This window comes from Mytilus trossulus, chromosome 14, assembly GCF_036588685.1.
Source record: "Mytilus trossulus isolate FHL-02 chromosome 14, PNRI_Mtr1.1.1.hap1, whole genome shotgun sequence".
In the NCBI taxonomy this organism is placed as follows: Eukaryota; Metazoa; Mollusca; class Bivalvia; order Mytilida; family Mytilidae; genus Mytilus; species Mytilus trossulus.
The window spans coordinates 26,057,579-26,279,882 of NC_086386.1; the positions used below are offsets into that span (position 1 = coordinate 26,057,579).

The window sequence follows — 222,304 nt, forward strand, 5'->3', positions numbered from 1 at the left end:
ATTCATCTAATTAATCAACATTATGAGCCATTAAACATTTAGACCATGCAATAGTTTCAATGAAAACTAAAAGCCTGTTAATGTACAAAATTTTATTTCAGTAAATATTTTTGTTACTGTAATGTAAAAGTACTCATAAAAAGATATTAAAAGTACAATAAACTACTAGTGCAAAACTACTGAAAAGTGACCTTTGTATAAATATTTTTTAAAAGGAATGTGAACATTTAAAAATTTTACATTAATGAGAGTATAAAACTTTAAACATATAACTTGAATTTATAAGATGGAATCTTAACTTTCTAACAAATAGTTCTATGGATCAATTTAAAAATTTGTTATGCACTATTTGAAAACCATCAATCTTTTTGAATATTTTTAAATTGGTAAATATATATTTGCCAGAATATTAAAGACTTGGCTATTTAGGTCTTAGTACAATTTTCCTACTAATGTTAGTTTTGGTGGAAGCTATGTTATTTATTTAACCTAAAAGGTCTAGATGATAAGAGTTTTTGTCTATATCAATGTTTTTTATAATGGTTATCATACCAATTATAGTGACATTTACCTTAATGTAGGGTTATAGATAGTGGTATTTTATGTGCCTAAACTTTAATATTTTTTTCATCTATTTTTCTCTAGAGAATGATGGCATTTGTTTGTATAGGTGCAAGTTCTATGTGGAAGAGTAATATAAATTCAATGACAAAAGCAAATTGAAACTGACTAGACTTAAAATAAAATTATAACAATTATAAATTATATCTTATATAAACATACTGCACCAAAAAGTTAAATCCTCTTTAGAGAAAGTTAATGAATAATCAATCAACCATGAACCATGAAATTCTAAAGGAAATAAAAATTCAATGACAAAAGAAAATTGAAAATGACTAGGTTTTGATTATAACATCTTTATATCTAAAAATTTAAACACAGCACCATACAATAACAATTTTTTTAAAATGTAAATAACTCTTTCATGGCAATTAACAAACTCATTCTATGTTTCAGGTCCAGCCTGACTTACAGTAAAATTAACAACAAAAAGATAAACAATTGCTTCTATTTGGTTTATACAGTCTTCGAAAAAGATGAAATTCTTAATTGATAGAAGTTGTCATTTTAAAAAATACACATGCAGAGAAAATCTGTAAAATGACAGAATTAATTGAATTTTTAAAAACAAAAAAGAATTATCTTTCATAAATTCAACAAACTATTATAGTTTAAAATGAACAAAAAAATAAAATTGAGTAACATGCTTTAAAAAATATCTTGATTCTTACTAAAAAAAGAAAATGATTTTTGTTTTACTATGGATACCATTTCAAAATATGAATATTGCATATTAGTAGACAAATGTTTTATGTCAACCCTGAAGGTTCATCATTGTGTTCAGGGGAGATAATCTGAAAAGAAACTTGAAGCATGATTACTGAATAACATATTTTTTAGCAAAAAAATTAAATTCTTAAAAAACAAAAATCTTAACTCAATATATATAGTTATTCTGTAACAAACTTCTGCACAAATGACTAATCTAACAAATCAACAGTAAAGTGACCAGCAATTTGTTAACTGTAGTAAAAACATAATTCAAAATTCTAAAACAATTAATTTCAATAAATATTGCACATATTAATAATATATAATCTCCTTTTACAACAAATCATTTCTGTAAAATGTAAATTTCACGTAAAAATACATTAATTAAAAAAAATAATCCTTAACAACCTCTTTTCAACAAATATTTGTATATTGCACATTATAATAAGTGGTATATAAGCTAACCCAATTAATTCAGTCCCTCTCCTTTATCTATCTCTCCTACTAGCGATGGTCTGAATTCTTTATACATGTTCAACAAATTCTGGATTTTGACTGGTGCTTCCAGAGAGTCAGCCAATTAGAAGGTTAGTTAAATCTTATAGAGATAAATAAATCCTGAGCTAATCTGGAATGTTTAATTAAAGATTTTTCATAGGCGGTCAAGCGTTATTGTAGTCATCATAGAACAGCGGAATGTAATGCATAGATTTAAATATAAGATACCAATAAATAGAAAGTCTTAAAAAAGAACTTTAAAAAAATCTTTTAAGGTGGTACTTTGAAAAAAATATAAAAATTTCTAAAAACTTGAACCAATCAGTTTCTCAGAAAAAATTAGTTGGATAGATAGCAGTTTGACAAACACTAATTTTGATCATTGAAAAGTTTAATATTTCCTTAACATTACATGATTAAAATGTTTAGATGATTTTACAGGGTTATCTCCCTGTAATGTTAGGTACCACCTTAAATTAAGAAAAACATATGTTCATACTTATGTTACAAAGCTTAACTTCAAAATAAGTAATTACAGTGATTTCCCAGGTGTATGCAATGTTTAAACAAAAATGCAATGCTTATAAGGAACATAATAACCCTGAAATATTGAACAACCTAATAAAAATGCCCCTTTTCGTCAATGTTCAATCTTAAAAATTACTTTTAATAATGAGTCAAAGCAACTAGGTTACAATGCCATGTTAAGACAGCACCGTACATATATTTTAGGCGACAATTTAACGCTATTACAACTAATATAATATGTTATATAATATTATATAAACTATATGCTTACAAAACTTATATGAAAACTAAAATTATAAGTCTTCTTTATGATCTTCAAAAAGAACTTCCACCATTAACTTTTCATGGTAAAATTTCTGTCCTTCTTTCTTGTGAGGATTATCAAGTTCTTCTCTGGTCAAAACCAATCTAAATTAATATATGAAATAGCCATTCAAGACAATGCAAAATTCAAAATAACTCAACAATTATATCATTTAGAAAATTTATGATCCCAAACCCCACAACTATACATAAAACAATAAATTAAATTTTTCTAATACAGTTTATGTAATTGATTGTAATTGATTGCTAGTTTAGCCTACACTATATGACAGAGTTCGCGAAAACTTCGTTTGACCCGTCGGTCATTGGACCGACAAAGCAAAATTATTTGTCAGTCCTACAAAATTTTTGCCAGTCCTTAAAAAATCTGTCAATTTGATCCTAATATAAAATAATAACATATTTTATCCAAAAATATCTTTATTATTATTTTTAGTTTTATTTTTCACAGCCACGGACAAATTAATAATGAAAGACACGTTCTGTTCTTCTGATTGTTCTTATAGCCATCTTAACTATCAATTTCATCAACTGAATCATTTTCTCAGTATTTGTTATCTCCATCTAAGATTTCAATCGCCGATTGTTTGCCAAGAACAAATTTAGCAGGCCACGTGTAGATCGGCACTAAGTTTTCCATAGGTTTCAGCTTGTCTATAATAACAGGAATCCAGTACCGGAAATAACCTGCAGGTACATCTGAAGACCGATGTAAACACGTATTGGAATTAGTTGCGATACAACTAATTACTGATAAAAAGGGAACTACAACGGCCGTTTTTACATCGGTCATCAGGACCGGCACTAGGTTTCAAAATACTGGTCCGAGCCTCATTTTGGCGGTCAGGACCGACCATTTTCGCGAACTCTGATATGATAAACTGTTTTATATAAGTAAAGCTTAATGTATAATATTTAGGTTTGACAATTTTTTTAAGTAAAAAAAAATAATTTCCATACTGCAGGCCATTTTATTGCACGTTGAGATTTTTCACTTAGGCTTTTACATGATTTCATCAACTGTTACAGATTATAAGTAATGAAGACTATAGCTACTAGCATTTTAGAACAACTCCAACCAAAAGCCATAACTCTAATACTATTGTCTTAAAGGGTAACAGGTTGATTCATTGGTTAAGGCTTTCAAATTTTAAAAAATATCATCTTAATGTGTGACAAATATCTTAGCACTGTATAGAGTATAATGATTTTTTAAATAATTTATTTGAATAGACCACTTTCGAGTTCATCCGTCACCGGCAAAAACTCGTCAATTATACACGCCTTTATGACGTCATTTACCAGATAGAGGGGCTCGCCTGTATCCCTGCACTATTTACGTTCATCAAGCGTCTTAGTGATCGTCTTTGTGCAGGATAAACTAGAAATAATGGTTGCTCTGTAGGTACTTACTGACATTTCCCTAATGACAGCAGTGTTGATTGTCAATTTTGAGAATTCAATTTGCCGAATAATTCGTACAATATAGAATTATAGTTTTCCAACCACTCGCTCAACATTGGAAGGAAGTGACGACGCCCCTAAACGCACAAATGACGATGATAAAGGCGCGTATAATTGACGAGTTTTTTCCGGTGACGGATGAACTCGAAAGTGGTCTATTGACTGGTCATGCATATCGATCATTTGTTATGGCAATAAAAGGCTATACTCCTTAATACTGAATATTACAAATCATTTTACCAAAACAGATAAATGTTTTAACTTAGTAACAATACATACCTATCGTCCTCTATGAAAGCAGTGTGGAACCAAAAGAAAAAGGCACAATGGTCATAAATCTTCGGTACATTTTTCTGTAAGTGAAAAGAATAGCAATGTAGTTTCGCCAGTGGAACTTCAAATTCTATATTAAATATGTAAAATCTAATCATGACTTTTATGAATGTAAAACACTAGGTAATTAAGTTGTCAAGTAGCAGTTTCCAACAGTGATTTTTTTTTATTTATATGTAATGAAATGTAAATATACAGGAAAACATAAAAAAACCTCATCAAATAAGTCAGAATATATTATTGTATTCACTTGAAACATTTGTTACATATGGAGATAAATATGAGACAAATAGTGACTCTTATTAAAGCAAGTTGGCTTCCATGTATTAAAAGTATTTAGTACAGGAATTTACTTAATGCAAGCTAGTCTTTTAACTTTGAGAATACAAGTTTTAGTGATTTGCAAATTATGAAAGGGACATTACTCATCGCACAAAATTAATTCATTTATCATTTGAAACTCTGATTTTCACAGTAACATTTTTTAGGTCTTGGTCATGGATACAAACAACAGTCCTAACAAAATAACAAAATTTAAAAATCCCATAACAATATTCTACTTTACTCAAAGCAGAATATTGTAATAAACTGACAAAAAAACTGTAGAAGTTGTTGCTTACCAAAACTTTTTTGTAACTTAATCAAAAGATATCAAAATAGTGTGAAAACTGAAAAGTCTAAATAAAACCACTACTTGTAATAAGAAATCCAATAACATGTACAAGAAAATAAAACAGTCTGCATTCAAGATCTTTTGGCTTGTCATTCATCCTACATGATAAAATAATTTAATTCTTACATCACTGGAAAAGAATCGAACTTTAACATCATCTGTCAGAACTGGAACATTCTCTAATTTAACCTCAATACTGTCATCCTCTGTCAATTTACTTAGCTAAAATACAATTAAAAGATAAAACAAAACTTATATCCATAACTAGTTCAAATACAATACTACCCTCACTAGTCCTAAGTTATCTCTTCAAAAGAGACATTTTGCTGTGACCTTTAACCCAGTGACCTTCAGATTTAATTACACCAAAGATCATTTTAAAACCAAGTTTGTTAGGGTTACTTGAATGGTTTAATATATTTTATGAGAAAAGCAAAATATTAAATTCCAGGCTTTGTTAACCAGCATTTATCACATCAGAAGCTGAGGTTGACTTCATCATAATTGAATATATCATTCTGCTTCACATAAAATACGATCGATTCAAAGTCAAGTCAGATTAAAATTTGTTTTTTGCTTTACTATCATTTTGCTGTGACCTTTAACCCAGTGATCTTCAGATTTAATTACACCAAAGATCATTTTAAAACCAAGTTTGTTAGGGTTACTTGAATGGTTTAATATATTTTATGAGAAAAGCAAAATATTAAATTCCAGGCTTTGTTAACCAGCATTTATCACATCAGAAGCTGAGGTTGACTTCATCATACTTGAATATATCATTCTGCTTCACATAAAATACGATCGATTCAAAGTCAAGTCAGATTAAAATTTGTTTTTTGCTTTACTATCATTTTGCTGTGACCTTTAACCCAGTGATCTTCAGATTTAATTACACCAAAGATCATTTTAAAACCAAGTTTGTTAGGGTTACTTGAATGGTTTAATATATTTTATGAGAAAAGCAAAATATTAAATTCCAGGCTTTGTTAACCAGCATTTATCACATCAGAAGCTGAGGTTGACTTCATCATACTTGAATATATCATTCTGCTTCACATAAAATACGATCGATTCAAAGTCAAGTCAGATTAAAATTTGTTTTTTGCTTTACTATCAAAAATTTTATATGGGTATATTTTCTCAAACTATTACTAAAACAAGAATGTGTCCAAAGTACACAGATGCTCCACTCGCACTATCATTTTCCATGTTCAATGGACCGTGAATTTGGGTAAATATCTAATTTGGCATTAAAATGAGAAGGATCATGTCATAAGCAACATGTGTACTAAGTTTCAAGTTGATTGGACTTCAGCTTCATCAAAAGCTACCTTGAGTCTTGACTAAAAACTTTAACCTGAAACTTGCACTTTTATTTTCTATGTTCAGTGGACCTTGAAATTGGAGTCAAAAGTCAACTTTGTTCTGAAATTAGAAAGATCATATCATAAGCAAAAAGTGTACTAAGTTTCAAGTTGATTGGACTTCAGCTTCATCAAAAACTACCTTGACCAAAAACTTTAACCTGAAGCGGGACAGACGGACGAACGAACAAACAAACAGATGGACGGACAGACGAACGGACGCACAGACCAGAAAACATAATACCCTTCTTCTATCGTAGGTGGGGCATAAAAACAATACTTACAGCGCAATTTATATTCTGACCCAAATTACATTCATATATAAGTAAACCATCCACTCTGATTTCCATACTGAGATCCTTTCCATCAGCATTACCTACACCTACAAACAGTAGAAAATAAACAAACTATTAACCTTGATTCTAAGAGTTGATTGACTGTTATGGAATATCGGTTTCACAAATGATAATTGATATGTTCCTTATGTCTTAACTACAATCCCGTTCCCTTATCACAAATGTGACGTACCGAATTAGACTTTTCACCCGTTTGTGACATTTTTACCTATTGTTTTTGTTTGTTTTGTTCACACATCATTGTCAATATAATGGAATTTTATGCGACTGTAATACAAGTGACAGGTTTAGCTAGCTTTAAAACCAGTTTCAATCCACCATTTTCTACATAAGAAATAGCCTGTATCAAGTCAGGAATATGACAGTTGTTATCCATTCACTTGATGTGTTTGAACTTTTGATTTTACCATTTGATTTGGGACTTTCCTTTTTGAATTTTCCTCGGAGTTAAGTATTTTTGTGTTTCTACTTTTTTCTATACTGAAAACTTTACCATCATCAATATTTTATTTTATTTATTTTATAATTGTGTACATTGTAAGTAAAAGGCAAATGTAAGATTGATGTTGCAACAATATGCTGCATTACAAAAAGAAGTTTTTTTAATGCTCCACAAAAGATTTTATGTGCTTCTATAGATATATATAATAAAATTGAGAATGGAAATGGGAAATGTGTCAAAGAGACAATAACCTGACCAATGAAAAAAACAACAGCAGAAGGTCACCAACAGGTCTTCAATGTAGTGAGAAATTCCTGCACCCAGAGGCGTTGTTTAGGGGCCAGCTGAAGGACGCCTCCAGGTGCAGAGGCTTCAGCTGGCCCCTTAACAAATATATACTAGTTCAATGATAATGAACGCCATACTAATTTCCAAATTATAAAGGAGCAAAGATTGGCGTCCAGAATATGAACCAGCATACAATAATTTAAGTTATGTAAAATTGATAAATCTGTTCGGCTAAAAATGTCAAACACTATCAGTATTAATTACCCGAAAAATATAGGGTATATCAGGGTAGGACTGATGGCTGACTAAATAGTAGAATGGGGCTGAATATTGAAATATTACTTTTTGATAAATATTCCTAAAGTAATGAACTAGAGATGTTCTCACTCGGACACACACTCCATAACCTAGTATATTATAAGAGCATAAACCTAAAGCACGGGGAGGCACTCTACTGCCTCCACACAGCACTAAAGACAAACTCTGTAAAAAATAAAATTGAGAATGGAAATGGGGAATGTGTCAGAGACAACAACCCGACCAAAGAAAAAAACAACAGCAGAAGGTCACCAACAGCTCTTCAATGTAGCAAGAAATTCCTGCACCTGGAGGCGTCCTTCAGCTGGCCCCTAAACAAATATATACTAGTTAAGTGATAATGAACGCCATACTAATTACAAAAACATGTGGTTGGGGCTATTTAAAGTTAGAGAAACCAATATTGGGAGGTATGTACAGATAAGGGTTACACATAATGCCCCCTTTGCCTAGCAGCGAGAGTAGAAAAAGTCATATACATTATCTCACATTATAAGTGTAGAATTTTGACCTAGTCACTGTTTTTCATAGGTTCAACAATTGCAAAAAGACAGTCAGATAGTGTAAAAAAAATAGTTGTTATTAATGGTAAAATACTTCATTGTCCAACAATACTTTATTTCATAAATAAAAGAAATGTCCAAAGTACTACATTAAAAGTATTTTCCTATAATAATATTACCAGTAAGGTTAAAGATCTTGATAGTTGATATCTTCTTTGGTACTTGTGTAGGTACTTTACCATCTAGTTTCTTCTTTACTTTCTCAAAATATCCAACATATCGACTCTATAAATGAATGTAAAGAGACAGTCTGTACTCTCTATGTGTATATGTTAGTGTAAATGTTAAAAAAAGTATTCAAATGCCAGAAATTATGTTGTTTACAGATCATATTTTGTTCTAATTTGTCAATTCATCAATTCTGATAAAAAAAAATGTTAATAGTAACTCAAATGCTGGCCATTTTTAAAAGTGAGAAAATAAATAATTTCATAAAATGATGACTTTCTTATATTTGATAAAAGAAATTGAATAATACTCATTTCACAATAGAATAGTTGTTTTGGGGATAGGTTGTGTTCTAATGTTAGAAATAAAGTTACAAAAAACTGTATGCATCAATCAGTGTTCCTAGTGTTAACTGGCTCGGTATGAACCTCCAGATGTAAATTAATTTAAAATATTTATTGTATTCTGATACTGATCGAGTATTATTTCCAATCTTGTTCTACAAGTTGAATATAAATGAAACATCTGGGTTTATATAATAAAGGGCTGTGCTTTAGCGCATGATACACCCGTTGCTCTTTTAACTTGTCTTTTAATGAATTTATATGATCAACTAGAAATAGTGTGAGCCCTATCAAATACCCCCCCCCCCCAAATAATAAATAAAAATGCACAAAAAATTGGCACTATTAAGGCTACCTCAAATTTAACTAAGTTTGTTGTCTTAATTTTTCATCCATACATTCAATCTTGTTCACAACACACTTTCTGAGTATCAAGTACCTTTTATATTTATAAAATGGAAAGGGAGCTTATGTGAGTTATTGTTTGAAGTGTGGACGACGGACGGACAATGGTATACCATAATACGTCCGGTCTGAAAGACGATGGGCGTATAAAAAATTCATGGAACCTATGTTTTACAAGAAATTTAATGTTTTAAATTGAACTAAAGATTTTACAAATTTTATGTTTTCATCAGATTTTATTAAGTATTATTTGTTACATCAATAGATATAAACAATTCACCAAAGTTTCATGGACATTGGTGAAAGCCTTTTTGAGTTATTGTCCGAAGTGTTAAAAATCCCTCTTTTTTTATGAATAAAGCCCCATAAATCCAAAACTTAAAATCTGAAATTTATAAAAATTGAAAGGGAGCTTACATCAATAGATATAAACAATTCACCAAAGTTTCATGGACATTGGTGAAAGCCTTTTTGAGTTATTGTCCCAAGTGTTAAAAATCCCCCTTTTTTTATGAATAAAGCCCCATAAATCCAAAACTTAAAATCTGAAATTAAAAAAAAAACGAAAGGGAGCTTACATCAATAGATATAAACAATTCACCAAAGTTTCATGGACATTGGTGAAAGCCTTTTTGAGTTATTGTCCGTAGTGTTGAAAATCCCCCCTTTTTTATGAATAAAGCCCCATAAATCCAAACTTAAAATCTGAAATTAAAAATAAACAAAAGGGGGCTTACGTCAATAGATATAAACAATTCACCAAAGTTTCATGGACATTGGTGAAAGCCTTTTTGAGTTATTGTCCGAAGTGTTGAAAATCCCCCCTTTTTTATGAATAAAGCCCCATAAATCCAAAACTTAAAATCTGAAATTAAATCAAAGCGCTGTAAGCACTGTAGGCAGTTAAGCAAAAACCAAGGCAAACATAATTATGAAAACTGTGGCAATGTTGCTTCAACTTTTTTTTTTAAGATTTTTAAAAAAGAACAAACATTAAACATTCATATATAATTGTGCATTTATGTTCATTTAATGAATTAAACATTAAGGCAAATGATTCATATTTTATCAAGGTTTTCAATAGCAACGCACATGACCACGAATGGTCATGAGTCTTTCATGAGTCAGCAGTGGTACAAATTTGTAATGATTGCAGTTCTTCTAGTTGAGCATAATTGTTCGTATCAGTTGACTGTTAGTAGTTCAAGTTGACTTTAGTACGAGCTTGTAAAAGTATGAATGGACTTGCTTCCCTGGAAAGAAAACTGAGTTTGTGTTTTACAGTACAAAAGTTATGAGACACAAATCAGACAAATGTTTACTACTACAGGGATCAATGGTGAGGTCTGACTGACCTGTCCATAGTAAATGTAAATGACTCCCACCTTCACCCCTAGGGACTACCCCTATTTTTCATTTGATTTTTTATATTGTCCCATACATAAATTAATAAGGTTGATGAATGGGGATCTCGACCGTTATCAAGTTTTCAAACAGGAGGGGTGGGGGACCCCAGTGACTTCACCTATATTTCATTTGATTTGTTATATTGTCCAATACATGAATATATATGGTTGAGGGGTAGGGATCTCATCTGTTTTTATGTATCAAACAGGAGTTGGTAGGGTGACCCTAAGGACTCTCCCTATATTTCATTTGATTAGTTCTCATACATGAATATATATGGTTTAATTTAAAGGTGGGGATCTCAACTGTTTCCAATTTCTCAATCAGATGACTGCAGGGACTCCCCTATATTTCATTTTATTAAGAGGTGGGGATCTGTTTCAAAATCCTTAAACATGAGGGTAGGGTGACCATAGGGGCTTCCCCTATATTTGATAAGATTTGTTATATAGTATTATACATGAGTTTATATGGTTAAGGGGTGATGATCTCGAATTTTTCCCAGTTCTCAAACATGAAGGTGTACAGTGACCATAGGGACCCCTTATAATTTATTTGATTTGTAATATTGTCCCATACATAAATATATATTGTTTAGGGTTGTGGATCTCGACCGTTATAAATTCTCAAGCAGAAAGGGGTAGAGTGGCCCCACGAACTCCTCCTATATTTCATATGATTTGTTATATTGTCCCATACATGAATATATATTGTTTAGGGTGGGGGATCTTGACCGTTACCAAGTTTTAGTCATTTTGGTTTCTTGTGGATAGTTGTCTCATTGGCAATCATACCACATCTTTTTTTTTATATAAGAAACTTCCAGCTATTTTAACTGACCTATCAAAATTGAGAAGAAAAAAATACCCCTTGAAATTGCAGTAATATGTTTAACTTGAAAAGCATTTAACATGCATTACCAACATTTATCACTGATAACAAAAATTATACTCAGTGTTACCAGGAATGTTACATATATATTGTTCGATAAACTGTTCCCAGCTGTCACTTGTATTGGATTTTGACATTAAAATTGGTGTACAAAATATTTTCTGCTTTTTCTTTCTTTTAAACAATTTTGGTTTTCAATTCTAGTGTTTATATTTATTTACCATGCATAGCTGTATTTTGTCACCTATCTGGATTTTTTTAGTTGAAAGCCCTAAAACCCGCGATTACCCGTATCCGCTTCTGGAATCGGATCCGATATTGTAATCTCGCGGCAGCCATTTTGTTTACAATGTTGTTTTTGACAGAAAGTGAGATATGATTTTACTCGGATTTCCACATTATTTATCGGCGATATTCTGTATAAAGATAGCGGTTGAACAAATTGAACATCGCTGTCATGAAAAGTAATGATGAAAATAAGTTTGAGATCGTTTTTTTAGGAAACTTTGGTAAAAATGTTTGCAAAGATATTTTTTTCTATTTTTCTTTCAAGATCCGTCGGGCGTAGCTAGTAATTAAGTAGAAAGTCTGACTGCAAAAGTGGAAGGTCACAGTCCCCGAACCACCGCTAATTTGAACCCCTGCGTCCAAATTAAAAAGATAGGAAAATTCTGTCTTCTATTTCAAAATTGCGGCCAACAGCGTGATCAGTTGAACTTATATACGTAGTTGACTACGTATTGACAACAAACAATATTCCTACAAGTTTTGCAATTTGGGAAATCTTAACTACTTGTCTTTAGAGATTTTCGGCGATTAAATATTTAATACATTTGTTCTTTGACATCTTAGCCAAAAGCTCAGGGGATAATAAACTACATAAGGATTCCTAATGTGCTCTACTTCATATGTGCAACTTCAAAACTTTTGGGAAAATCGACGATCATTTAAGGTTTTTCTGGTTTTTCTGGTCATATATTTTGTAATCCAGAATGAAAAGTATGAAAAAACTGTCCAATAAGTTATAAATAACATAGTAGCCAGCTAGATGATAACAATGGCACATATTTCAGCATTTATTGGGGTCACAAATCCAGGGTGCTCGCATAAGGCAGCTTAACTGCCTAAAAAAACCGAAAGGGAGCTTACGTCAATAGATATAAACAATTCACTTCAGTTTCATGGAAATTGGTAAAAGTGTTTATGAGTTATTGTCCGAAGTGTGGACGACGGACGGTATACCATAATACGTCCCGTCCCGGGCGTATAAAAACAAGACAGCAACTAATATACAACCATTATAACAATGCATGACAATGCTGATTTGTGACAGAGATGTTAATATAATAGGGTAAAACTAGTTCTGGGAGTAGACAACCCCTATTCATACCAATCAGTCTCTATTTCATCGCAAATGGAGGATAAAAAATGAAAAATGGATCCTAAAGCTCTCTTTAAACTATGATGCTCTTTTTTTCATATTATTATATTTTTTTTCCTAATAATTATTTAATTTATTTTAATTTGGTTTAACCATTGTTACATATTTAATGCATTTATAAAACATTAATATAAAATTGAGAATTAAAATGGGGAATGTATATCTTTATATTATACCTGACTAGGAGTTTCAACACCTTGAAACTTTTTACCAACTGATAAGTCTGTTCTTCTGTCACCAAAGTATTCTAAACTTTCCTGAAATGACAAAAACCTATTTTGTTATCATACAAAAAGACTAGAATCGTCTCCCTTATACTAGGATTACATCAATTTTGTCAAGTGTCACGGAGCTATTCTAAGGCACTGGCTTTTAAAGACTGCTGTTCATATATACATATTTATTATTAACAGTTTCAAATATATACAGTTCAATTAAATTACATTGTTAATCCAGAGACACATCCATTCTCTTTCACTAACTCTCTTCAATTCTCCCGAAACTTTACATTCAATCACTTTTATCATCGCAAAGGCCTTCACTACTTTCATCACTTTCTCACACATAAAATCGTCATACCTCCATAGACCACACAACTAAAGGGGCAGAATATAAACAAACAGAGACATAAATTATATCGCTTCTAATTGGAAATGACACAGTTAAAACACAGCTGCATTATACATTAAATTTAACGGTCAATCATACAGTCTACTAAAGTTCACTAAAGCAATAAATTTACAAATACTTAAAACTCTTTTACTATAAGAAATGAACGAAGGCAATTAAATACTGATCTGAGATAAGAATAAATATTGCAAAGTTTCACCCTATGACACAAGTAAGCAAAACTGTAAATACATTTAAAAAAAACACCAATGTTTGTTTACTGAAAAATAAGCACAAATTCTTTATTAAAGCATTTCTAAAAGCAGAAAGTGTGTATATTACACAATTTTAGATTTGTTTGTTCCTTGGGGAGTTTTATGCATTTATGAAGCTTATCTTGTGAAAAATATGGAAAACAGTCATACTAGCAAACTTTGGTGTCTAAATGTCAGCAGGAAGGGATGTATATTGTTGATTTGAAGGCTTGTACACTAATTATAACAGAAACTTTCAGATTGAAAACATAAAGAGTTTATTATAAAACCTCATTTGTTATAAATACACTATTTCATGATATGGTTTTTTGCATAACAATAAAATACTTTTCACATTTCTACTAAAATTCTTATTGGTAACAGACTACATTGATCTGTGCTTGAAGTATGGTGTTAAAACAACTTATCAATTCCATTGAAAATAAGTATGATGCAGTATACTGTATTATTTTAGAGCAATCTAATATTTCCCACAGAAAGTAACCGAAAGTTAGTGTGCAATAAATTCCAATATTGCACTAGTGCAATAAATCTTCAAAATCCATGACATCATCAACGACAAAATCTGAATTTAAACCAATTTTTACTTTCAAATATATTGCTATACAATAAAAGGGTTATTGCATGAGTATTAGGGAATATTGTGTCCCTTGTAGAACATATATTGCACTCAAAGCTCATGCAATATAAAATTCTACTTGGGACAATATTCCCCAATATTCATGCAATAACCCTATATTACTCCTACAGGCAAATTACCCTTATTTAAGTGATAATATAACCTTACATCATTGATTTATTTGTAATTACCTCTGCACCATCAAATAATCCACATTCTATTAGCCAGACACATATCATTGTACCAGTTCTACCTTTACCCCCCTTACAATGTATGGATATTACATTCTGTTGATCCTGGCCCATAAACTCTCTGGCATTATCACAAAACTCAATCATTTCCCTAAAATATAACATAACAAAATGATGCTATTTGATTACTTAAGTAACTCAATTCACAAATGTTCAAAATTGTCCATCAATTTTATTGGTAATCATTTCAAATGCTATTCAGCCAAGGAACGTCTGTGAGTTCTTTATTATTATTTGTGGGGTAACTTTGTTTTGGACTTCATGGATATAAGGTTACCATAATTTTAAAAAAAGTTTAAAATATATTAAATTTTCTAAACAATTTTTACGCCGACCTTAGGCCTTTTTTTTTTAATTAGTTGGTTTACGGACAACTAGTGTCAAAGGTTAGGGTCGGAGGAGGTAAAAAAAATAAAAATAAAATAGCAATCTTAGATTTTTTTTTTGTTCACGTATAACTGTTCTGAAAAATTTGAGTCGGAGGAAAAAAAAAAAAAAAAATGCTGTTCATTCATGACATAACAGGGGTTGAGGAGGAGAAATAGTTTAGCTCTTATCTTGATATGCTTTGCAGTAGGATTGAAAAAGCATTAACTTTATCATCCATGTTCAGCTTTGCACTTTTTTCTGGAGGTGCTCCTTCATTTACATCAACAAATATAATTTTTGCCCCAAAGGACGCAAGCACTTCTACCGGTGTACTGGTAGGGGTGTCTGCCCTAGTTTTGTTTGGTGGCAAAACTGTTTGTACCTTGACAATGGCAACATTTTCATCAGCCATATTGTCGAATATGGCATCGCCGATTGTTTGCTTAGGTTTGCATTTGATAAAAGTGCTCTCAGTACGTTGACCATCAAAGTTAATATTCAACTGAAAGTAGATGAAGCCGTCAGACTCCATGGTCCTCCCTCGTTGGGTTTTTGAATTCGTCTGCGTCATTTCGAAGCTTTTCAAAATACGCCGTTCACTACAAACGCTTTATTGACACAGACAAAACGTTTTGGAACGCCTCGGATTTTTTTATTCACAGCACTCGAAAAATCGGGTTGGCGTAATAAAAAACAACACGAAATCAAAATTTTAATTTTATTTCACTTTTAAACAAAATCGGGTAGGCGGATCCGTAAACCAACTAATTAAAAAAAAAAGGCCTTAGCTATACCTCAAACTAAATTTCCTTGAAAATATCCATGAAAGTACAATTTTTTCTCAATCCACAAAAAAACAAGTACTTTAATACGAAAATAAATAAAATCAATATATATATATATGATCTACGAATGCACTTATGCTTGGAACCCCCTTTTTTTTACCAATCAATGCATTTGAATGGGGACATATAGGTGACTCCCCCGCTTTGTCCTGGGTTGTGACCCCTCCCCCCTTTTTTAAAATGGCTGGATCCTCCCCTGTAAAATATTTTCTATTCAGTAATTCTATTTCATTTATATACAGTACCTTACTCTTGGAACATTATGATCATCAATAAAAATTCTCTCCACTCTGTTATGGAACAATGTCTCATCGTAATCTCTTTCACCTGAAAAACATTTTCTAATTATAATCCATACACCATATATATTTCAACATTCTGGAAAAAGTATATTAATCTTCAGAAAGATCACTAGGGTCAAATGTTTTAAAATTCCAGATTCCTCTATGAGATTAGATGGCATTACATTTTACAAAAAAAAAAAAAAAAAGAAGGAGATATGTCTTCAGGACATGAATGCCCCCCTCAGGCTTAGCATTTTTTAAAGTTAAAAAAGGGCATAACTCTGGGACAGTAAGTGATTGACTGTCCAAATTGTATCTGTCTGTGTGTTGTGGTTCATAAAATTTGGATGAGGCAAAATCAAGTTAGAGTGTGAAGACGAAAAAAATCCCTTTATTAAGTTATTAAGGGGCATACCTCTAGGACCGAAGGTGACTGAATGGCCAAATTTAATCTCTGTCTGGGAGTATTGTTTTTTAGCATTGTACATGACTCATATAAAAAAAATCAAATGAGGCAAGCATAGTACATGTATAAAGGGCATAACTCTAGAACGATAAGTGATTTATTAACAAAATTTAATCTTTGTCTGTGTGATGTGGTTAAGTTTGAGTTTCATAAAATTTGGATGATGAAAACTTAAGTTAGAACACTGAAATGAAAAATTTCAATTTTTCAATGAAGGGGTGTAACTCAATAACGATAGTGGACTGAATGCCACAATTTAAACTGGGAGTGGTAGTTTTGGTTCTTAGCATTGTGTTTGAGTTTCATAAAATTTAGACGAAAAACCCTTAAGTTTGAGTTCAGAAAAGAAAATTGGAAGGATGGATGGATGGACGGGCACAGGACATTTTCGCTTTTTTACCTGTAAAATGATTGGACATTTGCGCTTCAAATACTATGGACATTTGCGCTTTTAATTTTGGTTCACCTGTATTACACTGACCGAACATTTGCGCTTTTTACCTATAGTCGACTACCTGTAATCTTAATGAGAAGAATATTATGGGCTGAACAGCCATCATACAGTATAAAGCGTACAACAAATGGTCCAGAATCCTTCCATGCTCACAACAATGCACAGTTTTACATGACTCATTCTGTGATTTTTATATTTTTGAAGAGCATTATTGAACAACAGTCAGTAAATTGGTAAGATTTGGTACATTGATGAACAGGCTCCCCAATCAAGAATTGAGAATGATAAACTCGATCATTTATTTGAGATGTGGGCTAAGTACCAATCAGGACAAATAACAAGAGCGAAATTTGTTCACTCATTGGGCTTCAAATATCAAGCTAAAACTGACCTGTAATTGTGATGACAGTACTTAATTTAATTTCTTAAGAATGTTTCCTTTTAGCTGTACATAAACTTTTAAACATATATCAACAAAGTGAAATGATTTTTAAACTTTTAACCATAAAGAATGACTTTAACTCTGTTAGGCCAAACCCGGATAAAAGATTGGGAAGTCATAGATATAAAAAAAAAAAGAAAAAAAAAAAGCGCAAATGTCCTATGTAAAAAGCGCAAATGTCCATTTTTTAAAAGCGCAAATGTCCGTTGTTTTGAACGCAAGTGTCCAAAAAAAAAGCCCAAATGTCCTATGAAAAAGAGCAAACGTCCGGTGCCAGGATGGACAGAAGAACAGATGGACAAAAGAACAGTCAAGGGTAACTCTTAATGTCTTGTTTTCTCTTTAAAAACATTTCATATAAGTGATTTTAAACTAGGTTTTTATACTAACACTTTTAAACTCCCTTAGCAGTAAAAAAAACAAAAAAATGTATTTTTCTTTATAATAATAACCTTATGATATAAAACGTCAAAATAAGCAAACAAGAAGTTCATCTACTGTAATGAACAAGACTTTTTTGATTTTCTCAAAACAAATTGTATAAAATAAACTTACTACATAAGTTGTAAATCCTATAGTGATCTTTGTGTTTCGTGTTGAAAAATCTGGCTACTTCCTGCAATATATTGTAACTTATGTTAAAGAAAGGATATATGGTGTATTCATTACGTCACAAAATCACTACACTACACTATACTATACTATTTTTGAATTAAATTAAACCAATGATAGACATATTTTCAAATTGCACCATTGTGCCTTTCATAACATTTCTAACATCACTGTGTAAAAGGAAAATACATGCACCTGTAGCAAAGACACAACCAATTTTCTTTCAATAATTTAGTGTACTTACAGTACTCTGTTGTAAGTATTCGTAAAAACAACAATTGTGGTCACGTCATGGAAGGGTAAACAAGTTTTTGCCATCGTCTCTATGTAGCAATGTTAATGCCATAATTTCATCTAATTAATTCACATACAATTTACAGTGGCCGAATGGTCTTCGAAATTTTAACTTCTGTATCTCTAGCCTATCAACACTAGTTGAGTTTGAATCCCACACTGGACATGTTCACCTAACTACATTCTTAATTGACTACAATTGTAAGTTTCCTACCGAAGGTCAGTGATTCTTGCTTTTCTTATAAAATCTGACCGCAATGAAATAGCACAATAGTGTTAAAAGTGGTATTGAACACCAATCAATCAATCAATATACAGGTTGCTCTTGGAATCAGAGAAAAGTGACCCTATAAGAAATGTGACCTTTGAATTAAAGTTCAAAATGCCAAATGTGACCTGACTGACAGGTTTTCAATAAATAGATGTGACCTTGATATTAGGTTTGACTGTAGTTGTTAACTATATCTTTTTTATGATAGTTCTATCCAAGAATACTTAGAAATATTACCTCTACAGGGTTCCTATACATGGCCATCATTCCTTTAGATGGGAAAGACATGGCAATTACTCTCTCTGGAATAAAATAACAAATATTAAGAAAAATGAAATGCTTAATTTGTATAAAGTACTGAAGATGACCTTGAATTGTTATCAACAGGCTTTCCATGAGTAAAGTCACCTACCTTTTAAAATTCATTGTACTGGAACAAAATGCTATTAACTTGATCTATGAATTCTCATGGTGTAAACTATATAACGATTATCCAATCAATATTAAGCATGATAGAAAAAAGTGTTGAAAACTGATAAATGAAAGAATCCAAGGACCATTACTCTGCACAAAATCATCAGACAGGAACAAAATTTGAAATTATTTGTTTCTGTATCTTGTCGGAAAACTATATACCAATCATCAAATCATTATCTTCAAGCATGAAGAAAAAAGTGTGGAAAACTGATTTGCAGGACTGATGGATGAACAAATAGACAGACAGACAGAGTGCAAACCTCAATGGCTGTCTTCATTAGTAGGGGACTAATAAAGAAGATGTATTAGTGAAGTTTTAGCTTTTTACATCAGTCCTGATTGGGGGTGAGCAAAAGATTGACAACTTTTTAACTTTAGCTTGTGATATAAAGTTACATTGGAAATGTAATTTTGAAGGCCATATATGTATGTTGACCTATAATTGTTAACTTCTTAGTGATTAAGTTGCTGGTGGAGTGTTCGCAATCATACCAAATTTTAGCATTTTCATTTTTGCCAGATGAAAAGTTATGCAAAGCAAGTGTATAAGATTTTGTTTAAACTGTAAACTTTTCAAATTTCCACTCTTCTACTATATTGTTTTATTGTCTTTATAAGTGAACCAAACATGCTCAACAGCATTTAATGTGAAAATTCACCAAAAGTCATTTTGATCATATCACCATGTTTGAATCATATTCTCTAACATGTCTTTCAGAAATACACATTTATCATATCCTGGAAATTTTGAATTCATGTCCAAATATTCTACCTGTAATGTAACAAAGGTCAAGGTCAAAGCCATCCTTTTGATATCTTCTCTTATTCTGTGAGATAACTCTTCTTGATGCAGCAGCTACATGTCTCTTCTGTTGAACCATTATATACAGTATCCTTAATATTCTGATTATTCGAAACACTCGGCCAATCACAAGAAGTCTGTAATGTAAATATTATTTAAATAAACCAGGCCAATAATTAAACATCAAGATGTCTAATTAAAAAAAAAATGTTTTTTGAAATACTAGTATTGAAATTTGTTCTCTTTCTTTTTTAATCCATTGTCTGAGCTGTAATTTATTTTGCGATGGAAATCACTCATTTTTCTCATTGATAAATATCAAAGATTTCCATATCATTGCATATGTACCAACACCTAAAGCTGTTTTCCTTCTTGCTCTGAATGGGTTAAACTATCTGCTTTGTTGGAATATTCAGTGAAGCCCACAGAACAAAGTTAATTTTGAATAAATGTGTACCTCAACATTAAATGTTTTGTCTTTATTTTTTAGCAAATAAATTAAAAAAAAACACTCCTTTTTTATTTTGGCCTTTCTTTATGTTTGGTGTGATATAATGACTGCTTACTAACCTTGCATAGTTTGACTGACATGATTTTGAATCAGCCAAAGCTACAAATACCATGTCAACAATGAAAGATACTACAACAACTATCCCATCTATAACGTCAATTATACTCCGGAAAAACTGTCTCCTGAAGAAAAGAAAAAAACAGAAAATTAAAAACATACATAAACTATCCCATATATTACATCAATATTGATGAAAAATTGTCTCCTGAAAAACAGAAAATAGATACTACATTAATTTATAATATCAATTATACTCCTGAAAACAGAAAATCAACTATATCCCATCTATTACATCAATTACCTGGTATACTAAATTACAAAGAAACTTAGTACATGTGAAAATGCTTGATCTGCAATGATTTTCACTCCAGACCAAGACTTTAGAAGAAACAATTTTTTTCAAAATTAATATAGATATTGGTATGATATTGCATATATACAATTTTCTATACAATTTACATGTCTCAAGAAATAACTCTGGAAAGAAAAAAAATGTTAAGGTACTGATTTTCAAACTGGTTCCAGATATTGCTTAAGGTAATTTAATAAAAATCCTACATGAAAACTAAGGTTGAGAGCACTAACAATAACACTTTTGATATAAATTATATTTTAAAGGGGCACATGCTCTTTTAAAATAGATTCTTGGCAATGATTTTGAAACCTTTGATATGAATTTCAAAAAAATGTGCAAAGAATCATACAGGTGAGAGTGTTCATAAGACCGGATGAATAAAGATGCCAAATTTCTATGAACCCCACATAGCAGTGTTCAGGGGCTACTGATGCACTTTTCGAAGGCAACTCAAATATATTTTTTTATAATTCTGCATAAATATCCAACAAATAAATTTATACAACCATAAGCATAGTAGATATTTAAATAGATAGGAAAAGTTGAAATGTGTTAGTGATAGATATCTACTATTTAATTGTAAGTGTCTCATTGTTGGCAATCATACCACATCTCCTTTTATTTATTTTTTATGAAATAAAAAAGTGATTCAATTCCTACTGTTATAATAATAGTTAGAAGTGCAAAGCAATTTATGGAAATAAACGTATGTAATAGATAAGGGAATAGATTTACTATTAATCTTTTGTTTACTTAAAAAATCATTTCTGTTTATTTAAATCTAGTCTGACAAGTGTCAAATTAATTTTTATAGCAAATCATCCTCGGGTAGGGGTGCATTATTGTACTACTAATCATATAACCCAGGTGAGTAGGGTGTAATACAAGCAATCTATAAAAACCTTTTAGTGCTATATCACCTACGCAAATTTAAACAAAAAAGTACACCCATTTCTTATGAGAACATTTTGTTTTATGTGTGCACTTGAAATGAAAATCTTATCTACCCTATATTCAATACATTTACAGAAAAAAGCTTTCTTTACTTAATTTCTTATACTTGCACATGTCTTTGTAAGCTGATTTGGTAGGAGGTATATATTTACATTTAATTCTTTAAATATTTGAAAAGAGGTGAAAAATGTAGGATGCTTATCAATCATTCAAAGGTATTTAACTTTTATAAACATCTCAAATCATAATTGGAGCAGAAATATTTTTTATGCCAACCATAGATAATCTGCAGAAATAGATATAAAGGTGGTATGTACATAATACAGTAAGTCCTGCGCAAACACTTCACAATTAATTGGAGTAAAGAACTAAATACGAAAAAATGAAGTAATATTTAGCTTTTTAAATCTCAGCAGCTTTTTAGTTAATGATACCAATTTAAGTGTTTAATTATCTTAAAATTTAAATAAGCTCAAATATTTAATAGTTCATAAGTACAAATACCCCCTCTATGATCAATTTATACACACACAAAATTGAATTATACAAAAACAAATGCACTAGAACAGAAGCTATGGTTTATTGAGAGCTGTCATTCAGTATCACATGTATTACCAATGGCTGTATTTCACTGAAGAAAACAGTAGTCATAGACTTATAGCAAATAACTGCTGTTTGAATACTGACCTTAACACTTACCATGCTGAATTATTTTCTGAAATTGTCTAACTTTTGTTTACAAGCAAAAATATGCAAATAACATGCAAATTAGCTTTACTCTGCTGCTGAGACATATTGATTTCTTTAAATCTCAGATAGTGGATCATGGGGCAGGGTAGACAAATCCTATTGAGGTGCTGCAACCATTTGTCAAACATCAAAATAGATATAGGAAGATGTGGTATGAGTGCAAATGAGACAACTCTCCATCAAAGCATATATATACGTGTCAAATGGCAATTAAAGAAATTCTGAATTCTTAATCACTTTTGGTATTAAGAGTTTCTCTCTATGTTTTATACTTTTCAAGATACATTGTAAGAGTCAATTACAAAATTGATTAGTAACAAGAATGTGTCAATAGTTCACAAATGCCCCACTCACATTATCATTTTCTATGGTCAGTGGAATGTGAAATTGGGGTCAAAACTCTAATTTGTCATTAAAATTAGAAAGATCATATCATAGGGAACATGTGTTTTAAGTTTCAAGTTGATTAAACTTCACCTTCATCAAACAAGAGTGCACACACTGAAATGTCTCGCCTTCTTTACTAATCCTTGATGCTTTATTACAACTGTCACATAAACTCAACATTAACCAAGAAAATGAAACGATCAATGAACCATGAAAATGAGGTCAATGTCAGATGAACCATGCCAGGCAGACATGTACAGCTAACAATTCTTCAATACAACAATTATAGTTGACTTATTGCTAAAAAATAAAGAAAAACAGACCAAAACACAAACACTTAAAACTTAGCAATGGACCCTGAAAATGAGGTCAAGGTCAAATAAAACCTGCGTTACAGACATATAGATCATAAAATATTTCCATACAACAAATATAGTTGACCTAATGCATAAAGTATTAGAAAAATAGACCAAAACTAAAAAACTTAACTTTGACCACTGAACCATGAAAATGAGGTCAAGGTCAGATGACACCTGTCAGCTAGACATGTACACCTTACAATCATTCCATACACCAATTATAGTAGACCTATTGCATATAGTATAAGAAAAACCGACCAAAACACAAAAACTTAACTATAACCACTGAACCATGAAAATGAAGTCAAGGTCAGATGACACCTGCCAGTTGGACATGTACACCTTACAGTCCTTCCATACACCGAATATACTAGACCTATTGCTTATAGTATCTGAGATATGGACTTGACCACGAAAACTTAACCTTGTTCACTGATCCATGAAATGAGGTCGAGGTCAAGTGAAAACCGTCTGACAGGCATGAGGACCTTGCAAGGTACGCACATACCAAATATAGTTATCCAATAGACCACTTTCGAGTTCATCCGTCACCGGAAAAAACTCGTCAATTATACGCGCCTTTATCATCGTCACTTGTGCGTTTAGGGGCGTCGTCACTTCCTTCCAATGTTGAGCGAGTGGTTGGAAAACTATAATTCTATATTGTACAAATTATTCGGCGAATTGAATTCTCAAAATTGACAATCAACACTGCTGTCATTAGGGAAATGTCAGTAAGTAACTACAGAGCAACCATTATTTCTAGTTTATCCTGCACAAAGACGATCACTAAGACGCTTGATGAACATAAATAGTGCAGGGATACAGGCGAGCCCCTCTATCTGGTAAATGACGTCATAAAGGCGTGTATAATTGACGGGTTTTTGCCGGTGACGGATGAACTCGAAAGTGGTCTATTACTTATAATAAGAGAGAATTTAACATTACAAAAAAAAGGACATTGGACATGTGACTGACGGAAAGTTCGTAACATGAGGCATCTATATACAAAGTATGAAGCATCCAGGTCTTCTACCTTCTAAAATATAAAGCTTTTAAGAAGTGAGCTAACACCGCCGCCGCCGGATCACTATCCCTATGTTGAGCTTTCTGCAACAAAAGTTGCAGGCTCGACAAAAACTACCTTAATTGTCCTTGACCAAAATCTTAAACCAAAAACTTGAACCAGAAGCAGGACAGACGGACAGACAGACAGACAGACAGACAGACAAATCGACAGACAGACAAATCGACTTACGAACTGACACACAGACTGAAAAACATAATGCCCATGAATAGGGCATAAAATCGTAATTTAAGATTGGATAAATCTGATAATCCATGTGTTACTATGTAATAATCCATTTCTCTAATGATTTAAAAAGAAAATTTTTCTTTTTTTCTAAACCAAAATCCCCTTAGAATGCCTTCTATTTTCCATGAAGTTGTCAATTGCATTAACACCTGTTAAAAATGTTTAACCACTTAAATAAGAAAACCAGGAAATCAGTTATGAATCCACAGTAAAACATATTGTGAGTCTGTCAGGTTTATTTCTATTTCAAAGAATGCTATAACTCCTGCATTGACAAAATTTATATATTCATGTAGTATATACATTTGTAAGAATAGCAGAGTCTGCTTTAATTGCTATGGGATAATAAATAGAAAGTAAACAGTAATTAGAACCAGCCCCACAATTATTATGAAGTAATTATTTGAAGTTTGTACCACTACTTTATAAGTGGTTAAGAAATTTATTACAAGTCACATTTTTAACATAGAAGCATCAATTAACGGGACAAAACATAAATTATTCCACCAATGAACAATTCCGATACATATGTTTATGCCTATAGGAAGAAAAATTGTTAGGATGATATATCGATTTTTTGGCAATGGGAAAAAACAAAACAAATTTTTTTTAGACCCGGTATTTTAATAGCACGAATCGAAGAACACACATTGTAGATCTAGGAACTGTTGTCTGTAATTAAAACAATTGTTTAATAAGAAAACAATGGCTATTTTAACTAGAGGCTCTAAAGAGCCTGTGTCGCTCACCTTGGTCTATGTGCATATTAAACAAAGGACACAAATGGATTCATGACAAAATTGTATTTTGGTGATGGTGATGTGTTTGAAGTTCCTACTTTACTGAAAGATTTTGCTTCTTACAATTATATCTATCATGACCTTTGCCCATTAGTAACAGAGAACTATATTTGGTAAAAATTTACATAAATTTACCTAATTAATGAAAATTGTTAAAAATTGACTATAAAGGGCAATAACTCCTTAAGGGGTCAATTGACCATTTAGGTCATGTTGACTTATTTGTAGATCTTACTTTGCTGAACATTATTGCTGTTTACAGTTTATCGCTATCTATAATAGTATTCAAGATAACCAAAAACGGCAAAATTTCTTTAAAAATTACCAATTGGAGGGCAGCAACCCAACAACCAGTTGTCCAATTCATCTGAAAAATTCAGGGCAGATAGATATTGACTTGATTAACAATTTAACTTCTTGTCAGATTTGCTCTAGATGCTTTGGTTTCATAGTTATAAGCAAAAAACTGCATTTTACCCCTATGTTCTATTTTTAGACGTGGCGGCCATCTTGGTTGAATGGCCAGGTCATCGGACACATTTTTCAAACTAGATACCCCAAAGATGATTGTGGCCTAGTAGTTTCAGTGGAGATTTTGTAAAAGATTACTTAGATTTATGAAAAATGGTTAAAGATTGACTATAAAGGGCAATAACTCCTAAAGGGGTCAACTGACCATTTTGGTCATGTTGACTTATTTGTAGATCTTACTTTGCTGAACATTATTGCTGTTTACAATTTATCTCTATCTATAATAATATTCAAGATAATAACCAAAAACAGCAAAATTTCCTCAAAATTACCAATTCAGGGGCAGCAACCCAACAACCGATTGACCGATTCATCTGAAAATTTCAGGGCAGATAGTTCTTGACCTGATAAACATTTTTATCCCATGTCAGATTTTCTCAAAATGCTTTGGTTTTTGAGTTATAAGCCAAAAACTGCATTTTACCCCTATGTTCTATTTTTAGCCGTGGCGGCCATCTTGGTTGGTTGACCGGGTCACGCCACACATTTTTTAAACTAGATACCCCAAAGATGATTGTGGCCAAGTTTGGATTAATTTGGCCTAGTAGTTTCAGAGGAGAAGATTTTTGTAAAAGATTACTTTAATTTACGAAAAATGGTTAAAAATTGACTATAAAGGGCAATAACTCCTAAACGGGTCAACTGACCATTTTGGTCATGTTGACTTATTTGTTAATCTTACTTTGCTGAACATTATTGCTGTTTACAGTTTATCTCTATCTATAATAATATTCAAGTTAATAACCAAAAACAGCAAAATTTCCTCAAAATTACCAATTCAGGGGCAGCAACCCAACAACCAATTGACCGATTCATCTGAAAATTTCAGGGCAGATAGATCTTGACCTGATAAACATTTTTACCCCCATGTCAGATTTCCTCAAAATGCTTTGGTTTTTGAGTTATAAGCCAAAAACTGCATTTTACCCCTTTGTTCTATTTTTAGCCATGGCGGCCATCTTGGTTGGTTGACCAGGTCACGCCACACATTTTTTAAACTAGATACCCCAAAGATGATTGTGGCCAAGTTTGGATTAATTTGGCCAAGTAGTTTCAGAGGAGAAGATTTTTGTAAAAGATTACTTTAATTAACGAAAAATGGTTAAAAATTGACTATAAAGGGCAATAACTCCTAAACGGGTCAACTCACCATTTTGGTCATGTTGACTTATTTGTAGATCTTACTTTGCTGAACATTATTGCTGTTTACAGTTTATCTCTAACTATAATAATATTCAAGATAATAACCAAAAACAGCAAAATTTCTTCAAAATTACCAATTCAGGGGCAGCAACCCAACAACCGATTGACCGATTCATCTGAAAATTTCAGGGCAGAGAGATCTTGACCTGATAAACATTTTTACCCCATGTCAGATTTGCTCTAAATGCTTTGGTTTTTGAGTTATAAGCCAAAAACTGCATTTTACCCCTATGTTCTATTTTTAGCTGTGGCTGCCATCTTGGTTGGTTGACCGGGTCACGCCACACATTTTTTAAACTAGATACCCAAATGATGATTGTGGCCAAGTTTGATTTGATTTGGCCCAGTAGTTTCAGAGGAGAAGATTTTTGTAAAAGTTAACGACGACGGACGACGACGACAACGGACGACGGACGCCAAGTGATGAGAAAAGCTCACTTGGCCCTTCGGGCCAGGTGAGCTAAAAATGGTAAAAACAAAATCCAGTTCTTTCCTGTTACCAAAGTGAACCAATTTTAAAAAGTTTCTAATGGGAATAAGGAATAAGTTTAAGACATTATTTGTGGTAAACTATATATCCTGCAATAGTTTATCAAATGCCAATTATTGATTTTAGCATTTGCAATACAAAAGGTTTAGAAATATACTTAAATATAGTCAAATATGTCGGTAACATGAAAGAGTCTTGAGTAACAGGACAACGGTAACAGGATAGAGTTGGTAACAGAAAGGATTTTTCTGCTTTATTTTAAAGTTTAAGAAAAATACATCATTATAGATTGGTCACAATTGGAAGATAACAGCAAACAATGTCATTTATCCTTTGAAACTGTATTTGCAAGATGAAAAATCTGCCTAGGTAATGAAAAATTCTAAAATAAATTCCTTGCTGTTACTATCTACTATACTAGAATTGCACAATGTTCTCTGCTGTTATCAAAGGGAAAACCCCTATTTATTTATTCAATAAACTGTGTATTATTTTGAAATTTATTTGATAAGGTGGTGATAACATAAATTAAATGAAATGGTTGGCATATAGTAGATAAACTTTGAAATTGTCATTAGCATCCTTCCTGTTACTGATGATGGTTATGCTGTTACTTTTTATCTGGTAACATGACAGAACATAACAGAAAGGAATTACGCGATAGTTTTTGTCCTTTTATCACATTAAATGTAAGTGTATTTCCTGTGACATATAACATTTAAAAAGATGACATAAAAACACACCTAATGTTGTGGTGCACACTTAAAATTATTCTCAGAAAGTGTAAAAAAAGGCTATAACAGGATAGAACACCATAAAGTATTTTTCTATAAATTCATACCTTGGATGGGCTTGAATTTTCAAACCTGGCTGCCTTTCCATCTATTTCTTTGTACTAATACATTCAGAAAAAGATGCTCTTCAAAATACATAATGGGAAAATAACTCTTGGTCTTGTAAACGTTTCCACAGGTAAAAAAGACCTAGTGGTAACAGGAGGGAAATCACCCCTGGGGACAAATTTTTTTTCTCTTAAAATTTGCAAAATTTTATTACATGCTCTAGTTATAATATAAAAAGACAAATTAGGGGCAAGTTTATTATATAATTTATCATATATGTGAGAATGGGACGCCTATTTAATAAATTTGGATATTATTTGAATGATTTAGTTTTCCAAAAAACACAGGGGACAACATGATTTTAGGGGGGGTTGAACCTTTAAATTACAACATTTTATTAGAAGAAATATAAGAATGAGTGTTTAATTGTCAGGGGTTGGTGCATTATATAATTTAGTTTATACTGAAACTTGAAATTTTCAAAAAAGATGGTTGAATAAAAAAATAATTGGGGACATGGAAAATCGACTTTTTCAGATATTGTCTCATATATATATATAACTGTTTGATTGTCTATATATATGGTGCTACATTGCATATGAATTATCTAAGAACTTCTTACCCTTCATAAAACAATCTAGCAAAGACTTCCAGGAGGAAGAGACTGATGATAACATGTGATATATTCTCTAAAGTATCATCACTGCTACACTGAGAACCAGCTAAGTCTATAATAACCAAGGTGAAGTCCAATAATATCAGTAACATCAACACAATACGGAACACAGGATGTTCTATTACTCTTTTTACAGAGGCTTGTAATGATCTACAAATATGCAAAACAAAATTATTTACATTTACATAACAACTTCACCAGTTTTTCTGTTACTCTCTTTATAGTGGTCGGTAATTATTTTTAAATAATATTATGTACACCATACATGTAACTTATGATAGGAAACATGATCTGAAGCAATACTTATTTATTTATATATTTATAATATTTCTAATGCAAAATATATTCATGACATACATGCATCATAGATATAGGAAGATGTGGTGTGAGTGCCAATGAGACAACTCTCCAACCAAGAAACAATTTAAAAAGTAAACCATTATAGGTTAAAGAACGGCCTTCAACACAGAGCCTTGGCTCACACCGAACAACAAGCTATAAAGGGCCCCAAAATTACTAGTGTAAAACCATTCAAACGGGAAAACCAACGGTCTAATCTATATAAACAAAACGAGAAACGAGAAACACGTATATATTACATAAACAAACGACAACTACTGTACATGCACTTTTTATATCATTCATATATACAAATACTTATTACTGTGAAATTATTTGAGTATGTGGTAAAGATTTACAAAGAATGAGGAATATAGTATTTTTCATACATGTACTTGCAATTGTGGTTCTCCATGGGCCTTAACCCTTAAAATTTACAAAAACTATTACCCTTCAATAATGAATCCTTTGTACAAATTATAATATAGACAATGAAATTCTTACTGACTGAGGGAAAGCTGTTGTTTGGCTGATGGATCATCAATATATTCAACACCTTGTTTTGTTTCTGTGGAGTATATTTTCAAGGTTCCTATGTCATCTTGGTCTTTGTCAACTTTAATGTGGACATCTTTAATATTAGATGATGTATCATCCACAGCCTGCAGATCAACAGAAGTATGAGCATTTGATGCTTGGTCTTCTCCAAACCTTTCATAGTTACTCATTTTGTGAACTTTGTCTAAAAGGATGAAAGAAAAGGACTTGTCATGTACTGATATTGTCTTGCTGATCTGGCACATACATGTATGCTATTTTTTTTAATAATTAAATTGAAGGCATGCAGATTTATAGAACATTTCTCCCAAGCCCCATGTCGGTGTATTACAATAAGGTTTTAGAATCACTTAATATTAAAACAATCACATACATTGCATTCCCACATGAGTTTACCAATGAACGGAAACAGAAATTAAACAGTTTGTCTTATCAACCCCTCCCCCTTTTCAGCAGTTCTCACTCTCAGGCAGTACACATCTCTTTGCCTAAACTTTTATTTTTAAAAAATCTATCTGTTTGACATCTCTTTGACATCTCTTTGACATTAATTCAACAATAATGTTTCTAAACTGAGTTACTGCATAACTTTTTTTTAAATATACTGTGAAGGAAAGGGGGTGGATGCTTGACAAATTCGTCTGCTAAAACTTTCTTTGTATTGTATTATACGTTTCAGTTTAACATATGTTAATGTTATGTTTTCCTTGGTATCTACCTGAGTTTTTTAAGTAAATTAATAAACTGCAGTGATGGTTATTTTAGCCCATGTTGTTCTTTTAGGTCTTTTTGTCAGTTCAATCTTGGTCCAAAAACTTTTACAATTTTACAATCAGTAAAAATGTTTTAACTCTTTTCATTGGATTAATTGTTGAATCATAAGCCAATCATAGTTCATTTCACATGCAAACTACATAAAAGAAAAATCGATATCGGACACATCTCCGGAAAAAATGATTTCCAACTGAAAATGAGGTTTTTTTTACAGATCTTTTAATTTATAAAAGGAATAAATGCAATATTGAAAAGGTAGTTAATAACAAAATGCTACTGTCAAAAAGGACAAAGTACTGTTTATTCTAAATTGAAGGATATTTTCAAAACAGAGACTTATCTAAATGCTATAAAGAAACTAAAACTGAGCACCTTGCACAAATGCGAATTATCTATTGAGTAGGGTCTTTAAAGTAAGGTTGACAAAGGCATACTAATTTTTTAATGTTGTTCTTTACATATAAATAACGATGAATTTCTTTTTCTGATAGAGTGTCTAACAGCAACGGCAAATTCTGTTAAATTTTGATCTTAGATATACTATAATTTAAAACTGTGCCGTCGTGTAACTTTGAAAAGCCTGGGACTTTTAGTGGAATATAGTCCTAGGTAAACGTAGAGTTCATTTGGCGTCTTTTGTGTGAACTGAACATGTAGAATTATGAAACACTGTGGCTTGTATATGTTAGAAATGTCTTACAATAAGAAAACAACTGCTTAAGTTAAATTCATATTATCTTAAGCATTATCAGTATTGTTTCTTTACTAATATGTATAATTGTAAGCAGACCCTTTTTTTTTTACCTTTAATTGGAATTGTGAAGTATTCGCATTCGTATTCGATATTGAACCGGAATAGACATACATAGGTCACCTTACCGGAAAATTTATCCCAGTTCATATCATATTTTTCCTTTAAAATCATCGGAACTAATAAAATGCGTCCCTCGAAAGAATCTTCGCCGTATAAAGAAGCATAGTCAGAGATTTAAAGAAAAATTTCAGGTATGCTTCAACGGGACACTGAGTAATATACAAATTTATCTTTTTGAAATTCTTGTATTTTACATGGCTTTTGCATGGGTGTTTATCTAAATTGTTTATCAATCAGAAAGTTAGTTTGACCTTAAATGGGTGTATAAAATGATTCCTTAATTTGCTATTCAGTTGTGAAAAAATATTATTCAGCTTAAAAGAGGGGTATATTGGTCCAGACAGGAACATACTTTCTCGTATACCTGTCAGTATTTTTGAACGGAAACAACGCAAAACGACTGGAACAGTTTTTTACCATGACTCTCTAACAACACTTTCACAGATATGTTACATCACAGTTCCAGACATATATTTTCATTTTTCATGACATTAGAAAATAGCTGGAACCAATAAAACACAATAAGATATTGGGAAACGGATGATATGGTGTGCACACAAATCCTACAAAAAGTCGATATACAACAGAACATAGATCAAGCAGAGGATAAACCAAGACCAAGAACATGTTTCATTACCACATCTTTTTTATCTATTCATCACAGAACTTAGACCAATGTTGTAAAACTGGCCTGCAATTTATACTGAGAAATATCAGAAACGTTTTAAAAGACTTAAAAAATAGATCAAAACCAGCTTTAACATAGAATAATGGTGTGTGCAGTTTTGAAATGTTTATGATATTAATACTTTAGTAAGGAACTGATTTCACTAGACGAATTCTTTTTTTAAACAACAAGACGGTAATGCTGTGGTCGTTATATTAATTAAACTTTGCTTGGAGTCGTTCGTAAATGGAAAATACTAGTTATATTACTAGTACTTTATTAGCTCAATAAAGATTAAAGTCCATCACTTTTTTTCGATGTTTAATAACTGCTTTTATGTTTATATCTATATTAATTTTGTCGGGTGAAAGACGAACCATTACCAATGTTGAAGGTATCCACAAACAATTTTTCTATTAAGTCGAATTTGTTTTCTTTCTTTAAGCATGTGCAAACAAATGAAGACAGGGTTTATCAAGCAGTCATCATAAATAAAAAGATCTATCAAAGGTGTCTACCTGAAAGGTGAAAGAAATCGTTACGTACCTTCTCAACCAAAACTTTTTTTTATCTTATATATAGAGTTGATATTCCACTCTATTGGTAATATTTAGTCAGTTTGTTCGATGGTATGCCACAGTTCATAGTTAACTTTTTTAGTTGCAATAAGGTAAGAAAGCTTACTAATTGAAACATTTTCAAAGTGGACATTATTTTTGTTTAAGAGGAAAATATTTGGTTTAGAGGGGTTAATATTTGTTTTCTGTACGTAATGCACTAATTGTATGGCGACAGAATAAACTGGATCTAAAGCTGTTTTCAGAACGTAATAATCTATTGGCGAAGATGGAAATTAAATATCCTATTATTGAAAATTAAACTTAACAAAAGTTGTTTTCTTAGTTTGTGTGTCGTGTAAGAAGTTTAATTATTGTATAAAAAACAGATGAATTTTAAAAATAACATGTTGACAATGTACTTTGCACAAATATCACGTATTTCATGTTTGTCTAGTTCTAAATATCTATCAAATCTTAGTAACTTACTTGGTCTGGTATGTTAGATAAAAACTAAATGTATATGATCAATGGTTTGATATAATATATGGTTTTTTTTTTCAAGTTTTCAAATTTGATAAATATAACTCGCCAAACAAGACGATTTCCGCAATTTATAGTGTATTCATTATATATAGGTACAAGTGATCGTAGATCTTGGATTGTCTCTGTTTGATTTTTTTCAATGGCAACTGTTTTTACTTTAGGGCCATTTAAAATCATTTTATATATAGACACTCCTGTCTATTGTGGATGATTGTAGGTTGACATCTTTTGGGTAGTAGTGTCGTTTGGTTGTTGTCTCGTGAACGTACATCTCCATTTTCTTTCAATCGCACAGAAAAATTTAATCCTCAGTGCGGGTCCAGAAGGCGAGTGGGGTTCCTGGGGTTAGAACCCCACTTTTTTGGGACGATCAATGCATTAAATGGGGACATAAAATCAGTAAAAATTCAAGCCCCAATGAATTATTTCCGTTACGTACTAGGTTTTTTTCGCGTAGATGTATTAGTTTAATTGAATTAAAATGGATTTTTTTTAAGCTTTTGAACTGTATGAATAGTCTTCGTTTTCTCATGGCCACACAAACCATGCCTGTCCACAGCCAGAGATCTCACAACTGGTTACTCGCAATCCCTTTATGTTAATTTAATTCAAAATTTATGTTCACCAAACGTGTCTAAGACTGAATGATTTGCATGTAAAACTTATTTATTTTTTTGCTTTACATATCTTTTTTTTATTTTTTTTATTTTCCTCTTTGAAGTTGCTTTTCACTTCATTTGATCAAGACTAATGATACAGCGTAAACCGTCTAACATTTGAGGATGAGTTACCAGTAGTTGGCCTCTTCATGCTGGTTCATACAGCATAACGGACTATTGGGCAAAACATCTTCTTGTTTATTTTTTATTCTGTTAACTAAATAGATTAATATTAATCCTTTTCTGTTTATCATGAAAAATCTAAATTCTTCATGTATTGGAAAACGAGACGAAAATAAAGATATCTTAATATTGTCAGGCGTACAAATTATGACACATGACAAAAATTATCCATGGACCTTGTCTTCATATTTCAGTCATTCAGACCGTGTCAACTTTGAATAGAAATAGATTGATGTGCTGAATAACTGTGAAGTAATAGGATGACAAGTACAAAACGTTTAAAGCATTATAGATATACTTTCTCTCTTTATTTACAAAGAAAAAATGGCATTCTATAGGGTGGTTATCTCTTATTCAAAACATCATCAAATACTTGTCAAATTTTATGACCATCATATTTCAACCTATTATGGTCGAATAAAATTTCTCATAGATAAAGTTATACGCCAATGCACATTTAAATCCTAGCCCTGTGATATGCCATCTAACCGATCGGAATTTAAAAAAAAGTGGGAGGCAATACTTAGACGAAAGAATCACTTCTCATGTCAGTATTATTGGTTTTAGCCGTACATATACACAGAATTTGATGTACGCAAGTAGCAAGTCCACGTGTCTGGCACAAGCATGAGCCTTTTGAGTTATTTGTTAAATAACATGCATATTTACCTGTAGCTTAATTACAATAACGTAGGTAAGCACTTTAACTTCATATTTTTCAGATATTTTGATGGATCTATTAACTTTTGCCTAGAGCTAAAACAGATCACTCTACAAAGTGCTTTTACCATATGATAAATTATAAACAAAAATGCTACGTAACAGTATTAAAATAAATACACACTAAGATTGTATTTGTTCTGCATTTTTTTTTAAAGACAAGAACGGACACCAACATCTTTACTTAATGGCAGGTCGGGTAATGTCACGTTTTGTTATCTTTTTATCTTTTTGCTTCATTTTCTTTTATCATGTGTCCAATGTCCAACAAATACCTTGACTAAACCTGCGATAGTCTGTTTGGCTCATCTCCGCTAGCCAAGGGTTACGATCCAGTTCCCTCCTCTCCACGTGGAGATAATGGTACTGGATCGTTTATACCCTTGGCTATAGTGAAGATGATTTGTCTTAATTTATAATGATTAATAAAATACTTTGTTGAAAAACAAAAGTATAAGATTTTTAGGACAATTCCATCAGTAATAAGATCAACTATGTTCTGCATAATATTTATTCTATGACTTTTTAGCAACCGTATAAATGACTGCAAATCTTTAAAGAGCAAATTAAAATCGGAATTTGGAGATCGTCTAGATCATGTAATTAGATGTTTGGCTTGAAGACCTTTCACCAACTATGATCGTTTATAAAGAACACCAACAATTCGTTGATGTTTTTGATGTTTTCTTGTTGTTTCGTGCACTTCATACCCTGTTATAATTTCCAATCAACCGTGACGACAAATTGTGCAATACAGTAAACCTCTAAGGTCATAGTTTTCAAATATGGTAGCATACATTTTTCGCATTTTTTAAAAATAGCTAATTAATAATGTCAAATGAAATAATTTTATTCTATAAACTAAAATTAAAGTTTAATCAAAATCTCTATCGCCTTTGTGTAAAGCACTGGCTAGAAGTATAAATATTGTTTCAAATATTAAATATTTCCTTACATAAAGATAATTCCATTAAATAGACAATTGCTACCAGTACATTCTTTATATAAATGTGTATAAATAATCAAAACACTATTCACGTTATAAGTTAAGACCTGTTATATTTAGGCTAATGCAATGTGTTAAAAAGGGTACTTCAAATATTTCTAGTTTAATCACGGACAAGTATATGGTAAGTTGATAAATCCACTATTCTGTTTAAGATTTAACAATAAAACTATTTGATTTTTCATAAACAATTTTAAGATCTTAAGCTTGTTTGAATATCAGTTTAGATCACTACAGTATTATAAAGCTAAAGCAGTTTAAATGAAAAAAAGTAGGTGTCATTCCTGTGATAATTGGATATGAATTAAAATCATTTAAGCTTTCAAGTACTTTTAAAAAAAATGACTGTTGTGTGGATTCAAACGTTGTCATCAGGTTTTTACACACTTTTAGATCTGACTCCCTGAATAACAGATCTTCCGTAAATATGTATATAGTCTGAAAGATGTATCCAGTTACGGTAGTCGTCCGCCTGAGCCAAATTCTAGTGTACACGGCTTTAGTTCAAGAAAAGTTTTTTTTTCAAAAGAGCAAAAACCATGGTCTAACATGTGACTCGGTTAAGACACCAACTGTTTATCAATTTACCAATAACAACTACACTTAAAGATTTTGGTACAGAGGACAATTTACAAGTTATCAATTACACGGATTATGCATATGAAAGATATAACACCCAGGGTAAGATTGAAGTAAATCATTGTTCAAAAAGGATAGAAATGACTTGATTGAATATAGATTAGATCTCAAATACCGGAGCTTGCTCTATGACATAGAGTTTTTAAGTTTACGATAGACTTATTTAAATTAGTTTTCAACTTCATAAATGAGTGGATTTATCTCTTTTTGATATTTAATAAAGTTTGATTCACTCTGTCAATCTTGAGAAGTATGGTTACCTGTTTCTCAGTTTATTAACATGTTTAATGAAATGTAAAGAAGTCCGTTGATAGTTACACTTAAGCTGATAAATTCTATCAAACTACTGAAATATTTGCACGAGGTAACTCCCTGTTTAAGGTAAGCTTTTTATGTTTTTATATTTTTGTCAGAAAATTGATTTACAACCATAATGATTTTCAAACAAGAAGGTGTAAGAATTTTAATTATATATTTACGGTCTACGTCTTTGTGTTTCTAAGAAACATTATAAATCGATTTTATTTAAGATAATGTTAAAATATTTTCATTCTGTCAGATATTTTCTACAATATTTTCATAAAATGTTCATGTATATTGTGTAATGGAAACACTTTCTGTCATTGTCTTCTTTTTTCCATTTTTTCTTCTTTTCGAAAGTACATTTTTTTTTTACCGTAAATCGGCTTCAAATGGAATAATTTTCTATTCAATAAGTGTGATTCTTCATATATTTGCGTAAAAATTATGCATTTAGCAACAACAGTATATCATCTGAACACATAATTTGTAAAAGAAAACAAACTGGGAGAGGATCTTCTTCATTATTTCTTTTCGATTCACTCTACGTTTCAACCGTGAAAGGTAATGCAACAAATGGAAGTTTTTAACGACCTTGACTGGCTATACAGCCCTTGCACGGTCGGTAAGGTAATGCAAAACAAGAGGTGAAGACTTTTTCGTAGATATGCCTCTAACTGACTTCGAAATATGACCTCAAAGTAATTACCTACAAATGTTTATTAAATAATATTCTAATAGGTAAACTTTTTACATTTTTCACAGAATGTCTAATTTGTAAATTAAAAAGAGCAAAAAGGTACAAGAAAACGTTACATTTAATGTCATATCAGTCCCTACACAGAACGATTTTAAAAATGAGATATCAATTACTATAAACGACATAAACTGTCGGTTTATCAATTATGTATTTGTACTAGAATTAAATGCAAACTTGACCTTAGAATGTTTGGCTACTCTACAGTTTAAGCCTATTGATTTTGATATAGAAATAAGGAGATGTGATATGATTTAACTATAAAAATCCACCATACACTACAATTTTCTCTACGGTCCTCAACAAAGAGCAGGCCGATCCTTACGATGGCCTTTATAGCTGCTTACATTCACGTCCTTTGGTTTCTGTTGAACCGTTTTACAGTATTTAAAGTAAGCTATATACAAGATTTTCATACACATTTCATGTTAAAGGCTTCCCAAACCTTTAGTCTCGAGAGTATTCTAGAAACAAGCAATTTACATTTTTTGAACGGAAATTAGGTTTCATCCTTCAATATAAAATGCATTTGCTGTCTAGATTTTGCGGCAGATGCATCTTATAGCAAGGGTGTTTTCCTTGTGGAAGCGTTTTGTGTTTTTAAAACAAACGTATTTACGAGTTTTGAACAATGGTAAACTTTATTCAACAGCTAAGAATAAAAGTCAGTCTGTTTTAATTATTAAATAATATGAATAAAAAGGTATGTTGGTTAAGTGCTGAAGTGGCAACAATCATGTGATACTTAGTAATACGTATAATGAAAAAAAGATTGCGAAACGGTTACCACACACCACAAGGCATTCAACCATTTTGATTTATTTTTTTCAGATATAAAGATGATAGAAGACAAAACAGTTTTGCTATGCTTACTTGGACTCTTGTCTACTTCATACGCATTCGATGTACCCAAAAGCAGCTGTGAACTTAAGCCTGTTGATGAGAGTTTTGCTAAATATATGGATAACCCTGGAATAACATTGAATGAATTTTATTTCAAAATGAAGAACTATTCCCAAGATCCTTTATATCATAATACGGGAGAGAATTATAAACTTTGGCGGTGGCATAGAACCAGAACTCAGCATGGACGCACTTTACTCATGCTTTCGTTTCATTATGATGTACTTTCAATGACAATATTAACTATTGGTGTAGAACCTTCAGAAGTGCTACTGCAAGACAACCCGTTTGGTTGCTTCGGTAACATAACAGTTGACGAAAGGGGGGATTTATTACGAGAACTAATACTCAATGACTTTTATGTAACTAAGAAAACTAGTTCTCAGATTGAATATGAATCTCATACAATGAGAGTTGTGTTTGCATGTAACTCTGTTGTCAAAAATTACCACGGTTATGGAAAGTTTATAAATAGATGTTGTAATTTGGAACCTAATGGAGAGTTATTGTGCACTGATCAAGTAGAAGACGCTTGGATTACTTTGTTATATGTTTGCATAACGCTTGTAAAAGTTATGGTATTTTTATTTGGGCCGCTTATGATACCGAGTCATATGTATGATGTGTCCTATATGGCATCACAGTATGTTGTTAAACTTCAACAGGAACTTAAAATGAAGCTTTTTGTCACCGAGAGTGCTCAGACTTCTGTACGATATAAAACAAGATTAACAATACAAGATATATCAGAATGGACCAAATTCCAAGAATTGTTAGGGCAATTTCCAATGGATGAAGTAATTCCAATCAAAATTCAGGAATTGAAAATTAAAGTTAAAGGGAAACGAGTAATTCCAGAAAACGAACCCCCGACGGGTCTATTGAAAACCCTTTTTGATAATCTAGTGCGTTGTAAGATCAAAGCCTTGGACCCATTTAACGAATGTTGTGACCGTAGTGTGTATGCCAAGTTTGAACCGCAGTTTAAGCATAAATGTACTTGGCACATGTGTGCTCAGACTTTTATTCGAGTACTTATGGTATTTTTAATACCTATTCCTTTTTATATGAGAATATTTCTGTATTATCAGTTCGAAGAGGGAGAGCTTTTAAATCGACGTAATTTTTCAAAATCCCAAGGTTTATCTGAATATTATGACTTTTACAGAACAAATATCATTCAACATTTATCCCCAACACATGGAATATTCATCGCTGCTTATGTGTTTTATTTTCTAGCTTTCGTTTCAATCGCACTTCCAAGTAAAAGAGTGAGCGAAAAAGTCAAATCTATCGCACGATGCTCATTTCAAGACATGCTTAATGTTGAAAGAACCAGTGTTCTTCAAGTATTGCTTAGAATTGGACTATGGCCATTCAAAAACTGGGGTCTACTCGCCTTATTAACGGCACCTGTATACACATGTGTGATGGCGCCAGCATGTTCTTTAATCTTTGCAGTCTATTGCTTACCGACTGTTTATTTAACATACAGACTTTTCTATCATGCTAGAAATAAAATTGACTACAAAGAACAAAATGTGGACGACGAATCGCCATTGATAACACGTAAACCAAGTGTGGTTAAAATTAAGAAAATAAAAAAGAACATAACGAAAATAGACAAAACGGTTCATAAAAGGCTTATGTCAATATCAGAAAATGAAGAGCATATATTTCCTTGTACATGGGGTAGCGGGACAATTTATAACCTTCGGAGATTTATGGTTCAGATTTTAGTAGGTGTTTTTTGTGTATCGTGTTTATACTCATTTATTTTATTGGCTGTAGAGGCAACTGGTATATTTGTGGAAATAATGGCGTTTACCATGATGGGCATCATAGTGAATGCTGGGAGTACTTTGAGATACGTTTCAATGGCATTGTTAGTCTTAGTGTATATGCATGATTGCTATAATAATGTTTATGAAAGTTATTTGACGTTTAATAAAGCCGTTATTGATGATATCATGGATCGAGTAGAAGATCTTAAAACGGTTGCTAGTTTGCCATCCAGTATGCAAGAAAGCATTGGATTTACTGTGAAGCCGGTTGAGGCGGTTGATCGAATTCCAACTGCATTTATGTTTGACAAAACCGAACCAAGATGGCGAATAGGCCATCTTTTATTGTTTTTGGATTCATTTGACACTCCGAGAATACCACTTCGACTTTTCAAAAAGTTGTGTGAAGTGAGAGTACATGGAGCTCCTGGACCAGTGTATATAAATTTACTTCGAGCAACTGGTAAATTCTTTATAATAGTGGTGTTTTTATTCTTTGTTATGATTGTGGTTATGGCATTTGGGAACGTGCATCAAATCTCATCAACCAATCAAACGCTAGCTACACTAGCTGGCGGGTTTGTTCCGATGCTTTTGAAAAACATTTTGCCTCGTAAATCTGTAAAATTGAACCTTAAGACATTGAGCTTTAAGGGGCAAATAGATGAAGTTATTTGCGAATTTAAACAAAATTGGCCAGTTTGTGATCTGGTGATTGAAAAAGATGAACCCGAACCGAAAAATGATGATGAAGACGAGACTAGTGATATTGCTGATGAAAAAATTGGAAGTCCAGAATTAAAGCGTAAAAAAAGCTGTGAATCTATTTTAGATGCTAAGCCGGAAGACAAGGAGAAAGAAAAGGAGAAAGAAAAACCAAAAGAAAACATTTTAGAAAAGTATATGAAAGAGAACGCTGAGTGGAAAAATAAAGACAAAGATAAGAAAGACGGCAATGGAACAGACGACAGTGCACGCAATTCAATAGTAGACGAGAATTTTGTTGATCTGTTCGTCGATCTCAGTGTAGCCGAAACATCAGTACCATGGCAGATGCATGGCTCCACAGAATCGATAGCTTCTGCTTCAATGCTCCCCGACTCGGACTTTGTAACAATGGAATCCTCATTTACAGATACAATGCCACAAATCACAGTGGTTAATGGTGACCGTATTTGAAAATGATGAAATTGCAAACAGTATTTAACAGATTTTCCAGAAATACAATCATTTGTAAATAAATTACTTGATACTCTAGCAGTGTGTATTAAATATAGGCAACAGTAGTATACCGCTGTTCAAAACTCATAAATCCATGGACAAAAAACAAAATCGGGGTAACAAACCAAAACCGATGGAAACGCATTATATATAAGAGGAGAACAACGACACAACACCGAAACGCAACACACACAGAAACGGACCAAGCATCAGACAAAACACCACGAGATAACAAATATAACATGAAAACCAAATACAATGTACATGAATTTGGGATAGACAAGTACCATGCCACGTCTTATCTCAATATCTCAAAAATAAGAGAAAACACAAACGACTCAACGTTAAAATGCAACACACACAGAAAAGAACAATAATATAACAATGGCCATCTTCCTGACTTGGTACAGGACACTTTTAAAGGGGATTAAAAGTGGTGGGTTGAACCTGGTTTTGTGGCATGCCAAACCTCGCACTTTAATGGCAAAGTTAAATATAAAATTGAAATAACAACCTAATATTACAGGACTACAATACAAATAAATAGGAGAACATATTAGACAAAGAAAAACATGATTAATAGATAACAAAAAGCATAAGGTTTAAAATTCAATACTCCAAAAACGCGCTTTGTCCACACAAGACTCACCAATGACGCCCAGATATAAAAGATCGAAAGTGAAAAAAGTACAAAGTTGTACAGCACTGAAGATCAAAAGTTGAAAAGGTTTCGCCAAATACGGCATTGTTTTTATGCCCTGGATAAGAACATTCTTATTATATAGAACATTAATGTTTCTTCTTTGTTGAAATATTTTCTAGGATCTTTTACAACACATCAAATCCCCATGCCAACAAACTGGGAGTCGCATATGGATATTGAGTGCTTAAAGTCAGCAGTTTGGATGTATTCACAAATGCAGTTTGGATGTATTCACAAATGCAAATGGTGTATGTCAATACTTCTTAAAAAAAGCATCCCGACTTAACTTATGTGATGTGATTTATTAAAAAATACTTGTAATAACATTGAGAATGGAAACGAGGAATTTGTAAAAGAGACAACCCGTCCAAAGAGCAGAAACAGCCCAATGCTACCAACGGGACTTCAACACAATGGGAAAGTCCCGCACCCGGAGGTGGGCTTCAGCTGGCCACTAAACAATAATGTGTACTAGTCCAGCGAAAATGGACGTCACACAAATCTTCGTATGAACCAAAAAATTAAAGTAAAAAAACCATACAAGACATACAAAGGCTTTATATGGTTCCTGAGTTGGGACAGGCGCTGAATTGCGACAGGTTAAACATGTTATGTTAGATCTCAATCCTCCTATACCTTTAGCCAATGTAGAATAATAAAAAATCAAGTCAGTAATAATAAAAAGCACAGCAATACGCACAGTTAAACAGTAAAAAAAATATGGATTTTTTCAAGTAGACGGGTTTTTTTTCTCAACAATAAATATTTCTTTAAATAAGCCCCTGTGATATCAAGCTTTTTCTTATAGAATGAATTCATAAAAATTATCTTTCATGCGTAGGGGTATATATGTTTACAAGATTAGTTATGTTACACAAAACATGGATTATTGAGTAGTCCACATTCAAACGATATGAATGAAGTTTAAAGAATTTTTTCAAGTGAAGATTGATCGATGTACTTGAGAATAATTTATTGTGTAATGTCTGAATAATAACCTACTGGCAGACGTGGTGGAGGTTGTTTAGATTTCAGTCAATCTAATTAGGATTTAGGGTGAATCACATCTTTGATGCAGCACGTACTGATATTTTAATAACGTAGCCCTATATCATTTAACATATTTGTTACTGTTTAATGTAGATTTACCTTTTACAGCAAATAAAAAAAAAAATTAAGAACAAAGTATTTTGATAAATAACAAGGTAGAATAAACATTTGAAATTTTAAAAAGAAATATTATAAATTTAATTATCATTATAATCAACAAATTAATAAATAATTAATAAATATCGATATAAGTGTCTCACACATTCGGGCACGTTGTTTATTTGTTTTCCTATGTCATACTCTGAAATATATATATAAGTCTGTTACTTTTTGTGTTTGATTAACCAAAAAGATTTCGATCTTCTTCGATAAGATTTATATATTTTTGACTTTAATGTGGTAATGATAAGATCCGATTTGTCATGATGACTACCTACTGGGATACTAGAATGAATTTCACATCATATCACAAACTACGGTAAAAAAAATAAAATCCGGAAAATGAGTCCACTGCCGGCTTACATTTTATACTAATATACACATGACCCACTTTCTTAGACTTCTTCTTCAGTAAATGTTTTGCCGCAAAAGGTGAGTAATTATTAGTATTCTGTGTTTTAATATACTGAATAATGTTTACAATCATTAAGAGAATCTTGAAAATTTACGAGTGTGAAGTCAACAAACAATAGTTCTAGCTTTTTAAAAAGCTTGTCTGACGTACGTCGGTATTTTTTTATGGTAGGGGACGTAATTGTGTGGAGGAACTGGCGGGAACAATATGATAAAGATGACATCAATCAAGTTTTGTTAACGTCGAGATTAATGCATTTCTTTTTTTACCCGTCACTATTTGCGCGCGATTTCCCAAATGAGGCACCAAAATGAAAATTTTGAAAGAGCATTCTTCAACTTTGTACTTTATTTTGATTTTAAAACTTTTTTGGATTCGAGCGTCACTGATGAGTCTTTTGTGGACGAAACGCGCGTCTGGCGTATATATAAAATTTAGTCCTGGTATCTATGATGAGTTTATTTGTCCACAATTTAAAACAAAACAACCAGTTTTACCATGATGTAGGATAAATAATGTATGAAAAACACAAAAAAAAATATTTAAATAAATTTGAAGACCCCTTCAAAGATTTTGTAGACATTTAAGAGCATATTGGACTTAAAACCCCCATGGGCATTTTGAAATGTTGGCAGGTATGCAAATTATGATAATGCATCATACGAATGTTAACGAACAACTATAATGTGCATGGCAATTCTTTGTTACGGTGTGTATATTATGAATATTTAAAAATATTTGTTACTATTCACATGTCAATTGTATCGTCTTTTAAGAAATACAAAATTGACCTTGATACCGTTTGTAAACATATATGTATATGATGTACTCTGCAACCATGGAACTTGATTGCCAATTCAAATTTGCTGTCTGGATAACTTTAAAGATTCATTGTTGAGCAGATGAGACATACATCATTCGCTTCTTCGTTCATTTCTTTCATGAATATGAACTTTTTTTTACCAAATACAAATACACAGAAGCACAAACGAAAGCGTTATTACCTAAACTCGTCTTTTCAATTTGAACAAATTTCACATGACTGTGTTGTTTCATTCTGTGCGTATATGAATGAATAAGCTCAAATTTAATGAAAGTTCTATGTTAAATTAACGAGAAAGCGAAATTACGTCCATCAATAATTTTTATATTTTTTTCTGTTTGACAAAGCTCTTCGGGTGCCAACCAAAGATAAAACCGGGTTAATCCACCATTTTCTACTTTATATTTTCTATTTTCAAAATTCCTGTACCAAGTCAGGAATATGACAGTTGTTGTCCATTCGTTTGATGTGTTATAACTTTTTATTTTGCAATTTCATCAGGGACTTTTCCTTTTGAATTTCCCTCGGAGTTATAGTACTTTTGTGATTAACCCTTTTCCATATTTCTATATCTACTGCACAATTACGCTTAACAGCAATTCACTAATAAAAGTGGACCTCAGACGTTAGAACAATGTTGGATTGGTGTGCGAACATATCCTTAATTTTCTGACGTACAGGAAATTATATGTGACTGGTGTGTGTAAATTGAGCTTGAATCCTTGAGGAACGGACCATCTCGAGAGAACGGTCTAAAAGGTATCCGATAATCGCATAGGACTTAATAAATGTATAATTAGTTATCAAAGGTATCAGTATTATAATTAAGTACGCCAGACGCGCGTTTCGTCTTCATAAGACTCGTCAGTATAAGCAAGTTGTCATAACACGATACCTGTTTAGAACACAATTTAGTGAATTACTCATAAAATTGATTTGACCGCTAATTTTTGTTTTCAACGTGTCAAAGACACCTGATCAACCTGAAGAAGAAAGTATGAAATATATTTTTTTTTTCTGTTTTAGAAATACCTTCGTTGTAAACATAATGCAATTTGATGCGACTGCCATAACAGTGAGAGGTTTAGCTAGCTATTAGACTAGGTTCAGTCCAACATTTTCTACATAATAATTTTGTCGGAGGTGGTATTTCTTATTGTTGCACTGATTTTTTTAATCGATTAACTAGTATAAAATTTTAACATAGGTAAGGTATACTGTTGCCATTATTTCAAATATGTGAAAAGCGAAATCTTTGGAATGAATTCGCAGGGCTATATAACTTTCTGGGATTTTAATAGTTATCCTGTTTTTCCAAAGCATTGTTGGTTTTTATTTTAAATCGGATTTTTTTAAAAATTTGTTCCAACATTCCAAAGCATGAACTGAATCCTGATTCGTCGATATCATCTCATACGAAAATGTGTCACATGTCATTGTTAGGGTAAAAATCACGATTTAAAATCATTGCTAATTTGGCAAAGCCAGCAACTATGTTAGAATGATAACATTTTACGTGTGAACTTGTGTCTCTCTAAAAAGAATGAAGGATTATAACAAGTCGTCGATACGTTCCATGATGTAGACCCTAGTTTAGAAATAGGGAAGAATTTATATCGAGTAGTAAACTAGACATTGAAATAAACATGGCCGAAGAAGCAGTTGGAATCTGAAAGAAAATGTGAAGTCTAAGATAGAAAGTGTCCGATGATCATAAAAACGCAAAAACATAGTGTAAGCAGTTATCTCAATAAAGGCATCAGTAGTGAATCGCTGTTCAAAATCATCAATCGATTGAGGGAAATAGATCCGGGTAGCAAACTTGAACCGGGGGATATACATTAAATATAATAAGAAGAAAACAACGGTACAACAGAAGCACGGAAGTCTACAAAAACAAACGTACATAGAAACGAACTACTAGTTTTTGATTTGCCATATTCCTGACGTGGTACAGATAAACTCAGCAGAGATACCAGGGCATTATAAGGAAAAATGGTGGGTTGAACCTGATTTTATAGCTAGATAAACCTCTCACAGTCGCATAAAATTCCATTATTTCGACAAGAGTGTGTAAACAAAACAGACCGACTTAAAAAAGGTAAAAAAAGGTCAAAAATAGGTTTACAGCAGTCAACATTGCAATCACTGTATATGAAAATAACAAATATGTCAACAAAGATAAACAGAAAGACAAATAGACAAAGCACATTAGCAAAAACGTAAGACAAGAATACAACAATTGACCATAGCAAAATAACACAATGACGGGATGTCGTTATATAAGTACCGAGCCACGTCAAATATCTATAACACTATAGATAATAGACAAGGTTAATACCTAGAAACTATATATCAATACTATCGTGTATTATTTGAAATTGATATGGAATATTTATCAGGAATGTCTTGGTATCAGACCATTGTCCGGTGAACTTTATTAGAAAAAGGACGAGACGTTCTTTGGCATAACACTGGTTCATCAGCTTTCTGCTCAGACACTAGTGACGTTTTACACAGTCTAAGTAGCAGCCGATATCGAAAACAACATGATTTAAGCAACCTTAAAAGAATTGTCAAGTCAATCTAATGTCATATTTTATAAGGGATCTTTAACCTTAATGTACCGATTACTGAGCTGATGATACCCATGATGGCTAGCAATCCACTTGCAGCAGTATCTATAGTGGGATAAAGAGAATAAAAATAAAACACTTTACAAAGTATGTGCGTTAGAATTCAGGTCCTTTCTATATTGACCTTCTTTAAAACGTGCAAACCGAAAAATGTGAAAGCAACGCTCTCAATATGAGGTCAGTATTCAAACAATTCCCTCTAGAAAAAGAAAGAACGTTGACATACTAGTAAGTAAAAGCCCCATGTCAAGGTTCTTGAATGACAATATGTAAACATAACACCACACGTCCTACAACCGATTCGAAAGGCGTATTCTGTAAAATGTGTAATCACGAATTAAATGACAAATCCAGTAACTTGATAGACGACCGACAGAAAACGTACGTATGCGAGATCGAAACGTCATAAGCTGCGGTTGGTCGTATGGTGGCATTTTTCTACGTATTCAAGAATTTGGTGTTGGTACTAGTAAAAAAAAATTGTTTTTATGACATGTGTCTAGCTTTGAGAAAAAGATCTAGATGTGAAGATGTGAAACAGATTATCTTGTCTCAGCAATATGCTAGACTGCGATGTATGCAATGCAATGAAATTTAAGAATATATTTAATGAAGTTAATTGGAGAAATATGATAGCTTTGAATATGTATTTCTAAACACCAAATGACAGTATGGTATACTTGATAAAATGATTAACCCATGGATAATCATGGAAAATTCTGGGAAGCAACAGTCTATGCACGGTTTGCAATGAAAGAAGAATTGTTTGGGAAGAAGATTATGGCAGATATCTAGCTGTATTGTTAGAAGGAAAGAAACAAAAAGGAAACCAAGTGAAAAAGTGAACGGACCAGTATGAACAAGTCTGCCTTTGTTTTCAAGGTCATGGTAAAAGTTTCAATTTAGTTTAAACACTATTGGTTGTTTACCCATTGATAATAATATATCTTCCGTTACACAATGCGTTGACATAAATTATGGTAACACCACAACATTTGTGACATCAGGTTCGATGACGGGTAGCTCATGATATCGTGTGGAAAGGTCGTTTATTTCAACAAAAAAAGTAAACGATCAGGATGCATAAAAAAATCTTCGTCGCGAATAATACATGCAAATTAACTCATCATATAAACCAGGGGTGGTGTTCTCGAAAGTATCCTAAGATTCGTCCTAAGTCATAGATAAGACCAATTTTAGGACGGACTTAAGATCAACTTAGGACACTCTTAAGTTGTGTCTCGAAGCTTTCTCAGACGAATCTTATGTTAGGACGTCCTAAACACACGGGTGTCATTCAGTTTATCGAGAGAAATGGGCGTGAAAGAATATCTAACGGCGGTCAAGTATTGATAGATGATCGTGAAAGTTCTGGTAACGGATCGTGAAAGACATTTAATCGAGAAGACATATGAAAAATCAGTAAATATTCTAATTTAATTAATTACACAGACACATTTACGACAAAATAAAACTGTCTGTCAAAATGGTTCAACATTATGATCAGTATGTCAGAATATCCAGTTTCAAAAGTACACAGTTATTACAAATGGACAAAAGGCAGATTGCTTCTCGACATTTCAATGACATAAAAAATGTAAACAAACACGATTTTTTCACAAATTCGACTAAATAAACTACGTTTATCAAAATAAGGGCATTGTGTTTGAATTAATTAAACGGTTCTCATAGTTATTTTGAATAAATATAATCTGAAACTTGGTAAATAAAGAACTATTCACACAAAATTGATTTTTTGGATCGTGAAAGATCACGTACCACATTTTTGAAGATCGTGAAAAGGATCGTGAAAGATCTGATGTTACGAAGACGTTCATGTTGCTGACAGTGCGTGTTTCAGAATGAAGCGCGAAATATAAATCAAACGTTTGATATTTTTTTTATGGCTAGCATTATTCCATACAATAGTTTATTTTCTTATCTAAAGACCATCAGAATTTTATATTTTGAAATGATATAGTTATCAAAATAAATCTTACCTATAATGTTGATTTTGGTGCCACGCAACTTCCGATGTCACTGTAGGACGTAGTGCAGTCGCCAAAAAAGTAAATTTAATATTATCCATCAATGTATGTTAGTGTATACTGCAAGTTGTTACACCCGGCACTTGAAACTTTTGTTTAGATCTCAAAGAGGAGCTAAAATGAACTGCTGCGCATAAAAAAAATCCATATCATCGCTTTGACAAACAAGTAAAAAGGCGAAGAGCATGGAGGATCCAAAATTCCTAAAAGTTGTACCAAATACGACTATGGTAATCCTTAGTTTTTCGAAAAATTCAAAGTTTTGTAATCAAGAAATTTGTATCAAATGACCACATTATTGATTTTCATGTCATCACCGAAGTGTTGAATACGGGGCTGGTGATACCCTCGGGGACGAAACGTCCACCAGCAATGGCATCGACCCAGTGGCGTAAATTGTTATTAAAGGTAATAGAATTATAATTAAGTACGCAAGACGCGCAAATACATTGAAATTATTATTTGTGCATTCGTGAACATGTTGTTTGTAAAATAGTTGGATGATTGTAGGATGAAGTTTTTATCGTCACGTGAAGTTCTCACTTATCATGAGTTATAGGATACCCATATTTTGTATATTGGATCCTATAAACTAAATGTCCGTCAAACAGGATTCACCTGACTTTGAATTTGCCTCATTTCATGGATGAAGATTCATTTTAGTGGTCAAGTCCGTATCGAGGATTCGTTAAGCTTTAGGATAACTGTCTGGTGTTATGATTGTAAGGTGTATATTTTCGACTTCTGCAAGGTTTCAACTAACATTGAACTCATTATCATGCATCATTCGGCAATGTTTGTTTTATGTTTTTTTGGCCTTTTGAATATATACATGTATGCAATAGCGACAAGGTGTGTCATGTATGGTGTACATGTATGTCACCATGTTTCTTATATGACCATGATGACTTCAATTGTGTTTGATTTATTAAATGATAGAAATATGTCTATGTTTGGCTGTCGGTCAGGGTTCATATACTTTTGACATTATGTTTCGAATTAATTGGCCAAGCATAACTTTTACATTTTGTCAGTTTCTAAGGCACTGTAAGGATCGGAACACATTTATTTGGTGTACGGGATATTTGTAGAGATCTGTATGGCATGGTTCATCTGACCATGGCCTTTTTTTTTTATGAAACATTGATAATCTTAAGCGCATTTGACACTTCTATTAAAACCCTTGATATTATAGACGTTCAACACATATACTATCATAAGTAAAGCAAACAAGACATTACAGCATTTGCGCTTCGGTATTCTATAATATGTACTATATAGGTAAATTAATCCTTATCTGCGTTGTTTATAAAGAACTTAAAAAGTTCTGTTGCACACAATGTTGGTTATCGTTTAATCCAAAACTACACATGAAATGTGCTGTTTTTGCTATGATTTTTTTGTTTGATGGATAACATTTTGGTTTAAACGTTGCATATCCATATTAATGGCTAACTAGTGTCGGTGTGCCTGAAGTGCACTAGACTGATTCACAGAGCTGAATCTTTCACACTTATTTAGACACGTTATTAAGGTTTTTTTTTTTTAACTTTTGAGGTTAAGTGTTGAATAGAAAAAAAAGATAATAGCTTTAATGTTCATCCTTATCAAAAGAGTTACAGGCTTCAACCACTTGCAGATTTATCAAATGGTAATAGAAATACTGATTTCTGATTACTAGTATTAAATCTGATCACGCATTTTCTTTCACGAACGAAAAGATACGTTGCCTGATCTTTCACGATCAAGTTTGATGGAAATTCAACAAATTCAAGGTTTTCATAAACAAATTAACGCTTTTAATGGAAGAACATACTTTAATTTTACTGTACTATCAGATACACCAAAGATTAAATTTCAAATATATCATGATATTCTGAAATATGACCATTATAGGTACACAAAGCGTGTTTTTTTTAAATTAATTTCATAGACACGCATTGCGCCTTTTGTGTTTTTTCAAAAAGTACTTCATATTTTCTTTATCTTCTTTCACAGTTATGTTGAGGAAGTTAAACCATTTTGACAGACATATTTTTTTGTTCGGATTTGTTCCGCGTTTTGAAAATTAAGCGATTTTTTCAAAGATTCTGACCTAGAATGTACATTAAATGACTTTCACGATCCGTTACCAGAACTTTCACGATCGTCTCTCAATACTTGACCGCCGTAAGATATTCTTTCACGCCCATTTCTCTCGATAAACCGAATGACACCCGTGTAAACATATCCTAAGTCGAAATTTTAAATCGTTAAAGATATTTGTTGATAAAACATATATTAATGACGAAAATATTTAAAGAAATTGTTTACGAATTTTATAATAACATGTACAGAATAAATTGCATAATTACCAATGTAATTATATAAAAAAAAGATTGTTATTTAAACTGGAAAACAATTTGTTTTGAAAAGAGAATTAAATTTTTAGTATAATCGTATCGTGAAACACGAAGTTCAAAGTTTAAAATCATGCACCTTTTCTTTATACACGAGTTAATAACCGATGGTGCGTTTCATTTCATGTTCATGTTCACGTAAAATAATGAGCAAAAAGCGAATTCAAAACTTTATTACACTAGGATGAAGAGAGGATGCTCTTAAGACACCTCGTTAAGACGAAAAATGAGATATATATATATCATAAGTTAAGAGAGCTTCGAGAACACGACTTAAGACAAAGACTTGTCATAAGATAGACTTAGGACACGTCCTAATCCTAAGATAGCTTCGAGAACACCACCCCAGGCTTGATATTTATTCGTCAGATGCACGATTCGTCTACACAATAATAACGAGTGACCCTCAAATAAAACTAGAGGCTCTAAAGAGCCTGTGTCGCTCACCTTGGTCTATGTGCATATTAAACAAAGGACACAAATGGATTCATGACAAAATTGTATTTTGGTGATGGTGATGTGTTTGAAGTTCTTACTTTACTGAACGATTTTGCTTCTTACAATTATATCTATAATGAACTTTGCCCATTAGTAACAGAAGACTATATTTGGTAAAAATTTACATAAATTTACCAAATTAATGAAAATTGTTAAAAATTGACTATAAAGGGCAATAACTCCTTAAGGGGTCAATTGACCATTTAGGTCATGTTGACTTATTTGTAGATCTTACTTTGCTGAACATTATTGCTGTTTACAGTTTATCGCTATCTATAATAGTATTCAAGATAACCAAAAACGGCAAAACTTCTTTAAAAATTACCAATTGGAGGGCAGCAACCCAACAACCAGTTGTCCAATTCATCTGAAAAATTCAGGGCAGATAGATATTGACTTGATTAACAATTTAACTTCTTGTCAGATTTGCTCTAGATGCTTTGGTTTCATAGTTATAAGCCAAAAACTGCATTTTACCCCTATGTTCTATTTTTAGCCGTGGCGGCCATCTTGGTTGAATGGCCAGGTCATCGGACACATTTTTCAAACTAGATACCCCAAAGATGATTGTGGCCTAGTAGTTTCAGTGGAGATTTTGTAAAAGATTACTTAGATTTATGAAAAATGGTTAAAGATTGACTATAAAGGGCAATAACTCCTAAAGGGGTCAACTGACCATTTTGGTCATGTTGACTTATTTGTAGATCTTACTTTGCTGAACATTATTGCTGTTTACAATTTATCTCTATCTATAATAATATTCAAGATAATAACCAAAAACAGCAAAATTTCCTCAAAATTACCAATTCAGGGGCAGCAACCCAACAACCGATTGACCGATTCATCTGAAAATTTCAGGGCAGATAGATCTTGACCTGATAAACATTTTTATCCCATGTCAGATTTCCTCAAAATGCTTTGGTTTTTGAGTTATAAGCCAAAAACTGCATTTTACCCCTATGTTCTATTTTTAGCGGTGGCGGCCATCTTGGTTGGTTGACCAGGTCACGCCACACATTTTTTAAACTAGATACCCCAAAGATGATTGTGGCCAAGTTTGAATTAATTTGGCCCAGTAGTTTCAGAGGAGAAGATTTTTGTAAAAGATTACTTTAATTTACGAAAAATGGTTAAAAATTGACTATAAAGGGCAATAACTCCTAAACGGGTCAACTGACCATTTTGGTCATGTTGACTTATTTGTAGATCTTACTTTGCTGAACATTATTGCTGTTTACAGTTTATCTCTATCTATAATAATATTCAAGATAATAACCAAAAACAGCAAAATTTCCTCAAAATTACCAATTCAGGGGCAGCAACCCAACAACCGATTGACCGATTCATCTGAAAATTTCAGGGCAGATAGATCTTGACCTGATAAACATTTTTACCCCATGTCAGATTTGCTCTAAATGCTTTGGTTTCTGAGTTATAAGCCAAAAACTGCATTTTACCCCTATGTTCTATTTTTAGCCGTGGCGGCCATCTTGGTTGGTTGACCGGGTCACGCCACACATTTTTTAAACTAGATACCCCAATGATGATTGTGGCCAAGTTTGGTTTGATTTGGCCCAGTAGTTTCAGAGGAGAAGATTTTTGTAAAAGTTAACGACGACGGACGACGACGGACGACGACGGACGACGGACGACGGACGCAAAGTGATGGGAATAGCTCACTTGGCCCTTCGGGCCAGGTGAGCTAAAAAGTTAGTCTAATTAAGTACGAAATTGAAAATCATTGATGACCAAAAAAGTCGAGAGGTTCTGCCAAATATAGCTGCAACTGCATCTGCATCTTGTCAGTGATGTTTTTTTAACCACGGCAAATCACAACAGGCCAAGTCCTTAAAGGTTACTTTCAATAACACCTTGCAATTTCTTTCAAACGGTATTATTAACTGTTGTTTTGCTGTCACAAAAAAAACTTATTAGAGTAACTGTTCAGTTTTGTTTTCTATTATACCGTAACGGCAGAGTTGCTTTGTTGTTCTGTGCTGACTTAAAATGTGCGATCTTTCAATTTCCTTTTGTTATTTCTTGATCGAGATTGAAAAAGGGTTGATATCTATAAACAAAAGAGATTTGAATCACTAATGTAAATGGCTTTGTGCAAAATTTCAAACCATATGTTAGTGTCCATTGAGGTATTGTGAACACAAATAACTGATAAATTTGGACTTTGAATCTTCAGAAAGACATTTGGGGTTTTTTTTGCGGATAAGATGAGCAATTGTAGCAGTGTCAGAAGGTCACTAAATACACAAAAAAAGGCAACAGTAGTATACCGCTGTTCGAAATTCATAAATCGATTGAGAAAAAAACAAATCCGGGTTACAAACTAAAACTGAGAGAAATTAACACATCAAATATAATATGAGAACAACGACACAAAACTAAAATGCAACAAACACAGACACGAACTATAATATAACAATTTTCCTGACTTGGTGCAGGACATTTTAAGAAAAAAAATGATGGGTTGAACCTGGTATTGTGGCTAGCCAAACCTCCCGCTTTTATGACAATGTTAAAAATATATTAAAATGACAACATTAAATGGCAGGATTTCAATACAAATAAATGGGAGAACTTACAGAACGGAGAAACATAAAAAAATATAGAAATTTGAAAACTTGAACAATCTACATGAATATATGAAAAAACAAAGTCAAATTCAACGAGTTTTAAAAAAAACATGCAAGTAAAATACAATATAGATGTGGATGAAAGTTTCGTCGTAGGGGAAGAACTGTACATAGTTCTACAATATGTAAAATAATTTTGAGACTATAATTACTTGTGTGATTTTAACTGATGAGTCTTATGTAGACGAATCGCGCGTCTGGCGTATAGAGTTATAAGCCTGGTACCTTTGATTTAACTATTTACACCACTGGGTCGATGCCACTTCTGGTGGACGTTTCGTCCCGAGGGTATTACCAGCCCAGTAGTCAGCACTTTAGTGTTGACATGAATATCAAACATATGGTCATTTTTATGAATTCATTGTTTGCAAAAGTATGAAGTTATTATTCGAAATACTAAGAATCTTCTTATCCCATGCATAGATTATCTTAGCCGTTTATAGCACAACATTTTGGAATTTTTGGTCCTCAATGCTTCTTATATAGATGAAATGCGCGTCTGGCGTATTAAATTTATAAGCCTGGTACCCATGATAACTATTTACAATTGCCACTGTATTTCCAGAATGACACTAAACACAAATGGAGGTTTGAAAGATTGACATAGTAAAAATGAAATCATAAAAATTACGAACATATTAAGTATTTTTATTGAGGAGTTAATTTATAATTAGTTATCAACATGATCAATTGACACATATAGACAAATTTTAACTTTAGAAGCTAATGCTTTACACTTCAAAGTAATTTTGAACGCTGTGTTACCGTTGACAAGTTTGTGTTAAAGATAAATTCAACCTGGTGCACTTGATATATAACTTTGTTAAAAGGTCTGATTAAAATTGAGAAAGGAAATGGTGAATATGTCAAAGCGACAACCACCCGACCATAGAGCAAACTACAACAGCCTTTTGATTGACTGTTTACATCCAAATAATGAGTGTTTGATTCCGTAACAAGTTTCAAATATATTTAATGTATCAAAGCTAAATCGAAAAAAATAAAATGTGATGTTCAGTAATGCTTACATTTATTGTATATAATATATTCGATTTTCAAAATTATTTAAAAGAAACAACAATATATATTGGTTTGATTAGGGTTTCAATGGGAAATGATGTTTTATTTGATGCTGTTAGTGCCATAAACGAGAAAAAGAAGAAGTACTTATTCTAAAAAGAAAGAAAGTAAGGAAAGATTTTTCATTAATTTCGTAATTCCCACATCTTTAAAAAAAAAAAAAGGGAAATGAAAATGCAGAGACTGATGTTGTTATTTTGAAAAGTTTCCCAATCCATTGGCTGTAAAACGACTTTGGACCCCAATTTATTTTAATATGGATGCGATAGGTTCACACGGATCCAACCGTTTCCTCGTGATTGTCACTAACCATACATGCATCTGAACATCCTAATGCAACACCGTGTACTGTAAGGCAGCTACCCATTCAAAATGCAATGATCCTCGATCAATTAATGCAAATTTGTCCATGAAAAGATTCGTGCAAGTTTATGTAGAACATTCCATAAGAGAATGAACATTTATAAAGTAATGGGGTTTCTTCATAGACAAAATCGGAAAGATTTTGCACTTATTGTAGAACTATGTGCAGCTATTTCCATTCGAAGAAACCTGCTTGATGATTAATGTACATCATAAATAAATTGTATAAACATCTTGATTTGTATTTGACTAGCATTAGTGTATTTAATAGTAGTTGAATTGAACTTTGCTTTTTTGATAGATTCATGTGAATTGGTGAATTGCAGTAACACTCCATCTAGTGTATGCAAATCTCAAACAATATAATGGAGTAAAGGGTTGAGTTGATTAACATGATAAACATTGACCATTTACCTCACTACTATTTTCGGTTTCGGTATCGGCTTATGGTGAACTAGTCTACTGTGAAAATTATTGATGTTGTAATGTTTATGTCCTTTTTTGCCTATAATTGGAAAAAAAACCTTCTTCTGCTTAAAGAAGACAATGTCATGATATCTAAAATGTCTATTTTGTTTTTCAGGAAATGATGGCCGGATGTGCACTAGATGTACATATTTACAAAGCTTGGGGTTCCTTAATAGACCAACATCTTGGAAGAAAGATGAGACATCACCTGACAGAGCTTCTACACAATGTTACTGCTGTTGATCAAGCAATTAAGCCTTCTTATCTATTAGATTTTGGGATTAAAGCTTCATCATTACATCAATTTGTTGAAGATTTGAAGAGGACTGGGTGTGTCAAGACAATACTTAATATTTACCAGATGGGGACAGATCTGTTGGTCACAAATCCTAAATGTATTCAAGTTTTACAACAGTGCTCCAACTTGGAATCATTATACATTCTAACAGATGTTTCATCGGGTCTTGCAAAGCCACAGACAATAAAAAAGAAACTATTATTTGAAGAATTATTACAATCTATAAAGCTACTGCCGTTTAACTTGGATAAAACAGCTATATTTGATCTAGATGTAACGGACATGAATCTGACAACTATGTTTGGGATACTTCTAGGTTATCCCTTTATATATTGGTTTGGAAGAGAATCCGAAGATAACTGCCTCTCTATGATACCAATAAGATGTTTAAAAGTTACAAGAACAATACATATCCAGAAAGAGAATGAAACACAATTGAATTCCACAGAAAGTTTCAATGTTTTCTCTTTCAGTGTACCAGAAGAATTATTTGATAGCACTGCTGAATATCATCTAAATCGGTGGTTTTCTCAAAAGAAAATGATAAACTCAAGTTTACAACTGTCATCTCAAACAGAGATATTACCTAAGGTGGCAATGTAAATAATTTCAATTAAACTTCTTCAAAGTGGACAACTTTAAATCAAGCAGAAATTTGTAATTCATTTAGGAAGCATGTTAGAGGATTAAGATGTCTTCATTTATTTTCGTACAGAAATCAAGATGTCTGTTGGATCCATTACAACAGTAACTAATCATTATATATAGATTCTTACATTGATACCAGTGGATTATCGGATTTTTCCAATAATCCTCGAGTAACTTTGTAAGAATCTGTTTCTCTAATGATTAAAAAGACATTTTCTTTTTTTGTTAACCGAAAATCCCCTTCGAGTGCCTTTCACATTGCACGAAGTTGTCAATTTCATTAACACCTGTTATCATATTTTGATTCATTCAGTTAGCTTAAAAGGTCATGACCCTCAAAATCATCCAATGATCTTTTGAGATCACCAGCAACCACACGTTGATTAAATTTTTTTTATACAATGGGTTCGGAAAGGGATAAATTTCCATAGAGTTAGAGAAATAAAGTTCTACAGACTTGCAAGGTCTGACAGGAGTCCGGGGTTCATTATTTCATTGTTTAATTATAATGTTATAATCAATAAACCATCAATCAAGATAAAAATGATGGACATGTTCCCAGAACAAAAAATAATTATAATATTTGTATTTTTTAAAGTTTTAACAGAACTTTTTTTTTTTTTTTTTTTATTAAAGTCTAATATAAGGAAATACACAAGCTATTAGCCAACTCAAGGATACTAATCATTTTCTACATAAGAAAATGCCGGTACCAAGACATGAATATGACAGTTGTTATCCATTCGTTTGATGTGTTTGAGCTTTTGATTTTGCTATTTAATTATGAACTTTCCTTTTTTAATTTTCCTTGGAGTTAATTATTTTTGTGAATTTACCATTTGATTCTAGAGAAGGCGACATATTATCTCCATGTCTTACACAAATGGCTATAAATGTCAGTTAGTATGACATGACTGTTTTATGTATTGAGTTCAGATTTTACTTTATACATTGAACATGTTATGAAAACTACTGGAATGTTAACGACAGGTCCATATCATTATATCATTACAATGTTTTGTTACTGTTGGTGTAAAGAAGAGATTTGTAATATATATATCAGTTGTTTATTTAAAAAATCAATATTTGATATTTTATTAAGAATACCAAAACCTTACATGTGTGCATGCAATAAATTGTTCTACATAAATATACAAAATGCGCAATTTATCATTTCACGATTGAAGTTATATTAGGACAACAAATGTAAAGCCCTAAATAAGACTTGTCTGACAAATCTTATCATGAGTTAAATCTATTCAAAGAAAAATGTGTTTGGTACAAAACAAAATGAATGATACACAAAAGAAAAAGATGCATTTCAGTTTTCACAACACACATGTCTGGAATAATCTTTAGTAGATTTGTGGTAGAACTTAAATTTAGAAATAAAAATAAATAAATATAATAAAATTTCTATGCATCAAAACCAAAAGGGTTATAGTTAAAACAAGTCTGAAGAACCAAAACAAGCCATCTTTTTCAGATGAGCTGCATCCGTAGTTTTAAGAACATACTTAAATTTACAAGTAAAATTTGATCATTTTAATTATTAAAGTTCTATAGCTCTAGCTTCTTTTATATAGGATAACTTTATAGTGGACACCAAATTCTGATGTACCCTTTCATGTGTTAAACAGATGTCATATGGTATCTATGATGAGATTATTTGCACAGTAAAATGCTTTTCTTAAAATAATTTTAAATGCTTTTACACTCATTTTCTGATTTTAAAAAATACAACCAATAAACATAATATAATAGAGGAATATGCAGCAACATAAATGGCATTTTGAGTAATCTTATCAATAGCTGTTCATTATGAAAAACACATGGTTATATTTTTCAGTTTTAACACTTTATGAAAACATGATTTCATGTCAGACATGTCTGAAGAATATTGAAAGAACTTTGAATTGGTATCTGTATAGATTGAAAGCTGTTACCGCAATTAGTACTGCTTATTTCCAACATTCAGTTGAGCATAAACTGATAAAATGTTGTATACTTTTATGACAAGTTTTAACTTTTATGGCACAAATTATGAATACTGATTAGGTTTTTTTCTCTCAGTTTTTGGGCTAAATATGGTACAGATAAAAATTTTTATTTTTGAATTTAATAATTTTCCACTACATTTCAACATTTTTAAAACCAGATAATTTGAACTAAGATAAAGGTATATTCACAGCCTGATGCAAGAAAAGAAACATTTTGGTCTAACATAAAGGTTGATAATCTTCTCAGTTCCATTATAAATTTGCCATTTCCTTGGCTATTTCTGAACCTTCATTACAAATAAATACTTGTGAATTAGAAAATCAATTTTGATGCATTTTCTATGAAAAACTAACATAAACATTAACAAAACAGTAAAACAAAAATCATACACAAATCTGTACTTAGCATAACTATATAAATGTCAATTTGTAGTTCTAAACTCTTTCATTCAGAAGATGATGTGATAGTAGTGTCGTTTTACCTGAAACAGAAACATGTAAAATATAAATTGAAAGGTATACAAATAAATGTGGAATACAGTTGTAAGAAAAAGACAAGATACAAGCTTGATTCTAATGGAGACATTGCAGTGGCAGATCCATAACTTTTCCTAAGGGGGGCCCACTGACTGACCTAAAGGGGGGGGGGGGGGGGCCTACAGTCATGCTTCAATGATTCCCTATATAATCAACCAAATTTTTCTCACGAAAGGGGGGACCCAGGGCATTGTTGTTTTAAACTTCATAAGTCCAATTTACAGAAATGAGTAAATGTGGATTTACAACTATTTATTCATAGATGCCAACCATTACGATTTTTGCGTAGTTTTTCCGATTTTGCTTTAAAAACTACGCTATTACGGTCAAAGTTGAATAGTTATGGATTACCAATCATCGCCATTCAATTTTGTAAAACACGGATTTTTATCATTATTTTTCCGTCCTGGTCCGGTATTTAGAAACGCCAATGTAATGCTTCCGGTTTCTCTGGAGTTATCAACTATTGTTGAGAAACTAACTGACTGCCAAAGAGGCAAACGTGCATTTATGAAGTAGCTTTCCCCTTTCTCTACTTCTCCTTGACAAAACCAAAATGTATGAGTCGAGAACATCTGAACCATTAATTAATGGAATACATACTACAGACAACATGTTAAACAACAAATTTTAGTGCACATCACCAGAGACATATAATATGTCTCTGACATCACCTTGCAACCACTCGTCAGTAGTTTTTTTGTTTTTGTTATATTTTATGTTATATAGTTTTTGTTATATTTACAAGAAATCTACCCGAAAATATGTGTTTAATTATAGCCAATTGTGTAAAGATGTAAATATCACTGAAAATACACCTATGTCGTGTAATTGCAGTAATTCAGAATACACCTATGGCCCAATTTCCCATGTTATAACAGGAGACCTTAACATCGTTCGCGACCGAGAGTTAAAATCATTCCTCAGAAAAGGACCTAAATATCGTCCCCCATCAACTATTAACTGGAATGAGTGTCGTAATATCATCAACGACTCACTCCGTGCCTACTGTTTGAAATGGGTAAAACAGGAAAAAGCTGACAAAAAATCTTTGGACTCTTTTTTTAATTCAGTAATGAAGATAGTTGATATTCGAATACAACATTTTAAAGAACATTTTACTCTTAACAAAAACTATAAAAACCCTATTTCGCGTATCAAAAATAAACTAACAGAACTAGCCAAGGAATTTGTGTTTGTCCCGGCTGATAAAGCTGCTAATAATATCATTATTGTTTGACGTAAATTTTATATAGAGGTTCTGCAAAAGGAAATCACGAATTCATCAACATTCCAACTGACTTCATTTTCAGAAAACGACATCTGTAACAAACATAAACTTTTAGTTACTTCTTTACAAGCAGAACCAAACACAATGAAAGTCCCAACTATGTACTGGCTTCCGAAGCTGCACAAAAAACCTTACAAATATAGATTTATTTCATCTTCTAGCCATTGTTCAACTACTAAATTGTCTGTTTTACTTACTAGTACACTTGGTACAATAAAAACCCTGATAATAAATTGTTCAAATAAGGCCTTTGAAAATAGTGGAATTAATTACTTTTGGAGTGTCAAAAACTCGTTGGAAGTACTTGATAAATGGCATGCATATATTGGTGATTTTGAATCTGTTCAAAGTTTTGATTTTTCTACCCTATATACCACTTTGCCTCATATTCTTATTAAGAAAAAATTCACATCCCTAATTAACTGGGCATTTAAAAAGTCCGAATGCGAGTACATATGTTCAAACTCTTTTAGATCATTTTTTAGTAGCTATAAACAAAAGAACTATGTCCATTGGACATGCTTTGATACTATTTATGCGCTTGAATTTTTACTTGATAACATTTTTGTTTGCTTTGGAGATTCCGTATATCGTCAAGTTATTGGAATTCCAATGGGGACTAACTGTGCACCACTTATTGCGGACCTGTTTTTGAATTGTTATGAGTTGCAATTTATGACTAAAATTTTATATAGAGGTTCTGCAAAAGGAAATCACGAATTCATCAACATTCCAACTGACTTCATTTTCAGAAAACGACATCTGTAACAAACATAAACTTTTAGTTACTTCTTTACAAGCAGAACCAAACACAATGAAAGTCCCAACTATGTACTGGCTTCCGAAGCTGCACAAAAAACCTTACAAATATAGATTTATTTCATCTTCTAGCCATTGTTCAACTACTAAATTGTCTGTTTTACTTACTAGTACACTTGGTACAATAAAAACCCTGATAATAAATTGTTCAAATAAGGCCTTTGAAAATAGTGGAATTAATTACTTTTGGAGTGTCAAAAACTCGTTGGAAGTACTTGATAAATGGCATGCATATATTGGTGATTTTGAATCTGTTCAAAGTTTTGATTTTTCTACCCTATATACCACTTTGCCTCATATTCTTATTAAGAAAAAATTCACATCCCTAATTAACTGGGCATTTAAAAAGTCCGAATGCGAGTACATATGTTCAAACTCTTTTAGATCATTTTTTAGTAGCTATAAACAAAAGAACTATGTCCATTGGACATGCTTTGATACTATTTATGCGCTTGAATTTTTACTTGATAACATTTTTGTTTGCTTTGGAGATTCCGTATATCGTCAAGTTATTGGAATTCCAATGGGGACTAACTGTGCACCACTTATTGCGGACCTGTTTTTGAATTGTTATGAGTTGCAATTTATGACTAAAATTTTATATAGAGGTTCTGCAAAAGGAAATCACGAATTCATCAACATTCCAACTGACTTCATTTTCAGAAAACGACATCTGTAACAAACATAAACTTTTAGTTACTTCTTTACAAGCAGAACCAAACACAATGAAAGTCCCAACTATGTACTGGCTTCCGAAGCTGCACAAAAAACCTTACAAATATAGATTTATTTCATCTTCTAGCCATTGTTCAACTACTAAATTGTCTGTTTTACTTACTAGTACACTTGGTACAATAAAAACCCTGATAATAAATTGTTCAAATAAGGCCTTTGAAAATAGTGGAATTAATTACTTTTGGAGTGTCAAAAACTCGTTGGAAGTACTTGATAAATGGCATGCATATATTGGTGATTTTGAATCTGTTCAAAGTTTTGATTTTTCTACCCTATATACCACTTTGCCTCATATTCTTATTAAGAAAAAATTCACATCCCTAATTAACTGGGCATTTAAAAAGTCCGAATGCGAGTACATATGTTCAAACTCTTTTAGATCATTTTTTAGTAGCTATAAACAAAAGAACTATGTCCATTGGACATGCTTTGATACTATTTATGCGCTTGAATTTTTACTTGATAACATTTTTGTTTGCTTTGGAGATTCCGTATATCGTCAAGTTATTGGAATTCCAATGGGGACTAACTGTGCACCACTTATTGCGGACCTGTTTTTGAATTGTTATGAGTTGCAATTTATGACTAAAATTTTATATAGAGGTTCTGCAAAAGGAAATCACGAATTCATCAACATTCCAACTGACTTCATTTTCAGAAAACGACATCTGTAACAAACATAAACTTTTAGTTACTTCTTTACAAGCAGAACCAAACACAATGAAAGTCCCAACTATGTACTGGCTTCCGAAGCTGCACAAAAAACCTTACAAATATAGATTTATTTCATCTTCTAGCCATTGTTCAACTACTAAATTGTCTGTTTTACTTACTAGTACACTTGGTACAATAAAAACCCTGATAATAAATTGTTCAAATAAGGCCTTTGAAAATAGTGGAATTAATTACTTTTGGAGTGTCAAAAACTCGTTGGAAGTACTTGATAAATGGCATGCATATATTGGTGATTTTGAATCTGTTCAAAGTTTTGATTTTTCTACCCTATATACCACTTTGCCTCATATTCTTATTAAGAAAAAATTCACATCCCTAATTAACTGGGCATTTAAAAAGTCCGAATGCGAGTACATATGTTCAAACTCTTTTAGATCATTTTTTAGTAGCTATAAACAAAAGAACTATGTCCATTGGACATGCTTTGATACTATTTATGCGCTTGAATTTTTACTTGATAACATTTTTGTTTGCTTTGGAGATTCCGTATATCGTCAAGTTATTGGAATTCCAATGGGGACTAACTGTGCACCACTTATTGCGGACCTGTTTTTGAATTGTTATGAGTTGCAATTTATGACTAAAATTAGCAAAGACCCATCAAAACAACATTTGATACAAAAATTTAACAATACTTTTAGATATTTGGATGATATATTGGCTCTCAATAATGACGACTTCAGTATGTATACTAAAGAAATTTATCCTTTAGAACTTACTTTAAATAAAGCTAATGATAACAATGACCACTGCCCTTTCCTCGATCTTGATATCTATATCATAAACGGGAAGCGTAATACAAAAATTTATGATAAAAGAGATGATTTTTCATTTCCTATTGTTAATTATCCATTTTTAGATGGTGACGTTCCCTTGTCACCATCTTATGGTGTTTATATATCTCAACTTGTACGATTCGCTCGTGTATGTAACAACGTATTAGATTTTAGCGAGAGAAATTTATGTATTACTGAAAAATTATTACACCAGGGTTTTCGATATCACAAACTGGTCAAAACATTTACTAAATTTTATCACAGGTATAAGGAAATAATTCGTAAATATAACTCAACATGCAGACATCTTATACGTTCAGGTATTTCACATCCAAAATTTTATGGAAATCTTCTTTATAAAACACAAAAATGTCAGTATTCTCCTCAGAAACTAACAAAACCTTTAAATAGACTCATTAAAAGGGGATATAGTTACGATACTGTTGTCAGGTCATTAAAGATTGCATATTTTGGCTTTAACATTGATTCACTGATAGGGTCTTTGCATCGGAACCAAACACATTTATTTCTAAAAAAACAGTTGTTGGCATGACACGGGTTATGTTCTTCTCATATATTTTATGATAGTATGATACTAAACCCCTAACGGGAGGGATTGTACCTGATATTCATATGATGAAGACATAATCTTTCAATCAGTTTAATTGAGGTCTGGAGCTGGCATGTCAGTTAACTGCTAGTAGTCTGTTGTTATTTATGTATTATTGTCATTTTATTTATTTTCTTTTGTTACATCTTTTGACATCGGACTCGGACCTCTCTTGAACTGAATTTTAATGTGCGTATTGTTATTCTTTTACTTTTCTACATTGGCTAGAGGTATAGGGGGAGGGTTGAGATCTCATAAACATGTTTAACCCCGCCGCAATTTTGCGCCTGTCCCAAGTCAGGAGCCTCTGGCCTTTGTAAGTCTTGTATGATTTTAAATTTTAGTTTCTTGTGTATAATTCGGAGTTTAGTATGACGTCCATTATCACTGTACTATTATGCATATTTTAGGGGCCAGCTGAAGGACACCTACGGGTGCGGGAATTCTCGCTACATTGAAGACCCATTGGTTGCCTTCGGCTGTTGTTTGCTCTATGGTCGGGTGGTTGTCGCTTTGACATATATTCACCATTTCCTTTCTCAATTTTATTTATTGGTAAATGCACGTTTATGAATGATTACTGAAAACTTTTCAAAAATACGGAAAATTTGATAGTTTGTTACTGATTGTGTCAAAAGGGGGTTGGCATCTATGTTTATTGGACACCTCTTGTGTGGAATTTGTGTGTACAGTATATGTTAACCCAGAATTTATATAAATAACAAAGTATGAATTTTCCATAGGTTTGTAGACAGGATTTTGCAAAACCATAAGACAATTTTTCCTCAATCCAGGTATCCATGAAAATAAATGAATCCACAGTATGGTTTGTTTTGAATGAAATGTTTTGAACCAGACATAAAGCAACCATTTGTCAATTAAACTATCCTATAGTGTGGTCCAAATTTAATCATTTAATGAGTATTTCAGAAATTAGTAATGTCTAATGATGAAAATATCACCAGGTCATATCTGTGAATATTAAAACAAGGTGCTCCTCAGGGCGCAGATTTATATGACCCCAGTGGTCGAACCCTGAATAGTTGGGGCAAATTTGGTCACAATATTCAAGCTTGATTCTGTCTGAATTTGGATTGTGATCAAATTTTTAACATAATATAAGTTTTTGTCACAAAAATTAATATGGTCAAAGATCTAACAAATATATTGCACAATACTTTGCAATTGAAGATTTCTTCTTGAAACTTTTCAAATTTGAAAATTTGAAAAATATTGAAAAAAAAAAGGAAACCCTTTAACAAATGGTAAACAAAAAATCCCCCCCCCCCAATTTTTTTAAACCACCTTGGAGCAATAACGTTTACCCTTAAACTCAATTACGTGCTTTCCTTTGTAGTATTGAATCTTGTAGTACAATTTCAGAGAGATCCATACACTTAACACAAGTTATTGTCATGGTTGTTTGGAAACTCGATACATGCTTCTTTTTGTCCCATAGTTCTTACATATTTTGGGCAATTAACCCAAAACTTAATCCCAGCCTCCCCTTTGTTATATGGTACATTGTGGTACAATTTCAGAGAGATCCATACAATTACACACAAGTTGGGGTCGTATAAAAACCTGTATCTGACTGCTCATCAAGTTAGATAATTAACCTAAAACAAGTTGTGTATCAAATAGTAGATCTTAGCTAAATCTCTTTGTAAGGGGGAACACCCTTCATTTTTTGTAAAATATCACATATTCATATACTTCTCAAACATTTTACTTCTCAACTGCATGTAGAATTAAAAAAATCTGTTTAAAGAATTATTTGAAACAAATCCTCCCTTTCTAGCTGTTTTAAAAGCCTTGTACAAATAAATTTATATTTCAATACAATGTATGATTATTCTATATATACTACTGAACATCAAGCATATCTTCTTTTGGTCTTTGATAAGCGGTTTTCTTCTTGGGGAAAAACAACATATTATCTTAATGTTTCTGTCATCAATGGTAGAATTTAATATGTGTGAAGTCAATAAAATTGAGAATAGAAATGGGGAATGGGTCAAAGAGACAACAACCCAACTGAAAAGCAGAAAACTTTTAAGATATTTGGATAGTTTTCACAATTATAGATAACTTTTATCATAAATCAATAAAATGTGTCAATGGTTTATATTGAACTTACAGTGTAAATTACTCTGGTGGTGGTTGACCAAACTTTCCAGCCATTTTGTTGATAAGTGTCTGAACCTTAGGATTATTTTGATATTTAGAAATGTTAGCTGGATTTGTACTGATGTCTTGAAATGCTGCAGACACTTCAGGATCCTGAAATAGAAAACAATATCTTTTGCATGACATATATTGTAAGTGTAACATGTCCTTGTTTACAAAGTAGATGTATTTTTTTACATTGTCATTTCGGGACCTTTTGTAGCCGATTATGCAATATGAACTTTGCTCATCTTTGAAGGCTGTACAGTGACCTATTGTTGTTAATTTCTGTGTCATTTTGGTCTCTTGTGGAGAGTTGTCTCATTGGCAATCATAACTCATCTTCTTTTTTATACTAAATCTTCCAATAAAATACAATAATGAACAATAGCTCTTGAAAAATAGGAAGGCAATGTGCAAGTACCTAATGGAAGGAAGAGGACATCCTACCTGTGCTTTTGTTGACTTACAAAGGATAACCTGTTAATGTAATTCAATAAAACCTTTTGTGGTAGATACTATAAATACAAAAGACCAGTCAATAGGAAAGGCTTGTCTAAACTAAAAATAGTTTTACCACATGCTATTATCAAAATCAACTGTCACACTAAAATTAAAAATTAAAGAATAGTAACAATATACATTTTCGAAACATGATACCCGAAGGCTTAGTGTGGTCAAATTTGGTTCTTATTTGCCCAATAGTTTCAAAGGAGAGGAATTTTGTAAAATTTATTTAACAACTAACAACTTACACCAAGTGATGAGAAAGGCTCACTTTTGTCGAAAATAAACAAATGACAACAAAAAAGTGAGATTTAAAGGTAAAAGATGGTAAGGTAGATAGCCATGGCCATAAATAGATCTAAGCCAGACTATGGAAAATATGTGTCAGACACCAAATTATGTGTTCCTGGAGGATTTACTAAGGAAAATGATTAATTTTGATTTAATTATCTTATGAAAAAACTTTGGTAAATGTTTGCATCAGATAAGCAGCAACAGCAAGATTTTTCGCTAGACAAGAGAAAATCTTGTGAACTTAATATTTGTGATAAACAGTGAAATCCCTTATAACTTTTTGTATCTTCTTTTGCCAACCTACATTAAATTTTACACCACTGTCCCAGGTTAGGGAAGGGTTGGGATCCCCCTAACATGTTTAACCCAGCCACATTCTCAATGTTTGTGACTGTCCTAAGTCAGGAGCCTAAAATTCAGTGGTTGTTTTTATATTTATATTACGTAATTGTTTTTTGTTCATTTTTTGAACATAAATTAGGCAGTTAGTTTTCTAGTTTAAATTTTTTTAAATTGTCATTTCATGGCCTTTTATAGTTGACTACGCAGTATGGGCTTTGCTCATTGTTGAAGGCAGTACAGTGACCTATAGTTGTTAATTTTTGTATCATTTTGGTCACTTGTGGAGAGTTTTCTCATTGACAATCATACCACATCTTCTTTCTTATAATTATAAAATTTTCAACCTGGAATGCAGAAAGAATTTCTGGATCACTGAGTAGCTTGGATAAATCTGGCATTCCACCTCCACCTCCGGCCCCAGCTCCTGCTCCAGGCATTCCTCCTCCTCCCATACCACCAGGCATGCCTCCCATGCCACCTGGCATGCCTCCCATACCACCTGGCATACCTCCCATGCCACCGGGCATACCTCCCATTCCTCCTGGCATACCTCCCATGCCACCAGGCATGCCTCCCATACCACCTGGCATGCCTCCCATACCACCCATACCTCCTGAAAAGACAATAATGTTAAGTTAAGGCAATAGTCATTAGTAACAAAATACTAACAAAATATAGTGTGTTTTAAGGGCATGCGATACAGTTTCAATCCCATAATGCTTTACGAAAATTTGCATACAACCTAATTTTTTCCTAAGCAATGCAAATATGTAATAAAAAATATACCTTCATAAGCTAATTTTTCAACATTTCAGTTCTATGGACATTTCTGTCCTTTGGATAGACACCTATTTTTTTTTATTTCAACAGATAAACAACTGAAGCGGATATTAGTAGAAACATTATGTAATCCTCTTCTCATGAATAAAAATCTTAATATGTACAACAGTTCTTTGAAAGTTATTTATTTTTAACAAAGTTTCAAGATTTTAGGAAATAAATGCATTTTTTGGGGTATATTTATGAATAATTTTTTTTCAATAATGACTTTTTCGTTATAATTGGTACAAATAATCTTCATACATAATCAAACCTAATGCCATTTAAACTAGAGGCTCTAAAGAGCCTGTGTCGCTCACCTTGGTCTATGTGCATATTAAACAAAGGACACAAATGGATTCATGACAAAATTGAATTTTGGTGATGGTGATGTGTTTGAAGTTGTTACTTTACTGAACGATTTTGCTTCTTACAATTATATCTATCATGAACTTTGCCCATTAGTAACAGAGAACTATATTTGGTAAAAATTTACATAAATTTACCAAATTAATGAAAATTGTTAAAAATTTACTATAAAGGGCAATAACTCCTTAAGGGGTCAATTGACCATTTAGGTCATGTTGACTTATTTGTAGATCTTACTTTGCTGAACATTATTGCTGTTTACAGTTTATCGCTATCTATAATAGTATTCAAGATAACCAAAAACGGCAAAATTTCTTTAAAAATTACCAATTGGAGGGCAGCAACCCAACAACCAGTTGTCCAATTCATCTGAAAAATTCAGGGCAGATAGATATTGACTTGATTAACAATTTAACTTCTTGTCAGATTTGCTCTAAATGCTTTGGTTTTTGAGTTATAAGCCAAAAACTGCATTTTACCCCTATGTTCTATTTTTAGCCGTGGCGGCCATCTTGGTTGAATGGCCAGGTCATCGGACACATTTTTCAAACTAGATACCCCAAAGATGATTGTGGCCTAGTAGTTTCAGTGGGGATTTTGTAAAAGATAACTTAGATTTATGAAAAATGGTTAAAGATTGACTATAAAGGGCAATAACTCCTAAAGGGGTCAACTGACCATTTTGGTCATGTTGACTTATTTGTAGATCTTACTTTGCTGAACATTATTGCTGTTTACAATTTATCTCTATCTATAATAATATTCAAGATAATAACCAAAAACAGCAAAATTTCCTCAAAATTACCAATTCAGGGGCAGCAACCCAACAACCGATTGACCGATTCATCTGAAAATTTCAGGGCAGATAGTTCTTGACCTGATAAACATTTTTATCCCATGTCAGATTTCCTCAAAATGCTTTGGTTTTTGAGTTATAAGCCAAAAACTGCATTTTACCCCTATGTTCTTTTTTTAGCGGTGGCGGCCAACCAGGTCACGCCACATATTTTTTAAACTAGATACCCCAAAGATGATTGTGGCCAAGTTTGGATTAATTTGGCCAAGTAGTTTCAGAGAAGATTTTTGTAAAAGATTACTTTAATTTACGAAAAATGGTTAAAAATTGACTATAAAGGGCAATAACTCCTAAACGGGTCAACTGACCATTTTGGTCATGTTGACTTATTTGTAGATCTTACTTTGCTGAACATTATTGCTGTTTACAGTTTATCTCTATCTATAATAATATTCAAGATAATAACCAAAAACAGCAAATTTTCCTCAAAATTACCAATTCAGGGGCAGCAACCCAACAACCGATTGACCGATTCATCTGAAAATTTTAGAGCAGATAGATCTTGACCTGATAAACATTTTTATCCCATGTCAGATTTCCTCAAAATGCTTTGGTTTTTGAGTTATAAGCCAAAAACTGCATTTTACCCCTTTGTTCTATTTTTAGCCGTGGCGGCCATCTTGGTTGGTTGACCAGGTCACGCCACACATTTTTTAAACTAGATACCCCAAAGATGATTGTGGCCAAGTTTGGATTAATTTGGCCAAGTAGTTTCAGAGGAGAAGATTTTTGTAAAAGATTACTTTAATTAACGAAAAATGGTTAAAAATTGACTATAAAGGGCAATAACTCCTAAACGGGTCAACTGACCATTTTGGTCATGTTGACTTATTTGTAGATCTTACTTTGCTGAACATTATTGCTGTTTACATTTTATCTCTAACTATAATAATATTCAAGATAAAAACCAAAAACAGCAAAATTTCTTCAAAATTACCAATTCAGGGGCAGCAACCCAACAACCGATTGACCGATTCATCTGAAAATTTCAGGGCAGATAGATCTTGACCTGATAAACATTTTTACCCACTGTCAGATTTGCTCTAAATGCTTTGGTTTTTGAGTTATAAGCCAAAAACTGCATTTTACCCCTATGTTCTATTTTTAGCCGTGGTGGCCATCTTGGTTGGTTGACCGGGTCACGCCACACATTTTTTAAACTAGATACCCCAATGATGATTGTGGCCAAGTTTGGTTTGATTTGGCCCAGTAGTTTCAGAGGAGAAGATTTTTGTAAAAGTTAACGACGACGGACGACGACGACGACGGACGCCGACGGACGACGACGGACGACGACGGACGCCGGACGCCAAGTGATGAGAAAAGCTCACTTGGCCCTTCGGGCCAGGTGAGCTAAAAATAAAGGGTCCATGCACTCGTTTTCATTTGAAATTAGTTTGAATTATACTAAAATGCCTTGCTGAGCACAGCCTGATATGACCCCAGTGGTGGAACCCTGAACAGTTGGGGCAAATTTGGACAGAATATTCAAGCTTGATTCTGTCTGAATTTGAATTGTGATCTAATTTTTGATATAATATAGGTTTCTGACACAAAACAAATGTGGTCAAGGATCTTACAAATCTATTGTGCAGTACTATGCTTTCAAACTTTTTTGAATTCCTCTTTGGAGACATTACCCCCCAACTCAATCCCAGCCTTTACTTTGAAGTATTGAACCTTGTAGTACAATTTCAGAGAGATCTATTCACTTATTCACAATTTATTGTCTTGAAACAAGAAAAATGTCTGTATTTGACCCTTTTATGGTTCCTTATTTCTGCATGTTTGGAGCAATTACCCCAAATCATAATCCAAGACTTCCCTTTGAGATATGAAACCTTGTTGTACAATGTCACAGAGATCCAGACACTCGCACACAAGTTATTGTCTAAAAAATACAAAATTGCCAATTGTTGGCGCCTTTATTGTCCTTAATTTCTAAACTGTTGGCACCTTTTGTGGCCCTTAATTTCTAAACTGTAACCATAACCTCCAAAATAAATCACAACCTTCTACTTTACTTGTGGTATTAAACATTGTGGTACAATTTCAAAGCAATCTAAATACTTGTACACAAGTATGCTTGCTTTAGTCTCCACATTCCTAAACGGTTTGGACCATCATTTTTTTTGGGGTGGGGGGGGGGGGGGGGGGGGGGTTATGAAATTCAGTTTAAAAATGTTTCTTTTCCTCGATACTTCAGTTTGATGTCATGAAAATAACATTTTACATAAGCAACATTATTAGATCCCCTACAACTGTATCGTATTCCCTTAAAGAATATTTTGTGAAATTCTGCATTAAATTTGTAAATGATTTTTTATTCTCAGAATATTTTTTTGTCTTGATTTATTGTGTAATGAGAAAACATGGCTGCTAAAATACATGTTTTCATAAACCTTCTTTAAAAAGAAAAACTAAGAGCAACCCCTGCTATTCCACACCAAAACTACTCTAATTTTTTTAAAGAATTTTTCATGTTCAATGCTTTCTATACTTACCAGGAAATCCTCCTGGGAAACCACCTGGGAATCCCCCTGGAAATCCTCCAGATGAACTAGTGCTGCTTTCCTGAAACAAAGATTGAATATTAAATGAAAAATAAAAATAATAACGAAAAATCAACTCTTGATATATATTAAATACAGATAAATGTCTTTCCTGAAAATAAGTTTAATAGTTCATCATATAAAAACATCAGTTTTAAAAGATTTAAAACTTCTTTTTCAAAAACTATTACACCTTATATACTTATACATTTTCTAAACTTCAATCTGAAAAAGAGGCCTGAAATTAACATGCACTAAAAAAGGGATAAACAATTTAAATGTAGATTCTCGTTCCATAACAATTCAGTTGCCATATTTCTCCATTTATTATTTTTTTCTCTCACAGAAGTGTAGATATAAATTCAATTCATAAGCAAGCAGAGAGGCGGGACTTCCATCATTGAAAACTAAAAACAAAAGAGACAAACTGACCCATAACATCATACATTTAATATTGTTAAACCTGTCCACCCTTTTTTTATTGGTCTTATCAAACTGATGACCATGGAAACCTTGTCAAACCTTTTCAACTTGTTGACTGTGTCAACCCTGTAATATTATTGTCATGTATCCTAAATATTGCATACTAGCAAAACAAAATTGCAACTGTTTAACCCTATATACTATATGATCTGACATGTTGCCCAAACTGGACACATATTTCTGACCCAAACCTACCATTATTTGCACAAAATATCATTTTTTTAAGTCTTTGGAATCTCATAATAGGAAAACAAAAAGTTGTACATGTTTTCATGCTCAGCATATTCCTAATCATGATTCAAAGTATTTGAAAACAGAAGATTGTGTCTGAAAGATCTGACAAAAATGTTTGATAATCATACACAAGAATGAATAGACAAAAAGTGTGATTGCAATATAGCCATATATACAAAGATGAGGATAGAAAGTCCCAATTGAACAGCAAACCCAAATCAAAAACTGACAAAGGTGGCAATGATGATGTTTAATCATATTAGCAAAGATCCTTGTTTGCCTATTCTCAAGATATTTTAATGACTTCCTTGTTATCAATACAGCAAAATTTTGTATAAAAATTATTTAGTTTCTTTTTCAAAATTCTCCATTGATAACTTACATGTAAAAAAATTAAGAAAAACGAGGTATGATTGCCAATGAGATAACTCCTTATGAGATCAAATGAATAGAAATTAATTACTACAGATCACTGTATGGACTCCATGAATGAACAAAACTTACACTACATAGAAAGCTATAAAAGGCCTAAAAATATATATACCTGTCTTTGTTTTTCATAATCTTCTTTTGCTTTCCTGATTCTTTCTTTTCTGGCATTCAATTCTTTTTCCTGCTTCTTTCTATCATATTTCCTTTTGTGTTCAATTATTTTCTTTGCCTGGGTTATAAAGTTGAATTATACATAGATGTTAATGAATCTTGTCTCTTATAACTTTTATATGTTGACTGTAGAACTACTATATGTTTTCACATTTAAACCTGTCTTTAAATTATTAGTGAGTATAAGACAAAGATTTTGTAAATAGAGTTCTTTAAATTCATAATCTGTTTAATTCTTTCCAATCTTTCTGACTTCCTTTCGAAAGCTGTGAAATTTCTTTAAATCTGAACAAATTAAATTTACAAAACTTTGGTTAAGGTGGAGTAAATCAACTACCGGTAAAGCAACAAATCTACGATGAAATGTTTAACACCACTTTTCAATTTAATATTCAAACATATAAAAATGTAGAATCCAAAGAAGACAGTAGGTGCATTTTACCCCTTTATAAAAGGTAATCGAGAGATGTAAAATAATACTTACATTTGGTGTAACATCATGTAACAACTCATTAGCAGTGTCATCATAATCCAGTTTACAGGCCATTGTTAGATCATGGTAGGCATCCTCCCACTGTCCTAGTTTCCTAAAATATAAAAATGTAGTGATTAAGTGAAATGTTTCAGTCCTCAAAAAAGAAATCCCCTGGGAATCCTTCAAGAAAATCTGCTGGTCCTGACTATTATTTCTATTGCAAAATACCAAACTTATATTGGTCCTTTGCAAAATTTGGTGTTCAAAACCTTCAAACCACAACTTTCCAAAAACTCTGATTTTGTTTGCTATTTGTAATTCCAAAAATTATAGACTCCTACTCTGTATCAACGTTATGACAATAATATCCTTTTATTAATTTAACTGGTTTATTCATACCCTCATAAGTTTGTCATTGCCATCTTTTCCTGAGGACAAAATAAACAAGAATGTGTCCACAGTACACGGATGCCCCACTCGCACTATCATTTTCTATGTTTACTGGACCGTGAAATTGGAATAAATTCTCTAATTTGGCATTAAAATTAGAATGATCTTATCAAAGGGAACATGTATACTAAGTTTCAAGTTGATTGGACTTCAACTTCATCAAAAACTACCTTGACCAAAAACTTTAACCTGAAGTGTAACAGACGGACGGACGAACGAACAGACGGACGGACGAACGGACGCACAGACCAGAAAACATAATGCCCCTCTAATATCGTAGGTGGGGCATTAAAACTCACAAAGGACTTTCATTTCAATCTTGTATACAACCCTCATTTTCTGGGATGGCTCTTCAACAGAGTTTGCTATTTAACATTGTTGCAATTAAGGCAAACAATACCATTCTGTCTATTTTAAAAAGAAAATCTGAAGTACATAGTTTTTGCTCAATAGCTTGTCATTTGTTAACATTGGTTTTGATGGCAATGTACTGTTTAAATTCCCATTTCACTTGTCAAAGCAACACTTACTTTTTGGCCATTCCTCTCCATTTATATCCTTGAGCAGAATCTGGATTTAGTTCAATGGCTTTATCACAATCATGTATAGCTTTCTTTAATTTCTTCAATTTGATAAATGCACTGTAAAAAGAGACAAATTTCATTAAGAATAGATATTAAGTTATTCTGATAAAGCATAACACTTTGGTTACTATTAAATGTCAGGGCAGTACATTATATGACTAATTTTAATCAATACAGACAATTAGCTGTTTGGTATTTCCATAGTTAACAAGCACAATAGGATAAATATGTTATTTGATTTTATATGGTTTTGTAATTAAGTTTTTTGAAATAATTTTGCATATGAAAACAGATTGAATTCTTTAGCTTTCAAAAGGGTTAATGCAATTTCAATAAATATTTATACTAGTATTATGAAAATAATTGTAAATTTTTGGTTTTCATTTCACATTATTGTATGAATTTCATACATCACTGTTTGTTGTGGTCTGTGCTGTTGTCAATTGTATTTTTGCAATCTCCATGTTGAAATGTATTAATATATTATTTAGTTATGCGTTTCTCTGTGTTGAGATTTCCTACTCTTGTTTGTACTGTATTCCTATCATGCAGTGTTGTCATTTTTGCTATTTATTTTAACATTGCTATATACAGGGGAGGTTTGGCTAACCATAAAATCTAGTTCAACCCACCATATTTTTTCTTAAAATGTACTGTGTCAAGTCAGGAATATGTTACGATAATTGTTATCAAATAGCTTGTAAAATTATGTATGCTGGTGTTTGATTTTGTTGACCTTCAGTATTTCTGTTGTTCTGTTGTTTTCCTCTTATAATTGATGTGTTCACCTAGATTTTAGTTTGGAACCCAGATTTGTTTTCTTCAATCAAACCTCGCATGACTTTTGAACAGAGGCATACTACTGTTGCCTTTATATATTCAAAACCCTGATTCTATCAAAATCAACAAGTTATACATTTAAACATTAAATATTACAACTGTGTACTTGAAGGACAACATACCTTCCTCTCTTTGCATACAATAAAGCAGACATTGGGTTGACCTTGATGGCCTCTGTAAATATTTTCACAGCCTCTTCCAAGTTTCCTGTAATAAAGACAACAAAAAAAATAACAAGACATTATTACAAGAAATAAAGACATTGTACAAATGATGTGTTACCTTATACATTTCAAAAGTATTTTATTACACATTTGTACTTGAAATGATATTTTAATGCAGTATAAAATGAAAAATATTATCAGCAGTGAGATTATCAGTCTATTAAATCCTCTAGCTGCTTAATTTTTACAAATGACAAAACTCTTGAAAAGACACCTATCTCAACACCACTGAAGTATGGTCATACATTTTGTTGAACATATGACAATATAGTGAAACTTACCTTCAGACATGGCTGACATAGCAGCACTCCTTTTCTCATCGGCTGAATCTAACATTTCTTCTGTGACTTCCAGACTGGCATCAGCATACTCAGGTAGTTCCTCATCATCATCAGTAATCACACCTTCCTCGTCCAATTCTAAAGGAGCCAATTTTAAATAGTGTATTTTCTGATTTTTCTTTTTTAAATCACATAAAAACAGCAGCATGCTGACACCCAACATATTTTCACAGATTTAGAATATTCTAACCAACTGGTGGCAATTTAATTTCACAATTTCACATTTCCTTGATGTGTTCATATAGAGAAAGATTCAAGTTTCAAAATATTCATGTTATTCTCTTACTCATAAAAGTTGTGCAAATAAATAGATCATAAAAATAAGTTGGTTTACAGTATTCAGTTTTTTCAGCTTGACGGTGAATTATTCCTTGATGTGATTTCAATCTAAGAGAGTATTTTACAGCTGTGTGTGTACTGAATTTCTGAATAAAATTGTCAACACTGCATTTGAGGAAAGTCATTTGTTATACATATGAATAATTTGTCACTAGATGATAAACTATAACCATTCATTTCCTAAGCTTAATCTTGATTTCAAGTAATTTTCGCTACAACTTTCTCTCTGTTTAGTAAAAGGCATATATCAAATCTAGCTGTAACCTAAATGTCCTGATAATAAGATAGGTGTGTTGTGTTGTTTTTCCATGCCTGATTTTTTTTTATGTAGAATATTTAAATATTAACATGATGAAGTGATATATACTATTCTAGCTGAAAACCTTAAACATAAGAAGAGATTATATATTAGTCACAGAAACACCAAATCTTGTCTTCTACATTTTCATCTGGATAAGTAAGTGTTTAAGAAATAAGTGTTTGCTTTTGCCAAAACATGAAATTATTGCCTCAGATTTTTGTCTTGAAAAGTGTTGGGAAATTAGAAATACACTTTTTTTTTATTAACACAGAAGCACTTTAACGAAAAAATCTTCAAAATTGAGGAACACCTTACAAAAAAGTTTGAGTAACAAGATTTTTGTGAAAGAGTTACAGGTGATTGATTGTAAACTATTATCTACCTAAATCACTTTCTTCACTTTCTGGTTCAGGTTCTGGCTCTGGTACAGGTTCAGGCTGATATGAAATAGAGTTATAATAAATTCTCACTAAGGTATCAAATATACGTTTACAAGCAGGTTAGATGAACAACTATGTTATAATTTATTTGCAAATTGCCAGGTAAAATTCAATGTTTTTCTCTGAATAATAAAAGAATATGCATCAATGAGACAGCAGCCTATCTACAAAAATTAACCAAACGACATCCTGAGGGAAACATACAGTCTTCAACAATATTCACAAGACTGTTATTCATAAGGTCTAAATGCTGTAGTATGAAATATCAAACTTTTACATTTTGTTTCTGTACTCAAGCAGTATTTTATGTTGTACCAGTGAGCATGCATGGTTCTCTATGAAAACTAGTGACTAAGTTAAAAATTACTGTAAATTCAGAAATCATTGGCTTCATTTATTATTGCGATTTTCTCATTTTGGTACTTAAATGCGATTTTAATTTTTACAATTTTGAGAAAAATCCTGTTTAATTCATATAAAATATTCAAAAATGCGAGTTTAAATTATTGTGTTTACAACTCTGTAGCATTTTCGCAATATTAAAAACCTTGCATTAATTTATGAATTTACAGTATTTGGTTTTGAAAACATATTTAGAAATAGCTTTACATATAATATTATTGGTAAAGTCATATTATATGTATCCTCAGCCTCTTCTCAATTAGGACAAAATAAAAGATAAATTCTCTTCTTTACCTGTTTGTCTATCCTAAAGTTGTTATTGACATTTGTTGTGATGAATCATGATAAAATTGCAGGTATTGCCATTTGTGCCATTAAATAGTGGAAAACAATTTAGCAATATATAGATTGTTAGCAAAATAGAAAAAAAAATATTATCTGCCTATGCCAATTTTCATAAGGAGGAAACCATGAACATAAATTTTTTCTGAGGGCTATTCCAGAAAAAAATGTAAGGGGAGGCAGGGGGTTGGAAGGCACATTGTATTAATAATACATGGGTGATGGGTATCAGAGCAACTTTTCACACAATAATGCACTAAAATTCTCAATTACAATTGTCTGGGTGGCGGGTGCAGACAAAAACTGCCTTCCAACCCCACCCCCACCCCCCCCCCTACATTTTTTTCTGGAATAGCCCTGAAAACATTTTGTGTTGAGAAATTGTTACCAGAACAAACAGCAATGGCAAAATAAGAGTTTCTTATGAAATGTGTACTCCTTATTTCCTTATTAAATTCTATATGAAAATTGTGTATACTACTTTAATATATCCTCCTAATAGAGAAATTCAAGGATCATTGAAAAAATCCTCACTAGCCATCAATATATGTTTACTAAATTACATGTATATACCTCAGGTTCCTTTGTAGGTTCTGGTTTTGTCTCCCCTTTTGGGGGCTCTGGTTTACTTGGAAGAGGTAAATTTGCCCCTAAACTGAAAACAGAAAGATAATCATGTCAGCTTTATACAAGGTCCCCTAAGTAATTTATTGATTCATGAATTAAACTGTTATACAAAAAATATTGACTTATTTTTTATGATTATGATTTTACTTGAGAAATTTAATCTGCTTTATTTTTTTTATACATTTATGTATTGTTTTGTCGTTTCTTTGACAAAACAAATTATACAACACATCTTATTGTTGTTTAAACAAAACTTGGACATCAATTCACATCTTGCACTAATCTTTTTAAATAACGTACACAAGCATAAATTGATAAACAGTTTCAAAATTATAATAAACTGCTTAAACTTGAGGAACCGTATGCAAGTACATTTCTAAAATTTGCAGCTATTGAACATTCTTTTCTTAATTCAAGAGTAAATATCTTGTCAAAAGTTGGCATTTATAATAGCGTAATAATCACTCCCTTGTTCCAACACTTCAGATAGAAACAATTTCTTTCCAATACAATATAAAAACGCTCATGTTTTGCAGCATTATACTCAGTCAAGAGGAAAATCTACTTGTGTTTAAACAAGTTCAACAATTTTTTGTAGATTCAAAGCAATTTGGCATTACATCTTTCATGGTTAAGATCATGATTTGGGTGAGACAGTCTTGACAAAGTCCTGGAAACACACACACTGGCAGGTACATATATGAAGGAAAGGTCTGACAACAAAAAAAACTTTTTATTTGAAGTTATTCCCCTTTTTCTTTTTGACAGGGAGACAAATTAATATAAGGGAAACCTTGTTTCTCAATCTCTTATGTCATGTACATGATTTCTGAAATAAAATAAGTTGAAAGTAAAAGTTGGCAGTAGAAAACCAAGATAATCAAAATGGTGTAGGACTACTACAAGTCATATAACATAAGTCATTAGATAAAAATCAGAATTCTGCACAGTCTCCAGCATGGCTGGTTTAAAAATAATTTTACCTAACTAGCCATTCCTTGAAAAAGCTCAACTCTGGCAAGTGTATCGTATCTGGGTCCCTCTTTAAATTTTTAACAAATTCTTTCAAAAGTTCTAGTTGCATCTGATCCATGATACTGGATTAGTATTAAAACTCACAAAATCTGGAATAAAAGAACATAAATATAAGTATATGTATACCTAAAAAAATCATGGACCATTGGCAGACTTCGCAAAAACTTTTTTTGACCTGTCAATCATGGGACTGACAAAGCAAGATTATTTGTAAGTCCTACAAAATTTGACAATTTCGTCAATTTGTCAATTTTGTCCTGAAATAAAACTAATAACATAATTTATCGAAAAATAACTTTATCATTATAATTATGAGGGATGTAAACATGTACAGGAAATATTTGCAGTTCAACATGTTACCCATGTAAAAAAGTGATAGGCACTGCAACAGCTATTTTTACATCAGTCATGGGGACTGCCACTAGCTTTCAAAATACTGGTCTATGCCTCATTTTGACCAACAGGACTGTGGATTTTCGTGAACTCTGCATTAGTTGGGCAATATGGATAATGTTCCCTTTTAATGTTTAAATGCTTAACATATGAAAATTTTATAAAAAAACAACACAGGGCTTGCCTCTGAGGCACAAAGATTTTCTAAAGCTTGTTTAGGACTTTTGTAGACAATACATGCTTAGCCTAGAACATCATGGACAAAAAAGTAAAAATCTAAATAGATTTACAATTTTATAAAGTAAATCTCTACAACAAATTCTCCATATTTTTGTCAAAAAACTTGGCTTTATTTGCCTCTTTTAAAACATGCTAAGTCCCCATTTACTATTAATGAGATTAAATATTTAACAGCATCAATTATTCCCTGCTTACAAAATGGCACATCACTTTCATTTTGTATTTTGACTGTTTTGATATTATAGCAGTTTGAAAATTTTGTAATGAATTACTTTTCCAGGCCTACAGACATGACAGAAGGGGTCATAAACCTAAAAAAAAATATTTCGATTAGAATTTTATATTTTTTCCAGTTTCAAATTTGCATGCTTAAATTTTCTTTTTTTCATGGTTGATTTAGTCACTAAACATTGGAAAATGAATTGTAATATTATCACCACAAGTGGTGTTCTTAAACGGTAAAATAGTTGTATTTTGAGTGTGTAATTGCTGCAATACATGTAGGTTAAATAGGGTACTAGTATGAATTGATGTCTGATTAAGAGTGATATGAAACTAGCTTTACGTGTATATAAGGATAATATTTATCAGACATAAGCAACTGTCATGACTGTATTCTCAAAAACTGCTTTTATATAGCATTATACACTGTAGACTTTTTGAAATAATAGAAGGAGTTTAAACTTTGACAATTATTATATAACTAACCAGTACATTCAAATGAAAATTGGTTTAACCAAGACACTTTGATTATTGATTGTAAATACAACAATATATGATGATTGATCAAGCAAAATAGACTTTGAATAATCAAATGAACATTTCATCTATATCCAATTCAGATAGATCTATTGTCAATCAATGCAAGTTTACAGAAGTATCTCACTAAACATATGAATGTCAAGAGTATCAGATATATAGTCTTCACAAATTTGTTTGTTGAATTAGGACATTACCATGAAGTAAAAAAGTTTCCAGAAAATTTGCTCTTTGTACTTTGAATACTATTGAAGAGTAAGATGAATTCCATTATGTGATACAATGTGAAATTGAATGCTATTGAGATTAGAGGTAGAAGTTTATAAATCCTAATTCTATCATTAGGCATTCACTATCCTTCATACTTATTAATCTTCTCAGCATAGTGTCTAAGAGATATATAATTTGTGTAAATGCTTATTTGAAGCACACAATCATAGGACTGACCTGTCAGTAGACATTAATCATTGTTTAATAATTGATGTCTACATGTACATGTATTTGATTCTCCAATGTTTTAAGTCATTTTACATGTTATAAATATGTATTTTCGTTTATTCTTGACCTTGTACTGATAACAATAAAGTACTAAAAGTAAAAAAGAATAATAAATTGTATGTTCTCAGATTATTTTTTTTAAGACAATATCTAGTGTAGGTGGAATGCGTCCCTTTAATAGTCATGATAGGGTATCGGGTCTGTTCGCGGCCAATATACTTTCGCACCTCGCACGTTCGCACTCTACACGTTCACGCCCAGTTTTAATTCAAATTCCAGTTGAATAATTGGAAAATCATGATTGTTGTTTTTAATTGCTTTCGTGTAAATACTGAATGTATTTATAGCTTGGTATGAGTAAAAGATTGAAGATTTTAAAAGAAAAACACAAAAGATAATTTGTTTTTAACAGCTTGGTCCCTTTGATCTGAAACGATGAAACAATAAAATATAGTAATACACTTTTATAACCAAAACATGATTAAACACAGACCTGCCAACTATCCCGATTTTCGCGGTACCATCCCGATTTTTAGCCCTCAACCCGAATCCCGATATCGGGATTGTAAAATTAGTCAAAATCCCGATTTTCAACAAATATACCCGAAAAAAATATTGTTTACCGATTTTGAAGTTTTTCTGATCAATTTTAAAAAATCAATCATTTTACCTGGGGACATATTATGACAAGTTAATGACCCTACGCTAATCAACAGTCACAACAGGTACAACAGGTGTCATAATAAGTGGCTGTATGTAATCAGATTACCTAATGGGTCGTAACAATCCTCAAAATTAATTTGTATAAATTTGGTCAAACAGCCTTTCAATTTTATTCAATTTATCATACAAGCACAATTTGCAACATTTGCCGTAGTTCCACAGCAAAATCATAAATAATTGAAAGATGAGAACTGTAAAGAACTCTCCAGAAAACATCGTTTATCTTGAAATTTGTTTAATTTTTGAAACCAGACATCGTGTGTCTGTTGATCTAAAATCGACGCCATTTTGTATACACTTCTACTGTGTTACTGTATAAGTCTCCGCAGGTAAGAGCACCTCTGAATACAAAGAAAGATAACTCAAATTTAATCCATTTTCTCATTGATACTGATATAAAGACCATGAGTAAGACTAAATCAAAATCTGTCTTCATCCTTCTTACTTTAGGACATGTAGTTTTAGGTGTTTTGAGTCAAGGTTCATAGATAAGAAGGTCTTTGGAGGGGGGAAAGGGGGGGTCTCTACTTTGAATTCTAATTTTTAATGTCATTTTCTCTATTCCTCAGTTATTTTGTCAATTTTATTATTTAATAGTACAAGAATCATGCAAATAAAAGTAACCAAGGCCTACAAGCTCTTCATTAGTATACCAAAAGAAAAAAGAAGAGAACTTAGACTATTTTAGGAGTAAAAAACAATGCTCACAGAAAAGTCGCTAAAATTGTAACCCTTAAAAATCTTGTCGTGCGCTAAATCCCCCATGGAGATTTTCAAAAGTTGGCAGGTCTGTAAACACGATAAAATTTATTCAACACACACAAAAAAACATAGTCAGAATCTCACTCCATTTTGTAACAAGTCAATCATGTGACATGTGAAACAAAGTTATAGCAATACACTAACCAAAACATGATTCAGAGTTATTCAACACAAAATAAAACGTTGACAGAATCCCACTTTATTTAGAAAGGAATATTATTTTTTTTAACAATGCACTATCTAAAACATAAATTTTATTTATTCAACACAATAAAAAATGTTGTCCCGCTTTATTTTGAGACAACGAAAACAATTATACTTATAAGAATACTACTTGCAAAAACTTGATTACAAAGTTTTTAAACCCAAAACCAATTAAAATTGGGTGCGAACATGTAGGGTACGAACAGACCTTGGGTGCGAACATGTAGGGTGCGAAAGTGAAAGGGGGCGAACATGAGTGGGTGCGAACACGGATGGGCGCGAACGGACCCGGATTCCCGACTAGTAGATAATTGGTCAGCCATAAGCAGATGAGCTAAGGAAGTACTTCTGTATGTCATATAAAATGCTGCCTTGTGACACAGAGGTCCTAGGTTTAGTACTGTAGGAGAGGAGAAAAAGATGGTTTTGTATGTTGAAATATTCTCTTGGGTTACACTGCCATGTTAGTCCAAATAATTATGACGTCTTGAAAGGCTATTATATTTTTTTTCTTTGACGCCTTACTTCGACGTCATAATGCTGAAGCCGCCATTTTCGGTTGGACTTTGAGAGCATATTTTGCTCTCAACTTTGAGACCCAATTTAGCCATCAAATTTTCAAAGAAGGCTAAAACAAAATGCATATATAAAAATTCTTACCTTTTATGTGTTTGTTTTACGAAAATATTTCCAATTAATCCCTACAGAAATAATAATATAAGTAACAATTCCATCCGAGGCGGGAACATGTCGACTGCATTTTTTAAAACGTTTGTCGGATTTCTTTTTAGGAGATTATAAAATAATTTTTACACCAAACTCGGTAAAACCCGAATTTCCGGAACTATTGTTTTACATTATCCGGAAATTCAGGTTGGTCAAAATGAACCGAGTTTGGTTCAAAAATATATTTTATACACCTTAAATGAAGCATCTTGAGGAGAAATCAGCTAAACGTTTTTATAAAGCAGTAAATTCCCTATCAAAGTCCAATTGAATATATGAGTTTGGCGTTATGACGTTGATGTAAGGCGTCAAAGAAAAAAATTATAATAGCCTTTCAAGACGTCATAATTATTTGGACTACTGCCATGTATGCAAATTTGCCATTTAATGATTTATTGATTAATTGGTTACTATATTATACTTATTAATTTCGGTTTCCCATGATTGGGTGTGTATATTGCAAGTTATTGATCTGTTGATTATAGCACTGTCGCATACAAAAGCAAGTTTGAAAGTCGCTTGTTTCTTAACAAGTAGCTGCTGAAATGAAAGTAGATACCACATGCTGTGTTTCGACGCAAGCTTCAAAATTGATGCCATGCGTGCGGTTTTCTGTATCATAAGGATACTTATTACCACAAAGTTTTAATTAATGCAACACTGGAATTTATCTAATTAGGTTCAGTTACCCTACCACGCTGTTTAGAAATTTCTGGTCTAATGTCAACAACCTTCACCTTATTTAGCCGCTTAAATCAAAGAAAATGTATGACCGATTTTCTTTTTTTAAAACTGTATCATTCATGGAAATTATCTATCTTGTTTAACAAATGAATAATTAAAAGACTAAAAACAACGATATCTAAGTGTACAATGTATCAAAAATTGTTCTACATAAAAATAAACTAAATGTCATTGACCTTGACTTTGGGTACTTAAGCGGCAGACATTAAAAATGAAAGTGTGTATAAGATGCCTTTTACCTGGTAAGACAAAAAACGTTGAAACTTCGAAGCATTAATTATGTCACTATAAAGTAAGGATAGAGGGGATCAGCTGTATCCTTGCACTATCAACGTTCATCAAGCGTCTTAGTGATTTTCTTGACTCTTGACAGTCTTGTGCAGGATAAACTACAATGCATATTGAAATAATGTTTGGTACTTCATCACAATTCCCTAATGACAGCAGTACTAATTGTCAATTATGAGAATTCAATTTGTCAAACAATTCGTGCAATATAGCACCACAGTTTCAAACCATTTACTCTGACGTCCGACGGCTGTTTTGCCAGACAAAAATAAATGTAAAATGAAGAGATTGATGCCCGATTTATATAATTCCAAGGCCCTCAGTCTGCTCAGGAAGTGAAGAAGCAGCGCATATATTTTGGGTGGGCAAAATTCCACTTTTTGATTTGGGACGAGCTCTCTTTTATTTTGATGGTATTAATTGCGCCAATAAATGAAATGAAATTGCGCCACATTTACCTGTTAATATTTTTTTACCTTTATCATACATGTACATGTTTTACCTATGCCAAGACAAGACAAATACTTTATGAAAGTCTCACCACTTGTTACACATAAATTTTACAGCTTTTTAAAACACAAGATAACAACAAGAGCCACTCTATAAAGAGTTTTGAGAGATTATAAAACAATTTTTCTAAAAGTTATAATACAAATTCAAGTCAACTATCACGAGTATAAAATACATTTTCGCTTTATGAAAATTTCACAGCAGATTTTGGCAGCATACAATACCACATTTTCATTTGTAAAAAGAAATATAATTATTTCATTATCAGTCTCCAGAAATTAGAACTTCAAATTATGGGATATGCGAGCATAAGAAAAGCAACCAATATGTTTTCAGAGCGACCTTCCAAAATAATAAATTCAGAGATCTTCAAAATTGAAGAAGAGTATTTAGAAAAGAAAGATTTAAAATATGTGCGTCAGTCTATGTATAGAGAGAGAAGAAAACTGCGTCTGGCTTAACCTAAAAATCAAGCAGAATTTCAGAACATTGGATGATATTGGCGTTGTTACAAACAAAAATGATGACTTTGTATTGTGTAACGATCGACAAAGCGGGATAATTTTATTAGGATGCGAGGCTATTTTCTGTGTACAATGTCAGAGGAATTGATTGCTGATGGTACTTAGTCAATCATTTAGTTGTTATGTAAAAATAAATAAAATTGGCGCAATTAGAGGATTATTTTATTGGCGCAAATGATACCTATAGTTTTCAAAATTAGGTGGCGCAAAAGAAGTATTGGCGCAATTAAGTTGTGGCGCAAATGAGTTACTTTTTGGCGCAAAAAGATATCGACACGGACGTCAGAGTAATCTTGGACTAGAACGGAAGTAAAAATTGTAATATCAATGAATATCAGTATCATAGTGAGTATCTACATGATGTATGGTTGTAGTATGTTTCTGTGTGTAAGAGAGAGTTGTCCCCCTTTTGCCAGTATTTTGTATTTTTGTTTGAGTGCATGTCTTGGTCTGATTAAAATGTAGAAATGGAAGCAGATATGTTTTCATCTGTCTGATTATAATCGTCTTCATCCTTGCTACATGTGTACCTAACCTTATCCCCAAATTCTGTAATACAAATCACCTAAACACATTAATGATCTTCACTAAAACCAAAGTTTTTGACGGTAATGCATTGAACTCGAAAGTAGTCTATTTACTGGAATTGTTTGAATGAAATATTGTTATTGATGCAAACCTAAACATTTCAATAAAAAAAGACCGGAAATATTATCTACTTGAAATTTAAAGTGCCCATGAACTCACTGATCATGCACAAGTGATTCTATTTATATAATGTGTCTGTGTATCATCTACAATTAGTGTACATATAACAACCTTTAATTCACTGTGTTTATACAGCTCTGCGGGTGGCAAAGTGGTACAATATCAGGTTTCTATTGTCCAGGTCAATCAATACATTTCACTTCAGTTATAACCTATGTGGAAGGTAACTCTTCACTTATCCTGGATTTCAGATTTTTGCCCTAAAGATTGGTGTTCAATCAATAGTCATGCATCTAGTTTAAATTTGTGCAGTATTTAGTGATTTGGAGTATGCTTTTACATTTTTAATAATAACTGAGGTTTTATTTTGCAGGCACAATTCCTAGCTTTCTGCAAAAAAGTACATGTATCAGAGGTGTATCATGTGTCACACAGTCATATATATATCAGTCAAGGAGATGGTTTGGTCAGCCTGCAGCGCAGACACACCCACATTTGATCAAGGAAGGGGAAGTAACTCCAGGTATCACTAAAGAAGAATACAGAAACAGGAGACATCTTCTTAGTTCACTTGCTCTACAAACAGAAAAAAGTAGAAATCATATTATGTTGGTTCCATCTGCAACAAAACAATTTATGAGTCAAAAAATACCATATCCTTTTCACCAGAACACTGATTTCCTGTATTTATGTGGATTCATGGAACCAGATAGTTTATTAGTTATGCAGTGTAATAATTCTGAATCTGTCAATACAACCCTTTTTGTACCAAAAAGGAACATTGAAGAAGAAAAATGGGATGGTCCACGTTCTGGCATTGAAGGAACAATTGAACTGACAGGAGTTGACAAAGCATTTAACAATACAGAGATTGAAGGCTATTTATCTAAATATCTATGTGATAATTCTGATTTTGTTTTGTGGTATAATGAGAAAGCTATAGTTAATCGTAGTCTCCAAGAAGGTGTACTGAAAAAATTTGTAAAGGAAGATAAACATTATAAAAATGAAAATGTTATAACAGCGTTACAGGCTTTGAAGGTCTTGAAATCATCCACTGAAATTGAAATAATGAGGAAAAGTTGTGCCATTGCCTCTGAGTCCTTTATAGAAGTCATGAAATATTCATATCCAGGGGTATGTATTTATATTTTCCCATAGTTCAACATGTTTTTAAAACTTGAACCTTTATTTATATTATTACATCAAATTACATTGCAACTATTACTTTTTTTATCCTACTAATGTCCTAGGTATTAATGATTTAGTACTTTATAGTTATTTTTTCAAACATAAAGAATGAAACCATTTTGAAAAAAAAGAACAGCTAAATTTTGAGTTCCAATTTGAACTTAGTCAGAACATGAAGGAACCACAACAAAGAAAAATGCTTTCTTACTATACTGCATGAGATTTGGTTTCACTTTGACAAGTAAATGGATATGACAGGTTATGTAATAAATGAGACAGTAACACAAAAACACAACTAAAAAACTCATCTAGAGGACAATATATGACCTTCAACAAAAGCAAGGTTACAAACTGTATCTCAATCTCTGAAGTCCAAACTAGTTGATAAGAGATTGAATTCAACAGTGACTATCCAATTAATGTCATAAACATCAAATGTGTTACTAATAAAAATATATCAATTGATATAAAATGTTAGATGACATGTATTTTTTACTATTTAAGGTGTACCGGGTAGTTTCTTTGATTTCAATTCTTAATGCTATATACATGTACATTATAGGTGAATGAACATTACTTGTATGCAAAGATGGACTATGAATGCAGAACAAGAGATGCTGAAATCTTAGCTTATCCTCCAGTGGTGGCAGGTAAGAGCAAGAGATGCTAATTTTTATAAAACTTTAATCAATTTTTTGAGTTTGTATAATGCTATAATGTTGTAGTTGTCTGCATTGTCGTCGTCCAAAGACACATTTGGTTTCCGGACAATAACTTTAGTTTAAGTAAATGGATCTCTATGAAATTTTTGAATAAGGTTCATTACCACAAAAGGAAGGTTGGGATTGATTATGGGGATGATGGTCCTAATCAAAAGGGGCCCAAAACAAGTATTTTTCTAGTTTCAGGATAATAACTTGTGTATAAGTATTTCAGTTGCTCTGAAATTGTACAACAATGTTCAATACCACAAGTAAAAGGTTGGAATTCATTTAAGGGGTTATGGTGCAAACAGTTGAGGTATTAATGGCAAAAAAGGGGCCAAAAAGAAGCATTTCAGTAGTATCCGGACAATAAGTTGTGTGTACATTTATGTAAGTGTATGAATCTTTCTGACATTGTACCACAATGTTACATATCACAAAGGGAAGGCTAGGATTAAGTTTGGGGTTAATTGCCCTTAAACATACAGGAATTAGGGGTGAAGGGCCAAAAACAAGCATTTTTGTAGTTTCCAGACAATAATTTGTGTTTAAGTGTATTGACCTCTCAAAAATTGTAATACAAGGTTCCATACTACAAGGAAAAGCTTGGATTGAGTTTGGGGGTAATTGTCCCAAGAGGGTATTCAAAAAATTAGGGGAGGGGGTATACTTTTTCTCCATTTTTTATTTATGTTTTTTTTTAATTTTTCAAATTTCAAATTTTTGAAAAGTTTCAAAAAGAAATCATTAATTGCATAGTATTGCACAATATATCTGTAAGATCCATGACCACATCTATTTTGTGTCAGAAACCTATATTATACAGTATCAAGCTTGAATATTGTGTCAAAATTTTCCCAAACTGTTTAGGGTTTGACCTCTGTGGTCGTATCAGGCTGTCCTCAGTGAAGCATTTTATCTTAAGTTATTTTTCAATAGTTGTAAGATTAGCAATAGAGATTTCATAATAATCATCAGTAACAGGCAAGAAAATGTAAAAAATGATTCACATAATTAAAATTTGAATACAAGAATATATACTTGAAAGAGACAGCATTCAAGGGGAATAAAAACAATAATAACTAGATTTGTAATTGCTAGCAATAACAGATGGCACCCTTCCCCCATTGCCAGGTGAGCAGCAGCCATTTTTAAAATTCCAAAGTCAAAAAGTGCATAAACATTATATAGAGAAAATTTTATATACAGATAAATGCACCAAGAAGATCACAATCTGAATTTAGTCTTTCTACACATACTATTTGTCAATGTTGTACACAAATAATCAGCTTAATATCTGATGGCATAATAAAAATATATGTAGATAAAATGAATGCAAATATGATAAGTAACTGTTTTATACTCAAACCTCTGTTTGTTTCCTGAAGCTTCCATAAAAAAAAGGTTCAAACCTCTTTCAATTCTCTACAGATATATTTGACTCTGAATTAACTATGATTGCCAACTTTGCTATAACAAATAGAAACTGGCATTGATGGTATAGCAAAGAAAGTGGTGTATTTCACAAACATCAATCAATCAATTAACTAAGTTTATACAGTCAGGCGTACTACTTGTACAAGTGTATTTTATTTACTTGAAGAAGTAAAAAAAAATATACACATATAAGTAAATTTGTAGGATACTTATACAAGTGAATTTTATTTACTTGTATACAACAATGTAGGTAAAAAAAAAATTGGCTGAGTTATGTCCCTTCCGCATTCAGATTTTTTTACTTGTATAGGTAAAAAAATCATCCTTTCTTCTTTTCTTGAATTCTGAAGATTTCTTTGCTCTAATAGAATTTTGAATTGTTTACCCTTTGCAGATGTCTTTACTTATCATTCAAGTGTAATTTCATGGACAATGAAAGTCCCATTTGTCTGTTATCTTCTTAACACTGCTTATTTACAAGCCCCAAAGGAGCAATTTTTGAATGCCTTGCGCAAATATACAAGATCTTTGCTCAATTAGTTTCTTTGATGAGATAATGAGATGAAACATTGAACTTTAATGAAAAAAATTGAGCAAACCTGGGAAAAATCATTAAAGGCATGATTTTACATCTCAAAACTTGAGGATTTTTGTGGGATTGTAAGAAAAATTTACTTGTACAAGTAAATTTTTCAGAAAATTAAGGGGAGATTATTCAAACATTATTTATTTACTTATATCTGTATATTTATTTTCACTTCTTCAAGTAAATAAAATACAATTGTACAAGTAGTACCCCTGACTGTTATACATACACAACCATTTATTTAATAACAAGGTAAATGAAAAATATAGACATGTACAAGTTATAGATAGATATAGGAAGATGTGGTGTGAGTGCCAATGAGACAACTCTCCATCTAAATAACAATTTAAAAAGTAAACCATTTTAGGTTAAAGTACGGCCTTCAACACGGAGCCTTGGCTCACACCGAACAACAAGCTGTAAAAGTAGCGTAAAAGTTAAAATCAAGACTCAAGAGTCTGTTATTTCATCTAAAGTAGACAAGCTGAATAGCCAAGTCTGAATAATAAAAATGCACAGTCTTCGTTATAAAATCAAATCTCTGCCCTTGCTAATTTTCACAGAATTGATTTTCAATGGATAAAAAAAAAAAAGATTTTTGATTTTCTATCACACAGGAGGAAATAGAGCTAACACCATCCATTATATCAATAATAACAAGATAATAGAAGATGGTGACCTTGTACTGATGGATGCTGGATGTGAATACCATGGTTACTGTAGTGATATCACTAGGACATGGCCTGTCTCAGGTAAGTTACCATGGTAACCGCTTGATGGAATATTATTTCTATAGTGTTGTGTATAAAACATAGCCTGTTTTAGGAAAGTTTTTACATTAACTGTTAGTTGTCACTGTGAGATGGTCTGTATTAAGTAAGCTGCCATGGGTATAAATGGATCTTAGGTGTAATTACTGAAGAGACTGGTAACTTGTCCAGGAAGTTTACTTATATCAGTTACCCTTGTATTGGGCAGTTAACTTTGGGAACATGATAGATATCAAAGTAAGATTATCATGACCAGGGTCCAGTGTAATTTGCAATGGTAACTGATATTGATGGTGAACATGAACACTTAATAGCTTGTTAATAACATTGGATTCAGTATAACAGTAATTGAATGACACAATCTAAACATCCCATGTGTCATGTTCACTGAAAGAAAACGCATTAACACTACATATATGTTATAAAAAAAACATTATTTTTTTTCAGGAAAATTCTCAGTTGAACAGAGATGCATATATGACATTGTACTAAGGATTCAGAAGAAATGCTTGGAATGCTGTGTACCAGGACAGACTATGAATCAAATTTATGTTTACATGTTAGACTTGATGGGAAAAGAATTACAAAAAATTGGTGTTATTCCCCAAAGTTGTTCTAATTTAGTTGAGGTAATTTGAAGTATCCTAATCTTATAGAAATAATAAGATGTGTTATGAACTTATGACTGTCAATGAGACTACTCTCCATCCAAAACACAATGTGTAAAAAGTAAACCATTATAGGTCAATGTACGGTTTTCAACACAAAGCCTTGGTCCAAACTGAACAGGGAGCTATAAAGGTCCAAAATGACTAGTGTTATGTGTCACAAATCACATTTCTTTATTTGCATAACATTTCAATTTCATACATAATGGAAGGTAACCCTTTCTTATAGTTTTCCATTGAGATACATTGAAAAACATTTTTTTTTAAATTCTTTTCAATTTGTCTGCCAGTCTGTCATAAATTTGCTCCATTTGTAGCTAATGTGTTTAGAGACCTCTTATGTCAGTACACCATTACTATATTACCTACTTAATCCAGAAAAGCACTGTAGACCCACCAAATGTGTATACAATTTTTTTTAATTTTTAAATTAACATGAGCTATTTTGCATCTTAGAGTAGAGGAAAAATGTAATTCTAGTTTCATGTTATAATACAGTTATTTTGATATTGTATACACAATGACATTTTTTATCCACCCTGAACTTTTTATGTATGATAATAGTTGAAGATAGAACTGATATAGGAATTTCCTGGAAATTTTGATCAATAGTATCTATTTAGTAGAGTTATGTTTAATTCTTAGATAAACAAATATGTGTGTTTCAAGAATGATTAAAATTTTCAGTTCCAAGTTAGAGATTTTTATGAGGAATTCATCACCATAGACTTTCATTTACTGAATTATCAGTAGTTCCATGCACTATTCTTATAATTCAAAAATAAGAGACAGATTTGTAAGCAGTATTGTTAATCAATTATACTATGGTTATTGACAGATTACAAATGATAAATTGTGTATAAAACAGAACTTCCACAAACAATGTTACAAAACTGAATAAAAGATGAAAGAAGATATTCAATTGACCTACTGACTATTATTATAATATATTTTCTTTTCAGGCAGCTAAGCCATTTTGTCCACATCATGTCAGCCATTATCTTGGTATGGATTTACACGACACAGATCATGTGACTACAAACCAACAATTACAACCAGGCATGGTTATTACAATAGAACCAGGTAAATATCTGGTTCTGTGTTTATTTCAAAATATGTACACTGTACATGTTAAACCTAATTTCAGTGTGTATTTGCCTCAAAAAGATATTGTAAAACTAGTAAAATTATTTAAGGATGATAGTGCAATGTGAATCAAGTTTTTTAATGTTCAATGGCAAATATTACCTGCATATCATGCCAGACCAAGTTGATGTGGTATAAATATAGTCAGATCAGGTTCACCAAAAAAAATAGATATAATATACTGGAACAAACACCAACTACGTAATAACGAATTGGGCACATACAGAAAGTTTATAGGTTAGACATGTTTTCGGCCACTCAACCCTTAGACCTCACTCTGCATTTTTTTATTTGATTGACAAGGGAAAATATAAGCTAAAAGACAAAAACATTTTTTCTCTTTTATAGGAATATACCTCCCTGAAGATAGTTATAACATTCCATCAGAATTCCGTGGCATGGGAATTAGAATTGAGGACAATGTCTTGATTACATCATCCAAACCTGAGGTCTTATCCTCTGGAGCTCCTAAAGAACCTGAAGAAATAGAAATGATAATGGCAAGGTCTTAGTGTGGCAAATAGTTAGATGTATGATAAACCTTCAGTCTTTCACTCTCTTTTTTTTTTAGATAGATTTTGAAAAAACATCTTGATATTAAATTCAATGAACTTTGACTTGTTTCAGATGGGAAAAAAAATGTAGATTTTTCCAGTAGTTTATTTTTATAAAATAAAGTAATTTTTGTTATGCATTGGAAAAAATCATTAATATAAATATCTAACATATTTAAACAAAATAATGAAATGAAAACACTTCCAAGTTTAATAGTTTCAAGGCATTTGAAAGAATAATTTCAGATTTCAGATAACCGTATAAAATACCTCATATTATGAAATACAGTGATCCTTTCAAACTTGTAGATATCATGATGTTATCAAAATCAAAATGATCTTTTAGTCAAATAAAGATTTATCTTCCTTTTTTTTTTTTTGGTATTAACTGAAAAGCAGTTTTCCTTTCTTTTCAACATATTTTAGTTGGAGTATAGTAAAGCCTTTAGAAAGCTACAGTGAATTATCATTTAGTATTATTTATTGACTTAATTTCATTATAATAATGGATTTTGTAACATTTTTTTCTACAATTGTAAATATCATAGGAATTTTTTGTGAATTTTATGTATTGATATTGTTATTGTTTTTTAATCAAATCTCTGAATAAAGTATTTTGTTATAGGAATGTTTATATATCTTTATGCCTACCCAGAACAGTTACACATACTACTATAATGTGAAAGCAAGCAAGATTATTTGTTTTTTTGGGTGTATCTTATACATTTGTATATCAAATGATGTCAGCCAAATTTGATTTTTGATTTGGATATAAAAATGTGCATCTGGTAAGTTTTTTTTGCCCTTGATCTTTTTCAAACACCAGTTTAAGGTTTGTTCGTAAAACTGTGCATGATAATTAGACATCATTGATCTGTAAAAGGGATACATATACAAGAGAGGTGAAAAGATACGGAAGGGTAAATCATAAGTCAGAAACAAAACTGACAATGCAATGGCAAAAAAATGAAAAAAACAACCAAAAGACAAATAACAGTACACAAAACACAACATAGAAAACAAAAGACTGAGCAAAATGAACACCACCAAAAACTACGGGTGTTCCTGCTTCACATGTGCACCTGTTGTATTGCTTATGCAAGTACTCACCAGTGATGGTCCTTTTTGATGGGTCACATTCAGGGAAAAATGGACAGGATTGTGGCTAAGACATACCAATCAATCAAGGGATACTCAAGTGATGATCTTGAAAACTATTTGTCTGGACTCTGTGATGAAAATATGCTCCCAAAAGTTTACAGTGAGCAGAAAATTTTCATTTACATTGGATGGAATACATTTGACTTAGACTTGGTTTCAACCAATATACCAGTTCATCCGTCACCAGAAAAAACTCGTCAATTATACAGGACTTTATGACGTCATTTATCAGATAGAGGGGATCGCCTGTATCCCTGCACTATTAACGTTCATCAAGCGTCTTAGTGATTGTCATTGTGCAGGATTAACAAGAAATAATGGTTGTTCTGTAGGTACTTACTGACAATTCCCTAATGACTGCGGTGTTGATTGTCAATTTTGGGAATTTAATTTGCCGAATAATTTGTACAATATAGAATTATAGTTTTCCAACCACTCGCTCAACATTGGAATGGAAGTGATGCCTCCCCTAAACTCACATATGACATTCACTAAAACCAGTTTTTGATGGAAATGCATCGACCTTGAAAGTTGTCTATTGCCTTTGAAAATAGTTCTCAAATATTGCAGGAGGCAAGAAATTATACTGTGTCGATCTTCACAGAGCTTATTTCGGCGTGCAACATCTACCATTAATTACAAGTGATTTATGAAGAGGGTATTTGAATGAAATATTTAGACTGCCTAGGGTACAGTAGTAATAACTGAAATATGTACATGTATAATGTCTGACTTGCAGACTAGGGCTACCCATATGTTGGATGTAAATACTGTTGTTTCAAGGGCAATCTATTTACTTCCAACAAGTCATAGAAACATGCAGTTTTTCTGATTTTTTCATTTCATAAATTTTAGTCATCTGCCACTTCTGCCACACCACATCAAACATGCTGATTCATTGGATGTGTACCGGTCAACAATTTGTCTTGGAGGCACAATTATTTTGCTATTTGTTATTGATTTTGAAGTAGCTTCAAATAACTGGAAGTTAACTATCAAATCTGCAATCTGTGTATAAAGTCTTCTTTTTAGTTGTTTTTTCTTTGTGTGTGTATTCTTTTTGTCGACCTGACAGGGCAAGCTTTTTTTATGTGCTTGTCACCGTAACAAATTATCAGCTGAATAAAGAAAGAGAAATACTATACTGATTTCGATTTACTATCATTTACTATCACTTACGCATTCATTCAAACATTCATTCATTCATTCATTCATTCATTGACAGACTATGACAATAGACTTTCACTATACTTTCTGCACGATAATTTAATGCATGTAATCCCGCCACAAATTGTCTGTACTATATATACTGTCTACCCGTAAAAATACGGGTATTCACACTTACTCAGCACATTAGAGCTGCGGGATCTATAACTTTTTCCCTATTTTCAGGTAAGCACATTTTCACTTTTAAAGGCCTTTTATTGCATGTTTTGCCTGTCAAATTCACGGTCCAAATTATAAGGAAACTTTTAATTACATAATTGTAATTCATTTATTAATGTATTTTCAGTGTGAATAAAATATTGGAAAGCTTATACTAGTCACTTATCAGCCCAAATAGAATAAAACCATGTGGCCAAATGACCCTGTGACAAAATGTAAGTTGGAAAATCTTATCTATGATTGGAAGTCCGTATTTTCGACTGGTCCTACTGACTTAGGTTTTACCACCCTAGTTGAACACGAGATACATCTCACAGATGAGAAGGCATTTAGAGAACCATATAGGAGGATACCACCTTCAATGTTTGAAGAGGTAAGAGAGCACATTAGAGAGATGTTAGAAGCAGGGGCTATACGAGAGTCATGTAGTCCATACTCTAGTAATGTGGTATTAGTACGTAAGCCTGATGGTTCACTTCGTTTTTGCATTGACTTTAGGAGGGTCAATAAAAAGACTATAAAAGACGAAAGAGGTTTGCCGAGGATAGATGACACGTTAGATTGCCTAGCAGGGGCAAGGTATTATTCTAAATTAGACCTTCGTTCAGCCTACTGGCAGTGCGGGGTTAAAGAATCAGACAAACAGAAAACAGCATTCAATTTAGGCCCGTTAGGGTTCTATGAATGCAACAGATTACCATTTGGTCTCACCAATGCATGTTCTACCTTCCAAAGGCTTATGGAACGATGTATGGGTGAGCTACATTTAAGAGAATGTCTGATTTATTTGGATGATATTATCATTTATTCGAAGACAGAAGAAGAGCATTTCAGGAGGTTAGAATCCGTTTTCTCTAAGCTGAAGGAACACAACCTGAAGTTAAAAGGTAAGAAGTGTGAGTTTTTCAAGAGAGAGATCAAATATCTGGGTTTTATTGTATCCAATGAGGGTATCAAAACAGATCCAGAAAAGACCTCTGTCGTGAAAAACTGGCCCACTATTAGGAATGTGAAGGATCTGAGAAAGTTTCTCGGATTTACTTCATATTATAGACGTTTCATTCAGGATTATGCAAAGATCGTTAAACCTTTAAACGATCTATTGATTGGTCATTCGACACAGAAAAAGAAGGTAAGTACGGTAAGACGAAAAAAGGCACCAACCAGGTGGTTCTGGAACGAGGCTCAACAGGAAGCTATGGATAAGGTAATTGATAAGTTAACCTCACCTCCTATATTAGCTTACGCTGATTATAAACTTCCGTTTACTGTGCATATTGACGCCAGTAACGATGGTTTAGGAGCGGTTCTTTATCAGACACAGGAGGGCATTGACAGAGTAATTGCCTATGCCAGCCGTAGCCTACGTGGAGCAGAGAGACTTTACCCGACCCATAAAAGAGAATTTCTAGCTCTTAAATGGGCGGTGACCGATAAGTTCCACGAGTATCTGTATGGCAGTAAATTTGAAGTCAAAACGGATAATAATCCATTGACATACGTTTTTGATCGAGCTAAGTTAGACGCCGTCGGACATAGATGGGTCGCTTCTCTTTCAAATTACGATTTCAAATTAACATACAGAACGGGTAAGTCTAATGTAGACGCTGACGCCTTGTCTAGAATACAACCAGAGACTAAGCAGATGTTTAGTGATGCGATTAAAGCGGTATGTACTTCTTGTATTGTTTCTCCTGGTCCATTTATTGAGACCGTTTTATTGACTGAGAGTGTTGCCACTGAAGATTTACATGAGGTAAGTATTAGTAAGATTGACTGGCATGAGGAGCAGAACGCAGACCCGTCTATTCGGAGAATTATTGCTTTAGTTCTGGGTAAACATAAACCAACCAAAAGGAAGATATCATTAGAGACGGAGGAAGTTCGTAGGTATTTACGTGATTGGGATAAGTTTACATTAAAGGATGGGATATTGTACAGAAACAGTAGTCTGTATAATGAAAAGGTAACACAGTTAGTTTTGCCATCAGTACTCAGAGATATTGTACTACAGGGTTTACACGATGATGTAGGACATCAGGGTAGAGACAGGACATTATTCCTTGTGAAATCTAGGTTCTTTTGGCCAGGAGTGGACAGGGATGTAGAAACTAAGGTAATGTCTTGTGAGAATTGTATTCTGAGGAAGTCAAAGACGTGTAAAAAGTCGGCCGAAATGGTAAGTATACATACATCGTATCCTCTTGAGCTAGTTTGCATTGACTTTCTCACTTTAGAACAGTCAAAAGGTGGGTATGAGAATATATTGGTCATTACGGACCATTTCACTCGCTACGCTCAAGCAATACCTACACGTAACCAGACGGCTAAGACTACAGCTAAGTGTTTATGGGAGAACTTTATTCAGCATTACTCATTTCCGACTAGATTACACAGTGATCAAGGACGAAATTTTGTCACAGGGTCATTTGGCCACATGGTTTTATTCTATTTGGGCTGATAAGTGACTAGTATAAGCTTTCCAATATTTTATTCACACTGAAAATACATTAATAAATGAATTACAATTATGTAATTAAAAGTTTCCTTATAATTTGGACCGTGAATTTGACAGGCAAAACATGCAATAAAAGGCCTTTAAAAGTGAAAATGTGCTTACCTGAAAATAGGGAAAAAGTTATAGATCCCGCAGCTCTAATGTGCTGAGTAAGTGTGATTACCCGTATTTTTACGGGTAGACAGTATATATAGTACAGACAATTTGTGGCGGGATTACATGCATTAAATTATCGTGCAGAAAGTATAGTGAAAGTCTATTGTCATAGTCTGTCAATGAATGAATGAATGAATGAATGAATGTTTGAATGAATGCGTAAGTGATAGTAAATGATAGTAAATCGAAATCAGTATAGTATTTCTCTTTCTTTATTCAGCTGATAATTTGTTACGGTGACATGCTGGTACACCTCTGTCCGAGGTTAAGGGAAGAATTAGTAGCCTCATACGATTTTCAACTCTGCCACATTCTATATGTTGTTTGTTGCTGTATATCATATTTGTTTCTGTTTATTGTATTGTACATAAATTAGGCCTTTAGTTTTCTTGTTTTAATTACTTGACATTAGTCATTTCAAGGCATTTTTATAGCTTGCTATTCAGTATGAATATTGCTTATTGTTGAAGGATATACATATACAATGTACAAGGGAACCTATAGTTGCTCAGTTTTACATTATTTGGTCTCTGGTGGAAAGCTTTCTCTTTGACAATTATACCACATATTCTTATTATTATTCAAGTGTGACAATATAAATAAACAAACTTATTTCTTGTCAAATTTATTTGGTATAAAAATAAACAAAATTGTAAAACAGTAAAAATATGTAAACATAAATTTGGATAAAACTTAAAATATGGCTGTTCCCATTATCAATTCATGGTCACAAGTAGATTTGTATATTTCCTGCTGCATTGAAGACCTATTCGTGACCTTCTGCTGTTGTCTGTTCTATGGTCAGGTTGTTGTCTCTTTGACACATTCCCCATTTTCATTTTGAATTTTATTGTATAATTTATTTCAGGCTGTCAGAGATTGTTTATTCTAACACAACCAAATTTTCTTCACCCATCTGTACATTTCAACACACTATCAGAATTTCATGCAATGGAGGGATTTCAAAATGGCACATTTTCAACATATAAAAAATAAATAAACTTATTGCAAAAAATTGTTTTCATGAATGTGTTAGATGAAGTTAACATGGTTCTAGGCAATAATCTTTTCAAGGCACAAGTGATGTTATACTATATGAAGATAATATCCTGAATTTTCCAATGAATTTCACATAAGGGTAAATCGTAAATGTATCCCCTCTAGTATGAGACATTTATAATTCAGTGATGTAACTGTGAGGTAAAAATAACAAATATCTTATAATGGAGCACCCTGCTTTCAACATAAATACAGTAGATATCTTCTTTTTTGTTCAAATTAGAATATTATACCAAATTCCCTGTCAGGGTAGCCAATCAAATTGCATAAATAAAGGGAATATTTCCCTACAGTATTATAATATTTAATATTGTGTTATGCAAAGTGAGAAAATAAGATATCCAACAAACAATGGCATATATTCACACATGGATATCATTCTAACAAATGTTATACATGTTAATTCTAATGAGAACTGATATTCTTAAATGACAAAATATGTATAAGTGATATTTGTAAAATATAAAAAAAAAAACATAGCAAATTGAGATTCAGCTAATATATAATGACATATGAAATTCAGATCATGTAAATATTATGCATCAAATTGAGATCTAGTAAATATAATGCCATTACATTGACATTCAGTTAATTCTATGCAGTAAAATTGAGATCTAGACAAATATAACTAAACTAAATTGAGATTCAACAAAGACAATGATATAATTCATTGACATTTTGCAAAAACAACGATGATTAAATTGAGATTCAAACAAGAATGTGTCCATAGTACACGGATGCCTCACTCACACTATCATTTTCTTTGTATAGTGATCCAGGAAATTGGGATAAAAACTCTAATTTGGCATTAAATTAGAAAGATCATATCATAGAGCACGTGTGTACTAAGTTTCAAGTTGATTGGATTTAACTTCATCAAAAACTACCTTGACCAAAAACTTTAACCTAAACGATGGACGGAAGGACAGACGAACGGACGCAGACCCCTTTAGGGCCCCTTATTCCTAAATGGTTGAGACCATCATTCCCTAATACAATCCCAACCTTCCTTTTGTGGTTTGAACCTTCTTAGAGATCCATTCACTTTAATTTAAGTTATTGACCAAAAAACAAATGTATCTTTGGACAACACAGACAACAACATCATAGCATTATTTGAACCCTTACAAAATTTTGCGGTAGTATACAAATATTTCAGTCACCATGTATTTCATATTATGCCAAAGATTTATCAAGTATCATTTTATGTTTTAGGCAAATGTAATACATGTGTATCTTAATCAAATTCTGTGTTAAAACTGGGGAAAGATAAGATTTTTTTTATATTTTCCTTACCCCCTATGGAAATTCTAGGAATGTAAACATACAGTTATTTTCATTTTTTCTGAAATTACTGTTCTATGTTCAACTTTAACATGTCTAACCACATTTGAGACAAATAGTTGCTGCGTCCCCTTGTTGGAAAATTTGGCATCGCACAAATAATGATACTTGTGTTCACAGTTGTGACAGTCACATATTCATAACATATATGTTCAAACCATATCTATATTCTTCATAATATATACATCAATATCATTTTCATAAAAACAATTACAAAATAAAAAAAATATGAAATATGTATATAGCACTTAGTGGTGTAAACTTATGGTAAACTAAACAACTCAAAATTACTATGATACATTATTTACAAACTCTCGTTACAATTCAATTGAGGCACATGCAGGATGAAAAAATCATTACAAATACAAAACACCAAGAAAAAACTTTTCAATGGGTTCAGGAAGATGCATTTATTCTAAAGATCCATCAAACATTGCTACCGTGATAAAATTGGTGTTTGTTAACTTGGCATAATTGTCATTTTACCAATAAGATCATGTAACATAAATAGTGTTTCACGCAGCACTTATTATAAACAACATAGCAAATTGCAAATCATGGGTGTGATGTATGAAATTGTGAGTAGCAACCCTTCAGTGGCGGATCCAGGGGGAGGGGGGTCCAGGGGTTCAACCTTGTTTTTGGACAATCAATGCATTTGAATGGGAGCATATACTTGGACCCTCTCTCCCCCTTTACTCTGGGTTGGGACACCCCCCCTTTTTTTTAAATGGCTGGATCCAACCCTACCCTTATAGATATAGTAAACATATCAAACAATCTTTCACGAAACTTAGACTTTTTTTAAGTAATTTCATTTCATTTCTATTAATAACAAAGGAAACTTTAATCATCTTTCAATTTGTAAATACTTGCCATTCTCTCTCTCTGTAGACATGCAACATTGTTTATACCTTAATAAAAATATTTATTTTATCTTTTGAGATTGGAAAATTTTAGAACTATCTTTATCTTACATATGTTTTCCTAGAGACATTCCCCCAAAATAACATATTGACAGGAACCCTAATAATGTAAGCATAACCATCAACATAATTTAATTACAATGCTAGTTGAATAACATCTACCAGTCATCACACTTGACAGGATATTCCCCTGTTAAACATGCTACACAATGCCCCGTTGAACCATTAGGATTCTTTATCCCTTCTGTCACTGCTTTCTTCAATCCATCCACCGATAAATACTGTAAACTGTCTGCACCTGTAATAAAGAAGATATCTATCATAATTATAATGATAAAGGAGAATCTATTGTGCATCAAAGGGAGATAATTCATGAAAAAAATTATAAAATCATGGTTATAAAGATCTGAGTTGGAAATGTGCCTGTTTGACATTTACCCAAGTACATATTTCAAGTATTGCCTGTAACAATGGAGTTAAAAAAATTCCCCAATGAGGGTTCCAATTTTTCATGATATGATACATTAAATTAAGTCGTCAGATTCTGTTCATAATCAAATTGCTTTCAATGGAATAGTAAAATGTATGTCACCAGTGTGTACTAAATAAAACCATATTGCCTTTATCATTTATTGCCTTTTTTTTAATGGAAAAAACTTTAAAATATTGTATTTTTCCATTCTCAAAACTTAAGAATAATGCATATTTCCATTTTCAATTTTATATTTCAAATAAAAATGAAGTATGAGAAAATCTCAAGTTCTACCTACCAAAATGTGCTGGCATATCTTTCAGAGGAACAACATTAGCTACAAGTTCTTGAAATGTTGGGATATTAATGCCCATGTAACAGGGATACTTGATTGGTGGTGATGCAATTCTTATATGAATCTGAAAATATAGGAATTATTAAGAAATATATAATTATTTCTATGTATGAGATGGAAAAAAAATGAACTGGTAATAAATTAATGGGCAATGGTTCCTCATATACAGCAGGTCATTGATGCTTCTAAAAAGCAAACATATAACATTATATGGTATTAATTACTATTTAAAATATTAAACTTCCCTATCCTAAAATTCCAAGTCCAAGTGTTATAATCAAACCAAAAGAAAGTCAACATAATGCATTTAAAACCTATAACACTGTAGACTCATTATCATTTGATGAGTATTAATTATTAAGATTTCATAGAATAAAGAATGGAAACAGGGAAGGGGTCAAAGAGGCAACAACAAGACCAAAGAACAGACACGGCCCAAAGCCACAAAATGGGTCTTCAATCCAGCATCCTGAGGTGGTATAAATCAAGCCAAATTTTGAATGTTCACTTAAGTATTTAATGTTTGATAGGCTGTTATGCAAACTCTTGCAAAAACTATTAAACAAGTATCCTCAAAAATAAAAGTTATCTTCATCCACAAAAATTGGTACACACAAAAGTAATTGAATCAATAGTTATCAAAGGTACCAGGATTATAATTGAGTAAGCCAGAGGCGCATTTCATCTTCATAAGACTCATCAGTGACGCTCATATCAAATATTTATAAAGCCGAGCAAGTACAAAGTTGAAGAGCATTATGATCCGAAATACCAAAAAGTTGTGCCAAATGCGGCTAAGGTAATCTATGCCTGGGATAAGAAAATCGCCATTACCATATATTATACAAAATATATGCTCAACATCTGTAAAGAGTATCTACAACAAAGAATAAGATATTTTTTATAAAAAATGTCCACATCCAAGGGTCACAACTTGCTCAGTTTGTCAAATTTAAAAGAATTCCATAATAAAATCTCAATCTGCACAAACACACACACATATTTTAACATATATAAGATTCCTAAATTCACCTCTGCAGCTCCTTCAGCTCGGAGTAGTTTGACAATTGGTACCATGGTAACACCTCTAACAATGGAATCATCTATTAGTACAACTCTTTTTCCACGGAAATTTTCTGTCAGTACACCAAACTTTTTAGCTACACCCAGCTTCCTCTGTCTCATATTTGGCTGTATGAATGTTCTTCCTATGTATCTGTTTTTACAGAAAACTTCACCATATGGTATTCCAAGCTGAAATTAAATATAATTTTTTTTTTAGCTCTAAACCCTGAATTCTTGGATTCAGAAAACTGTTGATTAATTATTATTCAAGGAGTAACAATTTTTTTAAATTTTGTTGGTAAAAGTAAACCACAAATCTTAATGTTTAACAAAATATACATTTTCATAAGGCATGTGTTCACACATGGGCAAATCCTTGTCATCTTAGATCCAAGGAATTTGTTAATCCAAAAAAACAAATGAATCTACACTAGATTTCCATGAATATTTGATCTTTATAGATAAGTAAAAGGGGGAGGGGTTCCCAACCCAGAATAAAGGGGTCCCTAACCCAGGATTAAAAAAAAGGGGGGGGGTTCCAACCATATGTCCCCATTCAAATGCATTGATCTGCCAAAATAAAGGGAGGGTTCCAACCCCCTGAACCCTCCCCCTGGATCTGCCACTGAGTATGATTGAATATAGATCTAAGAAGATGTGGAATGATTGCCAATGATAGGTCACTGAAGAGTCTTTAACAATGGTCAAAACCCATACTGTCATCTATTAAAGACCCCACCATGACAAAATGTGAAACAAACTCTGAAAAGAAAACCATTGCCTTGACATAATTTAGAAAGGTATAATTTATATGGCATATTAAAGTTGTTCAGAGTATCTTAGGGAAAAAAATGCTTTTGTAGGGATTTAATTTGTTTTATCACATCTGTTTTCATTCAGAACATATTTTACCTCTTCTTTACATTTCCAAGCAATTTTTTCTCATCTAATAATTATAATTTTTCATACATTTACAATTAGTTAGAAATTCTAACCTTTTCTGCATAAGCCAGTGCAGCCGGAGTAGCAGATTCTGGTACTGTACTGACAATATCAACATTGACGGGAGCCTCTTCTGCCAGCTGTCTACCACATCTCTGTCGAACAGTATATACCATCTGACCTGTAAGAGGAAAATGTTTTGTACATTGAAGAAATATTCATCTAAAACTAATTCAATTAAAATTAATGACACACAATTGCATGAAATGGGTAAAATAAATCAAGCATATAGTTCATTAGAAAGCTGATCTATATAATTTATAAAATACTAAATGAAAACAAGAATGTGTCCCCAGTACACAGCTGCCCCACTCACACTATCATTTTCTATTTTCAGTGGACCCTGAAATTGGGGTCAGAATTCTAATTTGGCATTAAAATTAGAAAGATCATATCATAAGGAACATGTGTACTAAGTTTCAAGTTGATTGGACTTCAGCTTCATCAAAAACTACCTTGACCAAAAACTTTAGCCTGAAACTCCCACTTTCGTTTTCTATGTTCAGTGGACCCTGAAATTGGGGTCAGAATTCTAATTTGGCATTAAAATTAGAAAGATCATATCATAAGGAACATGTGTACTAATTTTCAAGTTGATTGGACTTCAGCTTCATCAAAAACTACCTTGACCAAAAACTTTAGCCTGAAACTCCCACTTTCGTTTTCTATGTTCAGTGAATCAGTGGACCGTGAAATTGGGGCCAAAAGTCTAATTTGGCATTTAAATTAGAAAGATCAAATCATACGGAACATGTGTACTAAGTTTCAAGTTGATTGGACTTCAGCTTCATCCAAAACTACCTTGACCAAAAACTTTAACCTGAAATGGGGTGAAAGGACGAACGGAGAGACAAACAGAGGCACAGACCAGAAAACATAATGCCCCTCTACTATTGTAGGTGGGGCATAAAAAACAAGAATGTGTCCAAGTACATGGATGCCCCATCCGCAATATCATTTTCTATGCTCAGGGGACCGTGAAAATGGGGTAAAAACTCTAATTTGTTATCAAAAGAGGGACGAAAGATACCAAAGGGACAGTCAAACTTGTAAATCTAAAACAAACTGACAACGCCATGGCTAAAAATGAAAAAGACAAACAGAAAAACAATAGTACACATGACACAACATAGAAAACTAAAGAATAAACAACACGAACCCCACCAAAAACTAGGGGTGATCTCAGGTGCTCCGGAAGGGTAAGCAGATCCTGCTCCACATGCGGCACCGGTCGTGTTGCTTATGTGATTACAAATCCGGTAAATAGTCTAATTCAGTAGGTCAAATTCATGAAAGGGAAGGGGATTGTAGTTACGACGTAAGGAACATATCCAATATCATTTGTGAAACGGTTATTCCATAACGGTCAACCACCTCGTGATGGCGTCCGTAAAATTTACGAAGGGATGATTTCAACTTCACCATTTGGAACTCTTGGTTTAATCTTTAATCTTTCTAATTATCAAATTAGAAAGATCATATCATAAGGAACATGTGTACTAAGTTTTAAGTTGATTGAACTTCAATTTTTCAAAACTACCTTGACCAAAAACATGTATCTCTGACACAAGAATGCAGAGTGTAATGTATCAAATATTCTCTTTTATAAAAGATTTCATTTCTGACTCTTAAAAATTGGATTCATAAGTAGTAATAAAACAAACCTTCAAATGTACTGTCAGTTCTAGCAAAGTAAACATACTCAAATATACAGAATGCAGGTGGTGCCTTGTTTGGTCTGGGAGCTATATACACTGACTTAACACCATCTTTACTTAATTCTATCACTTCTCCTACAATACAAAATACATTTTGGCTTTAAGGTAGCACTACAGTCTAACAATGATTTTTTGAAGATATTTTTTTTTATCACATAATTTTGAAGTAGGTACTATTCTGCATAGTTTGTAAAAATTCCAAAGTCATTATCATATTGCAACAGGGAGTAAATTGATAATTGACTTATGTAAATAAAAGCACATGGTAATTAATCTAAATATATAGGCATTTGGGAGGGGCTAATATGTCAATCATCTGTTGATGCCAGTGTCCAGCTGTTAATCTCTGACCATAAGATAAATATTGTAGTCTTATCTCATTGTTCTGCAACAAAAAAAACTTATATAACAGGGAAGTGAACAGAGAAAAGAAAAAAATCTAAAGGGAACAAAAACTACCAAAAATGAAAAAAAATACTATGGAAAGTATTAAAAGCCTTTGACTGCCTTTATAAAAAGTAAAAACACAAAAATACCGAACTCCGAGGAAAAATCAAAAAGGAAAATCAAAAATCAAAAGGCAAAATCAAAAGTCCAAACACATCAAACGAATGGGTAACAACTGTCATATTCCTGACTTGGTACAGGCATTTTCTAATGTAGAAAATGGTGGATTGAACCTGGTTTTATAGCTAGCTAAACCTCTCACTTATATGACAGTCGCATCAAATTCCATTAAATTGTCAACGATGCATGAACAAAACAAACATACTCAAAGAGTAAAAATGTCAAAAATAGGGGTACAACAGTCAATATTGTGTTATCATCTTAATATCTCTACATAAACAACAAATGTAACAAAGAAGCACAAAAAGGCATACATTAATTTAACATTCTCATTTTGCTTTTCTTATACGGCTGAATTTATCTATGTAAAGTCTACCCATAATGATAGAAGGTTTCATTACTGGTTTAAAAATGCGCGTTTGAAAATCGCACAGGTAGACATAAAAATAATTTTGTCGTATGACGGCATACATAAATGAAGACTTACGTAAAGTTGATATAACAAAAACAGACTTAACAGTAAAAGTAAAAATAATAAATAAAATAATGGTGTGGTTCAAAGTATGACGGGATACATAAGAACAGTTTCACGTCAAATACGGCTGAATTTATCTATGTAAAGTCTACCCATAAATGATAGAAGGTTTTCATTACTGGTGTAAAATATCGCGTTTGAAATTCGCACAGGTAGACATACAAAATAATTTTGTCGTATGTCGGCATACATAAATACAGACTCACGTAAAGTAGATATAACAAAAACCAGACTTAACAGTAAAAGTAATAATAATAAATAAAATAATGGTGTGGTTCAAAGTATGACGGGATACATAAGTACAGTTTCACGTCAAATGTATATCATGAAAAACAGACTAAACAGAAAAAGTAGTATTATTGAATAAAATAGTTTTGTCATTCATAGTATTCAAGATCCTTAAGTAAAAGTAATATCGATCAATGAAATAATTTTGCCGTTCAAAGTATGTGGTTTTACATAACCACTGAGTCACTTCAAATGATTATCTAAAAAAGACTTATAAAAGAAATCTATAATACGTAATTAAGATGATAACAAACGTCAGTACGCAAAATCTATCCTTCAAGACCATCTTGTATTATTTGTGAAGTTGATACGGAATATTTATCAACAAGTTCTGGGTATCTTCCGATGAACTTTTTTAGAAAAAGGACGAGACGTTCTTTGACATACCCCTGGTTCATCAACTTTCTGCTCAGACACTGGTGACGTTTTACAAAGTCTGAATAGGAGCTGCAAGCTCTTGAATACCTAATAAGTTGGGAAATGTATATTCCATATGCAGGTGAAGTTGGTATATTACTACTAAGGTGGGGGAAATTGATAATTTCAAAATTAAAATCGTCTCGTTTGTCATAGATTCTGGTACTGAGATGACTGTGTATGTCAAATTCGAGGTATAAGTCTAAAAATGAGGCGGAGGAAGCCGTGTCTGTGGTCTCTTTAATTTCTAGTTCTGGTGGGTATATTAATGGAATCCAATCAGAAAAGTTCGGATTGTTAATGGAAAGAACATCATCAATATATCTGAAAGTGAAATTAAATAACCTGGCTTCTTTGATCTTCTTGTTTTTGACAAGTGTCTGAAGGTACTCCGATTCATATGAAAATAAGAAGAGGTCAGCAAGGAGAGGCGCACAGTTCGTTCCCATAGGAATGCCGACAATTTGTTGAAAAAGTCTACCTCCAAATTCAACAAATATGTTGTCAATAAGAAACTCCAGCATACTGATCACTTGTTCCTCTGTGTAGTATGTTTTACCCTTTTGTTCCTTATTAACAAAATATGCCTTATGGTATCCCAAAGTGATAAATTTATAGCGTATGCTACCATTTTTATGATGAAAAGCATTGTGGATTATTTCTTTTAGACGGTTTTTCAATTTCACATGGGGAATGGTTGTATACAAGGTTGAAAAATCAAAAGTTTTAATAGAACTAATTTCAGAAAAAGACCGAGATTTAAAATTATCAAGAACTTCTTTAGAGTTTTTCAGAATCCACATATGGTTAATACCACTACGAGAGTAAACAGTTTCACAGTATATCTGAAGACCCTCTTTAACTGCGGACAGAATTTTAGTCAGTCTAATGGACAATTCTTTAGTAGAACAAGCAGATGAGCCGGCAATGTACCGTTGTTTGTACAGAATTTTGTGAAGTTTAGGTATCCAATACAAACAAGGTAAGTCCTCCGATTTGTCGTTCAATGCAATGTTCATAGAAGCCATGAAGGACTTATGATTCGCCAAAATCTCATCCTTGTCAAATGATATGTTTTTGTATGTGGGATTACCTGAGTGTTCATTTATTCCTAATTCTTTTATAAGACACTCGTAGTAATACCATTTACATACAAAGACAATATTATTTGAAGCTTTGTTTGCAGGAACAACAACATACTTATCTTGAAGAGATGATAGACATTTCACAGCCTCTTTGTCACTGAAAATGGACTTAGGTCGATCATTCACACAGTTTATCAACTTATGAATGCGACGTTTTATCAGAGACCTGATTGTTTTGACCCATTCTGACAAAGTGTCCAGTTGAACTTCTTCTCGCTTAGCCCATGCTCTGGCGTAGTTCTCAATGGAATCCATAATTATTTTGAAGTTATGGTTCCAATTGATGTGTTGGGGTTCTCTAAACTTAGGACCACGAGAAATCACCTTTCGGAGATTATCATGTTGAATTATGTTTAGATCCCCAGTAATAACATGGCCAGAGGGGCTGTAATTGTAAGGCGAGTTGGAACAATCACATGTCAGAGGTTTTTTTAGGTATTGTTCTAAATCAAGGTCATGTAATGCTTGTTTATAGTTAAATATTTTGGGTGCAATGGTTTTGGTGTAACTGTAGGATACAATAGGAACAGACTGATTTTGAAAATAAATAGGAATTTTAGATGTTACCTCCTTGTTATGTAGAACGTTGCTGATGTTGATTGCATCAATTCCTCTATTGTTAAAGTGAACAGGAAGGAATTTTCTCTTTTCCTCATGTAAAGGTTCCGATCTTACTGGTTTAAAGAGACGGAAAAGAGCTACATCACAAATTATACTGACAAGTCTGTATATTGGAGAAAATGTATTAGTACCTCCTTTGTCAAGTGCATAATCTCTCAAACATTTTAGAAAATTAACCGGCAGTGAAAAAAGAATAGTTCTAATGTAATGTAACCCTAACGGATGATGCAGATGAGAAAGAAGGTCATCAAAGCTTCCAGAGGCCGATCTAGATTTGGAAGACTTTTTTACATTAGGTCGATGGTAACGTTTTTGTCCATGACTACGTTGGTTTTGTAAGGTAGTATTAAATAAACTCATTACATTAACATCACTGCAGGCTGGACTTGACAAATTTCCTACTCCTTTGACATTATCATTGCACCCATATGGCATTGCAGTACCTAGTTCCCTTATCCAGAAATTTTCTCTATCTTTTCGGAAAGGAGTACTAAGTACTGGACTATTTGTGTGGTGATAAATTTTCTCGATGATCCGTACTTATAAATTTATTTCCTTGGTCTTCTTCATTTGAATACAGTTTTATGCATTTAAACTAATTTTCAGTTTATGTGTAATTTTTCGGTTCCATTAAATTAAAAAAAATCTGAGGAAAAGTGTATTTTCAAGATGAGGATGGTCTAACTCTTGATCTTTTTATGAACATGTTTTTTATGCATATTTTTAATGTTCTACCTTATTTCAGACATAATTTATTTCTTTTTTTTAAATTAAAATGAAAATTATTCTTTATATATGGAGAATAATGATGTTAAACATTGATTATATGCAGCTGGTCAATCATGTTATTCTCTTATCTTAGACTGTCTGGAAAGAGGCGGAGCTTTGTCTATATTTTAAAATCACTACATTATAGATGTTGGTCAAATCTGTGACGTCAAACTCCCGCCAAATGCCAAGTTAGTGTTGGACAGTTCACATATAATTTAAAATTTACAGCATTAGAGCATCAAAGACACAAAGTGTGTGGTTCTATTGATATAGTAATGGTATCAGAACACTCCTGGGGTGTTCCAAGTGGAATTTTTGTATTTATATTGACTTTATAGAGGTTCTAAGTGGGAAATTCAGTTTTTAGGTCATTTCTCAGAACAATTTTTCATGAGAATTGTAATGAAAAAATGAAAATAGAAACTTTATGGGTACCCCCTTTGGCTTGACATTGATATATATGATTAAAGGGTGTATTTTCTTCAATACCGTGTCCCAGTTTTTGGATAATATGCTTCTAAATAAATTTATAGGTCTCCAAAGATGAAAGGTGAAATGAGGTTTGGAACCCAGCAGTTAAATCAACATATCTTCTTACTGGAGGCATATATCAAAAATCTAAGACACGGTTTTGTTGATTTTATATGGTTGATTAAAGGGATGAAAACAAATTTTTACCACCATTTGACATGAATGTGCCATTTTCATCCAAGTTGGAAGACCACTTTTTGGGTAATTAATGAGTTATATTTTGAGATTTATCAAACCAAAAATAAATTTTTAAATAGATTAAGAAAGAGTTATAATTCAGCTTTAAAATGAGTTAAAGATTTTAAAAATCCATTGAGTAGTTTTAAAGAAATTAATCTTTAAAGACTGTTGATTGGAGTCAGAAAATTCTGACTGTAGTGCTACCTTAACTAAAAAAGATTCAGTGTGAGCACACTGCTAACTTAGTATACCCAAGCTCATGATGTACAAAGAGTAGCAAATGAACAAAAAATATGTTATAAAAAAATTTAGTATTGCAAACTACATTAAAATTTGTTGTAGACAAAGGAATGTTTTTTTGTTGAGGTGAAAAATGCAACAATAATATGTTACAGATAGACAAAATTAGACCATCATACCCCTTCCAATAACCTTTTCTGGTATGTTTATTAAAAAAGTGCAAAGTGTTCAGCACACCACTGTGTTGCCTGATGTTAACTGCCAAAATCTAATTCTATGTATTGGTAAAATACTAAAAAAAAAAATGTTCATATATTGTCTCAATTTTATGCCACGTTTACTAAACAAATGGTATCCTATTATGACTTGTAGCAGACATTTAATGGTAACAATATTCAGAAAACCTGATAATAAGTACTTACCAGGTAAAACTTCTCTGTAATATCTAGCCCCCATACTGTTGAAATTACATGATTCTGAGGACACCACCCATCCATCAACATCATCATCTGATATAACTTTCTTCCCAGAGAATGCTGCTGCAGGATACAGTTTACCTATACACAGTGGACGGTTTCCAAAGGGATCTCTCAGAGCATAGATCTTGTCATGATGCATGATTACTAAGGAGTATGATGTCAGAGTTTCTGCCATGATTCTTTTAATTCTAAAATTAAAAATTTTGTGTAGGTATTTTGTCGTTTGTTTATGTGTTACACATTTTTTTTTTTTTACATAAATAAGGCTGTTAGTTTTCTCGTTTGAATTGTTTTACATTGTCTTATCGGGGCCTTTTATAGCCGACTATGCGGTATGGGTTTGCTCATTGTTGAAGGCCGTACAGTGACCTATAGTTGTTAGTATTTGTGTCATTTTGGTCTTTTGTGGATAGTTGTCTCATACGCAATCATACCACATCTTCTTTTTTTATATAATTAGGATAATGAAAAGTATACTGATGAATTCTTAATGGTTTGAAACAAAACAAACAAGATGGATTTTTCTTTTCCAGTTAATATTCAGTAGGATTAGTTGTGTCAAAAACTGCAATTGTTCTGAAATAAGAGGCTCTCAAGAGCCTGAATCCCTCACCTAGAATATTTTGCATAAATCTTTCATCAATGATTATTTTTTGCTTTTCAATATACATGATATATATATATTAATAAGTGGTTTAAATATTGCATTTAAATGTTCTTTGTATCTGTCATATTTTCTTCAAAAGCAAAAAAATGCATTTTACCTAATGTTCCATTTAAGCCCTTGTGGCTATGTGTCTTGACGTACAAGGAAATAGAATTCAAACTTTATACTAGATACTCTGAAACTCATTCAGCCTATAAAGTTTGAATGAAATTGATTCAGCAGTTTCAAAGGAGAAGATTTTTTAAGTAAGCAAACTAGATGATTATATTGTCAAACAAGTATGTGTCCCCAATACACAGATGCCCCATTCACACTGTCATTTTCTATGTTCATAGGGAACATGTGTACTTCTTCAACTTCATCAAAAACTACCTTGACCAAAAACTTTAACCAAAACTTTAACCTGAAGCAGGACAGACAGAGGGACGAACGGATGGATGGATGGACAGAAGGACAAACGGAGGCACAAACCAGAAAACATAATGCCCATAAATGGGGCATAAAAATGTCTTTAAAGGGCAATGACTCCTCAGGAGGGCAATTGACAATTTTGGTCATATTAAACTTATTTGTAGATCTTACTTTGCAGAACATTTTTGCTGTTTACAATTTATCTATATCATTAATAATATTCAAGATAATAACCAAAAACTGCATAATTTCCTTAAAATTACCAATAAAGTTGCAGCAACCCTACAATGGGTTATTTAGTTCATCCGAAAATAATAATGTTGACAGAACTTCACCTTATGAACACTTTTATCCCATGTCAGATTTGCTCTGTATGCTTTTGATTTTTGAGATATAAGCCAAAAACTGCATATTATCCATACGTTCTATTTTTAGCCATGGTGGCCATGTTATTTGATGAAACAGAAAATAAAACACAACGTTATTCCAGATACCTTGAGTATCATTCAGATTAAGTTTGGTAGGAATTGGTTCACTAGAAGGACACCAAGTGATGATTAAAGCTCACACTTCCTTTGGAATGGTGATATTTCTATTTCAAAATCTATTTTGGAACATAAGGGCAGATAATTCAAAATTTTAGTTAACAAAAAGATGGTTTTAGGACAAATCAAATATAAAAGCAGTTATTCATGTTTTGCTGAATTTTTACTTGTATTGTTATATGTGGATAACTAACAAATGGGAGCTTGAATTAAAATAAAGGGCTGCGCTTTAGCGCATGATACGCCTGTTGCTCTTTTAACTTGTCTTTTAAGCTTTAAATGTATTGTCCCAAAATTGGAAAATCACCCCTTTTTTAACACGGAAATGTAAAATCTGAAATTTACGAAAATAGAAAGGGAGCTTACATCAATAGATATAAACAATTCACCAAAGTTTCATGGACATTGGTGAAAGCCTTTTTGAGTTATTATCCGAAGTGTTAAAAATCCCCCTTTTTTTATGAATAAAGCCCCATAAATCCAAAACTTAAAATCTGAAATTTATAAAAATTGAAAGGGAGCTTACATCAATAGATATAAACAATACACCAAAGTTTCATGGACATTGGTGAAAGCCTTTTTGAGTTATTGTCCAAAGAGTTGAAAATCCCCCCTTTTTTATGAATAAAACCCCATAAATCCAAAACTTAAAATCTGAAATTAAAAAATATGAAAGGGAGCTTACTTCAATAGATATAAACAATTCACTTAAGTTTCATGGAAATTGGTGAAAGTGTTTTTGGGTTATTGTCCGAAGTGTGGACGATGGAAGGACAGACGGACGGATGGACAACGGTATACCATAATATGTCCCATCTGAAAGACGACAGGCGTATAAAAACTGTTGATTCTAAAATATCCCTGAGATAATGCAACTATTGAAACTCTTGATGCCTCTGTCATTGTCTGAGAAATTTAAATGGTTCCTACCTGCCAACCCAGTTGACAAGACCTTGTGGTTCTCCACACTCAGGTAAATGTGTCAATAACTGTGTGATTAGCTCACTGTCTGATCCTGTGGATAAACCAACACCATGTCGCAACAACTGAAAAGAAGTCATTTGTCTGTTATTATTATTATGAATACTGGTTTTTCTTGTACTAGTAGTAAATAAAATACATAAAATACATAACTTTTTGCAGGGAGTCAGGATCTGGTTCCTAAGAAACCAGAACCTGAGATAAGCTCCAGTTCATAGTGAGGTAAGTGTTGTTCTCTCTGTAGTGTTCTTTGTATTGTTTATAGACTATTGATTGTCTTTTCCTGGTTTTTCTTTTTGGTCAAAGTGTTGTCTGTTTTTCTTTTTGGCCAAAGTGGTTTTTTTCTTTTTCTTTTTGGCCAAAGTGTTGTCCATTTTTCCTTTTTGGCCACAGTGTTGTCTGTTTTTTCTTTTTGACCAAAGTGTTGTCTGTTTTTCTTTTTTGCCAAAGTGTTGTCTGTTTTTCTTTGACATACAATTTTTTATTATCACCTTGGTACACTTGCATCTTCTTGATATTTAATTTTATCTCAGACTTGGTAATAATTTTAAATGTCCCTTAGATATCTTTGGTCTCAATTCTTTTCAACAATACAAATTGACAAACTTTATAAAAAAAAACCTGAAAAAACCCACACCTTTTGGTTTCAATACTAAATGAACAAGCTGTCATAGTGCCAGTGTACAGCTCAACCTTTGTTGTATGGTTAAGGTTGAGGTGAACATGTTTGATTGCAAATTTATTGGCAATATTCCATTTTCCTTTTTTCAATGTGGATTTTTTGTACTTCATTTACTTTGAAAAATTGCTATTATAAATCTTTTAATAGAATGATATGATATTATAAAGCTTCATTTACCTTCTTCTTCAATGATTTAGCATTTACCAGTTCCCCATTATGTGCTACAGCTATCAGACCATGTTCTGTTTCTACAACAAATGGCTGTATATTCTGTATCTCAGACTCTCCCTGTGTGGAATACCTAGTATGACCAATTCCTATATTGCCTTTCAGCTTAGCAATGTCTTCCTCTGCATAGATATGTGTTACCAGTCCCATACCTTTCTTGGTTTTAAACTTGGAATCCTCAGCACCCAAACTTGTTACAATACCAGCACTCTCTTGTCCTCTATATTAAATGGATTTAAATGGTTTTAATGGTTTTACACTAGTAATTTTGGGGCCCTTTATAGCTTGTTGTTCGGTGTGAGCCAAGGCTCCGTGTTGAAGGCCGTACTTTAACCTATAATGGTTTAATTTTTAAATTGTTATTTGGATGGAGAGTTGTCTCATTGGCTCTCACACCACATCTTCCTATATCTATTATATATATATATATGTTTTCCTTCCATCTAAACCTTATAATCAAATTACATTTATCCACAGGGCAGCAGCCCAATGATAATAAAAAAAATATTCAAAGTTAAATGGTAATATAAGAAAGAATCACATTTATTTAAAATTGACCAGAAAAAAATGTTACTGCCAAAATGGACCATGCCTTACACACAAGCAGAACAAAAATGTGTCCCTAGTACATAGATGCCTCACTCGCACTATTATTTTCTATGTTCAGTGGACAGTAAAATTGGGTCAAAATCTAAATTTTGGCATTAAAATTAGAAAGATCAAGTTTCAAGTTGATTGGACCTCAACTTCATTAAAATATACCTTGACCAAAAACTTTAACCTGTCAAGCGAGACAGACTGACAAACGAACGAACTGGTGGACCCACAGGCATGACAAACCAGAAAACATAATGGCCATAAATGGGGCATAAAAATCTTTTTACTACCCCTCCATATTTATTAATTTTGTTAATCTTACCTGTGTTGTAAGCCAACTAAACCAAGATAAATAGTATGAGCCACGTCTAACTGTGTTGGCCATGTACCTGTAGCTACACATCCAAACACACCACATGCCTCATGTAAATCTGTATCAGTCATATTCTCTCGACTATATCTGAAATGTAAAATAATTAAACATAAAAAAATTTGTAAGGTAGATGAAAACTATTACTGCAAATAATCATAGTGAAGCCAATACATTATAAATAAATTAGGTGTATTTACTGTCTTCTGATTGGTTAAGAGTATTACTTTTAATAGTTTTATTTTCAATGTTGTCAATTTTTATGGCGACATGCCCACTCTGAAATTGTGTCTTCATACGCCAACATGTGTGTACGTTGTTAATTATTGTTAATTTAATAATATAAAAAGTTCTTTGTGCCTTTTTTTTTATAGAAATTAATTTATAATGAATGGTAATATTTAATTTTGAATTAATGAACCATAAAATTAATTTTTTACTCTTCACAATATACATAAAACGCTTCACGAATAATTCAATGTGAAGAGCCAAAAATTAATTTTATGGTTCAATAAATTAAAAATAAATTATTGCCATTCATTAAGTACAAGGAAATTTTGGGTAAACTGATCAATGAGCAGTAACCCAGTGACCAAAATCATCAAAGACAACTATATATAGAGGTTCAAAACAGACAAGTCCTATTATTTAATTGTGGCATCCATATTGGTGAAGTTGTAGCCTTTATCGGTGATGGGACAGATGATACACATCTATGGATATAGAATTTTCTCACAGAATTGCATGAAGACTCAATGATGGCCTTATGCTATTTTCTACTTTTTGATTTGGATCAACCATTGTTGTCCCTTCCCATTATGTATGCTATATAATTGTCAAGACCTAAATCATACCAAGTCTATAGTCACGTTTCTCCAACATTTGATAATTAGACTAAAACAACATTAGGGATTAGGGGGTCCTCAAAAGGACTGGCATCCTGATAATTACCTGTAATTCACCTGTATCAGGTCTTAACTAAAATATTGTAAAAAGGGATATTGTTATTTTTTTTTCTATCAAAACATTAACAAACATTATATTTTTGGTCGAGTATAACCCTAAACTGTTACGTAATTATTTTCATCCGTATTTGATTTTCAAAATTAAAAAGGTCATTCAACAAAAAAATCCGTATATAGACAAGGGAAATCTTAATCAAACTGAAATTTCATAAAAAAAATATCAAGAAATAATCTTGATTTTTTTTTTTTTAAAGATTTTTTTTATTAATAGTAACATGAAAAACCGAAATGTTCACTGTCTGTATCTCATTTTAGAAATTAATTCTATTACTTGATATATTTTTGTGTTTGTGTTACATGTAAATGTTAAAATCTAAACTAATGCAAAACAGCCAAGTTTTATTTATGTAAAAAGTCACCGAAAGCTATTGTCTTCTAGTGCAAAGAACCATGTATCTACTTAGTCGTTCTGTCTGTATATCACAAGAGCCGAAGCCACTTTTTATGGTATGCTGTCTTAGTAGATGAAAGAGTCAGTCGTATATCTGTCCACTTTTTCCACGAAAACGGAGCTGATACAAATTGGGTACATCACGTCGCGTCGCGATCTATATAGTAATATCTTTTTGCGCCAAAAGATCGCAACATTGTATTCTATAATACATAACTATGAAAAATAGACAAAATCATATAAAAAAAAAGCAAAAAAATGCTTCCAGCCGTACGGTAACAGATACTGAATGTGTAGTGATTGATAATTTAGTCTTAGATTATTTGTTGCTTATTTATGTTTTTGTACAGTTCTTTTATTGTTCTGTTGCAGCAATGTCTCAAGATAAGGGGGAGTATTGGAGCCTGTAATTCAGTGGTTGTCGTTGCTGTATAATATATAAGTTTTTCGTTCATTATATTGAACATAAATTAGGCCGTTTGAGTTGTTAAACATTTGTCTTACGCTTCTCTGGCTCTTTTATAGCTGACTATGCGTAAGACTTTGCTCAGTGTTGAAGGCCGTACGACGACCTATATTTTTTTAATATCTGTGTCAGATGGTATCTTGTGAATAGTTTTCTCATTAGCAATCATACCACATCTTCTTATTTTTTATGTATAATTGTTAACTTCAATGTCATTTGGTCTCTTGTAGAGAGTTGTCTTATTGTCTATCATACCATGCACATCTTTTTTTTTATATAAAATAAATAATTACATCATTGTGTTAGATTATATCGACTTTTACAATTTTGGAAGACTATTAAAAAATATATATGTCTTTAAAAAATATAATTATACCTTTTGAACAATATTTTGGTTAAGAAGAGGTGAATTACAGGTAGAAATCAAGATCCAGTCCTTAAGAGGACCCCATAATCCCTAATGTTATTTTAGTCTAATTACCAAATGTTGGAGAAACGTGACCACACCATTTTGAATAAACAATGATAAATGGAACAGAAACAATCACATACCTGATTAACAACTTATTTAAATAATGAAAAATAATATGCAACAAAAATATGCTGATTTAGATGTGTTTTAACAGAACACATCTTTACACTTATAGATATTATTATTCAGAAATCTAATTTCAGAAATACATTTTCTTCAAAACATGTTTGAACGAATTAAATTTAACATAAAATTGAGAATGGAAATGGGGAATGTGTCAAAGAGACAACAACCCGACCAAATAAAAAAAACAACAGCAGAAGGTCACCAACAGGTCTTCAATGTAGCGAGAAATTCCCATACCCCGAGGCGTCCTTCAGCTGGCCCCTAAACAAATATATACTAGTTCAGTGATAATGAACGCCATACTAATTTCCAAATAATTTTTCACAAGAAACTAAAATTAAAATAATACAAGACTAACAAAGCCCAGAGGCTCCTGACTTGGGTCAGGCGCAAAAATGCGGCGGGGTTAAACATGTTTGTGAGATCTCAACCCTCCCCCTATACCTCTAGCCAATGTAGAAAAGTAAACGCATGCCTGTCTAACATGCCTGTCTTGAGGAATATACTTACAAATTAATATTAATTAATAGTTACTTTTAAAAATAAATTGACAGCTTATCACCTCAAGACAATCATCATTTCGAATACATAATTTACAAGCAGTGTAAGGGAGGTAATCAAACATTGTTGTTTTAAATTGGGATTGGATTACCTTCCTTAGACTGCTTTGAAATTGTCTTAGTTTTCCTTTAACCAGAACAAACTTGTTTTTCCCCTCTTTTTGTCTCTAATTCCTAAATGGTTTGAGCCAGAACCCCCATAGTCAACCATAACCATCCATCTGTTATATGGAAACTTGTGGTATAATTTAAGAGAGATTCATACACTTTGACACAAGTTATTGTCTGAAAACTACAAAAATGCTTTTTATACCCCCTTTTTTTCCATAATTCCTTAACAGTTGGGACCAAAACCCCCTTAATCAATCCCAACCTGACTTGAGTGATTCTAAACTTTCTGTTAAAATTTTAATGATTTCTATTAACTTATACATGTACTAAAGTTATTATCTGGTAACCATTCGTCTTCGGACAACACTGGTGCTGACGAAGACCACAACGTGATACCAGTATACGACCTATTTTATTTTTTTAGGCAGTCCTATAAAATACAGTTGTAAATCAAATGTATTTTATTCATATTTATGCATATGTATGAGAAATTTCAGTACCAAATAGGACCTGGGATTTCATACAATGAAGAGAGACCAATTAAGAGTTAACACGAAGAGACAAATGTTAAAAAATATGAAGAGAATTAAGACATATAACCATTCAAGAGTATTCAACCGTTCATCATGTTCATGCAATAGCAATACATTTGACTTGAAACGGGCTTGAAACATTAAAGCTTCACTTGGATTTTTCAAATAAATAGCAGTGGTCAACGACAAAGATATCTTTGTCGATTACAGTTAATTTTTCTATTCATTTTCATTTTTAAATGATTTATTACTTACTAATATGAGAAAAGTCTTATGAAGTTAACAGGTTTTCATACCATTCATCTTCAAATGTTGTTGAATATATTGACTTATGAACTTTGACCTCGTCCGCACATTTAACTCACTCTGCTAAGGACGAAAGTTAATTCTGGAGTTAATTAAAAGAGTAGAATTTAGCTATAAAATCTTTGAATTGATTTTTATAATAAAAAAGTTAAAACATATCCTTTAAATTTATTGTAGAGAGAAGAACTATTTGGTCTACTGTGGTTAAAAATAGAACAAAGGTCCACCACGTGGAATAAATTATTTCGCGGGAAATCGGACAGAAATTGACAATGGAGGAAAAAGGTAAGTGAGTGCTCTGAATCCGTAATTTTTATTGGGCATCGTGTCAACTATATCTTGAAGTGCATTATGATTTGTTTTTTTGTTATAGTTCATTTTAAATTAAAAAATATTGCAGGCAATTGTGTTATAAATAGACATTTACGTCTTGTTGGCTGAAAAAGGGGGAGGGCCAAACTGCTGAAAGTGACATGCAATGACCACAGGGACTCGGTTAGCAGATTAAAATTTTGTAAATCAATGTTTTTAATTTTTTTTTTTATTTCCTGTCTATTTGCATTACTTTATTAACATATTTAAAGTTGCCATCACTATTTCTTTGTTTTCTGGCAATGTGCAGTTTACTATCCATATCCTTATACTGAAAAAACCTAAAGGGATCTAAGTCTCCATCTTGGATTGCCTTCCCCACTTTAGATAAAAAATAATTAAAAATATTAATAAATTACTATATACCTTACAACAGCCTTCATTTTCTTCCGAAATTATTCTTCTATCACATGCATATTTTGATTTGTGGATTAACAGAACCCTTACGCAGCTTCAGTTGCATTTGTGTCAGAATATTCAAATTTCCCGGCGAAAGCAACGTATCATTCGGAAACTTCCGGGTTGATGCGTTTACTACAATGATAAATCCTTATAAACAGACGAGTGCTGTCCCCTAACTTCATACCTACGCCACACCAAGATATCCTTCATATAAATTAAATATCAAACAAAAATGGCTTTAAACAGTTAGTGCATGTATTGTTTCAATATCAGATTATCCTCCTATCCTTCCGCCCAATGAAAATATCAAATGACTGTCCCAAACTATCGTGTTGTATTTCTGACATCGTCCTGATATTTTTCTAATCATGGATTTATGCAGTACAACACTTATATAATCAGAGGAGTATGTATGTATATGGAAAAGGGGCCTTCTGATTGAACTTCATACATGCATGTATGATAAGTTGATATACTTTTTCAAAGTATTACTCCAAGTTGATCTACCAACTAGCCCTCCCCCTTTTTTATATCCTGGTACTGTTAGTAAACCTGATAAATCCCATTGAACATGTCAATATTTAAGTAACTTCTTCATTTTATTGATGTGTCTACGAAAAGTCAATGATTTTATATGTTACCCCGTTTGAAGAAAGGTTCTATTCGTTAACATGGTTAATTATTTTGCGCTCTATGTAATAATAAATCAGGGGACAGCACTCGTCTGTTTATAAGGATTTATCGTTGTGGTAAACGCACCAACCCGGAAGTTTCCGAATGATACGTTGCTTTCGCCGGGAAATTTGAATATTCTGACACAAATGCAACTGAAGCTGCGTAAGGGTTCTGTTAATCCACAAATCAATATATGCATGTGATAGAAGAATAATTTCGGAAGAAAATGAGGGCTGTTGTAAGGTATATAGTAATTTATTAATATTTTTAATTATTTTTTATCTAAAGTAGGGAAGGCAATCCAAGATGGCGACTTAGATCCCTTTAGGTTTTTTTCAGTATAAGGATATGGATAGTAAACTGCACATTGCCAGAAAACAAAGAAATAGTGATGGCAACTTTAAATATGTTAATATAGTAATGCAAATAGACAGGAAATAATAAAAAATAAATTAAAAACATTGATTTACAAAATTTTAATCTGCTAACCGAGTCCCTGTGGCAATGACTAGTCTTATAGTTGGAAAGTTTTGTCATAAAAAAAGTCATAGTATGTGTGTCAACGTATATTTGTTCTGCCTTACATAATTTATATTTCAAAGGGTAATATAGCTGTTAAAAATATTTGATAGTGTAAAAGACATTGCTGATAATATATTAGTTCTTAAAATCTGGCAAAAATTGTACAAATGAGAGCACTACTGAACAAGACTGGACAGATGGACGCCCGGTTCTTCAACACCAAATATTTAAATCTCAAAAAAAACATCAGGAGACTCAAATTCTGGGAAATGGGGGTCACAATTCCTATATTCCAAGGTTTCTTATACAGAAGTGCCGCTGTATTGGGGTAATTTTTTAAGATGTCAAATATAAGATTGGGTGAGAAACTTTAACATCAAATAATTTATGAATTGAATGATAGTTGTTTCAAGAAAACAGTAAAATTATATGAATTTGGGGGTAGTTAAATTAAACAAAAATATATATATATATGGACCATAACTTGCTATTGGGCTCCTTTTCCTATAACTATAGAAAAGTGATAAAATGTGAATTACTGTAAGAAAAGTTGCAACTACATCTAAAGATGCCATTATTTTTATCAACATACAAGTGTATGCTACTCTTCCCTAGAAAAAAAATTAAAATATACGAATTTCAAAGATTCTACAACCGTATTTTTGTGTCGTTCCTCGGGTTACTTTTTGCTTCCGAAGAGCATAACGCTGACTGATTTATAGATAATCGTCACCGGCAAATTCGTAACTTTTGCTTTCAAATAACAAGGAACATCGACCAATAAGAATAGTGAGAAGAAAATGCCGAGAACTATAAGTATTTATGTAGCAGATGTAAGAACAGTGGCGTGATTTTTGTCTCCGATTTCGTAACGCAATTTTAAGATGATGTAATCTGCTTTGTTGTAATAGAATTCTTAAAAACAATATGCAAATATGAACTCTCGCGAGATGTTCAAACAGGTAAATCCCAGATGATTTACATTCTTGTTTTGATCTTCGTAATAATTAAGTAAGAAAATTACGTTGTCGTTATGCGTTACATTTCACATGAAACAGAAGTTATTTACTAAAATTGTTTTTGTCCTTAAGGTAGATCACAAGTATATATTTTTTGAGACAGAATTTTTTTATAATTTGCCAAAATGAAGAATTTACTATGCTCTTTTTAAAAATTTAATAAAAAGTATGGGTCACCGTGCTATTTTGCAAGCTATGCGTCGTTGAAAATTGCCAAAATTTGGTTAGTTTGTTCATGAAAATACACATTAGTGTGCATAAAAAAAATTCTATGAGATAGAATTTTGAAATAAATTGTGAGAAGAAAGGTTTCATAAGGCCACACCAATTTAATTTCTTGTTCTACGGATTTTTGGACTCCAAAAATTGGGGCGAGCGAGCGATTTGAAAATTTTAATAAAAAAATATTTAATTTGCAAATTTTTGAGGCGAAGCTTAAAAAGTAAAGGCGAGCGATTATAATTTTTTTTTGTAAACATAAAATAGTAGGTTTTGACTATATTAAAACTTGATTCATCTCTTGTACCTTCACTGGGGTAAAGCTGATGACCGTAACTGCATTCACGGTCATCCCAAGATGTCGGATGAAAAATTAGGTCAGTTTCTGTATTGTCTGTTAAAGTGTTTCTATATCATTTTCTTTACAAATCATACATTGAAACGATGTAAATTTATAAAAGAATCACTCGAAAATCACTAATTACTTCCGAGAAATGTGCATAAAACGGGAAATTCGATTTGAAAAAATCGTGAAGATGACCGTAAATCATAATCAAAATATTTTCAAGATGACCGTAACATAAAACAAGGATGACCGTGATTGGTAAAAAGATGACCGTAACTTGTAAAGGATGACCGTAATTTGTAAAGAATGACTGTAATTTATATAGGACGACCGTAACTTTTATAGGATTACCATCAATTGTAAGAAATATCCGTATTGTATTCAAAGCTTTTTTGTTGAGTTTGTCGATCTCAATAAGGGCTCGGTTAGCGGATATAAATATGTTGGTTATGTTCTTCTCATATATGTTATGATGGTATGATACTAAACCCCTAACGGGAAGGATTGTGCCTGATGTTCATATGATGAAATCATAATCTTTCAGTCAGTTTAATTGAAGTCTGGAGCTGGCATGTCAGTTAACTGCTAGTAGTCTGTTGTTATTTATGTATTATTGTCATTTTGTTTATTTTCTTTGGTTACATCTTCTGACATCAGACTCGGATTTCTCTTGAACTGAATTTTAATGTGCGTATTGTTATGCGTTTACTTTACTACATTGGTTAGAGGTAAAGGGGGAGGGTTGAGATCTCACAAACATGTTTAACCCCGCCGCATTTTTGCGCCTGTCCCAAGTCAGGAGCCTCTGGCATTTGTTAGTCTTGTATTATTTTAATTTTAGTTTCTTGTGTACAATTTGGAAATTAGTATGGCGTTTATTATCACTGGACTAGTATATATTTGTTTAGGGGCCAGCTGAAGGACGCCTTCGGGTGCGGGATTTCTCGCTACATTGAAGACCTGTTGGTGACCCTCTGCTGTTGTTTTTTATTTGGTCGGTTTGTTGTCTCTTTGACACATTCCCCATTTCCATTCTCAATTTTATTCATAAATTTCTATTTAACCGGATTTTTGTGACAAAAATGTCGGTTTTTGATTTGGGGATGTACGGCGGGCGGGAGGGCGGTCGGGCGGGCGGGCGGGCGGCAATCAAATGTTGTCCGTGCATTAACTCATGAACCGTTCAACCAAAAATTTTAATATCTAGTTACTAACAACTAAATGAAGGTCAAGTTCAATAATGGCGATTTTGACTTTTACCGTTCAGGAGTTATGGTTCTTAAAAGATTGAAAAATGGAGTTTCCAGTCGTGTCCGTGCATTTACGCATGAACTGTTCTACTTAAGCTTCCCAAATTTTAATATGTTGTTACTGATGACAAAATGGAGGTCAAGTTCAATAATGGCGATTTTGACTTTTACCGTTCAGGAGTTATGGTTCTTGAAAGATTGAAAAATGGAGTTTCCAGTCGTGTCCGTGCATTTACGCATGAAATGTTCTACCTAAGCTTCCCAAATTTTAATATGTTGTTACTGATGACAAAATGGAGGTCAAGTTCAATAATGACGATTTTGACTTTTACCGTTCAGGAGTTATCATGGTTCTTGAAAGATTGAAAAAATGGTGTTTCCAGTCGTGTCCGTGCATTTTCTCATGAACCATTCAACCAAAGCTTTTAAAATTTTTATATGTTGTTACTGATGACAAATTAGAGGTCAAGTTCAATAATGACGATTTTGACTTTTACCGTTCAGGAGTTATGGTTCTTGAAAGATTGTGAAATGGCGTTTCCATTCACGTTGTTTCATTTACTCATGAACCATTCAATCTAAGCTTTTCAAATTTTAAGATGTTGATACTGACGACAAAATGGAGGTCAAATTTGATATTGACGATTTTCACTTTCACCATTCATCAGTAATGGTTCTTGTGATATTGCCAGGACACAAATAAATATTAATAAATCCGGTTTGCTGTCGTTGTGACAGCCTCTTGTTTTGAACTATAATATAATTGGCCATATTTAGGATTTATAACAATGATAGTAAATTGCATATTTTTCGTAAACAATGAAATATTTATTGATATCGACGTTAAAATTTTAACACAAATTGACAGCGATACGACGAAAATTTGAAGAAACATGAATGTATCCCTAGTACACGGATGCCTCATCTACACTATCATTTTCTATGTTTAGTGGACTATGAAAATGGGATAAAACTGTAATTTGGCTTTAGAATTAAAAAGATTATACCATAGGGAAAATGTGTACTAAGTTTCAATTTTATTTAACTTGAAGCTGGACAAACGGACACACAAACAGACGAACGGACGAACGTACGCACCGACCAGAAAAACATAATGCCAATAAATAGAGCATTGAAAACATTAATAATACATACGAATATTTGGTAATCGAGCCCATGTGTATGGTTCCAGAGGAAGCAGATTAAAATCTTAATTTGTCTTGATATATGCAGGCGGAAACACTTTTGGAATAGAACAAAAGAATCGAAGCTCTGTGTTTATCGAGAAAGCGATAAAAGTTAACTGTAATGTTTGATATAGTAACAAAATTTTAAAAAGTTAATAGAAACAAACAAAACGACAATTTTCTTATTTTAAAAACACCATTTGCATAAGTTTTCAATGTATCTATTACATAGTAATGCAAAACAATAAGATATCAAGTCGACGACATGGTTCTTATCGGGGCCTTTTATAGCTGACTATGTGGTATGGGCTTTGCTCAGTGTTGAAGGCCTTACGGTTACCTATAGTTGTTAATGTTTGTGTCATTTTGGTCTTTTCTGGATAGTTGTCTCATTGACAATAATACCACATCTTCTTTTTTATATGTAGTATCTAAAGTTGGATGTAGAAAATGCATAACCTCCGATTTTTTTTTATCACGGACGGAGAACATATCAATCTTTTAGTTCAGAAATTTTCGTGTCTGCCCTTCCATTATGTGGATCAAGAAAAAATGCCCCAAAACAGGTAACGATTGTATCGAAAAGAGAAAAATCGAATGCACCTTTTTATGTTAGGGCATGTTTGGGGTGTATATTTTGTCTTTAAAACGTACAAAGCAAGAGTATTTTATATAGCATCTCGCTTCAGATTCTATCATTATTATATATCAAAGCTACAGGTTGACTTTATAACGTAAAAAAAATGACAGTACGAAATGATGAAATATATGGATCAAGTGAGATACCTATTTAATGAATCAAAAAAACAGAGTAGGTGTGTTCGAAGAGCTATTTTTTTTCAAAAAGTACTTGACGACAGTCTTTTAATTTGGATGATGAAAATGGATATCTTCGAAAAAATATGATTTTCTTGTGTGTGATAACTAGGGTTTATAATCTTCAACCACTGAAAATGTTTAGTCTGCCCTTCCACGAAATATTTAATTAGAATTTTTTTAAATGCTTAAGAATTTTCAAAAATTCCATCTGACATCCGAACAGACAATATTTTTAAGTTGAATCAATTCAGACAAGATCATTAACTAATGCTCATTAGCTAGTAGATACATTTGTCTTTTAAAATATAACTGACATATAGCGATCGATCGTAATGGTGCTATGTGGATAAATTTATCAGTTTTCAAGAGCAAAAATGGCAGAGCGTCATCCCTACAATGGCTTCCATTTCTACGATTGTGAGCATGAACTGGCGTAATAGGGAGATCATTTTGAAGAAGTAGAATCCTGACTGTATGAATAACATTTCTGTATATATACAAATTGACAACGTCCCGCCTTGTGATACGCTTTTCGTACAATACTATTTTAAGGATCTACTTTGCTGGAGCTCACCTTCACTAGTTTATTCGAATGATATTTTCAAAATATTTCTGTTATTTTATTTGCACGACAAAATGAAAGACGATATAATATCAATGGGTGTACATGCAATTTTTTGGCATTTTTAAAAATGTGTATTTATTATATGTCATTAAAAGGAATCCCAGAAACAAACAAAAATCTTTTGTCGAGCAGTTGAAGGCTGTGCACCCCATTTGTTTTTATTATGCTTGTAAGGTGTCATTTTATCGCGCTTTTGTGGCATGTTTTCCCTTCCTGTTCATTTGCATGTCTTTTGGCAATCATTTGATACAAAAAGATAGTTATATAATTACGGATATTTCTTAGAATTGAGGGTCATCCTTTAAAAGTTACGGTCATCATTTACAAATTACGGTCATCTTAAAAGCAGTTACGGTCAGCCTTGTTATGAATCGCTGATTCTGTTACGGTCATCTCGATTGTGATTTACGGTCATCTTGGCGATTTTTTCAAATCCAATTTCCCGTTTCATGCACATTTCTCAGAAGTAATTAGTGATTTCCGAGTGATTCTTTTATAAATTTACATCGTTTCAATGTATGATTTGTAAAGAAAATGATATAGAAACACTTTAACAGACAATACAGAAACTGACCTAATTTTTCATCCGACATCTTGGGATGACCGTGAATGCAGTTACGGTCATCAGCTTTACCCCAGTGACCTTGACATGGCTTTAATTTATGAAGTATTTTTTCCCTGTTCAACAAGAAATAATTGAATAATTAAATCTGGTCTATGCATGTGTGTCAGACATGTCAGACTGACAATGAGACAATTCTCCATCCAAGTCATAATCAGGTTCAGAACCACCCCTTAATGTTATGAATATCCTTTTATGAGGGGTCAAAATAATAAAGTTATAATATATTTTTTTTGTAAAACCACTTTAAGTACAAAAGGGCTTATATTTTCCCAAAGAACTATAATATTTGGTATTAAATGGTCAAAACATGTCAAAAAAATTTGTAATATTCCTGGACTTTAACCATGTTAACACATTTACTTTAACAGTTTAATATTATTCAAAATAAGTGGACCAATCCCTCTTTGAGAAAAGTTGTTTAAAATATAATGTATTTCTCCTCTTTTTGAGTAAAACATTCTAAGTTGTCAAAGGTTTTGTATAGTAGCACTGTAAAATTTTTTAGTATTTCTATTTTCTTTTCTACAACAGACTGAACAGTAAACATTGTAAAATGACCCCTTCAAGGCCCTTGTCTGAGGGAGGGTTGGTCCCAACCTGATAATAACAAACATAGGTCAAAGTACGACCTTTTACACAGTGCTTTGATCAAGACCAACCAGCAAGCTATCTCAGCAAGCTATAAGGGACCACAACTTAGTATTGTACACAATTCGAACAGGAAAACCAACGATCTATCATCTAAATTATATTTCCAAACCAATGAACCACATCAACAAACGATAACTGCTGAACGACAGGTCTCTGAATCAACCAGGACAGGTGCACAAACCTGCAGCGGGTATGACCGTCACCATATATTATAATTGCAGTTGAAGGCAAATCCTTCAGAAGTTCTTTGTACTTTATTTTAACAACGAACATTTTTTTTATACGGAATATAAGTCAGGGGGAAAGAAACCAACGTTTTGTTCTGTACTGGTATTTCTATTATATCGGAGCACTCCCGCTTGGAATAAATTGGTTTCATGCTGAAACAAATATTCTCGCAGATATTTACAGTGTTGTGGGGGTGCTGATAGGTTTAAAATCGTTATATAAAGTCTAGACTGTGATTTTAAAAAACAAATGTTGAGATCTTTATATAATATTTACAAAAAAAAAACGATGCGGGAAATGGACATGATTTCATTTCCGGATGCGGGAAGCGGGAATATAATAAAAATTAAAAAAATCTGTTTTGAAAAAAATAGGTGCGGGCGGATCCGTCAAACAAGGAATCAAATTGGTGTGGCCTAACATGTTTTAAGAAAATAAAAAGAAAACATGGTGTCACCGAACTTGTTTTCTTGCTACAAGTAAAAATTAAAAATTTCCCTATTAGCCCAGTATAAATAGTTACCTCCCCTTAAATGGCTCATTTGAAAAAAATGATTTTAAAACCAAAAAAATTGATACCAGTTAAAATATTTTGTATTATACAATTAATTAACAAGTTTTCTTTAAATAGAAAAAACATTCTAACCATTGAATTGCAAGTCTGTCTTCAAATTTGCAGATTTAGGCAAATAACTTGACCGGTTTTGTACTGTGATTGTACAATTCAAGATGGCGGTATACCATCAATCTACCTTCAGTTCTAACCATTTCCGGTCATACGTGAAGCATGTGACTAACATGTGATAACGCCATTACGGCCGGATGTACGAAATACTAGGTCTAAACATTGTTTTTGTTTCCAACGGGATGTTAGCAAACATAATCTGTAGACTTGTTTCGTATTGTTTAAAAGAGGAAAATACAATTGTCAAAGAGATTGCGCCGGTGGTCTGTTATTTTTCCTATGTGCATAATGTTACATACGATCCTGTGTGAAAATAAATGCCCAATGACTTGACAAAATCGATTTCATATTTGACAGACATTAGAACACACTTCGTTTCCCGATAATGACGTGAAGAGTCCTTGGAAAAATCAATCGAAATTACGTCTCTTATCATTGTACCAATGCTCGTTGGATTGATTTAACTTCAGCAGTAAATATTACTGGATATTTTAGGTGAATAAATATAATTTAATAACAAATACATGTTAATATACCGTTACACTTGGAATGTACAAAGTTGGAATCTTTGTCACAGTTTTTAATTAATATTTTTTATTCATGTTCTGCAAACACTTATCAGAAAATGCTTTCGGTTTCTAATGGTTTCCTGTCACGTTTAAAAAAACTTTAATTTAACATTGAAAATAGATTTTAAATATTAACATGAAGAAAGTAACACTAGTAATGGTGTTCATTTATGTCTTTTGAAATATATTGTGCAAAATAAAGAAAATAAAGATTGGTTTCCTGTTTGGTATCCTGTCACTTAAACGGTGAATCAAAATGTATTAATTTTTTCTTGAAAAACTCAATTGTTCCATTAATACTATTCTAACACCAACACAACCCACAGAATAAAAGTTAAAGTTTTAGAACTTATAAAAAAGGATACCAAAAGAAACCAAAGGCCGAATACCAAATTATGGTCCATATATATATAAGCCTATGAATATATTACAAAATTCTTGGACATGTTTGATCATATAATACCAGATAGAATAAAACAATTAGTTCTTTAGAATAATAAACATGATAAATATGTGCTCTTTTGTACTGACAGAGGTATGGTTTTTACAAAAAAAATAGATTTTATCTCTTGCAATGTAACCCTCATTAAAGAGATAGTCAATACATTGAGGGATTACCCCTCAATAATTTGAGTGGTTGTTCCCAACCTGATAAAGTCATAGTTTGTGTGTCAACACATATTTGTTCAGACTAACACAACCTTTGTAAATAATGTAAACTGACTATGCTTACTGTACTGTACACACCTACATGTAGCTTCAAGTTGATATATTATCTAATATTTTTGCTTCTGAATTTAGTACCAAGTGAAGACAAGTTGTGTTCTCTGAGAAAACAAATAGAATCTACAAACTTAACAGACACTCTGGAGTGGCCTGGTGGTTGTCTCTGAGAACTTCTGCTTCCTATATTTGTTCCTCCTTAGTTATAGTATAACATTGAGAATGGAAATGGGGAATGTGTCAAAGCGACAACAACCCAACCATAGAGCAGACAACAGCTGAAGGCCACCGATAGGTCTTTAATGTAGCGAGAAATTCCCACAACCAGAGGTGTCCTTCAGCTGGCCCCTTAAAAAAATATGTATACTAGTCAAGTGATAATGGACATCATACTAAACTCCGAATTATACACAAGAAACTTAAATTAAAAATCATACAAGACTCACAAAGGTCAGAGGCTCCTTACTTGGAACAGGCGCAAAATTGGTTCTTCTTTTGAACTTCTTTTGGATCTGTTGCATAAGTAAACTTACCATGCTTACTGTACTTTATACTTCAAGTTGTTAAACTTTCATACATATTGTATTCTGATTTTAGTACCAAGTGAATACAAGTCGGGTTCTCTGGTTATCGAAGGTAAAACAAAGAGGGTCTACAACCTTGACAGCCACTCGGGACATGTTTTACTGGAATCCAAAGACAAGATCACTGCAGGTGATGGAGTGCGGGCACATGACATGAAGGGGAAGGCTGCTATCTCCACCTCAACTACATCGGCCATATTCTCTCTACTGAAAGATGTTGGTAAGAGTGTAACAAAAAGAAATGAAATTATTTTTGAAATTAAATGGTATTTGAATTAAAATTTAAGCATTTTCAGTTTCTTCTCTGTTTGTATGAATTTTTTTTTAAACACTGAAAACTATCAGATATCCTTTAAAAAAATGAAAGAAATAGTTGAAAACTTTCCATCAACAGTAAAAACTTTGCAAAAGAAAGTATTAACAATATAACTAATAATTATAAGATATCAATTGATACTTAGATAAAGTGTGATAAATTGTGTAAACCATTTACAATTATTATTACAGGAATAAAGTCTCATTTCATCAAACAAGTAAGCAAGACAGCCATACTTGCTAGAAAATGTGAAATGATTCCAATTGAATGGGTAACCAGAAGAGTAGCAACTGGTTCCTTTCTCAAAAGAAATGAAGGTGTGAAAGAAGGCTATAGATTCAGCCCTCCAAAGCAAGAAACTTTTTTCAAGGTTTGAAATATTTAATATAAATGTTCAATATATTGACTTGTCAATGAGGTACATCAAGATATTTGTAGAATAACTTGAATCGAAATATGTACATCATGTACATGTTCATAGCTGTCAACTGACCCGAATTTTGCGGGTGTGACCCTAGATTTTCACAATTCTGAGGGATCACCAGGATCACCCGCCAGGTCATTGAAATAACCCGGGAATCTGAAAATGACCCGATTTCACCTGTATTTCTTAGCTTTGAGATTGATTTTATAAGTAATATTCAATTGAAATACCGGCAAATTCGTAATTCTTCCATGAACAGAAAGTTCATCTAGCTATTTAAACTGTCAAATTAAGTGACCCATTAAGTGAATGGCTTCACTTGACAGCTTTGGTGTCAAACACACTGTTAATTAACACCAATTACCTTAGCTTTAGGTCGTAAATAAATTTTTGTTTACAAAAATATTTCAATCAAGATTTACTTCCCCTTATTTTTCACCATTTAAAAATATTCCTTATATTTACGTTTTATGGATGAAAAAGATTTAATAATAAAAATATAAAATTCAAATACATATTGCAAAATAACTTATCATTATTTTTATACCTTTATACAATTTAAAAAAAATAGTTGAATATTATATTTTATATTTATACTTCCTTTAACTGTATTACTATATTTTATCAAAATCTAATTTCCTTATAAATCAAGAACTGGTATGTTATAATAGCTACAAAGCCAGTAGTGTCAACCCATTTAAAATTACATTTGAAAGGTAGTATTTTGCAAACTTTTAATATGTTTACTTTGCTCTTTTGCAGCACTACTATAGATAGTTAAGATTGTGTTACTCAAATTCATAAAAAAAAATCATTTAAAGTGTAATAAAATAATAATGAATAGAATTTAAAGTGCTTTAACCAAGTGAACATGCATTGATGTTTTGGTATCTTTGATTTACATTTTAAGAAAATGTACCATTAATACTGAAATTCTGCTCGAAAAAGTTCGTACGCGTTATGACCTGAGATTTGATTCTTCAATGCAGGTCATGACCTGCATTTTCATCGTCACAGGTTGACAGGTATGCATGTTTACACCAATTTATATATAATTTGTATTCAATATGAAAAAAACTTTCCTTTGATCTCTTGGCTTTTATATTTATGTGAGCCTATATGGTATTGCTACAGAGTGGAGGAAAGCCTAATTTTCTCCTTGATAGACTTCCGTACTGCTTGTTTTGATAAGTTTTAAAGGAGATACTGAAATTTGGTCAAATTTGACTAATAATGCATGGTAGCACTTTAAAAAAAAATTGATAATTCATTTAAATTTTATGGTGGGTCAAACTTATGATATCAGTACCATTCAGTTTTAGGGCAAAACATGTTTATATATTATAATGCTCTTTAGTTCTGTAAATAAGTTGTCTGCTCTATGGTCCGGTTGTTGTCTCTTTGGCACATTCCCCATTTCCATTCTCAATTTTATTCACTTGAAAATATTTGATTGCAATTTAAAAGTTGAGGGGAACTTTTTCATTACAGAAATCTTAATATTTTATGTTATTATTTTATCTGTAGGATGATGCCAACCATGACCCCCAGTGGTCATTTGAACAGTGTGTAGAAGCTAAGTTAAAGATGGGAGGTGTTCTCATTGGTCCAGATGAACTAGATATAATGAGGAAGACCACAGTTACTGTGTTTGAGGTCCTTGAGAAATGTTGGGCTTCGTTGGACTGTAGCTTGATTGATATGAAAATAGAATTTGGAATTGATTCTCAAACAGGTAAAGAGAACTATTGAAAACATGAAAATGATTTTATTTTTTCTAGAGTGCTCAAGTGAAATTTTAATATGATAGTTATGTCTGGAGATAATTCTTTTTTCTCGCTGTTACTTGTTCAAAATTGATTAATACAAAATTATGACTTGCAATTAAATTTGCAATATAAAAATAAAAGATGGTATATATATAACAATATTAAAATAGAAAAATGTTTTGTGAATTAAACTTTGAATTATTTACACTTTCTTGTATTTGAAATTGTGAAATTCACATGCAACGGCAGAGAAAGTCCCTTTTTTAATATTAAATTACTTTTTACATAAGATTGAAATAATGTTATACATTCTAGGTGAGATTCTGTTGTCAGATGTAATTGACAGTGATTCCTGGAGGTTATGGCCATCTGGTGACAAAAGACTGATGAAGGACAAACAAGTGTACCGTAACCTTGACATTGTCACACAGGAAGCACTTGACACAGTGAAACGTAACTTTGAATGGGTTGCTGACAAAGTAACAGTAAGTACAGATTTCATCAGCAGGTCAGGGGTTGCAACAACAATCTTACCAGACTTACAAACCTCACAAAGACAAAATTCAGTAGGCTGTGTACGAAAAATTTAAACTAAAACTGTTGAAAGTTGATAGACTAAACCAAACTAATATGATTCATGACTGAGCAGAAATACTTGGAAGTTTTTGTCCAGCCTGGATTGAGTCGGAAAAAGCCAGACTTAGCTTGCTGTTTACAACTGCAGCATCATCAATATCAATGTATTAATTTGTGATAAGGACATTGTTATTTGTCTGCAGTTGTATAAGCATTTCCATTTCTTGTTTCCATTGGGATATTTGTTGGTGAACCTTCAGTCATGGTTTATTGGCTTTGACTGTTTTGCAAAGTTTACAGGTAAAAAAGTAATGACATTTAAATTTCAATAGTTGCATTGTATTGTAAAATTTACATAAAGGTGAGACATATATTTGAGTTGATAGTTCATTTCTTATTGGCTTGTGGTAATCATAGCAAGATGGCAAACCTTCACATTAGACTTTAAGAATCTTAATTTTGTTTCTTTCTACAGACATGGACACAGATGCAACAAAGGCTTGAAATGTATTGATCTTTTTCTCAAGTGTTTTGAGTTATTGTGGGGAAGTGGTCTTGCCATGGTACTTTTTGAAGTTAATTGATACATCCAAATATTTTACTCTTGGTATTTTAAATTAAGATGACTTCTGCATGATATGTACTTGAATTGATATATTATAAAAGCTATTGTTTTTTTCTCATTTAGTTATTAAATAGAAAACCTCGGGCAAGAGCAGTTGTCATTATGGGCTCTGCTACAGATATGACACATTGTGAAAAGATAAAGGCAGCTTGTACCAAATATGGCGTGCCATGTGAATTGAGAGTGTCGTCTGCTCACAAAGGAACTGATGCTACCATGTCAATATTGTCTGAATATGAAGGTATTTTAAACAAAATTTTTATTGATTAAAATATTTGTAAAAAAAAAAGCCTTCATCTTTCTAGTGTTAATTGAATTGATCACTTATAAAGAAAACATGTACTGTGGATTCATTTATTTTCCTGGGTATCAATTTTCGTGGATTGAGGAAAATTTACAAGTTTGTGGATACACGAAAGCCACGACAATTGGAATAAACAAATAATTATGAATCCACAGTAATAGAAAAGTCAAATTTTCCTCAAAACCATTATTTATTTCTAAGCATAAGATCATAATGTCTTGAGATCAGTACCTTTTTAAGAATACAAGCTATTGCACCACACACATACATAACATCTACTACTGATTTACTTTTACATACAATATTATTAAAATAGTGTCTTTTCTAGCCTTGTTAACTTTGAACCAGCAATGGCCAAGATTTCAAAAATGACTCAAATCTAGTTATGGAAGCTTGATATTGATAACTATAGAATGCTTACTGACACTATAATAGAAGGTTTGATACTGTTACTTCATGTTTATAACTTCGTAACGAGATGATTCTATTTTTTTTTTAAATATTGTGTATATACAAGTTGTAAGAGTGGAATAAAGTTTGTGATTTTTGAAAAGTGTTAATTCAGATTATGGAAAGATTGATAATCGGTATTGGTAGATAATGCGTTTTCAATAGTGGATGTTATGAGCGCCAAGCCCAATGACCATTAGTTAATGCCAGGTTTTATATTCATTTTGACATATACTTTATACTTGTTGCTGTAATTTATTTTAACATGCAATCCATATGATATACTCTATTTCAGGAGAAGGTATTCCCACTGTATTTATAGCAGTAGCAGGTAGAAGTAACGGTTTAGGACCAGTATTGTCTGGTAATGCTGTGTGGCCCGTCATTAACTGTCCTCCATTGTCAGCAGACTGGGGATCACAGGATGTGTGGTCATCTTTACGTTTGCCATCAGGTATGTAGTCAACGCTATTTTAGCAGAATGTGACCAAATCTTTACGTTTGCCATCAGGTATGTAGTCAACGCTATTATAGCAGAATGTGACCAAATCTTTACGTTTGCCATCAGGTATGTAGTCAACGCTATTTTAGCAGAATGTGACCAAATCTTTACGTTTGCCATCAGGTATGTAGTCAACGCTATTATAGCAGAATGTGACCAAATCTTTACGTTTGCCATCAGGTATGTAGTCAACGCTATTATAGCAGAATGTGACCAAATCTTTACGTTTGCCATCAGGTATGTAGTCAATGCTATTTTAGCAGAATGTGACCAAATCTTTACGTTTGCCATCAGGTATGTAGTCAACGCTATTTTAGCAGAATGTAACCAAAGGAGTAGGGTGAGGGGGGATAGGACCTTTATCAGGACTCTGGGATCAGGTGTTTTATAGCTCGGGATCCGGGATAATTTTTTTTTTCGAATTTAGGGACCTCGGGATTGTGTGTTTTTAAGCCCAGGATTTCGGGATCAGGACCCCTCCTATCTGCCCTCTAGGGTGTATTTGTTTATTAGACAACAAGCGAGCATCATAAAATATCAATGTAGTAAATTTTATTGTAATTCAGGTTCAGTTTTTTTTTCTTTCATTAATATAATAATAACAAAGTGTTGTTTTGTAAATGGTGTTGTCAAGGGATGTGAAGTGGGTTGATATATCACTTGTTTCATGTTAGGCTTATCCAATAGAACTACAGGGAGAAATAAGTTAATATGTCTAGTTTATTTTCATCTGTATGAAACCAAAAAATATTTTTTTATGGGAGTGCATACTCTTGTGATGTAGCAATCTTGTGAATTATTTGAAAATAATGAAGGGATGTTCATACTGTGAACAATAGTAAACCCCGTTAACCCATGACTATAAAGTTCATTTAATGAGGAAAATATGATGACATCATAAAAAAAAATCTATTTCTTGGAGCCTTAAATCTTTTAGAATTTACAATTGAAAATTCTTTGTTTTATTTTCAGGATTAGGTTGTAGTACTGTTATGTCCCCTGAAGCTGCAGCTTTAATGGCCGCTCAAACTCTATCTCTGAATGAGCATGTGATCTGGAGTAGACTTCGAGCAGCACAACTGAATACATGGACAGGGCTGAAGTATGCTGATAAGAAAGTGAGGGACCAAGCTGTAGCTGTGAATGGTGTAAATGGACATTGATGGTAGGCATGGTCTATCAAAAGCCTTGCATAGTATTTGCATAATAATAACAATGATCTCAGGGTTGTGATTGGTCTAAAAATATATTGGCTGTGTTTAGAAATTCTAATTGAAGACTTATCATGACGATTTTAAAAGAATTCCAATCATACAAGAATCAAATGTTTAATATCATTTATATTTGGATAATCTTTGTGCCATATTTTACAAAAGAGTTTAATTCAAAGTGCTGATTGTTTATACATACAAATCTGAAAAAGTTTGTTTTTTGTTAATTTTTGTCTATAGATATATGCAAATTTATGTATTTTGTAATTTTGCCAGTAAAATGATATTAAAGTTCTTATATAAACTTTACTGATTCTTTTTTTTTTTGAGAGATACTTTCACAGCACAGGAATTCCTTATTATTGTTTACTGACCCAAAGAAAACCACACTATCTTCGCCTGTTTAGTTCATTGCTACAAATTAAAAGACAATAACATCATCAGTAGCTATGTTTAGGCATCAGATTTGTATTTTGACAATAAATGTCTATGCAGTGATGCTCAAAGCCAAAACATTTGAATAATCAAAGCATGTACAAACTCTCAAGAATTTATTGCCTTTTCATCAGTTCCCATACGGATACCTAGTTTGTTTACAATCAAAGACCATAGTCCATCGGTTTGTCCATCAACATTTCCCACAATAAATCAAATTCACTTATAACTAATTCCTATGAAATTGATATACATTAGGCTTGAACAAAGTCAATTTTAATTTTTGCGCCTGTCCCAAGTCGGTAGCCTCTGGCATGTCTGGCCTTGGTTTATCTTGTATTATTTTAATTTTATTTCTTGTGTACAATTTGGAGGTTAGTATGGCATTCTTTATCACTGAACTAGTATATATTTGTTTAAGGGCCAGCTGAAGGACGCCTCCCAGTGCGGGAATTTCTTGCTACATTGAAGACCTGTTGGTGATCTGCTGCTGTTGTTTTTTCTATGGTTGGGTTGTTGTCTCTTTGACACATTCCCCATTTCCATTCTCAATTTTATTTCTTGATTTAAGGCATTTTTATGCTCCTGCCATAGGCAATAAGTGTTACCATTGTCCTTCCTTTGTCCCATTTTCATTTCCACACTGAAAATACCTTTGTACCTTTATACCTTTGTAATTTGGTTTGTGAGAATAAAGATATCTATAATGAGTTTTGCTCATCCAAATTTAATTTTTTGACATTCATACACAATTTTGAGCAATTTGGGCATGAGACATTTACCATTCAGGGGTTATGTCCCTTAATAACATTGGGAAATTTGATTTTTTTTCGTTTCTACACTCTTTACTCAAACACAATGCTAATTGGTAACTGCAACATGAACTAATGAATAAAAACTTAGTTTAAATTTTATTCATAAATAAATTAGCGAACAATAAATTGGCATATAACAAATGCAGCAACCTGGTATTCTTAAAACAGCAAATTCAATTTAACTTTTGGTTTTTGTTAAAGAAGTTAAAATGGTTTAAAAGCATAGATCATTCATTCACTTATCATTAGATTTAAATTTGAAAATACAGAAGTAAATGAAATATTTTTTGGTTAACAGGTGCATATAAAACAATTATTTATACCAAATTTTAACAACAGACAAAAACCTGGAAAAAATGCAGTAATATTTCACCACAGTGAGATTTCATAGGAATCTTGTTGTTCTTGGAAGAAGAAATATAAGTAGAAATGATTGGCATTTTCAACAAAACAGATATTTTGCATAATAAATTACAACTTGACAGAATAAATATTTGTTATTATTTACAATATCAAAGGCACAACAAAATAAACAACATTCAGCACCAACAGAAATATCACAATACTAAAGCACAATAATGCTGACATAATGTTGTATGTATACTTGATAATTGTACAGAATAAAGTATTGTTGTTGTTGTTGTTGTTAATAGATATCAAATACATCTACAAATCTATTAACAAGGATTAACTTAACAGCTTAAAGAGACATTCATGTAACATGTGGTGTCTTTACTAGCTGGATTCAGTAATTTTACATCTTGATTTATTATTCAAGTTGCATACCTGCCAACTTTTCAAAATGTCCATGGGGGTTTTGCGTGCAAGATGACTGTCATAGTCCAAAAAAAACTCCAAGGGGGCCTGCAAATACATTTTAATGGTTTTATTTTGGCTTCTGCATGCTTTTTTAAGCCTAAATTTATTAGAAAATTCATTGTTTTGTTTAAATTGTGGACAAAATTGCTCTCAAAATTTCAAAATTAGGGAGCCTCCATGGAGGAAATCCCCCGCAAATAGTGGCAGTTGGCAGGTATGAAGTTGCTTGGTGTTGTTTTCAAATATGATTTTCTTTTAGTTTTATTTCAAAGCAAAATCATTCTTGTTTTAGAATGTCATTAACACCAGAATGGCTGTCAGATATAATTTCAAATGTTATCATTTCTGTTAGAGTTATCATCTTATCCAAACTTGCCAGTTCACTGATTTTGATTTTATAATTCCTATAAGAAATTTGTTTATAACATAAAATAAGTGATTAGAATAGCTCAGAAATAAGGCAATGGTCAGCTGCTGGCAGACGTAATACTATCATTTAAAATCCAAACGAGGATACAGAGGCGGATCCAGCCATTTTAAAAAAGGGGGGGGGGGGTCCAATTATATGTCTCCATCCAAATGCATTGATCGGCCAAAACAAGGGGGGCCCCAGGATCCACCAATGGCATGCTCAATAAATCAGGCAACAGTAGGATATAGGGTATGTGAAATTTGGATTCTGAACAACCTGATTGTGTTTCATTTGAAAAAAAATCCTTTATATAAGAAAATAATTGGATTATAACCATACATTTGCTCTACTTAAACGAAAAATTAGTCCCTCCCCAAAATAATAGCTTTCCCTTTAGAAAACTATAAAAATCAATACAATAGGTCTGAAATCTGAATCAATTATTTATCAGATATTATACACTTTTGTAAGAAGTATTGTTCTTAAACTATTGAGGAGTCAATAATAACATGATTGCTGTAAATTGTCTATTGAAAGTAAAATGGCTGCCTTGGAATTATTTGGTTTATTGTTATTCCTAGTAGACTTCATCTTCTTGTTCTAATTCTTCCTGTGGTAGTGTTAATGGTATTTGTCTTTTATGACCTTCAAAATATCGTGAGGCTTTGTCCAGTGGTGTCGTCTGAAAGAGAGGTGTATCAACATAAATGATGCAAAAAAAATACTTGGGCATTTATTTAAAGTCATATAGGTATAATAATAAGTTTTATCCTGATTTAGAGTAATTTCTCGAAATTTGATTGGCTGATATTTTCCTAATAAATTTCAGTACAATTTTTTATTTTGTCAATTGGAATTATCTCCCTTATTTATTACATCAAATGGAATTATCTCCCTTATTTATTACATCAAATGGAATTATCTCCCTTATACACTTGACCGGTTAAAAATGTAAAAATTCGAGCTGCTTAATAGTTCTTATAATTTTATTTTTCACAGTTTTAGATTGTATATTTAAACTATATTTGGTTCATATTGTCCTAATATTGAATTTAAATATAATAATATGTATAAATATAACAAAATCAGGATAATTTCGTTACATGGTGTTTAATTGTCCTAATGAGGATTTTATTGACCTGATAAATTCTCGTATTAGGACAATTGCACACTGAAACTAATAGTGCAAGTAAATAGATTATTCTATCCAAACACACAGGGATAAATAAGCCAAAAAACTAGATGAACAAAATTAGCAACATATTCCATAATTAAAGCTGACATTCATTTTCACTTAACTTTCATTCTGTTGAATGAGGTGATTCCATATATTTTATAATTTTACCTGCCTGGAAAAAAAATATTGGTATTGCATGACACTAAGTAATTCAATGTATCAAATTTTTATCTCAATTGATGTATTACAAATTAAATGATAAAATGTAAACTTACAGCGACAAGCCTGATTCCAGCAGTACTTAATGATGCTTTACTTCTCCTACGGAAATGTTTCTTCAGTTTCTTTGCTACTTGGACCTGCATGTGTGAATCGCTGGCCTTGTCATTCTGAAATATATGTGGATTATTTAATTCAGCCTGAATATTTATAGAAATGCATTATATTATCAATTATAATTTCAAATTATACACTTTTTTCATTAAGACAATTTGTGACAAAAATGTCGGTTATTGATTTGGGGATGATCGGCGGGCGGGCTGCAATCAAATGTTGTCCATCCATTAACTCATGAACCGTTCAACCAAAGCTTTTAAAATTTTAATATGTTGTTACTGACAACTAAATGAAGGTCAAGTTCAATTACCGTTCAAGAGTTATGGTTCTTTAAAGATTGAAAAATGGAGTTTCCAGTCGTGTCCATGCATTTATGCATGAACTGTTCTACCAAAGCTTCCCAAATTTTAATATGTTGTTACTGGTGACAAAATGGAGGTCAAGTCTAATAATGAAGATTTTGACTTTTACCGTTCAGTAGTTATGGTTCAAGATTGAAAGATCGTAAAATGGCATTTCCAGTCGTGTCTGTGCATTAACGCATGAACCATTCAACCAAAGCTTTTAAAATTTTATTATGTTGTTACTGATGACAAAATAGAGGTCAAGTTCAATAATGACGATTTTGACTTTTACTGTTCAGGAGTTATGGTTCTTGAAATATTGTAAAATGGTGTTTCCATTCACGTTGTTGCATTTACTCACGAACCATTCAATCTAAGCTTTTCAAATTTAAATATGTTGATACTGATGACAAAATGGAGGTTAAATTTGATATTGATGATTTTCACTTTCACCAGTAATGGTTCTTGTGATATTGCCAGGACACAAATAAATGTTAATAAATCCGGTTTGCTGTCTTTCTGACAGCCTCTTGTTATTATTACTTCAAGTTACCAAGAAAAGTTTTAAATTTGGTAGAAAAATTACCAAACATCTTTGAAAAATTAGATTTTTCCTAACTAAGAAAGTTATTTAACCTGTGATGTGTAACACTATGCAGTGATCGAAAGTATTGAAATTATTAAATATAATTTCTAAAGTTTATAAATGTATGTATTATTGTTAAACTACAAACGTGACTTTCTATTTGTAAATGTTTTAGCTTAAGGGATATTCAAGTTTATGACAATTGCTTTTTCATTCAGCAACGCGTGGTCATCGTATTTAATTAGACTTTAATAGTTTGGCTTTAATTAACCTAACGTTAAGTATATGAGGCCAAAAGTAATGGTCACTTTTTAGAATCATTTTATTTGTGGCTTTGGGCTTTTTAAAAGTAAGTACCTGTCAAAGGTAGAAACAAACAACATTCTTTCTAAATTCAAGTCACGTTTAAGTCACGTTTGTAGATGTATAAAAGAACTGTCCCTAACAAGACAGTTCAGATTGTAACTAGGCACTGAATAAAAATTAGTTCCTCTTTAGCCATTGGATTTATAGTGCCACATATAGGGTTGTTTTGGTTGCCGTGATCCAGGGATCTTTACTCTTGTCAGAAAAGGTAAGACATTTTTTTTGCATTTTTAAAACCGTTACTTTCTCACCATGGCTGAACAAGAGGGACAACAATTTGGGGTAGCATTTCAAAATTTTTCTCATCAATTACAGGGATTATCAATAAAGTTAGGGGCTCAAGGGGTAAATCAAATTATCCCAACATTTTCGGGCGATCAAGGTGAATTCAAAAATTGGATGAAAGCAATTGAAAAATATGCTATGTTGATAAACTTGGAACAAAACGATACAAAATTGGTAGGTTATCAGTCAAGCACAAGCTCGGTAAGCGATTTTATACATAGATCTAAGGATTGTAGTAAAAGTAAACAAGTAAATGCTTTTGACCAAATTTCAAAGTTAAACAAATTAATAGAATGCTGGAAATGTAGAAGAAGAAAATAGATACCAGGGAAACTAGGACGCTCTCTTTGTTCCGGAGCCGACAAAGAGAGTATTAACAAATCAGTAACGACAAAAACTTATACAATAAATTTATCAGGAAATCCTAATAGTTGCATCATAAATACATATAGACAAAAAGTTTAGATCATTAGTTGATTCTGGAGCGGAAGTGTCTTTAATGCATTTAAATGTTTACAAATCTTTGGCTGATTTACCAAAATTAAACAAAAAGACAGTTCAACTCCAATCGGTAAATGGAAATTCTCTTAACGTTTTAGGATGCATAGAAATAGACTTTTATATAAAGAGTACAAAAATGTCACAATTATTTTATGTGGTTTCGGACATGAACAGAAATTTAATACTTGGTCGTGACTGGCTTGTTAAAAAATGGAGTAAGGCTTTAGTTTGATTGAGGAATGTTGAGAGTAGGAGATGAGTATGCTAATTTAGAGTAAGATTTTCATATATCAAGTATTTCAAGACTTTCTAAAGTACATGCACATCTTAACTGCACTCATTAAAACGTGGGATAATCCAAAATCAAATGAAATTAAAAAGTTAAGAAAAAAAGCAGATTCGTTGTTCCACCGGAATCGAGCGTAAGTGAAATAGAGGTCGACAATGAAGCGAATGAGACAGTCGAAAATAGGACCTTATTTCAAAATCGGTTATACAGAAAAAATAATCATATGAGTGAGACACATCTTCGGATGAGGATGAGATTCCTTTAATGGATTTAAAGAAGCGAACAAATACATGTATTCGTAATAAAAGCTTAAATAGTAAAGACGTTTTAAGTAGTGAGACTGATGAGGATGATAAAATTCCTTTATTGGAACGGATATTAAATTCTGATGCGCGCGACGAGTCGGATGTTACCGACATTTTTTCAGATGGAGAAAAAATATCAGTTTATTTTGTAAAAGTAAAATCTGTATGTAAACAGAGTATAAATAACGATATTTTGTGGTTGCACCATGAGAGTTAGTGTGCTCAGCACAAGACGCAACTATTTAAAATCATTTTAAGGTTTTATAACCAGAGAAATGAAAATTAGGTATTTTGTTTAATTGTAGGAAATGGGACGGACGGCTGGACATATAATTCTAACACTTCTTTTTGGTTTTGGCGAGTTGGCTTTCATATCTGACAATATTGTATTTGACAAAGTAAATACTGTTACCACCACAAGGTTTAAATGGTTGGTAACCTTCATAATTGATTTAAAACCTTTTGAAGGATTTTTGAACAGAATATCCCATGACATGGTAAAATCCTCTGCATTAGCACAAACTGTTTTGAGACGTTATGAACAACCTGGAAAAGAACATTTTTATAATACTTTTGCAAATTTAGAACAAGAATTTGATCTGTTAATGGACATGCATCGTTCAATAACTGATACATTTGACGATTTCAAAACTTTACATCGACACAAACGTTCTGTTTTGCCGTTTATAGGTAGTGCAATGAGTTTTTTGTTTGGTACATTAACCGAAGACGATATTAATTTAATTAAGGGCAACGTTCGTACATTGGCACAAAATCAAAAGCAAATTTCACACATTTTGACTGAGAATTTATCAATTTTAAACGTAACTAGGCTAGAGGTATCTCAAAATAGAGACGCCATTAATAAATTATCAAGGGGGTTGCAAGATTTAGACATCCGGTTGGTTAATATAACGGAGGCTATTGAAAAGCAAATAATAGATTTGGAAAACTTTGTGCAAATATATATTCAATTAGATTTAATAACTGGGGATTTAAAACAATTAATCCAAAGAGGATTCTTCTATTTAGAACATATAAAAGATCAGTTAAGCATGCTTTCATTGGGCCATCTTTCACCAAGTACAATAACACCAAATAATTTACAAGGTCTTCTTATTGAGATAAAAGATAAACTTCCAAAATATTTAGAATTGAGTAACGATCCAAAAGAAAACCTGTGGTTCTTTTATAGGTTTTTGACATGTTCCACTATCCTGTATGACAGTAGAATATTAGTTGTCATTTCAATACCTCTTCTCGATTCAAATAATAAATTTGAAATTTATCAGGCATTTAATTTACCAATGCCCATGCAAAAGAATCATACAAGTATAGGTATGGTTGCAAAATACGATTTGGATGTAGAATACTTTGCAGTTAATGCAGAAAGGTCAAAATATGTATTGCTTAAACAGCAAGAAATTCAATCATGCACAAACACTTTTACGAAATTTTGTAAAATTATAAGTCCTGTTTATCCTATTAATTTAAGTAAAAATTGCATAACTTCTTTGTTCCTAAAGAAACGAATTGATATTGATAAATATTGTCGTGTCGTAGTTGAACCAAATTCAGTTCTTCCAATGGCCAGTTATATATCATCTGGTTCGTGGCTAGTTACCACTAACACACCCTTACGCTTTGCCATTGTTTGTGAAAAATATAAGCAAAAGACAACGTTTACTAAAATAATTAACCCTCCTTTGAATATTTTAGCGTTAAATGAGACATGTACCGCGACTAATGACTATCTTACGCTTTTGCCGTTTTATAGTAGACAATCGTCATATACTCTTCAGGATGATCCATTTACGAAAGTTATTCAAAATTATAATTTAACAATGCGAAAACTTTGGAAGCCGTTTCATGACTCCTTACCAAAGTTTAACTTGACTGAGCTACCAAAAGAGTTGAAAAATATTAAAGAAATTCCAATGGATAATCTGATTTACCAATTGAAAAATTTACAAACCATACAAGAAGATTCAAGTTTTCCAAATTGGGTGTATAACGTAATTTATCTAGTAATTTTTCTTTTGTTAGGTATTATCATTTTCATATTATGTAAATATAGAAATAAGTTACCTTGTTCAGTCAAACGAGGAAGTGGTTGCAAGATGCAGAATGTCGCCCCTAAGTATGACAGAGTGAGTAAACTGGTGTCGGCTAAGACCGAGGGTGATGTTAACACCTCCAGAGATGTTCCCTCTGCACCAATGTTAGACAACTCAAAGGAAGAAGTGGCTAATAATTTATATCCACTGCTAAAATTAGCAGAACAAACAGTGCGAATATAAATCGAAGTAATAGCATAGAACACAACGTGTAAATACTGAAGTACTATTCGATTATAACGAACAATGTTTTAAAACACTATACGATCACATATATACTGACTTTATATTTATTCATATATATATACAAACATGACAATTAACTGTTCTTTATACATTGTATATACAAATGGCGGAGTTTAGGATGTCGGAGTTAGGATGTCGGAGTTTAGGATGTCGGAGTAATGATGTCGGAGAATGGATATCGGATTAGGGATGATGGAGTAATGATATCGGAGTATGGATGTCGGAGTAAGGATGTCGGAGTTTAGGATGTCGGAGTTAAGGATGTCGGAGTTTAGGATGTCGGAGTAAGGATGTCGGAGTTTAGGATGTCGGAGTAAGGATGTCGGAGTAATGGATGTCGGAGGTATGGTGGACGGAGAAATGGTGGACGGACAAATCGTGGACGGAGAAATTGTGGACGGAGAATAGTGGACGGAGAATGGTGGACGGAGAAATGGTAGATGGAGAATGATAGCATAGAACTTTTGACAATAAATTGAACAATTATGTAAAATTTATCAATTGATTGATTTATATAATATATATATTTATGTTTTATTTCAGGTTTGTGTATTGATTCTTTATTTTAGGTATCTTTCGATCCTGTAGTGTTATATTTGTAGCAAAGAAATTTATGCTATATTTCTAGAACATTGGGGGGTATGTAACACTATGCAGTGATCGAAAGTATTGAAATTATTAAATATAATTTCTAAAGTTTATAAATGTATGTATTATTGTTAAACTACAAACGTGACTTTCTATTTGTAAATGTTTTAGCTTAAGGGATATTCAAGTTTATGACAATTGCTTTTTCATTCAGCAACGCGTGGTCATCGTATTTAATTAGACTTTAATAGTTTGGCTTTAATTAACCTAACGTTAAGTATATGAGGCCAAAAGTAATGGTCACTTTTTAGAATCATTTTATTTGTGGCTTTGGGCTTTTTAAAAGTAAGTACCTGTCAAAGGTAGAAACAAACAACATTCTTTCTAAATTCAAGTCACGTTTAAGTCACGTTTGTAGATGTATAAAAGAACTGTCCCTAACAAGACAGTTCAGATTGTAACTAGGCACTGAATAAAAATTAGTTCCTCTTTAGCCATTGGATTTATAGTGCCACAGATGAGAAAAGAACAATACACCTATACAAATTTTACTAAAGGAATGGTAGCACTTGAATATTAAGTTGTATTATCGGTGTATTAAAGTACTGCATTTATTATTTTAATGTGGTATAAAGGAAGAAAATTGAGATGATTTATTATAAAACTGAAATGAGCTACAAAACAAAAGTTTCATGATTTTCAAAGTACAAGTTTTAAAATTTTAAAGATTTTTCCTGCTCTAACATTGTTTTTCATCTAAAACTTCTAACTTATGCTGTTGGCCAAAACAATTAATCCCTACCTGCCTACCCAACCTTGCAAGGTATGGGTAGGCAAAACAAAGAATTTCTTATTATTGCATTTTTCTTTTTCTTTTTGTCCTTTCCAATATAGTATTGTGACTTACAATAATCCATTCGTGTGACATAACCTCCTCAGCAGTTAACCTAGATTCTGGATTGATATCTAACATTTGATTGATAAGATTCTTAGCTGAGTCTGATACATCATCCCAGTATGGCGCAGAAAATTCAAAATGTCCTTCAATGACCTTGTCAAATAATTCTTCTGTATTATTTGTATCACTGTAATGAAAAAAAAAGAAGACTTTATTTTGATAGTTTGATAGGTGGTATATACTTCTGTTAACAAGTGTCTAGATGTGGTTTAATGGGTTAAAAATAGATAACAACTGGGTATGAAATCAGGGGCGGATCCAGCCATTTTAAAAAGGGGGGTCCCAACCCAGGACATGTCCCCATTTAAATGCATTGATTGTCCAAAAAAAGGGGGTTCCTCCCCCCTGGAAATTTAAGAGAATCAGAGGCAAAAAAACAACAAGAAATACAAAAAATGGATTAAGAAATTGAAGAATACCAAAACCAGCCCGTGGTTAATAGATATTTGTTTTTTGACATTTCATGCTCAAAGTGAGTGGTAAATTGAACTGTTTTAGTGTACAACTAAAGGATATGAGTATAGTTTATAAAAACACAATGTATTTCTTGTTGAAGCCAAGAGACATTCTTTAAAGTTTAAAAGTTGCAAGTTTAGCTTGAAAACTCAGAATTTCACTTTTTCTTCAAAGGATAGATTCACATTCTAACTGTTAGCAAAATATCTGTTTTGAAGTTCTATACAAGTTAAATATTCGTTTACAAGTTGGATTTAAGTATACAACATACCTTACAAAGGGAGGGAATCCACATAAAAGAATATACAGTATAATTCCAGCTGCCCAAACATCAACTTCTACACTGTATCTAAAAAAAAACATATTTTAAAAGATAAATATTCAAAATTAAAGACTGTATAACATACATTTTAAGTCTGTTACAGAGTCTTTATCATTATAAATAATTTCAGAAGTATTGTTCAGTATATGGTGTGTTGATGCCCTACCTCAGGATAAATGGGTTATTCAAGCATACCCTTGTCCATATATCAAGAAAAAGGTTTCTATTCACTTCCTTAATTTGCAAATGTTGTGATACTTATAAACTATGTTTATTACCATCAAACACAGATCAAATAAATTAGGGTGGCATCTTTCTCATTGTTCTTGAGTTATGTCCCTTTATAAACAGAAAATTGCTGTATTTGCTGTTTCTGAACTATTATTCATTTTGCCTACTTTAAATGTTATCAAACTTCTTCACAATGTAAAAAAGTTCAATTTGGGTAGCATAACTTTGATCATTCTTGAGTTATGTCCCTTTATCAATTCAAATTTGGGTAGCATCACTTTGATCATTCTTGAGTTATGTCCCTTTATTAATTATTGCATATTACTCAGCTTTGACATTCTCCTTTTATTTCAACAATAATTATTACCCCACTTCTGTGAGTATTTCAGGTGCTACATAGGTAGGAGTTCCACATACAGTAAATAAGGTTTCATTGCAATATGTAGCAAGTCCAAAATCTCCCAACTTTAATGATTTTGTTTGATCTGCATGGTGTGTTACCTAAAAAGGAAATTCATAGAAAAAGTTAATAGAACAAAAACGTTTTTCACATTTAATTTGAACTTATCCATCAGAATTTCAGTTTTTGAGGAAAATAGCTTAACAATTGTGGATATAAAAGTTTTTGAAGTTTGAGAAGGGTGTCAGTCTTAACTTAAGTTATTCCAAAAGCTGTCTGCCTCAGTCTCCTACATAATAATATCTTAGATATTAACAATGAGATTAGTTACAGGGGCAGATCTAGACATTTTAAAAAGGGGGTTTCAACTGTATGCTCCCATTCAAATGCATTGATCGTCCCAAAAAAAAGGGGGGTTCCAACCCCAGGAACACACACCCCCTGGATATGCCACTGTGTTATATCTATTTACAAAGTTTTTGAGTTTTAAGATATCTAGGGCCAACTTACCAACAGATTTTCTGGTTTAATGTCCCTATGTACAATATTAAGTTTGTGTAGATATTTAAGAGCACTAGCTAAGTTGTGTATCATGGTGCTGGCATCCCTTTCTGTGTATTTAGTGGATGTGGAAATTGCATCAAATAAGTCTCCACCCTGCAAATTAACACAAGAGTGAATATTCTATTTATTTAACAGTGATAAACTAGCATACAAATCCAATGTTATTAATGTATTAGGTTAATCTTTCTTTTCTATTGTAAAATAGATTAGGTTAATCATAAAAGAACTGTAGGTCACTATCTCTGATGATGTAAATATCTGAATGAACTACACTTTCCTTTCTGTTACTCTTTTTATTGTTAAAAGGTAGATAACTTTATTTTTTGCACATGAGCAGTACATTCTGCAATCTGCATGAAGCCTTTTGTGTACGAGATAGTGGTTGGCTAGTGTGATCTGCTCAAGTAGTTGTTGTATAGTTATAGCTATAGACTTGAATGAATCAACTTCACAATAAAACAAATTGATATCAAGGTCTACAATTAAAGATACTGTAAACCAACTTATTTTCGCGGATACTTTATTTCGCGTTTTACCCTTTCTTGACCACTTCGCGGCTATTTAATTTCGCAATTATCTGATTTACTTGATGAAGTTTATTCAGGAAAGGTCAAAGATTGACATATTCGCGTTATTTTTCCACTTGCGAAAGTTGCGAAAATAAATCGCATGCGAAAATAAGTTGGTTTACAGTAGTCAAACCATGTCAATCACAGTTCTGCCAACTTTTTATGAAGCAAATGCATGAGATTATGCCAAAATTTAAAAAATCAAAGAGAAAAAACAATACATCAAAGGAAAATGCTGCCAAAAAAGCATGAGCATGCGTGAGACTTGGCAGCCCTGCAATCATGTACATCTTGAAATGAGAGCTACGCAATATTTAGAACTAATAGCAACTTACCCTGACATATTCCATGACTAGGTATAACTCATCCTTGGTGTCAAATTCATCCACCAGTAGTATTATATTAGGATGGTCTACTTTTCTGAGGATGGATACTTCATTCTCTATCATTTGTTCCTAGAAATGTGAAGATCAAATGTAATTTCTCCCTAATAATTTAAAAGTAGTCAATGAATACATAATATACAAAATAAAATAAAGTCTAATTTTAGTGTTTTTTAAAAATACACCAATTTGCATGTTAATTCAAAAAATGCTTAGCAGATATCCATTTAATCCTTTAATTTTTTTATTTTATTAGATAATCTGGGGAATTTTTTAACACAAATTAATATTTCTTACCTTTCCTTTACATTTCTCTTTGTCAATCACTTTTAGAGCATATTGCTTGTGTGTTTTCCTGTAAAAAAAAAGGCAATAAAGGTTCTTTAAAATTTGTACTTTTTGTGTTGAGGTTTTAAACTGAATTATCTCCCCTTAACCCTTTCCTCCATGGATTTTTTTTTCTCACATACTTGATTGGCATAGGATTTTTTCAATAAAAGAAAATCATCAGGTTTAAAGTATTAATGCATTGTGAAAACGAATATTTCATTATTGAAATTCAAGTCAGATATTCCTATGAATGCCATCTTCATATTGGATACAAAATTTTTCAAGTCAGCTGATGCAGACATTTTGTAGTCAAAGCGTTTCAAGTGAGATACTACACAGGCGTCAAAAGACGTCATTCTGGAGGAAAGGGGATGGCGTCAAAAAGCGTCATTATGGAAGAAAAATGAGTTACATTATTGACTTGCATAATTACTCTTCAGTAGTATTATAAGATGTTCTTGTTATAAATACTTTTTGTAGATTCAGTAATATTAAATTGCATATATTTAAGTGCAATTGTTGAGATATTGGTGAACAACATACAAGAAAAAATTAAGTGAATTTATGTAATTTCAAAAATTTCAGCCTCATTCCATCACATTTCCCCAAAGAATAATATCATTGCAAAAGTTGATCAATTTACAGTAGAATAATGCTTGCAAAAATTAATCAATTTACAGTAGAATAATGCTTGCGGAAGTTGTTTGAGCATATGGTTTTCAAATCTGTACAAGAGATCCCTGGGTCATTAAAACTTTGCTTTGATCTATTCCTCATACTTTACCTTAAAATGAAGCTTATGGATAATATAAAATACTATTTTAGGAATAAGCTTATTAGTAGAAAACAATATTTGGTATCGCTGCATGCTCAGTGATGACTTGTATAAACATTTTAGACATTCTTATTACATTGCTTTCTTTATCGCTTTATTATAAACTCATTGAAATTCTAATGGCTTGATTAAAGTGTTTTTAAATGTATTTCATTTCTTGCCAATATTATGTGTAGATGTACTTACTTTTCTGTACACTCTTTTACTACTGCAAAATTTCCTTCCCCAATAATTTTACCAATTTCATATCTCTGAGCTAAAGATGGTGGTCCTGTGGAAAATAACAAATAGACATTTTTCATATATTCACTCAAAGGTGCTTATAAAATTATACTTTAAAAAATATCTGTAGTTGAAAATGAAGTCTTAATGTTAGGACCTTTTATAGCTGACTAGGCAGTATTGGCTGCATGTGCTTATTTTTAAAGGATGTACTGTGACCTATAGTGAGGATGATGATGGAATTGTTTAGCGACCTTGACTGGCTTTACAGCTCTCCCCCAATCGGTGACCTATAGTTGTTAATTCCGTGTCATTCAGTCTGTTGTGGAGAGTTGTCTCATTGGCAATCATACATCTTCTTTTTAGATTTAACTTTTTAGTTGATAGTGCATATGACCTTTAAGGTTTAAAACCTGCTGAGTGTTTTATTTTTTCTATATAAACACAAAACCGTACATATTTACAAAAACCCATGCCACTTAATTATTTTGTTATGTCTCCCTTTTGCAGTAGTGTAATCAATAAGTTCCATTTTGTATGGCAGTATTTACTTTAATAAAATGTTCTTTTGAAAACAACTGAATTTTTTATCTCTCTTGAAAATATTGCCATGTCTGTGGTGAAGATAGCTTTCAGACACAAATGTATTAAATTTCATGCTGCTTTTCCTTGAAATTGATTTTTATTGTCAGCAACGTATATCTCTTCAACAAAGATGATGTTCTTTTAACTGCTAGTGAAATCTTTCGTGTTAAAAAGAATTAATTAACTAACAGGAATTTTTCTAGAGAGTCCTTCAAATAAAGAATAAAATAACCATATTTTACACATAGAACAAATTCAACTAGAAAACAACCAGATAATTGATTCCAGGAATTTAACGATAGTAAAACATGAAATGTCAAAAATGCTTTTTATTCCTATTGATTTTCATTTTCCTGGATTCTTAGATAAACAATAATCCTATTTTATACCTAATATTGATGAAATGACATTCAAAAGCTGGGCCATTTCCCTATAATTTGATATCTAACATATTCTCTGATAAAATCTAATGGTATTGGATTTAAGTTTTAATTATAGTTTATGCATTACAGCTATGGGGGTAATGTTTGTTCTGCATTATAACTACCAAGGTTTCTTAGTGTAAATCAACCTTCAAATGTATGTCATATAAATAAAGGTTTTTTTAATCAAAAGACATAATTAGGTCTAATTCTTTTGGCTATCCGGGCAAATACGTAAGTGTGAGGCACAACACCAGGGCTAAACTATTGCCATTCCTTGGCCTCTCTTTTATTTTTCCCTTTTCATCAAATTTAACAAAAGATATAAGGATATTATAAATGTATGGATTTATTTTTCTAAAAATTATTCATTGTATTCCATTCAGGCAAAAAACATGGCTATAAAATAAATTTCTTGTCTCTGATGGACAAACTTTAAAATTTATTATTCATCTGCAACTAACTAAATGAATTGATCTTGCAGCTTACAAGGGCCAAAAGCTAAAGAATCACCTACATGTATTCTGTCATTTTATCAGAGAATATGTTAGATATTTTAGCCATGGCGTTGTCAGTTTATTTTCAATCTATGAGTTTGGTTGTATAACCAGTCAAGGTCGTTCAAAACTTCCATTTGTTGGTACCTTTAGTCCCTCTTGCAAAACTTGATTCTTTCATTTTACTGCTGAGTCGGAAAAAACTACTTAAAACTTTCTATTGATTATATGATGATTGGAAAACTAAAATGGGGTTTACTTGTTATATTGTTTGAAGTTTGCTTAACGTTCAGATGCAAATATTACATGCATATTCAGGAGTTCCTCGTAAGTTGATGATTAGTTTATATACATGGTGGCAATGATTCCAACAAAATGTAATAGATTCCTAATAAGAAATGATTGTTTCCCTATCTTTTCAGAAGTCTTTGATCTGATAGATCAAATTTAAAATTTAAAAAAGGGAAAACAACACGAAATCTTAAAATCTTAAAAATCATTTGATACCAGTTTTAATCAAGGCTGAATATGAATAGTCTTATATTGTGATGATAATTAACCATATTCGAACATTGGGCAACATTGCAGTTTAGAGATGTAGAGCTTCTACATTTATAATTTTCTTCAGGAAAAAAAATATAGGCTTAAAACCTGTTTGTTTTAAAAATGCAAGTTCTTAATACCTATATTAATATGATTTCAAAATAAATAAATGTTCCAAGAGGGAAAAGGTAAGAGACATTTTAGTATTTTTTCCCCTGTATCCAGTTATCATGTTATATATATTAATGTTTATCATATATACCAATACACCTTTAATATTTCCCGTATATTTACTCAAAAAGAAAAGCCTAGTTGAATAATAAGTTACAAATATATTTACCTCCAATGCCATTTGCTGTTCTGTATTTTGGCTGAAATAAGTTTCGAAAGATTTATTAACATGCAAAACTAAGATATGTTCATAAGAAATACACGGTCTGTGATGAAGATTCATTATATGTATTTCTAAGCTAGCTGTCGCTTAAAAGAAAATAAAAAGATTGCACACGCTGAAATGTCTCCACTTCTTTACTATAAACCATTTATTTTACGTTGATAGTCTTTTCTGCAAGTATACAGAATACCAATACACCAAATATAGTTGACCATTTGCTGATAGTTTCTAAGATACAGACTTAACCTATAAAACTAAAAATTAACAAATCATCTATGGAAATGAGGTCAAAGTCAGATGAACCATGCCAGGCAGACATTTACACGATACAATCAATCTATGCATTAACTTTAGCTGACCTATTGCTTAATAGTATCTAAGAAATAAACTAAACCATGAAAATGATGTCAAGGTCAGATTATACCTGCAAGACGGACATATAAACCTTACAATCCATTGGTTGTAGTTTACGAATACTGATCAAAACACAAAACTTAACACTCAGTAGTCCGTGAAAATGAGGTCACAGTTAAATAAAACCTGCGAGACATGTAAATCATAAGATATTTCAACACACCAAATATAGTTGACCTATTGCATATAGCATTAAAAACACAAGAATTACCAAAACACAGAAACTTAACTCTGACTGCTGAACCATGAAAATGAGGTCAAGGTCAAGTATCTGCTAAATGGACTTGACCACGAAAACATGACCTTGTTCACTGATCCATAAATTGAGGTCAAAAGAAAATTGTCTGACAGGCATCAGGACCTTGCAAGGTACGCACATACATAGTTATCCTATTACTCATGATATAAAGAAAGAAATAAAAATTATAAAGAAACTAGCACTGGTATTGTTTTCAGTCGAAAAAGAAAAAGAACCATTTAATCAACTCCTGCCTCTGCTTCAGCCGTTTGATGACCGCCATCACTTCTGGTTATTTTGTCACTTTTGGTCAAACTATGGTGTGCGCATACGTTTTTTAAAATAATTACACAGAAATACTAATAGTATACTTACTGCAGATACAACTCTTAATTTGCGTGAAGCTTTAGGTGAAGCTAATGGTGATGAGGAACCTAAAAAAAACAATCGCAATTAAATGCTGATTAGTTTTATAAAAATGCTTTTCATCAATTAACTTCAAAAGAGAGTTCCTGGCTATCTACACCAGTTTTCTAATCAATATAAAAATCCTCGATGCCTACAACATAAGATATGGAGATAAACATAATAATATTACAAGACACTCGACATGGATTTAAGGAAATCTTGTCATTGGAAAGTCAGCTTAATGACTCAATCCATGATACCATAAGTATTATTGACCGGCTTCTGAGACCAAACAGATGTGATTTTTCTTAACTTCTTGAAATCTTTAATTCATATGGCTACAACATAATATAAAATGACGACAAAATAATGATTTTTTTTTATTTGGAATGGTGTAGAACTTGGGATCCTTTTTATAACGAAAAGTACATGTACTTCAGATTTAAAATATACATACCTGATTTATCAAGACTTCTAGATGATAATGAACTTTTGCGAGGTGTTCTTGGCGATCTCAATGTAACCCTTTCTGATTGCCTGAACGTTGTATTTTTATATGCTGAAACTAATCTTACTTCTGAAATAGTTTTGTAAGGAATTATTAAGAAATGGCTTAGTCAGAGAATGTAGACAAGTTGGTTGTTTTAAACATTTATCGTGTGTTGTATAGGATTGAGACGATCGATGAATATTATTAATTATATAGTGTGCTAGTGACCTAATACGGTATATATGGGGTCAGTAAATTCCATATGAGGCAGAGCACACTATGTAACGAATTTATCTTACCGACTATCTTAGCGTGTAACATTTAGACTAGTGACCTATCAAAATGAGCATGTCTTCAATACATTAAAAAACTACTTCCATTGTCTTTGATCCTACAAAAACAGATGCATGCATCAAAGACAACTTATTAGATTTAAATGTGTTTTATGAATTTATTTCCATCTTTATTATCAGTTCTTCGTCTGTTGATACCTTTAAGATTTTTTCTCAGTACCGTTTTGTTTTTATAAAGGGACGTAACAGCACTACTAACCGTGTATGAAATGAGCCCCGCCTCCCTTCTAACTAATATGAAATATTCACGGTCTCCCCGCGGACGCTTTTAACCAATCATATTCCCAGAAATGTATAGGAGGTAAGATATTGCATATCATTCGTCTTAGTCATCAGCGTCATTTAAGACTCGGATGAACAATTTTCTCATTTGCTGAATACAAACATATCGGATCCCTTTATTCTCATATAAGAGGTGGAATATCGACTCGGACAACTGCAATCTCATTACTAAAATATAGATACTGTGTGCAGATCTGTGCACGCTTTGCTTACTGAAAATATGAATGTGACAACTAAAGACCAATATCTCCTTATATTTGAGTTTTTAAATTCTTAACCAAAATATGTGTATGGTACAAAATAAAGAAGCAGTTTATATAGTGTTGAAAACTGAAAAAAAGTTAGTCTGAAAGCTGAAGTTCTCTTTTAGTTGTAAGTAAAATCAACAGGACCTAAAACCATTTATCTTTTTATAAAATGGTTCCAAACTACACGTTATATAGGAGTCAATCTAAGATAAAGTTATTTTCTACACATACCGTTCTCATCAAGGTCAAAGTCATCCTGAGTACACCGTTCATGGCCGTAAGCAATAAATACTGAGTTTTCATCTTTGAAAAAGTCATATAAAGAATTTACCTGAAAGAAACATAAGGCTGTTTACTTCTGCTGCCTTTATCTAAAGAGTACATATAAACTTTTATGTAACAATGTGATGTCACCGGAATTCATACATTTTTAAAGGTTCAATTTTTGTTTCTGTGTTGTACTTTGTGATCTGTTTTACGTCTTTTGGACACCTTTGTGGTCTATATATTTTGGACATTTTGTTTTTGTAAAACAGCCTGTCGATTTTTGTAATAGGTTCGATGTGGCTAAAACAAATTTGATCTGAAGCCTTTATCGAGTTTCTGACGTTAGCCTAGTGCGATGAACAAATTTGGTTCACTTTTCATTTGATCTTACTTTCTGTCAAATGAATCAAACGTTATTCGAAAAGAGGCAGAATATACCAAAGGGTCCATCAAAACTCACAAGTCGAATTGAAAACGACAAAAACCATGACATGAGAAACACAACACAGAAATTTAAAGACAGAGCAACCGACTTAAACCACCAAAACAAGGGGTGATCACATGTGCTCTGGTGGGGTAATCAGATCCTGCTCCATATATGCACCGTCATGGTGTTCATGGTTAAGTATAACTTCGATGATAATGCTTATTCCTTGATGTCACAAATCATTTAACGATAGTCTACTTTATTAGCAAATTTTACGGACGCCATCACGAGTTGGTTGACCGTTATGGAATAACCGTATCACAAATGATATCGGATATGTTCCTTACGTTGCAACTACAATCCCCTTCCCTTTCATGAATGTGACCTACCGAATTAGACTATTTACCGGATTTGTTATCGCATAAGCAACACGACGAGTGCAACATGTGGATCAGGATCTGCTTACCCTTCCGGAGCACCTGAGATCGCCCCTAGTTTTTGGTGGGGTTCGTGTTGTGTATTCTTTAGTTTTCTTTGTTGTGTCATGTGTACTATTGTTTGTCTGTCTGTCTTTTTCATTTTTAGCCTTGGCGTTGTCAGTTTATTTTAGATTAATGAGTTTGACTTTCCATTTGGTATCTTTCGTCCCTCTTTTATTTGATTTGACTATACTTTTTGAACCTTTTAGATTATAGCTCTCCACCTTTTACATATAGGCTTTGGATTTAAAACATTTTTGCCAATAGCATCACAGAAGAGACATGTATTGTCGAAATGCGCATCTGGTGCAGGAAAATTGGTACCGTTAATGTTATTAATAGATATAGGAAGATGTGGTGTGAGTGCCAATGAGACAACTCTCCATCCAAATAACAATTTAAAAAGTAAACCATTATAGGTTAAAGTACGGCCTTCAACACGGAGCCTTGGCTCACACCGAACAACAAGCTATAAATGGCCCCAAAATTACTAGTGTGAAACCATTCAAACGGGAAAACCAACGGTCTAATCTATATAAACAAAACGAGAAACGAGAAACACGTATATATTATACATAAACAAACGACAACTACTGTACATCAGATTCCTGACTTAGGACAGGTGCAAACATTTGCAGCGGGATTAACATATGTTTTCAAAAACTGTATGGTCAATACAATGCAATACTAGCTCTCTGTACAGAATTTATTTTCTGAAAAGCTAGCTTTGTTACAAAATAAACTGCATGACATCACTTCAAAATGCTTTATATATGCTTGTACGACGAGTATATTAACAGAATCCCTAATAGACAAATTGTCCTACTCTTTTAACAAATTACAAATAACACGGAATCTCATGGGAATGGATAAAAATGTTGTACATAGAAAAATAGATTAACAGATAACTTATTCAATTGGACTCTAGACAATACTTGTTTTACAGAAATGCATACCAATATGGAACATCAAATTTATTAACTGTTTCGTGGTATGATGCTGGAGTAATATGAACTATATATATTCAACAAGAAAAACAAATTATAATATAGCGGAATATTGTCAAGAGACTGCAGACTTTAGCCCTATAGTGATCAGTCCGTCCGTCCATAACACTTTAACTTTGTGTCCGCTCCATATCTAGAAAACCATTATGATAATTTATACTTTATACTTTACATGTTTATTAACCACCACCAGAGGGCGTGTCATGATGTATGTACAACTTTCTAGGTCAAAGGTCAAGGTAAAAAAAACTTTGGTTTCAGTTGACAACCCTGTGTCCTGTGGTGATGATCGTGTCCGCTCTATATCTTGAGAACCCTTATGATTTCAAAGTTTATACTTGACATCCATTTTAACCAACACCAGAGGGTGTGTCATGATGTATGTACAACTTCCTAGGTCAAAGGTCAAGGTCAAAAACTTTGGTTTCAGTTGACAACCCCGTGTCCTGTGATGAAGATCCGTGTCCGCTACATATCTAGATAACCGTTCTGATTTTATACTTAATACTTAACATGTTTATTAACCAACACCAGAGGGTGTGTCATGATGTATGTACAACTGCCTAGGTCAAAGGTCAAGGTCAAAAACTTTGGTTTCAGTTGACAACCCTGTGTCCTATGGTAAAGATCGTGTCCGCTCCATATCTGGATAACCTTTATGATTTCAAAGTTTATACTTGACATCCATTTTAACCACCATCAGAGGGCGTGTCATGATGTATGTACAACTTCCTAGGTCAAAGGTCAAGGTAAAAAAAACTTTGGTTTTAGTTGACAACCCTGTGTCCTGAGTTGAAGATTGTGTCCGCTCTATATCTTGGGAACCGTTTTGATTTCAAATATTATACTTGACATCCATTTTAACCAACACCAGAGGGTGTGTCATGATGTATGTACAATTTCCTAGGTCAAAGGTCTGTCTGTCTGTTGGTCTGTCCATCGCTTACAATTTTGATTTACACTATATTTATTTACCCAACGTTATTGACAGCGGGGCCCACAGAGATGGCTTCCATCTCAATGATATCTAGTTCAGTTTGCTATGTCTTGTTGAGCTAGGTATATATTAGTTTGCTTGATATCATAGGCGGATCCAGGGGGCCGGGCTCCCTCTTTCGTGTGAAACATTTGGTTGATTATTTAGGTAATCACTGAAGCATGACTGGAGCCCACTTTTAGGTCAGTCAGCGCCCCCTCCCCCTTTAGGTCAAGTTCTGGATCCGCCATTGGATATTGACTAATTTTCTTGTTTGTTGTAAAAAAAAATACCTGAATGCGCTATTTATCGAGAGTTTTTATATGTAGCCTTTAATTTTCAATAAATACATTTCACTATAAAAAGTAAAAGTTCGGCAAAGGGTTTTTCCAACATGCCAATGTGCACACTGGCAGTAAGCACTTTCTGACTTTTATTACAATAACTGTAATGCCAAACTAGAGTATTGATTCCTGGTTTGAAAAATTATGAAAGATTATCTTTTGTAAACATACAAATGGGTTAAAACTGCCAGCACAGCAGTTTTATATCGAACATTGGAATTCTAATCAATAGTTTCTCATGATAACCAAAACAAATGAGCGTTGAGGGTTGACGTATAATATTTCACTTTAGACCAATGTGACTGGGCAGATGTCTGACTCCGTGGTGACTAATCTATATAATGGTTGATGACACATCATTACAAGATAAACATTCAGCCTCTAACATGTAGTAGTCCAAATCGTAGATTATTGGTATAAATTAGTGTTGTCAAATCGACAATCAATATTCTGGACAATTGATTTGTCAAATTTAATTACCCCGACAATATTTTTTAAAAAGAACAAAATAATAATATTACGATTCCAATACCCATTTATATCAAATTCATTCCAATTATAACCGTTGGCAACACTAGTATAAACATACATAAAAATTTTAGAAGCACTGTTCGTAAAAAAATGTGATTCTACAAGAGACAACAATATAATTGGAATTTGTTTTAATTTCAACCAAACATAGATCCTATATTGTATCTGCCGTAGTCATAGTCTGTAATAGAGTGTGGTGTTAATTACTATAGATTGTCATTTTTGTATGTCAAAATTTGTGTATTTAAGGACCTGTATAAATGTATAAGACATCCATAAATGATCATTGATCTCCTGAATTATTTCAGTACCTCCATACCTTGATTTATGATCCTCCATAATTCGATACATAATATACAGAATTTCTGCTGAGAACGATTTTAACGACAAAAGTTGAATCAATCTTCCAATTGAGAAATTTCCCTTTCTATGTAGCAAAGGTCCAGCAACACCTTCATATGGAACATAAAGATACAGATTCCCAGGGCCTGTGTTTCCTAACATGATGATTTCCTTGATAGAGAGTTACTGCTTACAAGAAAGGTGTTACTTCAAATGTTACAAATAGTAACGGAAATTTACTAAAAACTGACAGATAAAACCAACCCAACGAGTGACATTAGTCCTATACTGTACTCCCGTTACGAACTCTCCGTTTTTTCGTTCACTGTATATATAAATTATATATCAAGTATGAAGATGTTCGTCTCATTGACATGACACTTGTTACGAAGTTTTACTGTGAATGAATTCCGTCGTTGTCCCAAGTGGCATATTCATACAAAGCTGCAAAGTGTTTAAAGGTTCGTGTTACTCGGCCAGCGTTAAGTTCTTGGTGGGGGTTTTTCAGTCATAACCTCGAATGCCGCCTTTCAATTCAAATATGTGTTTTTAATTACTTATAAATTACATAACTTGTATTTTAAAATAGTTATTATATAAAGTTTGCATTTGTTCAAACATGCTTACATAATGCATGAGTTCAAATATACATGTAGATATGTTAAATCAAACGAATTGTAAGTGGAGATACACGGAAGGTATTTGGCATGTAAGTTGGGTATTTAAAAATTAAAGACACTAAAATTTGTCAATATACATGTTTATGTCGGCCTTATGTGCTTTGTTACAGCTTTTAAACTATTTCACGGTTATACGTGAAGCTTAATTTCAAATAAAGTAATTTTACAGTTTATCAAAAGGTTTTATTTTCAGAGAGTTCAAGAACATATTCCTTGCTACATTTACTTTATTTCATATTAAGTAATTTTGCTGTGTATTTTAAAAGACTATATTCAGAGTTCAAGAACATAGCCATTGCTGTATTCACTATTTTGTTCAAATAAAGTAAATTCCCGGAATAGCTTAACAGTTTGTTTTCTGAAAATTCAAGGACATAACCAATCGTTTAAAATAAAGCAATAATTATCCTAGCATTTCTAAAAAGTTTTTTCAGAGAATTTAAGGACATATAGCCTTTACTTACTGAAGTTTACCTTTTTGTTTAAATAACGTAATTTACTCGTATATCTTTTAAGTTTATTTTCAGAGAATATAAGGACATAGCTTTTCTTAGCCATTTTGTGAACAATGTGGTGGTTATAACTCGAGATTCTTTTTATACAACAAACTATCAAATGTTGAAGCCAGTCCGGCCTCTTCCTGATGAAGCGGTATTGAAGTTTTAACAAACTATCAAATGTTGAAGCCTGTCCGGCCTCTTCCTGATGAAGCGGTATTGAAGTTATAACAAACTATCAAATGTTGAAGCCAGTCTGCCCTCTTCCTGATGAAGCGGTATTGAAGTTATAACAAAATATCAAATGTTGAAGCCTGTCCGGCCTCTTCCTGATGAAGCGGTATTGAAGTTATAACAAACTATCAAATGTTGAAGCCTGTCCGGCCTCTTCCTGATGAAGCGGTACTAAAATTATAACAAACTATCAAATGTTGAAGCCTAGTTCGCCTCTTCCTGACGAAGTAATGTTTATACGACAACTGATATACCGGTATAACCCCTTTTATTTTTTCGTGTCCATTTTTTTTTAAGTAGTATTATAAAAGTCTTCAATTTTGCCGAAAATATGTTACAATAATCAAAGGGTTCACTGTTTACTATTTCCTGGTGGTATTTTTAGATGTTGTACATGTGTGCTCTCCACCATGCAGATACTATATATGTGACCCCGTACGACCGTCAACAATGAACAAAACCCATACTGCATAACAAGTTATAAAAGGCTCAGAAATCACGAACACACGTCAAACTATTCAAACAATTCAAATCGAAAATTAATCAACGGTCTAATGTATGTACAAAACAATAAACAAAAAACAAATATGATATACAGCAACACACGACAAAAACTGGATTACAGATTCGATCCTGACTTTCGAGACAGGAACACAAAGAATATGGTGGGTTTGGCCATGTTTGAAGGCGCCACTTTCAATTTTCCTTTGTCTTTTTTAGTCTTTTCAAACGTGTCGCACGTACATAATATTCAAAACTCTTAGAATTTTGATATGACAAAATGGTTCCAAGTGCAATTACTTTAATTGGAGCTTGAATACAGTCAATGATTAGTAGTAACGTATAAATTTTGTGATTGCCGATATTCGAACAACCACTCTATATTAAGCCATATCACTTGTTGTAAAGTTAGTCATAACAAATCACTAAGATGTTTACAGCGTATTTCGATGTTGTCGATATATCTAATTAACCTTTTAATCCAAAACCGGCTTTATGACGAGTGCTGGTCATTAAAAGGTCAACGTGACTAATTTCACTTAGTCATCTCGCTGATCAATCTGAAATTTTAATTTCATGGTCAGTTGTACATGAGTGTTTTTCTGAATTAGAATAGCCCATTTGATTTTTGATTACGAAAAGAGACAATTGGACAGATAAGAAAGTCATAAGAAAATCTAAGATTTGGTTTTTCAATGTTATTGCTTCGTAATGATAGGGTAATATTATCTCTTCGCCAGTGGAAATAATATTCCAGAGACATTTCTTGCATTTGGAACCAGGGACTTTCTATACTAAAGAAAGTCCCTGTTGGAACTTATATATTATGAAGAATTTTTATTTCATGACATACTTACTGGTTGGCCATCCACTGTGAAAATTTTGCGTACAATTCCCGAATTTAACTTGATTGCTTCTGTGACATCATTCAAAACTTGTTCAAAAGAATGCGCAGTTTTCTTGTTCAATAAAACTCGCACTGCTTTCCTTGGTTTTAAACCGTTTTTAATAACTGTTATCAGCTTTGGTTTGATGTAATCCTTGCCATCACCCGAAAGTCCAAAACTTGCTGATAGTGGGTCATCTTTTGGTTTAGCGTTTACATTCCAATTTGGGTTAGCAGTTTTGGCGTAATCCAACTTTTTAAAAACATCAGTTGAAGCACATACGTAACTTTCCCCTTCCTCTAACTGGTTTAGGTTAGCTACTTTTTTAGTTCCGTCCATAGTAAAAATATGACGCACGCCATTCGGTAAAATGTTTTTATCGCACAGAGGACTTCCCGTCAGATCAACTAACAAAGAATCTAAACAACGAAATCGTTCTGCTGAAACAGCATAAACAATTCCTTTAAAAAATCGGTCACCATTTCTATAGAAACGAACCTTTCTCGCCTTCTTCTCGTCTGATGATTTCATTATACTATAGCGGAGAAAGTTCGCATGGGCACTATGAGTTGGACTACTACTTCTACCGCTTTTGCCACTTGTTCGACTGGAACTTTTAAATCGATCATTCGGCATAGGAAAATGGTCTTCAAATGCTAGTTCTGCCATTTCGTTTTCACGATCAGCTGAGAAAAAAAATCGAAATTAAATGTTTAATTTTATTTGTATAGGTAAACATATCACAGTCTGGGTACACATTAAGACATTTTACAGACCAGTGAAACGTTTCAATATTGGTATATTATGTTTAAACTTTACTTAAAATCAATTCATCTCTACGAATATATAAATTAATGTTCTATGAAAAAATAAACAGTTAAAAATTTTGTGATGCTATGGTTCAAGATTTTTCTTTGCTAACGGAAAGACGTCAGAGAATCGGTCTTGCCAGTGGTTTAGTAAATAAATGTTCCATTTTAGATACAACGTGTCTAGAATATACATGTATTCATCGAGGTAATCCATTTTTACAACAGAAATAAAATAAAATAACTTAAACTAAAATTCAAGGAGTAATAAAATAAAGAATGTAAAAACCATAAAAACAGTGTAAAAGAATGTTCTTTGTTAAATTGTATATAAAGTTATAATAGGAAACGATATTTTGATAACAAAGCTACTTGACACTGGCGTATTGAACAGTAGAGAGTTTTAAGTATGTATGAAAAAAAGAAGTAAATGACACCGACCCTGCATCTTATATCATCTATAACTAATGAATAAACACAGGAATTGTGAATGATGAACAGAAGTATACCTCGCATCTCGTTTTATTCATAGAAAAGAGACAAGGGGCTGCTGCTGAAATATTACTGAGAATGATTGATGATACTTTATATAGAACCTGGTCTTTGTAGTTTTTACAATATACATGTATATAGTGTATATAATTGATTAAATATTCCCCCATATCCAGTGTATACTTACGTTGGAAACAATAAGTATATATTCTATACCCATAGTATACTTATAGAATACTTATAGATAATATCAGAGACATACAATACAATATGTGTCTCTGATAATATGTAGCAATTACGACTATATTATATATATTTTAGTACAGATTGGTCCATATCCAGTGTATACCTAAGTTAGAAATCATAAATATCTATGCCATACCTATAGTATCATAGTATACTTATATAGATATGTAGCAGATAAGACTATAATGTATATATTTTAGTAAAGATTTGCCCATATCCAGTGTATAATTATAGATATGTAGCAGTAAGACTATATAGTGTATATTTTAGTTAGATTTGCCCATATCCAGTGTATACTTACGTTGGAAATCATAAATATATTCCATCATTAACCTTTCGTAAAGTGTCATCTCTGTTCAACTTAAAGCAAACTGTTTTATTATGAAGGGTATAAGTTACGAGAATAAGATATTTGAAAACAGCAATTATAGCAATTATCTATAGTTTCTTTTTCTTTTAAAAATTACCTGCCCGAGAAATAGAAACTCAATCCAAGCAGAACTTTTTTAAATGAAGGTAAATTTGGACGACGGGATTCTTTTATTCACAATTCACTTTTGAACAGGATTTTTATTTTTAAATTTTACTTTGGATATGTCATGGAGAGAACATTCTTTCCACATATATATTGGCACTGTTATTTCTGGTTTATAAATAAAAGCACGTCTTCAATATATCAGTAATATTTAGTAGTTTTTTCTTAATGATTTTGATTTTGAATAAAACAGCATACAGTAAAAAATTACGAAGTAAGAAATGGCAGACATATAAAAAAAAATGCAGACATAAAAAGACGAATCTTATATAATCAGTACAAATATAGTTCCAGACATTAAATATAGGCGGACATGCACATATATAGAAAGTGCGATGACTATTCATTTATTTGTTGAGTTAATTTATTCATTCATTGTGACTGGCTAGTTACTATGTACTTTAATTAATCGCGTGTTTAGTTGTAACTGTTATTACTGTACTCGTCATCTAGTCTTGGCCTTGTATCAAAGATAAAAACAGATACTTTGAAAGCGTATCTTTTTTCATTCAGTGTCGATAGTCAAAAGAGCTTTGAAATTTAAACTTAACTGTGACGCTAACAAAAAGTGTTATAAAATTCAAAACTTTCAAATATATATATATATATTACCTTCTAGAATTAATTGATGTACTGGAATGATATTATCATAAGTCAATATTTGTAATTGTGCAATATTATCGCGAATTCTCACAAGTTTGACACTTTGGCAAATAAACATTTCATCGGCTATTTTCTTAAAGTGTACGTTGTGGAACGAATAAACCATTAACAAACTAAACAAGATCTTTGTCGTATGTCACGCCAAGGCCGGTTTACACCGCGTACTAAAATGCCATTAAAATTTGAATAAGTGATCGTGGATAAAAATTTGCCATTCGAGCTCAAATTGTTAAACATCGCAGGTGAATCCGTTCGCTCATTTAATAGATGGAGCAGAAACATATATCTACATGTCTCTGAATGGAGGTACAAAATTGCAACATATCCCCTTTAATTGATTGACAAACGCTCTATAAATCTAGTTCGACTTACAATGTCAGTAACAAACATTCGTTAACTTTAATTTTCATCAAAATCGGCCGATTTCGTACCGCCGTCTACGAAAAGAAAAGCCGACAGACGTAGAGAAGCAGAGTCATCCAAGGTTTGCTTACTGTGCTCAATCGTACAGCGAGGACTTTCAATAGTATTTTCATACACAGTGTTATACCATACTGACTTTTGTTATCATATGTATCCTAAGCTAGTAGACCACGTTTGGATAGTAAAATGTTGCACTGCATTTCAGTGCGATATGGAAAATTTTCATTAGGCATTTCATTAAAAAGGGCTAAGAAACGACTGAGACCACGGCAAGTGCATTTCAAATGTGTGACCGTCTGCAAATGTTATAAGCGTAAAAGGGTGAAGTCTCACTAACTATATAAAAATAAAAACTGTGATATGATTCATTATGTGACAACTCTCCATCATAGTCCAAAGAAAATATAAGGATCCCAACAATATTGGTCACTATGTTGCTGTTAGAAATAAGCAAAATTCATACCGCTTATTAGGTTTATATTATAAAATAAGGCCCTAAAATGAAAAATGTTAAACAATTCAAATGAAAACACTAACAACGGTCAGCAAATAATTAAAAACAATTATGACAAACATCAGAGACATATGATGTATTATATATCTCTGCAATTCCAAACATCAACTATAACAACAACCACCGAATTACAAGCTCCTGGCTATGACATGTATGTGGGCGTGCCATCCCTTCCCTAACCTGGTGTACGTAAAAGACTCACAAAGTGCAGAACTGAGAATACTCGCGGTTACTGGAGGTTATTTACCAATGTGGGTGGGTTTTTTTTATCAGTGAAAGGAAATTATGTTCCAAACAATTGAACACAAATAAAATGTATCATTTTTACATGGTATTTCCATTGCACGCGCTTCTAATAATCGGTCATCATATTATGTCATCGTATTTCATTTCCTCGCGATTTTTTACAAGATATTTATCTTGAATTAGATTTTTTAGATGGATATTTAAATGCATTTAACGTTCGTGTGTCTGTTGTTTGATGTCGTCTTTTTAAATAGACAAAACCAAACATACTTATAACATTACATCTTAGTTAAAGAATCAACACAATTGAATACTTATATACCGCCTTGACAATAAGATTAAAATATAATACTTCAATACATACATCTTAATTCTTTAATCTTTGACGACTTTGGCCGTCTATCAAAATATATAGTGCAAATATTTTAAACAAACAGGCTACCATGTGAATAAATATTATACATTAAAACTTACAAGGTAATTTATTGATATAGAACTCTTACCTGCTAATTATGATCCTAGTCCTTTGTAATATTCCAATACTTTATTTTCAAGATGACTCAAATGCAGACGGCATAATTTCATAAATTAAGAATATGCCGGTCTAGAACTTCTGCATGGCACTTCTGGTCGATACAAACAATTTAACTCGCCTCGTTTCCAGTATCGATTCTATAGTAACAAACAATATCTTTAAATTATAATGATACAATTAACATGAATAATATCTTTAAATTTGAAGTGATTATATCGGAAATAATTTAAATGGCAATTAATAATTTGTTAAATAGTCGTTAAGGTTTGACGATCTGATTTTTTTTTTATATCTGTCATATATTACCAAAAGCATTCTGCTATTAATGATGACTTTGATTTTAAATTGTGCAATTATGCAGTGTCGTGGGAGGATATGTTATGCAGTGACGTAGGAGTAGACTGAATAGGAGTTGGGCATAGACGGATTTAGGGGGGGGGGACCATGCAGGGCCCCTTTTCTAGGAAAAATGTGTTGCATATATAGGGAATCCCTCAGACTGAAGCGTTACGGGAGCCGGCCCCCTTAAGGAAGTCAGTGGGTCCCCACTTATGAAAATTTCTGGATCCGCCACTGCTTGGAGGGGGAGGGGCAAATTTCTGAAAGTGACAAGCAACAAAAATTAATTTAACCGACACACATCGATCAATAGAATGATTCAATGACCTCGTTCAAATTTGAATACTTGTTAATATTTTCCTTCGGATTTTTTGACAACTTTGTATAAATGTTTTTATTCATAAGCTATATTCGGATCCCTTATATGGAGACTATAAATAGGCTAATTTTATAAAACAAGACAAACTCCGAGGAAAATTCAAACAAAAAACCCTTTATAATCAAAAGGCAAAATCAAAAGCTCAAACACATCAAACTAATGGATAAAAACTGCCATATTCCTGACATGGTACAAACATTTTCTTATGTAGAAAATGGTGGATTGAACCTTGTTTTATAGCTAGCTTAACCTCTCACTTGTATGACAGTCGCATCAAATTCCATTATAATATTCAACGATGCGTGAACAAAACAAACATTCATAATAGGTACTATAAGCAATAGGTCAAGTTTATTCGGCGTATGGAATGATTTTAAGGTGTATGCCAGTCTAGCTGATTCGTCAAAATATCACTCTCATTGTTCAGTGGTCTAAGTTAAGTTTTTGAGTTTTGGTCTTTTTTATAATACTATATTTGGTGAACGGAAATATTTTATGATCTATATGTCAGTCGCGCAGGTTTTATTTGACCTTGACCTCATTTTCACGGTTCATTGTTCAGTGTTAAGTTTTTGTGTTTTGGTCTGTTTTTCTTAAACTATTATATAAGCAATAGGTCAACTTTATTTGTTTTATGGAATAATTATTAGCTGTACATGCTTGCCTGACATGGTTCATCTGACTTTGACCTCATTTTCATGGTTCATCTGACTTTGACCTCATTTTCATGGTTCATCTGACTTTGACCTCATTTTCCTGGTTCATTGGTCAATTTTTACTGTGACAGTTGTAATGAAGCCTTATATTTAGGACAATCAACATAATATCAATCACATTTTAATATTTTATAGTGTACTTTTTTTTTTATATCACACAAAATTTGATTTTCCATGCATAATTAATACAACATCTGACAATTTTTCACAACCTGTAGCGTGAAAAAAATCCGGTGACCAATACTTTTGATTTCATTTAAATAAGCATGAAAAAAAACTTTGACATATTATTAAAAACTTCTATGGATTTTAACGAATGCCTCCCAGCCGTATTAATTTGTTTTATCCATGTGACTTTTAACTTGATGCGTATTTCATTGAGTCAGGGACTTATGTAAAATGAATCTCATTTGTATGTACTGGTCCCAGATTTACTTAGTGACTGACTAAAGCAAATTGATTTTAAATTCGTTTAAATGTTTTTACAAAACATCAGGATTTACGTTTGCCGTCAATTTCACGGATGCCGACAACAGCAGGAACGATTAACTCTTGGCGTAACGTCATTTGGTATTTATATTTTAAAAAAAGAAGAAGATGTGATATGATTGCCAATGAGACTACTCTCCACAAGGGACCAAAATGACACAGAAATTAACCACTATAGTTCATCGTACGGCCTTCAATAATTAGCAAAGCCCATACCGCATAGTCAGCTATAAAAGGCCCCGAAAAGACAATGTAAAACAATTCAAACGAGAAAACTAACGGCCTTATTTCTATACAAAAATAAACGAACGAAAAACAAATATGCATTACATAAACAAACGACAACCACTGAATTACAGGCTCCTGATTTGGGACAGGCACAAACATACAAAATGTGGCGGGGTTAGACATGTTAGCGGTATCATAGCCCTTCCCCTAACGTGGGACATAAAAACGAAACTATAAAAATCAGTTGAAAAAGGCTTAACTCATCAAATGGACAAAAATACAAGTGGATGTGGGCGGGTTTAAAAATATCATTTTGAGGGTAAGAATGCTCTGTGCCGTCACATGTTTTTCGGCTACCGTTAACGTCAAATTGGTTAAAATTTAACTGCGATTCGTCAAAATATCTTTATCGTGATTCGTCGGTTTTACACGGGAAACTCCGCTCTAAAATTTAAGATAGAAGGGATAGTTCGTTCCCTATTGTTAATTTACCCTTTCTGGATGTTGATTTCCTTTTGCACCATCTTACGGTGTTAAAATTTCACAGCTTGTTCGCTATGCTCGTGTCTGTTGTGCCGTTTTTATTTTAACGAACGTAATCGATGTATTACTGGTAAATCAATTATTAAGCCAGAGATTTCGTTACTGCAAATTACTTCAAAGTTTAAACCTTTACTTAATCAAGATTTCAATAGATCTAAAGATTTGGTTTTGTAGTTTGGGTGTACCTGTAAAAAAAAACATCTTTCAAACGGGATAACACATTTTACAGAAATGTTGTTTACCGTGCCTGGAAATTTGAAAACGATCCTGGTAAACTCATCGATCTTTTAAATAAACTTATCCTAAGCGGTTATCAATTTAACACTATAACTAGATCACTGCATTTTTTTTTATTGGTATTAATATGGATTTTGTTATCAGTAAATTAAAAGCAAACTAAATATTATTGTTATAAACATACGCACATTCTTGGATCTACAAGCTGTCGATACCTGTATCTTGGCATTGCACAAGTTCAGGTTTTTATGCCCCACCTACGATAGTAGAGGGGCATTATGTCTTCTAGTCTGTCCGTTCGTGCGTCCGTTCGTCCCGCTTCAGGTTAAAGTTATTGGTCAAGGTAGTTTTTGATGAAGTTGAAGTCCAATCAAATTGAAACTGAGTACACATGTGCCCTATGGTATAATCTATCTTATTTTAATGCCAAATTAGATTTTTTACCCAAATTCACGGTCCACTGAAAATGGAAAATGATAGTGCGAGTGCGGGGGCATCCGTGTACTTTGGACACATTCTTGTTCTCTGACTGTTTATGACGTCTTTACACTAAATCCATTGGATGTTGGTTGGATGTGAACTGATTGATAACGTAGTCTAAGATGCATGATGTTTTTCATTCGTTGTTAATGGCTTAAAACTAGCTGTCAGTAACTGTAAGTACTCTCAGATCTGTACTACCCGGCCACGTTCACTTGTATTTGTAGTATTTGTTTTATGGAATAATAGTTCGTTCTTATTTTGTACTATCACACCACCGTCTCGTGGTTAGGGGAAGGGCTGGGATCCCGAACATGTTTAACCCCGCCACATTCTATATTCATGTGTCTGTCCCAAGTCAAAAGCTGTAATCAGTCAGTGGTTGTCGTTTGTTTATGTGTGACATATTTGTTTTTCGTTTATTTTTTGTACACCAATTAGGCCGTTAGTTTTCTCGTTTGACTTATTGTTTTACATTGTCATTTCGGGGCCTTTTATAGCTGGCTATGCGGTTTAGGCTTGGTTTATTGTCGAAGGCCGTACGGTGACCTTTAGTTGTTAATTTCTGTGTCATTTTGGTCTCATGTTGAGAGTTGTCTCCGGCATTGGCAATAATACCACATCTTCTTTTTTACAAAAAGAGTAAAGATTTGTATAGTATAATATAAATTCTTATAGTCAGAGGGCTCAAATAATTATCTTTGCCGTTATTTTGGGAAATAAAGTTAACGTGATTCGTCTATAAGAAATTAACTCATCATAGATACCAGGACAAAATTTATTATATACCGTTTCGTCTACAAAAGAGTCATCAGTGACGCTCGAATCCAAAAAAAAGATCAATTAAAGTACGAAGTTGAAGAGCATTGAGGACCAAAATTCCTAAAAGTTTTGCCAAATATAGCTACGGTAATCTATGCCTGAGGTAGAAAGTGATCATTTTGCATCATGCACCTATTATTACCGTTAACATCATTTGGCAGGATTTTTTTTATCGTTATTCGTCAGAATTAAGAGACCCCCCCCCCCCCCCACCCCCGATTAATAACAACCCTCTATTTCATCATTATATGACATAGTTTGATAATTCTGTGTCACGGCTATTTTTGTTTTGTTGCCTATTTATTAAAATATTTGGATATTACAATATTTTTTTATGATGATATTGGATGCTGCAACCGAACTTTTTTCATGATATGTTTCTACTCTGATCTGTCCCAGCTCTGATACAGTAAATATCATGTGCGAATTCAATTATTATTAGTTACATAGTGTGCTAGTGATCTAATATGATATATATATATACGGGGTCAGTAAATTCCATATATGGGGTTCGAGCGAGAGCGACTATCTTTATTTGTCGAATTTAGACTAGAGTTGTCTCATTAGCTATCATAACACATCTTCTTATTTCTATATTAAATTAAAGTGTTCAAGTGTTCAATTTTAAGAACCTTCTTCAATGGGTCTGCACCGGCAAAAAATAATACAAACAATAACTTTTTATTATAAACAACCTTGATATAACAATATTTATTTTCAATACTTTTAAATAATCAAACAGTGCCAAAGTCGTAAATCCACTACTAACGAATTTAGCCCTGCCTCTCTTCTAAGCTAATATTGAATATATATACACTTACGGTCTCCACGAGGACGCTTTTATCCAATCATATGCCTAGAAATGTATAGGAGGTAAGATAAAATTACATACTGAAGAGAGACAACTCATTTTTAAATCATGAACTTCCAACCTAACAAATTTCAACTACATTCTTATATGTTAATATTTTTAAAATCATGTTGATTTAACAAAGGATTTATATAGTAACCTTTGCTTCAACAATATTGACAAAATTTAGTGAATGACGTGTTTGGCTAAGTGCGGGACTGCATTACAGTATTTACGTCGCCTCCTTCATTCGCGCACCTGCACCAGCTTCCTGTTACATTTGTCATTGTGATTTTACGCTTGTGTGTACTCTTTTCCAGTTAAACCGTGTAGGTACTTCAAAATAACTGTTTAATACAGAAATAGGGCTTTAACAGTTGCAACTGCAACCACTCAGTGCATGACAAGAAAATTCAAAGACAGCTACACTTCCAACTCCTGAAACAAGGCAAAGTTGTAAACATTTTCCCGCGTAAAATTATATTATTATTATTGCTCATTTTGGAAAAGCCAACATTTACAATTAAACTAAGGAATGGACTATTTAAAAGTTTTGTAGTCTGTCTGTGCTATTAATTTGTTCATTGATAGTTAATTTCAACAGATTTTTTAATATTGTCATTTTCGCATATTCAGGGTACAACTACAAGTCGTAAATATAGGCTATAGAAATATATATACAGCACCTAGCCAAAGCCATACCTTATAGGTTTTTAGTGTTTTATCTTTTTCTTTACTCTTTTTTTTTAGTTTTAGAAGATAGTATTTTATTTTTTTATACAGATTATACATTTTTTTATAAAGATTATACATTTTTTTATACAGATTACATACAATTTTTTTTTTACATATTCTTTTTATAAATATGTTTTTGGTGTGTGTTAATAATTTATAGGTACAAAATGTACATGCATGTAGAATAGAAATATAGGAAGATGTGGTATGATTGCTAATGAGACAACTCTCCATCCAAGTAACAATTTATAAAAGTAAACCATTACAGGTCATATTCATTTATTATATAAAAGTCCGTCAAATTTTGAATCAAACATTTTACAGTTACAAATCTAAGCTTACATTCTATAATTTTTTATTGAAACAAGTGCTGAAGGCCTGCTTGCATATTTAATGTCAATAACCTTAAATATAGTTTAGGTTACAGTATTACTTCCTGTCTTGTGGACATGTATTTTTCATTTTTAAAAGGGGTCATTTAATTTGTTAATGTAATCAACATGAAAGTTGTATTATCAAGATCATATATAATATATCTTATTGCATGTATAAAGTTCAACAGTTAACTGTTAAATAAAACTACCAAAGACCAACCATCAACATCAACATTGAATTCTTAAGACTTTAAATAACAAAAAACATTAAGATAAGATCAAACAATTATACAATCAATTATTAATTTATTATGCCTGTAAATTGATATAATGACCCTAATATCTACATCTTCAGTTGACAACAGGTAAAAGTAAACTTTGATAACTGGGAACTAACAGTTGGGTGATAAACCTTTCCCATAATATATTATATTTAATTGTTTTAAAGAGACCTTTGATTCAAACTGTCCCTCTTATATTGCCAGACAGTTCTTTCTAAGATTGCCTGATAGTTCTTTCTTAGACTTTTTTTTATTGATGCAAAGACTGAGTGCATTCATGAATTCAGTAAAAATGTATCTGTCTATGCTAGTTCTTACCTTGAAGAATTATTTTTAGTTGTAAAACATTCCATGAAGGGTCAACAAAGTTATTGATATCTAAAAAATGTAATCTTAGACTGTACCTAAATGCTAACTCCACTTATCAATAAATTAAGTTACTGAGATTGCTACATGTACATGTACTATGTAGTATTAAAGTACAGCAGCTTAAAGGGATATTTATAATGGCGGGTCTCTCAGTTCCATTTCTCTTTCCATAGACAATGTTCGAATAATAAATTTTATCAAATTTGATTTGATATGATTTTGGACCCCATCTATTCCATTTTAATAGTACATCCAATGATGGAATGCCAAATTCATATTTACTTCAAATATTAATAAACAACATAACAGTTTTGTTTTTAAAAAGTATGAAGAGTTATCTTTCTTTGGTCCCTAAGATAGATTGAAGAGAGGTGAGCGAAAAAACACAAGTTCAGCATACAGTTCACATGTATGGTTAATGTATATTTCTATTTGATACATTGTATATATGTACCAGATATTTGTACAATGTATTATGAAACCTTTGAAAGCTTCTCTAGTATTATGCTTGAAATATTTAACGAATGTTGATGAGACTACACATTTAAAAAAAAACAATATTGTAGGATGGCCTTGGGCTGTTTTCTGCTCTTTGGTTCGGTTGTTGTTTAATTAATACTTGACACATTCAAGGTTTACATTCTCTATTCTAATAATAGATATAGGAAGATGTGGTGTGAGTGCCAATGAGACAACTCTCCATCCAAATAACAATTTAAAAATTAAACCATTATAGGTTAAAGTACGGCCTTCAACACGGAGCCTTGGCTCACACCGAACAACAAGCTATAAAGGGCCCCAAAATTACTAGTGTAAAACCATTCAAACGGGAAAACCAACGGTCTAATCTATATAAACAAAACGAGAAACGAGAAACACATATATATTACATAAACAAACGACAACTACTGTACATCAGATTCCTGACTTAGGACAGGTGCAAAGATTGTATTTTGATATTGATAATTAATTCCCTTGCAATTTTTACAGGGTTTTCTAAAGTAAAATCTAGTTATATTAAACATGTTAAAAGATATTATTTGATAATTTCTTACAAGAGCTACAGGAATTTAATAGTTTCAGGTTGAAAAAATCTTTAATGAAACTTTATATTTGTAAAACAGCTATAATCTGATATAAATCATTCTTAAAATTGTATTAAATTGTATTTGAAGTTGAGAAGAATAAATTCTTTTTTAGTCTAAAAACTATTTTTAGCTCACCTGGCCCGAAGGGCCAAGTGAGCTTTTCCCATCAATTGGCGTCCGGCGTCGTTAGCTTTTACAAAAATCTTCTCCTCTGAAACTACTGGGACAAATTTAACCAAACTTGGCCACAGTCATTATTGGGGTATCTAGTTTAAAAAATGTGTGGCGTGACCCGGTCAACCAACCAAGATGGCCGCCACGGCTAAAAATAGAACATAGGGGTAAAATGCAGTTTTTGGCTTATAGCTCAAAAACCAAAGCATTTAGAGCAAATCTGACACGGGAATTATTGTTGATCAGGTCAAGATCTATCTGCCCTGAAATTTTCAGATGAATCGAACAACCCTTTGTTGGGTTGCTGCCCCTGAATTAGTAATTTTAAGGAAATTTTGCTGTTCTTGGTTATTATCTTGAAAATTATTATAGATAGAGATAAACTGTAAACAGCAATAATGTTCATCAAAGTAAGATTAACAAATAAGACAACATGACCGCAATGGTCAGTTGACCCCTTTAGGAGTTATTGCCCTTTATAGTCAATTTTTAACCATTTTTCGTAAATCTTAGTTATCTTTTACAAAAATCTTCTCTGAAACTTTTGGGCCAAATTAATCCAAACTTGGCAACAATCATCTTTGGGGTATATTGTTTAAAAAATGTGTGGCGTGACCCGGTCAACCAACCAAGATGGCCGCCACAGCTAAAAATAGAACATAGGGGTAAAATGCAGTTTTTGGCTTATAACTCAAAAACCAAAGCATTTAGAGCAAATCTGACATGGAGTTAAATTGTTTATCAGCTCAAGATCTATCTGCCCTGAAATTTTCAGATGAATCGGACAATCCTTTGTTGGGTTGCTGCCCCTGAATTGGTAATTTTAAGGAAATTTTGCTGTTTTTGGTTATTATCTTGAATATTATTATAGATAGAGATAAACTGTAAACAGCAATAATGTTCAGCAAAGTAGGATTGACAAATAAGTCAACATGACCAAAATGGTCAATTGACCCCCTTAGGAGTTATTGTCCTTTATAGTCAATTTTTAACACTTTTCATAAAATTTGTAAATTTTTATTAACAATTTTTACTGAAACTACTGGGCAAAGTTCATTATAGATAGAGACAATTGTAAGCAGCAAGACTGTTTATTTCAGTAAGATTGACAAACACATCACCATCACCAAAACACAATTTTGTCATGAATCCATCTGCTTCCTTTGTTTAATATTCACATAAACCAAGGTGAGCGACACAGGCTCTTTAGAGCCTCTAGTTTTTCCTGTGTTTAAATTTTATAAGCTGCATGTAGTTCAAATATAGTCATCATGATACAAATGACAAGATGTATATTGGATATATTTATATCTGTTGATGTATTTTAAATAAGGTTTGATTTAAATTGAGTTACAACACCCCCCCCCCTTTTTCCCCTTAAAAAAATAAAAATAGATAGATATAGAGATTTCTTTAAGTAAAGAGAGGTGGGGTAAAAAATAGTGTTGATTTATAAATGTGTTTAAGCATCTATATATAGTTTTCAATTCAGACTTGTATATGTACATGTATGTTGTGTATAAGATGTAAGTTTGTACCAATTTTTGTTGTTGACACATTCCTTTTTGCAACAGTTTATACAAGTTTATCTTTTAAATTGATTCAGTTTGATATCTTATATTCAAATGTATGCACTTCAACCTAAAATTTAGTGCTATTCTCCTTGTCCTGAAACTGGAAATAAGGACACCTTATTTTTCTCAGATATATTGTATCTCTTAATACCAAAATCATATTCATAAAATACCTTTTTGTGATCTTCTCATGTGTTTGTAACTGTGCTCAGTATTAGACTGTATCATGTAGTCATAAAAATATGACAGAAATAGTCATGGAAATATGACAGAAATATTCGGAAATAAAGACTGTGTGCTTGCATCATCCATTCATGGTTTATGTGTATAAAACACTGATAACCTATACATAAAAATCTGTACAAATTATAATTTATACAACATTACAATTTGTACAGACTACAGAACATACATGTGCATGTATCTTTACTCTAGTAGGAGTTGGTATCATAAAACTGAAGTGTTCAAGGCCAGGGATAAGACTACAATCTAAATATCTATTTTATTTTGTAGGATAGATTTAATATTGAATTAAACCTATTTAAAACATGTTATGTCTATAAGACTACAATAGGATCGAGATCATCCTACACTAACCTATACTACCTTGTCTCTCCTCATTGTTTTAAAATCAATGCAAGTGGGTGTAAATGCAAACTTGTATGAGTTGTTATTTAGTTACATGTAATACAGATTAGTTTACAAATCGGTTGATATTTATGGAAAAGGATTTATATATTTACAACCTTTTCTCGTTTATCTCCAGTGTTACTCATTAAAAGATGCATTTTATATACATGTTTAATGCAGATTAAGCTTAATTATATTTGGGTAACTCAAGGTCTATAACTAACAGCATATTTTATCAGTTTATATATAATGAAGTGATAAAACTTATACTACTTCTAGTTGAGATATGTGTAAGATTTATAAATGCTAGTAATTGTATTAAATATTGGTATTATTGGTAATTTTAATGACCTTTTACAATGAACCATTATTAAGGGTCTTTATATGGTTGATAACTTCCCCTCATCAAAATGTCATTTGTCCATGTTTGTACATAGTTAATCCAACCAATTTAGGAAGTGACAGTGTAGTATTAGTCACGCCACTCTTATACACAATTATATTATACACAAAAGGACGACATCTGTCACACTAACTTTGTCTGTTGGAGTTGTTGTTGCATGTATGTAGAATTTTTTCTCTGATATTTTAGAGCATTAATGTATTTTAACTTATTTTCTATTTTTAGAAGGTAGTATAACTTTTCTTATAATGATGTGAAAGTAGACATTGTTTCAAATGAAACATGATATTTTTATTTTACATTAAAGGTTGAAAAATATAGATTGATACACAAGTTTTCTTAAAAAAGAAAGAAAAAACAAGGAAATGATAAAAACTACTTTTAACTGAGCAAAAGTAAAAAAGGATTTCTTTTTTTCATTTTCTCAACTTTTCAGTTTCTCTAAGATAAGAACCCAATTTTGGTGTGATAATTGTCTTTGATTAACTCAGTTGGCCAGTATACGCTTTAATATCACATTATCTTGACTTCCCCCCTTGTGTTCCTGTAACCATTTTATAAGTAACTTTTGAAAAAAAATCTTATTTAGATCCACTGGAAATCAGATATACATGTATATACATGCACATGCTGTGCTCCCTTAAGTCCTGTATCTGCACTTAGAATGTACCATCAATTTGGTGAGAGGTTTGTGACCTTGTGTAAAGCAATAAATCTGACCCTAACAAAAATACCCTCTTTTCCATTGATAGTCCAAATGTGTGACCTTTTATCCTGTTTGGCCCAATTTTAAAATCTAAATAACCAATTTAAATGTTAAAAAAAAATAGTTCCTGTTCTGACTTCTCGAGTCTGAATATGCATGAAGTACTTGCCACTGCAAACACACACTCATCATTGAAAACGATTAACTATTATTTTCGATATATTTGATTCATAAAATATGGCAGGAAAAGGCTGACTCGGACTTTTACCTTATATTTGCATTGGTATTAAAAAAGATATCTTTTCTTATTTATTTATGGTCTAGGTGTCCTACTAATCAATGTTCAACCCTTTCAAAATAACTATAAATCAAAGATACATGTACAAGGTTTATAATTATACCCCCGCTTTAAAAAAGGGGGGGTATACTGTTTTACCTCTGTCTGTCCGTCAGTCAGTCCGTCCCATGAATATTTTTCGTCGCATTTTTCTCAGGAACTACAATACAAGGATTTCTGAAATTTGGTTTCAGGGTTTATCTAAGTCAGCTAAACCGTGTGATGCGTTTTCAGATTGATCACTTGACAACTTCCTATTTACCGAACACTTGTATGATTTTACACATTATAGCCAAGTTGAAAATTTTCTTCACATTTTTCTCAGGTACTACAATACAAGGATTTCTGAAAGGAGTAGGTTCAGTAAGACCCTTTTGTGGCCCCAAAATATAGCAGTTTTACAAAATTGTTAAAATGTAAACTTTTAGTTATTTATTGAAAAGTCGAATGCTTCTGCTTCATAAATATGGGCTGTTTTTGACAACACGATGCACATATATCGGGTACTAGCATCATTAAGTCGTGCTAGATTACTGAAATCTTCACAATTCTATCATTTTAGTTAAATTTTAGACGGTTTTCGTTTAATAAGAAAGTGGCCGCATTCGTGTTCATCCTTAATGTTGAAATGTAAGTTGTATTTAATGATAATACATAACATATATAAAGGTTTTGGATGAACACGGATGCGGCCACTTTCATTTTTAACAAAAAACGTCTGAAAAGTGACACTTTTTGGCATATTTGGTAGATTTTTCATATTTGAGCTTGAATCAGGTCGTTTTTAATGACTAAATCAGTTAAAATCTTTGACAAAAACTACTTGATTTGAATAAAATAGACACTTAAGTGTTTAAAAAGTGGTCAAAATCTATCGTCAGATGAACCTGAAATATGAGGCCAAAATCAGTCCTTACCGGACCTACTCCTTTGGTTTCAGGATTTATATAAGTCAGCTATACCGTGTGATGCGTTTTCAGATTCATCACTAGACAACTTCCTGTTTACCGAACACTTGCATATTTTGACACTATTAATATTATCCACTTGCGGCGGGGGTATCATCAGTGAGCAGTAGCTCGCAGTTTCACTGGTTTATAACACCAGACAATTTTCATTTAAAAGATCCTAAATATGCATGAAAATAACCCATTGGACATTAAATAATTATCAATTCACTTTTCAGATCTGTAGGTCTATTTGTACAAAATAAATTTAAATTTAACTCTTGTCTTTTGGAAGTATATGTCAGAGTGCATGTAATTTATCATGATTGGGATGGTAGGTGGTTTACCTTAAACTGGAGCACCAATTTCTCCCACCTTAAAACTTGCCATCATAAAATTATGAAAATGTATTAAAAACAGTGGTTAACCAAATTAAACAATTTAGAATGCAATTTGTTAGAAAGTTACCTAAAAAGTAATATTGAAACAACAAATTTGGGAAGTTCATATGTAGACAGTTGCAAGGCAAAATGTCTACCTCTGTAATCTGATTAACATCCTCTCAATTGGAAATAAGTTATATCCTTTATGAATTCCTATGGATTAAAATCATCATTAAATGACTAATCTGTTAAGTCCAGGAAATGGTCCTTCTCTTCATGGTCTTTTTTCTCTTCAATGACCTTTTCTTGAAATCAAAGTTGGCTAAAGCTTGCCATTCTAAACATGCTTTTGAGTGCTCAATCCTCCTCCTGTCCTGAGAGGTTACTGCGAAAGCATAACATTAGAACAATCTTAGAATCATTTGGAAACAGCTTGACTACTGTTATAAGATTCAGGCAAAGCACAAAAACAACCAACAACAGTCTGCACCATTAGCCACTAGTCTGATGCCCCAGACTAGTAATTATTGATTCAGACTAGAGAAAATTTTCAAAATGTTATATAGTCATATATATATATAGGAACAAGATTTGATATTTAGTTTCTAGGCTAGTTGATGAAACAGTTGTTGGTGCAGACTGCCAACAAAAGGACAAAAAGTACCTAAACCTGTATCTAAGAGTACTCTGACACAGTAACTGAAAGTGTTAAAAGTGTAAAATAAAAGAAAAAAGATACCAAGATTTCTATTTAAACACTCTGACACAGATTTGACTACCTTTGGTCATCAGTGTAACATGAGGACCAAAGGCTAGCAATGACATGGTAAATTAAAACGAAAAAAAATAACCTAAAGATATCATTTACTGCTTGAGAAAATCATAGCATTATGCAATGCCAATATATGTATTGACAGGATGCAATGTATAGTTTGTAATGTTTAAAATTCTTAACCTTAAACTCAATGTTAAGTATCTTGGTTGAATGTCAAGACAAAACTGAACAATATATGCACTTAGATTTTGAATTTAATCATAATCATGATTAATTCAATGCCAGTTTATTATTTTTAGCTGATATGCCAAGCAATGAAATCAGAAAAGCATGCTGTTCAAATATTCTCTACTTTGATAAAATTTCTAAAAAACTTAATTTGACTACAGCTGTATTGACTAAAAGTGTCCCATGGGAACAAATTTTTATGAGACTCTTGTATTCTCTTTGCATCATATGCATTCATATGGTCATGTGCACATGTATTTTTTTCCAATTTCAGTTCTACATGTACAAATGTATTTATAAATTTATAAGTTTTTTTAAAGTGTCTTTTTAAATTGTAAAAGTTGGTTTGTGGGGCATTACGTATATACTCATGCATTCATGTATAAAGTATAATCTGTTCATTCTTAAAATAAACCACAGTTTCACAATTAACAACATGATTTTTCCCTGTAGCAGTAATACTATCATTGATACTGTAATACATGCACTTCTGCATGTACATGTAGGACAATTATTTTGGGGATTCTGTTTAAAAAGAATAAATCAACTTATATTTAAAATCTCTGGGTACTTTATTTATATAATATGTATCAGTTTAACCTAAGCCCTAATTTTGAGATCCTGGTCAAATAGGATGCAGAATACTAAATAGATGCTTGGGTACATGTATTATGAAAGGGTCATTTGGGGGAAATAGACAATAGGTCAGATTTGAATATTTAATATTTGAACTTCTATCTGTTATAAAGTTTATGACCTGAAAATAAATATTTACCCTTTCAGTTTAAAATACGTTGTTTATTTACCTGTAATTCTCCTACGTAAAAACTTGTGCAATTTATTAGATGATGGTTTTATTTCATTGTCACCCTACCTGTACCTCACGATATTGATATTACCTTTACTAGAGTGAGTTATTTCCTGTTGACGAGGTTTTAGGAAATAGCTACGACAAAAGATCATTTGAAAATATTTACTAGGAGGAAATCTTACTTGTTCTTATTCATAGTGTTAATCAATTGTTAGTATATATAAAGTGGTAAGTATATTTTTGCCAACTTATTTTTTTTCTAATTACATGGTGTGTTATAATTGTTTTCCTGTTTTTAATAGGTTTATAATTAAACGACGGAGATTTTTTTATGTCATACTTTAAATTATATAAATAGTGTCTTGCTACATGATATATAATAAGATTAAGTTTGTAATGTTTTATTCTAATTAACTAAATGTTGATAAATTGTTTTCATGATTGACTGTAAAGAAAGAATTCAATTTTGTAACATTTCTCAGGTAAAAATATGCAATAAAAGGATGTAGTGATTAAACATCCAGGATTTTCACATCACAGAATCTTTTTTATTCTTTCTTCTTCAGTTATTTGGAATTAGCATTTAACTTGAAATTACCATTCAACTGCAGATGTTTCTCAATTGTGTCTCATAAAATAGTTGAAATGAACTTGTATCTTCTAAAAAAAATTCTTTTGTATAAAAAAATGTACACAATTTTCTGTCAAGGTTTAGATTGTTGTCCATTCACTGAAGTAGTTCAGTATATTGCTTCAGATTTGCATACGAACGTTTACATGTATGATAAAAAATGAATAGGGGTAACAGTTTTCATGAACATATAAGTCAGAAACTTTGCAAACATTGTCAATTTAGAGTTCATAATAGCTGAAATATGTCTTCCTTCTTTTAATGTACTTTTAATTTGAACCTATTCTGACAGCTATGATCTCACTAGTTATAGTCATTCAGCAACATTAAGACTTATGTCCTGTTATAATTGTCTGATTTAACTATGGTTGTCAACCTGTTCAGACTGTCATTGAAGGTTGAACAGTGTCCTATAGTTGTTAATGTCTGTGTCATTTGGTCTCTTGTGAATAGTTGTCTCATTGGCAATCATACCACATCTTCTTAATTTATATCATTACATCAGAAACCACAACTTCCAAATGATATTCTAACAAAATCTTCTTCTAATCATCATATAACTGAATTATCTTTTTCTACTTCAGATATTAACTAGTCATGGCCACTAAAGCAGCCCTCCCAAGTGCCGACCCTCAATTGTTAGGAGCCATTTCCAAGGCCACACCAGAATCTCTACACCATGTGAAGACTGATGTGAAAAACCCACTGCCTAGTAAAGAAGGTAAGACAGTCCACAAAACATTTACAAGTAATAATGGAAAAAATATTGAACAATTATAAAATCCTTCTGAAACCATTAGTTGATATCACTGCTTATTGGTTTAGGGAGTAGAAGAATTCTTTTCCTAGTAAATGTACATGTATTTAAAAAAAAAAAAAAACTTGAAGGAGGATATTCCCTATAAAAAAAAACAAAGATTATTGCCTAAGTATTATATGTAATTTCCTTTCAGGTTTAAATGTTCTGTAATTGATGTTTGTTAACTTATAATGTATGAAAAGGAGAAATCAAACTAGATGCACATGCTCTTTATCCTTGGGTTAACCTTCAAGATCCTTTTGCAACTTTTAACTTTTTTGTAATCGGTTTTCATGAGTGTAAGTAGTGTGTAAAAAGATATAGTGCAGCCTTACACAAATAAATGTAACTACACACCTGGTATTTTACAAAGCACCTTTTCTGTATAGCAAACTTTTAATGTCAATCAGTAATGAAGTAATCTTTGTGTAAGGAACGTTTTTATCAATCAGGCTTGACTTCACCTGAAAATTGAACAATTTATCTTGTCTCGATAATGATGAATTGATCAGATTTCCTGTAGAAAATGTCAAGTGATATGAAATTGTTAAAGTTTAGGTGTAGGATTTATATTTTTACCATATTTAACCAATAAATTCTTGTATTTAATTTTGTGCGTCTACATCAATTTCGATTGAAAGTTGATAAAGAAAAAGACAAAAGCTGAGTAAAATTAAAAGTCTGCATTTAATTAAATCATGAATATAGATGTATGCTGTAAATTCTGCCTTGTGGATCATCAATGTAACAGAAGAATCCAGTTAAGCTATCGCCACCTATGTTAATCTTTTTATATTAATCAGCAATACAGTTTAAGCTACTTGAGATATTTATACAATGTTGGCTTCTGACTTGTAGTAAGTGGACTTCTACTGTCCTAATGAGTTGCTCCTTCAAGTTGCTTACACAGCAGTTTAATTAGATGACTTTCACATTTTTGCATTTTCTTATACCCTTGATGTCACAATGCTTATTCTATTATTTCACAGTTAATAGAGTCAGTTGTTCAATGAATTAATTTTATGCAGGTTACCAGAGTTAGCTTATTCATAAAAAAGGACTTGAAATTCGTCAATAGAATTTTTTCCCTGTTCAAGGCTGTAAGAATGATTATTTCAGTTTGTGTGCAGTTGTTTTCTTAACAAATCTATCACATGAACATTGAAGTGTGTCTACCTTTGTCAAAATAAAGAGACCTTGCAAAATAACCAAATTAACAAGTACTGCCTTTTAAATTCATAACATCTGGCACAACCTTGCCTTTTGACCCTTGCAAACTATGATTTGCACAGCTTCATTTAAAATAAGCGTTTTCTGTTTGATTCCTTGCAGAGAACTTGCAATTGGACTTCAATAATTGACAATTGCATGGTCAGTCTTCCCATTGATAGCTTTGATGGTTCAGGTCATCTCCATTGGTATGTCATACCTATAGTAATTAGGTGTTGGTAGGTATCATATACCTGTCATATTTGATACATGTATCATTGTTAAGTATGAAATGTATATGATACCAGTGAATAATTACTTATGGATAAATGGTTATATGGAATGTAGACTTGATACAATGTAAACTATTATATTAACACCTTCACCTGAACTTACTTTTAAGAAGGAGTAATGTCTTTGACAAAAAAGAGAATAGTTCAGATTTTTTTTATTAATGTTCTTCTGCAAATTATGCACAGAAATAAAGAAAATTCTAAAGTAATTAGAGAGAATAAACTTCACAGGTATAAGGCATTATAAGGGTTAAAGGTTATTTGCAAGGTTCAATTATTCAAGCATCAAGTTCAGCCCACACAATGTTTTTATATGATTGAAACTTCAGATTTGAGCTGAATTTAATCAGACATTGGGCCTGTTACTATTTCTGGTAACATCAATACCATGGTATGAAGTAAACTTGGCCCCTTTAGACTTGAATTAGTCTGGACTATGTTTTCAACCTTGAATTAATTAAAATTAAACTGAATCCTTGTATCAATGTTAGGGGTACATCTGATAAAATTTTGTTGGATCAGTCTAGAAAACGTAGACTGAACATTAGTAGATGCCCTAAAAATAAACACTCATCTTTAAAGTACAGTTTGAATAGTTATTTTTGATAGCAGCATGAGTCAGCCTTGAAAACTTAACACATGTTTGATTATTTATCAGATTATTTGTAAAAAATATGAGTAATAGTCATACATGTAAAAAAAATTGTTTTGCCTGAAAAGATAAAATTGAATAATTTCAATATTCTACATAATTCTTTTATTTGTAAATGTACATTTATACTGCTAGTTGTTAAATGTAAAAATCGGTTAACTTTACGTCATATAATGATCAAGGTAAACAAGATCTGATATTTAATCAAACTTACTACACTGTTCTTAAACATTATCTGTTATGCTTGAATACACATAATCTGCACAAAATTTCACTTGCTAACAGGGAGACAGGGTTCAAATAAGTACATAGACATTTTATCTTGTATCTGTACAAGGAATGTCAACATATGCACTAGACATGCAGTAGATATGTGCAAGTTAAAGATTTATTTGCCCTTAAAATTGTTAAATGTCAGCAGTTTCATAAAACACACTAGCAAACTTAATCTTTGAGTAGCTTGGTTCTTCACATTTTTTTTTCAAATTACAAAAAGGTGATATATCTATTGAAATACTGATTAAATCACTCAGAAATATGTCTATCTGTTTTCTTCCCACTTGTGAGGTAGATTTTGTTCAATTTTCATTTTTAAGGGGACAAAAACAGTGGCTCTACCATATACCATGTCCCTTTGCATTTCAAGACAGCTGATTGTCCACCAGATACTTAAACATTTATAACTTTTGTTTTCTGTTAAACCATGTTAATGAGTGGATATCTGACTAAAAAATATGTACATAAGAGATGTGGTTAGTTTTAAAATCCTGTTCACACGGAAATATCTCTTGTGTACATTGTTAATGATAAGATTAGAATGACCGTTTAAAAATTTCATATTTAATTTACAATATAACAATGTTACATGAGGAAGTTAAAATTATGCAAGTTGTCAAAAAATTTTAAAAAAACATGAATTCTAGTACTTAAAACGGGGAGAGGTTATAAAGAACAAAAAAGGTCATGCTTGGTGAACTAATGAAATATTGATGAAGTTGGCATTTATAAACTTGTTTCTCTGGATTTTGTCAGATGTTAGTTTTCATGGGAAATTCTTCACACAAAATTTAATCCATTTAAGGAGATAATAGCCTTTTGATAGGTACATGTATTCATCAATTAAATTGCACTTAAATTCCTCTAGAATAATCACAAGATATAACAAGTGACAGCTACAAACCTATCAGAACTGAGGGTACAAAACTTGCCCTTGAAAGACCAAATCCAGGTTTTAACAAATTGAATTATGAGTAGAGTATAAAAATCATACTCAAAATTTTATCCGCTTCATAGCCAAACCTTTCGATCTTAATTAAATCTTTACTTAATATTGCAGAGTAAAACATTTGTGCTTGATTATATCAAATCCATAATTTTGGTTTGGTTGATTTCTGAGTATGAAATTTGTATGAGGCACATGAACTAGTGACAGGGTTCAGGGGCGGATCCAGCCATTTTAAAAAGGGGGGGGGGGGGGGGGTGGTTCCCAACCCAGAGTAAAGGGGGGTTCCAACTATATGCTCCCATTCAAATGCATTGACCGGCCATAAAAAGAAGGGGTTCCAACCCCCGGAACCCCCCTCCTGGATCCGCCACTGGGGTTGAGTCAAGAGGAAACACAGATATGATATTATTCCTCTGATTTATGTATTAGTAGAACTTGTGAATGCTGTCTAGTTATCATTATCTTATCCTTTATCTTTAGCCTCCAAACTGAAGCAAGGTTTACATTCCAAACTTATTTGTGTGTTATTTTTTAGTCTCGTACTGCAATAGAAACGGCTCTTCCCACATGTAAAGTGTTGGCATAATAAACTATTTATAATTTCTGACTTGTGTTATGACTAGTACCTTGTCTAAAGTTGTTTATATCACCACGCTTGAATAAGCGGTAAATTTTAAATAGAGGTACATAATAAACTAGTACAAATACATGTATGTCTGACCTTGTTATGTTAAAATGTTAAAATTGTACAACAAAACAACTACAAGTAATTAAATATATGGTGTCAATGTTGACTTTTTTAGTCCTTATAGGGTTGTGTTAAATTTTTTACTGAATAAATTGTCTTGTTTCACCTAGATGAATATTCGCTAACTGAATAATGACATTTTGTGAGACAAATTTTATACATTTTACCAGTGTGTTAAAAAACAAAAAATGTTTGGAATGCTCTATTTTTAATTTACGGTGACATTTATGTGGTTGATGGTATTGACATTAGGCACAATAATCATGTATGAAATAATTTAGGCATTAATCTCAATATATATTTCTAAAACTCTGAAACTTCGTTAATGGTTCTAAAATTAATTCAAAGAGATGTTTTATATAGAATAAGATGATGTGGTATGATTTCCAATGAGACAAGAGGGGCATTAAATGGGGGGGGGGGGTATCTGCAAGGAAGAACTCTAAATAAAATTGCTATTTCACGCAGGGTTGGCAAAGTATTACCTGCCCGGGAATTCCCGGGTGGGAAAACCCGGGTTTTCCCGGGCTGGGCAATACTCCCAGAAATCAGGAATACTGGGCATTACTGGGCAATATGATTTTTTAAGCTTATTTTAATATAAAATAGTAAAGTCTTGGTGTAGTTTCATAGTATTACAGCTAAATATATACTTTTTATACAGATAACTATTGACAGTCATTTCTAAAAGAATTAAAAATTAAATTTCTTTCCCTTATATGTTGCCGGAATACAAGATTTGCACATTTAAGGAAACCTTGTTAATTACCAAGCATTGTTTCAATAATCCATACTTTGAAAGAAAAAAATTATTGCAATGTTTAAGTGGTTAATTGTAAACATTCATACATTTGTCATATTGTTAAATAAACACCCTAAGGGGTCATGCCACACTTATAAAATTGATAGGGCTGATTATTGTTGCATAAACACATCTGCATTCTAATCAGAATAATTACTTTAATACTAATTAGTGACAGTACATAAAATAATAATTATATATTCACTATTTAAATGTAATTTTTCTTACATGTAGTTGTTAATTCTTAATAGGAGTTATATTTATTTAAAAAAAAGTTTTTTGCTTTATGATTTACAGTTTTATCAATCCAGACAAACAAAAAAGGTTATATATATCTTAAATGTATAAAATTTGTGTTTGATCACTTAACCCTCTATAAAATTCAGACTAGTATTTTATATTACCCAGTATTGCCCAGTATTACCCACTAAAACCCAGTAAAACCCGGGTTTTCCCAGTATTTCCCACTGGGCTGGGCAATACTCATAAAACCCGGGTTTTTGCCAACCCTGATTTCACAATGAACGAACAATTAAAAATTGCTTGCATGTTGATCTTTTTACTGAATTTACGAAACGCAGAGAATAACTAACCCTTTTCCCTGACTGCATGTGAAATCGAAAGTGCAAAACAAGTTGCACGAAAATAACCTTTTACCACCCTCAGATGACTCTCCACAAGAAACCAAAATTATCAACTATGTTTACACCAAAAAGTAAAGAAATGTCTACAGTGGAAGAAAATAATGATATTGGCATAAATATTGTAATAATGACATGATGACATCCTCAAGGTCAATAAGTTGATAAGAAGATGAAAGATTACTTATATTTGGCATAATACCTACTTGTATACATACTCAGTGAGATTGACAGACTGATGAAACCTAATTATACCCTCTTCCTGTTATGAGACAGTAATTCAAGTTTTATCAGCCATCATAGTAAATAAGCCTACTTATAATGACTTTATTTTGTATTTACTTTCTGAAGGGGGTGGGGGTTGGAGGTGTCCTGATCCAGAAATTCCAGAAGGTTTAAAAGCATGGAATGCTGAGGTTCCGAATTTAAATAAATTTTAAATCTCGACATCCCAAAATTCGAAAAAAAGAATTCCTGGATCCTGAAAGGGTTGATCTTGAAATTTTGAACTTAAAAACACCCAATCCCGGAGTCCAGATAAAGGTCCTATCCCCCCTTCTTTCTGGCTGCATGGTGAAAGTTTTGTATGCCTCCACCACAGCGGAAGGAGCATTAAATCAATATCTGTCAGCACGTACATACGTCCCTAAATTAGTTTTCCTTCTCTAATATAAAAAAAAAGATGTGGTATGATTGCCAATGAGACAACTATCCACAAAAGACCAAAATGACACAAACATTAACAATTATAGGTCACTGTACGGCTTTCAACAATGAGCAAAGCCCATACCGCATATAGTCAGCTATAAAAGGCCCCAATAAGACAATTTAAAACAATTCAAGTGAGAAAACTAACTTCAGTTTGCCTCAACCAATTGGTATGAAACTAATACACCATGCTTATAACCATAAAATACAAATCGAGGTTGAATTTTAGTGGCAACACTTTTACCGTTCTAGAGTTATACCCAGACCCCTTTACTATTGGACAAATTCTAAAATTTAGAATTTGTCCAATTCTAAATTATTGTTGTAGCATGAGGCTTAAAGCCATCCATATTTTTTGGAGCATGGTGAATACTCAACCTGCAGGAATCCTTATTTAAGAAAAACTAGTCATTACTAAAAAGATCAACAACAAAAATTGTATTGAGAAATTAGGTTGATATTTCAATTTCAGTGTTACAAAGCATTTAGCAAGGATAAGTACACAATTCATTTAAACTTTTAAGTAAACTTCATTTACATGTACTATAATGACAATATAACTTGAATCTATTTTGGGTAACAGGATGAAGGGATAATATGGTCTCATCATTAAGTCACTCTCAATGAGTATTTTCCATATAAATAACAAAATCATTAGAGGTACATGTATCCGTGAATTCATTTTCTGATGAATAATCTGTAAAATTTGTTATTTGCTTTCAAATAAAAAAAGCATGAAAACTTTAAATCCCTTAAAGCAAATTTTTATAATTGTCAAGTGTTTTTCAGGTTATAAAGTATTTTTGTTGTTATACAAATTGCATAGTAGCAATACTTTTCACTTAAAATGTTTTAAACTATTTACTTTAGGTTAAGTATCTTTTTCCTGGCTAGAAGTAAATAATACACACTTGTTAATTTCTGAACAAACACAAGTGGGTAGGATGTCATTTGTAGTTCGTCTTTTAAAAACTGATTTAGTTTAAAGAATTAAAATTCTCAAACCCCTTATCAGAATAAGGATATGTACCCCTGGGATAACATGATAAGAAGGGTAAAGATTAGATGAATTAAAACACATGCAAATGTAACAAGAGAAATTTTGAGCTTGCATGTATATATGTGGTCTCATTTAATTCATTTGTCAATATTTTCACTGATCAAAATCTTTGATCAAATGGTGGAAATGGCCATTGCTTTATCTGGGGTACAGTTTAAGACAAGGTCATTGTACCACACTCCTCTCCAGGCATTAGACGCTGTCTCAATCTATTGGTACCAAATTTTTATCTGCAACTCCTTTTAATAAAAAGATAAGAATATGTTGTACCATTGCAAATAAAACAACAATCAACCAGATACAAAACCACTAGGGCCCATGGTATAGGATAATGGGGCCTCGGTGGCAGAATGAAAACCCAGGGTGCCCTAAACCCTCCTCTTCCAAAATTTGGATGGTTAAGTTTAAGACAAGGTCATTGTACCACACTCCTCTCCAGGCAATAGACGCTGTCTCAATCTATTGATTGAACATTTCAATGATGTGGATTATTTGTCATGTTATAGAATTTTATTTAAATATTTTTGTTGTACATGTATTAGGATATTTTGAATATGTCTGTTAACAAAACATTTTCTGGTTCACCAAGCATACTTTTTTTGTGCTATGTATATTAAAAGGTTTCATGTTTTGAGGTTTGCTACTGATACATATTTTCATTCTTATTTGAAATTTGAAATGGAAATTTTTCATCGCTTTTTTCTTGGAAGGCATTCTACAGCATCTTATAATGCAGCCTTCATCTTAATGAGGTAGAAATACGATATTGTTTTGTGTCATGATCATGATCATGATGATTACTATATTCTCATTCATATTGGAAATGATAGATATGAAATTAAGTTTGAGGGGAGGGGGAGCTAAAATATTTTGAAAAACAGTCTTCAACTATATGAAGTACATGTACTGGTGAATACTACACAACATACTCTTATATCACTGAACACAATGTCAAGATCAAATTCAAGAATGTTGGTATTTTGAATAAGACATGACAGGCCTCAGGCTAAATTGTCAAACTTCAACTTTTTGCATGGCTAGTTCAGAAAATATTTAGTGAATATCACTTTTCATATAAATTGGCCCAAAATATGACCATTTCACAGTTTTTTAGTGAAATAGATACTGAGCAAGATTGTTAAACTTAAGATATTACGTTGTACAAGATGTCCTGTGGCAAAATCATTCTAAAGTTAGGGTGCTCCTCAAATCTAAAGAATAATGCAATGATCTCAAAATAAAAAAAATCCCTCGTTCTGTTATTTCTGCACTTCTTTCTGAAGCACATAAAGTGTTAGTCCGAAGCTAAGGTGTATGACAATATTATTGGTATATTGCAGACTAATGATTTTTATCAATTTTCATTCTTTTTTATTAAAAAAAATCAGGTGCCCAAAATGTGGTTTTATAAATTACTGGGTAATGTCTTTTAAAAGACCTAATTATAGTAAATTGAGAGTTTTACATGAAGTATGTACATAGATGTTCAGATATAATGAAATATCCTTGGTTGAACTCTTAGCATCATTGAATGTTTTATTAAAAAAAAGGTAAAGGTATATAACATGGTGAAGGCTAACAATCAAATATCAGCTTGCAGCATTTCTTATTCTTCAATCATCACAATAACTGTTCAATATTTAACTGTATTTTGCATGATTTAATATGATACTATGCACATTTCTCTGCATGCTATTTTTAGATTTACGACAGGAGAAGGATCACGAGAATTTAATACACAACTTGGAGGAATTTGATCCAACAAATCTCCACCACACTTCTACTAAAGAACGTAAAATATTGCCAGATACTAACAGTGAGTTTACTCATGTCGTATCCCTGTTTGGTGTCTTTCCCTCTTCCTTTGTTTTATAAATAGTGCACAGCGTAGTCATAGACACATGCAGCTTAATAGGCTTTTACCCGGTTTTATATGCTTGATTTCGGGGCATTTTATTTCAAATTGATCAAATGGCTAGAAGTTGTTTACATGTATAAATTGTTCCATTTACAATAATGCAGCTTTCAATATTTGTAAAATCAGCAATTTTTTTTTCATGGGAAAAAGACTTTTGTTTTTATATAAGTACATTATAAATCTTTATAAAATCGTTCAATCACAGGAAATGTTTTACCTTTGGAAAAGTGTCAATTTAGCTAAGTGATTTCTTGATGACTGATATGTGTGAAAGTCATTAAACTTTTCAACTTATTCACTAAATATCTAATAAAATTTGTTTTGTAAAACGTAAATGACACCTTTATATTAAAAGATATTTTTTGGTGCAGAATTGAAGTCTGGCACAAGCTTTAATATCAACTTGGTGTAGATATGATATTGTTTCTTATTTCGTGCTGCTCTGGCATGAATCTTTAGTTCTGTCCCCGATGCATGAAAATTCCTTGGACTATAATTTATCTTCAGTGTAGTCTGATATTAAGTCAAGTGTATTGTGATATCCGACCTTGAGAGTCTATTTTCAGTTGACCTTTTGAAAGTGGAGTACACTGAGGATAAATAGAAGTCATACAATTTTTTTATCAAATAGGAGATGGATAATATTTAATTCTTTACTGTCTTTTAATTTTACCCAAGCTTGCCATTTGTTGCATGTATTGTTATCTGGTATATCCAATATATAGATTAGCTTGCTTTTATATTATGCATGGCTTTTTTTACCTTAGTGCTAGCAGAAGAAAGATTGAGATATGATCACCTTAGCAGTATTAGCAGCTTTACTAAAGTTGAGCTCAACCCTATACAGCCAAATGAAAAGATAATATTACCAGGCCCACAGAGTATGTATTATTATCATTTGTGTGGAATCAGCTGTAGGCAAAAACTATACTTGTTATGGATCATTTTAAAATGAAACATCTGTTTAGTTACATCAGCATATAGAATGTTTCAAATGATAAATTACACTGTTTCTCAAATATAACCCTATGTATAAATCAGTTCATTTGACTCAGCAATTGTCTAGACTTAGAATTGACAAAAACAAGGTTCATTTGTAGGGCTTTGCTCATGGTAGAAGGCTTTACAGTTATGTATTGTTAATTTCTGATTCATTTGGTCTCTTGTGGAGAGTTGTCTCATTGAAAATCATACCACATCTTCTTATTTTTATATAACTCTAAATTAAATACAAGAAAGAAAAAAAAAGCATTTTGCATCATTAGAAAACTCAAATGTCACTTGGCCACATACCATTGTCTAGTGTAATCTCAGAAAACATGGATCACCTGGGTTGAGTTTACTCATCTTTCAACTTTTATGTGATCCTCAATGACGTTATTGTGGTCCAGCATATATCAAATATGTAATTACATTATCCATGATGTATAGACAACCAGTGATTTATAATTATATCATTCCAATCCTGTAGGCCATGGATATGGGACAATAAGTTTCACATTAAACTATATTTCCTTTTGGAGATGTTGGTACCATTTGTATATAAATTAATCAAATAATGATAAAAAAGATGATAAGCCAAAAAACAATATGACAAGGTGGTTATCATTTGATTAATCTTGTCATGCTATTGTTTTACCTGGATTATTTGTGACAGCAGGTTGGGGTTGGGTTCGATAAAGGATGTTAATATACGTCAACAATAGTTGGTCTGACAGAGGTTTTGTACTTGTCCTTTAAATTTGAGATTTTATTGCGTTGTATTTTTGATTACTCATGAGCATCAATTTTATTACATTTTTTTGCGTAGTATTTTTTTATTACTCATGCGCATCAATTCCATGTTACTCATAATTCAGTTTAAAAACTATTATGTTATTCACACATGAAAAATAAAAGTTTTTGAAATAAGAATTATGCTTTTAATAACCATTTGATGATATTGTTTTGGATGCTAATTATCAAAATAGCAAGGGAAATTTCAGATAGCACATATAAAAAAAACTTTAAGCTCACCAGGTCCAAAGGGAAGAGGGCATTTGCCATTATTTTGGGTCAGTTGTTTAAATTTGACTCAAAATAAAATTTCACTTGCTAACAGTAGCAGCAGCTTACTGCAAAATGATTAACATAGAAAAACACTGATCTTTTATATGATTGAAATTGTCAATTAATCTTTACTGGGTTAATTGCCCCAAAATCAGTGTGTTAATCCATATTTTCTATTTTGTCAATAATCTTTAAAGTTTTTCAGCAAGACAAGATTTTGGATCACACAAATTCCCGTTTCATGTAAAAAGTCATGTACATTTGTAAGTGATACAGGCTCTTGTAGCCTCTTGTTTTTGAGTGGTATCCGGGATGACATAAATCGGTTATCTGATATCAGAACTAGATCAGAACCCACACAAACATTTAACTTTTGAAATAGGATAAGCTGGTTCATATTCAGGATTAGGAAAGGGTGTACTCAACATTATTATAAGGGTGTACAGAATTTCATTCATGAAAAAAATGTCAAAAACATCTATAAAAGGATGTTGTTTCTTTTAAAAAAAAATCTATTAAAATTCTGTCCAAACATGTAATGTGTAAACAAAGTTTACTACAGGAAGAAAGTGGGTCAGAAACCTCATCAAATATAGATAGTATCAGAATTTATTTACTTTTGATTTAGAGAAGGTTATTGTTTATATCTGAATTATGTAAATAAACTTTTATCACCATGTAAATAAAATCAAAAGGGAGATGAAACAATAATGGTTTATTACAATGGCTAATATATATAAAAGTGTTATGTTTGGGGTATGAACTTGTGTGAACTTGTCACATGGATAATGTTATATGTATAAAGTGCTATAGTTAGTGTAGAAACATGTGTAAATTTGTCATATGAGTGCCAATGTTTTAAGCCTGAAGCCTACTGTATACTCTATTACACCATGTTGTCATTAAAGGTTATGCCATATATATGGTCAAATTGCTGCAGGAACCATCTTAGATTATTGATATCTATCATATTGTATCATTGATCATAATATCATAGTGTAAATTATATATACCACATTAGGTTTATGTTCCAATCGGTGTTATTATACAAAACCTTAAATATAAAGGCTGTTGTAGTATTTTCAGTGTTGGCATAAGTCGCTAGACATTCCAACTTGGAACAATTGTGAGAAATGAAAGGAAAGTGACACAGGTTGGACATCACATAAACAAAAAAATAAAATAAATAAAAACAGTTTAAATTTGTACAACTATCAAGTTAAAAAAAAAAACAGCAATAGAATCGATGTGATAGTCCTTTTGTCTCTTTTTTTAAGGATTGTCCTTAACATGTCTTTTTTTTTGTTATTTTCACATGTAAGTATAAAAAAGAAGATGTGGTATGATTGCCAATGAGACAACTATCCACAAAAGACCAAAATGACACAAACATTAACAACTATAGGTCACCGTACGACCTTCAACAATGAGCAAAGCCCATACCGCATAGTCCGTTATAAAAGGCCCCGATAAGACAATGTAAAACAATTCAAACGAGAAATCTTTCAGCCTTATTTATGATAAAAAATTAAAATGTAAATCTACCACATACCTCTCCATTATCTGTTAAGGAATTGATTGATTGTTGTTTGCTAACCAGCAAGTGCCATCAGTGGAACATATATCAGGAGATATTATGATCAAGCATAAAGTGAATATAAAAAGAACAGACCCAAGTGTAAAATTCAATGTATAAAGGCATACTATTCCTTACAAAAAAGGATGAAATCTCATCTTCAATTTTAAAGTATTCAGTCTTCTTTTTTCTAAAACTCAGTGTGTACTTAAAGCAATCAAAAGCAATCAAATATGAAAAAATACAATAAGACATCATTGCAGTTGTATAAATGTTTGATTTGAACAAATGAATTATGTGCTGACATCTCCCACGGCTCATCTTATGCTGGGAAAAATAACTAGAAGAGGAATTTTCCATTTTGATAATTGTTTTGCTATTAAAATAAGGAAACAATGAATAGTTTTGCCCACTAAAGGAAATACTAAATCTTTTCTTCCTATTGTTATCCACAGAAATTTGAGATTATTATTGATTACTAAGTCAATTTAAGAATTCAGTTGCTTATGGATTTAATATTTTAAATTTTCAAGTATTCTGAAAATTGTCAATGCATCTATCTTATAACAAAACAAATCATACCCTTCGATTCTCTTTATTGTCTGGAAAACATTTTTGTGTCCTACTGGCACAAATGCATAGAGTTCTGATAATAGCCCAATATCCTTGTAATTTGTTACAAAGATTTTGCATCATTGTGAAAATTAGTAACAACAGCTATTATGCTTAACCAAATAAAATGTTTTTATTTTAAGATTAGAGACTTATTTTAGAGATCTGGAGAGAGAGAAGGTTAGACAAGAGTGAGGGTATGGCAGGAATCTGAATACCAGGATTGTTTTGTTCAAATTAGGGTGGTGACATATAATAAATGTTAAAACCTAACAAAATCACTTAATAATGCTAGATGAATATCTGTTTCATGTTTGATATTTTGCTTGTTTCAGCAATTGCTCAGGAGAAAACAGAACAAGAGTTAATGTCTGGCATTGAAGGATTTGATGCTGGAAAATTGAAACCCACTGAAACCCAAGAAAAGAACCCATTACCAGATCCTTCAGGTATATTACACTGACATTTTGTTAATTTGTTGTCAAGAATGGAGTATTTTTGTTTATAATCATGTTGTAGTAACCAATATTTGAGACAAATACTTGCCTGCACTATATTCAAACAAAAGAAAAATAGAAATAACACCTCTAAGGCAATCTCGTGATTATTAGAATAAAAATTTCAGTTTCTCAACTGATTTCATGTCTCTGTGTAATTATTCTTTCTTAACCAGGACAGTAATTGTTAATTTTTGTAATAAAATTGAAAGGAAAATAAAGTAGGTGTATAATGGATTTGTCTTCAATCACAAATATGGAAAAATTCCCTTAAAGATCATTTTGCTACTGTCTAAATAAGGGTTGAAAATATCGAAATTCTTAATACAGTGTAATAGTGTCAATTAAGTAAGCAAAATATATTTCACCTTTCTTTTTTCTAAATTGATTTTTAACGATACTTTGTATGCATAAATCTTCCTTATTTCTTTGATTAAAATCTTCCCTATTGTGAATTGTTACGCAGCTTTCACATGATAAAGGTATATTTTAATATAAGGAAGTTGTAACTGATTCCAAAAAAAGTACAATACACAAGTTACAGATCTAATGAACTCAGTCAACTGGTAAATAATTGTAAAACACTTGAATTTTGTTGCATTCAGATTTTTTCTTGATAGCCTTATTTTTTAACAACGATCATGAGCTAGAATTCACAAACAGCCATTTATTTCAAAATGCATTTAAATTGATGTAATTTCAAAATTATAGTAATAGGTTTTTCATTATATATTCTGTTTACAACAAAGTATTTATCATTCTTTATTCAGTTTGACAACTATTAATGATAAGCCATTGGTAAAAATCTTTTCATATTTTAAATGAAGCCCCAGGAGCTAATAGTTTGAGATTAAACTATAGGGGCAGACTACAGGAGCTTGTGTGTGTTAAAACAGTTTCTTTATTTCTTCTTAAAATTTGACACTAAATCATTTTGATTTAGAAAGAAACTTGATTAGTAAAGATAGAAAATAATTAAGACACTGAGAGTTGGTTAAAACAAGCAAATTAATACAGAGTCTTTGATAATCTTTGAAAGTGAAATTACATCTACTATTAAACATGATTGTTTTACCATAATCCCCAGAATTCTATAAGCTGTATAGATATCTATGTTCTTCTTACTAAATTAGTTTGGTTTTGTATAGCAAAAATTTGACTGTTTTCATATTTCTATCAGCAAAACTTCAGCCTTTTTTTACCTTAAGGGTCCCTATACTTTAGAGTTAAGGATCATTCATGGTTATAGTTAGGTTTTGGGATGTTTTAAATTAGGGTTAGGGCTAGTGTTCAAGTTTAGGTATGGGTTAGGGTAAGGTTTGGGTTAAAGAATAGTTTAATACTGTGGATTCATTTATTTTCGTGGGTATCAATTTTCGTGGATTGAGGAAGACTTGCAGTTTCGTGGATATTAGATTTCGTGGTTTATCAATCTCTGTATACAAAGCCTTTATGATATTTGTAATTCGTTGAACATTTGATTTCGTGGTTAACCTGTACCCACAAAACCCACGAAAATTGGTATCCAACGAATAAAAATGAATCCACAGCATAGCTCTTTATGGGTTGGGACCCCTAAAGAAAAAGAAGGCCAAAACTTCTCTGGTAAAATGTACAATTTGATAACTAATACATGGACTTTATTTGTATTTAAATGAAATAGTCCCGTAGAACTTATTGAAATCCTAATCTTTCTTGTATGACACAATAGTATTATCTAAAATTCTCTATTAGAAGTTTGAAGAGATTATATTTCATGATGGGGAAGTAACAGATCCAAAAGTTGCATAGAAACTTAAACTTCTAATTTTATTTTTTTATTATTCCCAAAGAAAATCATCGTAATGAATCTTGAGTCCCAAAAAACGTGTTCACTTGATTTTATTGTTGTTTAAGTTTAAACAATAGACATATTTTTCTTTTCAACTTTAACTGTGGGGCCACTTTAAAATTCTTAAATATTTTATATAATAGTTACATTAAATGTGAATGTTCTTATACAACCCTTTTAATGTGCAAGTATTTAAAACCTATTAATAAAATCTGTACACCTTTTTAGCTATCAAAATTTTAATTCGTAATGTGACAAATTGCATTCAAAATAGAAGGATGTTTGGAGAACACCTTTATCTTTTAGATAAGAAAAATGTGATATTTATATAAATGCATGTTTGGGTGTTTGGTTTGTGCATTTGTTTGTGTTCATGCTTTGATTTAATTGATAAATATATATATAATGAATACATAATTTATTGGATTGTTTGATCAAAAGATCTTATAGTGTGCAGTGCTAGATATTAAATGTTTCTTGATAATTAATGTTTGTAATGTTGTAACCTTGGTGTAGATAGTGTGTAATGCATGTGTGTGTGTAGCTTTGTTAGTGTCCTAAGAGTGTGAATCTGATTCTTAAAGTTGTAGCTAACATAAATATCAAATTGAGCTAATAATTTCAAATAAGGTATAATTTTCTGTTATAAATAATAGCAATCACTGCAGAAAAAGCTGAAAGGTATCGTAAACAGTCTATAGAAGATTTTAATAAAAAGAAATTGAAACGAGCAAATACGGAAGAGAAAAATACACTACCTGATGCTGATGGTAAAAAGAGCATGACAATTTAAAATTCTCAAGTTGTACTGAAATAATTGCATTGCAGGTTACAATAGTTTTAGTTTAAAAAAATGACGCTGATGCCAGATTTGCCCTATTAAATTAAAAAGTCAAACTATAACATGGAAATTTGAAGATAAGTGTAGTGGTGAATATGATAAAAGAGGGTAGTAATGGGGTAACTTTATGACAAATAATGGTAAATTTTCTTGCAAAATGACTTTAATGTTAATTTTTAGTGCATGATGATAAAATAGACCCTTTTTTAGACCATAAAAAATCGACTTGTTCTGACAAATCAGGTTAAAATTTTTACAAAAATAACAGTAACTTTAATGATTTGAGACCTGACAAATCCTAAAAAGGATATTTTGACGAGACAAATTTGATGCCAACGGAAGCTGAAAATGGCCTCACTTCCCTCATAAAAGATCAAATTTCAGCAAAATGTTCTCTGTTCGTTTTGATTTAATAGGTCAGTTAATCATCCAGCAATTAAAAATAACCTGCAATGTGGTTTTAGTATCAGTTTCTAACGACTTTCTTTTCAGACTTCAGTTTAAAACCTTTAAAATGATATAGTAAAGTCTCTTACTCTGCTAGTATGTACTTCAATGTAAAGTTGAAATAAAAACAATTGAATTTTCTACTTTCTTTCTTCTCAGATTTATATTTTAATCTTATCAATGCATGAATTTGAATGCTAAAAAGAAAATTGTCCTATATGTATATAGTTATATGACAAAATAGTTGAATAAATTGACTCAAAATTCAGGTGGGAAAGAATATAGCTAATGCATTATGGTTATTGTCCTCATGTTGTGAAATTCTGTAGAATGTAAAAAAAAAATATAATGAACAATATCCATCTATAATAAAACAAAAAACCTTTATCATATAGAACCAAATATTTCTGCAACATGGGTAATATGCCGTCTAATTTCTGCAGCTTTAATGTTTTCCATCATCTTGTTTATCCCACATTTACTTGCATACAATTATCTTTTTACTAGAAACCTCTCCTTTGTGTACTAAACTGTATAAAAATTATAGAATGCGATGAGTCCAGATGCAATATATGTACTAAATAATAGGTATATTTATAAAGGAATATAATCAAAATAACAAAAAATTAACTCTACAAATCAATTTTATAAAATATTTGATGCTTTATTATAAAATGGCATCTTTGACTCTTTGAACAACTGTATCATATTGTATGTTTTGACAAGTTTGAGGTATTAACATACTGATGTATTTTTCATGTACATGTATTTATCAAAGTGTGTTTAAAAAAAAATTTGTGCAATTAGAGTTATCTCTCTTCCCTCTACTTTTGATGATTTAAAAGCTCATTGGTCATGACCAAAGGGGGATAACTGTGAAGGGAAAAAAAATGTTGTATGCATTATGGATAGATTACTAATTGCATGTTTAAAAGCATGTGTATGTGTTACAAACTAACCAGATAGTTTTAACAATTTAATTTTGTAGCAATTGAGCAAGAAAAAAGAGAATGTGAAATGAGACACTCTATTGGTGATTTTAATAAATCAAAATTAAGACATTCACAAACTGAAGTGAAGAATCCTTTACCGAGTACTGAAGGTAACCATGATCATATGCTTCACTGCTGTATCATGGAAAATTTGCTTTGCCACAAACAACAGTAGTTTATTTTTCTATTAACTCTTATAGAAGAGGTAGACTTTTAATCACAGAATTCCTCAAAAATCTCATGATGTCAAAATTAGCAAATGAATAAGTTTTCAAAGTCATATTTTGTCTTCGAACTTTATATTAATTTTAATCACAGAATTCATCAAGATAGCTTCATACATTTTCAAACTAGTTCAGGAAGCTACAGATTTTTTTTTTATCAATTTTTATATTTTCTTCAATTTTTGAAGGTCAAATATTGTTCCATTAAAAATATCTTAAGATGTCAAAATTAACAAATGAATAAGTTTGCATAGTCATATTTTGTCTTCAAAATTTTTCTTCAATTTTCACATTTCAGCTGATATTTAGTTATCTTTCCAGAACAATTGATGTTAACTGGTCTACCTCTTTTACAGTTCTGTTATACTTTAAACTTTCAATGTTTCTTCTTTGTATTTACTGGTTTTATATAAATTGTCTACAGCACAACTCTGACTTTAGTATACAACAAAGCCTATGTATTAAACAAAAATATAATAGAGCATTAAATGTATTCTTTTAATAAGTGATAGGTTGTGAATTCAAAGAAATTTAATTTGTATACAATGAATCTCTGATGGCAAAATTTCTTCCATTTGATTTATTTGTATTAAAAATTACCATACTTAAAATGATATAGGAGTTAAATTTGAATAGACAATCCAAATTCTTTTTGTTTCTTGTTTGTTTTTTCATGAAAAAAAAGTAGTTTAGTTAGTTTCATTGCCAAAAAATAAAAAGAACTGTTATCCATTATTATGCTAAGCTTAATAATCCAGTACAGTCCTATTTCAGCGATCTTAGCAATTTAATGTTATACTCTCTGTTTGCAAATCTACAGTTATGGCTTAATTTTAAAAGAAATAGTTCTATTATGCACATAGATTGACACAAATCATTTCTGAAGTGTAATTTTCTTCTAGTATATAGGGTGAAAAACAATCACTGGCACACATTAGAAATATGACATTTTCACTATCTGTTAATCAGCATTCCAATTTAAAACTTAAAATTGTATGATACCTGTAGTAACACCTTAATCTTAAAGATGCCAAAGTAAAGTAACTGTGACATGTCAGCCTGTTCAATTTCTTTTGTCAGACATTACTACACACAGAAGGACTACCAGTAGACAACAAAATCCTTCTAGGGTTCAATTAAAGAACTACTAATATAATTTAACAGAAGTAAATTTATAACCACACAAGAAATAAGGCATTTTATTTGTTGAAAAAAAATGTTTTAAACAAATTTTGGGTTACATTTATTTTCTGTTTTGACCGTTATTTTATTGTAGACAATTTTGTTGTTTATGTATTTCAGTATTTACATCTGATTCTGATATGTTTTTTTGTTTGTTTATCTCTTTGATACAGATTTATAACAGTGCCTTATAATACATTTCATTTAGAATCTTACCATCAAGTCATATTTCAATGTGAAATACTTTTACTGTTATTATTTTCAATTATGAGAACGATTTAGTGAAGTTTTATGTATATTTCTTTTGTAGCAATAAATTTGGAGAAACAAGAGGTTGAGAAGATACAGGAGATTGAGGGATTTAAGAAGGATTCATTGAAACATACAGAACCAACAGTCAAAAATGTATTACCTGATCAAGACAGTAAGAGTCATTTATTTAAACCGACTCACTACTCTGGATTCATTCATTCTAGGGGACTACTTTTATGCATTCAGAAGAAAAAATCATCTTTGTGGATACTTGATAATAAGAGCTGTTGAAAATTATCTGACCTTTTAGAAATGAACTGATATTTCTGATAAAGAACTAAACTGAGCGAATTGTTGTTCTGACATCAACAATGTCCAGCAAACTGATTTTAACAGCTCTTTTGAATTTGATTTTTTGGATTAAAAAAAATTGACATAACATAAGCCAATTGGAAATTTGTATTTTGTGTAACATGTAAAAGTTTGTATTTTGTGTAACATGTAAAAGTAACTATAAAAAAAATCCATGAAAATTAATAATAATGAATATCAATATGTTCAAGGGATTCACTGTAAAAAAGTCTTATCATGTGAATGTATTTAGTTTTTATCAACATTTACAACAAAACAGGATTGGATATTATTTTCAACTTCTATAAATTATACAGTGCAATATATTGAATAATAAGTTTGCTGTTGTTGAATCAATCTCCTTGTCATAGGTTCACTTCACTAAATGGTATGAACTGGCTATTTAGATCACTATAAATCTGACACAAATTGAAATTGTTGCTGTTGAATAAAACCAGGTGACAACCATTGACTCTAAAAAGAACATCCAACAACAAAAATAAAAAGTTATTCAAATAATCCTCTTTAGGATCAATGTCTGCAAAGACAACAGATCAACATTGGAATAATACTTTTGAATCAAAACCAAAGAAGACCACTAACCTCAATTGAAACTACAGGGGAAAAAATGCTGTAAGCATTTTGATATCAATTAAAAAAAAATTAGACACAATAAAGTAAAATAAAATTACTGATTTACTTTTTTTCAGCATTGGATGCAGAGAAGAAAGAACAAGAGTTGAAGGATGCAGTGACTAAATTTAACCGCAACAGTTTGAAAAAGACAACAACAGAGGAAAAGAATGCATTACCATCATCTCGAGGTTAGTAGTAAACTGGGGGATGTAATTTTGATACCCTTGATGCAACTGAGCAAAAGGTCATACTTGTTTGCTGGAAATGAAATTTAAAAGATCAGGCCTTCATTTCACAAAAAAATCTTGAAACAAAAATTTCTTGAAAGTAATAAAAAAAAAAAAATATACAGGTACTAATGATTAACTTTATTTAAAAGATTTTTTTGTGAAATGCAGACAAGACTCTTAAATCTGTTGATTCTTTTCTAAAGTGAGTAGCACTCACAACCATTAAACATTTGAAATGCAGTTTTCTTGATTCTCAGTTATAAAGGTATACTTTTAAGGAATGACTGTAATATTTTTGTATATGAAGAAATAACATAAAAAATTTGGTTCATACTGAATAGCGCGTAGCGGGTTATGTAATAGTGTGCACCACATTTTTTATGTTATTTCGAATAGACAGAAAAAATATTACAGTCATTTCTTATAATTTAATTCTAAATTCCATTTTAAACCGTAGAAAACCATGAAAAAACGTTGATGACGTCACGGTCATATGACTAAATTATGTCTATGGGCTCATAACAAAATAACATCAGCCAATCAGAAGACGTGTTACATCCAAAATTAAATTATTAGATATAATTCATTATAAACACAAATAGTCAATAAAGAACACATTATATTTTATATATAGAAATAAGAAGGTGTGGTATGAGTGCCAATGAGAAGACTGTCAAGTAGAGTTCAAATGAAGTATATATTACACAAATATAGGCCACTGTACATAGAAAAACCAATACTGTATAGTCACCTATATAAGGCCTGACATAAATAAATGTGAAACAATTGAAACAATATATATATGGCCCAATCATCTTGTTATTTGTCTAACGGTACAATTCTAGTTTATACCCTTTAAAGAGCAGGGCTGAATTTAATCATCTTATCTGTCCATTTTTACAACAAATATTTGGGTCACATTTTTCTCAGGAATTACTGAACAGAATGTCTTTAAATTTGGTCAGCATCTAGAAAGTGCTGTGATGAGATGTAAAATGTAAAATAACATGTTACTACTTGTTTGAAGAAACTTTGAAACATTCCATCTTTTGAATGAAAACAAATATATTTTCAGGCTTAGCTCAGGAACTACTGAATATTCTAATTTTGACCAAAAGCTTTACAGTAAAAAGTTGTAATTTTTGTACATTTTAAGATCTTTCAGACTCCTTCTTTCTGTATTCTTGATAAATAAAACTAACCAATTATTTGTTTTAACAATTCTATTTATAGATATTGCCGAAGAGAAAGCAGCTAAGTGATGTGTTCATCTGTACAGACAATTATTGAATGTAAATAAACCACAGGACGCTTGGTTCATAACATAAAACTACACTCTGTAAGCTTCGCTGGATTGGCTAAGATTTGTCGCTAGAGTTAATTGCCAGTGTATTCACATATAAAGGATTTTCCTACATCAGAGTTGAATTGAAAGGATGTTAAAACCGTTCATTGGAGGAATTGTATTCAAATTTTTTTTGGAATTGGTATCTAATGCAACAAATTGCATTTCTTTCAAAATATTAACCAGTTATTGTTTTAATAACAAATTTCATTAGTAATATTTAAAAAATAATTCATATGGATTTTTCAGTATTTCGTAAACATTCAAAATTTTAAAGAAATGAGATTACATTACAAAGGGGAAATAACCCAGTGAAGTTTTCAAACAAGATGAGTGTTTCTTGTACATAGTGCAATATACATGTAATATGTTAACTTATAACCAAGGTCTTTTTCTGAAGCAGTTTCAAATGAAAAAGTTCTTTTCACAGTTATCTGAGTTAAGTATTTCCTTATTTGAATATAAAAGTGTACTGTAGATAACATACAATTCCTAGCAGGTGCTGATGTAACAAAATAGAGAGAAAAAAAACCATCTTTGTCAACAAAAAAAAAAATTGATGAAAATCAATTTGAACATTATATACATCTTTTGAAGTAAATATACGTCCATTAATGATAATAAAATTGCATTATTTAAACAAATATCCTTCAAACAATATTTTAAAGAGTTTTGCTTTTTGAATTACATGATCTTTATATGAGTCCCTTTAAAGCATGTAGTCAATGAAAAAATAAACATATAAAAGCATATAAAGTGCTGATTCATTATAATTAGGAATAAATTCATGTAGTAGAACTAAAGGAATTGTCTGTTATCTTGTATTAAAACGTCAATATTTTATAATTCCAAATGCCAAAATATATTATTAAGCATTTTCTTACCATCTCAGGTTTTGAATAGTGAGCAATAATTTCAAACCTTTATATTTTTTTTACAAATGTGATATGACCTATTCACTGCTGATCAATTATTTGTTTAAGTTTGTCTTAAGGTTTATTCAACATTAATAATAATATATTTTTATAACTATGTCTCATGTTTCATCAAAGTTTTATGTGGCTGCATGAAAGAAATTTTTTAGTATTTAGTTCAGTTTGTTTAAATTTGCATTTTTGATATCTTTTCAAATGTTTTAGTTAGATCTTTTCACTGTAAGTGTCTCTAGTTTCTTCAAGCTATATGTTAATTTTTTTCATTGATATTTTTTATTTTTCATGAATATTTTGTTAAATTATTTCAGTCTAACAGCTACAAGGAGTATTGTATATTTTTTTTAAATAATTTGCAATTCCTACAGTAAATAAATACAATTCTCTCCCATTTCTCTCTAGTTCTCTCCCAAAAATGATTTTTGCAATTATTTATAATTTTGATTTAACCTCTGTGAATTGTACACACTTTGGGACCAAAGGTGAAAAATTTAATTTGTGACATCACATTCCATTTTTTGGCAAATTTGAATATTGTATGATGTTGTACTGAATACTCAAGTTAATTGTAACATAAGGTTTAATCATAAAGATTTATTTAGAAAAAGACCCGTTCTACGCATAATACCATAACAATATAGATAAAACCATGGTAATATCTAATTGAATTAATCACGTCCATTCTATATTATTTTATCTCTCTTTAGTGCTTATTATGTTATAAAGGCATATTTTCAATAAAAATTGAAATTGTTACATGTATAGTTGTATTCATTTTCTTGACATTGAGTCCAAAGATATAAGATAACTACTGCTCACTATATATGGTGAAATTCTTTCACGTGATAGAGGGGAATCATCTGTGTCCCTTGGACACATTCCCCATTTATTGTTATGAAACTGCTTAAACACAATGCTGATTACCACTAAACTCAAATCAAGAACAATTTCGGGTATTGTCACCATTAATGCACTTAGTTATGTCCCTTTAAAGGGTTATATTGAAGTGGGGGCATGGACACATATCCCATTTTTAAGCCCCAACTACAATAGTAGAGGCGCATTATGTTTTCTGGTCTGTGCACATGTTCGTTTGTCTGTCCTGCTCCAGGTTAAAGTTTTAGTTCAAAGTAGTTTTTACTGGATCATGAATTAAAAATTAGCAATTGATTTGTGGATGTACAGCTGGTGGGCAGGCGGCTGCCAAAAGTTGTCCGTGCATTTACTTATGAACTGTTTACCCAAATTTTTATAGGACTGCAAAAAAATTTGGGATCGTATAATGGTATGATCTCTTCGTCTGTGTTGTCTGAAGACACATTGGTTTCCGGACAATAACTTTAGTTTAAGTGATTAGATCTTTATGTAATTTTTGTCGAGCCTTCAACTTTTGTTGCAGAAAGCTCGACCTAGGGATAGTGATCCGGCGGCAGTGTACGCTAACTTGTTAAAAGGTTTATATTTTAGAAGGTGAAAGACCTGGATGCTTCATACCTGGTATATAGATGCCTCATGTTACGAACTTTCCGTCAGTCACATGTCCAATGTCCTTGACCACATTTTCATGGTTCAGTGACCACTTGAAAAAAAAAGTTCAGAATTTTTGAAATGTTGAATTCTCTCTTATAAGTAATAGGATAACTATATTTGGTATGTGCGTACCTTGCAAGGTCCTCATGCCCGTCAGACAGTTTTCACTTGACCTCCACCACATTTCATGGATCAGTGAACAAGGTCAAGTCCATATCTCAGATACTATAAGCAATTGGGCTAGTATATTTGGTGTATGGAAGGACTAAGGTGTACATGTCCAACTGGCAGATGTCATCTGACCTTGACCTCATTTTCATGGTTCAGTGGTTATAGTTAAGTTTTTTTGTTTTGGTCTGTTTTTCTCATACTTTATGCAATAGGTCTACTATATTTGTTGTATGGAATGATTGTAAGGTGAACATGTCTAGCGGGCAGATGTCATCTGACCTTGACCTCATTTTCATAGTTCAGTGGTCAATGTTAAGTTTTTAAGTTTTGGTCTTTTTATCCAATATTATATGCCAAAGGTCAACTTTATTTGGTGTATGGAAATATATGATCTATATGTCAGTCCCCCAGATTTTATTAACCAGATTTTTGTGACAAAAATGTCTGTTATTGATTTGGGGTTGTACGGCGGCCGGCGGGTTTAATCAAATGTTGTCTGTGCATTAACTCGTGAACCGCTTAACCAAAGCTTTATAAATTTTAATATGTTGTTACTGACAACTAAATGAAGGTCAAATTCAATAATGGTGATTTTGACTTTTACTGTTCAGGAGTTATGGTTCTTGTTTGACTATGACCTGAATTTCACGGTTATTGCACAGTGTTAAGTTTTTGTGTTTTGGTCTATTTTTCTCAAACTATAAGTAATAGGTCAACTATATTTGTTGTATGGAAGCATTGTTAGCTGTACATGTACATGTCTGCCTGGCATGGTTCATCTGACCTTAACCTCATTTTCATGGTTCATTAGTCTTTGTTTAGCTATCTTGGTTATGGTTAAGTTTATGTGACAGTTGTAATAAAGCTTTATACTTAGGACTATCAATGATTAGTAAAGAAGGCGAGACTTTTCAGTGTGTGCACTCTTGTTTTCTGGAGGTTCAATCCCAAAAAAGAAAGGTTGGTATTGATTTTGGGGATGATGGTCCCAACCGTTTAGGAATTAGAGCCCAAAACAAGCATTTTTCTAGTATCAGGATAATAACTTGTGTATAAGTTTTTCGATTACTCTGAAATTGTACCACAATGTTTAAAACCACAAGTACAAAGTTTAGATTCATTTTAGGGGTTATGGGTCCAAAGTTTAGGAATACTTACTTTACTTACTGCCCGGTATGGCATTGCCATCGGCATGTAGGGCAGCAACAAAGGTTCTCCATTTCTGTCTGTCTTTGGCCATCTTTTCTACTGTTCCCCATGTATTATTCATGGTCTTCAGTTCTCCTTCTACAGTACGTCTCCATGTGTTCTTTGGTCTACCTCGCTTACGTCTTCCTTCTGGAGTCCAATGTAGAGCTGTTCTAGTGATGGAATTTCTATCTCTTCTGATGACATGCCCAATCCATGTCCAACGCCTTCTCATTAATATTGTACCCATGCTATCTTGATGACACTGTCTTAAAAGGTCTTCATTTCATATTTTATTTGGCCAGAAAATATGTAGGATTCTTCTTAAGCTTTTGGTATGGAAAATTGACAGTTTGTTTAGATCTAATTCTGTCATCCTCCAGCATTCAGATCCGTATAGCAGAGTAGATAAAACACAACTCCTGTACAGTTTAAGTTTGGTCTTCTTACTGTACTGTGATGATTTCCATACATTGTTTAATGATCTGAAAATATTTCTGGCTTTGTTTAATCTGTTCGCAATGTCATTTCCTGCACCTCCATCGTTTCTTATTGTACTTCCTAGGTATGTAAATGTTTCTGTGATGGGAAGATCTTTTCCATCTACTAGGATAGGAGCTGGGTTATCGATGTTTAGAGTCATGACTTCTGTTTTCGTTAGGCTGATTTTAAGTCCAACTTGACTGGCAAATTTATTAATGCGGTTTGTCTTCTCTTGTAGTTGGTGGTGGGTCTGTGATAAAAGAGCAAGATCTTCTAATGCTGCTGAAAGTTTCCATCTTATTCCTCTTGGAGCATCTTCTGTCGTTTTTCTCATCACCCAATCAATGACGACATTGAAAAGAAGAGCAGACATCACACATCCTTGCCTAACACCTGTTTTTACCTCAAACCAGATGTTACTATGCCCTACACTGCAAGTGAAATTTTTGTAAAAACTTTTGATAAGTTCAATTATATCCTGTGGAATTCCATATGCTCTTAGTATTCGCCACAAGGTCTTTCTGTTGATACTGACAAAAGCCTTCTGGAAATCCACAAAGTTGATGTAAAGCTGCCTTTGCCATTCTGTACATTGTTCGATGATGTTGCGTAGAGCAAAAATTTGATCGATGCACCCTCTACCTTTACGGAATCCTGCTTGCTCCTCTCTTAGCTGTTTATCAATTGCATCTATTATTCTTTGGATAATAATTTTGGCCATGATTTTACTTGGAATTGACAATAGAGTTATACCTCGCCAGTTGTTGCAGTCGCTTAGAGCTCCTTTCTTGCTAAGCTTTATTATTATGCCTTTGGTCCAATCGTCTGGTATTATTTTTCCTTCCCATATTGATGTAAATAATGATTGGAGAATTTCAGCTGCAAGTTCTGGGTCGACTTTGAAAAGCTCTGCATTCAAGTTGTCATGACCTGGTGATTTTCCATTTTTTAAAGATTTTATTACTTTAATAATTTCCTGTTTGTCTGGAAGGTTGATATTAATTTCCAAGTCTTGAACTGCCTCAATTACTATCGCTTCGTCATCTGGCGGTGGCCTGTTAAGTACTTCCTTAAAGTGTTCTGCCCATCTGGCTTTTTGCTCGTCTTCTGTTGTCAATAGCCTTCCATTTTTGTCTTTTATATGGACATCATTAGTATTACGAAATTTGCCACAGATTTCTCTTGTGATCTTGTAGATTTTTCCCTGTTCGCCCTTTTCTGCTGCTTCTTCTGCTTGTTTAGCAAGATCTTCCATGTAAGCTCTTTTGTCTGCTCTAGCCATTCGCTTAACATTTTTGTCTAGTACTCTGTAGCTTGCTTTGTGTCTTTCCTGTAACCGTTCAGATTTGGTGTCTAGAATCTTCTTATTCATGTGACGTCTTTCTTCAATGACCTTCCATGTACCTGGTGTTATCCATTGCTTCATCTTTTTACCCTGTTTAAAACCCAAACATTCTTTGCTAGTTGTTTCGTAAATTGTTCTTATTTGATCCCATTTTGAGTTGACTTCTGTTGTTTCTGTTGGGATCATGTCAGGATTATCTGTAAGAGCTTGAAACTTATTCTTCAATTGAAGGATGAATGTATTCTTTACTTTATGATCTTGTAGTTTTTCAATATCATAACGTGTAGGAACAAGTGTTTTACGTCCTGTACTTCTCAATTTCATCTTAATATTTGCAGTAACAAGGTGATGGTCACTACCAACATCTGCTCCCCTCTTGACTTTAACATCGAGTAATGAACGCCTCCAAGTACCATTTATCATAAGGTGGTCTATCTGGTTCTTATCCCTTCCATTTGGAGAACACCATGTTAATTTATGTATATCTTGATGTGCAAAGAGTGTTCCTCCTACAACCAGGTTGTAAGCTGCACATAATTCTACTAGTCTTTCTCCATTATCATTTATAGTACCACATCCATGTTTACCTATTATTCTGTCCATATCAGTGTTGTTGTTTCCCACTTTGGCATTCAAATCACCCATCACCACCAATAGATCATGACGTGGTACCAATCTCACTTCAGCTTGTAGTTGTTCGTAAAAGGTGCCTTTCATAGCTTCATCACTGTCATTTGTTGGTGCATAGCATTGTATAAGGGTCATGTTGGTGTGCACTCCTTTAAATTTTGCTGTTATCAATCTACTATTGACAGGTTTCCATTCCATAAGTCTCTTCTCAGTGCCTTTCTTGGGGATGATGGCTACTCCTTCAAAATGATAGTTATCATCTCTCCCTGAGTAGTACAGAACTGTTTCTCCAGAATCTGTCTTTATCTTACCAGAACCTGTCCATCTACTCTCGCTAACTCCCAAAATGTGCAAATTATATCGCCTCATTTCTGATGTGACCTGTGCAAGTTTCCCAGTTTCATACATAGTACGTACGTTCCAGAATCCTATTCTGGTTTTTGCTTTAGCGCTCAGCACTTCATTCCTGCCAGCAGCTTCCTTGCGGCTTTCACCACTGGCAATCATACTATTTTCTTGAAGGCCTATTCGCACAGCGTTTGTGTTTGATTCCTTTGTTGAGGTTTCCGTAACTTAATTCTTTTTACAGGATAGGGTTGTTGGCCCGATGCCGAACCCCCTACTTGGAGGGCCAGGGATTTTTTGTCGAGGTTTCCTTCCTTTAGATAAGTTGCCGACCAAGGCTGACGAACCATTATCTGCCCGTTTTTATTTCAGAGTTTTTCTTTCTCCTAGCTAAATTACCTTCCTGGGTTTACGATCTTCATCTAACCGGCTATTTACCCATAGTTGGGGCAAGGTTAATGAGAGTAAGGACGTGTCCACATGCCGGTGGGCCTACACTCTGCATCTTTAGGGCCCTTGCTGCTCCAAGATCCTCTACAGTAAAGCCTGAGATACTAGATCCCAGTTACCATGTGCTGTCGCGGGGAGGCACTGTAGAAGTCTTGACAGTGTAGAGGCTATGTAAAGTTTAGGAATGACGGGCCAAAAATGAGCATTTTTCTAGTTTCCAGACTATAACTTGTGTGTAATTCTATGGATCTCTCTGAAACTGTTCCATATAACAAAGGGGAGGCTGGGATTAACATTTGGGTTAATTGCCCAAAATATGTAGGAATTAGGGGCCAAAAAAGAAGCATGTTTCTAGTTTCCAGACAACTTGTGTTTAAGTGTAGGGATCTCTCTGAAATTGTACAAGGTTCCATACTACAAAGGAAAGGATTGGATAGACCTATATTATGTCAAAAATTTGATTGCATTATCCAAATTCAGACAGTATCGAGTTTAAATATTGTGACCAAAGTTGCCCAAACTGTTGAGGGTTTGACCACTGTGGTCGTATAAAGCTGCACCCTGTGGAGCACCTGGTTTTAAATTGTAATATGTTGTTACTGACAACAAAATAGAGGTTGAGTTCAATAATGACAATTTTGATTTTTACCGTTCAGAAGTAATGGTTCCTTAAAGATAAAAAAATTGTGATTTCAGTCTTTTCTGTGCATTTACTCATGAACCGTTCAACCAAAGCTTTTCAAATTTAAATATGTTGTTACTGATGACAAAATGGAGGTTCCAGTCATGACATTGCATTAACTCATGAACCATTCAACCAAAGCTTTTCAAATTTTCAAATTTTGTTACTGTTGACAAAATGGAGGTCAAATTTGATATTGATGATTGTTACTTTTACCATTTAGGAGTTTTGGTCCGTGTTATATTTATAAATGAGACACATTTCAACAGTACTTAATTTGATCTGTCTTTCCTCCAAAACCCCTTATCAGAATGTTATGAATCTTTCTGAAAAATCTTGAATGTTATTTAATTGTGCTCCTGCTCTAAGAAAATTGTGCTCCTGCTCTTGGCCATTACTCTTATGTGAGGTCAAAGGTATCATTTAGTCTGCTTTGCTTGCAGTTCTGCGAGTTTGTTTCATGATAGCAAGGACAGGCAGATCTATTTATCAATACTTGTGGAAACAAAAATCATGAAATGAAAAAAAATAAATGTTGCACTGTTTTAACCAGTCAGAGTACCAAACATATTTAAATTGTTTTCATTCAAGGAAAAAAAAGTTTATAGCTCATCTGGCCAAAAAGATGGCAGCATAAATCACTAAAGAGCAATTGTTGATTCAGATTTTTTATTCTGTCTCTGAATTCATACCAAATCTTTATGAACTTTATAAGAATGAAGGCTGTGAGACATGCTACAAATATTCCTCTTTTACTAATGAGGAATGTCATACATGGGGCTGTTACTGATGTACTAACGTTACGCACGCTGTTCATACAACCTCTGGGATTTAAAACAGAATCTTCAAAATTCCATCGCAAAACAAAACAAAAAATTTCGGCAAACACGTTCCAAGATGAAAATAAATTCAGAACATGTTTTTAATTATATTGTTTTAGCTCTTGGTCATATACTTAGTTATATCTAAAATATTTGACGATTTAAACAACAAAGTTATGCAAAAAAACGGATGTCCAACGTTACATTTTCAAACAACTGTTTTAACTTTTATGTATAGTGATGCTATTTCTTATTCTCTGATCTTCTCGAAACTTGGCGGGAACAACGACGTGTGTTGGTTCTTTGTGATGTTAAAGCCGTTTTTTGTCAAATTTTTTTTGACTCGGTGACTGCAGATTAAGCTGAAACAAGAAATATGTCCAACGACGTTTTTCGTTGACTTAACGACAAAAAGTGAATTCTATGAGTATATATAGAAGAAAATGTCTAAAAAAGGTAAGATAATAATAACATCTTCCGATAGAACAAATATTTGCCTCCTTGTTCGTGAGTTCAAAAATTGTACATTTTAAAAAATCTTCTCTACGCAGTCGTTTTTCCACCGGTAGCCGTTTTGTCCCACTTGATATTTCATTTGTTAAAGCTGTAAATGTGTTTTTTTTACCTGATATTTCAATAAGTTGTTTATAATTTATTAAAACAAAAGTTAGATACACGAAGAGAACAAAATCACAAGAATCTTTTTTTATTTACTACATATTTGAGTCTAAAAGTGATAAAATGATGCGAACATTTACAAAATGGTAGCCATTTTGTCCATTTTGTCCCAACGTCGGAAAACGTCAAAAATCCGAAAAAGCTTATTTCCGACGTAACAAGTTTGTGCTCAATTTTTTTCAATTAAATGTTCCAGATAATGAAAACAAATCCTGTGTTGAAATTTAAAACAAAAGATATTGATGGTAGTCGGAAAAAGGAATGGTGCTTTCTGCCAAAAGAAAATATCTCGTTACATGAACTTTATTTTTTTTAGTTTTTGCATCTGGACCAGAAAAGGCTGCGTACTACAGGGATATAAATAACCAACAACACAAAACAACCCGAATGAAACTTACAAATTCGACGTTAAAATTTAATTTCGAGAAATCCTCTTTGACGTCGCATTTGCAGTGTAACGTTAAGGTGGCTGGGGCGTCTTAATTAAAACTGATAGAATTTTTTGATAACTTGTCAAGATAAAGCTTTTATCATGCTTTTTTCAAAACTGTATTAAAAAGTATGGGTCACCGGACTTTTTTTCACGCTACAGGTTGCGCAAAATTGTCAGATTTTGTATAGATTATTCATGGAAAATTAAATTTTGTGTGATAAAACGAAAACGTACTATAAGAACTTTAAGATAAAATGTGAGAATATTGCTCTTATAACATGCTTTCAAATAAGCAAAAGAAAAAATGGGGTCACCGAACTTGTTTTCTTGCTACATATCAAAATAGGTAAATTCATAACACTTTCTATTGTAAAATTTACTTTATCGGAGTTATCTCCCCTTATTTGGCAAAGTTTGAAAAAATCTAATCAAACACAAACAAGGCGTTTTTACAAAATTACAACTGCAGTTATGTTAAAACACACAATTTTCTATATTTATATCAAAAGTCTTTTACATAATTTAAATACAACTCTCAAAATTTGCACATTTCATCAAATATATAGACCAAAGATATCTGCTTATTTGAAATCCAAGATGGAGGAAGACACCCGTTCCTATTTAATCTAATGGAATGTCACAATATGTGTGTGATCTATGAAACTACATGCCTTTATATAAATTCCAATTTTAAACATTTGATACAAAAAATTACAAAATTCTATATTATTCTAGATCGGTTTCCAGTTATTTTCTATTCAAACTTGAAAGGAAAATGATTAGCAAGTATTCTGCAAGGATTCCTCCTTTCTGCTGATTGAATAGAAATAATGATGTTGTATAGGTTTAAACTGAACCTATGGGAAATCTTTTTTCATTTTCTGAAAAATGAGTGAATCCATTGGATGCAAAACATAGCATATGAGACTAGTATACTTTATTCTAATATGGAGTTTTATTTTGTCTTTTCTGGAACCACAATTACAAACCTTTAGATAACCGATTGTGAGTCATTAACTCGAACAAACCGTTCTGATAGCATTTTGAAATTGTTTGTAGATGAAAAAGCACAATTTCAGACAAAACATGAACATTTCATCACCACAATCTCTAGACTTTATTATTTAATCACAGTTTACTAGTTCTACACCTTATAACTTGCTCCATCACACATATTGATCATTATGCATAATGCTTGCACCATGTCTTACTTATGACCAAGGGATAATTCTGAATTTTTGCATCATTTTCTGTGTATTTCAATGAGACTTTATATTTTTTAACTTTTACCAATGAAGTTATCAGCTTATCTGAACCAAATTCTGAAGCTGAGAAGCCAAATATTATGGTACTACCTTGGAATGATCTTTGAAGTGGCAAACAAGGTGTATACCTAGCTTTTGACTGATCCAGTAATAAAAATATTCATGGGAAACCAATATGCAAATTGAACAAAATAACTTGCACACCATCCTCGTTTTATTGTAACCCTATGGAAAAAGGTCAGTCAAAGAACTTCTTTAGTTGACACAAGGAGGTTATCTCATATAACCTCCTTGGATGACATATATTCCTATATAAGTGCCAGTTTAATTGTGAATGTCTTGCTTTATTTTGTATCATTAATAGCAATCATGGTATATGTGCTCATTTGCGGATCCAGGGGGGGGGGGGGGGTCGGGGTTTGGAACCCCCTCTTTTTTTTGGCCGCTCAATGCATTTGAATGGGGACATATAGATGGAACCCCCCCTTTTTTTCCTGGATTGGGAACCCCCCTTTTAAAATGGCTGGATCCGCCCCTGGTGCTAGTGGATTAATTGAACTATCTTTACTTTAAGTTTTTTTTTAATTTAAAGATGGATTGCATATTAATTCTCTCCAAATATCTAGAATGGTGCCTAAATGTTGTTTCCACATTCCATTTATAGAGGAAATTATGTTTAGCATTTTCCAAAGCCTTAGCCGAAAAATCAAGATGTAAGAGATAGAAGATTTCATTTAATCTTAATAGGAGACATATGTCATGTCATTTTAGTCTTGAGAAAAG

The 222,304-nt window shown here is 32.2% G+C and overlaps 10 protein-coding genes across 24 annotated transcripts; 6 read left to right on the forward strand and 4 right to left on the reverse strand.

Annotated features, from left to right (window-relative positions):
• Positions 1-200: 200 nt before the first annotated feature.
• On the reverse strand, positions 201-31,189 carry LOC134697365 (phosphatidylinositol 3,4,5-trisphosphate 3-phosphatase TPTE2-like). Its single transcript, XM_063559598.1, has 15 exons — positions 31,061-31,189; positions 30,289-30,526; positions 29,392-29,595; positions 20,783-20,905; positions 20,183-20,349; positions 19,171-19,235; positions 18,312-18,372; positions 16,356-16,437; positions 14,837-14,987; positions 13,319-13,399; positions 8,606-8,711; positions 6,804-6,901; positions 5,279-5,374; positions 4,426-4,499; positions 201-2,766 (listed from the first exon to the last, which is right to left on the reverse strand). The coding sequence occupies exons 2-15, from the start codon at positions 30,510-30,512 to the stop codon at positions 2,652-2,654; spliced, it is 1,647 nt and encodes a 548-aa protein (XP_063415668.1). The 5' UTR covers positions 30,513-30,526; positions 31,061-31,189; the 3' UTR covers positions 201-2,651.
• A 2,057-nt stretch (positions 31,190-33,246) lies between these two features.
• LOC134696670 (uncharacterized) lies at positions 33,247-41,932 on the forward strand. Its single transcript, XM_063558589.1, has 2 exons — positions 33,247-33,327; positions 38,856-41,932. The coding sequence occupies exon 2, from the start codon at positions 38,864-38,866 to the stop codon at positions 41,888-41,890; it is 3,027 nt and encodes a 1,008-aa protein (XP_063414659.1). The 5' UTR covers positions 33,247-33,327; positions 38,856-38,863; the 3' UTR covers positions 41,891-41,932.
• Positions 41,933-44,207: 2,275 nt separating this feature from the next.
• On the forward strand, positions 44,208-58,141 carry LOC134696413 (UPF0739 protein C1orf74 homolog). Its single transcript, XM_063558194.1, has 2 exons — positions 44,208-44,276; positions 57,338-58,141. Exon 2 carries the CDS (start codon positions 57,341-57,343, stop codon positions 58,121-58,123), a length of 783 nt encoding a protein of 260 aa, XP_063414264.1. The 5' UTR covers positions 44,208-44,276; positions 57,338-57,340; the 3' UTR covers positions 58,124-58,141.
• Positions 58,142-59,219: 1,078 nt separating this feature from the next.
• Positions 59,220-86,369, reverse strand: LOC134697177 (uncharacterized). 3 transcript variants are annotated; one of them, XM_063559260.1, is made up of 13 exons: positions 86,299-86,369; positions 81,248-81,388; positions 80,211-80,292; positions 78,836-78,890; positions 77,754-77,891; positions 77,371-77,455; positions 76,355-76,465; positions 75,384-75,486; positions 74,841-74,957; positions 73,532-73,601; positions 69,328-69,596; positions 67,812-67,954; positions 59,220-60,650 (listed from the first exon to the last, which is right to left on the reverse strand). In XM_063559260.1, exons 2-12 carry the CDS (start codon positions 81,355-81,357, stop codon positions 67,820-67,822), a joined length of 1,275 nt encoding a protein of 424 aa, XP_063415330.1. In that variant the 5' UTR covers positions 81,358-81,388; positions 86,299-86,369; the 3' UTR covers positions 59,220-60,650; positions 67,812-67,819. The 3 variants fall into 3 exon arrangements, with proteins under 3 accessions (XP_063415330.1, XP_063415331.1, XP_063415332.1); XM_063559261.1 differs by having other exon boundaries at positions 86,294-86,353; XM_063559262.1 differs by having other exon boundaries at positions 86,241-86,334.
• Positions 86,370-86,536: 167 nt separating this feature from the next.
• On the forward strand, positions 86,537-95,890 carry LOC134695864 (xaa-Pro aminopeptidase 3-like). Its single transcript, XM_063557319.1, has 7 exons — positions 86,537-86,590; positions 88,752-89,515; positions 90,132-90,219; positions 92,914-93,048; positions 93,514-93,695; positions 94,697-94,817; positions 95,229-95,890. Exons 1-7 carry the CDS (start codon positions 86,560-86,562, stop codon positions 95,390-95,392), a joined length of 1,485 nt encoding a protein of 494 aa, XP_063413389.1. The 5' UTR covers positions 86,537-86,559; the 3' UTR covers positions 95,393-95,890.
• A 5,380-nt stretch (positions 95,891-101,270) lies between these two features.
• LOC134696998 (amidophosphoribosyltransferase-like) lies at positions 101,271-122,997 on the reverse strand. Its single transcript, XM_063558995.1, has 10 exons — positions 122,791-122,997; positions 118,804-118,941; positions 117,834-118,104; positions 116,924-117,039; positions 114,314-114,558; positions 108,543-108,671; positions 106,872-106,999; positions 105,844-106,065; positions 104,755-104,875; positions 101,271-104,282 (listed from the first exon to the last, which is right to left on the reverse strand). The coding sequence occupies exons 2-10, from the start codon at positions 118,923-118,925 to the stop codon at positions 104,143-104,145; spliced, it is 1,494 nt and encodes a 497-aa protein (XP_063415065.1). The 5' UTR covers positions 118,926-118,941; positions 122,791-122,997; the 3' UTR covers positions 101,271-104,142.
• On the forward strand, positions 122,997-140,828 carry LOC134696999 (multifunctional protein ADE2-like). Its single transcript, XM_063558997.1, has 8 exons — positions 122,997-123,126; positions 134,356-134,562; positions 134,850-135,028; positions 136,610-136,817; positions 137,167-137,336; positions 138,116-138,293; positions 139,102-139,260; positions 140,281-140,828. The coding sequence occupies exons 1-8, from the start codon at positions 123,114-123,116 to the stop codon at positions 140,469-140,471; spliced, it is 1,305 nt and encodes a 434-aa protein (XP_063415067.1). The 5' UTR covers positions 122,997-123,113; the 3' UTR covers positions 140,472-140,828.
• A 2,189-nt stretch (positions 140,829-143,017) lies between these two features.
• On the reverse strand, positions 143,018-172,058 carry LOC134697146 (serine/threonine-protein kinase DCLK2-like). Of its 2 annotated transcripts, XM_063559210.1 has the most exons (16): positions 171,888-172,050; positions 169,305-169,363; positions 167,427-168,142; positions 160,516-160,615; positions 159,369-159,488; positions 158,879-158,937; positions 157,798-157,828; positions 155,375-155,459; positions 154,321-154,378; positions 153,976-154,095; positions 153,018-153,164; positions 152,475-152,608; positions 151,826-151,903; positions 151,048-151,225; positions 144,453-144,566; positions 143,018-143,682 (listed from the first exon to the last, which is right to left on the reverse strand). In XM_063559210.1, the coding sequence occupies exons 2-16, from the start codon at positions 169,351-169,353 to the stop codon at positions 143,578-143,580; spliced, it is 2,094 nt and encodes a 697-aa protein (XP_063415280.1). In that variant the 5' UTR covers positions 169,354-169,363; positions 171,888-172,050; the 3' UTR covers positions 143,018-143,577. The 2 variants fall into 2 exon arrangements, with proteins under 2 accessions (XP_063415280.1, XP_063415281.1); XM_063559211.1 differs by lacking the exon at positions 169,305-169,363 and having other exon boundaries at positions 171,888-172,058.
• On the forward strand, positions 145,505-150,633 carry LOC134697147 (uncharacterized). 3 transcript variants are annotated; one of them, XM_063559213.1, is made up of 2 exons: positions 145,505-149,707; positions 149,823-150,633. In XM_063559213.1, the coding sequence occupies exon 1, from the start codon at positions 147,498-147,500 to the stop codon at positions 149,487-149,489; it is 1,992 nt and encodes a 663-aa protein (XP_063415283.1). In that variant the 5' UTR covers positions 145,505-147,497; the 3' UTR covers positions 149,490-149,707; positions 149,823-150,633. The 3 variants fall into 3 exon arrangements, 2 of the variants coding, with proteins under 2 accessions (XP_063415283.1, XP_063415282.1); XM_063559212.1 differs by having other exon boundaries at positions 145,505-149,663; positions 149,808-150,633; XR_010103074.1 differs by having other exon boundaries at positions 149,656-149,707; positions 149,808-150,633.
• A 5,098-nt stretch (positions 172,059-177,156) lies between the features above and the next one.
• On the forward strand, positions 177,157-212,256 carry LOC134696190 (thymosin beta-like). Of its 10 annotated transcripts, none has more exons than XM_063557850.1 (10): positions 177,157-177,331; positions 188,033-188,169; positions 197,288-197,401; positions 198,271-198,384; positions 202,076-202,189; positions 204,725-204,838; positions 206,345-206,458; positions 208,065-208,178; positions 209,068-209,181; positions 210,457-212,256. In XM_063557850.1, the coding sequence occupies exons 2-10, from the start codon at positions 188,046-188,048 to the stop codon at positions 210,483-210,485; spliced, it is 951 nt and encodes a 316-aa protein (XP_063413920.1). In that variant the 5' UTR covers positions 177,157-177,331; positions 188,033-188,045; the 3' UTR covers positions 210,486-212,256. The 10 variants fall into 10 exon arrangements, with proteins under 10 accessions (XP_063413920.1, XP_063413928.1, XP_063413925.1 ...); XM_063557849.1 differs by lacking the exon at positions 177,157-177,331 and adding an exon at positions 182,624-182,789; XM_063557851.1 differs by lacking the exon at positions 177,157-177,331 and adding an exon at positions 186,886-187,045.
• The last annotated feature ends 10,048 nt before the right edge of the window (positions 212,257-222,304 follow it).

Excerpts from the sequence above, each read along its gene's own strand:
- LOC134697365 (XM_063559598.1), bottom strand. The coding sequence starts at position 30,512 with ATGAGTAACTATGAAAGGTTTGGAGAAGACCAAGCATCAAATGCTCAT. Across the intron at positions 20,350-20,782 it reads TGTCAGTCAAACTATGCAAG|ACTTCTTGTGATTGGCCGAG; the intron begins GTTAGTAAGCAG and ends TTTACATTACAG. Across the intron at positions 2,767-4,425 it reads GCTTTCATAGAGGACGATAG|ATTGGTTTTGACCAGAGAAG; the intron begins GTATGTATTGTT and ends ATATTAATTTAG.
- LOC134696670 (XM_063558589.1), top strand. The coding sequence starts at position 38,864 with ATGATAGAAGACAAAACAGTTTTGCTATGCTTACTTGGACTCTTGTCT.
- LOC134696413 (XM_063558194.1), top strand. The coding sequence starts at position 57,341 with ATGATGGCCGGATGTGCACTAGATGTACATATTTACAAAGCTTGGGGT.
- LOC134697177 (XM_063559260.1), bottom strand. The coding sequence starts at position 81,357 with ATGGATCAGATGCAACTAGAACTTTTGAAAGAATTTGTTAAAAATTTA. Across the intron at positions 77,892-78,835 it reads AAGTGAAGAAAGTGATTTAG|AATTGGACGAGGAAGGTGTG; the intron begins GTAGATAATAGT and ends TGGCTCCTTTAG. Across the intron at positions 74,958-75,383 it reads TACATGATGTTACACCAAAT|GCAAAGAAAATAATTGAACA; the intron begins GTAAGTATTATT and ends TTTATAACCCAG.
- LOC134695864 (XM_063557319.1), top strand. The coding sequence starts at position 86,560 with ATGAAAGTGTGTATAAGATGCCTTTTACCTG. Across the intron at positions 90,220-92,913 it reads TTATCCTCCAGTGGTGGCAG|GAGGAAATAGAGCTAACACC; the intron begins GTAAGAGCAAGA and ends TCTATCACACAG. Across the intron at positions 93,049-93,513 it reads TAGGACATGGCCTGTCTCAG|GAAAATTCTCAGTTGAACAG; the intron begins GTAAGTTACCAT and ends ATTTTTTTTCAG.
- LOC134696998 (XM_063558995.1), bottom strand. The coding sequence starts at position 118,925 with ATGACTGATACAGATTTACATGAGGCATGTGGTGTGTTTGGATGTGTA. Across the intron at positions 114,559-116,923 it reads CTTGTCAACTGGGTTGGCAG|AATTAAAAGAATCATGGCAG; the intron begins GTAGGAACCATT and ends TTTTAATTTTAG. Across the intron at positions 104,283-104,754 it reads AGATATGCCAGCACATTTTG|GTGCAGACAGTTTACAGTAT; the intron begins GTAGGTAGAACT and ends TCTTTATTACAG.
- LOC134696999 (XM_063558997.1), top strand. Across the intron at positions 136,818-137,166 it reads TGGAATTGATTCTCAAACAG|GTGAGATTCTGTTGTCAGAT; the intron begins GTAAAGAGAACT and ends TATACATTCTAG. Across the intron at positions 138,294-139,101 it reads AATATTGTCTGAATATGAAG|GAGAAGGTATTCCCACTGTA; the intron begins GTATTTTAAACA and ends ACTCTATTTCAG.
- LOC134697147 (XM_063559213.1), top strand. The coding sequence starts at position 147,498 with ATGGGACGGACGGCTGGACATATAATTCTAACACTTCTTTTTGGTTTT.
- LOC134697146 (XM_063559210.1), bottom strand. The coding sequence starts at position 169,353 with ATGACACTTTACGAAAGGTTAATGATGGAATATATTTATGATTTCCAA. Across the intron at positions 160,616-167,426 it reads TCACAGTGGATGGCCAACCA|GTAAATTCTTTATATGACTT; the intron begins GTAAGTATGTCA and ends TGTTTCTTTCAG. Across the intron at positions 157,829-158,878 it reads AATTAAGAGTTGTATCTGCA|CCAAAATACAGAACAGCAAA; the intron begins GTAAGTATACTA and ends AACTTATTTCAG.
- LOC134696190 (XM_063557850.1), top strand. The coding sequence starts at position 188,046 with ATGGCCACTAAAGCAGCCCTCCCAAGTGCCGACCCTCAATTGTTAGGA. Across the intron at positions 188,170-197,287 it reads CCCACTGCCTAGTAAAGAAG|ATTTACGACAGGAGAAGGAT; the intron begins GTAAGACAGTCC and ends TGCTATTTTTAG. Across the intron at positions 206,459-208,064 it reads TCCTTTACCGAGTACTGAAG|CAATAAATTTGGAGAAACAA; the intron begins GTAACCATGATC and ends TTTCTTTTGTAG.